Genomic DNA, 288,358 nt, shown 5'->3' with positions numbered 1-288,358 from the left:
CAGTAGGGGGGACAGCAGAGAGGCTTTCACGATGATGTCTCCAAGCTGGACCCATGGCAATGGTGAGAGGGCCAGGGGGAAGGAGGGATGGTCCCCTAGTGAGGATGATCTCCCAGCAGAGAGGTGGGAGGCTCCTGCTGGGAAGAGTAGGTCTGCACTCCAGCTGGAAGGGCTGGGATGACTGTCCCGGCAGAAGGACAGAAGAGGACAGATGAGGAGTTTAGCCGTGGTGGAAATGTGGCTGGAGTGTGGCATGTACTATGTCAATATACAAAAGGTTGTATGATTTTTAGGGACTGCTTGCAGAGCATGTCTTAAATGGACTATGTATGGGCATTTTTGTTATGGACTATTTGCACTATGTTCTAGTAATGAAGCATCCTGAAGGAGGGGTATTGTTAGGCAAGAGAGCTATCAGAGTTACTGGGGACTCTGAAGAAGGGGAAGCTGAAGCAGACCCACCAGTTCTCCCCTGTCAGCTGCAGGAGGGGCTGCCCTATAACAAGAAGGCTAAAGGGTGATTTGATCAATCTAGAAATAAGGTGCAGGTTTTTCAACAATGGGGGTAACTAACCACTGGAGTAACTTACCAAAGCTGTTGTGGATTCTCCATCACTGGAAAATTTCAAATTAAGAACAGATGTTTTTGTAAAAGATATGCTCTAGTTCTACCTGTAGTGAGGAGGCGTGGCCTCCCTCAGAGTGACAGAAGGGACCAGAACATGCCCCCTGGTGGGCCAAACCGGGAGAGCCACATCTGCCTCACTGGAAAGGCAGGACAGGAAGTGGATGTACAAAAGATGAGCCCTGCAGCTCAGTTGGGCTGGAGTCGCCACAGGAGACAGACGCATCCCACCTGCTGCTGGAGCCTGCAGAGGAGCTGCTGGGGTTGCCTCCTGAGGACTGGCCAGAGCTCCCAGGGTCACTGGCTGACCAAGATATCAAGGAGTTGCCGGGATCCCCCCCAAGATGACAGACGAGCCCCATGGTATAGAGGTACCAAACCCCAGGGATATAGGAAGTAGCCTGGGGAACTAGAAGACCATCTGGTTGAATGTTGGACTGCTACAAGGTCATTGTGTTGCAGGTGAATTCCCCACTGACTCAGTGGCAAATCACTCCACCACTGTTAGGGCCCCAGGCTGGGATGCAGAGGAGTTGGGTGGGCCCACATCCCCTTACCCCCAGCCACCCCATCCTGGGGGTGGCAGCACCCCCATCTTAGGCCAGGAGACCTGTGGTACCCTGCTCACCCCTAGACTGCGCTGGTGCTCACTCCTGCCAGAGCCCCTAAACTGCGCTGGTGCTCACCCTAACCTGGAGCTCATAGACTGCTTAGCCACTGTGCCCTGATTGCAGGACAGAGCCTACTAACTGTCTGCTGCCCCACCCTGACTGAGGGACCGGGGCTCATAGACTGCCATACTGTTCTGCCCAGCTGGAAAACCAGACCACTAAGTGCAGCTAATTCCCCCCTTTGAACTCACCTTTACAGATATGTGACAGTGAGGAGGCATGGCCTCCCTCCAAGTGACAGAGATGGGTGGCCATGCAGCCTATAAACTCAAAATATTGGATTTAAAAAAGGAATTAATCCAGGGAAGTCCTATGGCCTGTGTTATGCAGGAGGGTATACTAGAAGTAACTAGATGATCTCAGTAGTTCCTTCTGGCTTTAAAAAAATTATGAACTTATGGTTGTTGCATTCATAAGTCTGTAGGGATGACATGTACTGTAACTTTGTATTTTTGGATTTTCTAGGTTTAAATGGGTGTTACAATAACTCCAAATTTTTTGGTTTTCAGAGGTTAAAGTTTAGCCACTCTTCATGTTCTGGAAGGGTAGGAAGCAGCGTTGGGCATCCTTAATTCTACTTTCACAAAGTATTTGGGCAATTCATTACTGTCAGGCATAGTGACATGGTGCCTAAAAGTCACTATGTAAATTTGGGTCTTTTATAGGTTTAATCCATCCCTCAGAGCAGGAAATTTGAGCCAAGCAGCGTTGTCTTGCCAGCCTATTTCTCTAACAGGTGAACCATACTGTTAGGAACTGTGAGTACTCCTGTGCATATGACAATACAACTAACAACAAATGTGGCAACTCTAAAGGCTACAGAAAACAAAGGAGACATAATTTTTCTCTTAAATTGTTAAGTATGAAAGTTCCCATGCAAACCACTTCAAGTCTAGAAAACAAGAATACAACAAAGTCCAAAGCACATCATGTCCTCCATTGCCTAAGGTTAGACAACAGACAGCTAATAGTGGCCCGATGGATGTGACAGAAGCAATAAATCATTCTCTTTCTCTCTGCCCTGGTCTCCGATGTCATGCTTACTGCACAGCTGCCACACTGAGATTGATGGTGTTTGCCTTCAAAGCAAGAATATCTTCTCACCCACTTCTATCTCATTCTGTTAACAAAAGGACACCAAAAAGCCACCTTGTTTACAAATATCTACATTAGGTATTTAGAAGATGACCATCACCTGGGTGTCACAGATTGGATAAATGCCCATTATATCTATATGTACTTTGGTTCTTTCATTTATATTGAGCACATAGCTTTGAATTTACTGGGATTATAACCATTGCTATTTATGTTAGCATTAATGTACATTCATCAGCAGGTGATAATGTGAGTGTATAAAGAAAGCACCAACAACTTATAAACCACAGAACTCTGGGGCAATAACATATCCACCTTCTGTGCTCCTGCCACCATCTCCTCCCCACCTCCTTTGTGGCTTGTCTGTTATTGTGAGGTTAAGCCTAATCTATCACTTGATCCATTGCTGCTGCCACTGAATATTCAGCTCTCTTTGCAAGGAGTTTGGGCCTAAACCAAAGCCCAAATGAAATCAAATGAGAGGCTGCCATTGACTTAAATAGACTTTGGATCAGACCCAATATGAATAAGATCTCTGGGCCTGCTTCTTCTCTTGTTTATCCTCAGGCCTACCAAGTGTCATGCCTGTGGACACCCCCACATTACACAGCCCTACCACATTTCCCCAACTCCGCTGAGACGCTGCACATCTAGCTGAATTGTGGGACAGTTGGAGGCGTCTCCCTACACTTGCACCTGTAGCTGCTCGAGGTCACCATGATGCCTGCTGAGCAGGCAGCCAGGCATGTCCTGTCTTGCTGCTCCCTTTCCTGGATCTGGGCTTGAAAAAAAAAGGTTGCCACTCTGAGGCACAAACTGGCCACTGTACCCCTCCCCCCAGCTACCCACCCACCAACAAAAAATAGAATAATAGAAATGTGGGGCTGTGTAATGGTGTGCACTCACCTGTCACGAGCGCCCCCTTGGCCAAGTGTGTGCACCTGCACTTTCTCTCTGCATTGTGGCGAGTCTTTGCCAAAGAATGCAGTTTCAACATGATCACCTATTCACGAATCTGGGTAAAATTTGGCTAATAGTTTGGAGTGAATAAAAAATGAGGAATTTTTTTTAAGTAGAAAAGTTCATTATGAAATGTCAATTTGAAACAATGCTGGGGGGGTTCAGTAAGAAAAAAGTTTTGGTTCAAAATCAAGTATTTTTTCTGATTTTTCAGTTTGCCCATCAAATAAAAAAAATCATTCCATTCCACATGGCTAGTTTTTAACCCATCTGGGCATTTTTGTATTGCCTTGTGGTTAAAAGATGTAATATGCTGGGTGGGGGGGAGCAGGGCCGGCGCTAGGGGTTTGAGCGCCTTAGGCGGATGGCAATTTCGCTGCCCCGCGCGCTGGTCCCGCGGCTCCGGTGGAGCTGCTGCAGTGGTGCCTGCGGAGAGTCCGGTAGTCCGCGGCTTCAGTGGAGCTGCTGCAGTCATGCCTGCGGGAGGTCCACCGGATCCGCGTGAGGAGCCGACCGTCCACAGGCATGACTGCGGCAGCTCCACCGGAGCCGCGGACAACCGGACCCTCCGCAGGCACCACTGCGGCAGCTCCACCGGAGCCGCCTGCCGCCCCCTCCAGCAAAATGCCGTCCACCAATAATTCTGGCGCCCTAGGCGATTGCCTAGGCTGCCTAAATGGTAACACCGGCCCGGGGGGGGAGGTTCTCTTGGGACACAAGAGAATGGTCTACAATTCCCCTCCCCCCTCCATTGTCCAAACTGCGGCACCATGTTAGGATAAAGTCAGAAAAATGGTAAAATAACAAAAAAAACATAGTGTTACTTCTTCTAATGTCACACTCTGTCAGCATTGGTGAGGCCTCAGCTGGAGTACTGTGTCCAGTCCTTGGTGCCACACTTCAGTAAAGATGTGGATAAACTGGAGAGAGTTCAAAGGAGAGCAACAAAAATGGGTTTTTGTTATTTTACCATTTTTCTGACTTTACTATTCTAGTGAAAAATGTCACCAAGCTCTAGACTAGAACAGACAAAGTAGGCTGGAGGCTGTGTTGGATGAGATGGTGACGTGTCAGGAATATTGTACTGTGTGCAAAAATGGGACCTCTTCATTTAGGATGGTCTACAGCAGTGGTTCTCAACCTTTCCAGACTACTTTAGCCCTTTCAGAAGTCTGATTTCTCTTGCGTGCCCCAAGTTTCATCTCACTTAATAACTGCTTGCTTACAAAATCAGACATAAAAATACATAATTGTCAGAGCACACTATTAGTGAAAATTTGCTTCCTTTCTTGTTTTTACCAGATAAATATAAAATAAATCGATTGGAGTCCAATTATTGTACTTACATTTCAGGGTTGTACTTGAGCCTGTTATTCACTTGTCAGCCTTGTCTGAATCCAGAGCCCCTGCCACTTGGGGCTGAAGCATGTAACTTAGCTTCATGGGGCCCTGGGCAATTGTCCTGCTTGCCACCTCCTAATACCAGCCCTGCACCTGCGACCCCTCTGAAGCTGTCTTGTGACCCCACTGGGATCACAACTCCCAGGTTGAGAAACACTGATCTCGATGAGTTGAATACACCCTGGAAGACTTCTGCGTACCCCCAAAGGCAGGTGTTCCCCTGGTTGAGAGCCACTGGTCTACAGGATGATCAAGTTCTCAATAGCTTACTTAACGTGATCTTAAAGTATTGCCTTGGAGCTGATTGCCCAGTGATGGAATTTAATTGGTTCATTTAATTGGTTCATTGTACAAAACAGACAGAGGACATATAAACTAAAGATACTGGGTTACCATTTATTCATTGTTCATTCATTTGAAAAACAAAAGCACACCTCAAATTTTTTAATACTAACATTTGAAAGATATGCCTGGTCTATTAAACAAGTGTAATCAGAGACTTCAGTGAATAAACTCACTTGAAAAGACATGTTATAGGTATTGTACTGCTGCCATTCTGTAATACGGTAATACCCTGTTAAACAGAGAGAACTGATGACAATATTCCTGTATGTCTCTTTCAAACAAAAACTCACTCTTTGGATAATTATTGTTTTGCTTCTCATAGTTACATGGCAAGGATTTGTAAACCTGTTAATACTTCCTAACTACATAACGTGAGTGTATGCGTGAGGTTTGTATGTCCTACTTAAAGGGCGACTTTAAAAAAAGAGAGAGAGTCTGCCTGAACATTTACTCTTGTTACAGCCAACACTGACAATTACTGTAACTGAAAGATATTAGAGATACAGTGGCCTTATTTATCTATTAGTTCATTTGTGCATTTGACATGTCTTCACTGTATAGTCAGCTACTCCGATTGATTGTGTCAGTCTTTTGCATAGAAACAGAGGCAAGAAAAACATTTTAAAAGACAGAAAAATGTTATTTTAAAACAAACAAACAAAAAAAGGGCAGGGAACTCAGGGGCAGGTGTGGTGCTACCCTCAACTTTGTTTGGGGGGTTTTCTTTGGTTGATTGGGCTTTTTGGGACAGGGGCATTTTGTTTTGAATTAACTTGATTTTAAGTCATTGATGCCCCTTAACCATGTTTATAACTCCCTGTCATGGTATAATTCCCCACTCTGAACCTTAGCGTCCAAAAGATGGGGTACCAGCATGAATTCCTCTAAGCTCAATTACCACCTTAGAACCTGTAGCGCTGCCACCAACCAGGAATTCCAGTGCCTGGTACACTCTGGTCCCCCCAAAACCTTGCCCGGGGACCCCCAAGACCCAGTCCCTCTGGATCTTAACACAAGGAAAGTAAACCCTTTCCCTCACCGTTGCCTCTCCCAGGCTTCCCCTCCCTGGGTTATCCTGGAAGATCACTGTGATTCAAACTCCTTGAATCTTAAAACAGAGAGGAAAATGCACCTTCCCCCCTCCTTCTCTCATCCCCTCCCAGATTCTCCCTGAGAGAGACAGTAATCCTAACACAGAGAGAAATTAGCCTCTTTCTCTCCCTTCCCTCCTTTTTCCCCACCAATTCCCTGGTGGATCCAGACCCAGTTCCCTGGGGTCTCACCAGAATAAAAAACAATCAGGTTCTTAAACAAGAAAAGCTTTTAATTAAAGAAAGAAAAAACAATAAAAATTATCTTTGTAAATTTAAGATGGAATATGTACAGGGTCTTTCAGCTATAGACACTGGGAATACCCTCCCAGCCTAAGTATTCAAGTACAAATTAAAATCCTTTCAGCAAAATATAAATTTGAACTCCTTCCAACCAAATACACATTTGCAAATTAAGAAAACAAACATAAGCCTAACCCGCTTTATCTACCTAGTACTCCCTATTCTGAACTTATAAGAGCCTGTATCGGAGAGATTGGAGAGAAACCTGGTTGCACGTCAGGTCCCTCTGAGCCCCAGAGTGAAAAACCACCAAAATCTAACAGCACAAACACAAACTTCCTTCCCTCTCTCCCAAGATTTTAAAGTATCCTGTCCCCTGATTGGTCCTCTGGTCAAGTGACAGCCTGGCTCACTGATCTTGTTAACCCTTTACAGGCAAAAGAGATATGAAGTACTTTTGTTCCATTAACTCTTAACTATCCGTTTGTGACACCCCCACATCTGCAGCCAACCCACCTTAGAGATCCCTGTTTTTTATTTTTTGGCATGATTAACGCTCAGATCCACAAAGGTACTAAAGCATAAGTCCCAGTTTTAGGCACCGCTGTGATCCACAAAAATGTGGCTCAGCTGCCACTTAACCCTGCAGGTGCCTAAACTCACTCAGTGCCTACATTTTCAGGGTAGAAGTTCCCTACATGCCTAAATTTCCACTTCTGGACATATTCGCTGCTGCCGAACTCTGGGTGTCTCTGTGACTACCTCCCACCCGAGCCCCAGTACAATCCACAAACCAAGAGAAGATAGTCAGAGGAGCCCTTATCTCACCCATGGAGTCCAATCTGGTATGCATGCTCTGAAGATGCCTACGGGGTCAGGTCCCATTCAAAATCTGGGTGGGGGAGGCTACCTTATAACTTTTAGCCCAGCGGTTAGAGCATTCACTTGGGTTGTGGGAGACACAGATGCAACTTGCCCCTCTGCCTAATAGGGAGTAAGGATTTGAACAGGGGTCTCCTAGTCTCAGGAGAGTGCTCTAACTACTGAGCTATGACATATTCTGATGTGGGAGGCGGCTGTCTCAGTCACTCCTGTTGAAACTGTGCTACTGTGTATACTCAAAGAGACATGGGGCCAGGGAGAGAGACAGCAACTACACAAGATTGATGCTCTAGCCTGGTGGTTCTGGGATCCACCTGGGAGATGGAGACCTGGGTCAATTCCCCCTGCTGCAATGACTCTAAGTATTTATCCAAAGTGGACCAGCTTCAGCAGAAGAGATTGAGGGACATCCCCCTGTCCCATCAGAATACCCCATAGCTAGTGGTTAGAACAGTCTCCTGAGAGTGTAGGAGGGCCCTGTTCGTGTCCTTTCTTCCTCTCAGGGAAAGAGGGGAATGAAACCCAAGTCTCCCACAGTCCAGGTAAATGCTCTAAGCAAAGGGCTTAAAGTTGTACGGTCACCATCTCCTCCTTCAGCTGCTTTATGTGAGTAGGGCAGGTGCCTAAACCATTCTCACAACATATGTGAGAATGCCTAAGCCGTCTGAGTCTACGAGAGGGGCTTCTGATTGTGCATTGCTAGCAGACACATGCCTTCCTGCAGCCTTCACAGAAGTGCCTATCTCCCTAAGAGGGGTGGTATCAGGCTGTCTTGAGTGCCAACCTCAGGGCTGACTGTTAGAAGCCAGGGCACAAACTCCAGACTGGTTGTATGTTCTCTAATTAGATTTCACCACAAGCATCAAGTGTGAACCGTCTTCTGGTCTATCTTGTCACCCAGGCAAGCGTACCTGTGTGTGAGACACATGGTCCCTTACACCAAAAATCACAACAATGTTCAGGTTACTCCCAGTCCCAAAAGGGCCAGTCACTTACCCCAGGTCAATTGTACCTTATGCTCACCAAAGACAACACTTGTTGCCTGTAATAAAGCAGCTAAGGCTTTGTCTACACCAGCATTTTTGTTGGTAAAACTTTTGTTGGTCAGGGGTGTGAAAAACACATACTCCTGACTGATGTAAGTTTCACCAACAAAAGAGCTGGTGTGGACAGCACTATGGCAGCAGAAGAGGCTCTTCTGCTGGCATAGTTAATGCCACTCATGGAGGCGGGGGGTATTATGCCAGCAGGAGAGCTCTCTCCTGCCAGCAAAGAGCGATTACCCGGGAGACCTCACAGCGGTACAGCTGTGCTGCTGTAAGGTCCATAATGTCGACATAGGCTAAGAAAAGGAAAAAAAGAGTTATTTACAAGGTTAAAGCAGGTAATAATACACACCAATGAATGACAGTCTTAAGTTCCAAAAAGTAATAGAAGCTGCTGTAATATGCAAGTTCTATATGTCCTTTAGGGCTAGCCCAAGCTTAGCAGCTTGGGGATCCCTTGCTTATTGTTAGAAATATTCCCCTCTCCAAATTCCAAGCAGCATAGTGATGAGTTTCCTTAAAAGGGATTTTTATTCCCTTCCCCCAGAGCCCCCTGCACCCAACCCTCTGCCTCAGCCTTGAGCTCCTCTGCCTCAACCCCACCCCAGAGCCCACACCTCAAGCTGGAGCCCTCACCCCCCACCCCAATGCCCCAGCCCTGAGCCCCTCATCCCCATCCCCACCCCAGGTTCCACATCATCAGCCGGAGCCCTCACCCACTCACCCCAATCCTCTGCCCTACCCCAGAGCCCACACCCCCAACCGGAGCCCTCACCCCCCTCCAACCCTCTGCCCCAACCCTGAGCCCCCACCCACACTCCAAACCCCTTGGCCCCACCACATTAATTTTGTTATGTGCGCCAATATGAAGGTGATCTGTCAAACATCACCTCCATATTGGTGCACATAACAAAATTCATTCCAGATATGAATGGGAAAAATTGGAGGGAACATTGGTCGGAGCGCCTAAGTCCCTTTGTGGATCCAGACCTGGGTCTATACAGCCCAACTTAACCTTTGCCTCCTGAAGGAGAATTATATGAGGCACTGAAAACCTTGATTAATAAAGATATTTGCAAGGCTTTATTGACTGAAATGTCTGCTTAGGGCCTGAGGTGCAATGTGGCATTGCAACAACTCAAACTCCAGCAGAAACTGTGACTGCTGAGCTTTGTTTCAGGAGCTGAGTGAGGGCTGTGTTGTTTTGAATTTCCCTTTGCCCTAGTGCTGACACGTGAGGACTGACTGAGCCAAATGTGATAAGACTTACACCATGATATGGCAGGTCAGGAAAAGAGAAAACAATGATTGTTTCTAAAAGTGGCAAGAGAAAAAAAAACAAACATGTGGAACTTTTAATTTTTTTTAAGCCCCCATTACTCTGAAAAAGAGCTTGTTGGGTCAGCGGTTCCCTCCCCCATCCATTGTTTGGAGCTACTGGATTTCTGCCAAACTGTTCAGCACATCTCACTACCTTGGAGTGGAAGAAATGTGGCAGATAGGTGGGACTTACATAGTCTGTCTCATCAGCTGAAGTCAGACTGAGCCAGCTTATAAACCATTTCTGGGATAATTTTTACGGCTCAACATTTGCTAGGATATGTCTAAAAGCTTGGCCTCCAGTCTTAGCTTTTGACAGGGTGATTTTTTATTTGAAGCTATGAATGTTGAAGGATAGTTACTTACAGAACCCAACAAGCAATCAGAATAAAACATTGAGTTCTTTACATACTAATACATACTGTCATACTGTGACCTTGAAATAATTTTCTGGAATATTAAGAGAAATGTCACAAATAATAGTAAGAAAAATAATATATTCCACTGCAGATCAGTGACACACTGTTACCATTTCTCTAGCCAGGGGTATATCTAAACTTTGAGCTGGGGGGTGTTCTTCCTAGAGAAGAGACCGTGACTAGAGTCATGTACGGATACAAAGTGCCTAGGGTTTCAGATGGGTACGTGTTTGGGATGCTTAGACCGTCCCACAGCTCACACTGCTGTGGCTGCATTCTATTTTTAGTGCACTATCTGGATGAGAGCTAGCACGAGTATGTCTTCTCGAGCTGAGAATCACACCCCCTGCTTAAAGTGCAGACATATCCCTTGAGAAACAGTTGTCACAGAGTGGCTGGCCCTATAAGGGGAGTTACCAACCCTACCTGTGACTTATCAGGTGCCTGAGCTGTGAGGTTAGCCTGAAGAGAGTACTTAGTCCTTATATAGGCCAGCAACAGCTTAGGGGGGAGAGTGAGGCTGTACCCAGAGAGTAGGAAGGCATCTCTGGGTTAGGGGAAAGAACTCTGTTTACATGTGACTCGCAGGCAGATGGCCTGAGATTAATCTGACTAGGAGGAAGAAGGAAGCAGAAGAGCTCTCTTTAACTCCCAGGCAGTCAGACGGGCCTGAATTCACAAAGGAACTTGTAAGAGTCTTGAAAATCATTGCAACAACAAACTTTGTGTTAGGTACCTATGCTCCCTATGCAACACATGGGGAGAAACCTAAGAATGGGATCTCCAAAAGTCAGCCTGCAGTGACCTTAAGTGCGGCTAGGTGGCAGCTGTGCAGTGGTTTTGTGGATCACAATAGCATCTAGAGCAGTGGGTCTCAACTTATTGCACCTCCGTGTAGTAGCCGGGGGTGGGGGTGGGGGGAAATGACGCTGTTTCCAGGAGCCACGTGGAACCTGCAACCCTGACCCTCTCTCATGTCCAAACCCCCTGCCACAGCCCTGATCCACTTCCCACCCTCCAAACCCCTCAATCCCAGCCCGGAACTCCCTCCTGCTCCCCCAAACCCTCATCTCCAGCCCCACACCAAAGCCCACAACCGCAGTCCAAAGCCCATACCCCCACCTACACCCAAACCTCTGCCTCATCCAGGAGCCCCCTCCGATACTCCAAACCCCTCAGCTCCACCCCGCAGCCTGGAGCCCCCTCCTGCACCCCAAACTCCTCATCCCTGGCCCCACCCTGAAGCCCACACCCCCAGCTGGAGCCCTCACCACCTCCCACACCCCAACCCCCTGAGTCAAATGAGTGAGTGAGTGAGGGTGGGGAAAGCGAGCAACAGAGGGAGGGAGGAAGTGGGAGATGGAGTCTCAGAGAAGGGGCAGAGCAGGGCGGGGCCTCAGAGGAGGGATGTGCAGAGGTAGGGCAAGAGTGTTCAGTTTTGTGCAAGTAGAAAGTTGGCAACCCTAGGGGAGAGCAGAGCCTGGCTAAGTTGTCTTTTCTTAGTGCATACATAAATTCCAGTCTGAAAAATCTCCATTTTCCACCCCATCCCCCCAAAACTATATGAACTGGTACCAATGCCTAAATGCAGTTGTGGATCTGGGTGACGGCCTGTGGAGTGTAATCCTGCAGGGAGTAGATAGGCCTCCGCAGAAGACCCAGGGTCTGGGAGAAAGGACATGATTGACAGCTTGAACTTGTGTTTAAATTGTTCAATTTTTAAGAAATAAAACTGAGTTCTTGAAGAAAAAGGGACTGAAATTAATTATGTGGCTGGAGCATGTTCTTTGGTGTATGGGTTAGTGAGAAAGCTCACCGGCTTCTGCTGTTAAATAAGTGTCCATCAAACATACGTTTTTGCATAAAATATCTCAGCCCCCTTTTCCCCTCCTCACCCTTCCTCTTCCCTCTTTTCCCCTCCCCTCCCCACATAACTGGCTGTAGTAACAAGCACACTCTATCCGTCTCACCGCGTCAGAGCTGAGGCCGATACCACTCCTCAAATGAGCTGCAATAGGATACTTGAGTATAATGTGGCTAGAATTTAATACAAATACATGGATCATGTGTGTTTACATCCTATGCAGGCACAAAACAAACATCTTAATTACCATAAAGGCTTACAGTAGTGTTCTATGTACATTACCTCATAATGCCACGTAAATGCAAACATAATTCTAAATCTGAATTTGCCTAAAGCTTAGGGGATGAGGATAGAGCCAGCGATTCTAGTAGGGATCCTCACTACTAAATGCAGGGTATTTATAATGACCCACATTTTCAAATTTGGATTTTTGTAGCAAGGTTTCTAAATCCATAGCTTGGTTCCTAAATGACAATAGCTTGATTTTCAGAGGTACCAAACACACATAGCTCCCTCTAAAATCCATAGAAGCTGTGGGTGCTCAACATTTCTGAAAATCAGGCTATTTTAATTTTGGTACATAACTTTATGTAAATAAATTTTAAATATTTGGATAATACAGAGGTCCCTAAACTGTAGGACCTACAGGGGCACAGAGGAATGGCAGGGGGGAGGAGGGAAGGGGGCAGCCCTTCCCTGCCCCCTGCTCTGCTCTGGTCCTGCTCCTAGCCATGTCCTCAGCTCCCAGCCCTGTGTCTGGCCCTGTCCCCAGCCTCAGCGCAGCTCCACTTCCAGCCCCAGCCGTCCCCCAGCCTCAGCTGCTGGCCATGGCTCCGTCCTTGGGGCAAGGCTGGAAGCAGAGCTGCACCTGGCCATGACCTGGCTACCAGCCCCCACTGCAGCCCAGCTGTGGCTCCACTCCCACATCCACTTCCAGCCGCAGCTCCTGGCCACAGCCCCACTCTCAGCTAGGGTTGCCAAACCTCCAGGATTGGCGTGGAGTCGCCAGGAATTAAAGATTAATCTTTAATTAAAGATGATGTCATGTGATTAAATCTCCAGGAATATGTCCAAGCAAAACTGGCAACCCTACTCCCAGCCCCAGACCCAATCTCAGCTGCAGCCCCAGCCTCGGCCCCCTTGCCGTGTCTGTGTCCCTCCACCACGCCCCGAGCTGCGGACCCACTCCCGACCATGGCTCCAGGGAGTGTGTGCGAACAGGCTAAAGGGGGATGTAACCTTCAAAAGTTGGGGACTGCTGGATTATATAATAAATTAGTCATTACATGGTACTGTTACCTGTTTTGAGCCCAGCAGTTGGCCAATTTAGGGTCTTGCAAATTATTTCGTATAGGGGGAGGAACTGATGATGCAGTTTGGTATTTCTTTGGTGCAATCTTATTTATTTACAAAGAATGTAAAAAGTCCTGTTTCCCTGTACACAAATAGGAATCAAAGTGTGGGAGACGGTTTCCTTGCTTAATAGTCAAAGCCTCTTTTTCCAGCCCTCACTCTACCCCAAAATTCCTCTCTCTTAGCTTTCTCTCAGGTTACACTACAGGTGCTTCTCTGCCTATCCTTGGCTTTCTGTTGCCTTCTCTGTCTGCTTTTGTGGTGTTTCTGAGGTTTCCCTCCCTCCCTTCCTCCATGCTCACACATAGTTCCACCAAAACAATACCCAGACCCCTACATTTGCAGTCAGCCCCCAGTGAAACCCCTCTGCCCACAGAGCTCAGCTCCTGACCATCCTTGTATGTGGCCTGTGTTTTTGGGTGGCAGCTCCTATTGTTTCAGCTATTTTATTCCAAAAAGGAGCTTAACTGTTTTTCACATTTATCCTGAATGATGGGCACTTGTTACACCCACCAGCTTCAGAGGGTTCACCCAATACACACAGCATAACAGTACTTATCAAATGACTGGTCTCATCAACCACCGCTAAAGTAAAAAATATATTGAACACTCGAAGTCCCAGATTTTGATTTTCAGCTGCCATAAGCACAAATAAAAATGTGTGGTCCATGCCTGGTCCATTGGAATCCCAGCCATGCATATGTAAGTAGGTGTGGCCACCAGATATGCCAACAAGGTAATGGGCCCCATGAAGAATCACATATAAGCCAGATCCCGTGAATCCTGTGGTTCTCAACATACAGATTGATAGAGATAGCAAACTCCTAAAGAAAAGGAATAACAGGCCTGTAAAGGACCATGTGTATGAGTCACAGTGCTCCAATACAGATAGGAACTTATTCCAGTATACCCCAACCCCGATATAACGCTGTCCTTGGGAGCCAAAATATCTTACCGTGTTATAGGTGAAACTGTGTTATATCAAACTTGCTTTTATCCACCAGAGTGCACAGCCCCGCCCCCCTAGAGCACTGCTTCACCGCGTTGTATCCAAATTCATGTTATATTCGGTTTGTACATTGTACAAATCTGTGTTGTTAACATTAACGTACTATCACCACGTACTATCACCAAATCTGACAGGTAACCAGTTTCCTGTGCATAGTCCACTGCATCCAATACTCTGCTCAGCTACACACTGCTGAGCTGTGTTTTAGATGCAACCATCTGTGGCATGTTGTCAGACCCCTGTAAGGTTTACATTACTTTATTAACTTGCCTCAAAATGTTATGATTGTGCTATGGATGGGAGGTTTTTGCCGCATTGCTCAGATACGGACACTATTTCTGCTAGGTTTGGAAGTAATTTATTTGGCTTTTTCATGGGTGTACTGTGTGACCTTCAGACAGACTTACGTGCTTAAGATTGCCTCTCCACATTTGGCCTGTACCTATATGTGTGTATTTATTCACGCATATGAATAACCACGTGACAGAGTTCTGGGAACCAACAGCTGTGTCAGCACTGAGGTCACCTAAACACCAATTAATTGCCACCAGGTTGGATCTGATGGGGGTAATTAGTGGAGTAGAATGGGCTGGGGGAGAAGTAATGAACAAATTGGCCCATTAACAGAAGATATGGCAAGGCACAGGAAGGAAGTCTAGAAGATATTGGGCATTCTGCTGATGCTAGGAAGTAATGCTGGGTTAAGAAATTCCAGCCTTCCTGTCTGGAGTACTGAAACTGGTGAAAATATGGTGTTTGGAGCAGTAAAGTGGTGGGAAGAACAGATGTAAGTAAACTGCATGGGGATGCTTAATACTTGAAGGTCTCTCTGACTCTGTGCAGACAGAGCAGAAGACAGGAGCAGGTTGTTGTCCTGTCACAAGTTGCTAAATTGCCTGAGTTATGTCAGCCTACAGATCCCTATTCCATGATTGATTTAATACTAGATCTAAACATTTTAGTATCTGAGTAGAGTGTTATAAAAGAGAGTGTGTCTAATTCATTTGGATAAATAATCTGCTCGTAGGTGGGCTTTATCTAATCTTTGTATCAGTTAGCTCTTTGTGAGGATATGTATTTTAAGATGTTATATCCTAGTAACACCAGAATTAAATGTCTACTGGAGTAAGACAGGCAAGCTCAGAGAATTCATGATAAGGTACTCAGCTGCTGTCATCTGGTGAGGATGTCATGGGGAGTGGGGAGGAAGCACAGCATGTGAGTACATTGCTCCCATGTTCTGAGGACTGGCTTTAGTTATCCCTCTTTGGAATCTAAGATGGGTATAAATGTCTGCTTCAAGAACAGGAATAGTCAGGACTTCCCCCAAATAGAACAGTTGGGTTCAAGCCAGTTTAGGTAAAAGACTACAATGTTTGTTCTGAAATTCAGCAGAGGGCCAGATCCTCCAGTCCTTACACAGGGAAAATCCCCATCAACGTCAGCAGGGGTTCTGCTTAGATAAATCCTGCAGGGTTTTGTGCAAAGAAAATACAGGAGTTGTGTGAATGCAGTACATAGCCGCTATAGAAATGTAATGCCTGTCAGCTGAACTTACAGATGTTGTTATGACAGGGCAGTCAGCCCAGGGATCAGCCTACCCTTGTCGCATGGGCTGGCCCACGTAAGATTTTAAAGATGTGATAATATAAAATTAAGGACCTAGTAGGGTGACCAGACAGCAAATGTGTAAAATTGGGACAGAGGATGGGGGGTAATAGAAGCCTAATTTCGAAAAAGACCCAAAAATTAGGACTGCCCCTATAAAACTGAGACATCTGGTCACTCTAGGAACTAGGAGCTATTGGTAGAGAGAATGTGTCCCAGGAATAAGTGGTGTTGGGAGGAAATTTCATCACTATTTCTTTAAGGACAGAGGACTAGGAGCCTGGCAGAGTTGGCAGGGCAAGGCTCACCTCTCATCCAGCCAAGTGGGATGAACTTTAGGAGTGGGGACCAGTGTATATGCTGTCTTCTCCCACATAGTAGGAAAGATACCAGTGGAAGGTCTGTCTGCTGAACTCTCCTAGCTGGAGGGTGAAAGGACTAATTGAGGAAAAGAGCCAGCTGCCTCTATTTTGGGTCCTGGGACAGAATTAAAGACCCACCAAGGGGAAGGAACTGTTGAACCCTGGCCATAATGGAAGTCTTGGGACAAGAAACAAAATAATACGGACAGAAGTTGAAAACCAGGGAACCAGAGGCTGACACAACAAAGAACACTGGAAAGGGCCCACTGCTTCTCAAAGGTGTCTAAGGAGTCAGTGGACACTGCCCAGAGGAACTCTGCCTGGAGGCGTGATTGGACAAGGGACTGGAAATAGGCCCCACAGTGACAGTGCCCCCTTGTCCTCATGGAGAAAAGCCTTAAGAGTGTACATATGTAAATATTCAAAATTTTAGATATTTGAATTTGATAGTAACAAGTACTGAAACTTGGGTGGGGGGAAAGCCCCCCCGAAAGCATTGTCGTTAGAAGAGTTATTGACAATATAAACAGTTGTTTCAAGGGTTATGAGTAAACTATTATGTATTCATAGCGAGACAAAAAATGTTTTCATTTAGATATGTTGTCACTCTCTTATCAGAATTAAGTGTGGGTGGGGGCGGGGGCAGCAATTTTAAACGGTATGTCTGCTTTCCTAGCAGATTTCAAGCTTCTGGAAGACTGTGATGTTGCTGAACATGCCATGTGGTAGAAGCACTGAAACATCATGGAGCTACTTCTAAAAGACTTCCATATAGAGTATCAAACACTGGTAATCTACCTCACTAGGTACAGAAAGTAGCATAATTGTTCCATCTCAGGACTCTGATGTCAAAAACCCCCACAACCCACTCAGGCTTCATCTTCGTAGTTTGAGATTACCAAAACCTCTTAGTACAACTGTTATTGAGTGGTTATTCGGAACCTTAAGTGTACATGGTGCTTTACATGTAAAGACATGGTCCTTGTTTGTCATTTAAATACTGATAAATTAAGATAATTGATTCAAATACAAGGTGTGGAGGCATGATCAGTGAGGGGAGCAATGTAGGAAGCCTTAAAAAAAATAGATGGGACATGATACTGTTCAAAGCATAAGCAGATTCCATGAGGCCCAAGAGCATGGAAAAGACAAACCATAGGAGAAGATGCATCTTTTCTCACTCTTCACACTCCTCTGTAAGAGGGAAATAAGCGGAGATGTAGGACAGAGAGTTGAAGAGTTTTGAATAAGTACTCACAGCTTTATTGTGTACCACTGAGGGCAGGTTACGTTATTTCTCGTTTTTACAAGGCCAGTGGAGGAAGTCTGGCAGCTCACACTACCCTGTTCCAGGAGTCCTCCTGAAGATGAGAAAGAGGAACAGACAGCCACTGAGAGAGGAAATGGTGTTGCAGTAACTGTTGTCATCTGGAAAACCCCCAGGCTACTGTTTAGTTTAGGACCTGGACAGGAGTCTGTAGTGAAGTATAGGGCAGGCCAGAGCTCTTCTCACAACCGACCAGGACAAATCCTGGAAAAGAGGGCAATATATAGTCAGCCTCTTTCCTCAAAGTTGGGAAGATGCTGCTAGGAAAAAGGACTGGCTGTTCTTTTGGACCAGGATTGTGAGACTGGGTGACTGTTTGAACTTTAACTATCTCTAGACTACACAGGAGAGATTTAAAATTCCTACCCCATGAGGGACTCCTGCTAGAGAAAGGAATCCCGCAAAGGGGCACTTTTGGTGTTTGCAATTCATTTCAAAATTTGTTTAGCGGTCAGCCCAGCTCTCGTCTTTGGTTGGCAATAACCATACAAGTACATTAATACATTTAGTGACTTTTTAGTCCAAGATTAGATTAAACTGATCTTTGAGATACGTTAGACTGTTCCATACTTTGAAAGAGTACAGCTAGATCACTGACAGGGCCCAACTTTTAGCAGACTATATTAGTTGAATATTTATTTTTAAAATTGCTTGATTTCTGATGTTCATTGGACTGCTCCTTAACCACTAGTTGTCAACTCTTCTTTCATTGTGAATATAGAAATAGATGCCAGCTAATTGTAAACATCTATTGACACTAAAAAACAAAAGGATTCTTATTGCCCTTTCTTCCAACACCAGTGTCCCTGCTCTGGGGAGTGATAGCAGATATTGGGGCCTTGCAGATCATCTTCCTAGTGGAGACGTCAGTGATGCAGAGTCTGGCTATATTCTAAGTTTAACTTGCTTTATTTACAAGCATACACCAGTCCTGAAACACAGGTGGTATAACAGCGTGCAGACAATCCTTGCTTTCAGGCATTTCAACCCAATACCCATCCCCATGGAGCTATGCTGCCTCAAGAATTGACTAATCAGAGATTAAGGCAGAGAGCAACCGCACTGCTGCTTGCACAGTGTCTTCTACTCAGAATCTTATATAATAAAAAACTAATAAGCATTTCTTCAGAGACTAAAAACTTGCTCATACACTAAGAAAGAACTCTGAAGACTGACTATATGTAACAGAGCCACTTGAGGATGGCTGCTATATGGCTGATGATGGCTGGATCTTTGTATGCCTTAGACGGATTGCTGTGTAGACACATCTGTTACAAAATCTTCAGCTAGTACTATCTGGGATGGGTCCAGGTTTAGATGATTAATGCTGAAGCTCTTTCCCATATCTGAGTCTCACAGGCTGAATGAATTTATACCTTCTATCCTAGCTCATGCAGATAGGGCCAGGGCCGTCCCTAGTGGGGGTGCAGTGCCAGGGACATAGACATCGAGTTTCTAATCTGACAGCTTCCTGTTGCAGCTGTGCCACTGAGGCTGAATTAACGAAAGAATGATTGGAGCAGGGCAGCTGGCTCAGGTGGGTGGCCAAACTACTGAACTATAGTCTCTCTCTCTCTCTCTCTCTCTTCTCCTCCCCACCCAATGACTGTTCCACAGTGGCTAAATAGTCAAACTCTTTCCGCCCCTCTGCCAAAGAAGGGAGAATTGAACCTGTGTCTCCCACAGCCCAGGGGAATGCGCTAACCACTTGGCTAAAGGTTATAAGGTAGAGAATGGCACCACAGCCATCAGATTTTTAAATGGAATCCTATCTAGTAGGTGGTCTAGATTGGGCCCCACATTTGACTTAGGTGGCCAAATGCCTGTCTTCCCTTGATTTGTGAATGCCTAGTGGAAAGCAGCAGTGTGCATGCCCAGAGGCATAAACACAGGCGCACAAGGAAATTTTACCCTGAAAAACTTAGATGTCCAGTGAGTTTAGGCCCCTATAGGGTTTGCTGCAATTTTTGTGGATCACAGTGGAGCTAAAGCTGGGAGCTAGGTGCCTGAGCCACATTTTAGGCTCCTAAGTACTTTTGTGACTCCCACCCAAACTGCCCTAGGTGTGACAGCAATTGCGACTGTAGCCCTAAAAACAAAAGTAATTGAAATGCATTTGGTCTCTTGGGGTATGTCTACATTGCAATTGAACAACCACAGCTGGCCTAGGTCAGCTAACTCGGGCTGCAGGGCTGTAGAACTGCAGTGTAGACGTTCAGGGTCAGGCTAGAGCTCAAGTCCTGGCACCCACAAGGGGGAAGAGTCCCGGAGCTCAGGACCTATCCCGAGCTTGAATGTCTACACCGCAGTTTTACAGCCCAAGCCCTGTGATCCCGAGTCAGATGACCCAGGCCATCCAGGAGTGTTTAATTTTTGTGTAGATGTACCCTTGGTGATTCTTCCTGTAACTAACACATTGGACCAAATTCTGCCATCCATTACTTATGCAATCTTGCTGCATTCAGAGGAGTCGCGCAGGTCTACCTGAGGGCAAAATATATAGCACCTTATAGCTTCTCCTTTTATTGAATCATTGAAACGTCATATCAGGGTAGCTGAAGGAATGTGGCAAGACAGCATTATCTAAAACTCCAACAATGTTTACTGCTGTTGGAGCCCTAACACAGCAGCACGAGTTGTTCCTAGGGCTGGCTACAGGCAGCACCACCTACCAGAAAAACACTTTGTCAATTCCCACTTTTCCAGCCTCAAACTGTACCCATCTGCGCCTATCACTAGGGGAGAGGATGCCAATTTACAATATAAATTAAGATCTGTGGATGAAAAAATATTGACATTGTTTTTCAGACAAACTGCTGAAAACAGTATTGCCTCTGGTGTTCTTGAGAGGTATTAAAGCAGGGATTGGCAACCTTTGGCACACAGCCCATCAGGGAAATCCGCTGGCAGGCCAGGACTATTTGTTTACCTACGGTGTTCACAGCTACGGCCAATCGCAGCTCCTACTGGCCATGGTTTGCCGTTCCAGCCCAATGGGGACTAAGGGAAGCGGTGCGTGCCAAGGAATGTGCTGTCCGCCGCTTCCCACAGCCCCATTGGCCTGGATAGGCAAACTGCAGCCAGTGGGAGCTGCGACTGGCTGAACCTGCGGACACTGCAGGTAAACAAACTGTCCCAGCCTGCCAGCGGATTTCCCTGATAGGTCGCATGCCAAAGGTTGCCAATCCCTGTATTAAAGCAACAATCTCTGACAATACTGGGGAAATACTTAAATAGTATTTAAGATAAGTAAGGATACTATTTGTAAGATAAAAAATGAAGAACTCTGCACATACTTTAGTGATTTAATAGAGTGGAAGAATCAAAACTTCCCCACTCCTTTCTAGCAGTACTTGAATCACATAGCATGTGGCAAGTTTTCCATAGATTCATTTTATGAATTACTAGAATGTCTACTCCACGGCTAAGTCCTGCAGTTCTTTAAAATTAATCACTTTCCTTACCACTAGAGCTCCTTACTCCTTGCATCTGATTATAGTAGGGGAGAAAGTTAAACATTTTTATATAGTTTAATTATTTGCTACACTTACAATAGCTACAATACTATAGCTTTGACAGTGCACTAATTGCTGAAAATGTTCTTCCTTGGGCTTCTTTGTTATTAAACTAGCATTTCCACAGGATATGGATCCTCACTTAACATGACAACTTTGTGGAGGAAAGATTGCTGTGGGATAGACTGACAACCCATTCAAGGTCATTGGTAGCATTCACAGAGCAGCTGGAGATGGGGGGACAATTCTTCTGGGCCTGAAAAATGAGCAATGACTGGTGGGATCTCACTGTAATACAGGTTTGTGATGAGAAGCAGTGACTGAAGAATTTTCAGATACACCAAGGCCACATTCCTGGATCTGTAGTGCCAAGCTCACTCCAGCCTTCCAACACAGGGGGACCAGAATGATAGCTGCATTGACAGTGGAGAAGGGAGTGGCGATTGCACTGTGGAAACTTGGGAAATCATTTTGGAGTTGGGAAAATCCACTGTGGGAGCTATTTTCATGCAAGTGTGCAGGGTCATTAATCATCTGCTATGCAGGACTGTGACTCTGGGCAATGTGCAGGACATAGTGCAGCAATGGGGTTCCCAAACTGTGGTGGGGCAATAGATGGCATACATATCCTTATTTTGGCACCAGCTCACCTTGCCACAGAGTACAGGCTACTTTTCTATGGTTATGCAATGGTCGGTGGATCACTGAGGACACGTGACACTCGCATCTTTAGAGCACAGGACTGTTCATGTAAGCAGAGTCAGGATGAGCTCTACCCTGACATGTGATGGAAAGAATTTCAGAGAGTGTATTTGCATAGGCACGCCTACCCCATCCCAGGCTGCCAAGCTGTGGGACTGCTTTGTGACAGAAATGACTCAACCTAAGATGGGTGGTATTTGCTAGACAAGGGACATGGGTTCCAAAACCCAGTGAATTGAGAGAGGCTGGGGACAGGTATCTGTGCCTAGTGGTGCAGTGTCCTTGTGGAGCCAGAAGCACCAGTTCCACCCCCTCCTCTCTCCACAGTGGAATGTCAGAGTTGATTTTTTTATTCCCTCAAGAATCTAGATACAAGTTACTGAGCTGAACTCACTTTGGGCTAATGGTGCACTAGCACTGGGGCTCCCCTACTAAGAGCTGAGATCACTAAGAGTTGAAATCACTGAAGAGCTGAAATTACTGAGCTGAGAGCACTGAGTACTGTGCTAACTAGTGGGGGAGCCTGAAGCTATACTGTGGAACAGAGCAGCTGGCGGAGTGGAGCAGTTTGTGGGGACGGCTGGAGCGGATCACGGGGCAGCTGGTGGAGCGGAGCGGCTGGCAGAGCAGAGTAGCTGTGGGACGGGTGGAGCGGCCCACAGAGCGAGCGGAGCCAAGCAGTTTGCAGGGAGAACTGGAGCAGCTCATGGAGCAGAGCAGCTGGTGGAGCGAAGCAGTTTCTGAGGACAGCTGGAGGAGCAAAGTGGAGCGGCTGGTAAAGTGGAGCAGTTCGTGGAGAAGGCGGAAGCAGAACCCACGGAGAGGCAGGGCAGTTGGCCCCGGACCTCGTAAGGTGCCCCTTTCTACCCAGGCTGGGGGGAGGGACCTCTACAGATAAACTCTCGAACTCTGGGGTGGCATTGACCAGAGACTTTGGGTTGTTGGACTTTGAGGTGATTGGACTTAAAACCTTAAGGGGAAAAAGGACATTGCCAAATGTACTTGGAGGTGGGTTTTTGTTTATGGTTTGTGTTATAACCCTGTTTGTGGTGTTCCTCCAATGGGATGCCGCATTGATTCCTTCCTTTATTAAAAAGATTTTGCTACACTCAGACTCCGTGCTTGCGAGAAGGGAAGTATTGCCTCCTAGAGGCGCCCAGGGGGGTGTGGTATGTAAGTGTCCCAGGTCACTGGGTGGGGGCTCGAGCCGGTTATGCATTGTGTTACTGAAATGGAACCCCTGGATACGGAACCCGGCCCTTGGCAGAAGGGTTACATTCAGAAAGCTACAAGCAGGAACTTTCTTTCCCAACTGGCAGATTGTGATTGATGATGTTGAAATGACAATAGTTATCCTGCGGGACTCATCCTTCCCCTTGCTCCCCTGGCTCCTGGAGCTGTACACCGGTCACCTCCACAGCACCAAGGAAAGATTGAGCTACTGGCTCAGCAGGTGCAGAATGACAGTTCAATGTGCTTTTGGTAGACCGAAGGGTTGCTGGCATTGTTGACTCACATCATTGGATCTCCATGAAAAAAATATCCCAATGGTTCTAGCTGCCTGCTGCGTCCTGCATAATATCTGCAAAGCAGAAGGAGAAAAGTTGCTGCTGGGTTAGAGGGTGGAAGTGGAGCTGCTGTCTGCTGAGTGTTAAAAGCCAGACACAAGAGTTCACTGTGGAGCTGTAGAGCTTAGGGAGGCTTTGAAGGAGCATTTTAATAGTGAGCCTCAGTAATGTGGTCTGGTGGACTGTGCTTTACCTGGCCCTGCTGTTCCGGGGCCTGCTAGGAATTGTGTGGTGTTTGGTGTACATGTGTGAATATAACACTGTGTTTGTCACTGATCCTGAGTTGTCACACTGTACCATAACAAGTGGGTGCTTTCAGTACCGCTAAGGTCTTTGCAGCATATGATATGAACTAATAAAAAGATGAATTATTTTCCAAATAATAGAATTTTATTGATTTTTTTAAGTGCAAAGAAAAATCATTTCAATTAAAAACAAATAAATAAAAAACTTAATAAATTAATAGAACAGATCTTAAGATGGGGAGAGAACATTCATATCCATTTTGACTACATATACATCAACTGTGGTTTTCACAGGTCAGTATTTGTGGAACTGTGGTCTTCCTTATAGTCCCCTGGCGTGCAGTGGGAGGGATAGAGAGGCAGCCACTGATGCCACACTGAAAATAGAGGGCAGTTGCAGGGAGGTGCTCAATGGAGTTCTCCATAGACTGCAAAGGGAAGTGAGCCCATGTTTGCTGAACCTATAGATCCAGTAGAGTCTGCAGCATCTGTGTTTGCTGCCACAGAAGCTCCAAGTCCTCTTGTATCTCCTTGTCCTTTTCCTGCTGGGCCTTCATCCTGTCTGCTCTTTCCTTCTCCAGACTATCTGCAGTATTCACCCTCCAGGCACTCTGCTCTCAGTCTGATGTAGCACTGGCTTGCAGGATCTCAGGAGTCCTCTTCTTTCTTCCCCTTATCTGGCTCCAGCACTCTATGGGTGTGCCTCCATTAGACGGCAGCAGATGCAGATAAAACACACATAGGTACCATTGTCAGTATAGTCACAGTGGAAAGTGAAAATGAAGAATCAGAACTCCCTTCCCTTGTTCCCCTCAAGTTTTAAACCAAACATGCTTATTGACACTTCTGCTTCAGAGTGCTTGTGCATGGGACCACTCACAGAACCAGCCATGGTGAGTGTGGTCTGCCAGAAGTGAAGGAAATGAGGCAGGAATTGCTTGGGTGCATAAAACTGAGTACAGGGCAATGGCACTGAACACTGGCACCATTTTCCATAGGCGTTGGTGAATTCCGGAGGGTAATAAAGGCACAGAGAGCACAGCTGCTGCTGGGGTCCTGACGCCACTGGTACCTGTATGCAGCTAGCCTGTTTACTGCAATGGTATCTTCTGAAGTTATCCCCAAAGTGGTGTGGGAAAGTGTCCTACCGTGGAGGAAGAAATAAGGCTGCCATCTCTAGAAACCTTTAGGAGAGGTTCACAGAATAGCTCCATGAAAGTTTCATTTAGATCTCTCAGAAAATTCAATGGGCATCCCTGTGAAGTACATAAACTACTCTGCATGGCTCCCCTCTCCAGCCTAACTGTACAGAGGAATGAAAAGCAGATAACTCTGCCTCTTATACTAGAAGTAGCAGTACAATAAGTAAATTAATGAAAAATTGATAGCTGGGTCCTGTTAAGTTGGAGATGCCATCAGTACATTATTTTACATACATACCTCAAGTTTCTTCCCCTGCATCAGTCCCACCTGTGCTTGACTTCCAGGACTGACTGGACAACAGTGGAGTCTCAAACAGGTCGTAGTTCATGGCATAGCTGGACCCCTCCTCCCCCAAGTTGCAAGTCCCTCATCTTCTTCCTCTCTCCTCCTCCTCGCTGTTCACAGCAGGAGTCTGTGACTTGGGTGCTGCAGAGGTATCCATGGTGGTGGTGGTGATGGTGTCTCTCCCAAGTATGCAATGTGGCTCTTTATAAAACTGGGTCTGTGACTTGGCTTTGGGTCAACCGTTGGCCTTCCTGGCCTTGTGGTATGCCTGCCTAAGTTCCTTCGTTTTCATGCAGCACTGCTGCTGATCTCTGTTGCACCCTATCTTCTCAAAGATGTCCACATATGTCGCTGATCCACAGCTGTGCCTGCACAGCCTCTTATCCCCACAGGCCCAGGAGATCTAGGATCTGCTGTTTACTCAAAGCTGGAATGCGTCTAGAGCATGCAGCTAGCATGGTCAGCTGGTCAGTTGCACACAACAAGGAAAAGCTACTAAGTGTGCTTACCAAGATTGCTGGACAATCAGGAAAAAGCACTTCAAAAATTTGCAGGGCTTTAAGCTGGTGGAGAGCTTTCTGGTCTCTGGGATATCTGGGAAGTGGAATTGACAATTCTGGCATAGCGGTCAGTATCAGGCATTGTGGGACAGCTGCTGGAGGACTATTGGAATGGACATACATAACTCAGTGTCTACACTCATACTGAGTCGACCTTGGCACATCGATCATTGTTCAATGCTGACCTGGGAGGTGGTGGTACTGCATCGCTATAACAGGGCACTTACATTGGTGGGAGACACATTTAAGTGTAGACACACACGCACAACTAGGTTGATGTAAGGCAGCTTACGTTGACCTAACTTGGTAGTTTAGACCAGGCCTGTGTTTCTTGGGTGTGCTTGCACCACCCCAACACGGTTTCAAAACTAGCTGAAGGCCACTTCCACAGAGGTTGACCAAAAACTTAACATCTTGAACATCTTGTGTTTTGAGAAAATGCTACAAACATTTGAAAGAAGTCATTAACAATTGTAATGTTTAGTGTTTAGGCTGTCTTGTAGGCATCCTACAGCTGGACAATAACTAAGGGCTTAGTTAGTCAGAAATCTATTAAGAAGTGATCAATAACTGATGGGGGATGATTGTCAATTATAAAAAAATCTTCTGCCATCGTCCCCAGATTCTACAGCAGGGGTGGCCAACTTGTGGCTCCAGAGCCACATGCAGCTCTTCAAAGGTTAATATCAGAGGGGTAGCTGTGTTAGTCTGGATCTGTAAAAGCAGCATTGCTCCAAAACGTCTGTTAGTCTATAAGGTGCCACAGGATTCTTTGCTGCTCCTTGTAATAGGCACCTGTCATGGTACAATTCCGCACTCTGAACCTTAGCGTCCAAAAGATGGGGTACCAGCATGAATTCCTCTAAGCTCAATTACCAGCTTAGAACCTGTAGCTCTGCCACCAACCAGGAATTACAGTGCCTGGTACACTCTGGTCCCCCCAAAACCTTGCCCGGGGACCCCCAAGACCCAGACCCACTGGATCTTAACACAAGGAAAGTAAACCCTTTCCCTCACCGTTGCCTCTCTCAGGCTTCCCCTCCCTTGGTTACCCTGGAAGACCACTGTGATTCAAACTCCTTGAATCTTAAAACTGAGAGGAAAATGCACTTTCCCCCCTCCTTCTCTCTTCCCCTCCCAGATTCTCCCTGAGAGAGACAGTAATCCTAACACAGAGAGAAATTAGCCTCTCTCTCCCCTTTCCCTCCTTTCTCCCCACCAATTCCCTGGTGGATCCAGACCCAGTCCCCTGGGGTCTCACCAGAATAAAAAACAATCAGGTTCTTAAACAAGAAAAGCTTTTTAATTAAAGAAGGAAAAAAACAGTAAAAATTATCTTTGTAGATTTAAGATGGAATATGTTACAGGGTCTTTCAGCTATAGACACGGGGAATACCCTCCCAGCCTAAGTATTCAAGTACAAATTAAAATCCTTTCAGCAAAATACAAATTTGAACTCCTCCCAGCCAAATACACATTTGCAAATAAAGAAAACAAACATAAGCTTAACTCGCCTTATCTATCTAGTACTCACTATTCTGATCTTATAAGAGCCTGTATCGGAGAGATTGGAGAGAAACCTGGCTGCACGTCCAGTCCCTCTGAGAAGCCAGAGTGAACAACAACCAAACACTAACAGCACACCACAAACTCCCCTCCCTCAAGATTTGAAAGTATCCTGTCCTCTGATTGGTCCTCTGGTCAGGTGACAGCCTGGCTCACTGTTCTTGTTAACCCTTTCCAGGCAAAAGAGATATGAAGCACTTTTGTTCTATTAACTCTTACTTATCTGTTTATGACACGCCCCCCAAATCGCTGACAGTGTGGAACCACACTGGCAGTGATTTCTCCCTAGAACTCTAGAATAAACAGATTAATAAACACATACACCTTTACCTATACTACTAATTATGTAAAACTACAAGCTTTTTTTACATTGTAAGGACAATTTTTAACCAGTTGATTTTGGGAATCTTTCACTGGAGAGTGCATTAACTTCTTGATCTGTTGCTGCTACAGACGTTCCCGGGTTGTGGAGAGGTTTATCTTTTCCATGCCACCATCACTTTTCCCTTCATTGTAGACACCTTTAGGTCACTCAGCGTCATCTCCTTCCTGGGCTGTAAACTGACAAACCTGCAAGTCTCTGGAATAAAAGGGCTTGAAGGAACGCTCCCTGGTATGTCTATCATACCAGGCCTTTTGCTCTTTTTGAGCATCCTTTCGGTTTTCTTTAGCAAGGGCTAAAGAGTGTCGGAGGGTGTTTGTAGGTTGCTTACAAAATCCGGAATGTTAGTTCCTGCAGAGGGTGTAAACCCCTCCCATTGCTGCTTCACCAACTGTAATGGCCCTTTAACCTCATGGCCATACACAAGCTCAAATGGTGAGAACCTTAAACTGGGATGTGGTACAGCTCTGTAAGCAAAGTGCAACTGCTGCAACACTAGGTCCCAGTCATTGGAGTGTTCCTTCACGAATTTACGTAGCATGGCCCTCAAAGTTCCATTAAACCTTTCCACCAGGCCATTGGTTTGATGGTAGTATGGTGTGGCAACCAAGTGATTCACCCCATGAGTTTCCCACAGTTCTTTCATGGTTCCGGCCAGGAAATTTGTCCCTGAATCCGTAAGGATATCGGAGGGCCAACCTACCCTGGCAAAAATGTCTATTAGGGCCTGGCACACAGTTTTAGCCCTAGTGTTGCCTAGAGCTACTGCTTCCGGCCATGGGGTAGCAAAGTCCATGAAAGTCAGTATGTACTGCTTTCCTCTGGGCGTCTTTTTTGGAAAAGGACCCAGAATATCCACAGCTACTTGCTGAAATGGGACCTCTATGATGGGGAGTGGCTGGAGAGGGGACTTGACCTGGTCTTGGGGCTTTCCCACTCTTTGGCACACCTCACAAGACCAGACATACTTGGCAACATCCTTGCCCATCCCCTCCCAGTGGAAGGACTTCCCCAATCTGTCTTTGGTTCTGTTCACCCCAACATGGCCATTGGGATGATCATGGGCTAAGCTTAAGAGCTTCCCCCGGTACCTCGTTGGAACCACCAACTGTTTTTGTGGATACCAGTCTTCCCGGTGTCCACCAGAAAGAGTCTCCTTATATAAAAGCCCTTGTTCTATAAAAAACCGGGATCGGTTAGAAGAGCTGAGAGGCGGTGGGGTGCCCCGTGCCACCGCCCCGGCTTTCTGAATGCTGTCATCTGCTTCCTGCTCAGTCTGGAACTGTTCCCTTGAGGCTGGAGACACCAGTTCCTCTTTAGACTGTGGACTTGGGCTTAGTCCCTCGGGAAACGATGTAGGTGATGGGGTTGTTTTCATGGCTGGTGAACCACCTCCGCTGGTGCACCAGGTGGTATTTCAGGCTCTGGCTGAGCCTCTTGGGTATGGTTGTCTGCTGCTTCTGCCAGTTCAGGCTCGCTGGCGCCCTCTGGCGTTAGGGTTGAAGATGTGTTTGCAAGCACTGGCGTCAGTGCTGGCAATGGTTCTGGTGCTGGTTGCGTTCCCAGGTTCGGGTCTGGGACTGGAGGTACTGTGGCTGTTGCAGTCGCTGGCAGGGGATCCGAGTCCACTAACTCTGTCTGGGTCTCTGCTAACACAGACGGGGCCCCTGTGGACGGCTCAGGAACAGGGATGGGTCTGGAAGCTTGCCTGGCTTGGCTGCGTGTAACCATTCCCACCCTCTTGGCCCACTTTACCTGGTTGGCCAAGTCTTCCTCCAGTAGCATGGGGATGTGATAATTGTTATAGACTGCAAAAGTCCATATTCCTGACCAGCCTTTGTACTGGACAGGCAGTTTAGCTGTAGGCAAGTTTACCGCTTGTGACACGAAGGGGTAAATTGTCACTTGGGCCTTTGAGTTGATGAATTTGGGGTCCACCAAGGATTGGTGGATAGCTGACACTTATGCCCCTGTGTCTCTCCACGCGATAACCTTCTTTCCGCCCACTCTCAAAATTTCCCTTCGCTCTGAGGGTATTTGAGAGGCATCTGGGCTTGGGGATCTTTGGAGTGATGGTGGTGTAATGAACTGCACTCGGTTGGGGTACTTGGGGCAGTTGGCCTTTATATGTCCCTGTTCATTACACTTGAGGCATCGCCCAGCTGACTGGTCACTGGGCCGAGGTGGGTTACTGGAGATTGGTGAGGTGAGAGAATAGGGAGTCGGCGGCTTTCCTTGGGTTGTAGGTGGGGTCTTGGGTTGTGCTCGGTTATAAGGTTTATTGTCGGTGTGACCCCTGTGATATTCGCTCCCCTTGATAGTAGCTCTTTTCTTTTCTGCCACTTCCACCCATCTGGCTCCAATCTCCCCCACCTCAGTTACAGTTTTGGGCTTCCCATCTATGAAGTACCTTTCTATTTCCTCAGGAACACCCTCTAAGAATTTCTCCAATTGTATTAGGAGGTGCATCTCATCCAGAGATTGAACATTGGCTCCTGATATCCAGGCATTATAATTCTTTCCAATGTGGTAGGCGTGTCGGGTGAATGATGCATCTGGTTTCCACCTTAGGGCTCTGAACCTCCGACGGGCATGCTCAGGTGTTAGCCCCATTCTGATTCTGGCCTTGGTTTGAAAAATTTTATAATCGTTCATGTTCTCCTTAGGCATTTCAGCTGCCACCTCTGCTAAGGGTCCACTGAGCAGTGGCCTCAGCACTATCATGTACTGGTCTTCAGAGATGCTGTACCCATGGCAAGTCCTTTCAAAATTTTCTAGGAAGGCCTCAGTGTCATCATCTGCCTTGTAGGTGGGAAATTTCTTGGGATGTGGAACAATAACTGGAGCATGCTGCCTAGCCTGCACTAATTCCAGTTCATGCTTTCTCTCTCTTTCCCTCTCTTCCCTCTCTCTTTCTTTTATCTCCAGCTCTCTCCTGTGGGCAGCCTCTCTTTCTCTTTCTCTCAGCTCCATCTCTTTTTGTTTTATTTCTAATTCTTGTAGTTTCTATTCCATGTCTCACCTGTGGTCTGCGTCTTTGATTTGTGCCTCTGCATCCAGTCTTGCCCGTTCCTGTTTCAGGGTGTCCTTGGTAGTCATGGTTTCTGCTTTCTTGTGTTGGGGTGCCCTCTGCTGTTTACTGCCTGAAATGCTGCTTCTCTGTTGCCTCCTTAGGGTTGCTTAGCAACAGAGTCTCTTTTTTTAAACTCCTTCTACCTAGCTATTCCCGACAGAGTTAAAAAGAAAAAAAAAACATTCATTTGCAAATGTGTTTTGCTGGTGTATGGTGATTCACAACTCGAGTTTCTTTGTTAACGAAGATCCTTGTTAAACCCTAATGCCTTTGCCTTCAGAGTACTCAGAAGGGAGAGACCAAAAAAAACTTGCAGACCTTTGCTTTTAAAAACAATCTCCTCTAGCCTGCTTTACACACAGCTAGCAGGAAAAGAGAAAGAAAAAATCCTACTGGCTTTTGCTTCTAAACCCAAACCTCTCAGTCTGCCTGCAGATAGCTATGAGGGAGAGAAATAAAAACCTCACTGGTTTTTGGATTCTATCTTATCTATCTATCCCACACGCTGCACTCCATGTCATGGTATAATTCCCCACTCTGAACCTTAGCATCCAAAAGATGGGGTACCAGCATGAATTCCTCTAAGCTCAATTACCAGCTTAGAACCTGTAGCGCTGCCACCAACCAAGAATTCCAGTGCCTGGTACACTCTGGTCCCCCCCAAAACCTTGCCCCGGGACCCCCAAGACCCCCAAGACCCTCTGGATCTAAACACAGGGAAAGTAAACCCTTTTCCTCACCGTTGCCTTTCCCAGCCTTCCCCTCCCTGGGTTACCCTGGAAGATCACTGTGTGATTCAAACTCCTTGAATCTTAAAACAGAGAGGAAAATGCACCTTCCCCCCTCCTTCTCTCTTCCCCTCCCAGATTCTCCCTGAGAGAGACAGTAATCCTAACACAGAGAGAAATTAGCCTCTCTCTCCCCTTTCCCTCCTTTCTCCCCGCCAATTCCCTGGTGGATCCAGACCCCGTCCCCTGGGGTCTCACCAGAATAAAAAAACAATCATGTTCTTAAACAAGAAAAGCTTTTTAATTAAAGAAGGAAAAAAACAGTAAAAATTATCTTTGTAGATTTAAGATGGAATATGTTACAGGGTCTTTCAGCTATAGACACGGGGAATACCCTCCCAGCCTAAGTATTCAAGTACAAATTAAAATCCTTTCAGCAAAATACAAATTTGAACTCCTCCCAGCCAAATACACATTTGCAAATAAAGAAAACAAACATAAGCTTAACTCGCCTTATCTATCTAGTACTCACTATTCTGATCTTATAAGAGCCTGTATCGGAGAGATTGGAGAGAAACCTGGTTGCACGTCCAGTCCCTCTGAGAACCCAGAGTGAACAACAACCCAACACTAACAGCACACACACAAACTCCCCTCGCTCAAGATTTGAACGTATCCTGTCCTCTGATTGGTCCTCTGTTCAGGTGACAGCCTGGCTCACTGTTCTTGTTAACCCTTTCCAGGCAAAAGAGATATGAAGCACTTTTGTTCTATTAGCTCTTACTTATCTGTTTATGACAGCACCGACTCGGGGCCTGGAGCTACAGGTGCCAACTTGCCAATGTGCCAAGGGATGCTCACTGCTCAGTCCCTGGCTATGCTCCCACTCCACCGCTTCCTGCCCCCTCCCCTGAGCCTACCATGCTCTTGCTCCTTCCCCTCCCCCACCCCAGAGCTGCCTGCATGCCACAAAACAGCTGATCAGGAGGTTTGGGGAGGGAGGGGGGAGGTGCTGATCGGGGCTGCCAGTGGGTGGGTGGTGCTGGGAGTGGGCGTGGGGCAGCGAGCTGATGGGGAGGGTGGCTGCTGAAATATTACTGTAGCTCTTTGGCAACGTACATTGGTAAAATCTGGCTTCTTCTCAGGCTCAGGCTGGCCACCCATGTTCTATAGCATTCACCTAGAATGAAATAGGCACATAACCAAGCTATATCTAAATGTCCCAAGATGGAACTGTGTTTGCTAGATCTTTAAGAATGCCACACTGGAAACAAATGGGTTCCGAGTCTTTTTCCATTGAAGAGTTAAAACTATTTTGCTGTCTCTGTTGAGAATTAGCAAGAGATTAGCAATGACCAAACGTACATTTCCTGTTCTACCAGTAGCGTAGATTCTGAATCTGCATAAATGCAGATGTCCCAGACAAAAGAAGCAGTGTTATGAAAGTGCAAATATTAAACATTGTTTCCATGTGTTCTGGCAAAAGTCTATCAAACCTTGACTAGTATGCCTAGATACCCTGTAAGTGTGCTTTAAATTATAACTTTCAGGTAACCTTTGCCAAGTGCTTTAATACCAAAGCTTTGACACTGAACTTTGCAAAACATATGCAGATACAGTGTGTAAATAATATTCATAATAGGATGGACATGGCAAATCTCTGGGGCTCCTGGGGTGGGGGAGGAATTGTAATGGGAAGCAGTCCACATTATACATAGTAGCAGTAATACAGAGATGTCACTGTAGCTATTGGAGCGCTGTACTGTTAAGTTTGTGGAGAAGTGGAATGGAAGAAGAACACGGTCAGACCACCAAATCTCAACAGTCACAATGGCAATTCTTGGAATTCTGGCAGACAGTAATCCAGCAGAGAGAGGCTGCTATTTTAGATACATTCTGCAGAATTAGACATCATGGCAGACTTGTGTCAGAAAATGCAAAGGTTGATTTTTTTTTAAATGTAATTAGCCCATAATGAAGTACACTTATTAATACTTCCTTATGTATTACATGCAGATTGAATGGCTTCTTAATGTTTTAAATAAGAATAATCACTCTAGTACTATATAATGCATTAATCCTTCTGAATTAATACTTCATATGCTAGACACATAAGTTGGATGAGGTAATATCCTTCACTGGACCAACTTCTGTTGGTGAGTGAGACAAGCTTTCGAGCTTAGAGACGGCCCTGAAAGAGAGCTCTGTCTAAGTTCAAAAGACTGTTTCTCTCACCAACAGAAGTTGATCCAATAAAAGATATTACCTCACCCACCTTCTCTCTCTAATGTCCTGGGAGCAACACAGCTACCACAACACTGCATACTTCATACATTCCTATTTTACTTGTATTTAAATATATCTTTTTACTAATGCTTAATTAGTCTCATGTTAATGTGTGTTTTAATCTAAGTGCTTTGAGATTCCAAGTTTTAACAAATTAAATCACAATTATAACTATCGGGTAGTTGCTATAGATATTACAAGGGCTAAATCCTATCTAGCCTAATTTTTCAGAGGTGCTAAGCACACTCAAATGCAACCAAAGTCAATGGGAGAAACGAACGTAGAAGTATACTGCAGGAACTGCATATACTTCGGAGAGGAAGGTTAAGGCACTAGCCTGGGACTTGAGAGTTGGGGTTAATTTCCCAGTTCTGTCACAGACTTCTTGTGTGACCTTGGCCAAGTCCCTTATTTGTAGTCCCCCATCTGTAAAATGGGGAACACTACCTACTCACTGGGCTGTAGAATTGTTCAGATACTCTGGTAAAGGAGAACCATGTAAGTACCTAAGGGTATGTCTACATTACCCACAGGATCGGCAGGCAGTGTTCGATCCAGCGGGGGTCAATTTATCACATCTAGTCTAGATGCAATAAATTGACTCCCAAGTGCTCTCCCGTCAGCTACTGTACTCCACCCCCACAAGAGGCACAGGCAGAGTCGATGAGGCAGTGGCAGCAGTTGACTCACTGCGCTGAAGACACCACGGTAAGTCGATCTAAGTACATTGACTTCAGCTACATTATTCACATAGCTGAAGTACACAAACACACACACACACACCCCGATAGGTAAATAGTCTAGTTAAAAAATCAAGCCAATAATCTTTAGTCAACACTCTGGCTGCTGTCTGGGCAAAGGCTATAGGATTAGCCCTGAATTTTAATGTATCATATAAATTTTACAGCAAATTAGCAAATTTATCAAAGTAGCAACATCCTGCACATTTGAATAGTCTGTACGTGTATTCAGTGAAGGCCGTGAGAGGATGGATGTGAATACACCCTGTACAGAGCCACATTCTGATTGGCTAATGGGCTCTTTTTTTTAATGTCCAACTTGAATGCCAGCTCCCAAGAGTGCAGAGTTGGGACTTCAGCCTGTACACACACATCCCTATGTCTGTTAGAATAAATGTCTTGGGAGAGACAGCTAGCTTGGAGGAACAAAGAAGAGACATTTGGGAGGAAGGTACATGTTTATGTCTGAGTAAAAATATCAAGGAAAGAGCAGGGAACAAAAGTAAGTGACACTACAAAGTTAAGGTGACTTACATCAACCTGAGTCCACTTATGTCAAGTTTGTCTCTGGCCGACCTAAAGCTGGTCTAGATGAAAATGGCAATTGGGCCACAAACAGCTGCAAAAGCAGCTGGGCTTCTGAAAGAGAGAAGAAAGAGTCCAAAACCTGACTGCACAAAACCTTGATAAATAAGATGGGGGTGGAAGACATTGCATGTACTTTTTTTTAACTGCAACTTAAAGCCAGGCCAGGGGTGCTTTAGTCAGCTATTAGTGCACTTCTTAGCATGCTCAGGGCATTCAGCAAAATGTACCCAAGAACATAAGAGAACCCTAGTAGTGCACATCCTGTTTTGGCTCATTGCTCTATTATTTGGTGATTATTAGAACACTGGAAATGAATTTCGCATCTCTTATTCCTGTCACTGGGTTTCCAGCCAGCTGTGTAATTACTATAATACATACTGAGTAATAATGCTATCTCCCAAACTGGTCATTCTGACTTCTCCTCCCTATTCACCTTTTGGTTCATATTCTCACACTGTTCTCATTGTAATTCACTTCCTTATTGCCATTTTTAAAAACAGATGCTCAAGTGCCATGGTGATGGTTATGATGTAAGAATCTGATTAGAACAGAAATACTGATGTCTTCCCCCTCTTCTTCTAGCCTCAAATCTATGGAATACTTTATCCCTCTTCATTTTTGATTCTTTAGCCTTAAATGCCATCTCAACTTTTTTAAAAGCTGCTTTTAATTATTTGATGTTTCGCGCTCTTCTTGTAAGCTCTCAGTAGTTTGCACTTGATTTGGGAATCATGTGGGTGGAGGAAGAAGGTGAGGGGGAGGGAAAGCAGATCTGACAAGGAGCCAGACTGCTGGTGGAGAACTGGGACTGGTTGGGCAAAAAGACTGGGACAAGGAGCCAAGTGACATGACACTGAGATTGGATGAGGAGCCTGGGGAGGGACACTAGGACTGGAAACCGGTGGAGATGAGGAACATGGGTGGAATGGAGAAAGACAGATCAGTGAGGAGATGGGGAAATTAGGACTGACTGAGCAAGGAAACTTGGAATGGGAGTGGGAGGGAAAGTCAGTGTGCCTGAAGGAGTGAGAAGAGGACTTACTAGGACTGGGATGAGAAGCCAGAGGAGCTGAGATGAGGACTCTGTCAAGGACTGAGAATAGAGAGAAGATCAGATGAAGACAGGTTGGATGTGATGGGGCAGAAGGGGTCAAGCGTGGGGGAAAACAGATGGAACAGTATGTGCCCGCTGGAGCACACTCCCCTGCAGAGCCTAGAATAGAACCCAGGATTCTTGAGTCCCACCGTTCCTCTGCTGACAGCAGACATCTGTGAAACCCACTGGCAAAGTCTCCTGTCCCCCTCTAGGACTGGTCCACAAAGGAAGACAACCTACTGTTGTTAGTTACTCTGTTATCTCAAGTGGCAGAGATCTGGGTGGTGGATTTAAAGGTTCTAACCTGCTGATGAACCATGTTGGTGTCAGTATTATGCCACGTGCTAGAATTCCTGTTTTTACATTTTGGTTTTTAAAAATTTAGGAAATTACACGCACAAAAACATTAAAACCACATTATGTAGGGTGCAAAACCAAGCACTCAGAAGTTAGGAAGTGTTAGAATTAAGGTTGCATGAGCAACCTTAATTCAGTTCCCTTGTGTGTTATGATAGTGTTTGAATCAAGCACAGGAATAAGTTAGTGGTTGTCTAGGGACCAGTGATCACGACCTGATTACATTCAAAATACAGGCAAACAGGACAGTCCTGTACAGTTATATAAAAATTAGGTCTTTTGAAGCACAGTGAGTGTGTGTGTGAGGGGGTGGAGACAGACTGATGGACTAACTGTGCTGGCTAAAATCAGGCAGACTCTGTAGAAGAATGGTACATACTTCTCTCACATAGAACTCTGTCTAGCCAAACATATTCAGCAAGCCCCGGAAGGCTATAGAAGTTGGCTGCACAGCAGGCCAACTTATTCAGTAGGCAGGAACAAAAGTGCAAAAAAAGCCATCCCAGCATAAAATTGTATTGCTTGCTTATAGTTGTACAGCGGCTGAAAAGAAGAGAGTTCATGTAAAATAAGATCAAGATCTTTTCATCACATGAACCATGACTGCTTGTCCTTGCTCTGTTCTTGCCTCCCTTTCCCCGCTGGAACTATGCAGCACAGGTACAGGAACGTCCCTCCATACATGGCCCTGTTTGGTAACAAGGCAGAATTATGGGTTTAAAAGAGAAAATTCCAACAACCTGGTGGTGGGTTGAGAGGACCATACCCACCCATATCTCTAATGAATCAGAGAGCTCTTGCTTCCCTCCTTATTGTTGGGGCAGAGGCTGAAACAAAACCCAGGGGCTTCCAGTCATCTGCTCTAAACAGTAGACACACTGCTATTCTGTGAAGTGCTGAATGCTTTCTGCAAAGTGCTGAGCATCCTCCACTCCCATGGAAGACAAAGAGTTAAGGGTGCTCTGCAACTTGCCGGACTAGGCCCATACGCTGTCCATATTCTAGAATTCACTGCTTGAAATAGTGTGTTTAAGAGTGAGAATAAAAAGAAACTATTCAAACTACTATAGAAGTGGGCAGTATTCATAACTCATTCAAATGCCACTCTTTGGGAAAAAGAACAGGAGTATTTGTGGCACCTTAGAGACTAATACATTTATTTGAGCATAAGCTTTTGTGGGCTACAGCCCACTTCATCGGATGCATAGAATGGTAAGGTGAACATGAATATGGCTTGTGCTAGAGCCAATGGGCTGTAGATGAAACACATGAATTGTAAAGATCAATTGGAATGTTGCGACTCTGCGTTTGACCTGTATTTGATGTAAACCAAGAAAACTTAGTAAGATATTTAACAGAGGACGAAAGGTGACTTCAGAACAGAAAGTCTGAAACATCATGTAACACAGTTGTTGTAGTGGAAATCCAAATTCTCAATTAGTATGGATGCTAAATCAGTGTGGTGGGAGAGAGGGAATCTTTTAAGAATAAAAAGCAGTCTCCATTTCAGTTGCAAGCCAGACTGACACAATTTGTTAATTAAATAAGATGAGAAAAATCAATGATTGTTTTGCATGCATGGTGTTAGTTGGAAAGGGTTTTTGGTAACTGTTGAGGAGGCAAATGTAGAGCACCAATTTGCATACTGACTCTACTCCTCTTATCTCTAAATGTTTCTAGTTAAATCTTCTCTAGCACCAGCCTGCTTGTGATGCACCATATTTAATATCTTGTCTGCATGGGTGACTAGTGAGCTTGATATTATGCTGCTTCAGTGTATTAGGATCATTTGTTCATTTGTTTTGCTAGCTGTTCCTCCCCTCTTCTAGGCATCTTTATATGAGGACCCACAAACAGGGAAGGTGTATAACCTCCTTCATCCCGTGAACGTGGGAATGTGCACAAATATGTTTAGGGGAACTTAAGAAACTTAACATCTGTTTATCTAACTCAGTTGCATGAAAATGTTCATAAATGACAAGTGAGAGAACCCTTTCATTGAAAGCCTTATGCCAGTGCAGCCAACCAAACCCTTACCCTGCTGCTATTTCCTTTACCAGGAATCTCTGAATAGGAGTAGCCTGGATTACTTCTTGTGTGTCCTAACAACAACGTGTTCAGGGCTGTACACAAAACACTGGAAAGCAGTCCCTGCCCCAGCTGCTAAATAAATATAGTACAGACAATACAGACTGCTCAATGTTTTATATACAAGTATTGAACACAGATAAGGCATAGGTGGAACAACATGTTTGTGTTCTTTTCCCCCACCTAGTTTAGCTATACTTTTTAAATGCTCCATTATTGTCATTAAAAAGATCTTGTGGAAAAACTGGTTTTAGGAAAGTATGGAAATGTAGCAGGAGAGATCACTTGATGAGTAGTGACAGAAGAAATTCCAGACACAGGCAGTAGCATGAAAAAAGGCACAGATGAAATTAGCATACAAAAGGGGAAGTCAGGTAGAGGCTTTGGAGGAGGGTCATGGAGAGTAGTCCTAAGGTGTAAGTAAGGCTCAGATCCAGAGACAGACTTCGGTGTTGTGACACTTAACATTGCAGCACCTAACTTTTAGGTGCCTAGAAAATAATAGTAACAATGCTGCTATCCACAAAGCCTATCGTATAGGGAGCTGAGTGGGGAGAGAAAAATGTCTTACACTGTGTTCCACGAAGCCAGCATGCTAGGTAGCAGCAGCCCAAGCTAATAATGGGAGAGGCCAGTGATGGTTGTGTGTGCTAAGCCCTGCCCTTCTCCCAGAGTACCATACCCAAGTCTGGACTACAGGGAGGTGCCTCTCTCTCCTACTAACCCCCAATGTAGGCAGACGAGCATCTATCTTCCCCTAGCTTGTGTGCAGGATTCGGTCTGGTAGGCAGCCTCTGAGCACATTTAACTCCATGCAAATCAGCCAGGGGATAACCTTTAGCCTGGTGGTTCTGGCACATGGGAGAGCCCCCCATTCATTCCCCCCCCCCGATGAAGAGAAGAGCTTTTAAGAGAGATCTGCCACCTCTAACCACTAAATGATAGTGATTCTCACTTGTTTTCTGAATAATTAAATATAGACTTGGGCCAATTTATTAAAATTGAACAATTTCAATAGGAGAGATGGAGGAGTGCCACATCAGAATAACTCATGTCCCAGCAGCTACAGCACTCACACGAAAGGTGGCAGATCCCTGCTCAGATCTCTTCTCCTCATCAGGCCAAGGGTGGGGACTTGAAAGAAGGTCCCTCACCTCCCACATGAGTTCTCTAACTAAAAAGTTAGAAGAACATAAGAACGGCCATACTGGGTCAGACTAATGGCCCATCTAGACCATTATCCTGTCTTCCGACAGTAGCCAATACCAGATGCTGCAGGGGGAATGAACAGGACAGGTAATCATCAAGTGATCCCTCTCCTGTCACCCATTCCCAGCTTCTGGCAAACAGAGGTTCAGCAGCTTACAGGGTCAGACCCTCAGGGTATGTCTACACATCAATAAAAAATGGCACCAAGTTTGAGTGCAGGTCAATTGACAGTGTAGATGTTTGGTCTTGGGCAGGAACCTGAGCTCCGACCCACATGAAGGGGGGAGGGTCTCACAGTATGTTTACACTGCAGGAAAACCCCTGTGTCATCTGACTCAGGTTCACAGGTCTTGGGCTGCAAGGCTATAAAACTGCAGCATAGATATTCAGGCTTGAGCTGGAGCCTGGGCTCCAGGATCCTGTGAAGGGGGAGCATCCCAGAGCCTGAACTCCACTTGGTGCCGTGATCTTTTATTGCAGTGTAAATATATCCCCAGTGAGACAATGACTGACAAACCACATGTACACAGTGCATACTCCCTGCTCCCATGACATTTTGCATCCTTTAGCCAACTGTAACTCTCTGTATTGTGAGATCTCAAAGATCAGGCTGTAACCATATCCACCAGCAAGTGGAAAAACATCTCACTCATGTATTGCATGGTTTTGCAGTGTTTATTTGAAGGAAGAGAAGGAGTGCCCCAGCTCTGTAAGAGCAGTGGTGGCTCCAGGCACCAGCGCTCCAAGTGCGTGCCCGGTGTGGGAAGCCACAGGGGGTGGCCTACCGGTCCCTGCGAGGGTGGCAATCAGGCAGCCTTCGGCTGCTTGCCTGGGGGAGGTCCCTGGTCCCACAGCTTCGGCGTACCTGCCACCGAATTGCCGCTGAATCTGCAGGACTAGAGGACCTCCCGCAGGCAAGCCGCCGAAGGCAGCTTAACTGCCGTGCTTGGGGCGGCAAAAAAGCTAGAGCCCCTGTGCAAGAGCCTGGTGTTGTCCAATACAAATTAAGGAAGTTTTGAATTGTCTTTTGTAGTCACTGTTACTAGAACAAGTGAATTCTACTTCCTCCCAAGGGAGATTACTTATGTCCTATTCCCCAATGTTATGCTATTTAATTCAGGCTACACAGTCAAGCCTCAAACCTGCAAGCACTTATGTATGTGTGCAAGACTATTCACATGCATATTTGGGCAGAGATTATCTTTTCGTACAGTGCCTAGCATAGTGGGGCACTGAGCCATGACTGGGGCCTTTAAGGACCAATGCTATATAAATAATACATGTTTGACTTGCCCTAAATTACAGGCAATAATCTGCAGTTGAACAGTGCCTGTTGCAGCAAATAGAACAGAAAAGAATGACAAACACGCTTACTACTCTTGATCCTGTAAAATTAGTAATAGATTGAGATAATTTGTACTATGGTAGCATCCAGAGGCCCTGACCAATATTGGAGTCCTATTGTAATAGGCACTGTACCAACATAAATGTTTCAGATTCTGACTTTACTCACACCAGCTTTACTCTGGTACTACTCCCTTGACTTCAGTGGAATTACACCAATTTACACTAGGTAACAGCAGAATCAGGCTGTCTGTTCGGAAGAGTTTACAATCTTGGGGTATGAAAACTATCAAATACAGACAATTTTTATGCCTTTTAATTGTAATTATAAATACTGATCCTCCATCTTTTCCTGAGCGACCTGCCTAAAACTGCTCCTCAGCATAGCTAATAATCTTTATCCTGTCAGTGTTGGCCAATTTCTTGCTGGTGTTGACATCAATGGGAGGAATGTGCTAAAAGTTAAATAGGTATATAAGTGTGTGCAGGATCAGGGTCTTTGCACATATTGGTGTTAGACCTTTTAAACACTGTTTTGTATCTATCATATTGCCCCTTAGTTCTCTTTTCCAAGATGAACAGTCCCAGACATGGTCTATATGCTTCATTGGTGTAAGACTGTTATAGTTACATTAAATATTAACGGTTTATGTTGAAACAAGCCGAGTCTTAGACAAAGATAAACTTAAAACAGGCAGGGCTGTGTTTCTTGGTAGTTATGGCACGTTAAGGTCACTGGAGCATTTCATGTGACTATTCCATTTCTCGATGTTTGGGTTATATAGACTGCAGCTGTACTAGAGTGTTTGGGCCTCATTCTGTGCTGATTTTCTCAGGAAGAGCAGTACAGAAGATGCCATCCAGGAGAGTGATAAAGGGAGGGGCAAAGGTGGTTGTATGCAACTTTGTGCTTGCCAGAATGGTGGATTAATTTAAAAATCAAGGTGACTTAAATCATGGTTTAATTCATCAAGTGGAAAGTCTTGATTTAAATCAATTTTAATAAACCTCTCCATTTATACTTGTTATAGACTAAATTCTTATTGGTTGATATAACCTTTAAAATATGTTGATTTACAACTAAATAGAGCCTTTACACTAAATTTGGTACATCTTTCTGCTATCTAGGAGGGTATACTATAATTATATATATTTATGTAAGAGATTATAGAGAATAATTTTCAGATTATTAAATAGTACATTTTTAGTGTGCTAGAAAATGATGAATTAATATTGCTTATTTACTAGATAATTAACTTTTTGCTTATGCTTTGGGCCAACCAGCATTAGAATGGTAGTGGGAATTTTAAACACACACAACAGCATACAAAAATTTTACTAAACAAAACAAGCCCTAAATACAGTACATATAATTATAGAAATGAAGGACAGAAGGGAACTCAATAGTCCTGCCTTAGGCCACGTCCAGACTAGGAATTAAAATCGATTTTAGATACGCAACTTCAGCTACGAGAATAACGTAGCTGAAGTCGAATTTCTAAAATCGAGGTACTCACCAGTCTGGACGGCGCCGCATCGATGTCCGCGGCTCTCTGTGTCGATTCCGGAACTCCGTTCGGATTGATGGAGTTCCGGAATCGATGTAAGCGCGCTCGGGGATCGATACACCGCGTCCAGACTAGACGCGATATATCGATCCCCGAGCAATCGATTTTAACCCGCCGATGCCGCGGGTTAGTCTGGACGAGGGCGTAGTGCAGAGCATTGGACTCGATGACCTAGTATCAAGACCAGGGGTCGGTAACCTCTGGCACGCAGCTCACCAGTGTAAGCATCCTAGCAAGCCAGTTTGTTTATCTGCCACATTGGCAGATTTGGCCAATCATGGCTCCCAGTGCCTGCAGTTTGACATCCCAGGCCAATAGGGGCTGCGGGAAGTGGCGTGGGCAAGGGATGTGCTTGCCACAGCCTCCCACTGCCCCCATTGGCCTGGGGCAGTGAACTGCGGGCAGTGGGAGCCGCAATCGGATGAACCTGCTGACGCACAGGTAAACAAACCTACCTGTCAGGGTGCTTACCCTGGTGAGCCGTGTGCCAGAAGCTGCCGACCCCTGATCTAGTCTGTGTCTGACAGGTGTTTGTCTAACCTGTCCTTAAAAACCTCCAATGGACTGAAATTCCACAATTACCCTAGGTATTTGTTCCAGTGCTTAGTTACCCTTATGGTTAGAAAGGGTTTCCTAACATCTAACCTAAATCTCCGTTGCTGTAATTTAAGTCCACTGCTTCTTGTCAAGACCGCATTGGATAAGGAGAACAATTTGTCACCCTCTTTATAAACAACTTTTTACATACTTGAAGACTATCATGTCCCCCCTCAGTCTACTCATCTCCAGACTAAACAAGCCCAGTTGTTTCAAGCAACAAGGAGTCCTGTGGCACCTTACAGACTAACAGACGTATTGGAGCATAAGCTTTTGTGGGTGAATACCCACTTCAATACATCTGTTAGTCTATAAGGTGCCACAGGCTCTGTTGCTTTTTACAGATCCAGACTAACATGGCTACCCCTCTGATACTTGACACCAGTTGTTTCAGTCTTCCATCATATCATATTTTCTATACTTTAATCACTTGTATTGTTCCCCTGTAGATTCTCCAATTTGTCTTTTCTGAAGTCTGGTGCCCAGATTTGGACACTGTACTCCAGTTGAGGCCTGACTAGCGTGGAAGAATTACTTCTCGTGTCTTGCTTACAACAATCCTGCTAATACATCTCAGAATGATGTTTGCTTTTTTTGCAACAGTATTATATTGTTGACTCATTCAATTTGTGATTCATACAGTAACCCCCAGATCCTCTTCTGCCGTACTTCTTCATAGGAAGTCGTTTCCCATTTTGTATTTGGGCAATTGTAATACCTATCTATAAAAAGGGGAATAAGGACAAACCAGGGAATTATAGGCCAGTCAGCTTAATGTTGGTACCCAGAAAGATAATGGAGCAAATAATCCATCAGTTTGTAAGCACCTAGAAGATAAGGTGATAAGTAACAGTCAACATGGATTTGTGAAGAACAAATCATGTCACACCTACCTAATATGGTTCTGTGACAGGGTGATGAGCCTTGTGGACAGAGGGAAGCAGCAGATGATATATTCCCTCATATGTGTATTGCTTTGCATTTGTCCTTATTGAATTTCATCCTATTTTAGGCCATTTCTTCAGTTTGCCTATACTATTTTGTATTCTAATCCTTTTCTCCAAAAGTGCTTGCTTGGTATCATCTGCAAACTTCATAAATGTACTCAGTATGCCATTATCCATATCCTACATACAGGTATTGTATAGAACCAGACACAGGACAGATCCCAGAGGGATCTCACTTGATATGCCTTTCCAGTTTTTGACTGAACCATTGATAACTACTGAGTAAACTTTTCCAACCAGTTGTGCATCCACCTTACAGTAGGTTTGTCTAGGCCATAATTCCCTAGTTTGCTGATGAGAAAGTCATGTGAGGCAGTATCAAAAGCCTTGCTAAAGTCAAAATATATCAATAAATATATTGATTAAACTGCATTAAACTGATGTAGACACTCTCAGGTCAGAATTAAAGTGGCTGTAATTTGATTTATCTTAAGGCAACTTTAATTCTAAATGAGAGCGTCCACACAGGGGATTCACCTATGGTCCAATAGGTGAATCTGGGTCTCTTCACTATCTTTGTCAATGATTTAGATAATGGCATACAGAGCACACTTATAAAAGTTTGTGGATGATACCAATCTGGGAAGGGTTGCAAGTGCTTTGGAGGATAGGATTATAGTTCAAAATGATCTGGACAAACTGAGGATATGGCCTGAATTAAACAGGATGAAGTTCAATAAGGACAAATGCAAAGTACTCCACGTAGGGAGGGATAATCAGTTGCACACATACAAAATGGGAAATGACTGCCTAGGGAGAAGTACTGCAGAAAGGGATCTAGGGGGTATAGTGGATCACAAGCTAAATATGAGTCAGTGTAACACTGTTGCAAAAACAGCAAACATCATTCTGGGATGCATTAGTAGGAGTGTTGCAAGCAAAACACAAGTAGTAATCCTTCCATTCTACTCCACGCTGATAAGGCCTCAGCTGGAGTATTGTGTCTAGTTCTGGGTGCCACATTTCAGAAAAGATGTAGACGAATTGGAGAGAATCCAGAGAAGAGCAACAAAAATTATTAAAGGTCTAGACAACATGACCTATGAGGAAAGATTGAAAAAAACTGGGTTTGTTTAGTCTGGAGAAGAGTAGACTGAGGGAGGACATGATAAAGGTTGTTACAAGGAGGAGAGAGAAAAATTGTTCTTGTTACCTCTGCGGATAGGACAAGAAGCAGTGGGCTTAAAACTGCAGCAAGGGAGGTTTAGGCTGGACATTAGGAAAAACTTTGTCAGGGTAGTTAAGCATTTGAACAAATTGCCTGTGGAAGTTGTGGAATCTCTGTCATTGGAGGCTTTTTAAAAGCAGGTTAGACATACGTCTGTTGGGATGGTTTAGATAATACTTAGTCCTGCCTTGAGTGCAGGGGATTGGATTAGATGACCTCTTGAGATTCCTTCCAGTCCTATGATTCTATGAACAGAGCTGAACCACTTGGTAATAGCGACCATAATATAATTAAACATCCTTGTGGGAGGGAAAATACTAAAGAAGCCCACCACAGTAGTATTTAACTTCAGAAAGGGGAACTACACAAAAATGAGGAGGCTAGTTAAGTGGAAATTAAGAGGTACAGTCAGAAGATTGACATGTCTGCAAGCTGCATGGCAACTTTAAAAAACAAAACAAAACACACCATAATAGAGTCTGAATTTAAATGTATATCTCAAATTAAAAAACATAGTAAAAGGTTCAATAAAGTGCCATCACAACTAAAAAGAGTAAAAGAAATGGTTAGTGGCCAAAAGGCATCCTTTAAAAATTGGAAGTCAAATCAAATGAGAAAAATAGAAAGGCGCATAAACTCTGGCAAGTGAAGCATAAAAGTAGAATTAGGCAAGCAAAAAAAGAATTTGAAGAGGATCTAGCAAAAGACTAAAAAACGAACAGCAAAAAATTTAAGTATATTAGAGGCAAGAAGCCTGCCAAACACTCAGTAGGGCCACTGGACAATCAAGGTGCTATAAAGGAGCCTTCAAGGAAGACAAAGCCATTACAGAGAAGCTAAATGAATTCTTTGCATTGGTCTTCACTGCACAGAATGTGAAGGAGACTGCCAAACCTGAGCCATTCTTTTTAGGTGACAAATCTGAGGAACTGTTCCAAACTGACATAGCAATAGAGGAGGTTTTGGAACAAGTTGATGAACAGTAATAAGTCACCAGGACCAGATGGTATTCACCCAAAGTTCTGAAGGGACTGAAATATGAAATTGAAGAACTACTAATAGTGCTCTGTAACCCATCACTTAAATCAGCTTCTGTACCAGATGACTTGAGGATAGCTAATGTGACACCATTTTTTAAAAAAAGGCTCCAGAGGCCATCCTAGCAATTACAGACCCATAAGCTTAACTTCAGTACCAGGAAAACTGGCTGAAACAGTAGTAAAGAACAAAATTATTAGACACATGGATAAACACAATATATTGGGGAAGAGTCAACAGGTCTTTTGTAAAGGGAAATCATGTTTCACCAATCTATTAGAATTCTTCAAGAGCACCAATAACCATGTGGACAAGGTGATCCAGTGGATATAGGATACTTTCACTTTCAGAGAGCCTTTGAGAACATCCTTCACCAAAGGCTCTTAAAGCAAATTAAGCACTCATGCAGATAAGAGGGAAGATCGTCTCATGAATCAGTAACTGGTTAAAAAGACAGGAAATTAAAGATAAGAATAAATGATCAGTTTTCACAGTGGAGAGAGGTAAGTAGTGTCCCCCAGGGATCTGCATTGGGACTAGTGCTGTTCAACATATTCATAAATGGTCTGGACAAAGCCGTAAACAGTGAGGTGGCAAAATGTACAGACAATATAAAATGATTCATAAGAGGCAAGTCCAAAGCAGACCAAGAAGAGTTACAAAGGGATCTCAAAAAACTAGGTGACTGGGCATTGATAATATTCAATGTTGATAAACGAAAAAAACAAAAAATCTCAGTTATGGATAGAAAAATCCTAGGATATAAATTAGCTGCTAGCACTTGAGAAAGAGATCTTTGAGTCACTGGATTGTTCTCTGAAAACATCTGCTGAATGTACAGCGGTAGTCAGAAAAGCTAACAATGTTAGGAACCATTAGAAAAGGGATAGATACTATGTAAATCCACCCACACATTGAATACCGCATGCAGTTCTGGTCATTCATCTCAAAAAGAGATATTGGAATTGGAAACAGTATAGAGAAGGAAAACAAAATCAGGGGAATGAAACAGCTTCCATATGAGGAGAGATTAAAAAGTCTGGGACAGTTCAGCTTGGAAAAAAAATAAGGGGCAATATGATAGAGGGCTACAAAATCATGAATGACGAGATAGTTAATAAGGAAGTTGTGATGCTGTATGGTACATGGATGACTATTTATAATATTATTGTTACCAATATTACAAAATTGCAATGAATCTTATACAAGATATGCCATGTAACGTTTCAGTGGAGAAGTTATAATTTGCAAAACACAATAAGCTTGTTTATATGTATGTAACATGGGTTATAAATGTGTGGTATATTGATATCTCAAACTTGTACTGTGCATCTGGGTGACACTCCCCAGACAGATTGGCATCAGCATTGTTCAACCTGCTTGATGGCCCATCAAGAGCAATCATCTATACCATGAACTTATTGAGAGAAGCCAGGGGCTACATCTGTGAGTCAGCAGGAAATGTAGGGACAGGGAACTCCAAGTACCTTTCCATGCCCATGTACCATGAGTTTGTGTTTGGGACAGAGGTTGTACAAGCCACATAGCAAAGAATATAAAAAGGCAGCTGCATCATCTCCATTTTGTCTTCAATCCTGCTTTTTACTTCTGAGGAACTTCTTTACAAACTGAAGCTTTGAACAAAGGACTTGTAGACCCCACCCCTGCACCCCCAAGCTTTGGATGTGTTCCAAAGGGACTTTACAAGCCAGCCCAGTCACCAATCCTCCTAAAAACCTGATATATGGACTCTGAAGTCATATGAAAGCATCTGATTGCTCTGACCATTTAACAACTCTTCTTGTTCTTCTCTTTTATAATAAAACTTTAGTTTTAGATACTAAAGGACTGGCTGGCAGCATGGTGTTTTGGGTAAAATCGAAACTAGTATTAATTTGGGGATCAGAAGACTATTTTGTATAGTGAATAGAGTTTTAAATAACTTCTCACTTTACTGGACCTATTTACTGATTGGCAGCCAGAGACTGGAATACAATAGAGGGGACTGTGTGATTTATTTTCATCCCCAGCTTCTTGATATTCAGGGTGAGTTGCGGGGGGAGGGGATCAAGAGCACAGTTTGTGACTGGTTGGTGAATTCAACTACAGTGTTAATCAGTTTTGGGAGAATCTGATCTCTTTTGCAATCTGCCCTGACCTTGGCATTTTCAGTGTGGGCTATCCTAGGCACCTTGAGTCACACCAACGTAGTGGCAGGATCCACAGAACCAGATCATTTGGGTTTTGGATCAGAACCCCACACTGTTCCAAATTTAAAATGTGATACTGAGAGTGTTAAAGGTTAAAGTTAGTCACAATGAGTGATCCATGATCATATGAGGCTATGAACACAAAAGAGCTGAAATAACTATGCAAAGAGAGAAACAACACAAAGGGGACACCTCAGATCAGAAAATGAGAGATTTGCTCATGGAGAGTGACCAGAGATCAGGGTCTCGGTCTGCCCCTCTCGCAGATGTAGCTACTGCAGAAGCAATCAAACCGCAAGCCCTGAGAGAGAGTCAGCATCTTCAGCATGAGAGAGAAATGGTAGAACTTTGAATGCAAGAGAAGGAAGCCTTGGTCCAGCTGGAAAAATGGGGGGGGAGGGGGAAGAAGGGAGAGAGAGAGAAAAAAAAACCTCACAGGAGACATATGAAACTGCTGCAAGCCAAGATGGAAACTGTTAGACTCCAACTCCAAGTCCTGGAAGGAAAAATGGTCTGTCACTGCCTGGAAGTTCTCTCTCAACATCAAGGATTTGTCCAACTTATAAGGATAATGACGATGTTGAGGAATTTCTGTATTTGAAAGACTGATATTCATCAAATTCCAGATGAGAAAAATGCCTGTTCCCCTCACCAGATTGACTGGAAAGGCAAGAAATGTATTTAATGAAATGGAGTTAAAATGATGCTTTGAATTATGTAAAGTTTAAAGAAACTGTATTGCAAAGATTTAAAGCTACTTGAGTTTAAAAAACCCTGATACCATTTTGAAAGCTGCAGAAATTTCAGGTGCTTTCACAGAGAATGGAAACTGTGGAAGACATAAGCCTCAAGGAAAAACAATTCCAATTCATCAGTTTAAGAGGGAGGATGTGTTCAAGAATGAGATTAGCCCCAATTTTGTTAGAAAATCTTACACAAACCCAGAATTTAAAACTGCTCACCCAGAGGAAAACCACTTACATGCCACCCGTTGGGAATGACCATATAAAGCCAAGTTGTCCAAACCGTAGAGACAAAAAACCATCCCCAAACCAGCAACGCCCCAACCAAAATCAATTTGACTATGGAAGTACAGACTAGCCATATAAATGCTAACACTGCAAGCTTGAGTCCAAACAACAACACTGCAGGTGTTAATGCTACCACTTTAGTAATCCCCAATAGGAGGAAGGAGTGTAGCCTCACTAATTATGTTAGGGCTAAGACATGGAGGGGTAATGAGGAGTTCTTAAAGAGTGCCTGGGTCAATGGGATTGTGGTTATTGGATGGAGAGATTCTGCCTCAGACATTACCTTGGTTAAAAAGGAATTAGTCTGGGAGGAGAATTATTTGCCAGAACAAAGCGTGAGCCTGGTGGCACTTTGAGCATATGGCAAACGTGCCCTTAACAAAAATCCACTTAGCGTGAGAAGATTTTAGGGGAGACATGATAGCTGGAGTTAGGGAACTTCTCCCTGCAGATATTTTGATTGGAAGTGATAATGTAGTTGCGACTAGCAATGTCAATGTCATAACCAGGTCACAAAGGAAATATGGCTCTGATATGGATACTGTAACTTGTGATAATGAGGGAATCTGTGAACAGACAAAGGATCTCTCTCAGCTGGTGCCAGTTGAGACTGTGCCTGTCTGTAGCTATTGTGGGACCATTCCCTAAGTCTTCCAGGAATGGAAAGAAGTATATTCTGGTGTTGATGGATTTTGCCAGATACCTTGAAGCTCTAGCTTTGCCTAAGGTTGAGCCAGAGACAGTGGCTACAGTACTTATTTTTAGAAGAGTGGGTTTTCCCAAGGAAAGTTGTCAGATTGCGGTGCCAATTTTTTGCTGATTGTATTTAAGCAGCTGCGGAAAGTGTGTGGAGTAAAGCGCCTAAAAGCTGTCCCTTACCATCCAGAGACCCATGGTTTGATGAAAAGTTTTAATGGAACATTGAAGGCTATGCTAAAAATGTATGCGGACAGGTGCCAGAATGACTGAGACATCTTGTTGCCATATTTGTTGTGTGCATATAGAAGTGTACCCCAAAAATTTACAGATTTGCTCCCTTTGAGCTACTTTATGGGAGGCAGGTCAGCAGACACCTAGATCTGATTCATGATTGAGGTGACAAGAGCCAGTGATTTGTGTCACAATTTAAAGAAATCTTGCAAGACATGATGGATCTGGTTCAGCAGAATCTTGAGAGAAGTCAGGAAGCTCAGAAGGCTTGGTATGTTACGCATACTGAGAAAAGAGTATTTGAATTTGGAGATGTGGTGCTTACACTAGGTCCTGTGAGAAAGAAGATGCAAGGTATTTGGAATGGACCTTATGAGGTAGTGGAGAGAATTAATGAAGTTACATGTAATGTGGAGAGGATATGCCAATAGTGCATATTAATAGGTTGAAGGTGTCATAAACAGATAGCTAAGGGTTAATGTCTCTTTCACCTATAAAAGGGTTAGCAAACAGTAACCTGAAACACCTGACCAGGGGACCAATCAGGAAACAAGACTTTCAGATCTGGGTGTAGGGAAGTTTTGGGTGTGAGTTCTTTGTTCTTTGTCTTGGTTCGGTGGCCCTCTCGGCTCTGAGAGTGATTTTTCTATCTCCAGGCTCTCTAATCTTCTGTTTCCAAGTTGTAAGTACAAGGACAGTAAGACAATAGGTTTATATTGCTTTCTTTTGTATTTACATGTGTGTAGTTGCTGGAATGTGTTAAATTGTATTCTTTTTGGATAAGGCTGTTTATTCATTTTTTTCCTTTAAGCAATTGACCCTGTATATTGTCACCGTAATACAGAGACTATTTTTAATGTCTTTTCTTTCTTTTTTTATATAAAGCTTTCTTTTTAAGACCTGTTGGAGTTTTTCTTTAGTGGGGACTCCAGGGAATTGAGTCTGCAGCTCACCAGGGAATTGGTGGGAGGAAGAAGTCAGGGGGAAAATCTCTTTGTGTTAGATTTACTAAGCCTGACTTTGCATACCCTCTGGGTGAGGGGAAAGAGAGATTAGATCTCTCAGTACTTGTGTTTCCAGGACTGGAAGTAGGGAATCTCCTAGGGTCGTCCAGGGAGGGGAGCCTGGGAGGAAGTAACAAGGAACCAAGGGGAGGGGGTTATTTCCCTTTGTTGTAAGACTCAAGGCATCTGAGTCTTGGGGTCCCCCAGGGAAGGTTTTGGGGAGACCACAGTGAGCTGGACACTGTATAATTCCTGGCTGGTGGCAGCAATTACCAGGTCCAAGCTGGTAACTAAGCTTGGAGGTTTTCATGCTAACACCCATATTTTGGACGCTAAGGCCCAGATCTGGGAAGAAAAGTTATGACATGGTGGCAGAGATGGGATACAGATAGACTCCACAAGCCAGTAGGAATATTATATTTTTCTCTTCTCTGCTAGGGGCTTTTAAGCAGAGAGGGTTTGGTTTTAAAAAGGAACCAGAGAGAATTTTTTTTTCTGTTCTCTCCTGGCAGTAGCTTGCATATTAAGCAAGGAACCATTAAGCTGTGACAAAGGGTCTTTTGTACACAATAGCATTCTGATTGAGAGTCAAGTACCCAGCACAATACACATGCAAATAAAGTGGTTTTTCTGGTTTACTTTACATTTAAAAGATTAGCTAGAGAAAAAAAAAGGCACTGTTGCTAGGCAGACCCCAGGAGGCAACAGAGAACCTGCATTTCAGGCAGTAAACACCAGAGGGCGCCTCAGCACAAGAAAGCAGGAACCATGAGTTCCAAGGAAAGCCTGAGACAGGAGCAAGCATGGCAACAAGCCATGGACAAAGAAAATGAACATCGGAGACGGATGGAACTAATTAATGCAGAACTAGCCAAGGAAGAGGCAGCCCACAGAAGGAAACAAGAAGAAGAAGAGGCAGCCCACAAAAGAAAACAACAAGAAGAAGAGGTGGCCCATAGAAGGAAACAAGAAGAAGAAGAGGCAGTCTACAGAAGATAGATAGAACTCCAGAGGGAGACCCACCGACAGGCCACGGAATTAGAAAAGGCTAAGCAACAAAACACAGCCAATCCTAACAACCCTGTGCCAATGATTGTTCCACAGCACAGGAAATTTCCCACCTACAAGGCAGGTGATGACACCGAGGCCTTCTTAGAATATTTTGAAAGAGCCTGTCTTGGGTACAGCATCCCTGAAGACCAGTACATGGTGGAATTGAGGCCACAGCTCAGTGGACCTTTAGCAGAGGTGGCAGCTGAAATGCCAAAGGACCGAATGAACAATTATAAACTGTTTCAAAACAAGGCCAGATTAAGAATGGGGATAACCTCGGATCATGCCCGTCGGCGTTTCAGAACCCAAAAGTGGAAACCAGATGTGTCATTTTCCAAACACGCCTACTACATTGGAAAGAATTATGAGGCCTGGATATCAGGAACCAAGGTTAAATCCATAGACGAACTGCACCTCCTCATACAAATGGAACAGTTCTTGGATGGTGTTCCTGAGGACATAACACTGTACATACAAGATGGAAAACCCAAAAATCTCACCAAGGCGGGGGAGATTGGAGCCAGATAGATGGAAGTGGCAGAAAGCAAGAAGGCTACTGTCAAGGGGAACGAATACCCCAGAGGGCACACCGACAATAAACCCTACAATCGAGGGCAACCAAAGACCCCACTTACAACCCAAGGAAAGCCACAGAGACCCTATTCTTCCACCTCATCAGTCTCCAGTAACTCACCTCGACCCAGTGACCAGTCAGCTGGAAGATGCTTTACGTGTAATGAACTGGGACATATAAAGGCCAACTGCCCAAAGAACCCAAACCGAGTGCAAGTCGTTACACCACCATCACACCAAAGATCCCCAGGCCCAGATGCCTCTCAAATACCCTTGGAGCGAAGGGAAATTTTGAGAGTGGGCGGAAAGAAGGTTACTGCGTGGAGAGACATGGGGGCACAAGTGTCAGCTATCCACCAGTCCTTCGTAGACCCCAAATTCATCAACCCAAAGGCCCAAGTGACAATTTACCCCTTCATGTCACAAGCTGTAGACTTGCCTACAGCTGAACTGCCTGTCCAGTACAAAGGCTGGTCAGGAATGTGGACTTTTGCAGTCTATGACAATTATTCCATCTCCATGCTGCTGGGGGAAGACTTGGCCAACCAGGTGAAGCGGGCCAAGAGAACGGGAATGGTTACACGCAGCCAAATCAGGCAAGCTTCCAGACCCACCCTGTTCCTGAGCCGTCCACAGACGCCCCATCTGTGTTACCAGAGACCCAGACAGAGGTAGTGGACCCAGATTCCATGCCAACCACTGAAACAGCCACAGCACCTCCAGTCCCAGTCCCAGAACTGGAACAGCAACCAGAACCAGCAATTGCAACCACATCTTCAAACTCAACACCAGAGGGCGCCAGTGAGCCAGAACTGGCAGAAGCAACAGACAGCCATACCCAAAAGGCTCAGCCAGAGCCTGAAATACCCTCAGGTGCACCAGCGGAGAGCGGTTCACCAGCAACGGAAACAACCCCATCACCTACATCACTTCCAGAGGGACCAAGCCCAAGTCCACAGTCTGAGGAAGAACTGGTGACCCCAGCCTCAAAGAGAATAGTTCCAGACTGAGCAGGAAGCTGATGACAGCCTTCAGAAAGCTTGGGCGGCGGCACGGAGCACCCCACCGCCTCTCAGCTCTTCTCACCGATCCCGGTTTGTTATAGACCAAGGACTTTTATACAAGGAGATTCTTTCTGGTGGACACCGGGAAGAATGGCAGCCGCAAAAACAGTTGGTGGTTCCAACTAAGTACCGGGGGAAGCTCTTAAGATTAGCCCATGATCATCTTACCAGAAGAGGGTGATAACTGTAAACGTGATTTGCTGTGCTGAGGAAGAGACTTAGTCTATGCCTTTGGTCGCGATGGTTACAGAGAGCAGAGAGGAATCGCAGCTGGAAACCATTGAAATGGGGGACGGTTTAACTCCAGCCCAAAAGAATGAGATGTTAGCTTCATGGAGGCACCACAGGCAGACATTCTCAAACCAGCCAGAACTGACTGACATATTAATGCATACCATTCAAACCACAGGTCCCCACTCAGCTCCTAGAAGGGCATACAGAGCCAAGGGAGAAATGGAAAAGCAGATTCAAGAGGAGGAGGAGGAAGCCCATAATAGAAGATTGGCTGGATACACTGGCAGGTGCGGGGTAGCGAAGTTCATAAGCACACTGGATTTAACTTGAGGGTACTGGGAAATTCTCTTAGATACTGACTGCCAAGAACAATCTGTTTTCATAGTGGAGTCTGGTCTGTCTGAATTCAAAGTCTTACTGTTTGGATAGCAAAATTCAGGAGCCACATTCATGAGGCTTATAAATGAAGTCCTACAGGGTTTGGAATCTTTTCCCAGGGCGTACATAGATGATCTAGCCATCTTCAGCTGACAGCGGTTCTTGGCAAGACCACATAAACTATGTGGGAAATATGCTGCAAAGGCTTTGAGAGACTAACTTAACTGTTAAGGTTTCTAAATGTAAGATGGAAGCCTCAGAGGTGTCATACTTGGGACATAGGGTGGGCAATGTGTTGGTTAGCCCAGAACCCTCAAAAGTAGAAACCATAAAAAGCTGGCCTTTCTCTAAAACAAAAAACAGGTCCAATCCTTTATTGGTCTTGCCAACTACTACAGTAGATTTGTAAAGAGGTTTAGTGACATTGTTGCTCCAGTAACAGACTTTACTAAGAAGGGTAAGTTGGAAAAGGTGGTAGGGACAGAGTCGTGTGAAAATGGCTTCCAGAGCATTAAAGAGGCCTTATCTAAACAACTTGTCCTAACCAGCCCTGATTTTGAGGAACCATTTCTGCTGTACAGAGATGCCAGTTCAACTTTTAAGCTTTATTCCTTCCTCCACATACACAATCCTCTCTCATTAAGCACTTCCTAAAATTAGTGTTTTCAAAGTTTCTTAATACTCCCTTTTGAGATGCTATCTAGCACACATAACATTCCTCTCCATGCTGCTGCCACCTTTTTAAACAACTGCTGTTGTTGCCCCAGTCCCTTGCAATGGTGTAATATAAATGTATACATTTTTAAAAAATTAAGTGTAGTCACTTTAATGAAGAGTTTTATCAATGAGAATCACACTGATTATCACTGCCATGGTTAGGTTTTATTAACTAACAAACTTGGCATTTGTTTTTGTAACTATTATTTACTGAAGCAAACCTATCTCTAAACTAACAAAGTTGGATGTCTTGGTTATTTTAGTGTTGTAAGTCTTCCTTATTTTGGAGGCATGGACAGCTATTCCTTCCTTGTGGAGTCATTCTCTACCTATGGGACATAACAGTGTAGTCGCCTGGGGGCTGTAATACTTTGGTCTAATTTCAGTTGTTGGGATTAGTGTGCAGATCCTAGGTGGTACGGGTCTGACCCATCTGGTCTTAAACTGCCAGGAGGCCAGACTAGATGATCTGGTGATTTTGGCTTCTGGCCTTAAACTGTTTCGATTCTGGGCATGTCTACACTACAGCACCTACAATGGCATACCTACAGCGCTGCAGCGGTGCCACTGTAGCATAGATATCTTACTGTGATCTGTGTCAGTTGGCCCACCAAGTAGCTAGGGGGAATTGAGGAGCTACTGTCTCACTGGCCATCCTGGGTCATGCCTCTGTCACTGGGGAATTAACAGAGGGAGGGGCACTGGCAAGAGTCTGTGGCACACCCAGGGCCGGTGCAACCATTTAGGCGACCAAGGCGGTCGCCTAGGGTGCCAGGATTTGGGAGATGCCATTTTCTTCAGCAGCGAACGCGGTGGCTGGATCTTCGGCCACCCCAGACGTCGCCGTCATTTAGTTGGAGGGAGCTGGGGCAGGGGAGCACGGGGAGAGCTGCCTGCAGCAAGTAAGGGGGAGGGAGGGGCGGCATGCAGGGGAACTCCCCACCCCAGCTCACCCCTGCCCCTGCCTAAGCTGACTGGCACCGCAAGCCTGGGAGGCCGGAGAAGTGAAGCAGCCACAGCGTGCTCGGGGTGCTCGTGCGCGGAGCAGGGGTGAGCTGGGGCAGGGGGTGCCTCAGGGTGGAGAGTGGGGAGCTGCCGCAAGAGGGGCACCTCAGGGCGGAGGGGGGGGAGCTGTCGTGGGGGGGCAGTTGAGGGCGCAAGGTGGAAGTTTCGCCTAGGGCGCGAAACATCCTTGCACCGGTCCTGGGCACACCCCTCAGGCAGGGGAGCGCTGGCAAGGGTCTATGGCATGCTATCAGGATTTTGCTATCTGTGGTGGGTAGGCCAGGGTAGGGGAACACAGGCCCACCCAACTCCACTGCATTCCAGCCCAGAGCCCTGACAGTGGCAGGGCAAGGGTCCCACCACTGGATCAGCAGGGGTCCTTCTGCAACACACTGACCAAACAGACTCACCGCACTGTGCAGTTCTGTCCCTGGGCTCCCTCCTACCCAGTCCCTTGAGTGAGTACCTCCGGTCCTTCCAGCTCATCCTGGCAGCTCCAGCTCCCGTTCCCCTCCACCTCAGGTTCTTCCGGGTACTTGGCTGCTTCACTTCCACGACAGGCGTAGCACTTAGGTCAATATAGTCAGAGCAACACCGTGTCAGTGTAGACATGGTGTTGCTTACAGTGACTTGCTGCCTTTTCCACAATGTCCTGCATTGACAGTTAAATCATTACAAGTTGTGACAAAAGGAGCGTAGTGTGGACATGCAAAACAATTCAATTACTGTACATTGACATTACTTAGATAAACGTAATTTTGTAGTGTAGATTTGCCCTTAGGGATGTTCAAGTTTCTTCCGTGGCTGAGCAGGACTTTTGCTGTGTTTCAGTGAAATACACCAAATCAGAGGTCATCTATAGTTGACTCCTAGGCAAAATCTGGACCATCAGACGCTTTCGAATGGAGTGTGAACTCTTTTTATTTACTTATAATTATTATTTTCTCTGGAGTCCAGACCTTTACAATACCTTGACCAAGAAATACCTTGACAAAATATAATTGATTATCCCTGCCCCTAAATCTCTTTTGTTCAGAATGACCCTCCCAATGCTATGTACAACTCCTGTACTGCCCCCAAGGCACAGGTCAGAGGGATGACAGTTGGTCTGACATTTTCAGCTAGGGTGAGCAGAAGGCAAGTGTGAAAAATCAAGACATGGGGTGGAGGGTAATAGGTGCCTATATAAGAAAAAGTCCCCAAAATCAGGACTGTCCCCATAAAACAGGACATCCGGTCACCCTATTTTCAGCAGCTGTGTGGGTGTCCCTAGGCAGGGCCAGCTCCAGGCATCAGTGCAGGCAGTGCTTGGCCAATGGAAAGGGTCAGCACGGCCAATTCGGCAGCGTGCCCCCCCCGGGTGGTAAAAAAGCTGGGGCCGGCCCTGGCCATAGGGCTGAACACTTGCACAGGGGTGCAGAGCCGCGGCTTTGGAGTCAGCGCCTTGCCTGGGCTGCGCTCAACTCTGGCGCTCAGGTCAGCCACAGCCACAGGAGCGTGTTTGTATGTCAGCCAGGGGCTAATGAGGGGGGTGCCCCGGGGCGGGCAGGACGAGGTACCCCCCCGCGAGCTCTCGGGGCAGGCTCGTCGGGCTGCTGCCGGCAGGTGGCGCTGGGCCGCCGCGGCGCTGCCTGAGCCGGGCCCCGAGGCGGGGGCAGCCGGCGGGACATGCGCGCTGGGCCCGGCGTCGCCTGGGCAGGCGAGGAAGGAGCGCTCGTCTCGGCTGCCGCCTGCGCGCCGCGCTGCGCCCTGCCGGCCCCCTGCCTGTCCCGCAGCACCGCGGGCCGGGCCCGGTCCCGGTCCCTAGCGGCCCCCGTGCACCCAGCGAGCCGCAGCCCGGCCGGGAAGATGGCGACGCTGGGAGGCGAGTCCCAGCCGTTCCCCGCTGGCCTGGCGGCGGCCGGGACGCTGCACCCCCAGCAACTCGGCGGGGGCGCCGGCTCGCTCGGCTACAACCTGCCGCTCAGCCGCGCCCTGGAGCGGGCGCTGGAGGAGGCGGCGCACTCCGGGGGGCTCAGCCTGAGCGCCAGGAAGCTGAAGGAGTTTCCGCGGGGCGCGCCCCGGCACGACCTCTCCGACACCGTGCGGGCAGGTGAGCCGGGGGCGGGCATCCCCCTAGGCACCCCCAGAGGCCCCCCGGGGACAGGCACCCCCGCCCCCCACGTGCATCCCCTCCTTCGCCCGGGGACAGGGACCCCCCTGCGCCCCTCTGCCCGGAGACAGGGACCTCCGTCCCCCACGGGCACCCCTTCGACCCCCACCTGTGCATCCCGTCCGCCCTAGGACAGGCCCCCCCGCCCCCAACGTGCGCCCCCCTCCACCTGGGGACGGGCATCCCGGGACAGACACCCCTCGCCCCCACCTGTGCCCACCGCATTGGGGTCAGGCATCCCCATTCTTCGCATGTAACCACTCCCCACATGTACTCTCATCCCAGAGAAAACAATATTCTTGGCAGCTGCCCCCGCCACGTGTGTCCCCCTTGGGTTCAGCCACCTCTTACATGACCCCTCAGGAGCAGCCCACCCCCCATGTGCCACCTGCACTCCCCATACCTACTGAGCCCCCCCCCCCACATGCATCCTTTCAGGACAAGTACCTTCTGCAGGCACCGCCCCTCCCCCTCATGGGGACAGCTGCAACCCACTGTCTGCATGTACCCACCCCTCCAACAGCCATCCAAGGGGTAGCTTCTTCCCCCCCCTGCCCCATGTGCACTATCCCAGAGTGTAGTAATACACTCACACAGGGGCTAATACTGACCCCCTCCATGTAGCCTCTGTGTGGACCAGTATGTCCCATAAACCCTTGATATCTCCACCTCGCCCCGCGCATACATTTGGGGCTACCTGTACACTCTCTTGCATATGCCAAAAGAAGTTGTTGGTGTAATGGTGCTGCAGCTGGTGGGAAGGTGACTACCCACCCACATAGACCCCTCAGGACCTGATGGGTGCTTAACCAGAGAATTTTCCGAACCATGAGAGGTCAATGTAGGGTGCCAGCGGGTCTCCATCGGTGCGGGAAGTAGAGTGCCAGTGGGTCTCCATAGGTAGCACCCCCAGGCTTTGTGCCCAGCATGGCCCCCCCCACCTGGGGGCTTTGATGCCAGTCCCAGTCACTGGCCCCTAGCCATTGGCCCCAGGTTTTCCCCCTCCATCCCAGAGCTTGAATACCGCAAATCAGCTGTTCATGGTGCTCTAGAAGCACTGGGAGGGAGGAGGAGGAGTTAGTAACCTCAGGGCTGCCGGCACACGAGAGGCATGGGGTGGGGGGAAGTTGGCACTGGTAGATGCGCTGCACCCAGTAATTTTTCCTCGTGAATGCTCCAACACCAAAGCACCCACGGAGTGGGTACCTATGCCAGACCACAAATATTGCCAGACCAGGGAGTGCCGGATTAGAGAGGTTTGACCTGTACCTACACATACTTGGGGTTGCATACATCACCTGCATACTCACCCACTCATACACACAAGGGCATGTACACCTGTACCTGTCGAGTCCCATATAACCACCCAGTATTGCATCCACACATTGGGATCACATACGCTCCTGCCTCTCCTGCAGAGAACAGGAACTATAATCTTTCTTGGAGGCATATGTACCTGTTTTATACCCAGAGCAGGTTTCACCTTTAATAGTTCCTTAGCTTTGTCTGTGGTGGCTGCTGCTGGTGACTGGTTCTCAGAATGGTTAGTTTCAGTGCTTCAAGTGAGTTGTACCTATGGAATAGGTGAAATATGTAAAAGGAAATCTGTACGTATATTAATTATCATGCTTGGTCAGACCAATGGTCCATCCACTCTAGTATTTTGTCACTGATAGTAGAAGATGCAAGAAATCCTGTAGTGTATAACCTGTTTGTGGAGGAATTAGTGTTTGAGCTGTCCTTTGAAGCATTGGGGTTTACCTCCTTTGTGTTCACAACACAATATAAAACCCATCCTACTTTTTTTGAAATATATCTATCTTTGTAAGTTTCTAATCTTTATTTAAATCCTATTAAGCTATTGATCTTTGTATAGCAATGAGTTAATTAGGTATTGTGAAATCACTTGTGTATTGACCACTAATACCTGTAATATTCATATATGTATAATGTGTGTACATAAATGCACAAATGTTTACATGTGATGTTATCAGCCTTTTATGACACTGTTACGGGTATTACATGCATATGTACTCATTTGCCAGAGGCTTACTCTTTCTAAAAAAATTGTTTAGTTGAAGTTTATAAAGAAAAAAAATTTAACTTGAACATGCTGGTTTGAAGCATTTTATGTGGCAGAGTGTGGGTATGTACTCTTTTAACATTTTAACTAGGTAATGTGTTTGCAGAAAACAAAAAAAACATAGAAGGGGATTTTCCTACTGGTTTTGCTTGATCTACATGGAGTTTGCAGAAGTAGTCTGTATCTTGATTTTAAAAGAGCAGAGTTTCCCCTTTATGATAAGTCTCCGTAACCTGATCCTTTTTAGGGGAATTATATATTTAAAAAAAAAATTCAAGTATCTGTGTACCATCTTAACAGCATGTTGTAACCTGTTAAAGTGAACAGCCTGTTTTGTGAGTTATGTCATGGGTTGATATTTCTGGAGGAGGTAGTCAGTTTTTCACTAGTTGCTTTTTACAAAAGCAGAACATATGAACAGTTGGAAGATATGTATGGCCAGGTCCTCCAACTCTTACAGGACATTTTTGTGACAGTTATATTTGTCTCACCCTTCCTTAAATTTACATTATGTAAATACAGTTCTCTCTTGCAGCAGTTAGGTTGTACTTATTACATTTTACTTTTTGGCAGATAATCACTTTGACTTTCTTTTTGGAGTACTTCAACTTTGGTGCTTGTAAGCTTCATAGCCCAGAGAGACAGGAGCTTTGAGCTCAGAAATGTGAGTAATAGGGGACTTGCAAAGAAGTAAAACCTTGTCTGCACCCTGGCAACATCTTCCTGGGATCACAGATTTCTCAGTTGCTCGTTTCTTAACATAAGTTGTTTTCAGCAAAATCTGAAATTATAGGTACCTTATAATAAAAGATTCTCAAGGGTGCTTCCTGAACATGCTCTCAGTGTTTTAGCCAGGTATAATGAAAAATAACCTGCGAAGTGTGTCTAATGTAAATAGCCTAAGCAAAATATTTATGTTCAAATTTGATCATGTATGTTTTTCTTAAGCAAAATGTGGGATTGTATAAAGAACTCAAATTGCTTCCTATATTTTTGGACCCTTATGACCAAGATAGAAAATACAAAATACAGAACATTTTTCATAATATCCTTTAGATGCATAGTAAAATTTATTCAAATGTTTTGGCTGAAAATGGTGCAGAAAAATGTCTTTGCAGAATGGAATTATGTAAACCATCTGTGTCACGTGAGTGTATCTTCACAAAGTTTTCTTTTCTTTTTTAATGTTAGTAAAGAACTTTTGCAAAGATTGAAGTTGCTTATGGTCAACTTTATAGTACCAAGTTTCCTTAAGTAAATGAGGTTACTAGGTGAAATATCGTATATAAAGAGTAAAATACGCTCACGTTTTCTTAAAAGTGCATATTTTGGTTCAAAATCATATTTAAATAAACGAATATCCTTATTTATGTAGTTAAACAACTCAGACTACTAGAACTGGAAAATTTGGGGTTTTTTTCCTTTTGTGTTTTGCTTTTGTTTACTACTTGCTTGTCACTCAAATTGGATAATGAAAATAGACTTTTCACTCATTCCACTTTCCAGTCATTTTCACTTCCTAACTATCCTGCACCAGCACAATGTTTGGGTTATAAGCGTTTGGGGTAATGCTCAAATAAAAAACCCGTTTCTCATTTTAAATCAAACATGAAAATTTAACTCTAAAGAAGTCTTGCCAAAAAAAAAGTCTGCTAGATCAAATGAACTTCTGAGAGCTAGCTAGTGGGCAGTATTCCCTTGCACTCTGTTTTTAAAATGCTTTAAATGCCTGGATTTAATTTACAGGGTTTCTGACACCTGAGGCATCTAACAAAAAATCAAAACCAGTATGAAATATTCTAATGAAGTAACATTTTTATATGAAGATTGGTCCTGATGTTTATATATCTTTAAAAATGACTCTCAGTTGGTTTTTTGCCACTGTAACCTTGTTTTAGTAGATAAAGTCCTATTGCAAAGAGCTCTTTAAAACAATATTTCAAAGATACCTTTACTCACTATGGGCCTTACCTGCTCCTATGAAAATCAGTGTCACAACTCCCATTAAAGTCAACTCTCACTGAAATAGGACTAGACTCCAGATATGAATGAGAATCTGGCATAAATGTGCAATATGAATATGAAGGACAATAGAACTAAACAGACTAATAGGTTGTATTTTTGAAATATCTGAAAGTGTTATTTATTTGAAAACTATTAAAAGGGTCTAACCTATTTAAAATTATTTAATACACCACATTATTCATTTGGGAGTTTTTCCTGATTATGAACTGAATGAGGCAGTAAACAGAATTTTCAGGTTCTTTATTGCATGTGAAGTATTAAGGGATGTATATTACCAAAAGCCTTTTGGGGCATAGCAGAGCCTCTTTATATAAAGTTTCTGGTCAGATTTTCTAAACCATGTCAGTATGGCTGCATTGCACAGTTTTAAAAATAATAAATGCTATTCTTATCACTTGTATTACAGACTGGATTATGCAAGAGACAGTGACACGCTAATTATATACTTCTAGAGTGAGTATGTAATTATATTCCACACAACCACTGGGAAAGCTAGAGGCATATTAGGTTATAAAAAGAAAAGTTACTTTAGATGTGCAAGCATGACTGTTGTCTGTCAGTTACTATAACCTCTTTTTGTGAGTCTTGGCTAAATTTCTGGAGACTGATCCTACAAACCTTTTCTCATTGATTTCAGTGTAAGGATTGCGCACATGAATAGGATTACTTGTGTGAGTAAAGGAATGCAGGAAGTGGGACTTGCATTTTTAAATTGGTTAACAAAACCATTTAAAAAAGGTACAAAACTATTTAAACATAGTTACTTGGCTCATTTGGAACAGGTGGAAACATGATTTTTTTTTAAGTGGCTTAAAATTCTCTGTAAATCAGCGGGATTCTATACCATGTTTTTAAAATGGTTATTCCTATGCCATGCTGCCCAGGCAAAACCATTAGTCTGAAACCATCTTCAAATAACTAAGTTACAAGTTGGAATGTGACTTTGCTTTCCATATTCTCTTATATGATGACTGGGGCTGCTCACGCTCACCCTCTGCTCTCTAGAAGATAGATTTCAAGTGTTTTTTATTTAGCTTTTAATGGGCAGTTTTGATTGAAATCTAACATATAAGAGTTTGGCTCTGAGGATTCTTTTCTACAGAATCTCAAAAATGTATTTTTGATGTTTTTTATTATAAATTTTAAATATGTTAAGGCTTAACAAGTTCCACACTGCTTTTCATTTGAGTTTAGTCCAAGATGGTACTTGTTAAGCCACAATAATTTGTCATACTTTTCGTGACTCTTCTTAGAGTTAGCTACAGTCCTTAGATGAACTGACCATTTAATTTTTTTGTTATGTTGAAACTGGTTTCAGTTTTTATCCATTATTTCAAGTCTTCATCATTAATTAAAAATGTTTCCCCACAAAATCAGATTTCCCACAGCTTCTTTTTATAAAAACTATACACATTTAATTAATTTATTCTCATTAATTTCCTCCTGCCCCTTTGCTATCCTAGTTGCTCTTCACAATGCTCTGTTTCTGGTAATTTTGCTAATTAGGTCAGGAGATGTTCAGTCAACACCATTTAAGTTGGATGTAGGTTGTTCGGAGGAGGAGTAAACAATCAGACAATCCAAATAAAAACCCATTTTCCCAAACCATCTTTCTCTAAGATTTTTGTTGAATAAGTTATAGGAAAAAAAAAAGTGTAGATCTTTTAAAGGTCCTATTCACTTCCTATCTGGCGTCCTTTCCTTTCCTAATGCCCACTCTTCTCCATTCATCCAGGGAGAACGTAATTATTGCCTTAAATGGACACTGAATAAAATTAATAAATTGGGCTTTGCACAAAAATTTCATTCCACAAAATTACTGTAATTTAACCAAATTATAAGAGTATATGACAAATTACAATCCACCACAAGATAATATAGAAAAAAAATCAAACTCTGTATAAAACCAAAATTAGAATGATTTGAGCCCACAAAAGCAAGAACATTCACATTTCAGGAATTAATCATAAGACTGATAGCGCATCTGTGATTTTTCTTGTGCCTAGATGTTTGACATTTAATCCTTTACTGCAGGTTTCTTATGTTTATTTAAGGCCTTTTAACCTTGCTCAGTGTAGCTTTTATATAAATATTACTCTAAACTTATTGGAACAATGAGGGGAGGGAAGTTAATTTGAGAGAAATAAATTATGTTTAGTACAGAGCCATCAAAACCAAACCTTAAGGGAAATACAGAAATGTATAAAGAATTGGAAAAATCAAATCAAGCAAATAAATGGAACTTCAGCATTGTTTACCCAACTGTCAAAACAATATTGCTCTTTTAGACTGAAATGTCTTTAGAATTATTTTTAGTCTAGACAGCCCTGTATCAACGTATTAAAGTTTCTTTTTTCCGAAGGGCTATCCTTCATAGAAGATCTTTCAGTTTAAAGGAGCCATTTGGAAGTACAAAGGCTACTAGTGATTTGTAATCACAGCCTACTCTTTTTTAAGTTATTTTCCTTTTCGTTTGGGGCTCATGAAGCTTTGAGGCCCAGGGTAGATAGACTCATAGAGACTCATAGACTCTAGGACTGGAAGGGACCTCGAGAGGTCATCGAGTTCAGTCCCCTGCCCTCATGGCAGGACCAAATACTGTCTAGACCATCCCTAATAGACATTTTATCTAACCTACTCTTAAATATCTCCAGCGATGGAGATTCCACAACTTCCCTAGGCAATCTATTCCAGTGTTTAACTACCCTGACAGTTAGGAACTTTTTCCTAATGTCCAACCTAAATCTCCCTTGCTGCAATTTAAGTCCATTGCTTCTTGTTCTTCCATTGGAAGCCAAGGTGAACAAGTTTTCTCCCTCCTCCTGATGACACCCTTTTAGATACCTGAAAACTGCTATCAGGTCCCCTCTCAGTCTTCTCTTTTCCAAACTAAACAAACCCAATTCCTTCAGCCTTCCTTCATAGGTCATGTTCTCAAGACCTTTAATCATTCTTGTTGCTCTTCTCTGGACCCTCTCCAATTTCTCCACATCTTTCTTGAAATGCGGTGCCCAGAACTGGACACAATACTCCAGTTGAGGCCTAACCAGCGCAGAGTAAAGCGGAAGAATGACTTCTCGTGTCTTGTTTACAACACACCTGTTAATGCATCCCAGAATCACGTTTGCTTTTTTTGCAACAGTATCACACTGTTGACTCATATTAAGCTTGTGGTCCACTATGATCCCTAGATCTCTTTCTGCCATACTCCTTCCTAGACAGTCTCTTCCCATTCTGTATGTGTGAAACTGATTGTTCCTTCCTAAGTGGAGCACTTTGCATTTATCTTTATTGAACTTCATCCTGTTTACCTCAGACCATTTCTCCAATTTGTCCAGATCATTTTGAATTTTGACCCTGTCCTCCAGAGCAGTTGCAATCCCTCCCAGTTTGGTATCGTCCGCAAACTTAATAAGCGTACTTTCTATGCCAACATCTAAATCGTTGATGAAGTTATTGAACAGAACCGGTCCCAAAACAGACCCCTGCGGAACCCCACTTGTTATACCTTTCCAGCAGGATTGGGAGCCATTAACAACTACTCTCTGAGTGCGGTTATCCAGCCAGTTATGCACCCACCTTATAGTAGCCCCATCTAAATTGTACTTTCCTAGCTTATCTATAAGAATATCATGCGAAACTGTATCAAATGCCTTACTAAAGTCTAGGTATATCACATCCACCGCTTCTCCCTTATCCACAAGGCTCGTTATCCTATCAAAGAACGCTATCAGATTAGTTTGACATGATTTGTTCTTTACAAATCCATGCTGGCTATTCCCTATCACCTTACCACCTTCCAAGGGTTTGCAGATGATTTCTTTGATTACCTGCTCCATTATCTTCCCTGGCACAGAAGTTAAACTAACTGGTCTGTAGTTTCCTGGGTTGTTTTTATTTCCCTTTTTATAGATGGGCACTATATTTGCCCCCTTCCAGTCTTCTGGAATCTCCCCCGTCTCCCATGATTTCCCAAAGATAATAGCTAGAGGCTCAGATACCTCCTCTATTAACTCCTTGAGTATTCTAGGATGCATTTCATCAGGCCCTGGTGACTTGCAGGCATCTAACTTTTCTAAGTGATTTCTTACTTGCTCTTTCCTTATTTTCTCTTCTAAACCTACCCTCTTCCCGTAAGCATTCACTATACTAGACATTCCTTCAGACTTCTCAGTGAAGACCGAAACAAAGAAGTCATTAAGCATCTCTGCCATTTCCAAGTCTCCCGTTACTGTTACCCCCTCCTCATTGAGCAGTGGGCCTACCCTGTCCTTAGTCTTCCTCTTGCTTCTAATGTATTGATAAAAAGTCTTCTTGTTTCCCTTTATTCCCATAGCTAGTTTGAGTTCATTTTGTGCCTTTGCTTTTCTAATCTTGCCTCTGCATTCCTGTGTTATTTGCCTATATTCATCCTTCGTGATCTGACCTAGTTTCCATTTTTTATATGCTGCCTTTTTATTTTGTAGGTCACGCAAGATCTCAAGGGTAAGCCAAGGTGGTCTTTTGCCACATTTTCTATCTTTCCTAACCATTGGAATAACTTGCTTTTGGGCCCTTAATAGCGTCCCTTTGAAAAACTGCCAACTTTCCTCAGTTGTTTTTCCCCTCAGTCTTAATTCCCATGGGACCTTGCCCCCCTTCAAGTTTTGGGAACCCATAAATGTCAAGGCTATACAAATCCTTTTTAAAAAGTAGCTATTAGACCTGTTTGTTACTGAGCCTTGAATATTTTGTGGTACAAGCTGATGGCTAATGTTGAAAGCTTGTCACTGATTTTTTTAATTTATTTTTTGCTTAACACCTGTGCAAGTCCTTCTTAAATTCTCCGACAGTCAGCCTTTGTGACCATGTTCCTTCCTCTTTTTTGAAAGACTCCAGATCAGTTTGTGGTTGTGGAATGGCAACTGAAGGTAGAAGACTTGCCACAAATTATCTTCCAGCTGCTAAAAGCTGAGTTGCTCCTCTGCTGAACATTCAGTGTGACCTCTGACTATGTGAAAAACAGTGTGTGGAAGTGGGAGCCAGGTACTCTTGTATTCTAATCTTGGCTTTGTCACTAATTCCCTTCGTGGTGGCGTTGGTCAATTTTTTTTCCCCATCTGTAAAATGAAGATGATGATAGTTAATATCCTCACAGTGGTGATGTGACTATGAATTAATCAGTGCTTATAGAGTGCTGTTAGGTGCTAAATATTAGAGTCAGAGGAAGATGAGGAGACAGTAGAGTACAGGAAGGACCAAGTGTGAGAGAATCAAATGAAAATTTGTGGAAGTGCAAGGTATAGAACAAGAGGAAGAAAGGCAACGAGGCAACATAATGTGGGCCTGAACGGAGAGAATGGATATGAGTATGAATGAAAACCAGCTTTTCAAAGAAAACAGCATTATAGAGTAATGACAGAAAATTCATGAAGATGGATAGACTGGAAGAAGAGAGAGAAGAAAGAATTGGAAGAAGTAAATAAGCAAGAAGAGACCTACGCAAGTGTAAGACTAGTTGAATTTTATATTCTGAGAGAAATCTTACATCTGTAAATTTGAAGGATTTTGAACAGTTATGTTAATATTGTTGGTTATTTAGGATTAGGTAGTCCAACAACTGGAGAAAATTTTATGTTGTTTTCTCTAACAGGTGAATAATGCATTTATGTGCAGGCATGTCCACTTAATTCTAATTTTAAAATGTTGACAAGTATACATTAAAGCCAGCACAAGAAGCTGGATTTCTCTTTCCATGCAGGAGAGAAAGCTGATGGTATTACTGATATTTGTAAAAATGCAAAGTATCCTCTTCCTAAAACCCTAAGGCTGGTCTTATACGTAGTAGCATGAGCACATGGAAGGATGGAATGGCACAAAATGCTGATGCCACCCCTGTTCCTAACTATACTCTCACTGACCACAGCCCGTGTCTTTTGCTCACTTTTTGGGAGACTGCTGCCTGTGTCCACACCTTTGAATGTCCACTCCTCATTCCTGCCTCCTCAAAGATCAGAGTTCAGGCTTCTTTTGTAAATATCCATGTAATAGGGTTATTGATGGGCTTCAGAGGCATAGTGGTTAGCACCCACCCAGTATTGAGGGCAGTAATGGGAGCGCCCCGGCCCTAGGAGGATCAGCAGCCTCCGAGAGGGTGTGGGAGATCCTCTGAGTTACCTTCCCTGGGTCATTTCCCACCACTGCTTTCCTTCATCAGCTTCTGGTCCCAGGCAAGGTAAAAGAAACCAAGCCATCAGCCCCAGTAGGGCTCAGCATATAGACCTGTTCCCTCAGGGAGGCTTCTCCAGCACCTTTGTCAGGAGCCTTCAGGGTAGGCCTGTCTTCCTTCCCAGCCTCCCCCCTGCTGAGCTGTGTTGCTCCCTTTTCAACCTCTCCAGTTGGAGCAGGCTCTTCAGGACTGGAAGAGCAGGGCTACTTGCACCCAATATTGTCTTTTAATCCTTTCTGGCCAAATGTGGGGTTTGTAAACCGCATTACAGCCCATTAGTGCCAAATAAGCCAGTTAGCTCAAATAAAGAAAGGTTTGTTTGATGTTGAAAACAAAATTTAAAAAAATCAGTAGTTAAAAGCTAGGTTCAGTTAACAGTATTGCAATATTGAGACCTAGCCTAGCTAGCCAGCCCAACCCTTGTAGTTAGAATTTAAGTGGAGTTAAACATCTTACCTCTCTCAGCGATAGTGTTGCTCTTGCAGTTAACAAGCTGAGTTCTAGTCAGTTTGAGTTGTTGTCCTAGTTTGCCGGTTGCACGTGGCTCCTCCTTCAGGGATTGGGTTTATGGGTGCCATGCCATCGTCCATGGGTCCCAAAATATCAGTAGGTCTCTGTTTCAAAAAAATCTTAGGCCTCTGTTTCAAACAGATGTTGATATCATTTTTATTTAAATCTCAGGCTTGAAATTTGGGGTCTTAGGGAGGAATAAGACTTGGTTCTTACAGTGCTTTTCATCTGTAAACCTTAAAGTGCTTTGTTTTGTAAAGGAGGGCAAGGGCCAGACCCACCAAGGTGATAGGCACCTAGTAACATTTACAAGTGCCTAAATAAATTAGGCATCTAATTCCCATTGAAAGTCAATCTATGGCACTTTTGAAAATCCCACTAGCTTCCGATCTGCATCATTAGGCACCTAAATACCCTTCTAAATCTGGCCCCTTTATCTCCTCTCAGCCTATGGGGAAGCACATAGAGATAAAGGAGAAGTGACTTGCCCAGATTCACAGAATAGGTCAGTGGCAGAGACAGAAATAGATCCAAGTCTCCTGGTTCCAGCTGCAGTCCACTGGACCACAGTGCCTCCCAGTTAGACTTTGGGGTGTAGCAAACACAGCAAAGTTTATTCACTCATATCAAAGAGGTTTGTTGAATATGTTTTAAGGAATTCCTCATAGTCTTAACACAGTATCATCTCAAAGAATAGTCCCTCCTTTCTATGGTTGTGAGTAAACATACCTTTTGAGAAGTCTTGTGCATTGACTGTGTTTCCTCTCTATGTGGTAGTCTAGCTTTTTCTCTGGCTGACTTGTTGGCCAGCCTGACTTTCTCTTTCTTTCCTTGTATGGTTCTGATCACCATAGTGTCCAAACACCTCAACATATTTAAAAATAGAATAAGAATAACAATCCTTGTTTCTTCCATCCCAGGCTGTAGGAGAAATAGTAAGATTATTTTTATACTTATGTGTATGAAGACTTTACTGAGAGAGAGCCAAATAAGATGAGATTTGCATATAGTTGTGAATGTGATGAAGTTTATAGCCATTCCTGCATCTGGAGAAAGTGAGTTTTCTACTTCACAATGCCTGTGAAAATTCTGACTTTCATGATCACAAGTCTGCAGACAGTTTCAGTGGAACACAGCTGTTGTGGGAGGTCCTGAGTCTGAGGGAACGGTGATCTGAGGTAGCTACAGATGATCCCATGCTGGGCTTCGAATGTCAGGACAGAGAACTTGAACTCCTCACAGTGGGGAGGTAGAGCAGACAGTAGAATACCAGGATGATATGCTCACAGTAATTTGTCTTACTAAGTGGACAAGCTGCTGTCTTTTGTATCAGTTATGGCTTTCTCAGGGCACACGTTTTCGTTTCTAGATATAAGTTGCAGTAATCAAGCCTGGAGGTTATTGACTTTTTGATCTCTTGGTCTGAAAGTATGTTCTTTACAATGCTGAGCTTGTTGTCAGTGTTGAAAAAATAAGAGTAATACTTGAAGTAATATTATGTTAACTAATTTCAAATTAACTTTGCTTTTTTTTTCTTTTCAGTAGATGAAGGCATTGAAATATATGAATCCTCTTGCTTGTGGCAGAGTTTGTATAACTTATGTTGTGGAGGTATCTTTGAGATAAATGACATTTATCAGATAGCATCTGCATTCTGTTCACTAATCCATCCCTTTCAAAATACCTAATAATATTTCAGGCTTAAGCAATTTTTATGCAGTTGGCTTTAAAACTTTCCAAGCCTCAGAATTGCATGGTTTGTAGTGCAGGGCTGGACTGGTAACAGGTTTAATTTCCAGTTGTTTCTTTTGTTAACCATAAAGACTAGAATCAGAGGCATTTGTACTAATGCAGTGCTGGAACTACAACACTTTTGAGATGGCTGATGTTAGAATAGTGACATTATTTTAGGTAGTAAAGCTATTTCCGATCATTTTTGTTTGCACTGTTGTAGCCATGTTGGTCTTATGCTTAACAGTCTGCTCCACCATGAATTTTAACTATGACACTCTGAGTACTTTTTGGAAATGTCTAAAACTTGGCTAGTTTTTTTTTCTCCTCTTCTAATGCAAGTATAATTTAACTTGCGGTATCGCACTACTGACTTTATATTACAAAATTATACATTATAAAGCATTTACTAGTACATTATAAAGTACCATTTAAACACCAGCTTGTAAAAATGTTAAAATGGAACTGATGTGTTTTGACAAGGGAAGATATTGTAAGGATGGGTAACTGAAAAATCAACAGGTTTCAGAGTAGCAGCCGTGTTACTCTGTATCCGCAAAAAGAACAGGAGTACTTGTGGCACCTTAGAGACTAACAGATTTATTTGAGCATAAGCTTTCGTGGCCTACAGCCCACTTCATCGGATGCGTGCAGTGGAAAATACAGGAGGAAGATGTGTATACACACAGGGAACATGAAACAATGGATGTTATCATACACAGTCTGTCAAGAGTGATCGGTTAAGGTGAGCTATTGCCAGCAGGAGAGAGAGAAACGTTTTGTAGTAGTAATCAAAATGGTCCATTTGCAGCAGCTGGCAAGAAGTTGTGTGTGTGTGGGGAAATAAACATGGGGAAATAGTTTTACTTTGTGTAATGACCCATCCACTCCCAGTCTTTATTCAAGCCTAATTTAATGGTGTCCATTTTGCAAATTAATTCCAATTCAGTGGTCTCTCATTGGAATCTGTTTTTGATGGTGATGGTGTCCCCTGAATAGATATGTGGACAGAGTTGGCAATGGGCTTTGTTGCAAGGATAGGTTCCTCAGTTAGTGTTTTTGTTGTGTGGTTTGTGGTTGCTGGTGAGTATTTGCTTCAGGTTGGGGGGCTGTCTGTAAGCAAGGACTGGTCTGTCTCCCAAGATCTGTGCAAGTGAGGGATCATCACATTCAGCCCCCAACTAAAACCTCTCCAGCGCGTCATCAGGGATCTACAACCTATTCTGAAGGACAATCCCTCACTCTCACAGATCTTGGGAGACAGACCAGTCCTTGCTTACAGAGAGCCCCCCAACCTGAAGCAAATACCAGCAACCACAGACCACACAACAAAAACACCAACCCAGGAACCTGTCCTTGCAACAAAGCCCGTTACCAACTCTGTCCACATATCTATTCAGAGGACACCATCATAGGACCTAATCACATCAGCCACACTATCAGAGGCTCGTTCACCTACACATCTACCAATGTGATATATTCCATCATGTGCCAGCAGTGTCCCTCTGCCATGTACATTGGCCAAACTGGACAGTCTCTACGTAAAAGAATAAATGGACACAAATCAGCCATCAATTATAACATTCAAAAACCTGTCTGAGAACACGTTAATCTCCCTGGTCACTCAATTACAGTCCTAAAAGTCACAATATTAAAATAAAAAAACAAAACCAGACTCCAACAAGAGACTGCTGAATTGGAATTAATTTGCAAAATGGACACCATTAAGTTAGGCTTGAATAAAGACGGGGAGTGGATAGGTCATTACACAAAGTAAAACTATTTCCCCATGTTTATTCCCCCCCTACTGTTCCTCACAACTTCTTGTCGACTGCTGCAAATGGACCATTTTGATTATCACTACAAAAAGTGTTTTTTCTCTCCTGCTGGTAATAGCTCACCTTAACTGATCACTCTTGTTAGAGTGTGTATGGTAACGCTCATTGTTTCATGTTCTCTCTCTATATATATATATCTTCCTCCTGTATTTTCCACTGCATGCATCCGATGAAGTGGGCTGCAGCCCGCTTCAGCTTATGCTCAAATAAATTTGTTAGTCTCTAAGGTGCCACAAGTACTCCTGTTCATTTTTTGAAAAATCAACCATAATTACAAGATGTAGAAATCATGGAAATAGTAGTTAAGTAGAAAAATAGAGAATAAGTATAAGGAAAATAAAGTTCCTCATGTTGTCAATGATTATTAGTAATGCTTTGCGGTGTCTTTGTTTTAAATTCAGCATGTATTTCTTCAAATGCGATTAGGTCCAATTGAGCTTCTGCAAATCTGGTTCCCTTACACCAAAACAATACAGTAAGTAAAAAAGCTGACCCTCATATTTAAAGTAAAAGAAAAGAGCAACAGCATAATAAAAATTCATAGATTTAAAGGCCGAAAGAGACCAGTTGTGATCATCTGGTATAACTTCCTGTTTACCACAAACTGTAGGACTTTCCTGATTTAACTCCTGCTTCAAGTCCAATAAATGTGGTTGAACTAGAGTGTATCTCATACTAAAATATCCAGTCTTGATTAAAAAATTTCCAGTGATTGAGAATCCACAACCACGCTGGGTAAATTCTTCCAGTGGTTAGTTACCCACACTATTCAAAATTTATGCCTTATTTCTAGTCTGAATTTGTCTAGCTTCATTTTCCAGCAATTGGATATTGTTATGCCTTTGTCTGTTTGACTGAGGAGCCCTTCCCATATAGGAACTTGTAGACTGATCGAATACTCTTAACCGCAACCTTCTCTTTGATAAACTAAATAGATCAAGTTCCTTGAATCTCACTACTGTAAGGCATTTTTTCCAATCCTTTAATCATTCTCATGGTGCTTTTCTGAACCCTCTCCTAAATTTTCAACATCCTTTCTTTGTGGACACCAGAACTGGATACATTATTTCTGTAGAAGTTGCACTTCTGCCAAATCTAGAAGTCGTAATATAATGTTATGCTAATATTCCCCTGGCTATACATCCAAGAATTGTACACCAAATCTCTTCATTATTTACCACTCACTCCGTCTGTGTCATCTGCACATTTTATCAGTAATTTTGTTTTCTAAAAATATTAACTAGCATAGGGCCGGGAACTGATACATATAGGAGCATTGGAAATAATTTTCCTAATAAGCTCATTAAGGATTACCCTGACTCAGTTTTCACACAAGCATTCCTTTATTACTCTGAAGGTCACTTGTTGTTGGTTACATCCAGTATAAATATAAGCATATATACCCTTATATTCTGTATCTGAGCAACAATACATTTCTTAGCATTGGCTGAATACTTACAACCAGATTAGGCTGGGAGACATCCTATTATGGTGAGAAGGGTAAGGAAAAGTTCTGACAAAGAACTCCCAGAAAATCTTGCCTTTTATACACTATAACAAGCAAGTGATATCAGTGCTGGTTACTGGACCTTAGCTAAAATCATCTGAAGCAGTTTAGGGCTGCAATATGCTCTCATCATGGTTTTCCTCCTTATTTTATATTTTTTCCCAACTACTGAACTAAGCATTTTCTAACCAATTATTTACTGCACCTAGTGCCCAATTAACCTGTTTTCTTAATACATGTGCAACAATTCTGAAAATTCTAAAAAAAGACATATTTTAAGAATTTACCATACCCACCTTACACACACCCAGATCATCTATCATTTGAAAGATTATTTTATGTATGTTTAGATGAGGTATGATGTGGAGGTGTCTAGAGGTGCTGTATGCCTGTAGTTGTGAAACAATAGTATCCAAAATGAGTGTCACTTTTTGAACAGTTCCAGAAACACTGCAATATGACTGACTTCAGTTTTACTGTTTAGTATTAGCACTTTAACGTTGTGTTTATTGGTCAGGGCTACCAAATGACAATGTGTGAAGATTTTTATTGGTTTTGCATGGGCAAGCTTTTTTAGAAATGAAACTGTTTAGCATATAATCTAAATGGCATATATCAATATTTTGCAGTATACTAATGTTTTCAAATAATATATTCTTAATTGTCAAAGACTCTCACAAGTGATTATAGTTTTCTATATTTTTCAGTTGAAACTTGCTGACCAGACCCATCTCTCACTAAAGGTTGTGGACTGTAGAGGTAGATTGTGTGCTCATAGTTTGTACTGCATAGTGGGAAGACATAAATGTATATATAAATTCCTACTGTAATGCTTCTCTATTTGTAAACTTTTGTACATATGATGTTGCATTGCAATTGCCTATTCATGCAGTACAAGCCTTTGAAATATTCTAGAAATTAGCTTTTTAATTTAGTGATACAGTACTTATACATAGGTCAGTACAAAAATGTCAGTTTTGATGCTAACATAGATCTAATTTTATAGCTTATGTAGCACAAATCTGTGTACTTGTACAAAATGAAAAAAAGGTGATGGTGGTAATGCTAACAATATACCTTGGGAATTTTACCTCTACAGAGAAGTTACAGTATATGAAGACTTTGAGGATACAAGCCCCTTTAACGCTTACTTGAAAGAACAGGACTTGCCACAAACTTTGAAAAATGTGGTGTTCGTCAAGAAAATCAAAAGAATGCCAAACTACCAAAAGCCACCAGTGCTGAACAGAATTCAATGATTCTGGCAGCAGAAGCCAGGAGAGATTATTTGTATGGATGACTACTGGCTGAGTTTTTTTAGGTTAGATGATGTGTCACCAGTTATCACAGGAGCTGCTTTCAGAAAATTCACAAGCCGTCTGAATTTGACACGTCAGAGTTGAATTGAACCCCGCAAAGAAAAAGACTAAATCTGATCAGACAGCGTCATGTTCACCTGCTTCTATAACCACCAGAGCAAATATATTCTTTGGCGATTGGATCTTATGCATTGTTTGCTTGAGAATAACCCCCAAGAAAGACGCAAAAAACATAAGAGAGAAACTTTTGAGAGAGCAGCCTATCTGATGGAGGCAGCACTTCAAAAAGGAGATGACGTTTTGTGCAGAATATCTGTCGAATACTTAATTGCTAAAGATGCAGTTTATCACTCAACATTCCTTTCTTTGTACTTGAATAAAACTAATCTTAAAGCAAAACCATCTGGTTACGCTGCAGCAATGGTCACCTTATTACATTGCATTTTATCAGCTGATTGAAGAAAGAGAGAATGATTTTATCTAAAACAAGAAGGCTCTTCTCCAGTCCAAGCTGCTAAAAAGATATAAAGCTCATCTTCTCTCAGATGTAGAAACTGCAAGCTGCTCCAATAGCAAATTACAGGCAAGATTAGAAAAATACTATAGTTCTGCAATTCCATTACATCCAAAGTCAGGTGATAGTAAATTGTAGAAGTCAGCTATTTTTGTGCCCCTGTTTGTGCAGGAGTTGGTACTTTGTTGATAAAGAGGCATATAATTCAGCCAACAATGATTATCATACTTCAGAAGACAGTCTTATAAGGTGCTTGACAATTGTGGCGTGCATACTATTGAACAGTTCCAAAATTCTAACACCCCTGCACATAAGCCTAGCTGCACAGTTGCACCCTGAGTTTGGGTCTCACAATTTAATTGACATACTACACCTTCGTGGATTCTGTATAAATTACGATGAGCTGAGGTGGTTCATCACTAGTGCTGCAAAAACTGAAGTAGAAAGACTCCAGAGATGTATGTTCATTCCAAATGGAATTGTACTACTTCATGCTGGTGGAAGTCTCATCCATGAAGGAGATAACATGGACATCAACATAGAGACCTTCCATTCAGTGGCTGGAGAAGTATTTTAGGAACAGTCTGCAGATAGTCCAGCATCACAAGAAATATCGCTGAAATGCAGGAAAGAAGTCATTTATTTTCAAGGGGCAGAGTCTTTTATGCAGTGTGCAGCATTTGAAAAACCTGGAACACATCCAGAACAGAGTTTCTGTGAAAAAGAACTTGAAAATATAAACTCTTGTTGCTCACAAATGGACCCTGTCTGAGATCTCTCCTGGTGTCTTTTAAGACTACTGCCTCGTGATGCCTTACCAATACCAAATGACACTGATGATGTTCACACTAAAGTGATTCCCTTTTGGACTGGTTTCAACTGCAGGCTTGCAAAAGAGAAGAGCACCTAGACAGCAGTTACATATGCGCCTATTGTGGATGCCAAACAGCTGACATGGCCACAGTCTATACTACAATGCTGAAATAAGGAAATGGGAATAGCTCTAGGACAGCAGCATGCTGTTCAGACCTTGGGTCAGCAGCTGTATGCTGTTGGTTAGCAAATGAAATGGATTCTCCTAAATGAAATTTATACCAATATTATTTGCCTGGGTAGTTTTCACGGCCTATGCCGTTTTATTGCATGTTTTGGGAAATTTTCGGGCGATGCAGGATTGCTTGACCTTTTTGTTGATTCTGTTGTATATGCAGCTTGTATTGCAGATCAAATTGGGAGAGTGTGCTGGGCAAGCTGCAGTTTCTGCAGCAAGGAAGTTGGTAGCAGTACTGTATGACAAGAGTGAGGGAAGAAAAAGGAGACCCACAAAGACTTGAATTGCTTGAACCTCAATCTAGCCATCAAAATGGACAAGTCACTGGCCAAACTCCCACCATGTGAGGACAGTTTTGAAGAACATGTCAAAAGGGTATCTTGGCAAACAAAGATTTGGATGTCTTCACATGTAGGTAAACTAGATATTGGGTCATCATTGCCACACGAATGGAAAAATGTGTATGAAGAGCTACTTTCTGTATTGTTCAAGGGCCTAATGGCATCTGAGCTTCCACAACATCTTATTTGTGACTCTGCCAGTCGGGGTCGCTGCATAATCAACTGTCTGTAGTCAGAATAATCTTCCCTGCACAGAACTGTGTACATGCCAAGGCAATGAAGACTGTGGTAACCCACACATTCTTGACAGAGATCATTATGATGATCAAGATGACTCTGTTGACTAGAAATGTTACCAGCACTATTACATTTCAGTTATATATGTACACATGTATTAATCGATTTTTGTTTTCCTTTTGTATTATTGTTGTGATGCTTTGAGGTCACAAAGAAATCCAAATTTGCTTTGAAATAATTGTAGTCATTAAACTAACAGAAACGAATGCAAATATTTCAAAGTGATCATTTTAATATATTGAAGGTTCCATTGTTCCCCTCTGTTAAGAACATAAGAATGGCCATACTGGATTAGACCAAAGGTCCATCTAGCCCAGTATCCTGTTTTCCTACAGTGGCTGATGTCAGGTGTCCTGGAGGGAATGAACAGAACAGGTAATCAAGTGTGCTCTTTCTCCTAAGTTTATTCTTTTTTATCCTGTGCATTGGGCCTATTGCTCATGCTAATATCAAACTCAGTTAAAAACTATAGTTCACTTAGGCCTAATATGGGCTATATTCCTTGAAGAAGCCACCTAGAAACACATCTGCCTGATAGTGATTCCCTGTTTACAATTAAATTTTGAGACCCAATGCCCAATTTTGAGTCCATTTGGAGTTGTATTGTTCTAGTTTCTTAGGGTGTGTCTACACTGTTTAAAAAAATGTGTGCTAGCTAACTCAGGTTAAAATATCAGTGAGGATATGGCAACTTTTTAAAATGTTGGCTAGTAGGTAAAGTGAAGGCCTATACAGGATTCTTGGATTGAACTCCAGCTATAATTCTGAGGAAAAGCTGTATTGTTGTCATGTGTTTGCTGCCTTTAAGGCCAACAGGCTTATAATTATTTCGGTCATCCCATTTAGCTTTTTTCAGTATTGGCACATCATCAGCTTTCTTCCAGTCCTTTATAATCTCACCACTTTCACCAGACTTATTCAAAATGAACATGAGCAGTCCAGACAGCTCTTTAGCCACCTCGTTTTGAACTCTTGGTTATAAATTATCCAGACATTTTGATTTGAGAAGGAAATTGAGTTAATATTATGTTAGATTAATAAGGTTCTGAATTAAACTGATGTTAAAATAAGTGAATATGGAGGTAAGGCAGCCACTCTATTCTTAATGTACTGTTTTATATCTTGATATTGCAAATTTTACTGGTATGTAACAGCACATACACACGAGATTCTCAAGAATTCCTAGTCTCGGTCGTGTGATTTAAATGCAGAGAGAAGACTTACCTTGGAGCAAACGCGAAGAAATTCAAAGTCAAAACATTCACATAACGATCTTATATTAACATAACTATCTATTTTAAGAAGCTAATCCTTAGCTTTAGTAGATAAGACAGATCTTGTTCTGTACATACTAATAATAATAATATCTTGCAAATATAGCATCTTTCAGCTGAAGATTTCTGTTTTTACAAAGGTACAAAGTATTACTATTCCTGTTTTTACAGATAAGAAATGGAGGCACAAAGAGATTGAATAACTTGGTCTAGATCCCAGAGCGAATAAATGGCAAAAGTTGAGAACAGCACCACCTCTGACTTTCACTTTTCTATTTTAACAATTTTTTTTTTGAGATCAAGACATTGTCTTCAAGTGTCGTGTGTGTGTGTGTGCATGTGGTACTTATAAAGATATAATCTCTGAAGGTTTCATTGCTGTTTTAGGGCATGGATGCCGCTCTGTGTAAATATTTTTGCACTAATGCTGCGCAGAGACAAAAACCTGAAACACTGGAAACAGCTGGAACATTTCATTAAAATGCAGAGAGAACACATGAAGGTAGAATTCAGAAATGTGTAGTCTGTGAAAGGGTTATTGTCTAGATTGGTGACTGATTTTTAATCAGATATTCTCTAAATGAGAATGTGAACTTTAAAGAAGCAATGTTTTGGCAAAAAGTGCTCTACCCTTTCTCTCCCTTTCCAGCTCTTTGTATATTTAGCTTCCTAGTGAACTGAAAAGGTTATTTTTGGCTTGCTGCCCAAGAACTAAAACTAGCTTCTGGAATCCTTTAGCTCTGTCTGATGTTGAGCAGCTCTGGGTAGTAGTAAAATAACTGCTGTAATTGGCATTTTAGTGAAACATTTTAGTTGTGTATTCTAATATTAAGTTGTGAGAGACAGATCCATATGACATGGCCTGCATCCAGCTTATCAGAAATATGTAACACACATTTATCTAGGAAGCACTGGAAACCTGAATAATATTAAGTGGTTCCTACAAATAACTGATAATGCCCTTCTTGGGGAAGGGGAGAAGGAACTAATTTAAACTTGTCTTTTGTATGGATGTTAAAAATGAGAAATGATGCATGGATTTACTGTGAGAATTTTAAAAACATTCCTCTATCTTTAAGACCATGCACACTGAATATCAAACATGCCTGTGGAGGTTCTAGTGCTGTTGTTGAGAACAGGGCTTTTTTTCTCTTGTCACAGTGGATTAAAAAATCAGGAACTGATACAGTAGAATCTCAGTGTTATGAACACCAGAGTTACAAACTGACCAGTCAACCACACACCTCATTTGGAACCGGAAGTACACAATCAGGCAGCAGAGACTTTAAAAAAAAAAAAAAAAAAGGCAAACACCATAGAGCACAGTACTGTGTTAAACATAAACAAAAAAATGAAGGGCAAGTTTTTATAAATTTTTTTTTGACAAGGTAAGGAAAGTGTTCCTGTACTTGTTTCATTTATGTTGAGAGTTTAAAAGCAGCATTTTTCTTCTGTGTAGTAAAGTTTCAAAGTTGTATTAAGTCAATGTTCAGTTGTGAACCGTTCAAACAACAACCATAACGTTTTGTTCAGAGTTATGAACAACCTCCATTCCTAAAGTGTTCGTAACTCTGAGATTCTACTGTATATCATGGATTCCGAGCCCAGAAGTAGTCATCTAATCTGACTGATCGTCTCATCGAATCTCCTTTGTAATATAGCCACAGAATTTCCCCAAAATAATTTCTAGAGTAGATCTTTTAGAAAAACATCCAATCTTGATTTAAAAATTGCTAGTGATAGAGAATCTACCATGATCCTTGATAAATTGTTCCTGCACCAGTATTCATTTTGGATACACTATTACAGTTTTACTTGTGGCACCTTAGAGACTAACAAATTTATTTGAGCATAAGTACTCCTGTTCTTTTTGCGGATGCAGACTAACATGGCTGCTACTCTGAAACCTATTGTTACAGTTGTGTAACTTTGTGATTATGGAATTGGAAAAATCAGTTATGAATTATTTCACAACGTTTTTACTGAGGATTGCTTTAAGTCATGGTTATTACATTCAGGGATTTATGAAAGAGGTTAATTATTTTAACATGAAAAATCATTATTCGTTAATAAAAAGTCCTAAGGGCTTCTCTATACAGCAGAGTAATGTCTACTAGAAAGATGTGAATTTTAAAGCGCCCCAATGTGCTGTGCACTAACTGGCCTATGTAGACCCTGCTGGCGAACACCAAGAGTTAATGCTCATGAGGGAACTTTTAGTTCATGCCAGCAGTCTCTACGTGGGTCAGTTAGTTCACAATATGCTGATGCACTTTAGAATTCATGCTTTTCTAGTGTGCATTCCTGTGCTGTGTAGACAAGCCCTAAAAATAAGGAAGACTTTAGTTACTGAAGCTGTAAAGTATGAATTACTACCTGGAATACTAAAACGAGGGGTAAAGGGCTTCTAAAAAAATTCCATTTGTGACTTTCAAAATATCGAATTTGTAACATGTGGAAAGAATAATTTTATGTTTCTTGGGATTAAAACATTTAAGGCAACTCTGGCTAGGAGATGTGATCATTTGTATGTTTTAGTAAATGAAATGGGCATGGAGTCGCCTGACTACATGATGATCGTTATTACGCTAACAGCAAACAGTAAGAGCTCCAAAGACCCTTAAAATAGACACACAATTCCATGTGTCCCAAAAGCCTTCTAGAAATCAGTGATTTAGTGATCTGTGTTCCTGATGTAAGGCTTTGTTAACTCAGTACTCTGGAAATACAGCTGAAAATAGGTATTGTTTACCTTTGGAAATCTGAAATGGCCAAAAAACAGTGGACTCTTAAGAACACAGCTGATATAATGTCAAGCTTGATATTGGAAAAGTAGCTGCATTTCTTGTAAGGTACTTCTCGCATTTATCAAAAGTGTGTTTGGGAAAGTGATTGAATCTAGAAGTTTCCATGAGATGAGTAAATAAAGTTTTCGGAGAGGTTTGGCATTAATTTTATTCCCTGTATTTCTAACTGAACTCTTACTAAGGCTTATCAAAAAATTTGACAGTTACCTTAAATGTGACTTTCTATCTTAAAACACAATCCTTGTTTGTTTGTTTTTTGGTAGCTCAAACTTTTACCCAGAACTTTTGGATAATATGTGCTGAAGAATTAGTGGACAAAGTTGCTTACGTTTTTTGTTTTTAACCACTAACCAAAACAATTTTCTGATGTTAGGTTGCTGAATGCTTTTTAAAATTACGTGCATAGTTGTTTAATAATCTCAGTGGTCGGTGATGGGATGTTGGATGGGATGGGATCTGAGTTACTGCAGAGAATTCTTTCCTGAGTGCTGGCTGGTGAGTCTTGCCCACATGCTCAGGGTTTAGCTGATCGCCATATTTGCGGTCAGAAAAGAATTTTCCTCCGGGGCAGATTGGCAGAGGCCCTGGAGGTTTTTCGCCTTCCTCTGCAGCGTGGGGCATGGGTCACTTGCTGGTGGATTCTCTGCATCTTGAGGTCTTCAGACCACAATTTGAAGACTTCAATAACTCGGGCATAGGTTAGGGGTTTGTTATAGAAGTGGATGGGTAGGGTTCTGTGGCCTGCTTTGTGCAGGAGGTCAGACTAGATGATCATATTGGTCCCTTCTGACGCTAAAGTCTATGAGTTGTGTAGCCAGGACTTGGCTGTCTTGCTGACAAGATCATTTGTGTGGATAAAAATTAGTATTTAGAAGAGCTGTAGGTCTGTGTTTTTGCCTTGCAAAAGATTTTTCAGTAATCTGTCGCTGAATCACAGCAAATAAAATGGCTTTGCTTCATGTTTTCATTGTAAAGAAACGGTTGCAATTCATTGATGTTCTTCTGTCTGTAACTGAACCAGCGTGGAAAAGATTAAGGATACATCTTCACTACCAGCCGTATCGGTGGGTAGCAATCGATTTCTCGGGGATTGATATATCGCGTCTAGATGAGACGCGATATATCGATCCCCGAACACACTCCTGTCGACTCCAGAACTCCACCAACGTGAACAGCGGTAGCGGAGTCGACAGGGGGAGCCGCGGATGTCGATCCCGCGCTGTGAGGATGGTAGGTAACTCGATCTAAGATATTTCGACTTCAGCTACGTTATTCACGTAGCAGAAGTTGCATATCTTAGCTCGATCCCCTCCCCTAATGTAGACCAGCCCTAAGTATCTTGGCACCCAGCCTTAATTGGAGTTTCTAGAGTGCAGTGATGTGTGCGCGCCTGAAAGGGTGGTGAGAGAAAATGAGAAGCTGTTTTACTAAGATCTAAAAATTATCTTTTTATCTGCTATATTGTATACATGACCTAGGTACTGCTCTTTCCATTAAGGATAAATTGTTCATTTTCTATTACATGAAATGCAAATGGTTCCATTGAGGCTAGGCTAGTTTGTGCATATAAACAAGTTCTTAAAACAAACATAACATTATATTATAGAAATCAGCAACTAAGTAATGTGATTCCTTATATTTACACCGAGGATATGGGAACACAACTACACTCTGCCTTGCTCCTTGTTTGGTATTAGACTTATGGGAAACTATCAGTGTTTAAAAAAAATATCATGAATAATGACTTATCATTCCTTACTTTATTTACAGAAACTGATTTCTCTTGGCGAAATTGATTTACTGAGTTTCCTTCAGATGTTAGTCCTTTTGTCATTCTGTGTAAGATGTTTCTTTTGCTCATTTATGCAGTTTTTGTTCCTATGATACTGGAATAGATTATTTGAATCATGGGACCTAATAATTTTAAACCAGAAAAGATGATTGTTATGCAGGAGGTCAGACTAAATCTTAAATTTCACCTGGTAAATTCTTGTATCTAGCCCAACAACTTATAGTTGAACTAGAGTGTATCTTTATCCATTCTTGATTTCAACTCTTCAAGGGCTGGTAATCTTTTCCACCAGTTAAATCTTGAAAATTGGCATGCTATTTCCATTTTGAAGTTTAACTTTCAGCTTCCCACCATTGGATCTTATTCTACCTTTATGCAGTATTTAGTGGACTCTTCAGTGTATCAGATCTCTTCTCCTTGAGCAGTTCATTATAAACTGCCTCTTAACCTTCACTTTCATAAACTAAAGAGATTGAGTTCCTTTAGTCCCTCATTTTCCAGATCTCATATTAATTCTGGTAGTTCCTCTGTAAACCCTGTTCAATTTTTTAACAGCTTAACATTTTAACAACATCTTTTACTCAAAAATGTGGACACAAGACCTGGACACAGCATTCCAGGAATGGTCTGACAAATGCCATATATGGAGGTATTGTCACTTCCCGACTCTTCAATATTCCTCTCTTTATACATCCAATATTGTATTAGTCGTTTTTGTCACAGCATCACATTGGAACTCATGGCCAGTTTGCTGTGGGGAGGGATAGCTCAGTGGTTTGAGCATTGGCCTGCTAAATCCAGGGTTTTGAGCTCAATCCTTGGGGGGACCAGTTAGGGATCTGGGGTAAAAATCAGTACTTGGTCCTGCTAGTGAAGGCAGGGGGCTGGACTCAATGACCTTTCAAGGTCCCTTCCAGTTCTAGGAGATAGGTATATCTCCTATTATTATTATTATTTATTATTATGACAGTCCTTTTCAGAATTACTGCTTTCCAGAAAATGGTCCCTCATCCTTTATGTCCTATATTCTTTTATGACCTTGCATTGCCTTTATTAAAATACATGTTGTCTGACTGTTACTATGTACCGAGTGATCCACATCCCTCTCTATCAGTGACTGATTCTTTTCATTGTTTATCCCACCTCCAGTCTTTGTTGTCTGCATATTTTATCAACAATGGGTTTATAGTCTATTATAGAAAAAAAAAGTTGATCTGAGAACCAGGCCCTGGGAGGCCAATCATAATCAGGGCTGGCTCTAGCCATTTCACTGCCCCAAGCACAGCCGCACGCCACGTGGGGCGCTCTGCCGCTCGCCGGTCCCGCAGCTCCGGTGGATCTCCCACAGGCATGCCTGCAGCTGCTCTGCCGGAACCGCAGGACCGGCGGATCCTCCACAGGCACGCCTGCGGGAGATCCACCGGAGCCGCCTGCCGCCCTCCCGGCAAGCAGCAGAGCGCCCCCCACGGCATGCCGCCCCAAGCGCACGCTTGGTGTGCTGGGGCCTGGAGCTGGCCCTGATCATAATGTATGCTTGAGGGATTAAAGTCTTGCTATGTTGAGAGCAGACTACTCACTTTCTGTAGGAGTAGATGTTGGCTTAATGCTTGCTGCAATCAAGCCAAAATTAATAAGATTTCTAATGTTTGTAGTGTTGTAGCTGTGTTGGTCTCAGGATATTAGAGAGACCAGGTGGCAGAGATAATATCTTTTATTGGACCAACTTCTGTTGGCAAAGGTGACAAGCTTTTGAGCTTACAGAGAGCTCTTCTTCAGGTTTGGGCTGAAGAAGAGCACTGTGTAAGCTTGAAAGGTCTCTCTCACCAACAGAAGTTGGTCCAACAAATGATAATACCTCACCCACCTGGTCTCTCTAAGTTTTCTATGGTGAGCAAAACAAAATACTTCGTGATCTGCTAGTAATTTTTTACTACTAATAAAATATTTGATTTCATTGCAGAATTACTGAAGTGAAACCATTCATCGTTTTTTGTTTAAAGATTTTCATTGCAATTTTTTCTCATGTTTATCAAGTATATATTCCTTAATGCTTTAGTACAGGGGTCAGCAACCTTTCAGAAGTGGTGTGCCGAGTCTTAATTTATTCACTGTAAGTTAAGGTTTCACGTGCCAGTAATACATTTTAATGTTTTTTAGAAGGTCTCTTTCTATAAGTCTCTGTAATATATAACTAAACTATTGTTGTGTGTAAAATAAATAAGGTTTTTTAAAATGTTTATGAAGCTTCATTTAAAATTAAATTAAAATGCAGAGCCCCTCGGACTGGTGGTCAGGACCCGGGCAGTGTGAGTGCCACTGAAAATCGGCTCGCGTGCCGCCTTCGGCACACGTGCCATAGATTGCCTACCCCTGCTTTAGTGTGTTGTAGAACTCTTTATAGGGCTAGGATACAGTCAGATTTTAATTAAATTAATTAGATCTAAAACAGATGAGATTTTGAGTTCCATTTCTGCTTCATTCTTTTTGACTCTTTTGATAAGTAAAGGAACTGTCAATGCTCATAAAAAGTTATTTAAATTATTTAAAGATAAAAAATTGATGGGTCAACTGATTCAGCGAAACATTTGTATTACAATAGGGAAATATAATCTATCAAGTGTTTTTTAAAGCAGTGTAATATAAGTGTTGTAGGCTCCAATTTAGCAAAGTACTTAAGCATGTACTTTGCCAGATGAAATGGGGACATAATGATAAAGGTTATTTCAAACTGGGAGAGAGGTTTATAAAGCAACTTAAATGCAGGAAAGCCAGCTCTTTTAATAAAAATTAAAATTCTCTTCTGGAGTATCTATTGCAGAAAACTGTTTGATAGTTCTGTTTATAGAAACAGGATGTTTTGGTTTGTCTGTTACAGCTATCCCCCTATTCCATTTTGTTTCTTACAGCTGTCCCCATACTCCATTTTGTTTTTGTTCTCCTCCTGTGGCCGCCCTTCCCTGGCTGTTAAGTTGTTTAACAGGGCCACTGCCCTTCTCAAAGGGAGGGCCCCTTAAGTTGTTTACCAAGAGCCATTGCCCTTCTCAAAGGGATGGCCACTTGTGCTGCGTGCTAAGTGGGACCACTGCCCTGTTCAAAGGGTTAGTCCTGGTATCACCTTGTTGAACCTGGGCTTGGTGTAGGGCAGGCAATGTCCAGAGCTGCAAGACCTATTGTGTTTTTAAGATCCTGGGCATGAGTCATAGGCCTCATGTGCTTTTGAGTCACCTGTTGCACAGGACTCTGCCCAGGCATATCTCTGTGCTCACCTGCAGTTTTTTCCCTGTGCCTCTTCCCCTGTGACAGAGGGAGCCTATCAGGATTACTGGCGGGAAACTGCCTAAGTTTGCCTTTAAAAACAGACATTTTTGAAACAAACATCAGAAAGGTTCCTGCATTGCTGCCTGGTCTGATCAGCCAGGGGTTTTGGGGGGTCCTTTCTCCGCTCTCGTTTATTTTTGAGCATACCCCCGGTTTTTAAACCCCCCCCACGAAGAACAAATTGCTGCCTGAGAGATCTCCTGATTATCAAGACCATACCGAACCCTCCTTGCTTCTTCTTATGTTGCTGCTGCTTCTGCCTTTGGGACTGGTAAGAATCCCTCTATGAAACTTTCCATACTTTTATTCTGTTACTTTAGCTGCTGGGGCTGTTTCCCTAGCACACAGTCTCAAGCTAAACCTTGGTCTGTGTCTTAAAACCTCTCTTAAACTCCGCGGCGCTTTGCTGCTAGAAATAAACTTGTGCCGCTGCTAAGCTCTGCTCCCTGCTTTCAGCTGTATCCACTGCTGAAGCCACCATCCCTTGGCTTCCTTGGGGGCTGCCTTGGGAGCTGTATCCTGGGCACATACCACTCTGCCCTCTGTAACTTCCCCATAGCATAAGGTGCACCGTAGGTTTTGCTTTTTAGTTTAATAAGTCATAGTTTGCTAAGATTGTAGAGCTTGTAAGTTTCACCTGCCTTGCTTTGGTTTGCTGTTTTGTTGCTCTATATAGTTGCTTGTTATAGTTTGCTTAGAATTGTGATATTTGTTGTTTTGCCTAGTCGTTGATTAAGATAGATTTAAAAAAGTCATTGTCTGGTTGTATTCTGTGCCTGTTTTATTACTTCGTATAAGCTGCTTGTAATTTATATGTTTGATTAAGTTAGAGGATAGATAAGGTTTTTACTGCTTGAATTCATCTTCCTGCTGTCCCAGTCTCTCCCTGAACATTCCCGTGTCTGTTTTTCCCCCGCTCCAATCTCCCCTTCTGTGTACTTCTTCGTGTCTCCCTGTTGTAACCCCTTGCTGCTTCCCCCCCCCCCTTGTGTAAATTCCCAATCCCTTTGCCACTTCTTCCTTTTTTTTTTTTTTTGGGTGTCCCTCTAGCCCTTCTTTACACCTCTCTGCTGCCTCTCCCTGTATCCCCTGTGTTCGGGTGCCCCCGCTCCTCCGCTGCCCCTCCCCTACCGAAGATCACCATCACACTGCTCCGTTTGTCTTCACCCCGCTGCTCCGCAGCTTCCCTGAAGTGCTCTCCGCTGCTGCAGCCTGTTTCTTCCCTCAGCCGTCTCCCCCATTCTCCACGTGCCTTCCCATCACTTACACGTTCAGCGCCCTCCCCTCTTGCTGCTCCCAGACTCCCCTTAAGTGCGCTCCAGCTGCTCGTACCTCCAGCTCCAGGGAGGGGGTGGAGTTGGGTTAGTGACTGCAGGGAAGGGATTGGGATAGGGGCAGGGAAGAGGTGGGGCCTCATGGAATGGTTGGAGTCGGGGCAGGGCCAGGGGCAGCGGTGTGTGTGTGTCAGTGATGCGGCCCTCGGGCCAATGAACTAGCCCTCATGTGGCCCTTGTGGTCATTTGAGTTTGAGACCCCGATCTACAGCTCCCTGTACCTCCAGCTCGCAGGTTCCTGAAGACTGCTGCTCTGGGCTTCAGAGTCTCTCGCTGCTTGCAGCTGCACTCTCCTCTCATCAGATACCACTAATCACTCACTCCCCTCCTCCCTCCTGTTTCTTGACCCAGCTTTTAGGTACACTCTTGCTATCACAGCCTCACAAATTAAGTCAGTAATTTTCTACATTGCATAATTTCACTTATCGCCCATATTGTATTATTGCACTGTGACTCACATTTTACTTGTGGTTATAACACCCCATTAGTTGCCTCCATTTCTCTAATATACTTTGTATACCATTTTTATATAGAAGCTACCATTTTATTTTGCATTTTCTTTTGGGTACGTTTTGCATTCCACACTGTATCTGGAATTGTTCCTATATAAAGTTAAGTTGCTTATTGACTGTACTGTTTCCCATTGTGCTGAACCCCACTTACTGTACCCCACTGTTAAAACTCCCTACACTGTTCAGTAAGAACCCCCCCATCATTGTCTATTGTAAACACCTTATACACCCCATCCCATCACATTTCATCGTTAAATTCCCACCACTTCCTCTTCCCTTTAATAAAGAAATTAATTGGCACCCCACCTGTGTGGTAATTGCTCCCCAAGATCCCATATACCTGCAGGCAGGGACATGGTTCTATTAAATGTGGATTCTTGGGAGTGAGTTTTTGAGAAACTGTGTTGGTTCTGGTGGAATGCAAATGACTTCAAATTGTTTAAAACATGCTGTGACTAATGCATAAACAACAGCTTTGAAAGTATCAGTAACAGTGGGATACTGAGAGGGATTCCATGCCACGCCATCTCACAGTTTGCACTGAATTGGTGGTATTGGAGTTCATATGATCCCCTCTTGGACACTTAAAAACTAGAGTTTGGAGTTAATTCAGGAAAATTTGGAGACAAGTGGAAGAGGATAAAAGCATCTATGCCAGGGGTCTCAAACATGGGGCCTGCGGGCGGCTATTTCCTGCGGCCTGCCAAGCGGCCCGCACCTGCCCCGTGGCCTGCCTCCAGGACAGGGGTGGGCAAACTACAGCCGCAGGATCGCCCCCTTCGAGCCCTGCACTGCTCCCTGAAGCGGCTGGCATCACGTCCCTGTGGCCGGGGTGGGGGAAGAGAGGGAGGGGAGAGGAAAGAGGGCTCTGTCTGTGTGTTGCCCTGGCTTCCAGGCACCGCCCCTCTGCAGCTCCCATTAAGGGAATGGGGAACCGCGGCCAATGGGAGTTTCAGGGGAGGTACCTGGAGGTGCGGCAAGCAGCATGTGGAGCCCTGTGTCCCCCTCCCCCAGGGCCCGCAGGGACATGGGTCCAGCTATTTCCCAGAGCGGAATGGGGCCTGGGCTGGCAGCCTGCCCTGGCCCCGGTGTGCGCCGCTGCTACCCCGAAGCCCTCCTGCACCCCGCCCCCCAACTCCCTGTCCTCAGCCCCCTGCCTGTGCCTCAGCCCCCTGCTGCACCCAACTCCCGACCCTGAGCCCCCTGCCTGAACATCAACCCCCTGCTTCACCCTAACCCTCTGCCCAGAGCCCCCTATCACATCCTACATGCACCCTTTGGGGGCAGGGAGGGGGTGGAGTTGGGTTAGTGACTGCAGGGAAGGGATTGGGATAGGGGCAGGGAAGACGTGGGGCCTCATGGAATGGTTGGAATCGGGGCAGGGCCAGGGGCAGCGGTGTGTGTGTCAGTGATGCCGCCCTCGGGCCAATGAACTAGCCCTCATGTGGCCCTTGTGGTCATTTGAGTTTGAGACCCCGATCTACGGCATGAAACAAATGCTGTAAAGGGCAGGTTGGGGTGAATAACTGAGAAAAGGAAAATGGAATTGGAGGAACAGAGGAACAAGGACCCATGCTTCCTTCTTTTGAATTGTTTCCCTTTTCTTTTAACTACTTCAATCTCACTTCTTCACTTCCAGTATTAAGTATATTTGTACTGAGGTAACACACAAAGACCCCAGTCAGAATAAGGGCAGCATTGTGCTGGACATTGCAGAAATTAAAAACGATGATCCCATCTAGAGGAGTTTACAATCTCATCTCTCCTTGTTCTTCCTTTCTGTCCTCCTCCTTTCTGCCCAGCCACATGTTGCATCCTCTCCCATTCTTCTGTAATCTTTAGTTCTCCCATATCTTTCTTGCGTCTCCCTGCTACATTCTCTTTTGCAACAGATACCTTGTGCAGTTGGCACTCTTAAGATTTCCTCTACTCTGAATTTTCTATCTAGTTGATGTGCCTAGTAGCCTGTTTTTCTAACAGCACAGTAGACCTTTCAGCAGATAGCAGTGGATTAATGACAGCCACACTAAGAAAATGTTAGAGGACTGATGGAGATGGAGGGAGAAAAGGGAAGGAACAGCCATATAAATGACACTGAGGGGGTGGGATTGTGGTCCTGGGTGATTTTTTTTTTAGGTATCTAGTCGAAGAATGGTTCTAGAAAATGTATTTAAATTTGCTTAAAAGACAGGGGGTCGGGGTGCTAAAGCCTTCATAATTGCATATTAACTTTTAATACTAGGACATGATTAGGTGAGATTTTTTGTTTTTAGGCTTTCCAACTTGCTAGAGAAGAAGGACTTTAACCTTCCCATGCACTAATGAAGAACAACCACTGAATAAATCAAAACAATTTCTATTGTACTGTTTTAGTTTTTCAGGTATACACGGATTAAGTTTCCCTGCTGTAATGATTACAGAGTGAGCTGTGCTTTAGATCCCTTTGCAGTCCTTCTTGAGTACTTCCCTTCAAGTGATAAGCATGCACCTGTCTTTTTAGTGGAATTCTGCACTTCACCTCACTCTTAGACTGGGTCTCTGGCTGTAGTCCCCTTGTTTATGGCTGTGATAATTTGGTATTCGCAGTAATCTTTGCTTTGGAACTTTGTGACCAATGTCTGGTTAAAGTCACCCCAAAACTTTCTTCAAACCAAATATATTGTTTGTTAATCCAAAGGCACATAGCAACCGACTACTTAAAAAACAAACAAACAAAAAGGCCTACGTGCATATTGTCTTACATATAAGTGCATATAATCTTTCCTTGCCATCTTAAGTGGACTTCACTTAACTCGGGTACCCCAAAACACTGTGTTGAGGTGAGATAGATTGCTACTTGCAGCTACTTCTTTGTGACACCCAAGCTTTATCTGTACTCCTTTAAGTCATTGGTCATTTTTTATCCATTTCCATTCCCAGAGTTCAGAGTTCCCATCAAAGAGTTCTTGGGACATTGAGGTCACCTGAACCTGACCACCCTGGTTTCTCTGTTTCTCATGCGGGTGCTGGAGGTGCTCTTCCCCCAGTGGATTCTTGCCCCTTTGAGCACCAGGCAATTGAATTCTGTCTACACACACTATTTGTGTCTTCCTTTAGGATTTAACTGTTTGACAGCAATACAATAATTACTAAAACCCCATCTATATCTAGATGTTTAACATTCATAGAACTATGCAGATAGTCTGTATACAGATAATTCCCACATTCTGCACACCTATCAACTATTATGCTTTCATTATTAGAATATCTGGTAAATAATGGATAATCAAATGGTTTAGTCTAAATTAGTGATTTAACATCTGTCTGTCGAGAGGGGAAAAATTATTTTAAAATATAATTTGTGGAGGTTGGTTGCACAAAATTTTGAAAAATATGTTCCAATTTCTTGAACACATCTGAAATGATAAGACACTGAATAATTGCAAAGAGCTTTTTTTCTTTTTTTTTCTTTTTAAAAAGAGTGACGTCGGTTCAAGTACATTACATTTAGTATTCTTGCATGGGGGAGAGCAGCAGAAGAGAGCATGCTATTAGAATAACTTATCAAAGTTGTCACTTGTAAGACTGTAAATTTCACACATTAGAAACATCTAATCTAAAAATAGAAATTCCCAAAAGACAGTTAAATTTTCTTTATTCATTCTGTGCCAGTCACAAATAATTCCTCAATGTGTAACTTTTTCTGACAACATAAAAATTATTAGTAATCTGCTGATTTGTTTTAATGGGCATCTTGGGGTTTACTGTTCTGCTAAAATAGAATGAGGTCAATACTAGCCACATTAAACTGTAAAACAAATATGAACTTACTTCCAATAAAAATGGGAGCTTATAATGGGGTAGATACAGTGATTAATCCTTTTATTATGAGTTTTTCATTTTGTGTATATTTGTGTATATGATGTAATATTGTGCACCTTTTGAAGTACGTGTTTTAAAAGGTCAAGGTATACTCTCTTCCTTATATTGCTGCTATATGAACTTGGGAAGTTTTAGATTGAGTATTAGGGTATGATATTGAAAGAAACTCTTGGGTGTTCTTTGGATGTACTGCGCTTCAGTTTGTCTCTTGTGCAATATCAAATTGTCTAGAGGCATATAAACAGCAAGAGAACAGTGATTTGGATTGTGTCCTACAGATACAAAAGGCATGTATTTTCTTGTAAAAGAAAACATGTCTGTGAAAGAAACGGTTACAGCATTTTTGTTCATGTAAGCAGAATCATTCTCTTTTTGTTTTTTGTGCTCTGATTCTGCTGTATGGCTTTAGGAAAGTCTCCTTCACCACCCATATCAGGCCTCTGGCACTATAGTATGACTTAACCTGCTTTGCTGAGTCATCTTGTGTAATTTTAAATAAATCTGGTTTTAAACTTAATGTTATCATTAGCTTTCGCAATCCTTGTTTGTTTCTAGAAGTCATATTTTTAACTAAAGAATTGGAGTTCTTCAATTGTGTTTCCAGAGTGTAAGATATTGCCTTTTGATCCCATTGTTCTGTGTCATTAGGAATTTTCATGACTACTTACTATATTTTCATTCTAAGGCTCTTTACACCAAGTAAAGAGATGTATCACTTAAACTTAGTTTAGACTTAATCTTCATCAAACAAATACTTTAAATAACACAATTATCCAGTTAATTGAAATCCTGCAAAATAATTATTACTGCTGATCTTGTATCAGAGTGGTTTTCATTAAGTAAGTAATTTGGTTTTACTGCCTTTGAGGATTGACACAAAAAACCCTTCATCAGTAGTTTCTGGTATCTGGTTATGAGCATTACCAGGCTGTGCTGATTTAAAAAGATATAATAGAGAGCACAGGATTTCTAAATTAGCTTAACTACTATGTGTACCTAAATGAAAAATACATACTTCCAGAAACTGGAAAGTGTAAATGTCCCTAGGAGCTCTTAACAATATGCAAGTTTTAAGCAAACATTGTGTCAATATGAAAATGCTATCATATTTCCCCCTTCCTGTTTTAAATTAACGGAGTGGCATGCCTTCTCTAGGGTGATTTATAAATCTTAATTTTTTTTTTGTGGTACAAAACATTATGTTGACAGCTAGTACATTTCTATCCTGCTATAATGTGACCTGATATATGGGTTTGCATATAGTGCAGTAGCAGCGGGGCTCTGGCGGTACTTTAAAGGGTCTGGGGCTTTGGCTGCTGTGGGGAGACCTGGACCCTTTAAATCACCACTGGAGCCCTGCTGCTGCTACCCTGGGGCTGCGGCAGTGGGGCTCGCCAGCGATTTAAAGGGTCTGGGGTTCCAGCTTCTGCAGGGAGCCCTGGGCCCTTTAAATCACTGCCGGAGCCCTGCTGCCACTACCCCGGGGGTGCGGCAGTGGGGCTCCACTGGTGATTTAAAGGGCCTGGGGCTCCCCGTGACTGGAGCCATGGGCTCGTTAAATCACTGCTGCAGCCCTGCCACCACTACCCAGATATAATGGCATTTCACCTATAACACAGTAGGGATTTTTTGCTCCCCACGACTGCGTTATGTCGGGGCAGAGGTATAGTTTCAAAAAATATTAACAACTTTACAAATTGGTGATGCTTTCATAGAGATGCAGTACATTAGCTGACATTTCTAATATTGCAAAGGTCTGGGATTAATATAAAATGTACAGTCATATTCACTTGTTTTTTGTTTCTGTGGGACAAGCTGTCAATAAGCAAGTGGTAGTGTAAAGAATGATGCAATGATATCTTTCTGTTGTGTGGCTAAAGGCTTCTGAGTTTTAGTTCACCTTCTCTGAGAATAAAAGGTGATTTAATAGTACTTGGCATTTATAGCCCTTTGCACTTTAAAAATGCTATACAAATGTAAGCCAAAAGCAGTGCCACAATTAGAACTCAATAAATCCTCACTACCAGTCCAGTGCTCATCTCCTGTTTAACGTTTATGTTGATTAGTGATATCTAAGGCTATGTTTTAGTCACAAGTATTTTTAGTAAAAGTTATGGACAGATCACGGGCTGTAAACATTCACGGCCTGTGAACTGTCCATGACTTGTACTATATAACCCTAACTAAAACTTGGGCCAGAGGTGCTCTGGGAGGACGGTCTGGGACCCCTGCTAGTGCTGGGAGATGGGGCCGGGCGGCGGTGTTGAGGTGGAGGGTTGGCAGGGCTGGCAGGCTCCCTACCCGGCTCTGCGTATCCCTACAGCTTCTCGGGGGAGGGAAGGCCACGAGCTCTGGCTCCACAGTTCCCATTGGCTGGGAACTGCAGCCCATGGGAGCTGCTGGGGTGGTGTCTGTGAGTGCGGGCAGTGCATGCAGCCTCCTGGCTGCTCCACCTAGGAGCTGCAGGAACATGCCGGCTGCTTCCGGGGAGTCTCCCGCCTCAGGTAAATGTTGCCCCACACCTCAACTCCCTGCCCCAGTCCTGAGCCTCCTCCCACAACCAAACTGCCCCAGCAGCAGCCGGTGCTGCTGGCCCAGGGACTGCCTGATCTGGAGAAGGCAAGGAGAAGCTAGAGTAGCAGTCACACCACCTCACCCACTCTCATAAAAGTCAGGACTTAGGGGAGTGGATAAAGTGGGGTGACCATCACCTGCTTCACATTAGTCAGGAGGCAGAGTGTGGGTGTAGTATTGGAGACAGGAATTGTCATAGGTGCCCAAATGCCTTGGGATCTTAAGTCACATCTTCAAAATGGAAAGTCAGTCAGACTTAGAAGCCATTTTCAAGTGAGTTAGGCTCTTACAAATCTAAGCTGTTTGAAAACTTGTGAAAATTTTATCCAATATCTTCAACACTTATCTCTGATGTGAGAGAGGCAGAGATTATAGATACCAAGGCAGTACTGAACTTTGAGTTACAATATTAGAGGAAGCAAAATCTTGGATTATTTACTTAATATTTACTTATAAAGCAAGTAAATGATTTATGATTTGCTATTATATTTCAGTAAATATACTGTATTATGTGTGACAGACCCAGGCCAGTGGGGTGCAGGAGTCTGATAGAGAGCAAATATACTGGTCACTGGGTGAGTAGTTTTCTGTTCCCTGAGTGACCAGAGCAGGGTCTGCACTAGAGTAGTCAGGAACTTGCTAGAACCAGTTAAGGCAGACAGACTGATAGAACACCTGCAGCCAATCAAGGCAGGCTAATCAGGGCACCTGGGTTTTAAAAGGAGCTCTCTCCAGTCAGATGGAGAGGAGCCAGAGGAAAGGAAGTGCGTGTGAGGAGCTGGGAGCAAGAGACACAAGGAGCTGAGACTGAGAGGGTGTGCTGCTGGAGGACTAAGGAGTACAAGCATGATCAGACACAGGAGGAGTTGATCCAGACTGTGGGGGAGATCACTGAGGTGAGCAAATCTGCCAATAAGCGCAGGATCCATCAAGGTAGAGGAGGAACTTTGTCACAACTGATGTCAGGAATGGGATCTTGGTGTGCACAGCACGGCAGAAGAAGGAGGGTGATTAAAAAAAAAAAAAAAAGGTAGAGGGTTTATTTTTTTTCACCACAATGGATGACTTAGTGCAGGCATTGATATAAGCTACGGCGGCCCAGCAGGAGGCTACCCATGTCCAGGCAGCTGCCCAACAGGAGGCAGTGCGGCTGCAGCAAGAGACTAATCGCCTGCTGATGGACCAGGCTTCTCAAGACAGCTATGTTGCGAGAACTGGTAAACTGGTAAACCAGGTAAAGACAGAGCTGAACCATGGCCATGATAGGACGCAGTTCATAGGGCCAGCCATTGGCTGCAGAAAATGATGCGGGAGGATGATGTAGAGGCATACCTTCTGGCCTTTGAGAGGACAGCCCTACGGGAGGCCTGGCCTCGAGATCAGTGGTCTGGCATCCTTGCCCCATTCCTGTGTGGAGAGGCCCAGAAGGTGATCTGCCTGAAGAGGCTGCAGCAGACTACCCGCAGCTGAAAGCAGAGATCCTGGCCAGATCCAGGATAACGACTGCAGTGCGGGCCCAGTGGTATCATGAGTGGAGGTACCAGGAAAATAAAACCCCGCAGTCCCAATTGTATGACCTCATCCATCTCGCACGAAAGTGGTTGCGAATGGAGTCCCGGAGTCCAGAAGAGATACTAGAGGTTCTGGTCATCGACCGATACATGAGGGGACTACCGCCAGACCTTTGTGCCTGGGTAAGCCAGAACGAACCCTCCACCTATGATGAGGTTGTTGCACTGGTAGAGAGGCACAGGACAGCGAGGGAGCTGACCCGACCAGTTAAGGAAGAGGCACCCCGGGTTAAACTAGCATCACTAAGCCCTAGAGCTCGAGTGATGGGGCCACCAGGGGAGCCCAGGTGGAAAAAGAGAAGGGTTGAAGGCTCACCAGAAGCCACAAAGAGTCAGAGCACTGAGAGAGAAGAGGATCATGAGGTTGGACTGCCCAAACCAAGAGACCGGGGAATGCCTAGGGCTCCATATAGATGTTATGCCTGCGGGGAATGGGGACATATAGCTGCACAGTGTCCCAATGCTGAGAAGCCGATGCAGTGTAACCTGGGGAACTGGGCAGACCCAGGCTCCCTAATCCACCTTGTGGGAGTCTCACTAACCCCACATATGTACACCAGACCAGTGAAGCTAAATGGGGTAGAGACCAGGGCACTGGCTGATTCGGGGAGTGCTATCATGCTTGTCTCGGGGAAGCTTGTGAAGTGCAGTCAGTTGCTGCAGGCTAAGCGTGCGGGGATAACATGCGTCCATGGGACAGTTGGTTATTACCCCACCATCCCAGTAAAACTCGAAATTCAGGGGAACACTACCGAGGTAGCAGCAGATGTAGTCCCTAAACTCCCATACCTGGTGCTCATAGGGAGGGACTTCCCAGGGTTTGGAAACTTACTCCCAGTAGGAGGATTGGAGGAAAAGGGGAACCCTGAAGTTAATGAGGCCTCCATAGTAGACTGTCAACCCCAGGTTTTCTCTGAAATATCCCCAGATTTATTTTCCATTCCCAGGCATGGTAGAAAGTCGAAAAGGGAAAGGAGGGCAGCTAAGGCCTTGGGAACCTGAATACTGACTCAAAGCCAGAGGGTCGCTCTCGTAGGCAGGCGGACCCGAGCAGCTGAAAAGGAGGGCACCCCGGAGGGAGAAGCACCCAAGTCTGACCCCCACCCTAGCGTTTCTGAACCAGTAGAGGCAACAGCGACTGGGCCCCTAGATCTTGGGAAGATTAGTCCCGGAAGAGGAAATTTTGGATGAGACCAGGCCGAAGACCCAAACATTAGGAAAGAGGTGACTGAAATAGATGGGGTCCCCGTGGAAGGGAAAACCCAGGGACCAGGACCCTCCTTCATAATGAAGAAGAATCTCTTATACCAGGTTGCACCAGTACAGGGGCAGAAGATACAGCAGATCCTAGTACCTCACAAACACCAGAATGCTGTATTAAGTCTTGCTTATAGTCACCTTTTTGTGGGGCATTTGGGTGTAGAGAAGACCCTGGCACGAGTCCTACGACAGTTCTTCTGGCCCGGAGTACACGAAGAAGTACGGAGGTACTGTGCGTCCTGCCCAGAGTGTCTGCTGCACAGTCCCCGTCCCCACCTGAGGGCACCTTTAGTACCCCTTTCCATCATAGAGATCCCCTTTAAGCAAATAGCCATGGACCTAATGGGACCCCTGGAGAAGACGGCTCGGGGCCACCAATATATACTTGTTGTTTTGGACTATGCTACTCGCTACCCAGAAGCCATCCTCCTGCGGAACACAGCCTCTAAAACGTTAGCCAAAGAGCTGGTGGGGATCTTTGCCCGAGTGGGGCTACCAAAGGAGATATTAACAGACCAAGGAACCCCATTTATGTCAAAACTAATGAAGGACCTCTGTACGCTGCTCCATATACATACCCTGAGAACTTCAGTCTACCATCCACAGACTGATGGATTGGTAGAAAGGTTTAACCGAACCCTCAAGGCTATGATAAGGAAGGTGATAAGTTGGGACAGGAAGGATTGAGACGCCCTACTGCCCTACCTTATGTTCGCTATCCGGGAGGTACCTCAGGCCTCAATGGGTTTTCCCCCTTTAAGTTATTATACGGGCGTCAGCCCCGTGGCATACTAGATATCGCCAAAGAGATCTGGGAAGAGGAACCCAATGAGGGGAGAAATATAATAGAACATATAATACAGATGCAAGACCGGATAGCCTGTGTCACCCCTATTGTACGGGAACATTTGGAAAAAGCCCAGGAGGCCCAGAGAACCTGTTATAATCGCCAGGCAAAAGTCCGACAGTTCCAACCAGAGGATTGGGTGATGGTGTTGGTACCCACAGCAGAAAGCAAGCTTCTGGCCCAATGGCAGGGGCCCTATGAGGTGGTTGAACCTGTGGGGGAAGTAACCTACAAGGTGCGGCAGGCAGGACTCCGAAAACAAGAACAGATTTATCACATCAACCTTCTGAAACCCTGGCATGCACAAGAGGCGTGCATAAGTGTCCAAAAAGACCTAACCCAGGAAAACAAGCCTTCCAAACAGGTGAGAGTGTGTCCTGATTTAACACCAGACCAGAAGAATGAGGTGTCTGAGATGATCTTCCGGAACCAACATGTGTTCTCGACAAAACCAGGTCGAACAACCGAGACATATCACCACATCGTCACGAACCCTGGGGCCAGAATAACAGTGAGGCCCTGTCGGGTACCAGCGGCCAAAAGAGAGGAAATAAAAGCAGAAGTGACCAGAATAGAGACTGCACTAGAGTAGTCAGGAACTTGCTAGAACTAATTAAGGCAGAGAGGCTGGTTAGAACATCTGCAGCCAATCAAGGCAGGCTAATCAGGGCACCTGGGTTTTAAAAGGAGCTCTTTCCAGTCAGATGGGGAGGAGCCAGAGGAGAGGAAGTGCGTATGAGGAGCTGGGAGCAAGAGACGCAAGGAGCTGAGACTGAGAGGGTGTGCTGCTGGAGGACTAAGGAGTACAAGCATGATCAGACACAGGAGGAGTTGATCCAGACTGTGGGGGAGATCACTGAGGTGAGCAAATCTGCTAATAAGCGCAGGGCCCACCAAGGTAGAGGAGGAACTTTATCACATATGTTAAATCTTGGAATTATTAGTGATCTAGATTTTCTTCAGTGAAATACTTCCCTTAATGATGTATCTGTAATTCCAACACTAGACCAGTGTAGTTTGGCCTTGATCCTCCCCTTGGATCCAGGGGATTGGTATGCCACCTTTGACTTGAGGGACACATACTTTCATATAACGATTACACTGCCCCACAGAAGGTACCTCAGGTTTGTGGTGAGCAACAACCACTACCAGTTCACAGTCCTCCTGTTCGGCTTGTCAGCGGCGCCTCATGTATTTACCAGGTGCCTGGCAGTTGTGACCACGTTCCCTCGCAGACGGCAGGTACAGGTGTTCCCATACCTCGACAACTGGCTGATCAAGAGCCGCTCCAGGGCTCAAGTGGAGATACAAGTTGACTTCATCTCCTATATATGTTACCGCCTATCCCTCTCGTTCACAAGGTGCTTCTCAAGATATGGAGGGAACAAGCTTCTGTGATATTGGTAGCTCCAGCCTGGCCCCGCCAATTCTGGTACGCATCGATCCTGGAAATGTCCGTGGAAGCCCCAGTCATCTTGCCACTCCTCCTGGACTTAATAACTCAGGATCACGGTTGTCTCCAGCACCCGAACCTTGAGTTGTTGCACCTCACAACGTGGAAGGTCCATGGCTAAACCTGATGGAGCTCTCCTGCTCTCACCCAAGACAAGTCCTCCTTGGCTCCAAGGAAACCTTCCACCAGGGCTACCTACCTTTGCCAAGTGGAAGAGCTTTTCAGTTTGGTTGGCGCAGCATCGCTCGCCCCCAGTGCTCACCTCATACTACTTATATTGGACTATCTTCTACATCTCAAGCAGCAGGGACTGTCTGTGTTGTCAGTAAGGGTTCACTTGGCAGCCATTTCTGCCTTCCACTGGGCGTAGAGGGCTGGTTGGTCTTTCCCAACCCTATGGTCACCCATTTCCTGAAAGGTCTTGATAGGCTATATCTGCACGTCCAGCAACCAACCCTGATCTGGGATCCTAATCTGAGTTCACCCTTTGAACCGCTGGCGACTTGGTCCCTGATCTCCCTGTCACAAGGTGGCATTTCTGATACCAATAACCTCAGCCAGGAGGGTGTCCGAGTTCAAGGCCCTAACATCAGAGCCTCCTTATGCTGTGTTCTATAAAGACAAGGTTCAGCTCAGGCATCATCCAGCTTTCCTCCCGAAGGTTGTCTCCCAGTTTCATATCAACCAGGACATCTTCCTCCTATAGTGGCAGGGAGCAGAGGCGTCACTCATTGGATGTCCGCAGAGCGCTAGCCTTTTACACTGAAAGAACGAAAGTGTTGTGGAAGTCCATTCAATTGTCTGTGACCGTCACAGACAGGATGAAGGGTCTTCCAGTCTCCTCCCAACAAATTTCATCGTGAGTCACATTCTGCATCCCAGAGTGCTACAACCTGGCAGAGGTGCCTGCCCCTCTATTCACAGCATGCACTACCAGGGTGCAGGCTTCTTCAGCAGCATTCCTGGTGCAAGTTCTGACCCAGGAAATATGCAGGGCAGTGACATGGTCCTCCATACATAGTTTCACCATGCATTATGCGATTATCCAGCAGGCCAGAGACTGTGTCCTTTGGTAGAGCAGTGCTTCAGACAGTGGATAGCTGAACTCCGACCCCACCTCTGAAACGTAGGCTTGGGAGTCACCGGATTTGGAATTGATATGAACAAGCACTTAAAGAAGAAAAAACGATTCCTCACTTTCTTGTAACTGTTCTTCAAGATGTGGTGTTCTTGTCCATTCCAATATCCACCCATCTACCACTCTTGGAATAGCCGGCAAGAAGGAACTGAAGGGGTGGCGCCTAGCCCAACCCGCTGGATGCTGCTAGTGAAAACATCTTCCGGCTGCCATGCACGTGCACACACCTGGTTGGAATGGATATGAACAACATATCTCGAAGAACAACAGTTATGAGAAGGTAACCATTTTTTCTGTTATACCTAATCATGTAAATCACAGGAGAGTACAGATCATACAAACCAATAACCAGTTCATGCATGGGAATCTTTAGGGACCATTGGTGTCCAGGAAGTCAGGCAGGCAGGGTGTCACATAATAGGTGATCTATGCCTCATGGAGCTCCTTATTCAGCTTTTGTGATGTTTCTGTCTCCTCTCCTGTGCTTCCTCTTCCTATCTGACTTCCTCTGTTCTTTTGTGTCTTACTGTTTAACTCCCCACACTCACACTACTTTTGGTTCTGTCTTTTAGATAGTTTTCCACCCCTCCTTCCTTTCCCCTCATGTCTGAAGAGTCAGCTGAACTGGTTTTTGAAGGATTTAGTTTATCCCTAATTTAGTTTGTGTGTTTGCACCTGAACAGCTAAGTTGAGTCCTAATAGGGGTGGTGTGCTTGTATTGCTGTCTGGTGTGTAACTGCTTCAGGATCTGTCGTCAGTGGGGGATTCACATACATATAGGCACTCATAATACAGCAGTTTTTCATAACACAACTTTAATAGCAACTAGAATTCATAAGTTATACAAACATAGCCCCAATTCATCACAACATCATGGAGGAGCGGCCACTATTTGAGTAAATGCAGAGGGTCTATGTTCCAGGCTGCATGGATTATAAATTCTCTCTCTTCAGTCTCCTATGAATGTTTTGCATGGGTACAGCTGAATTTTGCTAGCTGTTGACCTTTTCAAAAAAATATAGTGACATATAACAATAAATGAAGAGGAATAACTAGAGGATACTAATTTCAATATTTACATATAATACATTTACAGTGAAAGCTGTTTTTTCTGGCATATTGGGAGACTGGTGGGTGCCAGTAAGTGAAAAATGCCAGTTAACTAAGAGGGGAGGGAGTTTGGGGTCAGAAAGGGGTGCAGGATGTGGGCTGCAGGAAGAGGCTTGGGGCAGTGGGTTGGGGCATGGGAGGAGGTGCGGAGTGCTGGATCCAGGGGTGTTCACCTCAGATGGCTCCCTGCAAGTGGTGACCTGTCTCAGCTGCTCCTAGGCGGAGGAACCTTGCGCTGTCCCCACAGTTCCTGGCCAATAGGAGCTGCGGAGCTAGCACTCGGGGTGGGGCAGGAGCAGCAGCGTGTGGACCTGCCTGCTGCGCCTACACCTAGGAGCAGCCGGGATAGGTCGCCACATGTGGGGAGCTGCCTGAGGTGTGTCCCCTGGATCTGGCACCTGCATTGCCTCCCAGGCCCCAACCTGCTGCCCTGAGCCCCCTCCCGCACCCAAACTCCCTCCCAGAGCACATGCCCCGCACCCCTTCCTGTGCCTTAACCCCCTGCCGTCCCTGCGCCAACTGGACTATATACTGGAATTTCAGTGAAGATCAGAAATGCCAGTTTATAGAGCTTTCTGTTTGGCGAAGTGCTGGATAAAACAGCTTTTACTGTACAATGCCTTGCTCAACTTCTTCCCTTCAGCAGTACATCATTACTATTTATTGATTTGGAGAACTTTCTCTGGTGTGTCTCAATACCTCATTTAAAATGCTTATCATAAACCAGTTTCTGCCTGTCAGTGAACTAACAGATGGGGCAAATAAAAAGATCTGTATTTTAATTAAATTTGAGATGATGCGGCAAAATCTTTCTTGGGAAATCCAGTGGAAAGTCCCTTTGTGTTAATCTGTAGCTTTTTGGTTGTTTTATCAACCATTACTCTATATTACAAACCTGTCATGCAAACCTCATAGCGCAGGTACACCAGTAATAACCCTGACAGATCTGCAAGAGTAATAGCTCTAATCAATTTAGGGAACAACTTATCTACAGCATAAATCTATTGCTTTGCACCGTGTGCTTATATTTAATTGGAATGGCACAGTGGCAGAATTGATCTGCTTTGAAAGAGTCAGGGAAAGAAAATGAAGATATGCATAATAAGGCCATGTCTACGCTTACAAACTTACAGTGGCACAGCTTGTGTAGTTGTGTTATGCTGACAGGAGAGCCACTGCTTTTGCTGCTCTCTCTCCCTATGGAGCTAAAGCAATAGTTCCTCCCTGCAGCTCCCAGCTGTTTGCCTCTGCCTCTCCACATGAAGCTGCAAGGGAGGGGTCACTGAGGGTAAGTTGGGGGCATGTGCCTATGAGAACATGACTCAAGCTGTTGAGGGTGGTGGTGAACCTTTACATTGTGCCTCCCCCACTCTGAATAGGCACCAGTTGTCTCTGGCAGGAGCCCCTAGTGCCACCACCCCACCGCAGGGCAGAAACCCTGAGCTCCCTATCCCCCCGGTCTGGTAGGCAGAGAATTGAGGGGCTTTGAAGGGGGCTCCATGAGCTGCACTTTAAAAGTAAAAGAGCTGCGCTCACGAGCAGCAGTTTGGCCACCACTGCTTTATATGTATGTACATACATATGTTTGTTTGTTTTGGAATTCACATTTTTTTTAATGTAGACAGGAAAAAAGGGAAAAGGAATGTTTCATGTACAAAACTTGAAAATTGGAGATTGTAAACGTGTGCTGTCGGGGTTCACCCCTCTCTGGGGCAGCTGGGAGCCTGGCCGCCTCACTACCTGGGGCAACAAACGACAGGTAAGGGCTCAGACCCTCAGGCAGGGGCTGAGAAAACAGTTCAGCATATTAAGCCCAGGCCCTAGGGCAGGGCAGGACAACAAACGACAGCTCAGGGCTCAGGCCCTCAGGCAGGGGCTGAGCAAACAGTTCTGTAAGGTAAGCCCAGGCTCCAGGGCCTGAGTGTCGGGGCGAGGGGGAGACTGCCACCCGTCAGTGGGATGGCAGGAGGGACACAGACCTGCCCACTCCTCTGCGTCCCAGCCTGGGGCCCTAACAGCGGCAGGCAGCCTGCTGCTGTGTCAGTGGGGATCCTGGCCGCAACACACTGACATTGGCTCTGGGTGTGCTGCAGCCAGACTAGGGTCGGCTGCCCCCGGGCTGCTTCCGACCTCCTCCTCTACCGGCACCTCTGTCTCGGTGGTGTCTTCTGCAGCGTCCCACACCATGGGCTCCTCAGGATACTGAGCCAGGGGTAAACTGGGCAGCTCCTCGGGGTCCTTTTGTACAGGCCGGCATAGGGGCTTTTCCAGCGCCTGGTCGGTGTCCAGGCTCCGCAGGTATGGCCAGTCGTCAGGTCGGTCGCAGGCGACAGGAGTCTCCCCAGCGGGAGCTAAGGCACCAGCGTCTGGCCTTGCCAGCAGCCAGGCAGCTTCTGAGCCCTGGGGCTGGGCTTTTATACTTTCTGCCCTGCGCCTTGGCCTCTGGGGGACAGGCACAGGCTCCTGTGGCTCCGCCCACTTTGGCGTCTGTAAGGGCTTGACCCTCTCTGGGGCGCTGGGAGCCAGGCCGCCTCACTACACATACCCCCACTCAAGTCTGGCTCCAGTTCGGCAGGGCCAGACCCTTCTATGCCTCCCAAGCGGGACAGAAAGTCCGCATTAGCGTGGTCCTTCCCGGCCCGGTGGCGAACTGTAAAGGCATAGGGCTGTAATGCCAGGTACCACCGCTGTAGTCTCATATTATGGTCTTTTATTCGGGCCAGCCACTGGAGTGCGGCATGATTGGTAACCAACGTGAATGGGACTCCAAGGAGATAATATTGCAATGCATCACAAGCCCACTTTACTTCAAGGGCCTCCTTTTCCACTACCGCATAGTTCTTCTCCTGGGGGAATAGCTTCCAGCTGATATAGAGGACCGGCTGCTCTTCCCCGTCGACCTCTTGGGAGAGGACAGCCCCGAGCCCTACCTCCGAGGCGTCTGTCTGGAGGATGAACGCCCAGTCAAAATCAGGGCTATATAGGACCGGTTCACAGCAGAGGCTTGCCTTGAGTGTCTGAAATGCATTATCGCACTCTCTGGTCCATACTACTTGCCGCGGGCTGTCCTTGGTCAACAGTCCAGTCAAGGGGGCTGCAATTGCCGCAAATTGGGGGATGAACCGCCGATAATAGCAGGCCAGTCCTAGGCACTGGCGTACCTGGCGTTTTGTGCCTGGCGGTGGGCAGGTTGCAATGGCCTGAACCTTTCCCACAAGGGGTTTTACTTGTCCATTCCCTATAGTATACCCCAGGTAGGTCGTTTCTTGCCAGCCAGTGCGGCACTTCTTTGGGTTGGCGGTTAACCCAGCTGCTCGCAGGGACCTCAGGACTGCTGCTACCCGCTCTAGGTGGTTCTCCCATTGGTGACTATAAATAATGACATCATCCAGGTAGGCTGCAGCGTAGTCCCCATGGGGCTGGAGGAGGTGGTCCATCAGCCGCTGAAACGTGGCCGGGGCCCCATGGAGGTCGAAGGGCATCCGCGTAAACTGATACAGACCCGTAGGGGTGGCAAAAGTGGTCTTCTCCCTGGAGGCCGGCTTGAGGGGGATCTGCCAATATCCCTTGCTCAGATCAAGGATGGTAATGTAGCGGGCCTCTCCCAACCAGCCGAGCAGCTCATCTACCCGGGGCATCAGATACGCGTTGAACTTTGAGATGGCATTGACGCGTCTGAAATCGATGCAGAACCGTTGGGTGCCATTGGGCTTCGGTACCAGCACCACTGGACTGCGCCATTCACTTTGTGATGGTTCAGTGACTCCCAAGTCCAGCATGGCCTGTACTTCCTCTTCGACGACCTGTCGCGTGTGATATGGCAAGGGCCTGGTCGCGCCCCAGATCACCACCCCAGGCTCCGTCTGAATGGTGTGCTGGATGAGGGTGGTGAATCCCAGTTGGGTTGTGAAGGTGCGGGGGAACGCTTATAGGAGACACTGGGTCTGTTTGAGTTGTTCCTCAGTCAGTGTCTCTCCAAGCTGGGGCCCTCCGGGGTCCTCTGAACGTGTTACCTGGGGTCCCAGCTCGGGTTCCGGCGGGTATGGATTAATTAAGAGTCCCTCTCGCTCCCGCAAAGGTTTGAGAAGGTTCACATGATAGCATTGCCTTTTCTTGCACCGGTCAGGCTGGTGGATCTCATACGTGACAGGCCCAATCTTTCGGACCACCTCATAAGGCCCTTGCCACCGGGCCAGAATCTTTGATTCGCTTGAGGGGAGGAGGAGTAAAACCCGATCTCTGGGTTGGAAGTCACGAGTCCGGGCATCTCGGTTGTGTCTGGGCCTGAGCTGCTTGAGCGGCCTTCAAATTCTCGCGCGCCAGGGCCCCACCCTGCGTAAGGTGCTCCTGGAGCTGGAGTACGTATTTTAAGAGGCCCTGGGCGGGTGACGGGGCTTGCTCCCATGTCTCCCTCATTAGGTCCAGTAGGCTCCGTGGGCGACGACCGTACAGTAATTCAAAAGGGGAAAATTTTGTAGATGATTGAGGAACCTCCCGAACCGCCAGGAGCAGAGGTGGAAATAACTGGTCCCATCGGCGGAGATCTTCTTGGGGGAACTTGCATAGCATGTCCTTAAGGGTCTGGTTAAATGGTTCGACCAACCCGTCAGTCTGGGGATGGTAGACCGACATACGTAGCTGCTTGATCTCCAGGAGCTCACACACCTGCCGCAACAGCTGAGAAGTAAAGTTGATGCCCTGGTCCATGAGAATCTCCTGGGGCAGGCCTACGCAGGTGAAGATCTTCACCAGCTCACCTGCGATGCTGCGGGCCGTGATGTTTCGGAGGGGTATTGCCTCAGGGAACCGGGTAGCATAATCCACCATGACTAGCATATACTGAAACCCGGCAATGCTTTTGGGGAGAGGCCCCACTAGGTCCATGGCCACACGCTCGAAGGGGGTTTCGATCAAAGGCATAGGGACCAGGGGCACCTTGGGGGTCTGTGCAGGAGCAGCCAACTGGCAGTCTGGGCAGGACTTACAGTAGTTTTTTACCTCCTGGTGTATGCCTGGCCAGAAGAAGCGTATCAATATCCAGGACAGAGTCTTCTCATGGCCCAGGTGTCCAGCCGCCGAGACGTCGTGGGCTACTTTCATGATGGCTTGCCGATGGCATTGGGGCACGAGGAGTTGGGCCTGGGACTCCCCCGTGTGGGGATCCCTCTCCACCCGATAAAGGCACTTCTGTCGCAGTTCAAAGTGTGGCTACTGGGACGCCCGGTATGGATCAATGATGGTGCCATCGACTGTGGCCAACTGTTTGTACGCCCACTTGAGCGTGGGATTGGCCCTTTGATCACAGCAAAAGTCAGTGTGAAACGAGGGCTCCCCAACAGCTTCCGGGGGAAAGTCCTTCAATTCTCGCGTTGGTTCAGTAGGGTCGAGTGCTTCCCCTTCCCCAGTCTCGGGGGGGTCTCTTTCCAAGACTGGCTTGACCCTCAGGCATTCCCGGTATTGCAGTGGAGGACTTCTGGAGTTCCCAGAAGTCCAGCCAGTCCCACACCAGAATCACTGGATATGCAAGGCGCGGGGCGAGACCCACCACCATTGGTTGGGTAACCCCATCTACTGTTAGCTGGGCTCGAGTACTGGGGTAGGGCCATATGTCCCCGTGGATACACTGCAGCCGGATCATCCCCAGACGGGCGTCGGCCTGGGGACCTAAGTTTTGGCGGATCAGCGTCTGGCCGCAGCCTGAATCAATGAGGGCCACCATTGGGTAACCCTCAACGACCACTGGCACTGTGATCTTGGTCGCTAGTGGACGTCGGGCACGGGCTTCCCCTGAGCAGACCTGGCCAAAGTTGCACTCTATCGCTGTGCAGTCTGTTGTAAATGGCCATATCCCCTGCAGGAAAAGCAGGGCCCAAGGTCCGCCTGTCCCAGCCATGGACATGTTCCTGCAGCTCCCCGGGGAGAGCTGGAGGGCTCCGGTTGACCCCTTGAGCGACTGGAGAAGGTGCTGGAGCTTGTCGCCCTGGGGCCTCCGCTGGATGGGTTCGGGGCTCTGGACCTGGGGAGGAAACTCGAGTGTCAATCTGGGCGGGCACCCCCCTCCTCTCTGGGTTAGCGCGCCCCAAACCGGGTGAAGCTGCTCGAATGGTCGGACCCACCGGTGCCTCAGCGGCTAGAAAGTCCTCCATCAGGGTGATGGCGGCTAGCGCCGCAGGCCGGTGGCGGAGGACCCAGGCCCTTCCTCGCGGTGGGAGTATATGGACGAATTGTTCCAGCACGATTTGTTCACTGAGCTCCTCCAGAGTTTGTCTTTCGGGCTGCAGCCACCGCTTGCATGCCTCCCTTAGCTCCTGAGCCACCATCCTGGGCTGGGCCCCTGTGGGGTAGGCCAGGCTCCGAAACCACTGCCGGAAGGTTTCCGGACTCACGTCCAGGGCATCTAAAATTGCCGCCTTTACTTGGCTGTAATCCTGTGTCACATCCGTGGACAGGCCTTGATAGACCGTCTGAGTGGTCCAAGTCAAGTACGGGGCCAGGAGGATAGCCCATTGGTCTGGGGCCCATCCAGCGATGACCACCACCCATTCAGACGTTACGAGAAAGGTCTCTGGGTCGTCGTTGGGGCTCATCTTTATTAGCCGGATAGGTTGGGCATTGCCAGGTGGTGCCGGGGGTCCCACCGGCTGGGGCTCGGCGGGACAGGGCAGTAATGTCGCCAACTGCTGCAGGCATTGTTGCTGGTGGTCCTGGTTCTGGCGTCCCAGTTCCAGGATCAGCTGCTGATGTTGCGTCCCAAACTGCTGGACCAGTTGCTGCTGGTGCTGGAGCTGGGCCACCTGCTGCTGCTGTTGGTTCTCTGCCAAGAATTTAATAAGCTTGACAAGGTCCATGGCTGCCTCAGACAAGTCTCCTCAGATCCCTCCTCACAGGTATCAGGATTCGAGATGGAGGTCCCCACTTCCGGTCCCACGTGTAAACGTGTACTGTTGGGGTTCACCCCTCTCTGGGGCAGCTGGGAGCCCGGCCGCCTCACTACCTGGGGCAACAAATGACAGCTCAGGGCTCAGACCCTCAGGCAGGAGCTGAGCAAACAGTTCAGCATATTAAGCCCAGGCCTTAGGGCAGGGCGGGGCTACAAACTACAGTTCAGGGTTCAGACCCTCAGGCAGGGCTGAGCAAACAGTTCTGTAAGGTAAGCCCAGGCTCCTGGGCCTGAGTGTCGGGGTGAGGGGGAGACTGCCACCCGTGAGTGGGATGGCAGGAGGGACACAGACCTGCCCACTCCTCTGCGTCCCAGCCTGGGGCCCTAACAGCAGCAGGCAGCCTGCTGCTATGTCAGTGGGGATCCTGGCCGTAACACACTGACATTGGCTCTGGGTGTGCTGCAGCCAGACTAGGGTCAGCTGCCCCTGGGCTGCTTCCGACCTCCCCCTCTACCGGCACCTCTATCTCGGTGGCGTCTTCCGCAGCGTCCCACACCATGGGCTCCTCAGGATACTGAGCCAGGGGTAAACTGGGCAGCTCCTCGGGGTCCCTTTGTACAGGCCGGCATAGGGGCTTTTCCAGCACCTGGTCAGTGTCCAGGCTCCGCAGGTATGGCCAGTTGTCAGGTCGGTCGCAGGCGACAGGAGTCTCCCCAGCGGGAGCAAAGGCACCAGTGTCTGGCCTTGCCAGCAGCCAGGCAGCTTCTGAGCCCTGGGGCTGGGCTTTTATACTTCCTGCCCTGCGCCTTGACCTCTGGGGGGCGGGCACAGGCTCCTGTGGCTCTTTCTACTTTGGCATCTGTAAGGGCTCGTGCCTCTCTGGGGCGGCTGGGAGCCAGGCCGCCTCACTACAGAGACCTTATTACTTTTAATATGAGAACTTATAGGAGGGGTTCTCAAACTGGGGATCGGGACCCCTCGGGAGGTCACGAGGTTATTACATGGGGAGTCATGAGCTGCCAGACTCCATTCTAAACCCCGCTTTTCATCCAGCATTTATAATGGTGTTAAATATGTAAAAAAGTGTTTTTAATTTATAAGGGGAGGTCACACTCTGAGGCTTGCTATGTGAAAGGAGTCACCAGTACAAAAGTTTGAGAACCACTGGCTCATGGATCTAAGGGCAGGATTGTGCCATTTATAGAGAGGAGCAGTTTGTAGATTTTCTTCTGGAGCTCTTAATTAATGACACTTTATGTGGCCCTCACTGTAGTAACTGGGCCTCAAAGTGCTAACCTGATGTATTTATTTTTATTGTCCTACTTGTGTTTTACTGTAAATACTGGATTATTTAAAATATGTCACTAAAATGCAGAAATATATTTAGTTAATTAAATGTTTTTCTGTTTGTAGCAAGGGGCTGCTGCAAGGGCACCTAATTAGCCCCTGCTCAGCCAGCCCCAATCAGGAGAAATAGATTGGGGCTGGGAAGGAGTCTAGTGCCTGGCCTCTGGAACTGGCTGCACCTGTGGGCCTGCAGGTTGAAGGGCCATAAAGGCTGGCTGACAGCCAGAGAAAAAGGGGGACTAGCCAGAGAAAGGGCAGTCTCCAGGCTGGGGTAGACTCCCTGTAAAAGAGGAGACAGTAAGACCTGTAAAGTTCTGTAAATAGTATCACTGGTGGTGGGAACTTTGTGTGAATAAAAGCCATGGGTGCTGCATCAAGAAGAGGCTCGTAGTGCTTTATTGGGACAGCAAAGAGCTTCAGCAAGGGAGGGCAGAGGAAAGGACCTGGTTACACTGTAACATGATGGGATTGTGACTTTAAGATTTCAGTAGATAATTCTTCATGCCTTCAGGAATAATTAATACACACACACACAATATACAGGATTGTTAGGAAGGAAACCGGGGCTTTGGAGCAGAGCCCAGAGCTGGAGTGCGGAGCAGCTCCGGAGCAATGGAGCTGCAGGTTTTTGCCTGGAGCTGGAGCGGAGCTGTAGCACAGCACCAAAGCCCTGAAGGAAACTAGTATTTTTTTTTAATTAGCCATGCCTCAAACATATGTCAACATATTTGTCTAGTGATTTGTCTTAGCAGTTTTCTGAAGAATTTATTGGGAATGCTTTGTTTTGCTTACTTTCTAAATGTACTTGTTAACATTCTGTTCATTGTTTCCCTGTGATGTAAAGGGCAGATATTCTGATCAGGTTTAATACAAACACACACGTTTCTAGATACAGAATAGTTGGTAAAAATTTCTGCTTCCTTTTTTGTGGTCTGTTTTCATACCATAATTGCATTCCAGAAAAATTATCCTGTCCAGCCTCTAAATCTTCACTTCCATACAAGCCAAATGCTTTACTGTTGAATGCCAGAAGAGTCTGTCACTTCATTAATACAAGATTTATTCCACTACTCAAGACTTAAGTCTACACGTTCTTGTGCTACAGAATGGATTAGAATCTCTCAAAAGTTGAGGTGACTTCAGAAGTCTGTTTTTCTAAATTGACAGTTCTGTTCCACCTTGTATTTAGCTGTGACATTCTGAGTTAGTTTCCCAGACCAGGTGAAGTGCTGGGTACAAACACGAAAGCTTGTTTCTCTCACCACAAGTTGTCCAATAAAATATATTCACTCACCCACCTTGTTTCCTAACACTTGTAAAAGAAGTTTTGTTTGCTGTTTCTTGAAACCTCTAATGCTGTGAGATTAGTGGAATGAGTGTAATGACAGAATAAAGTTGTAGCTTAGTTGTATAGTTTTATTGGTTACTGTCATAAATAAAGAGGAAAGAATAGCATAAAATCCCTCCTTGGCAGCTGTACTAAATTGCCTTACCTGCAAAGGGTTAAACAGTTCACTAACCTAGTTGGCACCTGACCAGAAGGACCAATGAGGAAAGAAGATACTTTCAAATGGGGGAGGGGGAGAGAAGGATTTGTTTGTTCTTTGTTCCCTCTCCCTAGGGACAGAGAAGCCAGCAGGTATAACATCTCCTGAAAATATACCTGGAATAATCACAGAAATTCTAAGTAAGGCAATCAAAAGCACAGAAATTGTAAGGCAAGGAAATGCATTATCTTTTGTTTTAGCTTATGAATTTTCCTCTGCTACAGAGGTAGGTTTATTCCTGTTTTTGTAACTGTGAAGCTGAGCCTAGAGGGGACTCCTCTGTGTTTTAATCTTTTTATTACCCTGTAAAGTTACCTTCCATCCTGATTTTGCAGGTATGATTCTTATACTTTTAATTTTAGTAAAGTTCTTTCAAGAACCTGATTGATTTTCAGTGTCATGAAGACAAAGGGTCTGGTCTGTGCTCGCATTGCTAACCAGTTGGTTGGTATATTATTCTCAACCCTCCCCAGAAAAGAGAGTGAAAGGGTTTGGAGGGGGGATATTTTGGGGGGATAGGGATTCCAGGTGACCCGTCCCTGAATTTTTGTATAAATCACTTTGTGGCAGCAATACCGTTCAAAGACAAGGAAAGGAATTTGTGCCTTAGAAGTTTTTAACCTGAGCTGGTGGAATATAAGATTAGGTGGCCTTTCATGCAGGTCCCCACATCTGTACCCCAGAGTACAGAGTGAGGGGGGGAACCCTGCCAGTTATTCATCTGAGTGGACCTCACCAGTTAAAGAAACAGGTGACAGCTGCATAAAAGAGAGAGGCAGCATATTTGCAGTTGACTTAAGAGGTTTGACTACAGTCAGTAAAATAAGAGGAGAGTGTGTATATGAATCATAGAGTTTTCAAAGTATCATGTGAATTATACATGAAAAATAACATGACTTCCTGTCGAGACAGGAAATTAATATTGTTGCTGGTAAGAGGAAAATGTCTAGAGCTACTTTAATTATTGTCCATTGCCTTTTGTGTAACTACCATTGAATGTAGTTTTTCTGGATTTCCAGGCTTATACACTTCTACCTTGATATAATACGACCCTATATAACACGAATTCAGATATAACACGGTAAAGCAGTGTTCCAGGGGCGTAGGGCTGCGCACTCTGGTGGATCAAACCAAGTTCGATATAATGCGGTAGGATTTTTTGGCTCCCGAGGACAGTGTTACATCGGGGTAGAGGTGTATTTGGAACTGATCCAAGTATTGTTTTACTAATTCATTAATATTTAAGCCATTTTCATCTTCTTGCCATGTGGTATTGTTCTGAATTTTAAAGAGTGTACCAGAAATACTGAAGAAAGTACCTAAAATCAGGTATGTGTTCCTTGATTCCACAGCTGCAGAATTTGTCAAGGAATTAATGCTTTGCCACAGAAATGTGCTTCAGAATCTGAGCTTTGTGGAGGAGGAGAAGCTGGTTGCCATAAATGTCCTAATGGTCTGCAGGAGAAGAGTTTGATAATGTACTTTATAGGAAGTGTGCAGGAGGGGAGGTCTGTTCTTGTGCATTTAGGGGAGTTGGAAGTATTGATGATCCTCTGTGTTTTAGGGGGTGGGCAGGAAGGCAAAAAGTCTTGCACTATAGACAATTATGTCCCATAAATGTAAACAAACTTGTTTTTCTTAGCAATTGGCTGAACAAGAAGTAAGACTGAGTGGACTTGTATTTGTATTACAGTTATGTAATAAAAATCTACATTTATAAGTTACACTTTCACAATAAAGAGATTGCACTACAGTACTTGTATGAGGTAAACTGAAAAATACTATTTACAGTGCAAATATTTGTAATAAAAATAATATAAAGTGAGCATGGTACACTTTGTATTCTGTGTTGTAATAGAAATTAATACATCTGAAAATGTAGGAAAAACATCCAAAAATATTTAATAAATTTCAGTTGGTATTCTGTTGTTTAACAGAACCATAAACTTTTTAAATCGCAATTGAGTTAATTGCATGAGCTTAGTTTGATTAATCGACAGCCCTATTAAAAATCTTTTTAAAATCCTGTGGAAGCTTTACTACAAAGGGAGACCTGGAGTCTGCTGAGTGTACAGTGTGCGGGTGGAAAATTCTGAGAAGTTCTTCCTGAGAGCTGGTCCTGAGTCTAGGCCAGGGGTCAGCAACCTTTCAGAAGTGGTGTGCCAAGTCTTCATTTATTCACTCCGATTTAAGGTTTCGTGTGCCAGTAATACCTTTTAACATTTTTAGAAGGTCTCTTTCTATATGTCTATAATATGTAACTAAACTATTGTTGTATGTAAAGTAAATAAAGTTTTTTAAATGTTTAAGAAGTTTCATTTAAAATTAAAATGCAGAGCCCCGTGAGTGCCACTGAAAATCAGCTTGCATGCTGCCTTCGGCACCTGTGCCATGGTTTGCCTACTCCTGCTCTAGGCTAAGACCAAGTTGCTTCGCCAGTTGCTATGGAGATGAGGAACACCCATTATGAAGACTGTCTGATGGGGAGAATACTGAGAACATACCTTTTTAAAATCAAAGTTAGATGCCTTTTTAAGACTTCAGGAGTTGGAGAATCCAACATATCCCTAGGTAAGGTGTTCCAATGGTTAATTACCTTCACTGGTAAAAATTTGCACCTTCTAGTCTTAATTTATCTAGCTTCAGTTTGTAGCCATTCGATCGGGTAATGCCTATGTCTGTTAGATTAAAGAGCACTGTGCATGCAGAAATCTTTACAGAGCCACTGGACAAACCAGTAGTCAAAGCTGAGGAAAAGAAGAAAATTGCATCACTATGAAATTTGAGCATGGTGCATAACCCTGGCTGCAGAAGCAGGACAGTATTTGCAGGAGTACCTCCACCTGATGTACGAGAAGAGTGACAACTTTTAAGTGGGGACCAACAAATACATTCAGAGGAGATGGAGGTACGAGAAATTAAGCCAGTGGATCCTTCCTTAAAGCGTAATGCACAATCTGCCTAGTCTTTTTGTCCAGGGACTTGGATCCTCTAGGAAGACGACTAATTTGCAACAACCGTAGATTATTTTGTGCCAGAGCTAATATGGAATGGCTACTCAATATATCTAACTAGCTTTCAAAAGGATTGAGTCACCCACTCTCCTCATTCCAAGACCCAACAGACTAGGGCAGGGATTCTCAAACTTCATTGCACCGTGACCCCCTTCTGACAACAAAAATTACTACAGGACCCCAGGACGGGGGACTGAAGCCTGAGCCCACTCAGGCCTTGCAACCCAAGCAGGCGGCCTGTAACCTTAGTCCCAGTGCCTAGGGCTGAAGCGCTTGGGCTTGGGTTTGGGCTTTGGCCCTGGGCCCCGGGCCCCAGCAAGTCTAAGCCAGCCTTGGCCACTGTAGAGTGGATCTGTAGAAAAGAAACTATTGAGAATCTAGGAAATTTAACATACTGATCTGTTAGAATAAGGTATTGTGACAACTGTCTATACAATAAGGGAAATTCTAAACTATGCTCCTGTAAAGGAGGGAGCAGGAGTTCTAGGGGTGCTTTTTGACTGTAATTTGATATAGGTAGGGCAACATGTTCCCACAAAGCCAGATGGACCAGTTGAAGGAGTGATTCCTAAACTTTTTAGTAAGGTGACCCACAAACTTCATTTTGTCTTTCTTGGGGCCCCGACCATTATCACTGTTCCTCCCTCCCTTTCCAAGCCCCCTGCTTGGCTCTTTCCAGCCCCCTTGCTCTCGCTTTCACGGCATTGCCTCTGCCTGCAGCCCCAACCAGCCCTTCTCTCCTCGTATCCATGATCCCTACCAGGCTGTTGACTGCTGGCTGGCTTTGGCTGCTTCTGCCATGCTGCCGCTTGCATCCTGCTCCCCATTCCACTGCCTGTTGTCCTGGGGACGAGAGAGCAGGATCCGTGCAGCAGCGTTGAGAAAGCAGCCAGAGAGCAGACAGTCACCAGCCTATCCTTGCCTTGCATTTTCACATGAGGCGCTTCATGCTACCTGGATTCTGCTCCCCATGTAGCTACCTGCTGCGGAGGTGATGTGAGAGTGGGGAGGTAAAAGGGGGAGTGCCTCTGCAGTATGTGTGATCCACTGTTGGGTCTGGACCCAGCATTTGGGAAACACTGAGATAAACTATAAGCTCGTCCAATGTATTCACAGAAATCTGATTTCCCTTATTTTAATTTTCTCTTTTGTAAGTTCCCACATCTCAGACAGAGTCATAAGTGCCATCAATATAGTTCAATTTGCGGAACAGAAAACAGTCACAATTCAGGACAATTGCTTCTGTATTTCTCCTCAGTGATCCAGCAAGGGCACCCATTCTCAGGCTTCCAGCTCCCCAGCCCCTGCCTTTCTTGGATGGAGACCTGCTTCTCGCTTCCTTCTTACTGGGGTATTTCCAGGATAAAAAAAATGCAGTTTCCTGCCTTGCGTGTGTAATTCCCAACAGAGACAGGCTGTCCAAGCACATTTGCCTGCTTTTTTTTCTGAGATAGTTAACAGTGTGACTGCCTACAGTTAAAGTTATCACACAGCTTTTTTATACAAACCTATTTTATTCTTAAGAGAAAAAATACTAAAACCAATAAGAACCTACACACATGCTCAAAGCTTACCAGAGATCACCATAACCCTAACATGGGCTCTAATAGTCAGAGGTGAAAGTAAGCCGGTACGGCATTCCAGTAAGAAAAGGTGCAGTAGCGTACCAGCAAGAAAGTGGAGCATTCAGTGCCGGCTTACTTTCACCTCCTTTGGCTGCATAACAAACAGCTTAAACTCAGAGCTAATAAAAGTTTGGAAAGAGAAAACTCACTGTCACATTTGCTTGTTGTTTCTGTCCCTCTCCTCCTCCAGCCAGGCCGCCAGACGCTGCTAGGCTCTGCATTCCCCTGAACCTCCCACTCAGCGGGGGCTGCAGCCTCTCCCCTCTCTAGCTTGTAGCAGGGAGCAGGGGAACTGGCTGAGGGAGAAGCCTGCACAGGATGCCTGCTGCCTGCATAAAAACAGTTTAAACTCAGCTGTTCCCTCCACAATAATACATACACAGTTTAAGTTTAATGGAGTTCCAGCAGTATTAAACCTAATTCAGTAAGGTCTAATTTAACTCAAACTTTAATCTTAATTCCATAAGGTTTGTCCAGTATATGGTGGGATGTTGTCAGTCTGTCCCACAAACTATTTTGTGCTTCAGTTTTTGAAAAAGTAAAATAAATTATATGGAAAAACAAGATAATGAGTTCATTAGCTAGGCTACAGATAAAGCACTTTTGGTTTAGAGCAGCTAACTTTTTACTCCGAAGCATGGGTTGGTTATTCGTCCAACATATTCATCAACAACATATTTCAGTGTTAGCAATGCAAGTGAGCTAATTTCACTGGAGAGAGAAGCAATGAAAGTAATATTTTGGTGTCAGAGTATTAGTTGGCCTTCTTGTCTATGGATCTTTAATGTTTTTTAATTAAACAGTTTTCCTTAGATAAACCCGGAGGATATCTAGTTAAAGTTACCCATCAAATGTTTGGATGTATTAATCTAAAATTTTGATTTATGTTTTTGAAATATCTAAAATCACATTTTTTCTGTATTTCCTTTCATCAAATGAAGTAGAAATACTAGTTCAAAAATTGCTTTGACATTTATACAGTTTTTCTGTGTTTGGGTGCATGAGACATATTAAGCTTCCAGGATAGTTGGACCTGAAGGGAGAAAAGAAGGAGGAGTCTGATATCTCTGGCTGGCAATAGGCAGAGCTTTGATTCAGCGGTTCAGACAGTGATACTTTTTGTTGTTTCCTTCCATAATTATCAGTGATATGGAAGTGAAAGAAGATGGAGAAATGTGGAGAAGAGAAATATAAAATTGGTTATAACACCCCTCTATGCCCTCCCGCCAAAAGAAAACCACAGCAAAACCCTAAAACAATATTACAGGTCTGTGTTTTGTGGCTTGCCATAGTGAATAACTACAGTGTAGAGAGAAATTCTGAAAGATAATTATGATAGCTAAGCTTAAAACAACTAACAGTTTTTGATACATAATTCAGTATCATATCTAAATTGTCAGCAGTGCATATATTTTATTTAGGGAGAATGAATCTTACTTAAGATCAGTCAAATAGCAGAGGAAAAAGATAGAAATTGGCCAGATAAACAATTGCTAGAATGTTATAAATAAAGCAATGAGAAGTACTAGTTTTCTTTAAGTGCTGACACAAATTGCTAACAAAAAAGGTAATTTGCCCCTTAGCTTAAATTTTCTCACCTTGTCTACATTAAGAAAAATTAGCTGCATAATTTTCTATTAACAGTAACAGTGAGCACTGTGGTGGGTATTTCTACCACCATATCTTACCCAGCCTTGAGTATGATTAAATAACACGGTAAAAACATTTGCACTGGGACCACACTACAGCTGTTGGTAGTGTCAGAGGAGCTGCACCAATAAAAAAATCAGGAGTCTGAATTTTGCCAATATAGACACACCGCCTGAATCTTTTAATCTTTTATATGAAAAACAAGTAACTATTGTCATTGTCAATGTAACTATCTAATAAGCAGCAAAATAAAAATGAAGAACTCTGTTTAAATTGGATGTGGCTCAGATTGTCCAGACAAAAACTGGTTTCCCGATCTGTCCTTTAGTATAATTTTATACTCTTGCTAAAGACATGGGGATTCTCTCCCCACAGCTCTCCAGTGCTGCTTGCATGCTTTTCCTCTGACTCCTCTCACAGCCGTTCTCCCTGACAGTTCTCCTTTAGGAAAATAAGATATCATCTTAGATTTACAGACACATGGTATGACAGTCAAATTTGGCTTTGCCCAATTAGGGCTTGTCTACATTACCTGCTGGATCGATGGGCAGTGGTCGATCCAGCGGGAGTTGATTAGACACAATAAATTGACTGCTGAGTGCTCTCCCGTTGACTCCGGTACTTCACCAGGGCGAGACATGCGGGCAGAGTCGACGGGGGAGCATCAGCCATCGACTTACCAGAGTGAAGACACTGCGGTAAGTAAATCTAAGTACGTCGACTTAGATCGATTCTTCCGCGCCTCCCCCCCAAGTGTAGGCCAGGCCTTAGTCTGGCTTTGCTGGCTTGAACTATGTTTTAAAGTTGTGTAACAGCTCTGCCTGTGCAGAAAGGAACAAAATGTTTGTATCTCTGAAAGATTAATTCCAAGTGCTTTGTGGAATGAAAACTCAAAATTCCACTTTACAGTCAGTGGTTTGGTTTTGTTTTTTTACCAACAGGTGCCAAGGAAAGTATGTTTGACCTGGGCTCTGCAAATATTAGAGGATTTTTTATAAAGGATAAACAGTGCCAGTTGAATCTTGGCCTGACAAAATTATTAACTTACTCTTTTGCAAAGCTGCTTTTTCATTAACTAGAGAATAGTAACACCAACTAGGTGTGTGGAAAATCCATAAAAAATTAGGGAAGACTACAGTTCTTTAAGTCTCTGAGAGAATTTTACTTCATTTTAGATAGCATAATTCAAATACTAATATAACTGAGGCTTAATTTGATATAAAAATCAATATCACTTGTCTTTGCTACTATGTAAGAGCATATGGTGAGATGTGATGTGAAATTTCAGAAGCATTATTTTCCATTTGTGAAAGGGTGTGTATAAAAAATCAGGCTTATCCTGGAAAGTAGCTTCTGCCTTAACTATTGAGCAACTATAGTCACTCCATAATATGCAGGGCATTCGTTGGTAGTAAAGACTACTATCTTATTTCAACCTAAGAGAATTCTTTTTCTAAAAGCTTATCAGGGAGTAAAATAAGAATTGAGAATAGAATGATTGTCTCGTTCTTAACACTAGTATTGTAACTGTGGAGCTATAATAAATTCTTCCTCTCTCGATGTAAGAACCATATATTCAAGAGGGATTCAGTAGTTGTGTGTCTTTGTCAAGTGAGGAAGAATGGTGCTGTAGTTATGGCACTAGCCTGGGACTCGGGAAATGCAGGTGTTATACCAATTATATTAGACTAGTAAAAACGAGCAGGATCTTATTAAAGGGGACAAGGCAAAGATGCCACATTTATTGTCAATACCATAATAAAATAAAAGATAACAGCAAACAATGTTGTTTGGCTACTTATTCCTATGATTACTTATATATATATATATATATATATATATATATATATATATATATATATATATATATATATATATATATATATATATATCCATTCACACAATCATTCATACAGGTTCTATATAGATATTATAGTTACCAGCCTAAAGTTGCTTGTGACAGAATACTGGCCAGGTATCCTGTACACAAGAGTGGAGCCGAGTCCGGGTCAGGTGCACCTGATGCTCCTGGAGGCTGGCAGCAGAACCATAGACTCAAAGTCCTCAGTTTTTAGAGTCCAGTTTTATAGGGATTTTTCCCTATGTTAGTTTATGGGAATTGTTTCATTCTGCTGTTGCTTGATCAATCAGGAGGTGGCTGGCTCCATTCTGTTCATTCTGCTGTTGCTCGATCAATCAGCAGGTGGCTGGCTCCATTCTGTAGGTGCTTGGGGTGGATTCCAGTTCGCCCTCCGGGGGTCATCTGGTTGATCCCACTTGACACCTTCTTCCACCGACACTGAATTTTTCAGGCTGGTAACTCCCTAACCATTCATTCATCATTTAAACTAGGCACTCATTCAAATACACTTTTTAGCTTTAGATAAAAATGAATTTACAGAGGTGGGGGTCTCTATTTGTAGTAATTATACAGTTTTGCCTGAGGCATAGGGTCAATTGACGGCTTGTGCGCTGAGTCAATTACCCAATCTAGCAGTTTACAGAGTCAATTGACGGCTTACGCTCTGAGTCAATTGACCAATCTAGCAGTTTACAGAGTCAATTGATGGCTTGCATGCTGAGTCAATTGACCAATTTAGCTACAAAGTTTCACTTAGGGAACAGGCACTTAGAGTCTATTGACATTTAACAAGTTTTATACAAAGTATCTCTTTGGCTTCACACAGACACAGCTATTCCTAACAATAAATCATTACAAATTTACTTCTAACATAAACCTTAAGTTATAAAGTATTAATTAACAATAAATCAATAAATAATTCCAATTTTACTTCTAACATAAACCTTAAGTTCTAAAGTATTAATTAACAATAAATCAATAAATCATTTCTCACATAAACCATGTTTAATATAAACCTTTAAATATCCCTACACAGGTTCAGCCATAGATTTTCTTGTAATCTTGGACAAGTCATTTAGGTCTTGTCTATATGAAGAGTTAGTGCATGGCGAGTTGGGGTGTAAATCTACAGTAGCCTGCACCGCAATAACTGACTCTGTGGATCCAGCTACCGTGCACAATAAGTTCCGAAGTGTACTTTGATCTACTTCACTTTGAAACAAGCTAACTGTTCACCTCTAGACAAGCCCTCTGTTTCTTCAAGTATGTCTGCACTACAGTAAAACACCCATGGCTGGCCTGTGTCAACTGACTCAGCTTGTGGGCTTGGGCTGCAGGGCTGTAAAATTGTGTAGACATTCAGGCTGGACCCTGGGCTTGGAGACACCCCCGCCCCCCTTCCCTTGTGCAGTCTCAGAGCCTGGGCTCCAGCCCAAGCCCAAACGTCTACAAGGCAATTTTATAGCCCTGTAGCTCAAGCCCACAAGCCTGAGTCAGTTGACATGGGCTAGTCAAAGGTGTTTGATTACAAGACATATGCCAAGTTCCCCATTTGTAACATGGTGATAGTACTTCCCTAAGTCACAGGAGTGTGGCAAAGATGGATGAGCTCAGGTACTATTGTAATGGGGGCCATGCAAGTACCTCAGAGACATTTGGGCTTCCAAACTATCTGGAATTGGGGAAGACTTAGAATACCTCATGTGTGAAGTAGCTGCATTTTTTCATAAATTTAATTTTCTATGAAGAATCCAAATTAGCCACAGTGGCGTCAGAGTTTAACAGACATTCACTTCAGTAGAAGTAAATGTTGAGCACTTTTTAAAAAATTTCACCTGTTGTGCATGTGGGGCTTTCTTTTGCACATACAAACGTGACTTTTTCATTTTGTGATTGATACTGCTGTCATTGCAGTTATTTGGTATCAGGATCCTTCAGTTAGAACATAGACGTTCAGACCAAAATTTAAAGTCAATGAGAGTTGAGGGTGCTCAGTTCCTCTGAAAACCAGGACTCTTAATTGTCTAGCTATAGGCAACCATTTCTGGATTTTGGTGCTTAACTTTAGATACCCACGTTTTTGTAAATTTTGGCCTCATTACGTAGAACAGTCTAGCTGAGCTAGCCCTTTATACACTACAGATGTACAGGTAAAAACAGATAATCTTTTAGTAGGTTTCTGCTCTCGTTTAGAACTGCTGCTTATATACTCTACAACAGGGGTTTTCAAACTGGGGATCGGGACCCCTCAGGGGATGGCAAGGTTATTACACGGGGGGGGGGAGGTCGCGAGCTGTCAGCCTCCACCCCAAACCCCACTTTGCTGCCAGCATTTATAATGGTGTTAAATATATTAAATGTTTTTCATTTATAAGGGAGGGGTCGCACTCAGAGGCTTGCTGTGTGAAAGGTGTCACCAGGACAAAAGTTTGAGAACCACTGCTCTACAAAAACTAATATAGAAAACAATTAGAAATTGATTTGGATCCACTGCAAAGAATTCTAACACAGAACTAGGTAAAATTACAAATGAGTGCAGACAAGAAATGCATTGGATGTGCCAAAACAAAAGGTAAATATGAAGATTCTTTGCTATTCCGTATCTACAACCATTTTCAGAAATACCATTGTATGAAAACATGGTCTGTGTTCAAAGCACTAGGAGACAAGTTTCCTGTTAACTTGTGTATATCCTTCTTGTGACCCAGCAGAATGCCTGTTCACTATAAAAATGGCAAATTCAGGAACTCAGCTGTCCAGAGGGAACAAGCTACTGTATAGCTGATTTATGAAGCAGTGTGCGCCTGAGTGGAGGGAAAGGTCACAAGATAAAAATCATAATTGGATGTTTTTGTGCTTAATTAGAAATATTTTTATTCTTTAAAGGTGGACTTGAAAAAATGATTTTTTTTCTGTGAGGAGGTACTAGTGACTCAGCCAGGGTTTCACATTTCTTCAGTTAATTTTTCTTGCACAAATTAAAATTCTGTCTTAAAGAAGCCAGTATTTCTTTTTTTATAATTAAGTAGCTGTCCCAAAACAACAGAATGTGATTAAAGGAAGTGTATGTAGATATCCAAGGGAGGAAGAAGCCCCCTTAAGCTATAGCTCTTTAAAAGCTTGCATTGTGGATTGAGGAAATTGTTTTGTTTGGAAAGACTATGAACTAAGGAGAAAGAATTTCTGTAAAATGAATTGTTATAGAAAGTCCTGAAGGTTTGCTTTACAACAGTTTCATAAAACACAATATTCTTCTTTGAGCATCATAGATATTTAGGGACGGAAGAGACCTCAGGAGGTCATTTAGTTGGTTTTTTTTTTTTTGTCTGTCCACCCATGCTGAGGAAGGATTAAGTATATCTGGACCATCCATGCCATGTTTGTCTAACCTGTTCTTTAAAAACCTTCAATGATGGGCGCCCCTATTCAAGGTAGCTGCATCTGTATTCTCCCTCGTGGTTCGGCAAGGGCACCCACTTATAGGCTTCCAGCTCCCCAGCTGTCACCTCTCTTGGGTGGAGACAAGCGTGTGTCTCCCTCCTAACCAGGGTATTTCCAGGCTCCACCATCCCCTGCCTACACTGTGAATTCCCTAGCAGGTCAGACTGTCTAAGCAGGCCTCCTTTGTTTTTTCTTCAGAAGTAGGGCAGTCAATTAACCACAGTTAACTCATGTGATTAACTCAAAAAAATTAATCACAGTTAAAACAATTAACTGCATTTTTAATCGCACTGTTAAGCAATAGAATATCAAGTGAAATGTAATAAATATTTTTGGATGTTTTTCTATATTTTCAAATATTGGTTTCAATTACAACACAGAATACAAAGTATACAGTGCTTACTTTATATTTTTTATTACAAATGTTCGCACTCTAAAAATGATAAAAGAAATACTATTTTTCAATTCACCTCTTACAAGTACTGCAGTGTAAAGCCATCTTTATTGTGAAAGTGCAACTTACAAACGTAGATTTTTTATTACATAACTGCACTCAAAAACAAAACAATGTAAAACTTTAGAGTCTACAAATCCACTCAATCAGGAAGACAAATTTCTTTACATTTATGGGACATAATGCTGCTTGCTTATTATTTACAATGTCATCTGAAAGTGAGATGAAGCATTCAAATGGCACTTTTGTAGCCAGCATTGCAAGGCATTTACATGCCAGATATGCTAAACAGTCATATGCCCCTTCATGCTTTAGCCACCATTCCAGAGGACATGATTCCATGCAGATGATACCCGTTAATAAAATAATGCATTAATTAACTTTGTGACTGAACTCCCTGGGGGAGAACTGTAAGTCCCTTGCCCTGTTTTACCGGCATTCTGCCATATATTTTGTGTTATAGCAGTCTCGAATGATGACCCTGCACATGTTGTTCATTTTTAAGAACACTTTCACAGCTGATTTCACAAAATGCAAAAAAAGGTACCAATGTGAGATTTCTAAAAATAGCCACAGCACTCGACCTAAGGTTTAAGAATCTGAAGTGCCTTCCAGAATTTGAGAGGGACGAGGTATGTAGCATGCTTTCAGAAGTTTTAAAAGAGCAACACTCCAATGTGGAAACTACAGAACCCAAATCACCAAAAAAAAAATAAATCAACCTTCTGCTGGTGGCATCTGATTCCGATGATGAAAATGAACATGTCGGTCTGCGCTGCTTTGAATTATTGACCAGAATCTGTTGTCAGCATGGATGCATGTCCCCGGGAATGGTGGCTGAAGCAGGAAGGGACATATGAATCTTTAGCGCATCTGGCATGTAAATATCTTGAGATGCAGGCTACAACAGTACCATGAGAACACCTGTTCTTACCTTTAGGCGACATTGTAAACAAGAAGCGGGCAGCATTATCTCCTGCAAATATAAACAAACTTGTTTGAGCGATTGGCTGAACAAGAAGTAGGACTGAGTGGAGTCGCAGTCTCTAAAATTTTACTTTATTTTATTTTTGAATACATTTTTCTTTGTACATAATTCTACATTTGTAAGTTCAATTTTCATGATTAAGAGATTGCACTACAGTACTTGTATTAGGTGTACTGAAAAATACTACAATATTTCTTCTGTTTTTTACAGTGCAAATATTTGTAATAAAAAAATAAATATAAAGTGAGCACTATATACTTTGTATTCTGTGTTGAAATTGAAATGAATATATTTGAAAATGTAGAAAACATCCAAAATATTTAAACAAATGGTATTTTATTTATTTAACAGCACAATTAATTGTTTAATTTTTTTAATTGTTTGACAGTCCTATTCAGAAGCTATAAACAGCATAATTGCCCATGATTTTAAGTTACCATACAGCTCTTTCTAATAGTGTGGTCAGGTGCCTAGTTTTCAACCTGAAAGTCTGGTCGAAAAGGGGACTTGACAGTGTCCAGTCAGATATACTGGACACCCAATATCCGGTCACCGTGGGCGAGGAAGGCACTGGTCATCACCCAGGCTAGCCCCTACTCAGCTGAGGCCACCTCCTACTTGCGTCAGGCTGCTGCCACCTTGAGGTCTGTGCTGCTGGCGGCAGCTCTGCCTTCAGAGCTGGGATCCTGGCCAGCAGCCTCTGCTCTCCAGCTGTCCAGCTCTGAAGGCAGCACCATTGCCAGCAGCAGTGCAGAAGTAAGGGTAACAGTACTACAACCCACCCTACAATAACCTTGTGACCTCCCCCGCGACTCCTTTTTTGGTCAGGCCCCTACAATTACAACATGAAATTTCAGATTTAAATAGCATTCTCGTGAAATTGAAATGGACTGTGAATTGGTAGGGCCCTACCAAGAAAAGATACTACCTCACCCATCTTGTCTCTCTAATATGACACTCCTGTTAGTTCATCCTAGAATGACATTTGCCGTATTTGCAAACATACATATGGTACGTTATTTTGAGAATTAATAAACTGAAACTGAGACTCTAACAAATTATATCAGGGATATAATATAGTAGATGCAGTGATGTAATGTTTTCTAATTCTTTTATATATTTCCTATGCATTTTAGAACTCAGATTCTTGTTTCTTCCTCCTAGGATAGCTGCATTTAGCAATCTTCCTTCAGATTTTAGGTAATGTTGTTTTGCAATATTGTTGCGTGAAAAACAGCCCAAACAAACAAAGCCACAAAATAATATAGGCACATCAGAAACTGCATGTGCTTAATCATTTCAAAGGAAGATATTGTTTGTTTAATGAATTTTGCTCTTGTATTATGTACTAAGGGCTGGATATTTTCCAAAATCAGTTTCTCCCCAGCAACTCCCCTGTGAGAAAATGGACACAGAAATATTTGCATTTGAAAAGAATAATTTATTATTAAGATTTAATTGTAAATTGCAGGAGTCAGTGAGGGCAAACTTCTGAATTCTTGAGAAATGGCTGTAACTTTATTGATTCTATATTGGAAGCAGGGCAAAGGGGGAAGGCGACAGATGCTCCATATGTCACCTGCCTCCCCATTTTGAATTCTGAAATACAGGGCATCACAGTCCCAGGGCTTACAACTGCTTAAAGGCCCTATCAGAGCCTGCATTGCTCCCCAGGCCTAGTCTGGCCTGCAATCTGGAAAAATCTACTGCCTGGGAAACCATATGGCTTTGTTTTAGGGTGGATCAGACTTGCTTGTGGATCCAACTCCCTTTTCTAAGCCAGGTACGCTGATTCCTAATTTTCAGAAAAAGCTGTTGGTTTTTGTTTTTTGGCCCCAAACCCTACTGACTTCCTTTGGTTTGGGAGAACAAAACATAACTACTTTGCTGAAAAGGAGGATCTGACACCCTTGCTGCTAGGATCTGTAACCCAAAGCTACAATCGTGTAAAATTTATTGGTAATCCACTCCATGCCTATTCAGCAAACAGTACCACACAAACCAGTTGCACAAGTACTCAAAGTACCTGCCCCAGCACACTGTATACATCTGCAAAGTCCAAAGGCACATGTGCAATTCCATGGTGGAATGAAAAGCAAGAAGAGGGAAGCTCTTCTCTTCCTGGCTTGATCATTTTATCAATTGGTCTGCAGCCAATCCAAGAGTCTAATACAGGGACCCCATCGCTAGAGGAGCTCCCCACTGACTGATGTCACAAGGAAGCCAGAGGTGTGCCTGTCCTCCTTGCCTCACCCTGCATTCCCACACTGTCTGAAAAGGCTAGTGTGCATTCTTGGAATACAGCTTTCTTACTGGCAATATTTTAACTAACTCAATCACTTAGTGGAGATGTTTAGGAAACCTCAGCATTTTTCAAATAGATAAAACATCTTGCTAAATTTTGTTCTCTGTTTTCTGACCAGCTCTTTGCTGGTTATCCGTGGTGGTATAGGAACCTACAGAAAGGCAGCAAAAACAACAAAAAAAGTGTTTTCTCTTTGGCTTGAATTCGTTGCTTTTATTAAGTATTGTGACATCAACGCATAGCTGTGGGAAATGGAGTTCTAGTAAAAACTTGCAGCTTAATTATAAATATGGTAATTATGAGCTAATATAAAGAGGCAGGTTTATTTAGTAAGTATAGGGAATGTGATTGCATAATGCTTTAAATTGGTACATATATAGATATTACTACATCTGCAGTAATTCAGTGTTAAGACTGTGGTTAATTGCAACATATCAGGAAATGCAAAACTTAGTTTTTCCATAGGAACACTAAGTCAATTGCATATGTTATATCTTTCTGTGTTACACACATGCCAGCATAAAACGTAACCGTACTGCACAACTCTACTAAGAAAAACAATAACAGAAAGTGCTACGAGTGTGCAGCGTAGCTCAGTTCATGTCCATGTGAGAACTATAACTAGTATTTCATGTATCAGAGGGGTAACCGTGTTAGTCTATAAGGTGCCACAGGACTCTTTGTCGCTTTTTACAGATCCAGACTAACAGAAGTATTGGAGCATAAGCTTTCGTGGTGAATACCCATTCCGTCAGATGCATGCAAATTAATTCCAATTCAGCAGTCTCTCATTGGAGTCTGGTTTTGAAGTTTTTTGTTGTAATATTGCGACTTTTAGGTCTGTAATTGAGTGACCAGGGAGATTGAAGTGTTCTCCGACTAGTCTTTGAATGTTACAATTCTTGACGTCTGATTTGTGTACATTTATTCTTTTACGTAGAGACTTGGCCAATACACATGGCAGAGGGGCATTGTGATATATGCCATCATGTGAGATACTTCTGAATTAGAATTAATTTGCAAACTGGACACCATTAAATTAGGCTTGAATAAAGACCGGGAGTGGATGGGTCATTACACAAAGTAAAACTATTTCCTTCCATGTTTATTTTTCCCCCTACTGCTCCTCACACCTTCTTGTCAACTGCTGGAAATGGGCCATTTTGATTACCACTACAAAAAGTTTTTTTTTCCTTTCCTGCTGGTAATAGCTCACTCTAACAGATCACACTCACTATAGTGTGTATGGTAACACCCATTGTTTCATGTTCTTTCTGTGTGTGTGTGTGTGTGTGTGTGTGTGTGTATATCTATATCTTCCTACTGTATTTTCCACTGCATGCATCCAGTGAAGTGCGTTTTAGCCCACGAAAGCTTATGCGCAAATAAATTTGTTAGTCTCTAAGGTGCCACAAGTACTCCTGTTCTTTTTTCATGAAAAATAACATTCCAATAACAAAGCTATAAGTGTAATCTAAAGAAGTCTCTATTGGCAACCACTGTAGTCTAGTTATGATATGCATGCAAATATATATATGGGACACTTTAAAGGTGTGTTTAGATTCTTTGTTTCTCAAGTCTGTAATATTGAGTTAAAAAAATCTGAGAAGTTACTGAGTGTTCTAGAGATGGTTAATATTTCCTGAAGAAGGTTTACAAATCATCTCAAGTTTAAAAGGTTTTTGTGTTAAAGAAGCTTGATTAGTTCAGAACTGTAAATGAGGCATTAATCTTCCAGATAGGAAGCTGATACCAGTGTTCCTCTATGCATTGGCCCTCATACTCTTTTCTGTGAGCCCAAATGTATCACTTTTGTGACTTGCTTATAGCTAAGTGCATGCTTGGCTTCAGATCTCTAGCTTCTTTCGCCATGGGAGCTGGAGACCTGAAACTACTCATGAGCTGATTCTTCCAAGTCACTGGGTGGTCCCGTCTGTAATTTAAATAATGTAGAAGTATGAAAGATCAAAATAATTCATGAAACTATTTTTAAATGTCTGCAGAAATGGCTGTTCATGAATCACTTGGTACGGTACTACAAAGAGGTTTTAACTTTGTTTCTGCAGTTTTGTTTATACTTTGTCATCTCAGAGTCATTCTGTTATGGTGCAAGGATTCCATGATTGTTAATTGCATTCCCCCAAAACAGACAATTTTACATTTGTGCTCATTGTCTAAATTGTGACAGCTTCCTTCAGTCTCTTTTTTTCTCACCCTAAATCCTAAAACACAAAGTCCTTAAATATGTCTGTGCTAAGACTGTTAGTGGATAAAGGAGTTAGTTTAAAGTAGTCAGTGAAGCTGAATGTTAAGCTTTTTCATTCACAAAAAATCCAAAACATTGAAATGTTATATGGCATGCATATATTTTACATATAATACACAACAAAATATGGATCTGATATCCATGTGGCAATTTGCCTAACATTCTCCAGGTGAAGAAGTGACTACTTGACCCTTGGAGTGAGTTATTGTCTGCTAATTTGTTTTCATTATTGTGTGCTTGCTGTGGGCCTGCTTGACTGAAGTTTATAGTGTGGTCTGCATAAGTGTGGGGAGGCTGAGCCTAGTGGCCTCTTGGGAAGGCTGAGAACTTCTTAATGAGACTCTAGCCTGTCATCCTTTCATCCCTACTCCATTTAGAATACCTGGAGTAGGGGGCAGAGCTAACTCAGGGAGAACGGGCGTTTAAAAAGCCAACGTGTAACGGACTAGAGCAGGTAGCAAATGGGATTTTTGTGAGGGAATTTAGAGCGGGAGCCTGACAGCGAGACGTATTTAATAAACCTTCTCTAAAATTAGGTCTATAATTTCCCCCTCCCCAAAACATACACACAAAGAGCAAACAAACAAAACCCTGCAAGAGTAAAATAATAATACAGGCAGAGGTCCAGCATCAGAGTGGAGTCTATCCGGTTTATTGCAGTGAATGCAGCCTGTGTGACTATCTTCCTTGAGGGCAGATAACATATATGTGCATTTGGTGCAAACAATTCATGGCCCTCAGAGATGGTGTACGGGCTCTTGAGACAAAGCTGGCTGAACTGAAGGAACTAAAGGAGTGGGGGGGACATAGCTGAGACTTTCTGGGACACAGTAGAGCAGTCCCACTCCCAGTCTGACAGCCATTGCTGTCAAGGATGATGAAAGTCTTTGAGACAGAGCACGTCAAGCAGGAGTGGAAGGAAATGATCCTGTAGTTGGGACTCTCCTTCCAGATGATGTCATGGTATCCTCTCACACTGAGGATATGCCAATCAGACAGGAAACCCAAGTTATTAGGAAGACATAGGTAGTAATGGGGGATTCGATTGTTGGAAAGATAGTTGGTTTTGTTACAACTGGGAGAATTGCATTGTGAATTGCCTGCCAGGAGTGAAGGTTGCAGATCTCTTGAGACATCTAGACAGACTTATGTACAGTGCTGGGGAGGAGCCAATTGTTGTGCTACATATAGGTATCAGTGACCTAGGGAAAGGTAGGAGGGAGGTCCAGAAGGCCACATTTAGGCTGCTCATTAAGAGACTAAAGTCCAGGACATCCATGGTAGCATTCCCTGAAATGCTTCCAGTTCCACACAGAGGATCAGTTAGATAAGTAGAACTACGGGGTGTGAATGTGTGGATAAGATGATGGTGTTGGGAGGGGGGATTTGGGTTTATTAGGGCTGGGTATCCTTTTGGGAAACAAGGAGCCTGTAAAGGAGGGATCCAGTCAAAGCTCATTGGCTTAGATTAAAAGAAAAATAAGTTTATTAAGCACAAAAGGTAGTTTTAAGTGATTGTAAGGGATAGCAAACAGATCAAAGCAGATTAGCTCACAAATAAAAATGCAAACTAAGCTTAATATACTAGATAGATTGGATATAAATTAGCAGATTCTCACCCTAAGAGATGATACAAGCAGGCTGCAGATTCTTAAGGGGCAAGCTGCACTTGCTTTACAGCTTGGAATCCCCAGGTGTTTCATTCACAGGTTAGAAATCCCTTTAGCCTCAGTCCAGCACTTCCCCCAGTTCAGTCTTTTTTCCTTCGGTGTTTCCAGGAGTCCTCTTGTGTGGGGAGTGAAGAACCACAGATGATGTCACTTCCTCCCTTATATAGCTTTCGCATATGGTAGGAACCCTTTGTTCCAAAGCTTGGTTCCTAGACCAGTCTGTGGAAAAATGCTTAAATGGAGTCCAGCAGCATGTGGCCTGGTCACATGACCTTGTAGAGTCATAGCAGCCATTAGTTACAGGCTGTTTGGAGTGTTCTCCGGAAGGCTCCCTAGGTGGGAGATAAGCTTCTCCTAAGGCCTATTGTTCTTTCTGATGGCTTGTTGCCCTGAATAGCCCCTTACGAACCAGCTATCTAGACTGAAAGCATCTTGTCTAGTGGGCATTACCCAGGTATAACTACATTTGAAATACAGATACATAGTCAATATTCATAACTTCACGTACAAAAATGATACGTGCATACAAATAGAATAATCATATTCAGCAAATCATAAATTTTTAATGACACCTTGTCATAGCATTCCTTCTCAGATCTGAACCTTAGAGTTCAGAAAATGAGATACTAGCACCTGAATCCTCTAAGCTTAATTACCAGCTTAGATCTGATAGCGCTGCCACCACCCAAAAATATAGCGTTTTGGGGCACTCTGACCTCCCCAACCTTCCCTGGGGACCCCAAGAACCCAGATCCGTTGGATTCTTAAAACAAGGAGAAATAAACCATTCCCCCACCTTTCCCCCTCCCAGAATTTCCCTCCCTGGGCTATCCTGAGAGATACTGATCCAACCTCTTAAATCACCATACAGAGAAGCATCTCCCTTCCCTTCCACAAAGAGGCAAACAGATAAAAGGAAAATAGAGAGAGATTCTCTGTCTCCCCGCTCCCGTCTCCCCCACCCACCCTGGTGAGTTATCCCAATCCCCTGGAATAAAACAAGGGAGACAAGAAAAAAAAATCAATCAGGTTCTCTAAAAAGAAACCTTTTAATAAAAGAAAGGAAAAAGTAAAGAATTATCTCTGTAACTTCAAGATGTAAATATTACAGGGTCCTATAGCTTACAGGCACCAGAAAGAGACTTTCCCCCCAGTACCAATACAAATCAAAATATTCCCAGCAACTACACATATAAAAGTTAACCAGCCAGATCCACAATTGCAAATAGAGTAAAACAATCAAAAAACCTAAACCGCCTGTTTTTACTTACTATTAGAAAAGAAACTTAGAGAGCCTGTAGTAATGTCTGGTCTCTCTGAGACCCTCCGAGAGAAGAACACACAACGGACAAAGAACACACACACAAGCTTCCCTCTTCCCAAATTTAAAAGTATCTTGTCTTCTGATTGGTCTTCTGGTCAGGTGTCCCGTTCCCTGCTTGTAACCCTTTACAGGTACAAGAGACATTGTTAAGGGTTAATCTGTTTATGACACACCTCACATGACTTATCTTGCATAAAATACATCATAATTATGCTGTAATCATATAATAATATCACTATAAAGAATATGGGGTGCAGTGTCATAGATCTGTTTCTTTATCTGGTGGTGGCGGGTACCATTAGGACAGGATTGTTTTCTTAACAGCCTGATATTACATTGTTTTAATATAATTTAGATGGAATGAGTGGATGTGACTTTCTGCTTCTTGGCTCATGGCTGCTGCTCTCCTAATATGGCTACAGAAAAAGGCATCAGACCTTACGGTTAAAAGGTAGGAAAGAAAGGGTAGGGATACATGGCCAGTTTTCACAATGGAGAGAGGTAAATAGTGGAGTTCCCCAAGGATGTGTACTGGGACCAGCCCTATTCAACATATTCATAAATGATCTGGAAAAAGGGATAAACAGTGAAGTGTCAAAATTTGCAGATGATACAAAATGACTCAAGATAGTTAAGGCCAAAGCAGACTATTAAGGGATCTTAAAAAAACTCGGTGACTAGGCAACAAAATTTCAGATGAAATTCACTGTTGATAAATGCAAAGTAATATACAATGGAAAACATAATCCCAATTATACATTCAAAATGATGGGGTCTAAATTAGGTGTTACTGCTCAAGAAAGAGATCTTGGAATCATTGTGAATAGTGTTCTGAAAACATCCACTCAATGTGCAGCATCAGTCAAAAAAACTAACAATGTTTGGAATCATTAGGAAAGGGATAGATATAATATATCACAATTGTGTACTGCGTGCAGTTCAGATCCACATCTCAAAAAAGAAATATTAGAATTGGAGAAAGTTCAGAAGGGCAACAAAAATTATTAAGGGTACAGACCAGCACCCATATGATGAGAGATTTAAAAAACTGGGACTGTTCAGCTTTGAAAGGAAATAGCTGAGGAGGGCTATGATAGAGGTCTATAAGATTTCGAATGTTGTGGAGAAATTGATATGAAAGTGTTATTTGCCCTTTCACATGAACAGCGGTCACCTAATGAAATTATAGTAGGACCCTCAGAGAAATTACAGTAGGACCCTCAGAGTTATGGACACCTTAGGAATGGAGGACGTTCGTAACTCTGAAATGTTCGTAACTCTGAACAAGACATTATGAGATGCTCCTTGGGGCAGACTGCTTGAAATGGGAGCTCACAGCTGTGCCTGCAAACTTCAGTGTCTTCACCTCCTGCCTGTAAGTAGCTGCCCGGTTAGTAGGGGTGAGGACAGGCAGCTGATCCCCTAGATGCAAGGGTGATGAGTGAGACAGCCTGGGGCACCACGGCAGGAGCTTGGAAATTTTATTTCCCGGGCTTGGACTGAGCATAATTGTCCCCCTCCCAGCCATGGGGGTGGGGTGGAGTGACACTACACCTGTCACTTCCAGGAAGGCGGCACAGACCTCACTGCTGCTCCTGCTCAGAGGCTAACAGCTGTACCTGTGAAACCCAGTGTCTTCACCTCCTATGTGTAAGAGACTGCCCCCTGCTTGGTGAATACGAGATGGGATGGGAACAGGTAGTCCACAATACAGTATTTGCTGGGGTATTTTGGTCTCTGCTGTTGCCTGATTTCTTACTTCCGGTTCCATATGGTGTCCGGTTGACTGATCAGTGTGTAACTCTGTTGTTCATATCGTAGAGGTTCTACTGTAATAGGCAGCAAGTTTAAAATAAACATAAGGAAGAGCTTCTACGCACAACACTCAATCAACCTGTGGAACTTGTTGCCAGGGCATGTTGTGAAGGCCAAAAGTATAGCTAGGTTCAAAGAAGAATTAGATAAGTTCATGGAGGATAGGTCCATTTGAGGCTAATAGCCAAAAAGGCTAGGGGTGGAACCCCATGTAATTAGATGATAAGGAATGGATAACTCCATAGTTCTCCTGTTGTGATCATTCTCTCTGAAATTTATTGCTGGCCACTTTTGGAAGATAGGATATGGGGCTAGTTGGACCATTGGTCTGACCCAGAATGGCCATTCTGATGTTCCTATGTTGTGATAAATTGACCACTTTCTGCCCACTAATCTGCCTGCTTTCTGCCCACTAATCTGTTGCCCCAGGAATTATTGTAACATCTCAACCTGTGTCAACTGGAGAGCTTCTTCCACCAACATAGCTTCTGTCACTTGCGGAGATGATTTTATTAAGCCAACTGGAGAGCTCTCCTCCGTCAGCATAGAGCATCTCTTCCGTCAGCATAGAGCGTCTTCACCAGACGCGCTGCATTGCTGTACATGTAGATATGCCCTTAGTCAGAAGATCTTAAAATGAAGAGCAAGTGGGACAGCTCAGGGACATACTTGTATATCACTGAAATGGAATAGAAACATGGAGTCAGTTGGATAAATATGCAGTCGGCAACAATGTTAATTCTCAGTATCGTCCATAATAGATTGGGAACTTCATTTACAGTTGTGAAGTGGTTTAGCTGTTTCTTAGTAATATTAGTTTTGTTGTTGTAAACATTTCTGTTTTTCTGGGATGGCAGTGATGCTGGTTCTGATGGAAAAATGATACAGTTAAATCTACATTCATTTTCTAAAGTACAATGCTCAAATTTATGAATAAGTTAATATTAAATGCAAATGCATAGTATTCTGTTATGTGTCTCTTCCTCTTTCTTAGAGACAAGATGTTGGAGGGGCCTCAAATGTCACTGCTTATGCAGCCCTTACTTGAAAGTCTAGATCTATTGTTTGTTTTAGTTGTTGTCAGTTAGGATCAACTGCTTAAATGGTTGAGCTGTCAGACTGCAGATCACCTTTAAAATACAATGAGAAAAATATTAGGCTTGCATCTTTCCTACTTATAATAAATAAAGTGGTACAAAAACATGTTTTTTAAAACTGCTCTCAATTGTTCATCCTCTCGTGTTTCACATTAGTAATTCAGGTTTTGTCTATTTTGTTTTTTCCCGAAAGACTTCAGGACAGGAGAGCTAGAAGGATTATAAGTACCAAGAAAGTGACTCCTGAGCAATTAAAAGAAGAAAGAAACATAAGTCAGAGCTTTTAAAATTTTTTTTATGCCTATTCAATTCAGACATCTGACAAGCAGTTGGGAAAATAAAATCTTTTTTTGAAAGGGTCAGTGTCTACATCCCTTTATGTGACAGCTGAGAAAACTACCCCTCTAGCTGTTTGGTTTTCCAAGGAGGACTCCAGCAAAAACAGAGTTTATAACGTGTTATTGCGAAAGTGTAAAAGAAGAGCGAAAAAAAGTAAAATCTCAGTGCTTTGGGTTGCTTTTATACATCATAAAGAAATCAAAAGGAACATGCCCCATTTTGTCCCTTTGCAAGACATCTGTAAGTAATGTTGAATATTTGGAAAGTGTAGAGAGCAGCAGGGAGCCTGAATAGGTGCAGTAGTAATAGCAATAAGTCATCTGCCAGCACTCCCTTGCTATGACAGTTTGTTCCCGTTTGTGTAGGTTGTGTGATGATTGTTGTGGTCAGATTTATACTTTTGTTATACTTCTGTGCTTTTATGTCTCTCTCTTGGCCAAACAGATCCCAAAGAGGTAAGTGGGAGAAACAAGGCTGTGTTTGAGCTGGTAAACATGGATTTTGTATAATCTCATTGTTCCTTAGAGGTTTGGGAGAGAGAGAGAGTTGAGTCATTCATCAAACAGGTTTGATTAAGACTGAGAATGGCCTCAAATGCTAACAGTAAAGTGAACATCTTCTGTCTCCTCCTTTCTTCTTTCTCCTCCTCCTCCTTTGTTTTGTGTTATGATAGTGTCAAGAGGCTGCTGTCAGATTTGGGACTCTTCTGGCCTAAGCATTGTATGATATAGAAGTAGACTTGGTGCCTGCCCTAAAAGAGCTTTCAGTCTTAACAATATGAAATGCTTAGATAGGGTGGGGGAAAGGAGGGTGTGTGTGTGTGTGAGAGAGAGAGAGATGGGGCAAGGGAGAAGAGAGAGGGTGGCGGTATGGAAGTGATAGGGGTAGCTATTTTAGTTTTGTAATTACATCGATAAATATTTATTGACTAACCTCATCTTGGCCGCAAAACTCCACATGGCCAGAATGACAAACAACCTATATGGGCCACTGAAAAGACATGCAGCTTTTTTCAAGCTAAGGAGCAAAGATAGCTCTCTGCTGCCATGCCAAAGGTAGTGTTTCGTACTTGTAATTTAAAGTTTCTAGCCTACTGAATAATGTAATTACTAAAATTACGTAGATATTTCTTACCTTTTAATTTGATATTCTTCCCCCCGCACACTCCCGAAATAAACCTTTTAATCAAGAAAAACTGAATTGGGTTGTGATGGTGAGTTGAGGTTTAACTACTGTTTGGTATTCCTGAGCTTTGTTACAAAGTCAGGAGAAAGCAGGGATCCCCGCCCCAAAAGATACTGCAGTGGAAGTAGCATAGGCCGCTGTGACAATGTGAGGCGGCAGCCTGGAAAAGGTTAAGGGATCCCTGCATATGACATGGCTAGACCGGGTACATGAGAAGGAAGCTGGATCACAGGGGGAAGGAGTCCTCTTTGGCATGGCTGGTGAGACACAGAAAAGTATTTGGAAATTGTGGCCAGCATTTTGCAGTTATTTTATTTAGTATTGTTCATATCTTTTATAATAAAACAATAAACTGTTCCCAGAGGAACGGGCCTTAAAAATGACTTTTTTTGGGTGGAGTTTGCTTCCCTTTTCTGGTTAGTGAAAGAACACACTGCCAGGATAGTTCCAGGTATACCATAAAGATAAGTGTACTACCTGTACCTGAGAAGAACTTATTTTGTTGTCAGCAAGAGATTTTTGTTCTGAACTTGAAAGCTAAACTCTTTACTGAGCATCAGAATAACTTTTTGGAACTTTTTGGAATGAATTAGCAAACTTTCATGGGCTCACTTAGACCACGATATGAAAAGGAAGTTGCTGTGGTTTGTGGATAGGAACTTGTTTACAAAGACTGTAAATGCTAATTATATTAGGGTATTATAATTAGAAAATGACATGCTGCTCACACGCAAATGATGGATTTTCACACCTAAACACAGTACCCTAGTGTGACTCTAAGAAAGAGATTCTGCAGTTACAAGAGAGGGTTTGATAGAGGAAGCCATGAATTATGGGCTATGAACTCTGTGATGTAGACTGAGGCTTTGTTGTCACTTCAAAAAAGAGTGTATTTTTTATCATAAGCAGCTGATGTGTGTGAGCTATCCTGAGCTAAAAGCACAATGAAGACAAGTCACTTCAGTTTTACAAGGTAAGCTCACCAAAGTTAGCACTATACCCTTGCCTGGTTTACCTTATGGTAAAGCTAAAGTGCCTTGTACATCGGGATACCTCATATGCGTTAGTTACCTTGAGGTAAAAAATGCACCTTTTTTTTTTTTTTTTTTTTTTTTTTTTTTAACAAGAAAGACAAGACCGGACAGAGACTGAAAGCTTACTGCCATGTGGTCAGAAGCAAACTAATTCTCTAGGATGCAAGATTTTCTAATGTTGTTAATTTACTAGTTTGTAGCTAATAAGTAGGGCTGTCAAAAGATTAAAAAAATGAACTGTGATTCATCACACTGTTAATAGAATACCATTTATAAATATTTATGGATGTTTTCTACATTTTCAAATATATTGATTTCAGTTACAACACAGAATACAAAGTATACAATGCTCACTTTATATTTATTACAAATATTTGCACTGTAAAAAACAAAAGAAATAGTATTTTTCAATACACCTGATACAAGTACTGTAGTGCAGTCTCTGAATCATGAAAGTTGAACTTATAAATGTAGAATTATGTACAAAGAAAAATGTATTCAAAAATAAAACAAAGTAAAATTTTAGAGACTGCAAATCCACGCAGTCCTACTTCCTGTTCAGCCAATTGCTCAGACAAACAAGTTTGTTTACATTTGCAGGAGATAATGCTGCCTGCTTCTTGTTTACAATGTCACCTAAAAGAACAGGCATTCTCATGGCATTGTTGTAGCTGGCATCTCAAGATATTTACGTGCCAGATGCGCTAAAGATTCATATGTCCCTTCATGCTTCAGCCACCATTCCAGGGGACGTGTCCATGCTAATGATGGGTTCTGCTCGATAACAGTTCAAAGCAGTGCGGAGCGACGCACATTCATTTTCATCATCGGAGTCAGATGCCACCAGCAAAAGGTTGATTTTCTTTTCTGGTGGTTCAGGTTCTGTAGTTTCTGCATCACGGTGTTACTCTTTTAAGACTTCTGAAAGCATGGTCCATACCTTGTCCCCCTCAGATTTTGGAAGACGTTTCTGATTCTTAAACCTTGGATTGAGTGCTGTGGCTGTATTCAGAAATCTCACATTGGTACTGTGATGGTGTACCCCCTAAGGCAGTGGTCCCCAACTTGGTGCCTGCGGGCACCATGGCACCCGCCGGGGCATTTATGTGTGCCCGCCTAGTGCCCAGCAGGAGAGAGAAGCCGCGGCCCTGCGCCTGCTAGGGACAGAGAACTCAGGCTGTGGGCACAGTGTTCTCTGTTCCCGGCAGGTGCAGGGCCTGCCTAATGCCCTACAGGGGAGAGAAGCTGCGGCCCCGTGTCTGCCAGGGACAGAGAGCTCTGAGGCTGCAGGCTTCAGGCGCCAGTGTTCTCGGTCCCCAGTAGGTGTGGGACCCACCTAGTGCCCAGCAGGGGAGAGAATCTGGGCCTTTGCGCCTGCTAGGGACAGAGTACTCCAGGGCTGCAGGCACCGGTGTTCTCTGTCCTCACGGCTTCTCTGTGGCTTCTCTCTGGATTCATATATTATGTAATATTTAATATGATTTTTTTGTATTATTTAATATACAAATACAAAATAAGCCTTGAAAAAATGTTGGTGCCCGCCACACTCTTCTGAAAACATGAATGTGCTACTGGTCACAAAAAGGTTGGGGACCATTGCCCTAAGGCTTCATGGGAATATGCTTATGAATGTATGTATGATATAACTGGAATATGTTTTATGCTACATATGCCACGTAACATATTTATGTAAAGGTTATGATCTACTGAATACATTCCTCCTATTTGTATGCCTGTATCATTTTTGTACTTGAAGTTAGGAACATTGGCTGTATACTTGCTTGGTAACCTTAGTAAAGCATTTGGTCAGCTTCTTGAGAAAGGAGTGTGCAAATTAAATGCCCAGTCAAGAACCACTTAAGCCAACAATGAACTTGAAGACGTCAAGCCACATTGGCACTTTCCCAGGAATGTGGCTTGGCTGGTAAGAAACTCAGTCATGCATGGACTGCCCATGTGACTCCAAAACTCCATCTTGGAGATATACACCCACAAGAGAGAGTCTACTTAAACCCCTGGGAAACCCCTCTAATTTGTCTTCAACTGGCTAAAGGGATAGCCTCTCCACCCCCAAGGATACCTGAAATAAACTGGAACAAAGGACAGTAACTACAAGGGGTATGAGTGACTGCTGTGCCCAGAGTAGAAGGAGACTAGTCTGTAAAAGGAAGCTCGCTGGAATTCCTCTAAGGGTGAGGTTTTATCTGTATTCAGTTTTTTTAGACATAGACGTGCGTGTTTTATTTTATTTTACTTGGTAATTCAGTTTGTTCTGTCTGTTACTCCTTGGAACCACTTAAATCCTACTTTCTGTATTTAATAAAATCACTTTTTACTTATTAATTAACCCAGAGTATGTATTAATACCCCGGGGGGGACGGGGGACAGCTGTGCATATCTCTCTATCAGTGTTATAAAGGGCGAACAATTTGAGTTTACCCTGTATAAGCTTTATGTAGGGTAAAACAGATTTATTTGGGGTTTGGACCCCATTGGGAGTTGGGCATCTGAGTGTTATAGACAGGAACTCTTCTGTGAGCTGCTTTCAGTTAAGTCAGCAGGTTTGAGGCATGTGTTCAGACCCTGGGTCTGTGTTGGAGCAGACTGGCGTGTCTGGCTCAACAAGACAGGGTGCTGGAGTCCTAAGCTGCCGGGGCAAGAAAGCAGGAGCAGAAGCAGTCTTGGCACATCAGTTGACAGTTCCGAAGGGGGTTTCTGTGATCCAACTCCTGACAGTGGCGTAGTCGAGCAGAATCTGTGCACAGCTGATTGAGATACTGGTAGTGATTTTAAGTGAGTTTTAAGTGTAGTGGCTGGAGAACAAACAAAGTGGTTACTGGTTTGTTATTTTCTGTTTGCTTATTTTGAGTAAGGAAAATAGGGCCAGAAAAGGAAGCAAAATAAGTAAGAGTGAAGATCAGAAGAAGCTAGTACTGCACAGGTTTCAAATTACCCGGAAAGTCTGAACACTGGGCGCTGGGAAAGTTTCTGCTAACTAAGAAGCCCCTGAGCTGAGTGCATCTCTGTTTCAGTGAACTGCAGAGGGGGTATGGCCCAGTACAAGAAAGCAGGAAAATGACTACCAGTGAAGCAGCAACTAAACTAGAGCTGGCTAGATTGGAAACAAAAGAGAAAGAAAACAAACATAAAAGACTGATGGAGAGGGAGGAGGCTGCTCACAAGAGAGCTATGGAGGCAGAAACAGCCAGGGTGGAGGCTGCCCACAAGAAAGCTAAGGAGGCCTAGAAGCATGAACTGGCTGTTATGGAGTTGAAGAGACAAAACCCTTCAGCAGCTGGCTCCACTTCCCCAAATATCCACAAATGGGAGTGACTATGTCCACAGTATGATGAATCCAGCAATATTGCTGAATATTTCATCACCTTTGAGAGACTGCACTCTTCATGCAATCCCTGAAGATCAAAAGATGAACATTGGTAGCAAAATTGACTGGCAGAGCTCTGGATGTATTCAATAAGATGCCTATTGGTGATGCTTCAACCTATGGTAAATTTAAGGAACTGGTTTTGAAACAGTTTCAGGTTACACCTGAAACCTACAGGGTTAAATTCAGGAGTTTTAAACGGAAATCTGGATTGAGTAATGTGACTTACGTAAATGAAATGACAAATTTTGGTAGATAAGTGGGTGAGAGGGAAAGGCATTACAAGCTTTGAAGTAATGTGTGATTTGGTTACTCAGGAACAATTTCTGAATATGTACAGTGGTGATGTAAAACAGTATTTGTGGGACAAAAAGGTGAATGCGGTGGGTAAATTAGCTGGGTTTGCTGACTCTTATGAGCAAGCACAAGTCGCAGTTAAACATAAACCACTGTCAGAGGGGTACAGGGTTGGGGGAAAGCAGAATCACCGTTTTACCCCTGGGAAAAAGGAGGCTGGACGTTCACCTCCCTGTTCCCCTGTTTCTCATCCCAAATTTCCTATACAAGCGGAGGAGTCCAAGAGGTACTATCATTGTAAGTCCACTGAGCACCTGAGGAATAAGGGTCCCTTGCTGCGTGGAAACAGGCAGCAAATAACACATGAAACTGCTGCTTCTCAGAGCCTGGCGGCTGCCTCTTTCCACACAGGATTTGTAAAGCTTGCTTCTGCACAACCAAGCAGTGATCATATGGATGCTATTAAATTGAATAGGAAAGTGCTTCTTGGTTTGAGGGACACAAGTGCTGAGATTTCTGTGGTCAGGAGGGACCTGATCCAGGAGAAAGATTTATTGCCAGGGAAACTGGCAGAATTGGAGCTGGTAGGGGGTTACAAAGTCCTTGCACCTTTAGCTAAAGTACACAAGCAGGAGCAGAAGTAGTCTTGGCACATCATTTGGCAGTTCCCAAGGGGTTTCCATGATCCAACCTGTCACATGTACCTTCTTTGCGTTTTGTGAAATCAGCTGTAAAAGTGTTCTTAAAATGAACAACATGTGCTGGGTCATTGGGTAAAACAGAGCTGGGGACATAGAATTCTCCCCCAAGGAGTTCAGTTACAAATTTAATTAACACATTTTTTTTTAACAAGCATCAGCTGCATGGAAGCATGTCCTCTAGAAGGATGGCCAAAGCATGAAAGGATATACAAATGTTTAGGATATCTAGCACAGAAATACCTTGCAATGCCGGTTACAAAAATGCCATGCGAACCTCTGTTCTCGCTTTCTCGTGACATTGTAAATAAGAAGAGGGCACCATTATGTCCATAAATGTAAACAAAATTGTTTGTGTTAGCAATTGGCTGAACAAGAAGTAGGACTGAGTGGACTTGTAGGCTCTGAAGTTTTACTTTGTTTGTTTTTTGAGTGCAGTTATGTAACAAAAAACAAAATCTACAGTTGTAAGTTGCACTTTCAAAACAAAGAGATTGCACTGACTACAGTACTTGTATGAGGTAATTTGAAAAATGGCATTTCTTTTATCATTTTTACAGGGCAAATATTTGTAAAAATAATATACGCTTTGATTTCAATTTTTACAACACAGAATACAATATATATGAAAAGGTAGAAAAAACATCCAAAATATTTAATACATTTCAATTGGTATTCTATTGTTTAACAGTGCATTAAAACTGCAATAAATATTTTTAATCGTGATTAATTTTTTGAGTTAATTGCATGAGTTAACCCGTGATTAATCAACAGCTCTACTAGTAAGTTATACCTCCATAGTCTTGGACAAGTTACGTGGATATAATCTACTTAATTTTAATGTTATGGTTTTTTCTTTTTGTTAAACCTGCATTTAATTAAGAACTGCAGATCATTTTGAGCAGAAGTTCTCAAACTGGGGGTCTGGACCCCTCAGGGGGTTGTGAGGTTATTACATGGGGGTCACGAGCTGTCAGCCTCCACCCCAAACCCCGTTTTGCATCCAGCATTTATAATGGTGTTAAATATATTAAAAAATGTTTTTAATTTATAAGGGGCGGTCATACTCAGAGGCTTGCTATTTGAAACGGATAACCAGTACAAAAGTTTCAGAATCACCGATTTTGAGGAATACGTATGCTCCTTATGGAAGCAGACTAACATAAAATATTTAAAAAGGCCAGCAAAAGTGAGGGGACCTAGCCTGAACACTTAATTCGAAGACAAGGAAGTTTGGGAGGCTTCAAAAAGTGCTGTATGCACCTTAAGCATGGCCACTGTGAGTACAGTGACCTTGAGTGTGTGCATTTGGGTTAGCTGGATGTATCTGTGCACTGAGACTTCTCCAAATTACAGGAAGTTTTTTAAAAACGCGAAGTGGAAGCAGCATAATAAAATCTTAATACGCATCTTTAGTCTCCAGTGCCTTTGTATGACACTATTGCAGTTTAGCAATTAATTTAACCACACACATGTGATATGGCCAGGGACTTATTTTCCATTACTGATGTTAGTCTTGAAAAATTCCGATATAGTGCAACGTGAAAGACTTACTATGTTATCAACTTTCCTTTTACACTATTGATGTTATTTTATTTTCATTAAACTGTATTAACATTTTTTTTTCTTACAAATATGACAAAGTAGTAGATTTGCATCTTAGTATTTCAGCACCAAAGACTATGTTGGACAGTGTATTTTAGTCACGACTATTTTATTTTCCACAGGAAATGTCTAATGGTTATTGTATACATTATTTCTTGGAGTCAGAAGATAGATATTGCAAAATATACCACAGATTGAACTTTTCCACAGTTTTCCCAACTGTAAAATGAAGATGTTTCCCAACTTCATAGATGTATTGTGAGGATTTATTCATTAAAGTTTGTAAAGCATTTTGATATCTAAAGTATTATATTCAAAATGTCAGCAAATCTTACAGGTCTATCATACTGTAGCTATTCCTGTATTACAGTTTTGCAATGATTTTGACATGTGAGAACTTCTTGTGGGTTCAGGCTAAATTGAAGAAGTGGTTCAGTCTAATCAGGTTGCTGCTTCTTTTGGGCATGCTTGTGTGGTTAACTTTTTGTGAGGAATCTTGATTGAGTAGACAGTGATTGTTTTGATCCCCATCCCCAACACGAGAGTATTAGTTTACCTCAATATTTGGATCCCAGTCTTCCCCTGTACCTAATATGTAGAGAGTAGATATAGTTTGAGTTTGCACTGTTTTCACTGCACACTGTGGGCTTGTCCACATCACAAAGTTGCAGCGCCGGTGAGGGGTTACAGCGCTGCAACTTAGGAGGTGTACACATCTGCAGGGCATCACCAGCGCTGCAACTCCCTGTTTGCAGCGCTGGCCATACTCCCGTTTTGTCTCGGGTGTAGAGGATCCAGCGCTGGTGATCCAGCGCTGGTAATCAAGTGTAGTCACTTACCAGCGCTTTTCTTGACCTCCGTGGAATAAGCAGGTATCCCAGCATACCTGAGGATACCTCTCTGATAATCCAGCAGGTCTCCTTCCCCGCAGTTTGCTCCGGTGTTCTCCGAATTCCCCCCCAAGCGCGTCTCCTTCCCCGCGGTTTGCAGGGGGGTTCGGGGAACGCGAGAGCAAACCGCGGGGAAGCAGGTCTCCTTCCCCGCGGTTTGCTCTCGCGTTCCCCGAACCCCCGTGCAAGCAGGTCTCCTTCCCCGCGGTGTGCTCTCGTGTTCCCCGAACCCCCGTGCAAGCAGGTCTCCTTCCCCGTGGTTTGCTCTCGCGTTCCCCGAACCCCCATGCAAGCAGGTCTCCTTCCCCGCGGTTTGCAGGGGGGTTCGGGGAACGCGAGAGCAAACCGCGGGGAAGGAGACCTGCTTGCACGGGGGTTCGGGGAACACTGGAGCAACCCGGGGAAGGAGACCTGCTTCTCCGCGGTTTGCTCTCGCGTTCCCCGAACCCCCCTTGAAGCCGCCCAACAGCGCTGCAGTGTGGCCACATCTAACACCACTTGCAGCGCTGGTTGCTGTAAGTGTGGCCACTCTGCAGCGCTGGCCCTATACAGCTGTACTAATACAGCTGTAACAACCAGCGCTGCAAAATTGTAGATGTAGACATACCCTGAGTCCCTTTCTGATTACAGTGCAAAGTATAGTTGATCATGCATTCTGGCAGCATGAAATGGTAAAATTTTCAAGAGCAATTAAGTCCCACTTTAAAATTGGACCTAGGCACTTAGAGTCCGAATTCCCACTAACTTTCTATGAGACGTAGGCTCCTAAGTGCTTACGTTACTTTGCCAGAAACTTGAGTGTTAACCAAAAGAGAACAATATTAGTGTTAAGACAATCAGAGAATAATAGGACTGGAAGAGACCTTGAGAGGTCATCTAATCCAGTCCCCTGCACTCATGGCAGGACGAAATATTAGCTAGACCATCCCTGACAGGTGTTCGTCTAATCTAGTCTTAAAAATCTCCAATGATGGAGGTTCCACAGCCTTCCTGGACAATTTATTCCAATGATTAACCACCCTGACAGGAAGTTTTTCCTAATGTCTAACCTAAACCTCCCTTGCCACAATTTAAGCCCATTGCTTCTTGTCTTATCCTCAGAGGTTAGGAAAAAAATTTTTCTCCCTCCTCCTTATAACAACCTTTTATGTACTTGAAAACTGTTATGTCACCCCTCAGTCTTCTCTTTTCCAGACTAAACAATTCCAATTTTTTCAATCTTCCCTCATAGGTCATGTTTTCTAGATCTTTAATCATTTTTGTCGCTCTTCTCTGGATTCTCTCCAGTTTGTCCATGTCCTTCCTGAAATGTGGTGCCCAGAACTGGACAAAATACTCCAGTTGAGGCCTAATCAGCGCAGAGTAGAGTGGAATAATTACTTCTTGTGTCTTGCTTACGACACTCCTGCTAATGCATCCCAGAATGGTGATTGTTTTTTTTGCAACAGCGCTACATTGTTGACTCATATTTAGCTTGTGGTCCACTGTGTCCCCCAGATCCCATTCTGCAGTACTCCTTCCTAAGCAGTCATTTCCCATTTTGTATGTGTGCAACTGATTGTTCCTTCCTAAGTGGAGTACTTTGCATTTGTCCTTACTGAATTTCATCTTATTTACTTCAGACATTTCACCAGCTTGTCCAGATCATTTTGAATTTTAATCCTGTCCTCCAATGCACTTGCAACCCCTCTCAGCTTCGTATCATCCACAAACTTTGTAAGTGTAATCTCTATGCCATTATCTGCATCACTGATGAAGATATTGAACAGAACCGGACCCAGACCTGATCCCTGCAGGGACCCTACTTGTTGTGTTCTTTCAGCATGAATGTGAACTACTGATAACTACTCTCTGGGAACGGTTTTCCAACCAGTTTTGCACTCACCTTATATTAGCTCCATCTAGGTTGCATTTCTTTAGTTTGTTTATGAGACGGTCATGCGAGACCATATCAAAAGCTTTACTAAAGTCAAGATATACTACACCTACTGCTTCTCCCCCGTTCACAAGGTTTGTTACCCTGTCAAAGAAACCTTTCAGTTTGGTTTGATACAATTTGTTTTTGACAAATCCATGCTGACTGTCATTTATCACCTTATTATCTTCTAGATGTTTGCAAATTGATTGCTTAATGATTTGCTCCATTATCTTTCTGGGTACAGAAGTTAAGCTGACCGGTCTGTAATTCCCTGGATTGTCCTTATTTCCCTTTTTATAGATTGATACCATATTTTCCATTCTCCAGTCTTCTGGAATCTCTCCAGTCTTTTATGACTTTTCAAAGATAATCGCTTATGGCTCAGATAGCTCCTCAGTCAGCTCCTTGAGTATTCTAGGATGCATTTCATCAGGCCACCTGATGACTTGAAGACTTCTAATTTGTCTAAATAATTTTTAACTTTTTCTTTTCCTATTTTAGCCTCTTTTGATCCTACATCATTTTCACTGGCATTCACTGTGTTAGATGTCCAATCACCACCATCGTTCTTGGTGAAAACCAAAACAAAGACGTCATTAAGCACCTCTTCCATTTCCACATTTTCTGTTGTTATTCAACCCCCTGGAGTAATGGGCCTACCCTGTCCTTGATCTTCCTCTTGCTTCTAATGTATTTGTAGAATGTTTTCTTGTTACCCTTCATGTCTCTTGCTAGTTTGATCTTGTTTTGTGCCTGTGCCTTTGTAATTTTGTCCCTACATACTTGTGTTAGTTGTTCATATTCATGCTTTGTAATTTGACCTAGTTTCCACTTTTTGTAGGATTCATGTTGACCTGCCAGTTGGTGTTCTGGATTCCCCATCTTTTAATAGGGCTGCCAACTCTCCTGGATTGGCTTGGAGTCTCTCGGAATTGGGTGCAATCTCCCAGAGGCTACTGAAGCCAATCTGGGAGATTTTAGGCCGTTAAAAGTCTGGTGGCGCAGCGGGGCAAAGACTGGCTTCTTACCTGTCCTTGCTCCATTCAGCTTCCGGAAGCGTCTGGCATATCCGGCTCCTAGGCGCAGGGCTGGCCAGAGGATCTCTGCGTGCTGCCCACCCCCGAGTGCCAGGGGTGGTGCTTGCAGGCAGGGGCAGTGCGCAGAGCTGCCTGGCCGCCCCTGAGCTTAGGAGCCGGACATGCCAGTCGCTTTGAGGAACCGAGGTAAGCACCACCTGGCTGGAGCCCACACCCCTCACCCCCTCCTGCACCCCATTCCCTGCTGCAGCCGTGAGCCCCCTCCCACACCCAAACTCTCTCTCCCAGAGCACACAGTCCCTCCTGTACCCCAACCCCCTGCCCCAGCCATGAGCCTCTTCCTGCACCCAAACTTGCTCCCAGAGCCCGCCCCCCCCCACCCCAGCCCTGAATGCCCTCTCGCACCCAAACTTCCTCCCAGAACCTGCACCCCTGGCCCAGGCTCAGCCTCCTGTCCACACTGCAAATCTCTTGGCCCCAGCCCAGAGCCTGCACTCCCTCCTGCACCTCAAGCCCCTGCCCAGTCTAGTTAAAGTGAGTGAGGGTGAGGGTGAGTGAGTGATGGAGACGAAGTGATGGACTGAGTGGGGCCTTGGGGAAGGGGCAGTGCAATGGGTGGGGCAAGGGTGTTTGGGTTTGTGCAATTAGACAGTTGACAACCCTACTTCTGAAGCACCTTAGGACCTGATCACTATGTTTTGTAACTGTTTTAAGTTATCTAGGTTTTAGCACAATTTGCACTGAAACTGACTTCTGAAACTAAAGTCTAACTGAGGCTCCACCTACTCTTCAGTGAGCTAGACCTAAATTCTGTGGGAAGAACTTTGCAATCTGTAGCACTTTGGTGTGGAAGATTGGAAAATCTGTGACAGCTTCACTTAAATTACCCTACATTTATAAGTCATTGACAAAAGCCTCATGTTGCACACACATGACTTACTTGTTACATTTCTGTACACATTTTTTATGCATGCTGGTTTTGGATCTATTGAAATCCTGATTAGTGGGGAGTGCAGTGCATTTCTGTTTGCCTCTAATACAGTACCATTCCTTGTCTGTGAATGAAGTGTCATTTGACAGGGTTTTGAATTACTGTACTTCTCCGGAGTAATTCAACTCCAGGTCTGCCGTCTTATTTTAGAATGTTGAGGTAAAATGTACTTAACTTTCAAATGACAACTGGTAACTTAAATCATGCTACAGTAAAAACATTATTTATACCAATTACCATTACAATTACCAACTAATCCAGTGCCCCATTGGCAACATTAAACCCAATACGGATTTCAGTAGCAACATAATTTAAAATTAAATCACTGCTTATTTGTCAGCCACATTACCATAAATACTGCCTTTCATAATATAATACTTCACACTTTTATGCAGCCTTTCATCTAAAGATCTCAAAATGTTTTACAAACATACGTAAATCCTTACAGTAGCCCTGTGAGTAAATTATTTTCTCCATTTATTAATGAGGAAACTAGCACAGAGAGTGACTTACCTAAGGCTATGCAGCAAGTCAATGGCAGATTTGGGAATAGAATCCGTATCTTCCAGGTCCTAGTCCATTGTTGTAACTACAAGGTCATGATTCCTTTCAAACAGTAGAATGTTGCATATCTAAATTAACACGGCATTGTAACCAAAGGTTCTGATTGGGGTGGAAATAAGTATTAATACTCTACTGCAGCTCTGCTCACAATCCCAGAGTATCTGAATAGTCCTACTAAAATAACAGTGGAATAGTTAGCAGTGTTGACCAGTGAAGTCAATTGACGTTTTGCCTTTGACTTAAATGGGGCTAAAATTGAACCTGTTGACTTTACATTGTCAGTATTATGCTCCATTAACAACACTCCATTCAGATGCAAGAGGCCAGTTCAATCTTTTATTAGGACCAAATATTGAACTTGCCAGTCATATATGAAGTAAGTTGATTTTACATCGAAAACTTATGAGGAATTGTGGAGAAAGGAATGTCAGACCCAGCCAGGTGGTTTGATGTGTAGCCGTTACTACAACCTGTGGGTCTTAATAGAAGCTCGGACCCCGACGAATCCTGTACATAGAGGAAGAAATTCTAGACGTATGAAGTCATATAATGTCAGATCTACTGACCTCTCAAAACTTCCTTATGTAGAGTTTCCTTCTGTGTCTGCCTTTCTTTTCCTAGTAGAACAGCAGCAGTTCTGCTTGAGAACCTGCCACACCAGTGGAGGGGTTGGGTGGCATTTGGCCATTAGTCATTGTTCCATTTTGTTTGTGTGTAGATTCAGTCCTTCGTCAGTTCAGGTAGAGAATGAAGGGCTAGAAACTTTTTTTAAATTGAAAGCTTAAATTTTTGTGGACTCTGATGGGGCTGCCAAAGCAGTGCACTCAATATGACTCCTCTTTCATGTCTCTCTTTAGATTATAAGCTCTTCATGGCAGACTTTTGCGTTTGTGGATTATACAACATGAGCAGGTTGTCAGCACCATATACATAAATAAATTGTTATACATGAAACTCCCATTTATCTGAAACCCTATTAGCCAAACCTCGGCATTACCGGAATCCCCTCTTTGTACCCCAGCATGAGATACATCAGGGACAAAGAAGGGATTTGGATAATGAGGTTTGGATAATAGAGCAGAGATCCCCCGCCAGGAGTTTGAGGAGGAGAGAGAGGAGGACAAGCCCCTGGCTGCAGGATAGGCCTTTCTGCTGCTGAATGACTCCTGCAGCGATGTAGGGAGCCCTCTGCAGCTTGGCTCTCAGAGCTGTGAATGAGTGGGGTTGTGACAGTGGAGCTGAAGAGTGCTCCCTGAACTGCTGCAGGACTTGTGACACCCAACCACTGCAGGCACAAGGTTCTGGGGGAGTCTGCAGTCCTGGCAAGGTAGAGCAGAGTCCTGCTGGGGATATCTGCTCTGCCTCGCCAGGACTGCAGCTTCCCCCCCGCACCTTGCTCCTGCAGGGATTGGCTGTTACTGTCCCTGCAGCAGTGCAAGGAACCCTCAGCAGCCCTGCTGTCATGGGAGCGAGTGAGCAGGGCAGAACAGAGACACCTGACCAGGACTTCAAGGAGATCCAGAAGGAGGATGAGCCCCCAGCTGCAGGAGAGGACACTCTGCTGCTGAATGGCTCCTGCCCTCTTGATTATCTGAACTCCTGATTATCCAAATAAAATCCGTGCCGCCTCCTGCTATTTGAATAATTGGGAATATACTGTATATGTGAACATAATATATTTTGTAGTAATACAAAAAGAATGTCATTGAGAACCTAATTAGGTGGGTGTGGTTGTATTTGGAGATAGGGGGCGGGAAGCTTTGCTTTCATATCTTGTAGAGGACTGCATATTCCAATAAAGCTGCAGCCAGCCATTTTCCATTAGAAACCATGTCTTTTCAAGCTTTCTGTCATTTTGAAATATTAGGCTGCCACACATTAAAATGTCATTGTGTTAACAAAAAAATCTTACATCTAGTAAGTTTTACATCATGGTATTTTAACATTTGTTTTGTCTCTAAAACCATTTTCATTGAAATTCAATAAAAATAATGACAGGTGCAAAGCCTTCTTAATGAGTACAATACTTACAGTAAGGGCTTGTGCACATTACCACTTAAAGCCACCCCTCTGAGCAACGTAAGTTACATCGACCTAAGTGCCAGTGTGGACGGCGCTATGCTGTGGGAGACCTTCTCCCACTGACAAAGCTACTGCCTCTCACAGAGGTGGTTTATTATGCCAACAGGAGAGCTCTTTCCCATTGGCATAGAGAGTATTCACCAGATGCATTACAGCTACTGTAGCACTTCTAGTGTAGACTAACCCTAAATTAGTGAAAATGCTGCTTTGTACAGTGACATTTCAAAAAGACTTCTCTCCACCTATGCGGCAGTGAGGTTGAGGTGAATACGTGGACACTAGCATCTGTAATCACAGTATATTCTATATACTTCTCTTTCAGTGAAAACATAGCTCCTATATATAAGACTAAAGTTTTGGAAGATAAAGCATGCAGAAATACAAGGGGTTTCTGAGAGTCCTGGAAGGTATGTTGTATTTCTTAATCAACCAGGTTCTGGTCCAGCAGAGCACTTAAGCATATGCTTAACTTTAAGCACATGCATAGTACCATTGGCGCTTACATGCTCCTACTGCAAGACAAACCCAAGAAAGAAACCAACAGGACTCCACTGGCCATCACATACAGTCCCCAGCTAAAACCCCTCCAACGCATCATCAGGGATTTACAACCCATCCTGGACAATGATCCCACACTTTCACAGGCCTTGGGTGGCAGGCCAGTCCTCGCCCACAGACAATCTGCCAACCTGAAACATATTCTCACCAGTAACTGCACACTGCACCATAGTAACTCTAACTCAGGAGCCAATCCATGCAACAGACCTCAATGCCAACTGTGCCCACATATCTACACCAGCGACACCATCACAGGACCTAACCAGATCAGCCACGCCATCACCGGTTTATTCACCTGCACGTCCACCAATGTAATATACACCATCATATGCCAGCAATGCCCCTCTGCTATGTACATTGGCCAAACTGGACAGTCGCTACGGAAAAGGATAAACGGACACAAATCAGGTATTAGACTCATAGACTCATAGACCAGAAGGGACCAATATGATCATCTGGTCTGACCTCCTGCACAAGGCAGGCCACAGAACCCTACCCATCCACTTTTATAACAACCCCTAACCCAGGACTGAGTTACTGAAATCCTCAAAACTGGTTTGAAGACCTCAAACTGCAGAGAATCCACCAGCAAGTGACCCATGCCCCACACTGCAGAGGAAGGCGAAAAACCTCCAGGGCCCCTGCCAATCCGCCCTGGAGGAAAATTCCTTCCTGACCCCAAATATGGCGATCAGCTAAACCCTGAGCATGTGGGCAAGACTCACCCGCCAGCACCTAAGAAGAAATTCTCTGCAGTAACTCAGTTCCCATCCCATCCAACATCTCCCCGCAAACCACTGAGCAGACTTATCTGGTGATAATCCAAGATCAATTGCCCAAATTAAACTATCCCATCATAACATCCCCTCCATATACTTATCAAGTTTAGTCTTGAAGCCAGATAAGTCTTTTGCCCCCACTACTTCCCTCGGAAGGCTGTTCCAAAACTTCACTCCCCTAATGGTTAGAAACCTTCGTCTAATTTCAAGTCTAAACTTCCTAATATCCAGTTTGTACCCATTCGTCCTCGTGCCTTACATTAGTACTAAACTTAAATAATTCCTCTCCCTCCCTAACGTTAACCCCCCTGATATATTTATATAGAGCAAGCTTATCCCCCCGCAGCCTTCTTTTGGCCAGGCTAAACAAGCCAAGCTCTTTGAGTCTCCTTTCATAAGGCAGGTTTTCCATTCCTCGGATCATCCTAGTAGCCCGTCTCTGGACCTGTTCCAGTTTGAATTCATCCTTCTTGAACATGGGACACCAGAACTGCACACAATATTCCAGATGGGGTCTCACCAGCGCCTTATATAACGGTACTAACACCTCCTTATCCTTGCTGGAAATACCTCGCCTAATGCATCCTAAAATCGCATTTGCTTTTTTAACAGCCATATCACATTGGTGGCTCATAGTCATCCTGCTATCGATCAATACCCCAAGGTCCTTCTCCTCCTCCATCGCTTCCAACTGATGCGTCCCCAACGTATATATAGAATTCTTATTATTAATCCCTAAGTGCATGACCTTGCACTTTTCACTATTGTATCTCATCCTATTACTCTTACTCCAGTTCACAAGGTGGTCCAGATCTTCCTGAATAGTATCCCTGTCCTTCTCCGTGTTAGCAATACCCCCCAACTTCATGTCATCCGCAAACTTTATTAGCACATTCCCGCTCTTTGTGCCAAGGTCGGTAATAAAAAGGTTAAATAAGATCGGTCCCAAAACCGATCCTTGAAGGACTGGCAATATACAAAAACCTGTAGGAGAACACTTCAACCTCCCTGGCCACACTATAGCAGACCTTAAGGTGGCCATCCTGCAGCAAAAAAACTTCAGGACCAGACTTCAAAGAGAAACTGCTGAGCTTCAGTTCATCTGCAAATTTGACACCATCAGCTCAGGATTAAACAAAGACTGTGAATGGCTTGCCAACTACAAAACCACTTTCTCCTCCCTTGGTTTTCACACCTCAGCTGCTTGAAGAGGGCCTCATCCTCCCTGATTGAACTAACCTCGTTATCTCTAGCCTGCTTCTTGCTTGCATATATATACTTGCCCCTGGAAATTTCCACTACATGCATCCAGCGAAGTGGGTATTTACCCACAAAAGCTCATGCTCCAAAACGTCTGTTAGTCTGTAAGGGCAACAGGACTCTTTGCTGCTTTTACAGATCCAGACTAACATGGCTATCCCTCTGATACGTGCTCTGGTGGACTGGGCCCCCAATACTTAAAGATCTCAAGATAAACACTGAAGCAGAGTTGGTTTTGGAAAGAGAGAGACTTCCAAGGAGAGCTTCAGTAGGCCACAGATGAAATTATCATATTATCGGTCTTTCCTGAAGAATTTGCTGGAAAAAAAAGAAACGAGAAGAAAGTATATATCTTGACTTTAGCAAAGCTTTTGATACGGTCTCCTGCAGTATTCTTGCCAGCAAGTTAAAAAAGTATGGATTGGATGAATGGACTATAAGGTGGATAAAAAGGTGGCTAGATCATTAGGCTCAACGGGTAATGATCAACAGCTCAGTGGCTAAGTGGCGTTCTGCAGGAAAGGATCTGGGGATTACAGTGGACAAGAAGCTGGATATGAGTCAATAGTATGCCCTTGTTGCCAAGAAGGCTAATGGCATTTTGGGCTGCATTTGTAGGAGCATTACCAGCAGATTGAGGGAAGTGATTATTCCCCTATATTTGGCACTGGTGAGGCTACATCTGGAGTATTGTGTCTACTTTTGGGCCCCCCACTACAGGAAGTGTGTGGACAAATTGGGAAGAGTCCAGCGGAGGGCAATGAAAATGATTAGGGGGCTGTGGCACATGGCTTACGAGGAGAGGCTGAGGGAGCTGGGTTTATTTAGTCTGCAGAAGAGAAGAGTGAGAGGGAATTTGATGGCAGCTTTCAATTACCTGAAGAGGGGTTCCAAAGAGGATGGAGCGCAGCTGTTCTCAGTGGTGGCAGATGACAGAACAAGAAGCAATAGTCTCAAGTTGCAGTGGGGGAAGTCTAGGTTGGCTGTTAGGAAAAACTATTTCACTAGGAGTGTGGTGAAGCACTGGAATGGGTTACCTAGGGAGGTGGTAGAATCTCCATCCTTAGAAGTTTTTAAGGCCCGGCTTGACAAAGCCCTGGCTGGGATGATTTAGTTGGGGTTGGTCCTGCTTTGAGCAGGGGATTGGATTAGATGATCACCTGAGGTCTCTTCCAACCCTAATCTTCTATGATTCTAAGCATAAAAAGGTGCAGATCTGTTTCTTTCTAGATTTAGAACTAATTAGCTAGGAAAAAAAGCAGGGGCCTCTTATCAGTTTGAAAAAAACTTTTCATGAGCTGAATGTTGAGACAATCATATTACACTTGGGTTGGCTAAATTATAAATAAAAATACAAAGACAAAATCTATTCAACTGTGTCCCTGATACAGTATGTTGAAGTGGGAAAGCACAAAAGAAGGCTGAATAATCTGGGTATACCTTTTTTTAGTTCAACCAGTTTTGTCTGTTGATAAATTACTTTTTAGTTGTTTTGTGGTTTAAATTCTCTTAATACTGTAATTTAACAGAAGAAGTAAGTGGCTGAAATAAGTTAAATATATAAGCTATGAGTTAAAGATTGTAGCATGCTATATTGTTTGATTTTAGGTTGTAGGATCATGTTGAATTTTACTAATGCATATATAAACCTCATTGCTCCATGCAGATATGCTAGCACAGACCCTCATACTCACTGTGGAGTCCCATGTAAATCAGTTTAGATGGGGGCTATATATATATATATATATACCTAGATAAATTTATTTCATTGAAGCGATGTTGATAACATTGTTAGAATAAAAACAAAGTTTTAAAAAGGTCTTATCTGATTTGTGGTGTATGAGATGTGGCTAAATTCCTTGTTTCCTTCATTCCTATTTCTTAAATCCAAAGGAGGCTGTAAAGTACAAAGAGTGATGGATGATTTTCTCTTTTCCTGTTACTGGTGGTTTCATTTAAATGTTTGCTGTAAATTGGATGCTCAGACATTCCAAGCAACAGCTGAGATATTTCATGCTAGTCTTTTTATATACACGCTTAACAGTATTATTAATAATAGCATGGTTGATGTTTTTCCCTAATAAATTCTTTACTCTTAATATAGCTGGAGAATCCTGTCTTCAGAAGTTTTGTAGTTTATAACTATATATTTTAATATCTTTTATTGGACCAATCTCTGTTGGTGGAAAGGACACTCTTTCCAATTTCTCAGAGCTCTTCCTAGGGTTTGGGGAAGGTAACCAAGTATTCCCTCCTGAGACCTGAGGAAGAGCTCTGTGAACCTCAAAAGCATATTCTGGGACCAACAAGACAAGCAACTATATATATATATATATATTTCCTTCTTGCACACTAACTACTGTGCAGTAGCCTCTCAAGTAGAAACATTCAGACTCTTTCAGAACTTCGTAACAATTAAAGGAGGAAGTTATTTTTGGCGAGAAGATGATTTAACAGTGGGTTTTTTTGGAACCACAAAATAAATAGTTCATTTATGATTTTTTTTTAAACTGAAGACAGGGCAGAAGAGAAACATAATTTTACAATCCTCATGTTCATCTTCAGATACAGAAAGAAGTCTCTGGTTAGTTCATGTTTGTAAAGTTCTTGGAATATGAATGGACTATGTACTAATGCAGTAAATGTTTATTTAATTTATTGATGAATTAGAATACAAAAAAAAATCACCATGCAAAAATACTCATCACTAAAGGGTACCAGAGCTCAGTACCACACTGTAAAACAAAAAATATGAAATTAAAAAAAAAATTCTATCAGCTGGTGCTTAAGGATGATGCACTTGCATATTTTCTTTATAAGATAGAGTTTTCCAAATATCTCTGGCCACTTCTGCTTTTTGTTCTGGTTATTGCACATGCTCAAAACTTCCTTTGGAAACTTTTAAAATACATGAGTTTCAGGTGCAATAAAGCACAATTAATTCATTAATTAAAAGTTATTTTCCCAGAGCTAATAAGTATTTGAGGCTGGGATGGGGACCGAGTTGTCCATCATGTCTTTAATTTTTTTTTTCCATACTCATTATATTAAGGCTGAATTTATTGGGCTGAGTATAATCTCTTTAGGAAAAAATCTTAGGGAAGAATAGTGTCACCTTGGCCCTCTGAGGGCGGGGGTTGATATCTTAGAAAGGTGTGTTGGGCCTGTAGTATTTTGAAAGCTACCATTTGGTGGTGACCCAGGAGCACTTCAACTAGGTGAAGGGTCTGCAAATCAACTCTAGCCAAGGCAAACTTGTTAGAAATCCAACTATGGATTTGACCTGTGCATCAGAAGAAGAGAGGTTTGCATTGGTTTATTTTTTATTTATTCCCTAGGAGAAATTAAGGGATAACCTGTTGATCCATATTCGTAACTTACTTATTTCTCCTATGTTTAAAATTTTCAGGGACTTTGTATGCATATATCTTTAAGGAGTGTTGCACTGTCAATATAAACTTCAGTAGACAAGGGTTAACAGTAAAAATAATAGGTTAAATTTCCAAATCTAATTATTTTAACTTGGGATGTAATCATTGAGCAACATTGTAAAGGATTGATAGTTTGTCTTCATTTTATTTTGAGTTTGTTTATAACCCTATTTTCTCTGTCTAATTTTTTTAAAGTGCCAAAATGACTCATAGCATTTTTTTTTAAAGCCACATTCACAATATAACTAAAGTAGTTCAGGATGTCTTAAAAAGGAGCAGTGTTGCACACAGACTAAAAACTGATGGAAGGACATGAACAAGAGCTAATGAGGAATGGCAATAGACTCTGTGGTTATCAAACCTTTCCAATTGTGAAAGATTTGTGGCCTGTTTCTATTTTCACACAATGATGTAACTATTAGTATAATTGAGGACAACACTGCAGCTCTTGGGATAGTATATATCTGTTTCAGCAGAGCTAGAATGGGAAATTCATGTGCTTCTTTCCCTGCCATGTGGATCCTACAGAAAATATAAGTAGTTTTTAAAAACTGCTTGATGTTTGAGAGATTTATTTTTTGTAATAGTGGTCTAGATTTGGAAGATATTATCCCCAGATTACAGCAATTTCTTAGAACTGTACTGATGGTAGTTCTGAGTTGCTGTAAAAAAGTGAAGACCAGAGAACAGCTGGAAATGAAATGAGTACACCACAAACAAAAACCTCAGTCATTCACATATATGAGAATGCAGAAAAGATTTTAAAAATGTTGTCTGCTCCTGCTGGCAATAAATTCTCCTGTCGTCTGACTGGAAGTTGTGTGAGGTGACTCATTGATATGCACTGTGTTAACTTTAATTCATCCCCCACCCCCAAAGGAAGAGAAAAGTGATTGTTGCCTTATTTTCTGGCTTGCAGATACAAGCAGCCACTTCAAATGTCCATTCCTCTTTATTCATGTTTATCATACAGTGACAGCTTTGTCATATACATTTAATCTTCCATGTATAATTGATGTTCCCTTGGAGCCATACCAAGAAGTGTTAGTGAAGGTGATACAATCTTGTGAGATATTCTTTCAAACTTACCTACTAGTAGCACTGAATTTATAAGGAAAGTACAAATGGCTTTTGGCTCTCTTCCAAAGCTATAAGAACAACTGTTACAACATTTATCTATGTAGCAAAGGAATTACAGCATTTAATATTTTATTTAGCTGCAGCACCAGTCAGTAGGCTGAAACTTGGCATACAAGAGAAATTATTGTCTTTTAAAGAAAATGAAAAACATTTCAGATGCTTAGGCTATAAAAATGGCCAAAAAAGTTTAGTGATTTCAGACTTTTGTGAATTCTTAGATCAGTCTCCTGTGACAGGTTTGTTTCCTGCTGATAAGCTGTTAGTCAGCTGCTTAACTATATTTGAGGCTCATCACAAAATATGGATGCTTTATATTGATTAAAGCTATACACTATATACCATCTATGTGGAGAAGGGAGATTACCTCAATTATTTTAGCTAAAATTTATTGAAACTTCTAATAAAACTAATTTTTTCAAGTCCTCCTTATATACTGATGCACCTTACACTGTGCCTCTAAAGTCACCAACATAGCAAACCATCAGAGAAAAATGCTCTGCTTCCAGCTGTAGAGAATTGTTTCCCAGCAACCAAACACAGAATGAGAGGGAAAGGTGATTTTCTGTAATAACTAGTTCCAGATTATTCACACAGCTTTAGAGATCATAGCCAGTACTGAGAAATACTCCTGGAACCAAAGTGGTCAGTGTGCATTCTACAGCCAGAATGGCATGGGGGTAGGGTCTGATGGAAGAACTTGCATCTCAGGAGCAATTGTGAAACCATGCTCTCCCCTCCACCCCCTATCCTCAGAAGATTTTATAACTTTTACAAAATCCACTCCAAAATGTGTACTAGTCTGTGTCATAGATCTAGCTGAATACCTTCTCTTGGCCAATCACCAGATTGCTCTGAGTGGACCCAACATACTAGGCCCTGTGTGCTTAAGCCTCTGGAGTCTGAAGCAGGTGCATACGCTGGCCCTAGTTAGGGGTCTCTAGGCATATTCTGTCTAGCACCCGTCCTGAGAACTGAAACCTCAGAGTTGAACTGCTGAGCCCCTGTTACCAGTGTTGACCCCTAAAGGCTAGTCTATACTATTGTGCTATACTGGTGCAATCTCCCATCAGCATAATTACTCCAGCTCAATGAGAAGTGGAAACTACGTTTGGCGGGAGAGCATCTTCCGCTGATATAGTGTGGTGTGGATGCCACTTTAAGTTGCTTAGGGTGTGGCTTTTTCAAACCTCTAAGCTATGTAAGTTACATCGACTTAAGCAGTAGTGTAGACAAGCCCCAAGAGTCCCTTGTAGTGTAACACACTATTTCCCAGAACTCCAGCCATGTGGGTGTTCTGGGTCCATAGGTTAACCCTTTAAGAACATGTGATAGATATAACATATACATGCAGACAGATTTTGCACAGGATTCTAAGGGATTCTAGTCTAGACACAATAAATTGACCGCCGAGCACTCTCCCGTTGACTCTGGTACTCCACCAGAGCGAGAGGCTCAGGCAGAGTCAACGGAGGAGCGTCAGCCGTCGACTTACCACAGTAAAGACACCGCGATAAGTAGATCTAAGTATGTCAACTTCAGCTACGTTAGTCACATAGCTGAAGTTATGTAACTTAGATTGATTGCCCTCTTCCCCCCAGTCTGGCCTGGAATCACCATTGCTCTTTACTTAATCACACAAGTACACAGATCTATACAAAAATAATAAACCCTATGCACATCTCCCTGCCTCAGTTTTCTCAGCATGCTGATTCCTTGGGATGGAATCAGAGTACTCTGGGCCATCCAGAGTCTTTCTGCTGCAGCACATAGCTGGTCTTAATCATGAAGTCTCTCTAGGTCAGCTTGCTTTGACCTTTGCTTGGTCCCCCAGTTATACCAGAACTCCTTGCTACATATTATGTCCCTCTGTTCTCCAATTCTCTTGTCTCTCTCTCAAAGTGCCTTGAGTTTATATGTCCCATTACCACCATGTTCCTTTTTCCAGTTGCTGGTAATTTTCCACTCTCCAAACCCAAGCTTCCTATAGACAAGCAGGAAGAAAGTGGCTTCTCCCAGCTCCAGCCAATGTCCTTGGCATACCTGTTGACTGGGTAGAGTATAGTGATTAACTACTTTCAAATATATCTAGTCTGGAAGAGACATGCTTAAAGTCTTGTCAGCAGTGGTGGATACACATAGATATAGAGCATGCAATGATACATCAGTTTCCATAAGAAAAAATTTCACAGTATCAATTAGAATTCATAAGCTGTATAGACGAATTCCTGAAATCAGAACACAGACAACCATCCCCTTTTCTCTCCATTTCTCAACAAAAATTCAGTAGCAGAGTGCTGAAGTGAGCTCACATCTTATGTAGATTTTATTACTCTTGCAAAACATATAATATGAGCTATTGCCATAAATTAATAAATAAAACTGAAGATGTTATGTAATGTAGTCACCTCATCTCTTCTTTAATTACATTTCTTTGCTTGTTTTTGCCTTATATATATGTGTATATATATATTGTGTGTATGCATTCACATAATCACTAATATCCAATATTCGTAAAGTAACACAATTTTACTTCCTCTGTTATATTTGTTTTCTTGGTTATACTTAATTATACTTCAGACTTCATGCACTTTCTAGGTAATATAAAAGACCATTGGATTTGTAGTTTGAGAACACGATACTCACGCAATGTTTCCCAAAACATAACTGGAGTTGCCGAAGTTACATGGATAGTTTGTTATGGCCCTTCAGTATACAGCATAAAATAGAAATGTCTAGCACTTGCCAGTGTAAGCCACTGACATTCCAGGCACTCGAGTCTATGTTTTGTGTTGGCAGACTGCCATGTAACTACACTACCCACATACGTGTTTAAAGTAAATTTAGTGTGCCTTTAACTATAGTTTAACATAGTAGTTTTGCTGTGCAGAAGACTGGCAATGGGCTAAGTCAAAAGCAATAATAAAATAAATAAAAATAAAATAATTGTGCTGTCCTTCCTTCTAGTGGGCTAAGAGAAGAGTGGACCATGTTTTTCTGGTTGTTACAAGATACCTGACTTGTTAATTACTGGGAAAGAATGGAAGAAGCTATTTCCCCTTCAAACACTTTTGACAGAAACAGATCTAGGAAAATTCAGTAACAAAGGAAGATAAACATACCTTTCCAAGTAAAGTTAAGAACATGATGAACTTGCTAACTATTTTGTTTATTTTATTATCAACTGAAACCCCTTACTTTTAGAATTTTATAGGCGAAGTCAGTAGCACAAGATAGTGTTAAGCTTGCCTAATATTTTACATGACAAGCTACTCTTTTCAGTTGCTTATGATTTTGCCAGACATTAACTATTTGGGGTGATATTTTCCATGCTTGCTGTCTGGTTAGATGGGGCAGGGCCCAGGGGGGGCCGTCAGGAATGAGAGGAGAGGTTAGATGGGGTGGTGGGGGTTTGGGGGCAGTCAGGGGACAGGGAACGGGTTTCTGCATGGGGCAGGGGTCCCAGAGGGTCCGTCAGGGAATGGGGAGTGTTGGATGGGGCAGGAGTCCCGAGGAGGAGGGCAGATAGGAGGTGGGAGCTGAGCTACAACTCCCGCCCCTAACCGACTCACCATCGAATTTACAAAACCCAATGGGGCCTGCAGGCCAAAAAGTTTGCCCGCCCCTGTGCTAAAACAATATTAGTGGATGACTTTGCCTGCCCATATGTTAACTGGTCAAATGTCACATTAAGATACAGTTTGAAAAAGCAGTTTTTTGATACATAGCCAACTGAGTTTTGAATCAGCTTGTCTGCAGCTTGTAAGAATGATTACAGCTGATTTAGGGTCAAAATGCGATGGTAGTTGAGCCCACTAAGTAATAGCAACCATAATATAGCTGGGTTCAATATCCTCACAGGAGGGTCATACCAAAAACTAGTATTGCAACACTGACCTTTAGGAATGATTTTTAAAATGAGTAAGCTAGTTAAAAAGAACCTTAAAATTAAAGTTAAGTACTTAAAATCCATTTGATCATCCACTGTTACAGTTCAGGATCAGCTGCATCTTTGATCCTTTCGGTGATCTCTCTTGGAGTGCACCCCTTCCAGGTTTTAGGCCATGAGTCTTTACCTCCCTTGGATGGAATCCTTCAGTTCTTCCATTCTCATACTGGGTGTGGGGTTGCAGCTCCTTATGTACCTGTTGTGGTTGCTCAATAGGCCTGGCTGGGTTCAAGACCTGCAGATGTACCCTTTGGGAGCTGTGACCATTGTGAATACAGTGATTTAAAACTGCTTTTTCAAAACAAAGTATTGTTTAATCTTAACAGCAGTAACAAAGTGTAACAATAAAAGGGTTTTTAACACAATGAACAGTCTACCCACACCTCCAATTTGCAGCGTAGTTGGGCCTAGTTTATCCTAGATATTCCAATCACTTGGGGATCAATCTACATGCCCAGGAGTCCCTGTCTTTCTCAGCCCTGTTCTTCCAGGGTTGCACTTTTATCCACCCCTAAGTTCTTTGACTTATTTGTCTCTTGAGCATAATTAAACAGGTTTACGCGGCACACTGTGTGTGCATGAGAGAGAGACTTCAAATCAGTGGCTCCTCTATATAGTTTTTCAATTATTGGCAAATGGGAGGCTATCAGAAGTTTTCACTTTCTTGCCTACATGCAGCCTAACTACACCAATGAAAACTGTTAATGTAGGTGCACTTAAACAGGAAAAAGTGCAATTTAAGACAGTTTATATTAATTTGGTAAACTACAGGAGTGAGCAAAACTAATTTAAGTGGGGTTAAGTACTTGTATATTAAGCGTTTGCACACGTGGAATTAAATAAATTTAAACACAATGGTATGTAAAAAAGCCATATGTAAATCAGCCCTAAATGAAAAAAGGAAGCAGAAAAGCAAGGAGGAAAAGAAACCTACTATGGTTAAATCACAAAGTAAAATTTTAAGCCAAAAATGTATCCTCTAAAGTGGAAATCTATCCCAAATAGTGCTTATGGAAAGGAAAGTAAACTCAGGTTGGTAAAATGTAGAATGGAAATTAGGAAAGCGGGAAAGGGAATTTGAAGAGCAAATACCTAAGAACATAGAAATGAATAATAAGAAATTATGTATATCAGAAGCAGGAAACATGACAAAGTCTGTGGGTCCACTAAATAGGGAATAAAGGGAGCGATCAAGGAGGCCCAGGATATTGCTGCAATGCTATAGGTCTAAAATTCCAAGGATTCCAGCTAGTGCGCTTTTTAAAGATAGAGACAATATTGACTGCCTTTCAGTATCTAATTATAATGAAAAACTACATATTTTTATCAGTTCATCCATTTCATTCTTTAATTATTTTAGAACTCTTGATGAATACCATCTGGTCCTTGTTTGTTTGCAATTTAAATTATCTATTTGTTTTAGAATTTTCTCTTTTGGAACTTCAGTGTTCAATAGTTTCTTCATAGTTATTATCTACAAAGAGTAGCTCTGAAGTTGGTATTTCCCCATTATTCTCTGTAATAAACAGATGGAAAGAAATCATTTAGGTAAATTAGCTGATATATAAATGTAAACATAGTTATAAAACACTTGGAAGTGCTTAATATAATAGGCACAAAACAGAAAGCATGACTTCTGTGAAGAAAAAAATGATGCCTTTCCAATCTACTAGAATTCTTGTCAACAAAATAGTGAACAGAGAACAGGTTGATATAATTTATATGGACTTTCAGAAAGCTTTTGAGAGGGTGAGAGAGAGAGGTTTCTTCTGAATTAGAAACTGCTTAAAAGAGGATGCAAACATCAGGAATAAATGGTCAGATTTCAGCACAGGAAGTAGTAGTGAGTTGCCCAAAAACCCAAACTATGCTTGATGGTGTTTGTACTATTAGGAACCCCTGTTTTGATTAGATATTTAAATAATTTTTTAGCCTTGCCTTGTGCAGTAATTTGAGAGCTCTTTCTAATATCATAGCTTACACGTAAATGCTATATGATTAGTTCACTGCTTATATAAATGCAAACTAGTTTTTAGTCATCTTTTTATGGCATTAATCAAATTTGTGTTGATGAACTGTTGCCATTATTTTGTATTGAGTTCAAGAACCTTACTGGAAGGAGAACATGAATAATTTATTACAACTCTGGCATCTGTGGAGATGCCCAAACAGAAAGGGAAGTGATTACAAAAGTAATATTCTGACTTTTCATGTCAATGTAAATTAGCATCAGGTTGCTTTTTCGTAGCTTTGCCAACATGCCTTCAATAGAGAACAAAGTTCAAATATACCTCTGTATTTTTCCTTGTTTATATCTTGTATTTTTTATAGAATATGAAACAATATCCATTGTCACACGTTAATGAAAAAAAGAACCTACTTGGATTTTACTTTGTTGAATGTGAGAAGATATAATAAGGCAGATAATAGCTGATATGAATAGGATTTTGGGCAAGCTTGCAGCTGAGCCAGGCTTGTTTGGAGCAGCAGGAAGACAAGTGAAGCAGCAGCTTTCTTGATTCTCTGTGTAGCCCATGTGAATTACTGATTTTTTTTTTCCTTTTTGGTAAACATTAAGTTTCTAAAACATTCATAATTACCTTGCCATTTGTAACTTTTGGCAAGAATACTTAAATTTAAATATGTATTGAGGCACATTTTATATTGACTAAAATACTAAAGGAAAGGATAATCCTATGGTTAAAGTAGTTGGAGCTAGATATCATTTCTGGCTTTGTTAATTGGCTTGAATTGTGGCACTGGGCAGTTTCTTAGGGTTGCCAACTTTCTAATCACACAAAACCAAACACCCTTGCCCGCTGCCCCGCCCCTGCCCCGAGACCTCACCCCCACTCACTCCATCCTCCTCTTTCTCCATGGATCGCACTCCCCCACCCTCATTCACTTGCACCAGGCTGGGGTAGGGGGCTGGGTGAGGGATCCAGCTGGGAGTGTGGGCTCTGGGGTGGGGCTGGGATTGAGAGGCTTTCAGTGTAGGAGGGGCTCGAGGAAGGAGTTTGGCTGCAGGAGAGGGTTCCGACCTGGGGCAGAGGGTTTGGGGTGCGGGAGGAGGTTCAGGGTGCAGGCTCCAACCAGGCGGCGCTTACCTCAGGCAGCTCCTGGAGGTGGCTGGCATGTCCGGCTCCTAGGCGGAGGGGCCACGGGTCTCTGTGCCCCGGCCTCACCTACAGGCATCGGCCCTGGAGCTCCGATTGGCTGTGGTTACCGGCCAATGGGAGCTGCAGAGCCAGCGCTCGGGGTGAGGTCACTGCACGAAGCCCCTGTGGCCACCCCAGTGCTGGCATGTCCAGCTCCTTCTGGGAGCTGCACGGAGCCAGGGCAGGCAGAGAGCCTGCCTTAGCCCTGCTGCACCGATGACTGGACCTTTAGTGGCCCGGTCAGCAGTGCTGACTGGGGCCACCAGGGTCCTTTTTTCAGTGGGCATTCTGGTTGAAAACCAGATACCTGGCAACCCTACAGTTTCTCCATCCATAAAAAATGCTCTCTTATCTTATGAGAGTATTGAGATGATTTACTTGTTAAAGTTGAAATGTCCCTGGTTGATTATCCATCCATGTCTATTTTTCTCTTCTCATATTAATCCCAGCAGTCAGCGGTGTAGGAAATACTACATAAAAATCTTGTTCATTTATGAATAACTGATGCTGGAAATACCCATGGTTTACACATGCCTTACCAGTATTGTAGTTAGTTATTGTAGTTTAAGGGCAATTGCTTTATATTTCTTGTTTAATCCTTGGACACATGTTTCAGTCCTACTGTAATCTAATTTGTGACATGAGATTAGAAACCGAGAAATTCCTTATGTATCTTAATTTATAAATAAAAAAATAAACACTGCATTTAAAAAACTAAGCAAATGTAAGGTAACATATAGGGGTCTTGAATCTTGAAACGTGGCATTTGTTTTTCACCTTTAAAGCTCTCAGTGGGTTGGGACTTGCTATTTTTGAATATGCTACACTCAATCCTTGCATACAAATAGATCATCAGGGATATTGAAGTTGACAGTTCCCTAGGAGAAGCTTTTGGGAGCTGGAGCAAGGTATTCAGAATAGAAGTCTTTGGAATTCCCTGTCACTGGAGATTAGAATAAACCTGGGTGTTGCTAGCTTTTGTGAGGAATGTAACACGTTTCTTGCCTATGATTTTCTTACCGCAGCAGTGACCACAAGATGATCTAGTGAGGTTTTTCTTGAGGAAGACAAACCACAAAAATAATCCCATTTGTGAAATCATTTTAAAATGAGGATTAAGTGGAAGATCATGTTTGCTTTTGTCAGAGAGACTGCTGCTTATATAGTATATGGTGTGTATATATATATAGTATATGTTGCACTGATTGGTGCAATAGAAATAAGAAGAGAGATGTTGTTTATCCATAGGATAAGCTTCTATCAAATCAGTTGTAACTGTAAATTTGTTATGGTGAGAGATGATTTTCTTTATTTGCCTTCTTTTCCCTCTCTTCCAGTTTCCTACTAGAACATCCCTTTTCTATATTGGAGGCTAAAATCTGCTCCTGAGTTCTGGAAACTTCCTTGCCTGACAGTCTCTGAGAAGACTCCTAATTTGACTGTGTTATTCCAGCAGCAATAGCCACTTCAGGGATGGCAATCACAGTAGTCAGCAAATTTCAGACTGATTTTTCTCATACACAAGGCTCAATGCTAATATTAGTTGCATGTCTTTTTCTTGGTAAAATCCAGTAATGCGTTTGAGCACCCAAACATTCTAGCAGATTTTGAAAGTAGTGTATGTGGTAAATGTGTAAGACAGTGTTGTAGGTGTGGTGTTCTTAGGATAATAGAGAGAGAAGGTGGATGAGGAAATATCTTTTATTGGACAATTTTTATTGAACCGGGAAGTTGGTCCAATAAAAGATTTTATCTTACCCACCTTGTCTCTCGTGAATATGTAAGACAGTGAAGCAAACTCATTGTCCCTGACAACCCGACTGAAAATTAAGACTCCATAAAGTCTGATTCTGAAAAAGGATATAAAATACTTTTTACGTGTTAACACAAAAATAAGCCTTTTCAACAATTTGCACTATAAATCTATTCTGTGTTAATAGGCTTCTTGAATGTGGTAAAATTGTTTCTGATTTAGTTCTATACCTGTGTACAGGCTGGTCCTATTTAGACTGTGGAAAACAATCCACTACGTCTCTAAACTTGTGCTTTTGGCAGCACTGTATGCATTGATGTGACTTTCTGTGACAGGGTCCACCTCACACAAGGCCTAAAGAGGTAAATTAGGCCAATTAACCTATGGGCTACACCTGGAAGAAAGACAGGAAGTACTAAGGTAGGGTTGCCACCCGTCTGAGTTTTACCTGGACATCCTGTGTTTTGGCTTTAGTGTCCGGGTGCCGTTTATGGTTGCTAGGTGCCCGATTTTCAGGCACCTGAACCAAAAGCCTGGTTACTGAGGAGTGGCAGGAGTTGCCATGTCATTAACCTGTGCCAGACTCTGCTTATCAGGGGCCGTCTCCTGCTACAGGTAGACTCCTTGAGACGATCCAGTGAATGATGGGGAGAGGGAGCTATGGGATGGAGAAAGAGTTGGCCCCGGGACCTTGAGGAAGAAGTAGAGAAGGGAGTGGGGCCTCGAGCAAAGAGTTGGAGAAGGGGCAGGGCTTTGGGGGAACAGGCAGGGAAGGGGTTGGGGTCTCAAGGGGTCCAGCTACCAGCAATTAGAGAGATGGCAACTCTATGCTAAGCCTAATTGCTGATGAAGTCCAGCTGGGGGGGAGCTAGGCTAGGTTTATAAAGACAGGAAATTGGTCCCAGAAAGGGGGAAATAGTCTGTGGTTACTCTCCAGGAGAAGGGAGGTATGTTTGGGGTCTCCAGTGCCAAGTAGCCTACAGTTACGCCCTGGAGGAAGAAGTTTGGGCTGGTAAACCTAGAGAGGGTAGGAGCCAGAAGGTAGCGCTGAGAAATAGGAAGGAGTCCAGAAGTGCAACCTGGCCTGGGGAAAGCAGGCCACCATTGCTAGAGAGAGGTCCCCTGACTAGAACCTGGAGTAGAGAGCGGGCCTGTGTTCTCTTACCAATCCCAGGAGTAGTGGCATAGCCAGGGCTGTGAAAGGAAGACTGCTGTTTTTGTATGGAGGGACTTTGATACCCTGGAAGGGGAGTACTATAGTGACCTGGCTGGAGGGCTGAGTCACAAGAAGGAGAACCCTGAGTCCCGGCGAAAGATAGAGACCACAGGATGAGGAATTGACAGAGGGAGGCATCAAACCTGGAATCAGCTAACTCCCGAGCAAGCTGGAGAAGGCACTCCAGCGGCGAGTGGACCCTGTGATACGTTTTTAGGAATTTTTTTTTTTTTTTTTTTTTTTACTGACCCCTGAATGCTACAATTTCATAATATAAAGCATTTATGGTAGAATTTAAATAGAGCTGTCTGTCTTAAGGTTTTATTCTGGTACTCATCACTGTAATATCTGAGCATTCTTATGTTGAAATAAATAGCAGTAATATAGTCCATCAAGGTTTTGGATCTACTTCCTTCCCAAGGTAAAAATGTCATTTGGGCTATTGATTTATTTGTTGTTTGAGTTAGTTGATTTTTTTGTTACAGGCTTTTATTTTTAATTTTTGGGAGCGTGAGGAGTATACCTTTCTCCTTTTCTGAGATTTCAACTGCTATGTATGCATGATGGCTAAAACATCAGGAATAATTTGAAAAATTATATGGCCTGTAACAAAAGAAACACAGTGCTTGTTAAAAACTTGCACCACAGATGATAAAGTTTTCATCTGAGTTATTTATGACATTCCACAGATTTGCTTTCTTTATTGTAAAATAGCTCATTTTATATCAATTTTTAACTCTTTTCCCTCTGGCTAATATAAGATGGAGGAAAATTCCCAGGACTTCTGATGATCAATTTTCTATGATTTAAGACATTGTAAACTCCTAATATACGTTGTAAATAAATTCAAAACTTATTTGTGTTTAAAAAAAAAAAACTGTTTGCAATTGTACAAGTCACTGTTCCCATAGTGGGACTTACTATATATATCGCTATCACCAGAATGTCTTTATTAGTCCCATCTTGGCTGAATGCAAATTTTAAGACTTCAAGCGTAAGTAGATTCATAGCCAATTTACTCTTCATTCCTACTATGTTGAACGGAAAGAGGAAAATTGAGCAAGTTTTTTTTCCCGAAAAATTTGTCTGCAGAATTATATATGGTTTCATACACTGTATTGCAGACTGCCGATCTCTGCCTATTTGAGTATTTTGTTATGTTGCCACTTGTAACTGTAGCAACTGAACAACTTGTGAAAATTAATTTAAAAAAAATTCCTTTGCATCAGGTGGGAGCAAATTCTTGACTAGAACCATTCCATAGTCCTTGACAGCTCCTATGAAAATCCTACCTTGTGCTAAGTAGTCTCAGCAGTATCCCCTTTAGTCAACAGTTTAATTGCTCCCATGAAATATAATTTGTGGGATATCAGTGTCATGGAGGAAGTATGTCTCTCATGTAGCTAAAGCCAGTCCTTTTGAATATCAGGACGAGAAACCTGGAATTGGACCATGTATTCACTAAGGAGCAAGTGGAGGTCTTAGTCTTTCTTGTGGTCAGCTTCAACCAGCTCTCCTTCCGGGGCTGGTTTCAATGGTGCATTCAAAGCGTGGAGATGTTTTGATATAAGAGATGTAAAGCTGGATATTGTTTACATGTATTGTGGGCACTTCAGCCTGTGTTCTCATTACCTGCCTCAACATCTTAATAAAAGTGTTGAATAGGATGGGGCAGAAGTTTGAGCTTTGTGGGCCTCTACAGTTGATGGTTTGAAGATAGGAAATTACCCATAATGACCCACTGAGTTCAGTCTGAGAGGATACTCTCAGTGCTTTAACTTGCTACAACAGCTAACTAACCCAACACTGGAGCAGTACATCTGTTTATCCTGGGGAAATTCTGCCCTAAAAAATTCTGTAAAAAAAAATTAAAAATTCTGCACACAATATTTTCAAATTCTGCAAAATTCTATATATTTTACTTGTCAAAATAATACAATATAATCACACCAGTTCAATTACTTTTGGTCATTATTTCAAAATACCTGTCAGCAAGTATGTCTGTAAAAAAAAACAGACAACAAAAAATATTCCGGAAAAGTTTTTTGACAAATAGATTCCTTACTAGGCATATTAATAGAGAATGCAGAAGCAGTGCAAAGGCTTGGGGGAGTCAGGGGTAACAGAGGAGCTGAGGGAGAGGGAAGTAAATTGCTGGGAAGGCGCCTGGGTGTAAACTTGGAGGGTTGTTGGGTATGGGTGGGAAAGGTATGGAATAGGTTTTTTTGGAGGGTGGGGAGGAATTGTTAGGTAACTTACTCCAGGCCTCTCCCATTCAGTCAGGCACATCTGCCTCATCCTCATGTGTCCTTGTACCTCCTGTCCACATGTGTCCTTACACCCCCACTCAGACACCCACTCCCCCCCTCCATGTGGCCCTGCAGGCCCTCTCCCTGTTCCCATGTGTCTCTGTTCCCCCACTCAGCCACCTCCCCGTCCCCATGTGGCCCTGCACCTCCCTCCCCCTCTGTGGCCTGTCCTCCCCCAGTAGCCGTTATGAGCCCCTTTCTGAACCCCCAGCAGTCCCACGCTGTCTGTCTCCCTGTATTCCTATCTCTTGACTTGACCCAACGGGCACTGTGAAGAAGGCAGGTTCCTTCTCTTCCCTAGCTGGCTGGGAGCTGCTGCTCTGTTCTATCGCCATAGCACCCTCTGATGGGCAAAGGCAGAACTTCAATAACTTTCCGGCAGAAGCTTTTTTCTGCACAAAAATTAAAAATATGCATGGTTCATTAATTATGCACATGCACTGTGGTGCAGCATTCCCCCAGGAGTGATCTGTTAATCCCTTTATCAAAATTAATTTCTTACTAAGGAATGTGAAAGTTAAGAGGTCCTCTCATGCCTTCCCTGTGGGAAAAATGTCTGACAGTCAGTAAACTCGGTGAGTTTCATATCACAAATTTCTAAAGATCATCAAATGGCAGGGTGCGTGATCTCCTAGTCTACTGATTCCTAAATATCTAAAAGAGGAAATCACATGGTTCTAAAGGGCATTTCTATGAAGGCCCTGTGTTTCCACAACAGTTGCTACCCATGTTTTTTATGTCAACATAGCTCCCTCAGGAACCATGCTTCCATGGGTTCTCTACCACCAGTTGCTCCAAACCATCTTACACTCATTCCTCTTGAGGAGGGAAGATAATGTGTAACATGCTAATATCTATGCTGCAGATTTCTCGCAGGCGTATTTCTTTCCACCCAGCCAACCTAGACTTGTGTAGTAGTTCTTTTGGGCAGCGGGGCTTCCACGGGCTCCCAGAGAATGGCTATATGGAGCATGCCATATAGCCACTCTCTCAGTACCTTTAGTACCATCAGGGGCTTTTATGATGACCCGCCCCACCATTCTGTTTTTGTTACCCTTCACTTCACAGAAGAAGGGAGCAATAGTACCTTAGTGATGTATGTTCAAACCAAATGCTTCCACTTGCTTAAATATTTGGCCTTTATCCAGGCGTCATAGGCCATCATGTTATTCATAATAATATTATTGCTGCATGCTTTGATTTTTGGGTGTAGTGTACTGCCTGAGAGGAAGTGTAGATTATACATCTGTTGTACTTGCTTTGGCAATTCTTGTTCGGGGTTACAGGGCAGTATGCAGTAGAAAAGCAGCATGTTTAGCAGTTTTTAAAGTTTGATGAAATGAAGTATGGCACATGAGGTGGGTTTTAAGGTCAGGAAATGGAAGTGTGTAGAACAGTATATCAAGATGTTGGTAAAACATAAAGTTTTAGAATGTGCCAATTGTCTTAAATAGCTAGGGAATACCTCAATAGTGAATTTAAGTTCTCTAGCTATATTATCTAAGGCAATATTGGAAAACTTTTCAGCATGGCCACTGTACAGCAAAACTTTCTCTAGGATTGTTATCTTAACAGAATTCAGTATATTAATTTGTTGCTTTAATAGTTATAAATATATGTATGTATATTGTATGAAATAATAGGTTCACAAAATGAGTTCTGTGTAGTTGAGTTTGACTTTGCATATGTTTTTAGCCCTTCTTCTGCCCTATCCCTCACTTCTTTAAAAACAAGTTGCATTGTTATATATTAGTGAATGGTGGTGTAACATACTAGTCTAGTGTGTGAGATCAGGACTCCCTCTAGCGGCTGGCTCTAGTGACTGATTATGCAGTCTGCACTTTTCAGAGCTCACTTTTCTTTTTTCTGAAGTGGAAGAGGCCTGTGGTTTTGGTGTTGAGGGTTCTGAGTTAGATCCCTGCGGGTCACTGTTGTGGTTTGTTACATTGGTGAGTGGTAAATTAGGTTCATCAATATGAAGCCGAGCTTCACTGGGAAATTAGTATTAAGCTGTCCGAATATCACCTGTTAACTTAATCAGTCACCCTGGCCATCCACACAACAGGATGTTGGATGGCGGCAGATGGAACAAGGAGGAGTGAAAGAGCTCATTTTCTGTTTCCAGGGCCAGAGAGTACTGAGTTGTTAACATGCTAGTTCACAACATTATTGAGGGAAGGATGTGAAAATTAGGGTTGTCAAATGATTAAAAAACGAATCGTGATTAATTATGAGGTTAAGTCATGATTTATCCCAGTTTTAATCGCACTGTTAATAATAGAATATCATTTATTTAAATATTTTGGGATGTTTTCTCCATTTTCAAATATTGATTTCAATTATTACACAGAGTGCAAAGTGTACAGTGCTCACCTTATATTATTATATTTTATTACAAATATTTTCATTTGTGTGTGTATCGGAGGTGGGTATGCATTGCGGGAGCACTGTCTCTTTAAGCAGAGCACTCAGGAATGGAACATTTTTCAGCCAGTGGCAGCTGCTGTCTGCAGCACTCACTCCTGACCCAGCAACAGACAGGGTCCCACTGTTCCCCAACCCCAGCTCAGCAGTGACTGGGTACACTAGACGGGGACACCCCAACAGCAGCCCCTCTGCCCCTGCTATGCACAGCAGACAGGAGGCAGGCTTCTGGTCTGGAGCAGCTTACCCAGGGGTAGCTCCATAGGGGAAGAGGCGGAAGCAGCAGTGGAGCAGGTAGTTGAGAGGAGGCATATTCCTACCCTGGAGGCACCTCTAAGACAGGCCCTGTCCACTGGGGAGGAGAGGGTGCAGGCAGTGGGGGTTCCTCTCTCCCCCCAGAAGGTGTTTTACTGGCTCTCCCAAATCGCCTGCAGTCTCTTGTCCCTGCTGTCTCCTGCTCATTGCCGCAGCCAATGCCTCCTTTCCCACCCGGCCAGCGCCACGTCCCATCTCCAGAGGCGTGTAATTAATGGTTGTTTTGTTTTTTTTAAAAAAAAGCATTCATTTGTTTTGAGTTAATCACATTTTGTTACCTTATTTTGGAGATTTAGCATTTTAATTTAATTTTAAATTAAGCTTCTTAATCATTTTAAAAATCTTATTTACTTTACATACAACAATAGTTTATATATTATAGACTTACAGAAAGATACCTTCTAAAAACGTTAAAATGTATTACTGGCACGTGAAACCTTAAATTAGAGTGCATAAATGAAGACTCAGCACACCACTTCTGAAAGGTTGCCGACCCCTGGTTTACAGTTTGGTTCAATGGCTCTCAGCACCCTCACTATAAAAATTGTTCCAGCAACCCTAACTACATGTATGGTCTTGGTAGCTATTAAATACACTTCTTTACTTTGGCAGCCATTGAATGAACCACAAATCATGGAACAATTTGTGTTTATTTTTCACCTTTTGACATCCTGTGCCCTGTAATCCTTGTAATATTCCAGTTGATTGCGCACAGCTGCCTCTTGCTCCCCCTCCCATTAGTGAAAACTTGGATCCAGTAACTTTCTTTTTATTTTCACCCATCTGGAGACTTATTTGTCTAGCTGCTTTCTGGACTTCCACTAGCTAAGGAGTCCAGATGACCTTCAGATCACTGAGTGAGGGGTGTTCTGAGGGTAGTGATATTTGGAAGCAAGTGGGGTTTGGGAGTTGTAGACATAGAAGTGGTTTCTGAAATGGTTCCTTTTTTCATTTCTTATACAGAAAAGCTGTTTTTGGAAATGGAGTGTTTAAAATTTTAAAGTGTACATTTTAAACCTTTTTTTTGCAGACGTTTTCTGAAAAGTTTGTCAACTGTGGCATGAACAAAAAGACAAGCGTGCTATAACATTTTTATTGACATTTATTTGAGGTGCCATGCAAATTCACTTGAGGCTGAGCCACTAATGGGTCCTGGAATCCTCTATTTAAGCCAGAATCTTTTGTTCCTATCCAAGAAAAACTCTAACAACAGAACACATCATCATGGAATCTACATTTATAGATTACCCAAAGGATATAATAATAAAATAAACTGGTAGCACAGTACCACTAAATATAAAAGTAATTAAGCACTTTGCAAGAGTTTCTACACAGCCATAGATATTAAAACCTGTGTATTTGTTTATTGAGGTAGAGTGTTTTACTTGTACATATTATTTCTGTGTTCTTCTCACCATCAGCTTTAAGAGATGGGATTTTTTAATTTTCACATGGAAAATTTCCAAGGACAGGGAATGGAGGACCTGGTTTTTTATTGTATCAGACTGGTACATATATAACAGAGCAGCACTCCTTAAATATTCCATTGTGCTGACACAGTGACCAGACACAACTCTAAATTAGTGGATCCCTTCATCTAGTGACAAGACTCTCTGCATCCTATACACAGTTGGGGCTAAAAAGGACTTGTATTCAGTAGGCAGGAGCTGTGCCTAATGAATCAATGGACATCTTTTTTGTCTACATGCATAAGTTTGCTAAACTACTTTCATGTGACAGTTGCTTTTGCTTGCCCATCTTGGGACTTGAACCTGGGTTCCAAGTCATGGGTGTTGGCAGCTGGGCCTGCTGACAGCAGTAACATTTACATCATTATTTCCTGTCAGTGTATGCTCGTTTGAGGTAAACAACAATAAAAACCATGCACCTTAACAATTAAGCAAATATACAGTTACATGATGATGACCACCCAGCAGCATGAAATTATCATGTGCAGATGTGAAACTTATTAGCTAATAAGTCCAAGTAACAATAAAGTTCCTTTCACTCTTGCAGAAACCTATATATCGTCAACGTTCCCCAAAACCCTGCCTAGTTTTGTTTGTAGGCATGCAACCCAAGAAGACAGAATGTTAGTAATTAAATACAGCTGTCAGCTGAGCAGCACACTTCATCTCAAGAGAAGGACTTTCAGAATTTGTGCTGACAAGTTGAATTGCAATTGCAACTGTTAACAGATATTTCCTGAAGAAAGTCTGTAGGTTTAATACACTTATTCTGTGCTTTCTCCTTTTTACCGTGTATGTGTATACACTCACATATGTCATTTAGTCCTTTCTTTTGTTTTGTGTTGTGGCCATGGTTCATTTAGGTGACAATAAAAGACATAAAAACACCAAAATGTTGAATGACCTTACCCTTCAGTTGTGATAACAGAAGGGTATAACGAATTATTTCACTTCCTCTGTTGCATACAGGGCCGGCGCTTCCATTTAGGCTGCCTAGGCAATCGCCTAGGGCACCAGGATTATTGGGGGGCGGCATTTTGCTGCGGGGGGGGGGGGGAGCGGCAGGCGGCTCCGGTGGACCTGCCGCAATCATGCCTGTGGAGGCTTCCCTGGTCCCGTGGCTCCAGTGGAGCTGCCGCAGGCATTCCTGTGGATGGTCCGCTGCTCCCGCGGCTCCAGTGGACCCTCCGCAGGCACGCCTGTGGCAGCTCCACCAGAGCCGCAGACTGGTGGATCCTCCGCAGGCACGACTGCGGCAGGTCCACCGGAGCCGCGGGACTGCGAAATGGCTGTTCACCTAGGGCGCTAAAAACACTAGCGCTGGTCCTGGTTGTATACATAATTCACTGTATACCTAATTATCCCAAGTACAACAGGAAGGCTTTTGTTTTAATTCTGTTGTCATCTGTGTTAGTATGAAGAATATTTCTTAGATTAATCCTTGTTTTTGGGAACTTTAACTTAGTTAAATCCATATAGAAAATAACATTAATCAAAAGGTTAATTTCACTCTTAAGACAAAGTCTGAAATGTGTGGTAAGAATTTATTACTATTTACTAGAGTTATGTTTAGCTTATGGACTAATGAAAATATATTAAAAGAAGACAGTTACCTGCTCTATACTAGCAAGTTAGTTTCATAACCACCTTAATGAAATCTAGGTTAATTTTCTTTGACTGTCATGATTTTTTTTAACAAATATTAATTACAATTGAGCAGCATACATGATTAAATAGCCTCAAATAATCTGTTAACTTGTCAACATCCATGTCTAACACGGCTAAAACTAATATAAATTAAGTGTATATAAATTAAAATGAATTCTTAATGCAGTGATGCTCAGACCTCAGTGGTTCAGGAGCCAAATTAGGGATCAACATTACCAAAAAGAGCCACAGTAGTGTGAATTCATTGTTTCATTTATGATAGTACTATTCATATTTAAACAGTATGACAGAAAATATTTAGTTCATATATCTATACAATTCTCACAGCAGATAAATTAAAAACTTGATAACTTCATTGGTTAATAACACAGCAAAAGCATCCTGATTGGTTGTTAATTAAATCACACAGTATTTTAATATTATGTGCTGCAGAGAGCCGCAGGAGACATGTTAAAGAGCCACTTGCAGCTCATGAACCACAATCTGAGTATCACTGTCTTAATATCTAATTACACAGCCAGGGTACAATGGTTGAGTCTAAAATGTTGATCTACTTAAGTTGTTATAACTTTCTGTGGACTGTCCTCCAAATTTGAAATATTTGGTTTTCCTACCTGTTGTCATGAAAGATGCTGATGAACAGATAAGTAAACAAGCGAAAGAGGCTCTTTTGTTACATCTGTTTCATATGCAAATCTGTGATAAAGAGAATAGTGGATGGAGGGGGAGAATTTTTATTCATACTTCTCTAATGGTTCTTTGTCACTCTTAAAGTAGTTGTATCTTGTCGTATAACTATGCACAAAAGTCTTTTCAAAATAAAAAACAGTATTTCTTGCCTGTCAGATTTTTGTTCTTTTATTGGCACAAGGTGTGGATAATCACATTTCTAAATAGTGACCGAGCCTTGAATGACTTACCCCAGGCCATCCCGAGCTAGTACAAGTTGCAGTGTTATACCACATCACCACTTACTTTGTGTTTGCTACATTTTCTTTAGAAAGATTATTGTACAGATTTTGTTTTTCTTATTATATACTTCATTTGTTCCACTTTATCACTAAATTTGGTTTGCTCTAGTAACCATGAGTTACATGCTCTGATTCTGCTACATGACATTTGAAGAGCAGTTTATTATGCAAGTAATCCCATTGATTTTCATGGTTGCAGAAATAAAGAAGTTATGTAATGGTTGTCATGACTACATAATGTAGATAATCTAAATACATTTTAACAAATGCATTATTTGGTGGGTCTAAATTGTGGCAGGAAATTTCATTTTAAAATATACTTTAATGGGTAGTTTCCTTATCAGTAAGAGAGTTTCTTCTGGCTAAATTATGTCCTCAATGATGCTTGTGGTGCTGATACATTCCATGTATTAAAATATTAATAGTATAATGTTATGCATATCAATGATTTAAGGCCTGAATTGGAGACATGTCAAGTTGTGTGAGCCCTCTCACAAAGGAGTTTTTGGTCTTGTAGCAGCTAGATAGTCAAGCTGACCATGAACAGCTGCTGAGTTTTGACAACTAACTTTTCTATTACATGATTTGCTCAGTAATTCATATTATATATATCTTTGTCCCCCGGCATTCCATGATTCTGCAGTCACATAATTAGCCATGAAATTTAGTCTTTGCTTTAGAGTTGTTCATTAGAATGTTGGCTTTAATTAAAATAAAATGTGTAGCCCTTATGGTTGTGGCGATCACCTTGAACATGTGGAGAGACTGTAAACAGATGCTGTTACACCTCTTTGAAAGTGCAGTGGCTGAACTGCTACATTCATCTTACACAGAGGCTTGAAGATTCCACAATTCTGTGGCTGCAAGACTTGGCTGTTTTCTAAGATGCACAATTCTGTTATTTGGAACTGGAATTAGTACTTGGTTTCAACCAGGCACCCATCATTCTGCTTCCTGTCTCCCTGTCTGGCTAGCACATGCTTTCAACTGCCTTTCACTCTCCAGCTTTTCTTACAAGAATAAATTGGATTGCAATGCATGTTCCCTACACTGTTCACTGAGCTGGAGCGCACAGGGTCAGGGAGTCAGACCTATAGTCCAGATTGGAGGCAAGAAGCCTAGGCTGACCCAGTAGGCTGGATGGAGAAGAATGGAACAACTGAGGCCTAGGGACAAGCTGATATAGGATGCGAGCTCCACTGTCCATGGCACATCGAGGGAAGGAGATTTTGTGCTGGGCCACTTGGACAACATTGTTCATGCAATTGTTTAGCACTTAGACCTATAAGTGGGGGGGGGGGGATTAAAAAAAGTGTTACTCCTGGGGGAATTCTGGACAATGCAGAATTTTGCAGAAATTAACATTGTGCACATAGAATTTCCTTTCCACACACAGAAATGAGCTGCAGTGCTGCTAGATGCCACCTTCTGGAGCTGGAAGGGCCCAGCGCGCACATAGAAGACACTGTTGAGGAAGGGGGTGGGAGCTAGAAGGTTCCTGGCAGCTGCATTTCCCAGCATGCCCTGAGGGAAGGAGAGAGTGGCTCAGAGGAAACTCTGCAAGCCTGGACTCAACATCAGGCTGTTTCTCCCTCTGGATCCCTGGCCTCTTGGGGAGAGGAGGATGGATATCTGGGCCAGGGGGGTGGGGGCTGCAGCTGGGCTCAGGGGGAGAGAGGGTGCAGGCATCTGGGCAAAGGGGGGCCCTATGGCTGGGCTCTGGGAGGGGACAAAAAAACAAGAACTAGGTTGTTGTAGGTTTTTTTTTTAAACTCCAGGAATCATTAAGAAAGGGATAGATAATAAAACAGAAAATATTATATTGCCTTTATATGAATTTGTGGTACGCCCTCATCTGGAATACTGCATGCAGATGTAGTCACCCCATCTCAAAAAAAGACATATTGGAATTGGAAAAGGTTCAGAAAAGGTCAAAAAAATGATTAGGGGTATAGAATGGCGTCTGTATGAGAAGAGATTAATAAGACTGGAACTTTTCAGCTTGGAACACAGATGACTAAGGGGGATATGACTGAAGTCTATAAAATCATGACTGGTGTGGAGAAAATAAATAAGGAAGTGTTATTTACTCCTTCTCATAACACACAAACTAAGGGTCAGCAAATTAATAAGCAGCAAGTTTAAAACAAATGAAAGGAAGTATTTTTCACACAATGCAGTTAGTCTGTAGAACTCTTTGCCAGAGAATATTGTGAAGGCCAAGACTAAAACAGGGTTAAAAAAAGAACCAGATAAATTCATGGAGGATAGGCCCATCAATGGCTATTAGCTAGGATGGGCAGGAACGGTGTCCCAAGCCTCTATTTGCCAGAAGCTGGGGATGGGCGACAGGTGATGGATCACTGGATGATTACCTGTTCCGTTCATTCACTCTGGGGCACCTGGCATTGGCCACTGTTGGAAGATAGGATACTGGGCTAGCTGGGCCTTTGTTTGGCCACTCTTATGTTCTACTCCTGGAGAGAATTTTTGTGTGTGTCTGTATTGTTACAGACTTACTTGCTGACAGGTGTTTTGAAATAAATTAGCAAAATGATTGAAACTGGTGTGATTATGCAGTGTTATTTTGACAAGTAAAATTTGCAGAATTTTGCAGAATTTTTACTTTTTTGTCTCAGAATGCCCCCAGGAGTAAAGTGTGCTGAAATTAAACCTAGGAACTGAAGACTGGGACCAGGAACCAGAAGACTGGGTTAATGGGTTGGATAATCAAGTTTCATCTTCTTTAATTGTGAAGAAATAGCTCTACACAAAAGATGATCAGTATGTACCCTAAGAATGTGTTGACAAAATAATAAACTCAATCAGAAGTAAAATCTGGTACTTGGAAGACCTTTGTGGCTACTCGCTTCAGAAATAAGAACTACTTTTCTTGAGGGGTTAAGCACAGTAGGTATTCAGCTGTGTAGGAGGGAGCATATTTGTCATACTATTAGTAGTGAAGCATGAATGCTCTGAAATATGAGCAGCTGCAGTCTTGCTGCTGTTACATTTATGCATCTCATTTTCTGTGAGGTACCAGAATTTGAAGCATATGCTGTTAGCAAGATGTAGGGGAAAAAGTCTATTTGTTCTAGAGTCGGATGGTGAATGTTGGTAGTTTTATCACACTGTTCAGTGAAGAGGGATATCATGTGAAGTGCCGCTCCTTTTTGTTTAACTAACGTGGCTGCATGCATGCATGCATGATTCAGTACTCTATGAACTGGGCACATATCAAATTTTGACATCATTTTGTGTATTTAAAGAGACTGTCAGGTTTGATAGGAATTAAGCTACCTTTATTAAAAATTCCACCTATGTGTTCTTCGTGTGTTCTTAAACAAGAAACAAAACAAAAAAACCTGCTGACCTAATCTATTTTGTTCTTCAGGTTAACAGCAAAGGAGTTGTATAGATAATTGCAATCTAGTTGGACTTCAAATAAATTAACTATAACATTATTTTTATTAATAATTAGAATAGCAGCAAAATTAGAATTGCAGCAATACTATAGGTTTCAGAGTGGTAGCCAAGGGTAGTCTGTATCAGCAAAAACAACGAGGAGTACTTGTGGCACTTAGAGACTAACACATTTATTTGGGCATAAGCTTTCATGGGCTAAAACCCACTTCATCAGATGCATGGAGTGAATATACAGTAGGAAGGTAGATAGATATATATACATACACAGAACATGAAAAGATGGGAGTTGCCTTACCAAGGGTGGGAGGAGGAGTGTCAGTTCTAATGAGACAATACAAACGTACACACACACATAGGAAGACAGTCCTTTCCCAGAAGAGTTAACATCTTTACCTATTGTGTTACAATCATTGCCTAAAAATTAGGAAACATGTAACCTTCCAAACTAAATCTTAAGAGAATGAACTCAAATAGATGACCTGGTTTGTAATGGACATATTTTTGCACCCAAGGTTTGCAAGAAAAATAGAACATTCCTAGTTATTAGCTTCTCAGAAAACTACAATTCTGAGAACATATCTAGTCTAAGATGAGTATTCTTAATATTACCCTAGAGTCTCATCTGTTTCAACTTCACATTTGATGTGTAATGATTGGCACTCTTGTAGTCTGTCATTTACAAACATAGGGCCTAATCTTGCAATCAGATCCATACAGGCAGACCTTTGCATCTGGGCACAACACCACTGACTTCAGTGGAGCTCTGCCTGGGCACAAGGTTCCACCCCTGGGTATGTGCTTGCAGGTTTGGGGCCATAAGGTAGTGAACAATTTGGGGAAATGCTTAGATTTTCCAGAAAGTGAAAAATGGGATGTAAATCTTTGATCTGTATCTTCACAGTATGCCTGTCATTTAGCCATCTTAGTACTTCACAAAACTATGTGGTTAAAGTGAAATTGTTTAAAGTAAGTCTGTCAGATATGGACTTTTGCTTGAGGGATCAGACAGTCCCTTTGTTTACTTACTGTACTGCCTCTTCATTTGTTGTTCTTGGAAATGTTATACATCAGCCCCAGAAAACAAATAATCAAACAAACATTGATTGTGCCTTTAAGTAATATTCATATTGGTTACTATTAAGGAATACATTTCTATAACTATTAGAAAGTGGATAGACTGGTTGATAGCTGCTAATCAGTATTTACACAGCTGGTATTAATCTTTGGCTACATTCTGTTGCTATGAAGTGCAAATTTCAGAAGTTATGCTTTCAAACCTAATAGATATTTTTTCTTAACATCTTGAGTCCAGTGAATAATTATTTTAATTAAATTGAATAACAGGCAATTTAATATTTGATATTTCACATTCAGTATGTAACAGACTTCAATTTCAAGCTTCCAGGGGTTATTAATAATTTTGTTCTGAATTATCAAATATTGATAATTCCCCATTTTATGTCTGTGATGGCAATATTTATTTTAGTAATGAAAAATATCTGTTTAAAGTATATATTTTTGATGTTTCAGAAATGTGCTTTTTCTTTTTCTCTCCTCAGATCTGTCCAAGAATAGATTAACTGAAGTTCCTATGGAGCTGTGCCATTTTGTGTCACTGGAAACACTAAATCTATACCACAATTGTATTAAAATTATTCCAGATGCTATAGTGAATTTACAAATGCTGACTTACTTAAATTTGAGGTAAGTTAACATTATTGCTTTTTCTGTATGTTGTCAATTATGATGTCTCTTTTTCTCGCTATGTTTTCCATGCATCTCTTCGGAAACATCACCGGCTATGTTGCTCATTTTATTGACTTCTATAAGGCAGAAACCAATTGCCAGTAGGATTTTTCTGTCCTCTGTTAATTTTGTATATGACTACATCATAGGCTAAAATAAAAATAAGCTCTTACAGAAGATATGAAGAAGCATTGATTCTCTTTTGGATGATGGTCCCTACACATATTCCATATGTGGGTGTGCAGGTGTGCCTTGTGACTGAGTCTGTAAGCGTTTCTTAGCAGTGTCTGTTGACCTGCACATATGTAGTGCATCCACTCGTGCTCCAAACCGAGGATATAATAGGTAGTACAGGTTGATGCCTCTCCAGTTCCCTCTTATCACCACATGGCCTCAGTCAGAACCCTTGTTGCTTTGTGCTCTTAGTTTTCTATGGGAGTGGTGTACCTTTCATTCAGTGCATATAGTTGTAAATAGGGGTATCTGCATCAACGAGGAGAAGTCAGTGTTGATGCCTACACAGGCAGTCAACTTTATTGGAGTGTGGCTTGACTCTGTCATGCGAAAGGCTTTGTCCTGGAAGACCATCTTCACAATGCTGACAGCCCTCTTCAAAGACGTGCATCACAGACCATGCACCACTGTCCGCCGCTGTCTCTCTCTCCTTGGACGTATGGCAGCATGCACCTACATGACACCACACGCACATCTCCATATGCATTGTTTTCAAACTTGGCTCCTTTCCAGCCAAGATCTCCGGACTGTGCTGGCCTTCCTCAGAGGGTGGTCCAATCTTTCCCAGATTATGATTGATATTCCCTTCGCCGCTCCCACACTACAGGCCACCATCACAGTAGATGCCTCCCTCATGGGGTGGGAAGCCCACTTACACCAGCACACACCTCAGGGTGTGTGGTCACCACAGGAAGCCAGGATGTACATAAATGTGCTGGAACTGTGGGCAGACTGGCTAGCGTGCCAGGCCTTCCTCCCACTCATTCAGGCCCTCCATGTCCAAATGTTCTCCAACAACATTGTGGCAGTAGTATACATCAACAAGTAGCGTAGTGCCAGATCTCCTTCTTTCTGCTACGAGTTGGTCCAGCTTTGGAACTGGGGCTTGAAGAATGATGTGATGCTTCAAACCACACATCTACCTGGCACCTAGAATTCCCTAGCCACCAGGTTCAGCAGGACACTTTATCTCAGTCACAAGTGGGAATTACACGACGGCATGTTCCGGTACTTCTTCGCAAAGTGGGGCACTCCCCAATGGGACCTCTTTGCCAATCACAAGAATTGAAAGCTGCCCTGCAATTGTTCCAGGGGAGCAACAGAGAACAGCTCTCAGAGTGACACTCTCCCGCTCCACTCCTTTCCCTTCCTACGACAGGTGCTATACAAGGTGCTACAAAGCCATCATCAGACTTGTAGCCCCATTCTGGCCCCATCAGTTCTGGTTCACAGACCTCTTCACTCTCCACCTGTACACCACTTTGCTTCTGCACACTCCCTGATTTACTCACACAAGATTGCAGGAATATTCGTCATCCCAGACTGGGCTCTCTTCACCTCACAACCTGATTTTTGGATGGGCGTCAAAGACTGCCCATGCGACAAATCCTTACCCAAAGCAGAGCCTGCTACTGACCTAAATGGAAATGCTTCACAGCATGGGCCCGCTACCCCCATCATTCACTAAACATGGTGTCTATTCCAGTTGTCCTCAACTACTGCCTAGCTCTCAGTTCTATATGAGTGCACCTGGCACCACTTAATGCCTTTCTTGCTCGTGTGGACAGCACCTTGGTCTTTACACACCCCAACACTATTCGCTTCATGAAGGGTTTACTTAACACTTTTCCACCGGTAGTCAAGCCCCCACCCCCGCTGGACCTCAATCTCGTTCTCTCCATACTCACGAAGCCACGCTTTGAATCGCTGGCAACGTGCTCCCTCTCCCACCACTTGATGAAAGTGACATTATTGGTAGCCATTACCTCAGCCAGATGGGTCAGTAAACTAGCGGCCATGATCGCGGACCCCACCTACCTGATATTCCACAGAGACAAAGTGTCCTTATGGTTCCAACCTAAATTCCTCCCAAAAGTGGTGTCAGAATTTCACTTAAATCAGAGCATCCACCTGCTGGTTTTCCGCTTCAAACCACACACCTTCCCTGCTAACAGAGCTTTTCACTCCTTTGACATCTGCCATGCATTGGCATTCTACCTACGCAGGATATAACCCTTTTGCACATCACCAAAACTATTTGTGGCCATTGCCGAGCAGTCCAAGGGTCAAGCCCTTTCACACCAACGCATCTCCAAATCAGTGTTGGGGTGCATCTGCGAAAGCTACAACCAATCCAACACACCCCCATCTGATAGCATACTCTACGCGAGTACAAGCCACCAGGTCAGCCTTATGAGTGGCAGTGTCCTGGCAAGATATGTGCTATGCTGCAATGTGGCGCACTGTCCACACTTTCATGACGCATTGCGCCATCATGCAAGCAGAAGCTACAGATGCAACCACAGGCGAAACCGTACTGCATACCAAACTTCCACTGGCATCCTTGAACCTACGTCCATGCTGATCACTACCTGTGAGCCACCCATATGTGGAATACACCTAGGGACCATCACTCAAAGAACTGGAGGTTCTTTGAGATGGCTGGTCCTTATCTTTATTCCACTATCTGCCTTCCATCCCCTCTGCTTCGGGCTGGATTCCACAACAGTAAGATTGAAACTAGAGAGATGTCGACCCACAATACCTATTAGCGCCTCGGCTAGGAGTATGAGGGGATGCACTATGCACGTGTGGGTCAACGGGCACTGCTAAGAAACATACTTTTCTCTAATACCTTATTTGCCCCTATTTTACCACTCAGGAGTATTGTGAGGATTTATATCTCTAACTCACACTGAATATATAAAGTGATAAGTATTAATACATTATTTATTTAGCATTATTTCAGAATGCTTTCTATTTTTAATACTGTAGAACTAGAATAAATTTGGTATCAATTATTCTGATTAAAGTCTTTTCAAAAGCTAAATATTTGATATTTCCACAAAGTATTTGCATAAATGCAGGATAATTACACAAGTATTATAAGTACTTTTTCCAAACCTGTAGTGTTTTAGACATAAATGCACAGAACTTGTTATTTAATGACCCAACAAGCAGAGTGGCAGTGAATTACGTAACTATAAACAAAAATAAAATGCATCAAAGTTCTTATTAGGCTGGAGCAGAGGTTGAAGCTAGGTGTAAAGTCAGGATTGGGACAAGGGAAGCACTGAAACTGGTGTCCAAGGGCAGGCTGAGAGTCAGAACCGAGGTCAGCCAACCCAGTATTGTATCCAGAATCCAGATGTAGGCCAAAGCTGGTTGGGAGTGAGTCCAAGTGTTGGGAACAGGATGTGGGTGCAGGACTGGAGCAGCTCAATAATTGGGCTGAAGCAAGGCCAGAATAGGCCAGGAACAAGGGGGAATAGTTAACTTGCAGTTCTGTGTTGGTGAAATACCAGTGCGTGGGGTCATCTGACCTGGGTTCTGCTTACGGATAGGCTGCTTCCACGTGCCTGAGGGCTGAGTCACTGCAGGTTCTGTTGGAGGAATAAGTCAGTGTAACTGAGTTGCTGCTACATATCTGGGTGATGACTCTGTGTGTCATGGCAGCTGAGTGGGCAGCCCTGGTCTGGCTGAGGGTTTGACTCATATGAGATACTGCAGATATAATTTAAATAATGTGGGTTACAAGATCCTATTATTTTGGTAATCACTAATGCTTGAAAAAAATGACTGAATCATAAATCATTGGAAGTCTTGAATTCTAAGTTGTTCAGTAGAGTAGAGCCCTTGTTAGTTTACAAAGTATCATGCTTTGAATTGTTACTGGTTTCTCAAATGTGGTCTGTAATGGCTTGTATTTTTGCCTAATACCCTGAGCCAACTTGCTGTTGCAAGGCAGTGGGGGAGGGATATCTCAGTGGTTTGAGCATTGGCCTGTTAAACCCAGGGTTGTGAGTTCAGTTCTTCAGGAGGACATTTAGAGATTTGGGGATTGGTCCTGCTTTGAGCAGGGGGTAGGACTAGATGATCTCCTGAGGTCCCTTCCAACCCTAATAATCTATGATTCGAGTAGTTAATCTTGGGGAATTCTGTGCTACCAGTCAGTAGGACACTTTCCAGCACATCCCAGTATGGCCCATAAACAAGATGTACCTGACATTCTTTCTTGTCTACAAGGTCCATAGATCCATCAATGGCCTCTCATTCTGCATATAGCTACATAGGCAGAACTAGATCTATAAGTCAGTGATTGGGAAAGTCATGACATGACTGAAGAGCCCATCAGGTTTCTGTTCTGTCTCCATAGCTTCAGGAAGGTTTATTGGAATTCCTGATGGAGAGCAAAAGTGTCTTTAAAAAAGATTTTGCCATAAATTTGTTTCTGTAGCTGTGTTTCTGGTCCTTCCCTGCCTAGGGATTTAAGGGTCCAGTTCCTCTGTTGAGACACCATTAGAGGGGCCCCTGCCAGTGTGCCGGGGCCTGGTCAGAAAGAAGGGTGAAGCATGAATATATGCTGTCTGCTGCACCCCACTTGTGGAATGCCTGCATTGGAGATCTCTTTGTACCTCATGTACCTCAGCAGATCCAGGTCTCCTGAGCTAGGATCAGCAAATCTAGACCATCAGGAAATTGGGTCAATAGAACCACTCCTACTTCCTAAAAGGTGAGTGGGGAGGAAGGGGAAAGGTTTATACTCCATTTTCCCCTCTGATTAAGAAGAAATCATGAGGTGGCAGTGTTGTGCTGGACCTAAAGCATTTTCAGTTCCTGAGAGAGCCCAGATTCAACATGGAAACACTGAAGTTCAGCCTGATGACAATCAGCAAGGGGGAAGGGATAGCTCAGTGATTTGAGCATTGGCCTGCTAAACCCAAGGTTGTGAGTTTAATTTTTGAGGGGGCCACTTAAGGATCTAGGGCAAAAATCAGTACTTGGTCCTGCTAGTGAAGGCAGGGGGCTGGACTTGATGACCTTTCAAGGTCCCTTCCAGCTCTAGGAGATAGGTATATCTCCAATTATTATATTAATTAATTAAGTTATTAATTATTTGAGAGATGTGTACCTTCACATCCCTAGAATTTCACTGCAAATTTCTCTATTTTACCTTTTAGATCCCAGCACTTCAAATGCATTGTTGTCATTTAGCCTTGCCACCTCCCCTTCCCCAAGGTATTTACAAAGTTACCCATTGTTCTAGTAGCTACCCTCAGACAGGAAGTGGGAGGGGGTTTAACTCTGTCCATTCCTTGATGTCTTGAAAAGGGCTCTGTCCAAAGACAAATTGGTACAAAGCACTTCAAGGCTAATTGGGAACCTAGAGGACCACGGTTTCGATTGAAATTGGGAAAAGAGCAAACTAGACCCTACACTCAGATAGCTCACCTAGGGTTGGAAATTGACACGCTTCCACAGGTTGATTGTTTCTTGAGAGACAGAAAAAATGGCAGATGGTCAGCAGCCTCTGGGATATTTCAGTCCACTCCCTGATGTAATTAGTGGGGATGGTCTTGCCATATGTAGACACAACAATGAGCCTGAGTGCACCTGAGACCTCTCCAGTCATTTCTGCTGTCCCTATTTCCTCACACCAGTTCATCCTACCAGGAGAATCCAATTTCCTCAGAGTCTAATAACCTCTTTGAGGTGAAGGCTCACTCAAAATTTCAGGAAGGGATTTCCCTTACCTGAGTTGGACAAGAATAATGCTACCACTGATACCTGCCTCAGAGGATGGGGAGCTCATGTGAAGATGAGTTTAGTACCAAGCACTTGACAGAGCAAGAGGAGAAGCAGTCTATTATTGTTTTACTGTAGTGCTTAGAAGCCCCAGCCATGGACCAGAACCCAACTGTGCTAGGTACTGTACAAACTAAACTATGATTAGAGCTCAGAGCAATTCACTATAGACTAAGGATCCTCTCTTCATGGGTAGACAATGCCCATGTCCTAATCATGATTGACAAAACCAATGCAGTGTTCTACATCAACAAACAGGGTGGGATAAGGTCACCAACCCCACAAAAGGAAACCGACCTTCTGATGTTCTGGGCAGGGGGAAACTCTAATCTCTTTTTGCTCTATATATTCAAGGCAGAAAAAAACAAACATTATGGCAAACTGGCTGGGCAGGGAACAGCTAGATCACGTGGAGTGGAGTCTTCATTTAGAAGTGTTTTAGTTACTAATGATGAAATTTGGGGTCCTGTTGGTAGACCTGTTTGCATCACATTTGAAGTGCAACATCCCTCCTCCTCTTTCTCCTGAAAGGGTGAGCCAAGAGTAGTAGGCACATGCATTCTTCCATTTGACCCAAGAAAGCAGCTCTGGAATATATTGGATAAAGAAGCCCACTTGATCTTTATCTGTCTGTAAGAGACTCACCCCTGCAGTGCCTCCTGCTGGTCTCGTCCGGGAATTAGCTCATCCAGTGTCCAGAGCACCCTCTGAAGGCCTGCCACTTGGCCCCCATGTCCCTCCCAGACCCGTTATCTGGGGTGCTGCCCCCCAGCCATACACCCCTCAGTCTCATGGTCTCCCCTCTCCAGGGAACCCCCACCTACTATCCCCACCTCATCTCACTATAAAGCTACTGCCAGTCACTGTCTAGCCCCCATACCCTGGGGCAGACTGCAGTATCAGCCTACTCATCACTGGCAAGGCTGGGTTTGGACCTTCTGCCTTGGCCTACCCCGGGGCTGCCCTCTGCAACCCTCAGTACCCATTGGCCTTCTGCTGGACCACAGCCTGGGACTTTCCAGGCTGGAGCTCCCTGGCTCCTCTGCCTTTCTCCAGCCCTGCTCCACTAAGGTACTCTGCTCAGGTCCCTCCCTCTCAGAAGTTAGAGGGAGTCTGCTTGAGCTTCAGCCTAAAAGCCCCTTTATAGGGCCAGCTGCAGCCTAATAGGGGTGTGGCCCAGCTGCAGCTGTTTCTCCAATCAGCCTAAAGTTTTCTCCCTCAGCCCCCACCCTCTCCAAGGGCTAGCTTTTAACCCCTTCTGAGCTGGAGCGGGGCCCCGCTACACTGTCACATACAGGTTTTTCAGAAGTCTAATGCTCTATTCTTTTTCTACCATCCAGCAGTTAAAGGAAAGAACCTTAAAATCTTCCATTTCAGGGTGGTTGAAGGGGTGCACACATGAAGCATGCAAGTCCAAGAGCCTCTCCCCCAACTGGCCTCAAAGCCTACTTACTAAGAGCAGCAGGAGCCTCCAAATTTGCAGGGCAGACACCTGGTTATTCATACCTTCTCAACATTTTACTAGGAGGAAGCTGCCTTTGATAGCAGGTTGCTTGCAGAATAAGAGAAGGAACTTAAAACCTTGTATATAGTTCTGTTAGGTGAATCTTCCTTGAGACAGACTGCTATAAAAATTCCATTGGTTAATGGGTTTGTGGACCTTTTATATGAAAGAAAATAGGAACATTTATTTATTCCTTTCTCTGAGTTAAAGTCCACAGATCTGACCCTCCCTTTATATGAAACACTTATTTGACCAGTAGGATAAAAATTCGTGCTAGGGTGGTTCAAATTTTGGTCAATAAAGTTATGCTGTGCAATAGGAATTCATTGTTTGTTGCTATAGAGCAGGGGTAGTCAACCTATGGCACATGTGCCAAAGGCAGCACATGAGCTGATTTTCAGTGGCACTCACACTGCCCAGGTCCTGGCCACTGGTCCAGGGGGCTCTGCATTTTAATTTAATTTTAAATGAAGTTTCTTAAACATTTTAAAAACCTCATTTACTTTACATACTACAGTAATTTAGTTATATATTATAGACTTATAGAAAGAGATCTTCTAAAAACATTAAAATGTATTACTGGCACGTGAAACCTTAAATCAGAGTGAATAAATGAAGACTCAGCACACCACTTCTGAAAGGTTGCCGACCCCTGCTTTAGAGTGTATAAACTTACTAACAAGTTTTAATCCACATGGGGGATTATCCTTTTCTAAGGAAGCTGTGTTAGCTGGTGTGTTAGCCCTCCCTTATCAGTGAGTGACAGGTCTGATTCTGCCTATGGAGCTACAGTCGTGCTGAAAGGTAGTTGGACCTTATAACTCAGAGAAAGGAAATATTTGTTTAATCAAAATAAATTTTCCTGTTCCATATACTGGCGCCACTGATGGAACAGAGCCTCTTCTGTTTGGTGTGTCTATGCACCCTTCTCTGTTTCTGCACTTTCAGCAATAATGAGGGTATATTTTACCACCCATAATTTAATGGCGCTGTGATGAAAGTAAACTCTGCTTCCCATTCTGACTTTCCTATTATAGATCCTATTCTACCAACCTCTTGCTCTACTCACTGTTATTAAAATAATTGAGGGCAAATTCTCTAAACTCATTTTGTAGTCACAGTAACCTTGCAAATTAAGTTTTAAATTTAATTATACAATTTGACCCTTTTACTCCTCTTCCCTCCCCTGCCCCCCCACCCCCCGGTTGCTGAGTAGTTTTCTTTTCCTTGAGCTTACGGATACTGGAACTGAAACTTGGCTCTGTCATCCCAACTCAGATATATTTTCTCATATATATTTTCTATTTGTTTTTTATTTATTTTAATTAATCACTCTCACCATTAATGTGTGCTCTGAAATATTAAATTTTAGACAGCCCTTACTGGATATGAATGTCATATCTTCAACTCTAGTTTGAAGAGGGAACTGAGGATATTTTATATAAGAAATTAATTATGGTTCCCAAGTATCATTTCAAAGTGCTGATGAAAAGAGTGAGGAGATGAAGAACTGACAGAAATACGATTGTTGTTGCCATTGTTGCCATGGTGTTGTTATATGTGTGCTCTAAATTTGTTGTTAGGTATTTGTGCTTGCAGCCTCTCAATGATTTAGTGTAAAACAAATGACTTTATTTATTTGTATTCTGGATAGCTGCATAGTATTTGTTTATTTGTATTCCCATTTGTATTATGGGAAAATAGTTGTTGGTTGGAAAGCCCAAATATAGTACAGATGTACGTAGTCAAAACTGCCATTATACTCTCCTCCCAATACACTTAAACCTGACTTTCTTCAGGGCAGTGGTATGCCTTTGCTTTATTCTTCTTGTATTTATTCTTAGCCTTTCCAAAACAGAGAAATGGGCTGCTTTTTTATTTTATGTTGCTGGTGTTTGGTAATTTTGTTGGATCTGTGTTCAGCTGAAATCAACCTTAGAAATCTCAGCCAAAGTTGCTTTCTGAATAACTTTCAGTTTTAGATGTGGCTCTGGATATAAAAATCTTATATTCATTCTTTCAGAACACCAACACTCTGGAGACAGTTGGATTTAGGCATCATGATTTCATGAGAATGATTGTCTTCTGCTTTAAAGCATAGGATTAGATTCTGATTATGGCTACTACAGACTTTCTGTGTGATCTTGGACATCCCACTTAACATCTATGTCTGTTTCCTGACCTGTACAAGGGTGATAAAAGTATTTACCTACCTTCACAGAGTTTTTTGAAGCTAAAATATTTGTAAAGCATCTTGAAATTTTTGGATAGAAGACTATGTAGATACATAAATAATGATTTTAATATATAGCTTTTGGGGCAGATGTCAAGATTCAGAATTGGATAAAAGAAGCTGTGGAGATGAATGTGAGAGATCCACGTGGGAATTTGGGACATTTAATGCAATGATAAATGAAATCTGTCTTGGGTTCTCAAAATACAGTCATGCATAAATTGTTCATTCTTTAGAGGCTTGAACAGTGGCATATATTGAGAGTGACTAAAATAGCTTTAAGAGGGTGTGAATGTAAATTAAAGTTAATGGTAGTTGGTACAGGATTTTAACCTGTAAGGAAAAGAGAGCCAGGTGTTTTGAGTCAGAAAAATCTTCAGCTTCATGGGAAAACCAAGAGTTGAGAAGCAAACCACTCTGTTGATTTTTGTGACATACCTCATAGGAACTTTACCCAAGAAAAAACTCCAAACTACAATGTAAATTAACATTTTTACTTAGCACAATGTAAACTAAGAGTCATGTCTCCTCCTGCTGTCACTCCCAACTTCCAAACCTCCCCCAGTATCTCTAAAATAGCTGAGGAGGGACATGGAATTGAATCCGCCCAGGTGTCCCTGTCTAAATATGATTCCTTTTATTCTGTGTGCCAATCCCCCTACCCCCCCTCCCCACTATCCACCAGGAGGCCAATCATTTTACTATGAAGAAGGAAATATGTTCCCTCTAAGGGCTTTGTTATTTCCTGAATTAATTTTTTGTAATTTTATTTCTAATGATCTTTCTCAGTGAATTTCTCAAGTTTCCATGTGATATAGAAATCAGTGAAATGGGGAACAGTGAGCAGCCTTACTCCAGTCTAGTTACAACTTGTTTTCCAGCACTGGATTCATTATATTGCTGTCCTCTTCTCTAGCATCTTTTCGTAAGCCATTTGTTAGTACTGAACACCTGCAGACCTCTTGGGCAGATACGGTTAGAACAGATGGGGTGTGGCTCCTGCTGCCTGAAAGAAGTGAATGCTAGATGATTTGTGCCAATGTTCAGACATAACATATCCCTTTTAAGGGAAAGTTAATGATGATTGATCACAGGTTGAAATAAAATCATTGTGTTCACCACAAAAGAGTGCTTGCTGCTTTTACTCTGGGAAAGCATGTTTTGTCATCTTTTTTTCCAACAGCAGCCTTCGTTGACTCTTGATTTATCGTTTTATAGTATTTAAAAATAAAGTCATATCTAAATTTAAACAATAACCCACTGCAGGTGCACTTGTGCATTGTGGGTGAATAAACGTATGTAAGCTAAAGTATTAATGAGCATTTGTGGGAGAGAATTTAACTCGTGACATACAGAACCAGATCCAGGGCTATAATTCTACATTCCATCAGTCACTAGATGGATCAGCAGCCAGAGCTTGGAAATCATGTGATAGAAATAATGGGCACAATTATTAAGGACTTCATAACAAAATCTCCCCCTCCTGCCCTTGCGCTCTTTTTAAAATGGATGGTGGGTCAAGGTTGAGAGCAAGCAACTACTTAAAATGAAAACTGAATATGCATTGGTGAATGTGCTGGCCCACCACACAATTTGTTAAAAAACATATTTTTTTAAATAGTGTTGATTCTCTGGGTTAATGCACTAACCTTGTTGTTAAGTGTTACTGGATTTAAATCCTTGCTTATGATTTTAATTGAAATGATTCCAGTGGTTTTCCCTTGATAATAATGTAAAATTGTTCAGTTTGAAGTACTACACAATATATTACATACAATACAGTATGATGCCTATCTTTACTCCTTATGCTGGAAGGGCACTGGATACGAATTTGAAAATGAGATGTACCAAGGGATGCTGTAAAGTTGAGGGGGGGAGTCCCTTAACCATTTTGTTGTTGTTGCTAGTAAGATATTTTGAGTGTACAAGTACTCCTGTTCTTTTTAAGGTTCCTTTTGTTCTCCACCAAGAAAAAGTCCCGAAGAAACCAGTCTTGTATAACCCCAATTGTTTTTCTTTCTATGCTTTTTCCAGAGTCTTGGATTTATTCCTTTGATAAACCATTCAGCTACAGCCAACTATGTAATGCTGCAGCCCCTACTCATCTCTCCTTATCTAGATTGCTCAGTTAGTTCTTCATAGGAACAAAAAGCCTCCATTGGGTCTGAAACTGATATTTAAACCTCAAACTCAGAACTCATGAGAACTGGGTTTACCTGCTGAGAAATGTTTGTTCTGCAGTGTGGTTTGGAAGCTTAGTGAAGAAGATAGATTCAAAAGGTCTTCCAGAATTTCTGGTTAAAGGACAAGAGAAAGGGTTCTCATTGTTCACTCTTTAGCTCTCAGTGCTATGGAAACAGCCTGTCCCACCTTGAATTCTAAATCGGCATTATAGTTCTAAAGACCCCCAGAATAATTTTCTGATAAATGCATCAGAAGGGTAGCCGTGTTAGTCTGGATCTGTAAATGCAGCAAAGAGTCCTGTGGCACCTTATAGACTAACAGACGTATTGGAGCATGAGCTTTCGTGGGTGAATACCCATTTCCTCAGATGCATGTAGTGGAAATTTCCAGGGGCAGGTATATATATGCAAACAAGAAGCAAGCTAGAGATAACGAGGTAAGTTCGCCTGCTTCTTGCTTGCATATATATATCTGTCCCTGGAAATGTCCACTTTGTGCATCCGACGAAGTGGGTATTAACCCACGAAAGCTCATGCTCCAATACATCTGTTAGTCTATAAGGTGCCACAGGACTCTTTGCTGCTTTTTCTGATAAATAACTTTCTTCCATAAGGTGAACTTAACTCTTTTCTGTTTGACCTCCCTAAAAAACCTAATGCTTCTTTGAGGGGCCCACAGTAGACATAAGTTTGCAAGGAACTATCAAGAAAAAGTCTTCTGCTGTTAGGTTTTCAGATCAGCTATATCTGCTCAATAGTCTGAAATTCATCAGGATCCAGAATTCTCTGCTTTTTCACATTAAGAAAGTTTGAAGGAATTTTTGAAACACTGTGGTGGGAACTAAAAGTTGTAATGATATGACTTGGGTGTTTTCTGTGTGTAGCTGCTAATTTAGCACTTTTCTGGTAGCTTGCATAGCATTGTGGATTAGGCTGTTAGGCGGGAACCTTCCCTCCTCGCTTGGTGTGTTACCTAGTTGTGCATATGTTTTTTGGGAGAATTTTTAGGCATTACTACCAGATATCCAGGTAACTCTAAAAAAAGATCAGGAGTACTTGTGGCACCTTAGAGACTAACAAATGTATTTGAGCATAAGCTTTTGTGGGCTACAGCCCACTTCATCGGTTGCATAAAATGGAACATATAGTGAGGATACACACACACACACACACACACACACACACACACACACACACACACACACACACACACACACACACACACACACCATGAAAAAGTGCGAGTTGCCCAAGCAACTCTAAGAGGCTAATTAATTAAGATGAACTGTTGTCAGCAGGATTAAAAAAAACTTGTAGTGATAATCAAGATAGCCCATTTAAGACAGTTTGACAAGAAGCTGTGAGGATACTTAACATGAGGAACTAGATTCAATGTGTAATGGCTCAGCTATTCCCAGTCTCTACTTAAGCCTAAATTGATTGTATCTAGTTTGCATATCAATTCAAGTTCAGCAGTTTCTCCTTGGAGTCTGTTTTTGAAGCTTTTCTGTTGCAAAATTGCCACCTTTAAATCTGTTACTGAATGGCCAGAGAGGTTGAAGTGTTCTCCTACTGGTTTTTGAATGTTATGATTCCTGATGTCAGATTTGTGTCCATTTATTCTTTTGTGTAGAGACTGTCTGGTTTGGCCAATGTACATGGCAGAGGGGCATTGCTGGTAACTCTGCTTCTTCCATCATCTCATGCCAAGAACCCTGAACTTTTCACTTCAGGAATGCAGTGTGATTGCTCACTCCTTAACTGAAAAAGTTGGCCTGTTGAATTCTTAATAAAGATGTCCAATTATTTTTAAAGCAAAAAAAAAGAAAGAAAGAATCCACAAACCCTTTCAGCTCATATTTATACACCAGAAAGAAACTAAGATGAGCACAGACCTTTTTAAAAATTTTTTGGGGGAGTTGCTTTTAAAATTTCTCTGTGGGAACAGAGCCTTTACAAAGGTTAATTTACTGTTTATCCATTTTGAAGGATTCAGATGGCCTTGAAGCTTCCTGATATGCCATTGTGCTTAAAGAATTGTATACAAGAATCACAGCAGCAGTGTCCTTCCTGATCAGGATCAGAGCATACACCAGGGGTCGGCAACCTCTGGCACGCGACTCACCAGGGTAAGCACCCTGGTGGGCCAGGCCAGTTTGTTTACCTGACGCATCGGCAGGTTTGGCGGACCGTGGTTCCCATTGACCGCGGTTCGCTGTCCCAGGCCAATGCAGGAGGCGAGAAGCTGCGGCCAGCACATTCCTCGGCCCACGGCCCTTGCTGCCGCCCCCATTGGCCTGGGATGGCGAACTGTGGCCAGTGGGAGCTGCAATCAGCCGAACCTGCCAATTGGTGACTGCTGCATTTGGGTGACAAAGGTTTGGAGACAGCCCTCCTTTGAGGTTTCTCTTTTAAGGGAAGAAATGATTGGGATCATAGTTGGTGTCTTCCCATTCAGATTAGCTTCTGCATTCTGAGAGTCCTCTCAGATACTGTTGTTTAGAACACTATTGTCTATTCTGATCAAAGTCACAGAAAAATGAACTAACAGTTAACTTTGTGTGTAACTGAGTCGATTAATACACCAGCCCAACCTGATGGACATTATCCTATGAGGTTTAGAAAAACGAAGTTTCTGTTAGGGATGACGAGTGAAGGCTAACCTTCATTCTTTCACATAAAGATTGTCTCAAACTGGGGAGCAAAGAATGCGCAAAGGAGGAACAATGAAAGAGAATCTTTTCAAGGATGGGAGAATGATAGATTTGTGGTTTAATCACAGAATTAGGAATCAGAAGCCTTGAAGTATACTCTCCAGCTCTGCCACAGACTTCCTGTATGGCCTTGGGCAAGTAATTTAATTTCCTATCCCTTAGTTTTCCCATCTGCAAAGTAAGTATGATAACACATCCTTAACTCACAGGGAACTTTAATATGTGTGAGGTGTTCATATAATGTGGTGATGTGTTATAGTAAAGTTCATTAATAAATGTTGGATTTTGTTGGTTGCCATCTTTCCTATTGTTGCTACCAGAGAGGGAGAAAACATTATAGTCTATTTTGCAAAATCAAGTCACAGAAAATGAATGATCAGGAAAGAGAATAAACAATTTGGCTTTTCCAGTCTGAGATATGTGAAGAGTTTCAGACTGTAAAGAATTTTCAGTGCTGAGTTCCAAATACCTGGGGGAAAAACGGGTTGCAATAGACAAAGACAGAAGTCTTCGCATGTAACTGTGTTTTTGAGAACCGGAAGCATGCCAGTGTTTTTCCTATGATCAGTTGTTGGCCTGTCTTTCAGTTATTTGGAAAAAAGTCTCATATTTATGCTTACTTCAGTAAAATCATAGGTTTTTTAAAAATGCTTGCAGCTTCTGCCCTCATTGAGTTTCCTGCATTTGTTGTGAAGGAAAACAGCTGTTGTAAGTTGATGTCACTTTGTTCATGCAGTATATTCATGAGTAAACTGATAAAATTCATTCTTTTGTTTCAGGACGGTGATATTCCATAAAGCTGTTTTGTTCACTAAATGGAGATTTTTTTCTAATCTTGCTTATGTTTGATGTTTTAATACAGTTTTTTATTCCAAAACTTTCATTTACTTTTTTTTATGTGCAAGCAACTTGATATATCAAGATATCTCAATAACTGGACTTTTTAAATGGCACATTGTAATCTCAGATTTTCTAAGTGAGCATAAAATAGAATAGTATCAGAGGGGTAGCCGTGTTAGTCTGGATCCGTAAAAGAAGCGAAGAATCCTGTGGCACCTATAGACTAACAGACGTTTTGGAGCATGAGCTTTCATGGGTGAATACCCACTTCGTCAGATGCAGGGTACATACAATAGAATGTAATTTGTGTTTTTAATATGTGTTTTTGTTTCTTTTGTTGCAGTCGAAATCAGCTTTCTTCTTTGCCAGCTTGCCTGTGTGGTCTTCCTCTAAAAGTCTTAATTGCAAGTAACAATAGGCTAGGTTCCCTTCCAGAAGAAATAGGTCAGCTAAAACAGTTAATGGAACTGGTATGTTACTGATTTGAATGTTTGGTTTTTGTTTGTTTTATTACTAGTTACAGTATAATCAATTTCGTAAAGAACGTTCTGCAAAAGCCTAATGATACGGTAATCACTGTTACACAGTCAGTGCCCCTTAATATGTGGTGAACTTCTTAATTGCATCAGATAGGAAAATGTTACAATGTAACTGTCTCCTTTCCAGGTTCCCTGTCATCCACATCACCCTTCTTGGGTTCATATAAAACACATCAGTAAAGATCATCTTGCCTACTTGTTATTCTCACTGCATGATCAAATCACTCCTCTGTTCAAATCCCTCTACTGGCTCCCTGTTTTGCTAAAATGAGTTCAAGTTTCTTGTTCTGGTCTCCAAGTCCCTTCCTAGCTCTGCTCCTCTCAACTTGTCTTTTTTTTTTCTTTTCTTACCTCATTCTGTTTTACAAATTATGCTCATCTTCTCAGTCCCTTTTAGTTTCCTGTCACATATATTTCCATGCTGTCCATTATGCATGGAATGCCTTCTCTGAAGTGATCCATACAGACACTGTCCTCTTTCCGCAAAACCTACCCCTTCTGTAATGGCTATAAGCAATCAGCCAGTTATTGAGAGCACGGAGGGCAGGAATTAAATGGCACTTGAGAATTTTTTTTTTTAATTGCAAATGTATTTGAAAAGGTTATCTGTAAAAGACTGTATATATGTTGGTGTTTTCTCCTCCGTCACTTTCTTCCCCTGCACTGCAGCTCCCTCCCTCGGGCTGTGGCTCCCCCCTGCTCCCTGTCCTCTGACCACCCCCTGAGACCCTCTGCCCCTTATCCAACCCCTTGGCCCCAGCCTGGCACCTTTAACACGCCACTCAGAGCAGCGTGTCGGAACTAGACACACTGACGTGCTGATCTGCCAGAGCGCGCAGGCCCGCGCCCCAGAGCGCTGCTTTACCACGTTATATCCAAATTCGTGTTATATTGGGTCACGTTATATCAGGGTAGAGGTATAGTTTACATCTGTCCTAAGGGGTGAATCTTCTCCCTAACCATGAAGAGATGCCTGTTAATGGCATTATTGTGGTTCTGTTGCTGAGATGTGGCCCATGTATGGAAATGTGCATCCCTCAGTGCCAAGATGCTTAGCTGCATGAAAGCAACCTGCATGCTGCTGTAGAGCAGTACTTTGGAGGTAGCTCTAGTGTACAACTATACGCTACTGTAAAAACTGAGTATTTAGAACTCTTAACTTCAAACTTTTGATAGTGGTAACAATACTAACTTGTTTGCACACTATTTGACCTCCAAATTCCACTTGCCATAGAAATTTATTTAAATTGACTATTGTTCTCCAGTTTTATTTGAGAGAGCTTGTCCATGTTGTCAAACAGGGAGGCAACTGGTAAGAATAAAATGGAATTATTAGAAGAAGTCTGACCTTCACCAAATATTAACCTTTGGAATTTGAAAAGGCATTTGGAGTACATTATTTTAATTGTCTGCAGATGTCCTTGAAGCCAAGATGCAAAACAAAAGCAGGGTAATGTATTACATACTGGAATTAGGAGGAGTACACTGCTCTTGATTTGTCATACGTACCTAACCAGAAAGTAAAAAATGTTGTATGCAGTGTTGAGTCGGATAAAAGATACTATTAACTCTGGATATCTTGTGACTATGAACTAAAGAGATGAGTTTTATTCTTGGATTTCTTAAAAGGTCATCAGCAGACTTTGTCCTTGCAGGTACTAAAAACCATAAAATTATTATACTTCCTTGAAAAATTCTCTTACACCCTGAAACCAAGGTCAGTTTTATTAAAGATTCATACACACATAGAAATATGCTTCTAGACACATCCTTACCATACAACTTTTCTGCAAGAGGGGTACTTTACCTTTTAAACTGTATGTTCTAAAAAGTAAATGCTTAATTATGAACTTGTTTCAAGTCTTTAGATAAAAATTAGGGCATTATATCCCTAAAAATATTTGGACTAATGCAATTAACCATAACTTTATAGTAATTTGGACAAGAGACAGTTTCCAGTGCACTCATTAACAAGGATTTTTTAATTTCCTTGTCTAAAACCTAAAACAATTCCCTGGCTCTGTTTTGAGAAGGGAAGGAAGTTTTGGCTCTAGTGGGATCCTGATAAGGAGACTTTTATCTCTCTGATACCCAATCCAATATTGTCAAATAGAGCTTCCTGCCACTTCAGTTTTCTCACTAATTATTCTTTGAAGAAATTCTTGATTTGGAAATGACATTGACATAATATATTTGAATAGTATTAGAGAAACTCCCTTCAAATGACTAAATTTGAAACCTGATTTGGGGAAACTGCAGAATCTTTGAGCTTATGGGTATTGTTCAACTTTGCCACTTGAAACAGTAACCGTAAAAGTAGGAGTTAATGTACTTAAGAAATTCCCTTATCTCTTTAGGAAAAAGTATTATCACTACGTAAATCATACTTTTGGAGATACAGTGTTTCCTTACTCTTCCTGATCTCCCTATTATACAGCGCATGAAATCTTGCAGGACCAGTCTAGTGAAATGACAATGCATCACAGGTTTAGGCAAAAGGTTCAGCATTCTTTTCAGTGTCATCTTGATTACATACTGGTGTGTTTGGTAGTATAAGCTAAAGCCTGTAAGTTAATTTGATCTTGTTTTAAAATGCCCTGATTATAGGAGTTTATCTTTGATTACCGATTTTAGGCTTTTCAGAATCTTGATTAATGAATCAACAGTATTAGTGTTATTAATGCATTTATTTTATATATGTATTACTAGTATTAATGCATTTCCTACTTTCCATTATACCTTGTGTTGGATCAACTCCATCTTGTACTGCATCTTAACTTTACAAATCTAACTTTCTAGCAGTTGTTCTTTTAGAGATTGTGAGATGAACAGAAGCTTCATCTTGGTCCAGGTTGTTAAAACCCAAGATGAGGGGCCTAATTCAGCCCTCTACAAACTAACCATTGGGGCATTGAAATGTACAGGAATTGTTCTTTCTTTACCTTTGTAAATTTCAACAACCTCCCTGATCACAGGAACAAAGCAAGCAGCTCTCAGTGCAGTGGGGCCCGCACACTTTGCATTGCGAATTAACCAGTGGAGTGCTCTCTGTTTTAAGTGTTTGAAGCCTGTGCTTTGGAGAACTTACAGACATTTTGAGTTCACAGAGTACTCTGATTAAAAGTATGTATTATAATTATTAGGTGTGGTAAACTTGGGACCATTTAACCAAGAAAATAGGGTAAGGCACCTATATGATTTAGGAGTCTAAATTCCTTTACCTTTCAATGAGACTTATGCTTTTAGATCACTTAGGTGCTTTTGAAACTTTTTACCTAATGCTCTTTTAACAACCTCTATATTTCCCATCAAATACATTATGTTTTTTATAAAAGAGGAGAGTTGTTTCCCACCATCTTAAATTGGTACTGTCACATTGAATTGCCAGTTCTCTTTCTCTCTCTTTCAAATAGGTAACTTTTGTAAGAAGAGACTGTTTCTCCTTCTGTAGAGTTTAAAAGAATGAATTGCATACCTACCGGTAATTGTGAGCCCCTTCCTATATTCAGTTCTTAAACTAGTGTGTAAAAATAACTGCAATTGTGTTATGTTTTTGTGTTGCTAGCATTTTGGTTTTAAAAAAGGAAAAATCCCTAAATTGATTTTTTTTTAAATTGAAACCCAACTTCTAATATATCTCCAGTAATCTAATTTAGAGTTCCATCAAAAGAGAGCCACTTGATTTTGGAAAATTGTTCATTTCCTATCAGTGTTCTGCCACTCCTCCCCTGCCTGACAAATTGCAAAGTCCTTCAGCAATTTACCGGAAAAATCAAAAACAGATGTAGGAAAATGAACAAGGAGCCCAAGTGGCACTCTGCATAACTTCACTAAGCAAATCTTAGTAAATGCTGTATTTTGGTTTTATGTGATGTGACACATCACATGGCTAGCTTTTCAGTGCAAAGATAAGACATGGCAGGTTATATGAATTTACATTTCATTAACCTGGAAAACATGTTTTAATGAATCAACAAAGTACTTCGAATTTCACACCCATAATAGTCAACTGTCTTGAGGGAAGACAGTTCATCATCTCCTTATTGCTTTTAATATAGGATGTCAGCTGCAATGAAATCACAGCTTTGCCACAGCAGATAGGCCAGTTGAAATCTCTAAGAGAACTGAATATCAGAAGAAATTACCTCAAGGTTTTACCACAAGGTAAAAAGACAAAAAAATAAGATCTTTAAAATTACTTTCTAATTACAACTTAGAAAATATACATGTGTTTAATTATGTAAATAAGTAAGATTAAAAACCTCGCATTTCCTTGTGCTAAAATTTGTTTATTTTGGCAGATTTACCATGCATCAGCAACATTGTACAATACTTACTGCCAAACAGAAGCAGTATGTGGGTCTTTTTAAAATGAATTGTCTTTGTGATTCATGGTGGCTTGATACTGTCTTCATATCATTGGTTTGAAGAATATTTATGAATGACCTATGCAGGCAGACCCTCCACTGATACAAAATGTTTTAGCTCTGTTGCGAAGTTATGACAATTTACACTAGCTGAGGATCAGCCCTGTGGAGTTCTAGAATATTTTAGGAATCTTGGAGAAAAGTGTATGATGTACTTAAAAGTACTGTGTTGTTTTTTTTCCTGAGGTCATTGTACTTGCATTAGAAGCCTAATCAAATTGGTACTGCTTCAGTGTGAGTACAAGTTGCATATTAATAGGGCTGTCAAATGATTAATAAAATTAATTGTGATTAATCATGCTGTTAAACTATAATAGAATACAATACCATTTAAATATTTCTGGATGTTTTCTACATTTTCAAATATATTGATTTCAGTTACAACACAGAATATAAGGTGTACAGTGATCACTTTATAGTTATTTTTATTACAAATATTTGCACTGCTATAACATGAAATATACGGCAGAATGCGGGTAAACAGAGAAGGAGACATACAATTCTTCCCCAAGGAGTTCAGTCAGAAATGTAATTAATGTCATCAGTATGAACACATGTCCTCTGGAACAATGGCCGAAGCATGAAGAGGCATATGAGTCTTTAGCACACCTGGCAAGTAAATATCTTGCAATGACAGCTTCAGTAGTGCCATGTAAACACCTGTTCTCACTTTCAGGTGACATTGTAATTAAGAAGTGAGAAGCATTATCGCCCATAAATGTAAACAAGCTTGTTTCTCTTAGCAATTGGCTGAACAGGAAGTAGGACTGAGTGGACTTGTAGGCTCTAAAATTTTGCATTGTTTTGTTTTTGAGTTATGTAACCAAAAAAATAACATTTATAAGTTGCATTTTCACAATAAAGAGATTGCACTACACTACTTGTATGAGGTGAATTGAAAAATACTATTTTTTATTTATCATTTTTACAGTGCAAATATATGTTATAAATAATATAAAGTGAGCACTGTACACTTTATATTCTGTGTTGTAATCAAAATTGATATATTTGAAAATGTAGAAAAACATCCAAAAATATTTAATACATTTCAATTGATATTCTATTGTTTTACAGTGCAATTAATTACGATTAATTTTTTTGAGTTTATTACATGAGTTAACTGCAATTAATTAACAGCCCTAAATATTATGCTATTGTCCAAGTGATGATACCTTAGGAAATGCACCAGAAGAAATTCTGTATTGTCCACTCACCTCTTGGTCTCTGGTAATTGATTACCAATACCATTAAACTGTTGTGGGTCAGTTTTTAGACACTGTTACACAGTACTGGCCTAAAACTGTGTGTATATTTGGGGGATATTAAAGCAATAAGACATTAAACAGGGAAGTGGTGCTTATTAACGTACACGTTAGGTATGTACATACCATAAAAAATGAGGTGAGTCTAGATATAGTGTTCATAAATTTACAGGACTCATGGGGATAAGATGCAATTATGAAAGCCAGCAATTTTTCTGGGATAAATCTTGAAGTTCTTACTCAAACAAATTTTTCTTTGAAGACAAGTAAGGACTAAACGTTTGAATGATTCAATATTAGTAATGAAAAGCATCAGAAAAAGTTGAGTACACTAGTAGTGTAGTCCTGCCCACAAAAGGGAACAGTTACTCTATTTGGCTTTGCTTTGATTCTTTATAGTCACCTAAATTAATATCAACATTGATAATGTGGTGGGGAAAGTGACTATATTTAGCTATTTTTCTTACTTAATCCAATTTCCATCCCTTATTGTGGCAGTACTGTTTATTCTGACAATGCCTTTGGAGAGATCCCATCAGGATTTCCAGAGTTTATGCCATCAATACTGACCATCCTTTAGTAATCTGAGATGCTGTGAGCTATGTTAGAGACCCAGCCTTCTTGCCTGGCTCTGCCTGATCAGCAATCCCAAAGAAGGTATCTTTGACAGAGCAACTCTAGGAAACTGTGTATACTCATTTGAAAGAATAGTACAATACATTGTACCCCAACTGAGAAATCATAGTTTATATTACTAGAAACAGAAGTTAGAGATTATTCTTTCTGCCCAATGTGGTACAGAATTTATTTTCAAAACCACTTGTTTTTATGGAATTTATAGATTTAAATAGCTATGCCTCCCTTTGCAGGATGAAAGGTATTTGATTTTATTTTAAGCAGCTGCCAACAGCCAAGTTGGCCTAGATACTTGAGAATGCCAAATGCTGTGATTATAGCACTGTGTGGACATTGTAAACAGAATATAAGTCTTCAAAATACATAAGTAAAGTAACAGGATCGTCCATCACTTGTTTTTAGAAGAAAAATAAATTTAATTTATTATACTGTGGAATCCTTACTTTCTCCAATTACAAATAGAATCACATTCAGATATACTTAATTCATGTATTTTGTGACAAAAATAAATAAATATAATAACTACGATCCTTTCTGTTACTTTTAGAACTAATAGAGCTTCCCTTGGTAAAGTTTGACTTTTCCTGCAATAAAGTGCTCGTGATTCCAATTTGTTTTAGAAAGATGCTGCAGTTACAAGTATTATTGCTTGAGAACAATCCTCTGCAGTCCCCACCAGCACAAGTAAGTAATGTGTGTCACTTAAATTGTAATTTAGAATAAGAATAGGCTAGATGATATCAAGAACAGCCTGTGTTTAATTATTATTGTATAAAACTTCATTATCTCGTTTTTTTCCAAGCTTGCAAACCCAGCAATGCTATCTGTTGCGTCTTAATGATCGTAGTCCATTGATTTTAGCTAGAATTTTTTCTGAAATATAAACAAACGGGAGATGGTAGGTCTCCTCAAGCTCCTAACTTGTGCTCTTGAGCATACATAGCACCTGAACAGAGTCATTCTAGAATATTCCCCCTACTAAATTGCAGCTACCTTATAATACATTGGTAAAATTAATTTCATTCGCCTGGCTTCCTTCAATGGTTACTGCTAATAAACAGGATATTTTCATGATGACGGAGGGGAAAATTGTACGATAAACCTATATTCCGTACTACTGTAAGTGAATGGGCAGACATTTTAGGAAGCTTTGGTGTGATTTTACCAATTAACAAGACACTAATATGTTCAGGCCAGGGAATAATCTAGTTAAAACATCTTTCGTAAGCCTACTGTATGTGATGCACATAGAAACTATATAAATTCCATATTTGGATATAGCCTGCTTTGAAGAAATGTAATAGATTGTGATTAATGAATGTAGACGACATTTCCACCAGGAGACAGTGCTATATCTTACTGTTAAGTTGTTGCCTTGTATTTTATGTTGTTGATATGACCTGAGGGGTTAGCAGAAAGATCTGTCCTGTCTGTGTGTACTAAGTTGGTGTTCGCTGTGTCCCAGTGATTCTGTAAAGCAAATATTACAACTGGTGCTTCAAGATGGCAGAAGCACTTTTGCCTGAGAAGAAATTTACTGGTTATGCAGATGAGACTGGAATCTTTGAGTCTTCACAGACTTTGAGTGGACTGATGAGGAAGTAGCACAGTACCAAGTGGTATTTTTGAATAGTGATGCCAAGTGTTTTACCAGAAGCTTCCCAATGCGGATCATGGTTCTTATAGACAGTTACACAAACACTTATATAACCTCTGTGAAAGGCCATTGGGCCTTTTGAAATACTGGAAGGAATGGCAAGCCAGAAGGCACCTGGAAGAGGAACCCCTGCAGAGTTATATGCATGCATTAAGGAGATTGTGCAGTAGGCCTTTGTCATACCCCTGTCCAGGAGATGACTCTAGTGAAGCAGAATCTGCTGTTCCACATCTTGAATTGGCAAGCCATGAGAGGATTCTGTGTGAAAAGTCAGTCTGTAAACAGTTTAAGAAGAGAGCTTTATAACCTGCTGGTGAAGGATAACATACTGGAAATATCTATGGACCTGATATATGCAGAGTTTAAAAAATGTGGAAGAAGAAATTCATGCTTCCCTTAAAGGTATTAGCTGCTAATTCGCAGCCTTAGGTTATTCCCTTATACCAGATGCTGCACTTCAAGAAATTATTGCTAGTGAAGTGGCTAAGTAGTTGGCAGTGCAACTTATTCACAGGCATCCCACAGGTCAGAAGAGAGAGACTGTTTCCCAAGTGGGTCCCATGACGGATGACATTTGCAGGTGTTATAGAAGCAAAGGCCATTGGAGACAGAATTGCCCCAAACAGAGATAAAGCCACACCAAGGGAAATGAGAAGTGCTGAATGCAGTAGGGCCACCATCAGCAACTCTTAGAATGGGCCAGTCAGGAGCTACACAGACACCTGTTACTTTGTGTCTGGAGACATCGCTGCCTGAAAAACTACAATGCTGTTGAACTCAGGATCTGAAATAAGTCTAATCTATGGTGAATACCTAGTGCTGAAAGGGAAGAAAATTTGTACTGCAGGAGTTAAACTGGTGAGTGTTAATCAATACTGCTGCCCCTGAACTTGGGGTCTTTGCATACTAAGTGGACTTTTGTTGTGGTGACCAGTATTTCTAGTGCTGTTAAGTTGGGAGAGGATTTCATCCGAGGGCATCACAAGAACTCTTGGGGTATTAATAGAAGAGTTTTGTCCCTGGATAACATTCAGATACTCCTGCTGGATGTTGGCAGGAGGAAGGTTGGACCTGGGGTTTTTAGAGATGCCTCTACCTTGCCTACAGGATGACAGAGAGGAACTGCATACTTCCTGTGAAGGCTGAGATAAAGTTTTGGTGAAGGCAGCTAATCATGCAGTAATACCCCTGATGATAAAGGACAGCTGCAGTGAATCTGTAGGAGTATTTGAAGCCACCAATATCTGGTCAGGGTTGCTATTTAGCAGAACTCTCTTTTTCGAACTGGACCAAAGGGTGTGGATAAGTGCAATTAGTGAAAAATCAGGCCATGGGAACCATGTCCAAGATAACTAGTGTCTCTAAGCCTCCCATGGGGTAGAGATCAAGCGCTGTGTTGCAGCCCAGTCAGTAAAAGAGCTAGGGGTTGACTTGACAAAAGCAACTGTAGAAGGCAACAGAGGGAAGTGATTAGAACAGTTGCTTGTACAACATGCCACTATGTTCTCCAGGAATAAAATGAAGAGCTTGGGAAATATGATTGGATGCAATATTGGGTTGTGCTTAAGCCAGGGAATATTCCTCTAAGGCAGCCCTCACATCAGATTTCACTGGTGTAAAAGTCACGGGTTATTTTTGGGTTCCGCAAACCCATGCTTCCCTGTGACTTGATGTTCAGGCAGCAAGAACTAGCAGGGCCCTCTGCACCTACACAGGGGGGTGACATGGTGGAATCTAATATCAGTGACCTGATGACAGCATTCCAGAGAGTGGAGGAGCAAATGAGCTGGAAATGAACATGTCAAGCACAAGATGCCAGGAAAAAAGGAAACTGATGTGCCCATCCAGGAAGGAGAGAGCTGTAGGTATGCAACTGGAAAAAACCCCAAATTACTCCTTTTTGGAGGGGACATTACACAATAATTAAGAAACTAAGCCACTTATCCTTCCTGATTTTTTTTTTAAAGTGAGAGCCCACCCTTTTGTATTGCATTGAGAATTGGTGCCCAGATTCACTGAAGAAAGAGGAGGGCAAACATTGAGGATGCTCAACAGCTATTCCAGAGGGCTTCAGCAGAGGATTTGGAGGTACTCAGCAGGTTCCTATGGCTCATAAAGGGAGTCTGCTTGTGGACAAAGAATTGCTGGGGTGTTCTAGGAACCTCAACACTGTGCCGTTTTCAGCAGACAGTCTGACCACAACAGATAGGCCTGATCTAGAGGACATGAATCCTTCATTCGCTGATCATCTAGATCCAACTATGAGTGATGCGTACATGACTGAATACAGGACTTGAGGGGGCAGATGAACATGGAAATCTGCATGGATGGCAGACTATTTGGATTCCTAGGAGTTAACTACTTTCTTAAAATAAAAACATATTTATTACTTATAAACTGAAGAAATATCATTTTTTTGTCTTTCTCCATTGGGGAGGGAAAAGTATTTTTCTCCTGGATTTATAATGTAGCATATGTTGATATGACTGCTTCCTGTTTCTACTTTCTAGACACGGTTATGTTGTTCTTGATGTTAAGGGGGATGTGCATTATTTTTGGAATATATTTATACTAGAAGACATAAAGTTGTGCATATCTTGCCCAAACCCACATAGGTCACAGTGGGCATGCTCCAATTGAAGTCATTGGTAAAATTCCCATTATCTCCATTGCTACTTCTTAACGTCATCTCCAAAGCAGCAAAATGAGATCGCACACTGTTTTGGTTGTAATTTTTTTAAATGAAATAATCTAATGGAAAACATCCTGTCTACTATTTTTCTAGGAAGTTAATATTAGTAAGGTCAAATTTGGAGCAATTTTTTTTTTAAATCTTTATGGTTATAAATGTTTTTTTTTTCTCATCCTAATAGATTTGTATAAAGGGTAAAGTGCACATATTCAAATATCTGAGCATACAGGCATGCCAGATTAAAACAGCAGACTCACTTTATCTTAATGCCATAGAACGACCACACTTGCAGCAACCTGTGGAAGAGAGGTAAGTATAAAAGACTAACACTGCATTCTTTGTTCACATAAATTAGTTCTAGCAGTCTGGAAACAAAATGGAATATATTTTTTATTCTTTTACTTCAAGACTTTTCAATGTAGGTTTATGTCAGCTGTATCTTTTTGAATAAAACTCTCATCTGAATTAATAATCTTTATTCCAGAGAAACCCCTGTATTACTTCAGAATGATTATAACATAATTTAAATATAATCTAGGTTATTATTAAATACTACCCTCCACCATAACCATATCATTTGATTAAGATGTTTTAGTTTTGATGGACTCAGATTAGATTAGATTGATTTTTAAATACACATTGGTGTTTTTCATGTTTTTCCCCATCATGTTATAACTACTGGGCAGAGTTAAGGTTTTTGAGATGACTTAACTGTGCATTTCCAAAACTTAACATGTTTGGATTTTTTTTACATGCAATTTTAACTCTGAATTTCTTGGATTGGTAAAGCTGAGTTTTGGGATAATGTGATAAAGTGTTGATCCTAATTACTGTTTTGTCTTTTTAACCTTAACTCAACATTAATAAGTTTTTTTGTCTAGGGATATCCTTGTTTTTTAAAAAACATTTCAGACACAAACAGTAAACCCCCAAAAATGCAACCATAATATATTTCTAATGATCTGAGATAAGTAGTATCAACTTTAATATTTTTTAAAATTGTAATTGTTAAAAGCAAATTCACTGGTACATTAGAGCAGCACAAGCAGCCAGAACTGGGATTACAACTGCTTTGCATCACTAGAGCAGTGCAAGGCAGCCAAAGTGTATTGGTGGATTGTGCCTTTAATTTTCAGTTAGTTTATTGGTTTATTGTTACAGGAACTAGCGCTATATGAAGGAAAAGATATGCAGGGAGAACCCTGTTGATAACCTGTATAATGACATTAAATACAATCAATAATTATTTATCTTATTTGCAATCTAATTTCTTCAAACATGGACTTCAATCAATTTTAATTATCAGGATAATTTAAAAAGTCTTTGTTGTTCCTTATTAAGATCATTTGGGACAAAGAAAAGACTGACAGGTGCTACATTTCTTAAAGAACCAATTCTTAAATTAATTTGAACTCATAAGCTAATTGATAGATTTTTCAGGTAAATTCTCAACAATTCATCCTGTACTCAGAGAGTAACCCCTGTAAATTTGGGGTGGATATGCTATATTTGTCCTATATAAAATAGTTTAATGTTTGGTTTTAGTCTAAAATGAAATTCAGCTTTAGCTATGGAGGTGTGGCCAGTGGTATAATGGTATAAAATGAGCATATAGTTTATTACGAGAGAGATCTACTTGGTCAAAGTTGAAAAGGCTTTCATTTAATTTATTCATGAGATGTAGTGGTATCTTTTTGTTGTATGTTCATCGGGGTGAAAGTAACTTAAAGGACTTACCGGTACTCCAGAGTCTTGTGGAGGGGGAGGGGCCTCCACTGGAAGAGGTGTGGCCTCTATCAGAAGAGGTGGGGCCTTTAAATCCTGGGGCTTTTAAATCAGGATTTAAAGGGCTCAGGGATTCGGCTGAAGCTAGGAGCCAGGCCCTTTAAATTAACCCCAGAGCTACCAGCTGCAGAGGCGGCTGGGAGCCCTGGAGTTTGGGCAGGGGTGAAAGTAATTTACATTTCTTACCCATATGGTCCAATCGCAAACAACCCAGCCACTTCTCCTACATACTTCATGGATCCCTCCCATTGCATGACATAGATAGAGAAAATAAAGCTACTATTACTACTACCAGTACTGTCTGTAATAAAACTTTACTATTGGAATAAGCCTGAAAAAGTGAAAACTCACTGTCATATTTTTCTCTGTGTCTTCCCTCCTCCTCCTCCTCCAGCTAGGCTGCTGATGCTAGGCTCTGTGCTTTCTCCCTGCCTGGCACTCAGCAGCTGCTATAGAGGCTTCCCTCTACCTTACAGCAGGGAGACTGCCTCCTACATAAGAACAGTTTAAGCTCAGTTGTTCCCTGATGGTTCAGCCCCCAGGCTTAAGAGAGGTTTCTGGCATCTTTGTTAATTTCACTCCTAGTTGTTGGGGGAGGAGGGGAGGGGAAGCTGTGTATGACCATGGCAGGGGCAGTTCTTTTCTGCCCCCTGGATGAGGGGATCTCCAATACTACTACTAAAATACAATAGTAAGGACCGGTTGCTGGGGTCGAGGCAGTCGGCGGCAGGCTGCAGCTGCATTGTTTGTGACACACACGTTCATACATACACATACATACTGTATGTATGTGTCACAAACAATGCAGCTGCAGCCTGCCACCAACCAGTAGTGAGAGCCAGCAGGTGCTGCTGGGCTGGGTCTGCCAAGGAGTAAGTAACCAAGTCAAAAACCACAGCCAGCCAGGGAGGGAGCCCAGGGGCAGAGGAGGAGAGGAAGGCAAAGTCAGGGGCGAATGAAGGACAACTGGAATAGCCTTCATGAAATATACAAGATATTTAAAGAAAGTTTTATCAATTTCAGCCTCTGCACTCTGCAGGCAGGACAAAACAAAAAGAGATCTGAGATGGCACCCCGTGTCCTAAGGACATTTCAGGTGTTTAAATCAATATATAGAGAGGGTGGATTGGAATGAAAACTACTATTTCTTTCAAAGGAGGCACAATAATTTCACTGAATATTCAGTTTTCCCCTCCAATCCATTTGTGGTTTTGTCTATGGGGGCTGTTTGCTTTCTCTGTAAATCTTTAGTTGCTTTAGCAAAATTGCTTTGCCCAAAATAAATCCTAATCATCATGACGCATCTTTCCACCATGTTCTCCATGTTTTTTGTGTTATTTTTTTTAAACAGTAACATTTCAAAGAGTATCTGCAAGCAGTTTGGACATCACAACCATGATCCTCTGCTGGGGAGGGAATGGGATAGATTTGATCTTGGAAATGGTTCTTGATCTTGATTGTGTTTAGGAGTTCCCCTCATCTCCGGGGGCAAAAAAGAACTGCCCCTGCCATGGTCACACACCCCCAACAACAACTGGGAGTGAAATTAACAAGGATGCCAGAAACGGCTCCTAACTCTGAGCACTGAACTGCACAGGGAACAGCTGAGTTTAAACTGTTCTTTTGCAGGCAGCAATAGCAGGCATCTCAGCCAATCTACTGCAAGCTAGAGCCTAGAGGAAAACTCCTGCTGGGGGGGAATGGGGAGGAATTCAGAGCCTTGTCTGCAGCCTCCCTGGAGCAGGGGAGGGAGGAGCCGAGAAACCAAGGTGACAGTGAGTTTTCCCCTTCCCCTGCTTTTATTAGCTCAGATTAAGCTGTGCAGCCAAATGCTTGTATTTGTTGTGTATATTAGTAGGAGAGATCCCCTCATCCCCGGGGGCAGACAGGGACTGCCCCTGCCATGGTCAAACACACCCTCCCCTCGACTCCCTCCCCCCAGCTACTGTGAGTGAAATTAACAAGGAGACCAGAAACCTAGCCCTGGGGGCTGAACCATCAGAGAACAGCTGAGTTTAAACTATTCTTATGCAAGGACCAGGCTTCTCTTTCCCTCCCTCAGTCAGTCTCCTTTTCTTACTGGTCCTCTGTACCTGCGCGTACCAGCTTACTTTCATCTCTGATGGTCATACAAGTGTCTAGAACAGTGGGGTCCTGGTCCATAACTGGGACTTCTGTGTGCTACCACATTAATGATATGTAATAAATACAATGCTTGAGGACCTCTCAGGAATAGCAGCCTTTTTCTACATTCTTGTGTTATAATTTATTAATTTATCACATATAGTTTAGCACAAGTATATCCTTTGTATTCATTAGCTAACGAATGAAAAACCGAAAATTATGGAAAATACTGTTTTCATGTTTCTGAGAATAATAATATAGTAACAGCTTCCAAAGAAACACAAAACTTCTGGGATTTCAAGATTATTCCACACAAAGTTCCAGTATTTACGAACCTTAATCAGAGACCTGCTTTTACAAAGACTCTTAAAATTGTGTTTTTTTTCATTTTATTGGGAAATATGTCTAGTTGCTGAGAAAGTAACGATGTGCAAAAAAATATGGTGAAATTGGGCAGGATTACAATTTAATTTTTTAGATCACAAATAAACAGAAATGTGTGATGTAGAAAAATGTGATGGTCAATGTATTATTCTAGGAATGCGAGCATATGACTAATATTGTAATGTACAGTGAGTAAAGGTCATATATTAGGCAATGAAACCAGAGCAGCAGGTACCTGGCATTATTATGATTTACCAATTTAAATAAGTAAACTTCAAGGAGTTTTTAAATTAATGCATGTCACAAAGGTACCTATGTTATTAATTACTTCATGCTCTAGGGAGATCCAATGCCCTTTCCTCCAACACTAATTAATTTTTAACATATTAATGCTCATGTGTGATTCAGTTGACTGCAGTCTGAGTTCAACTATTTTAGTTGATTTGAAAGTCAGTTTGGGGTTATGCTAAGCAATCAGAATGCTGCTAAGCTACTGGCAGTTTTTATCTTTGTGAACAAAAAAGGATGATTTAACAATAGATTATTTTTTCCTATTTTTAACCAGTAATCTTCCTGTCTTCTTAGAGGAACTTGTCGAGCTGTTTGTTTAATTCATTTTTACTTGACATTGAACATTTGCACAATAATGTTACCAGTCTTACTTCAGGTGTATTATATTATTGATTTGTTAAAGGACTAATCTTGGACCATAGATGCTAATGGAAGTTTTGGCATTGACTTCACTGAGATCAGGCTCAGGCTCTTAGTGCATACTGAAATAACTTTCTGTTTGCTTTTGTTTACATTTAGCATTGATGATATATATCCAAGTAAAAAGGATTCTGATTCAGGTGTTGGCAGTGATAACGGAGATAAACGTTTGTCAGCTACAGAGGTAACTTACCTGAATTTTTGCTTTTTCAGCCATTTTGGTTTATACTTCCAGTTGGATAGTTTTGTGGAGATACTTTCTGTGTATCAAAAATATGCAGCCAAACCCTGGACAGAAATTTCTACAAAAGTGAAGAGTGAAATGATGAGGATAGAAGAGAAACTTTATTCTATATACCCTGTGGAGGGGGATGTCAAAACACTTATTTCAAAAGTTTTAAGAATACATTACTGAAGAACAAAGGTTCATCATGAGTGGATTGATGCCTTTGTGATTGTATTGCCTATGAGAATTAATCATTTATCTCGCTCTGATTGAAAGTTAATGGGGATTGGCCACCAAACTCCTTCAGGCACCTTTGAAAAGATCACCCTAAATTTATTATTATTTTGCTTGCACCACTCAGATCTTCTTTTCAAGTTCATGCTGTCTAAAGGACACTGGAAGACACAGACTGTCAGTGTTATAGCTGCTTTGTAATGTTCTTGCACTTGGCTGTTTTGTTCTCTAAATATTCATTAAAACAGATGCCAGGCTGGCACTCTACTTTGCCACTGAACCTGGCATTTTTTTGGAAGCACAAAATTGAAAATAGAGCCTTTTGAGGTGAGTGTCCCCAAAGGACTAATTTGGACTTGGTGCAGTTTTTAAAATATTTTACATTTAAAAGAAGAAAAAGAGAGAAGAGTGAACAGGACGGTAGGAGGCTGCTGAGAGAAAAGGGTACTGCAAAAAGAGAAAAGGCTAGGTCGGGGTCGGCAACTTTTCAGAAGTGGTGTGCCGAGCCTTCATTTATTCACTCTAATTTAAGGCTTCGCGTGCCGGTAATACATTTTAACATTTTTAAAAGGTCTCTTTCTATAAGTCTATATTATATAACTAAACTATTGTATGTAAAATAAACAAGGTTTTCAAAATGTTTAAATGTCATTTAAAATTAAATTAAAATGATGATCTTACGCCGCCAGCCTGCTCAGCTCGTTGCCAGCCTGTGGTTCTGTTCACCTAGGCCGGCAGTGGGCTGAGCAGGGCCTGTGGCCAAGACCTCACATCTGGGGCGGGGGGGGGCAGGTTTCAGGGGTCAGGGCAGAGGGCTGGGGGAGGGGGTTCAGGGCAAAAGGCTGGGTGGAGGCGGTTCAGGGGTCAGGGCAGAGGGCTGGGGGGGTGGGTGTAGGGCAGAAGGCTGGGTGTGTGGGGGGTGCAAGGCAGAAGGCTGGGTGTGGGGGGGTTTCAAGGATCAGGGCAGAGGGCTGGGGACGTGGGAGGGTGCAGGGCAGAGGGATGGAACTGTAGGGGGTGCAGGGCAGAAGGCTGGGTGTTGGGGGGGGTTCAAGGATCAGAGCAGAAGGCTGAGTATGTGGGGGGCTCAGGGCAGAGGGATGGGGCTGTGGAGATGCAGGGCAGAAGACTGGGTGTGTGTTGGGGTTGGGGGGTTCAGGGCAGAGAGCCTGAGGGTGTAGCGGTGCAGGGCAGAAGGCTGAATGTGTGTGTGTGGGGGGGTCAGGGTAGAAGGATGGGGCTGTGGGGGTGCAGGGCAGAGGGCTGGGTGTGTGGGGGATTCAGGGCAGAGGGATGGGGCTGTGGGGGTGCAGGGCAGAAGGCTGGGTATGTGTTGGGGTGGGATGGGGTTCAGGGCATCGGTGTAGGGGGTGCAGGGCAGAAGGCTGTGGGGGGTTCAGGGCAGAGGGCTGGGGGGTCTAGGGGTGCAAAGCAGAATGCTGAGTGTGGGGGGGTCAGGGCTGGGGAGTATGGGGGTGCAGGGCAGAATACGGAGTGTGGGGGGGTCACAGCAGAGGGATGGTATGGGGAGGTGCAGGACAGAATACTGAGTGTGGGGGGTCAGGGCTGGGGGGTATGGGGATGCAGGACAGAATGCTGAATGTGTGGGGGGTCAGAGCAGAGGGATGGGGGTACGGGGGGTGCAGGGCAGAATGCTGAGTGTGTGGGAGGGTCAGGGCAGAGGGATGGGAGTGTGGGAAGTGCAGGGCAGAATGCTGTATGGGGAGGGATCGGGGCAGAGGGCTGGGAGGTACAGGGGTGCAGGGCAGAATGCTGAGTGTGGGGGTGATCGGGGCAGAGGGCTGGGAGGTACAGGGGTGCAGGGCAGAATGCTGTGTGGGGAGGGATCGGGGCAGAGGGCTGGGAGGTACAGGGGTGCAGGGCAGAATGCTGAGTGTGGGGGGGGGTCAGGGCAGAGGGCTGGGGTGCTTGGCTCGTAGGGGTGCTCCCAGCCCCCTGCCCTGAGCGGCTCAGGGCAGGAGGCTGGAAGGGATGTGCCTTGTTCCACCCCCTTCCCCCGGGCCCCGTCCCTACCTCTCTCTTTGTCTTCTCTACAGAGCTGCGTGCACGCTACCACTCTTCCCCCTCCCCCTTGCTAGGGCCAGCAGCTGATTGGCTCAGGGACAGAGAGGGGGCGGGGCAGGAAAGCACCACGCTGGGGGAAGAAACGGGGGAGGAGGGAAGCTTGGGTGCCGCAGAACCAAGCTTCTGCCTCCTCCCCCCACAGAGGAGAGTGGTGGGGCTGAGTTAGGCTGGGGGCTGGGACCGCAGCAGGCGACTGCGTGCCGCTCAAAATTGGCTCGCGTGCCATGTTTGGCACACATGCCGCAGGTTGCCGACCCCTGGGATAGGTCAATTGAATCTTCAGGGGAGTTGAGAAGAGCAAGTGAAAATGAATGAATGGAAAAGAGCCTGGGAGGGAAACAGGAGAAAGAAGGGTGGGAGATAGTGGGGAAAATATGACAGGGAAAGTAATGGGGCATGGGAGAAAATGAAGGAAAGGAAAAGGATGAAGGTTAGCTGTGTAATACAGCTCCCAGTGTGTCATGACTTTTGGACTTTATTTGGTACATGCCTTTTTCTTTTTTTGTACAATACCTGCCATGTTCTTGATACTAACCAAAGGAACCATACCATCACATAGCGGCATGATGAAAGCTTTAACTTCTCCTTTTAATTTTTATAAAGAGAATGCTGCCGTTTTCTGTACTACTTGTAAAATATGGATTCTCATGGGAAAGTGGGTGTTGGTGAGCCCGTGAGTGTGGCTTCCCTTGTCCTGGTCCCAGATAGGGGCTCCCCCGGGGAGCAGCAGTGGCTAAAGCTGCTTTGTTACTCAGATGTTGTAAATGTGAGAAGGACCAGAAGAGGCCATGTGTCCAGTCTGCACCCTTTCCTACCACCCTCCTTTGTATACTTGATGCTTGAATATGAATTCTGTTTGATTGTTTTTCTTGTTATTCAGGCAGCCACAATTGTGAAATTCGGTGGTGAGGGTCAGCAAGACATGGGGCACACTTTTAGCCTCTATAAATAATAATGACAATGAATGGGGAGTAAATCTCCAAAGTAATTGAATGGTGAACTTGCAGAAACTTGTCCAAGCTGCCATAGAATTTTTGGTCTGATTGATGGGAGGAATTCATGTCACTTTAAAGGAATGCATATTTTGCGACTCTGAACATGTTTATGCTGATTTTCAGTGCTCATATGCCTCTCAAATGGGTAGGAGAGAAGTTTTTTGGAAGTGGTGCAAGGAGAAAGATGGAAGTCTAGAAACTGAGTTTATTGTTAAATACAAAAACAAATAGAAACTAATGAGCACTTGTCATAAAGGATATAAATTGGTTTGTTTTTTAAACGTTAGAACATTAAGAAGGACATCAATTGGAAAGTATTTTGACAAGTTTCCCCCTAGAAATGAAGCTGAATCGCTGCAATTTTAGGCCAGAGTTTTAATAGTTTCCCTATAGTCCTACGAGCATATATTCCATTCAAGGAGTCAGAATTTCCTTATTGCCCTATTTCTCCATACTGCATTTCTCATATGTTTGCTTAAAGTGACTAAGCTTGTTAATGAAGCACTGTTATTCCAGAGCTTCATGTGTGACTATAAATAATATTTTTAGAAAATGGGTTGTCCCTCCTGTAATTAAAATGTAGGAGGCCTACACTGGAAAAATTGTGTTAAGAAAATAGCAGGAGTGAAACAACCCCTTTTTCATATAATAGCACAAAGATTAATTATGGAATATTCATGTATGTATTCTTTCCAATAATAGAGAAAATGGGAAGTAGGATCATGAATACTAAACATACATAGTGAACTTAACATGAGAGAAGTGAATGGTATCACATTGTCTTGTACATCATACTTAGAGACCTCTATTGTACATGGACATTTTGCAAAAAGTTTATAGTACATTGTGATTTCAAGTCCACATTTTGTAACCAAATCCATCCATGATCTTTTCAAACAGAGCCTGTTAAATTGGATTATAATCACTTCCACTCCTTTAAAATGTGAATGCTTTTACAATGTACAAAAAGTTCATCTTTCTTACTGAGACTATCTTTACAAATACATCAAAACAAATTGACTCGTAGTTCCCTAAGATTAATTATATTTCAGTTCATTCATAAAATGACACACAGAGCTCATTCTGTATTTACTGTTCTTTTTCCAAGTATATGTGAGATTTTTGTGTAATTTAAATGAAAAGGGAATTTTTTAAATTCAAATTAAGTGACGTTTTTGTTTCATTTAACACTGATGTACATTTTAGGACTTTTGTCAGATATGCAGTTGGGCACATACAGAAAGGAGGGAGAGGGGATAGTGAGCTAAATGAACAAATTACATATATTCTCTGTCTAGCTGGTCTGACACTGACAGCATCATAGAGTTCATTTCTTTATAGCTGAAGTGTAGTCCTGGATATTTCCAGTATTACATTTTCTCCAATCATGTATATTGATATGGCAATATATTGATTATGGCAACTGTGAAATAAATCCTTCTTTTCAATAGTATCTCCTTTACAGTATCTCGTTCATCTTTAGAAATGACGGATAACACTTTGATTCACCTTTTTTCTTTAAAACTTCTGTCTCAGTTAAAATTCACTAGAACAGCAGCATATTTTTATTCCTTTAACAGTAGTATTTGAGAATTGCATTAAATATGGCATGTGAAGGTCCATTTGCTTTCTGTGCACCATTACCCTGAAGGATGTGGCATTGGTACTAGCACTGTAGGTTCTTCTTTGAGTGCTGGTCCCTGTGTGTTTTCCCCTGTGGGGACGCATGTGCTCCGTGCACCTGGAGCCGGAGAATTTTGAAAGCAGTGGCTGTTGATCCTCATATGTGCCCTGGCTCACCTCGTGCCTCTGACTGAGGAGATAAAGAGTGGGTGGACCAGCTGCCTCTCTGGTTCCTTCTCACCACCACATGGTCCTGGTCAGAACCTCCAGTGTCCAAAGCTTTGGATTTATTTCTTTATCTGTTAATGTATATTTAGATATCTGTAAATAATTTTTAGAAGTTTTGGAATTTAGAAGTTTTATCTAATAGTTTATAGTATTTTATAATTAGTTAGTTAGTCTCCCGAATCTTCTTGCCTGTGATCCTTCTCAGTCAGTGATGACCATCAATGCTGCATGTACTGTTTTGGGAAAATCCGTGTCATGGCAAGGTGCAATACTGCTGTTTGTTCCCCAGTCATACCCAGGAAGGGTGGGAATTTTGTCCAAGGGAACACCTAATGGAAAAGGCCATGAGGCCGCAATTGGAACTAGGCTGGGAGCCCCTCTCAGGTATCCCCCCTCCCCGTTCATCCATGAGCTTGACTCAGCAAGGAGTGTGCCTTCTCTCATGAGGCCTTGCTCAGGACTTCAGCAGGGTTTTGTCAGGAGAACAGAAAGTGTTCTCATAAGCATGGAAATAAATCTTCTTCCAGATCCACTTTGAAGAAGTTGGATTCAACCCTGCCTAAACCAAGCATGTCTCTAAGTTCAGCCCAAAGAACTTAGTACATTCTAAATCTCAGCAGCGTGACAAGAAAGCCCACAAGTTTAGGGCTTCACTGGCACTAAATCATGATCTGCCAGCACCAATGCCTCTGGTAACTTCAAAACACAAACCCTGGGATCCGCCAGTACTGAGGAAGACCGATCACTGAGAGCATTGGTTACCCATGGGACAATCTTTGTCTTCCATGACTGTGTCTCAGGCTATCTGTACTGTGGCTCCAGCAGTTCGAATAGGCAGGACCCCTCTACCTCTAGAACGAGCTGAGACGTGTGCTGCTCCTGAGTACGTCTTTGCTCTTCCAGATCTGAAGTCTCCTACTCCCATCAGATCCCTCTCTCTCAAGAGAGGTTCTGACTCCACCAGAAGAGCCAACATTTGGGAGGAGTCTGTCTCCCATTCCATTTTGGGCTTTGACTTTCCTCCAGCGGCACCATCTGTATCACTGCTGGGCCCAGAATTCACTTTCTCCTCATCAGTAGATTCTGAACCACCTGATGATTCATTATTCCCTCCTCCAAAACACACCTTCCTGGTCAGAAGGCCTGGAGCAGCTTGGGACCAACATTTGTCTCATCACCTCCTCAGAACCATTGGTACCCCATGCAATGGGGACCTCTGAAATCCCCATTTGATCTATCTTATTGATCATACTGGGTGCCATGGGACCAATACCATCCTGCAGTATTTGTCCAGTATCCTAGGGAGTTGTCCCTTCTCTCCCTTGAGAGAGGGCAACCAGAACTGCCACCTGAGGAGAAGGAGTATGTGCCAAATCTGTCAGTTCCATTGGAACTGAGAAGATCGCTGTGTTTCCAATGTCTCCACCCCCACTCCTCATTACTATAAGCAATTCCAAGAACTTCCTCTTGTAGATTCCTCTTCAGGAGGTTTGGGATCCTCAACACAAGCTCCTAGACAGCCTCCAGTCCTCTGGCTCCACTCAAATAGCACTCCCTGTTAATGAAGCCATCCTGGAGCCATCTAGAGCAGTCTGGCATCCCCTGGCTACCTATGCCCCAACCCCTAACAGGACAGAAAGATGGTACTATGTCCCAGCCAAAGCTGTGGAATTTCTGTTCTCTCATTGGTCCAGGCCGTCAGAGTGAAATCTAAGCTGCAAACCCCCTAACTGGCAAGGAGGGCAAGCTTCTCAATTTACTGAGAGAGAAGTTCTTTTCTTCTAGCCTCCAGTTCAGTATAACCAACTACCAGGCGCTGATGGCTAAGTACGAATTCTGTGAATTTTGAATAGTTCGGGACTTTGCTGACAGACTTCCGCAGCAGAACAGAGATCAATTCCAGGCTCTCAGAGAGGAAGGCAAATTGGTTGCCAGAAGTACTCTCAAATCAGTGGTAGAAACAGCTGTTACATCTTCCAGTGCAAGGGCTACTGCCATTGTAATGTACAGGGAGTTGCGGCTCCAGGCCTGGGGGTTTTCCAGGGAGGTCCAGAACACTGTTGAAGATCAGGCTGTTTAATCAGAAGACGAAGAAGTCCTTACACACTCTAAAGGACTCCAGGGCTACCCTCTGCTCCCTGGGAATATACACACTTGCCCCAAAGAGAAAATTCCACCAGCAGCCATGCAAGCCTAGACTGATGGCACAACACTTCTACCACCAGAGACCTTACAAGCCATACTGTAAGAGGCAGAGGTTTCAAAAGACCTGCTTTGCCCCATGCCTTTCACAGCAGGTTTCTCAGCCCAGTGCTAGCCCTCAGCAAAACGTTATTTGTGATGGGAGCTCAAGAGCTGCAGACTACTAAGTCCTACACCTCCTGACCCTCACGTATTCTTTAGGGGTTGTCTAGCCCTCTTTTTCAACACCTGGAGTTCAATAACAATGGACAAGTGGCTATATGATACAGTTTATGTCCCTACCCCATCCATAACCCCTGCCCTGCCCTCTTTTGGGGGCTACTCTCTCAAGAAGATTCTCAAACAAGAAATGGAATCCCTGTTAGAGTGAGAAGTGATAGAGCAGGTTCCTCATTAGTACTAAGGGAGAGGTTTTTACTTGACATACTTCCTAGCATCCAAAAAGAAGGGTGGTTGGAGACCCATTCTCTATCTCTGCCATGTTTATTTTCAAATTCAAGTGTTGCATGGTCACATTGGCATCTATAATTCCTTCCCTGGAAAAGGACGTGTGATTTACATCTCTCAACATGAAGGACACCTACAGTCATGTAGACATGACCCTCTCACATGGTGACGTTCTATTTCTTCTATGGTCAGACCCTTTGAGCCTTCCCTCCGCTACTACTCCTGCCTTGGGCTTTACACAAGATTCAGCAAGACAGGGCATAAGTCATCCTCATTGTCCTCAAGTGGCCCAGAAAGTTTTGATTCCCAGACCATCTATGCATGCCGTCTCAGGCGCCAATCATTATTCCAACATTTCCTGATCTTCTGACCCAGGGGAATGGCCAGATCAAATGTCCCAACCCCCCTCTGCTTCATCTCAGGGCTTGGTTTTTAGATGGGCATCATCCTTAGAGCTATCATGTTTTGAAGCTGTACAGAACATCTTTTCTAATATTAGGAAGGATTCCACTAGAAAATGTTACCTAGTTAAGTGGAAGCATTTTCTTTTTATCTGTGGGCATCAGATGTGTACCCCTGAAAGCTGCACCTAATCTTCTTTTTCTGGATATTATTTTTTTCCTTAAAGACATTGTTTGTCTATCAGCTCCTTACGGTCCACTTGGCAACAATCAGTGCATACCATCCACCTTTGCAGGGCCACTCTGTCTTTGTGCACCCATTGACTAGCAAATTCTGGAAAGGCCTAATCAAAATCTTTCTGCCTATAAAAAGGCCCACTCCTCAATGGAACCTGAATCTTATTCTCTCCATATTAACTAAGCCTCCCTTTGAATCGTTAGCTCCATGTCTTCGAAACTGTCACCTCACCCAGAAGGATTGGTGAGCTTGGAGCACTGATGGTGGATTCTCTTTACACTGTATTCCATAAGGACAAATTTTCATTATGTTTCATTGTTTACACCCTACTTCATCCAAAGTATTTTCAAAGTTTCACCTTAACCAGTCAGTTCACTTAGCTGTGTTTTTCCCAAACCCACCCTCACCCTCAGAAGAAAGGGGTATCCATGTCCTCGATGTTTGGTGAACTTTAGCCTTTTACCTCTAGAGAACAAAACCAATCAGAAAGTCTTCCAGACTATTTCTCGTCAGACACTGTGCCTTAGTACAGGACTCCTCCACTGATGCATCTTTTAGAATGGTGGACTTTTGTTTGGCTCTGCCATCTATAACCTCGCACACTCCTCTTATTTGGGTTCTGCTGGTCAATCAGCCAGCACTCGAAGAAGAGAAAGCTACCTACCTTATAATAATTGGAGATTCTTCAAGATATGTGTGGTCCCAGACTGTGCTACACTACCCTCCCTCCTTTCCCTTTGCTACAGATCTTTTTGTTCTCTATAGAGAAAGAACTGGAGAGACTGTCAGTCCGCCCCGCCCTTTATCTCCTTGGTTGGAGGCACAAAGTGAGTCAGGGCACGTGTGCAGTCCTGCAGATGCTGCTTTCAAAATTCTCCAGCTCCTGGTGCATGGAGGACATATATATCCACAGTGCAATAAAGATAGGGGTCACACATCTCAAGAAACTTCCAGTTACTGTGAAGTAAGTAAGTTTCTCTTGTGACATGTACTTGTCCCAGGATATTAAAGACAGAAGGTGGGAGAGGTAATATCTTTTATTGGACCAACTTCTTTCTGTTGGTGAGAGAGACAAGCTTTCAAGCCACAGTACCTTTCCCAGACTTGAAGAGCCCTGTGTGGCTTGAAAGTTCTCTCTCACCAACAGAAATTGGTCCAATAAAAGATATTACCTTACCCACCTTGTCTTTCTCATAGGAAGACAGAAGCATTCAAAATGGCTGCATCAGGCACTAAAGTTGTTTGAAATTAATGCTACAGTAGCCTTAGATGAAAATTAGACTCTTCATCTTCTGTGGCTTTGATCCTTGTAAGTCTGTCAACGGCTTCCATTGCTAACTGAATAAAAATAAAAGTACAAATGAAGGAAATGAGATATAGTATTTCACCTGTGATAGAGCTATGATGACTTCGTATAATTACAAAGTTGCTTTGGATAGTTCCTATTTGGCCCTATACTGTCAGGAAACACCTGGGAAAATCTGTTACCTAGTTTAAAAAAACCAGCCACCCTGAATAGCCTGTGAAAGGAATGATTGCAAATGAGCAAGGCTGCATTTACTTTTCAACACTCTTTCTAAATTGTTTGCATAACTCCACTGATCAAAAAACCCTGCCCAAACCTTAATTATTAGAATTTGTGATCATGCCAATAGAAGATGCCACTGTACTGCACTATTTTCAGCAGATAGTTTCTAAATTAATAGGACCCGAATCTTTGGTCCAAAATAATCTTTCTGGATATGCTGCAAAAGCCATCTGCTTGACAGAATTTGTGCAAGTGTCGAGGAATGTTTCTGCAAAAGTGGGAAAAGACATTACTGCGCCTCTGACTTAATGACCATCTGAATTTATTTATTTCCTATATATGATTATTTTTAAACTGCTGGATGGTCATCATTATGTGATTATAACTGTAATTATTAGGGTGCCTAGAGCTTTTTGTACAGTGACCTTTTTTTGTTTTAAATCTAAATAAATAAATGTTTGCATATATGTATGTATATAAATAATTGACAAATAGAAGCATTTGTGCAATACTAAGTTATTTCTCTGTTGAGCATTATCACTCATGGCAAAGGTTTTTCAGATATATATGAATATATATGTTTGTGTGCACAGCATGATATAATTTTACTAAAAGCACTGAATTGTGAATGTAGAATTCATGAGTCAAAAGTATAGGATACATAGCTTTCCTCCTATAAGATACTATTTAATCTTTTACATATTTGAATGCTAATAAAATAATTAACACCAATTGACGTTTCAGTCTTGGTTTAATTTTTAAATTAATGTTTTTCTTGTTTCTTCTCAGCCCTCTGATGAAGATACTGTCTGCCTTAATGTACCAATGTCAAACATTATGGAAGAAGATCAGATTATAAAGGAAGATTCGGGTCACCACATCAACCTAGTCCAAGGTTTGAATGTAAAGAAGAGAACGTTAACAGTAACAGGAATTCTGCCCACTATTCTATATGTAATGCTGTATGAGTGCAATTCACAAAAAACTTCCCAACCCAAGTTTCTACTAACAACATGGTTAAAACCTACTCCATCAGTTTACCACTGTTTTTCCTGGAAAATTTATGAAGCATGTTTAGTTTTGTACTTCTAAGAATAATCACGTAGACCTGAAACTACAAAGGCACTTGGCACTTAAGCCCCAAACTTAGATGCCTGCTATCTCACTCGAGGTGCCTGGATGCCTGTCTCCTGCCTAAGCGAACCAGAGGAAGATAGGCATTTGTCTACCTAACTCGCATGCATATCCTGATCTCTGTAGGCATGTTCCGAGGCTGCCTACTGGATCAGGTACCATTCAAAATCTGGGCACCAGAGCAGGAGGAGGACATGGAAGGTGGAGGTGGTGGTGCACCTTAAAATTTTAGCCTGGTGGTTAGAGCACTCACCTGGGATGTGGGGCAACCAGGTTCAGTTCAGTTCCCTCCTCAGGCAGAGGGGAAAAAGGAATTAAACACAGATCTCCTACACCTCTCAGGAGAGTGCTCTAACCACTGAGCTATGGCATACAATAATTCCCTATGCCACCCCCCCGCACCTCCCACCCGCCGGCAGACCTTGCAGATCAGTGCCTTCCCCTTCCTCCCCCCGCCTCCTACCCGCGGCAATCAACTGTGGAGTTCAGGAGGGAGTGGGAAGGAGCGAGGACTCGGGACACAGGGTCTCCCCTCCCTCCCCTGCCTCAGGCAGGAGGCAGGGGAGGGAGGAGGAGCCTGTGCATCCCGAGTCCTCCCTCCTGCCCCCTGAATGTCGCAAGCCAGCTGATTGCCATGGGCAATGGGAGGGGGGAGGAGAGGGGAGGCAGCACACCTCCTCCCTGCCTCCTGCCCACAGCAATCAGCTGACTTGCGGTGTTCAGGAGGCGGAGGGAGGGGGAGCCTGCACACCGTGTTCTCGTTCCTCCTTTCTGACTCCTGAACGCTGCAAGCCAGCTGATTGCTGCGGGCAGGAGGCAGGGGGGGAGGGGGGAGGAGCAAGGATGTGGCATGCGGAGTAAAAGGGGGGGGAAGAAAAGGCAGGGTAAGGGTGGAGGCTTGAGGAAGGGGTGGTGTGGGCAGGCCAAAGGTTGAGCCTCCCACCCTGGTGCTTGCAGAGTAGGGGAAGCTGCCACCGCTGTTGCGCAACGTGCTCCTCCTAGCCTACAACATCTTCAGCCTCCTTGCCTGCCTCACTGTCTCCAGTGCCAGTGGGCTGTGCCTGTGTGGGGTAAGGCGGGCGCACCTCCCAGCTATAGTACTGTACTGTACTGTATGGCCAAAAAGAATTCCCTGCAACCTAACCCCCACATTTACGTTCATTCTTATGGGGAAATTGGATTCGCTTAACATCGTTTCACTTAAAGTCGCATTTTTCAGGAACATAACTATAACGTTAGGTGAGGAGTTACTGTATTCTGATGTGGGGCTCCCTCAGTCTCTGCTATTGAAGCTTTCTACTGTGTATACTTAGTTATTGGGCCAGTGAAAGAAAATGACTCTGTAGCCTGATGGTTAGAGCACTCACCTGGGAAGTGGGAATACAAGAAATAGATCAGGTATCTGTTTCCTATACTGACCTAAAATGTACTCTAGTCTGTGTATCTTAATTTTTGTATTGTTAGTGACATTTGTTGCATTTACAATTGATTGATTGCTTTCCATGAGTCATATTCTTCTCTGTCTCACTGGTGTAATTTAGGAGTAACTCTATTAACATGAGTAGAATTGTTCCTGAATTTTACTTGTGAGAGATCAGAATCCAGTCGTGTCACAACATAAAATAAATTTGCATTAAAAGTAAAATGTCTACGCTTTATTAGTAGAGGTCCAGTGGACTTTTAGTCCGAAGTCTTATTCTCTGTTTTTATCATTCTTGTACCTTTTGGATTTCATTTTTGGCTGTGTTGCTGGGCCCTACTAAATTTAAAAGATTCCTTAGGTGACTCTGATTTAAATGCAAAGTTGGAAAAACTCAGAAATATTTTTTGTATCTTTTTGGGTCTTTTGGTCTCATTTCTCATTGGTAGAATTTCATCAGGGACCTTCACTCATGATTCACATTGAGAAGGCAAGAGAAGCAGGAAACCAGTTTGCTGAAGGATCACATCCCCTCACGACTGAATTTATGAGCTACATCAAGGCAAGTTTGTGATCATTTTTACACGAAAAATATCTCATGACTACCTTTCTAGCAAGCAGAAATGATAAACTGTTGGCACCTTGCTATTAATAAGAGAAGTGCAATTGATATTCATCCTCATCAGTGCAGTGCCACAGAGTGCAAACATGAGCAGGCAGATTAATCATAACGGTAATTTTAAAGCTGTATGGTCAGGTTACCGATAACTCTTATTCTAACCTCACCCTAATCCTTGAGATCTGTCATTTGTTTTGTTTTTTGTTTGTTTTGTCGTTTTTAATTAGCAGATGTGTTCACCAGTAAAAGTTTACATTTTTCTTCAAGTTCTGGTTCCTATATATATTGCACATGTGGTACACATTTGCTTCATGTTCCTGAGACTGGAGAATTGGCAAGTAGTGCCTGTTGGTCCATGCCGGCACCCTGGCATTCCTCATGTCCAGTATCAAGGTTATAAGGGGAGGCGTGGACTGCCTGCCTCTCTAGTTTCTTCTTACCGCCACATCTTTATCGTCTTTTTATCTGTCAATGTGTTGTAAATTCTTAGTGTTTACTGGTTTTGGTACTTTTCTAGTAGCTTTTCATAGTTAGTATAAAGAGGACTATGCCCAACGTTTTGGGGTTTAAGAGCTTAGTATCCTGCCTCCATTTCCTTTTGGTCAGTGATGACCATCACTGCTGCCTTCACTGCCTACAGGAGGCTCACATCTCCACCAAGTATAGCGTCTACCACTCCTTTCCTTCCTGAACCTGAGAGGGAGGAGATCTTCAACTGAGAAAACCATGAGGCCCCAGTGGGATTCAGGCTGGCAGGACCCCTCGGTACGTTGGCCTCAGTCTGCGAGCAACATCCTTCTGAGCATGAGCTCTGGAGCAGAGGACAGATCTAGTGAGCCCAAGGACACATTGTCTTGGGTCTCTCGTGAGAGTAACGGACACTGTCACGGACACAAGACCAGATCTCTTTTCAGATCCCCTCACAAAAGGAGGGATCCTTCCATGACTACTTCCAAATCAGGCGTGTCTTAGACTTAGGCCAGCCTAAACCTCCTGACCATGCAGAATCAGGGATACATTGGTACTGACTCCTGTACCGATAGCAAGCCAAGAGTTTGGCATCTGCCAGCACCAACCATCAGCTCCAGACAAGAAGAATCTTCTTAGATGGTACTGGCCCACCCCCATAAGAATCCACCAAGCCTAAGCACATGGATACACCAAATCTGTCTGTACCAACTACCAGGACATCTCACACTCCCGATCGGGCTGAGATTTATACCTCCTCAGAGGATATCTGTGCTCTATCTTATTCTCATTCTTCTCTTCTCTCAGGTCTAGCCCTGTTAAGGGATGTTTCGACATTAGAGGAGGATCCCACTTCGAGGAGAAGAAGCTATTCCCCTACTCCATCCATTCATTGAGTCTCTCTTTACTGTTACCAATGGCACTGCCAGCGGAAACAGATCTTACCTTTTCATTGGCTCGTCTTGGGTGTCAGATTCAGTCTTCACCTTCACGTGGGGAGGTTAACCCAGATAGAGCCTCTATACTATCTTGGACCCATCTTCCACCCAGACATGATTACCAGCAGTCCCTTGAGTACCCAATACATTGGAATCCCCCTCAACCAGCATTTGGGGCCCTACTGGGGCCCATGGGATCCCTAAGCATGGCACCCTGGATCCTTGCAGGAGTATGACTGACCCTGTTCCCCTAGAAACAGCAACCAGCTCTGCCAGGGCATGCAGAAGCGAAAAATGTTGAGCAGGATCCACTTATACCGGCAGTATCGACAAGCATAGGCTATCATGCCATTCTCACCATCCCTGCTTGATGACCACAGGCAATGCCAACAACTTTTGCAGAGGGTGGCAACTGAACTTCATATCCCACTTGAGGAGACCCATGGTACAGCATAAGCTCCTGGACATCCTGCCGTAAACAAGTTCCTCATGGAGCCAGCCAGGGTGATATAGCACGCACCCGCATCTTGAAGCCCTATCCCTAAAACTGCTGAGATATTTTGTAGCTGTGAAAGAGGCAGAAATTTTTTTTACCCACCTTAATCCCCAACTCCTTAGTAGTTCAAGCAACCACAGAAATGTCCAAGCAGCAACACGCTAAGACTACCCAGGCAGAGAAGGATACTGAACACGTCGACCTTCTAGAGAGGAAGATATTCTCATCTACCAGCCTCCAGTTTAGAATTGCTAAGTGTAATTTTACAAACTACTCCAAATTTCTGTAATTTAAAAACAAATTCCAATTTTTGATGAGGGTAAACTGGTAGCAAGGACCTCACTTCAAGACACAGTTGACACAGTTGATACCATACCTAGAGCCATAACAACGGCACTAGTTATGCGGCACGAATTGTGGCTTCTGTCTTCGGGGCTCCTGTCATAACATTTTTTCCCAGATCTGGACCTTAGCGTCCAAAATATGGGCGTTAGCATGAAAACCTTCAAGCTTAGTTACCAGCTTGGACCTGGTATTTGCTGCCACCAGCTAGGAATTATACAGTGCCTAGCTCACTGTGGTCTCCCAAAAACCTTCCCTGGGGGACCCCCAGACTCAGATGCCTTGAGTCTTACAACAAAGGGAAATAAACCATTTCCCTTCCCCCTCCTTCCCTCCAGGTGTTCCCTCCCTGGAGAGAGATACAGAAGCAAGCTCCGTGAATCTAAACAAAGGGATTCTACCCTCCCTGTTTCAAGTCCTGGAAACACAAGTACCGAGAGAGCTAACCTCTCTTCCCCCTCACCCAGAGGGTATGCAAAGTCAGGCTTAGTAAATCTAAAACAAAGAGATTTTCCCCCTGACTTCTTCCTCCCACCAATTCCCTGGTGAGCTGCAGACTCAATTCCCTGGAGTCCCCACTAAAGAAAAACTCCAACAGGTCTTAAAAAGAAAGCTTATATAAAAAGAAAGAAAAAGGACATAAATATCTCTGTATTAAGGTGACAATATACAGGGTCAATTGCTTAAAGGAAAAAAATGAATAAACAGCCTTATCCAAAAAGAATACAATTTAACACATTCCAGCAACTACACACATGCAAATACAAAAAAACAATATTAACCTATTGTCTTACTATCCTTGTACTTACAACTTGGAAACAGAAGATTAGAAAGCCTGGAGATAGAAAAATCACTCTCATAGCCAAGAAAGAGAGCAGACAAAGACAAAGGATTCACACCCAAAACTTCCCTCCACCCAGATTTGAAAAAGTCTTGTTTCCTGATTGGTCCTCTGGTCAGGTGTTTGGTTCCCTGTGCTAACCCTTTACAGGTAAAAGAACAGTAACCCTTAGCTATCTGTTTATGACAGCTCCCCATTGAGGTTCGGAATACTACCGAGGATCTTCCCTTTGATGACTCTTACCTCTTTAACAAGAAGATGGATGAGTCTTTACACTCATTAAAAGGTTCCAAGACTATCCTCAGCTCCTTGTGCATGTATACTCTACCCCTGAAGAGGAGATACCATGAACAGATGTACAAGTTAAGGCTTATTCCACAGCCTTTCTACCAACAGATCCCATATGAGCCACCATGCAAATGCCAGAAGGTGCGAAGACCAAGGTATCCAACCCCATCCACTTTGACATCAGCCACCCAAGCCTATCTGCCAATTAAAGGTTACTTTTGAAGGGATGCTTGAGAACTGAGAACCACCACTGATGCCATCCCCAACTACTCTCCGAAGCTTTGGTGGCATACTTCCTCCACAACTGGAGGGCTATAACAACAGACAAGTGGGTTCTAGATGTCATCCACTTTGGCTACATCATTGAGTACAGAGGTGTCTCTCCCATTCCTGCCATAGCCCCGGGAATGGGGGAAAGGCATCTGTTCCTCACGCTGTAACCCTACACGCCCCAAGCTCTCCCAAAGCCCCATCACTGTCCCCCACCTCACCACACTGCCTCCAACCACCTTACACATCCTCCACACCCCCCTATGTGTGTGGCTGATGCGCAGCCCTTGATGGTCTGCTGTGCGCACCTTAGAGGGAACACAGGTGAGAGTTTCACTATTCGGTCCTAAACGAAATCATCTCTGAATGGGGAATGACATCCTGGGACTTGTTCACCTCCCATATGAACAAGAACATCTTCTACTATCCTGGACAGACTACCTGAAGTATGCCTTTCCTCCCATTCCACTGGTCCCGCATGTTCTGTGGAAAATGTGCCATGACAAAATATGCGTTATTCTCATTGCACCCAACTGGCCCAGGCAGTTTTGGTTTCTGGACCTCCTGCAAATATCAGCCCGTCCTCCTCAGCATCCGCCCCCTCCCAGATCTGCTAACTCAGGAGAATGGTAGAATCAGACATCCCAACCCAAACCCTCTTCACCTCATTGCCTGGTATTTGGATGGACATCAGACTTCGAGTCTTGGCGTGTACACCTTTAAAGGGTGTTCAAACTGTTCATAACCACGACAGAGAAAACTCCATGAGAAAATGCTGTGTAGCTAAATGAAGGTGTTTCTGTACCTGGATGCAACAAAACTAGTTAGCTCCAGAGACAGCAGATATCCAGGCTATTTTCTAGACTATCTTCTCACTCTCAGATATCAGCCTTTCTTTTAGCTTGCTGTGGGTACGCAGCAATCAGTGCCCTCCACCTTTGGGTAAAGGGCTATTCTATTTATGCTTACCTGATAACAGCCAGGTTCCTAAAGGGTCTCACTAAGACCTTCCCACCAGGAGCAAAGCCAGCACCACAATGAGACCTCAGTCTTTTTCTCTCAATACTTACCAGACCTTTAAATCACGGGCTACATGTTCAGCGTTCCACCTATCAATGAAGGTCACCACCTGCATCGCCGTCACTTCAGTCAGGAGGGTGAGTGAACTGGTGGCACTCATGGCCAACCCACCATATTCCACATTCCATAAGGAAAAAGTTTCCCTTCACCTCCATCTGAAATTCACCCCAAAGGTAGTCTCCTATTTTCACATAAATTAATCAATTCACTTACTGGTATTCCTTCCAAAATCTCATGCTTCCAGTGAAGAGAGGAGACTTCATTCCCTCAATGTCAGATCACCTTTAGCTTTTTATCTGCAAAGAATTAAACCTATTAGGAAAACGCTCTTATTTGTCTGTATGGCAGAGCGATCTTGGGGACAAGTGTGATCTTCTCGTAGGCTGTCTAAGTGGATCTCTGGCTGCATCTTCTTTGCAATCAGTTAACACAGCTCCCTGGGCATTTATAGGGTGGCTACCTGGAGTTCTATCCACACCTACTTGAAGGATTATGCTTTAGTCCAAGACTCCTCTTCAAATGAAGTCGTTGGGAAAGTGGTATAACAGATCTCTAGACCACCAGCATCCTCTCACCGCCTCCTCTTTCCATGGTCACCCACCTGTAGAATACACACAGGGACCAGCACTTGAAGAAGAAATGGAGATTAGTTAGCGGTAAATGGAGGTTTGTGAAATGTGTGCTTCCTATCTGTATTCCACTACCTACCCTCCTTCCCCTCCACTTTGGGTCATGTCTGGGTTCGCGGTAGAGAAGGAACTGGAGAGGCAGTTGGTCCACACCTTCCCTTACGCCGTTGGTGCTGAGCACCAGAAACCCAGGGCACAGGCATGGACTAACAGACATTACTTCAAATTCTTCAGTCTCAGGCACATGGAGGGCATGCATACCACTCATGAAATACAGATAGGGACCACACATCTTGAAGAACCTCCAATTACAGGTAAGTAATTTCCATTTATATTTTTAATTGGGCATTTTTTTCGTGCATGTCCAGGCTACAGTGATGCTCAGGTGTCTAAAGTTATGAAAAAATGATGGGTTATAAATGTGCATTTAGTTTGTAAAGATCTTGGTAGAAACGTCAAGATCTCCAAAGATAAAGGATATCATCTGCTTTTTGATAAGCTAAGTAAGGATGTACTTCTCTTGAAAAATACAGTGAATAAGGTTCAGTGACTAATTTTCTCAAAGGAGTCTGTTTGTAGCACTGTAGCAATAAGATGTGTGTGGTAGTGGGGAGTTAGAGCTATGGATAAGTTTAATGAATTATGTAGAAAGCTATGGGTTTTTCCTCAACAGAAACTTTGGAATTGTATTAACTGGTATTTCTCTTATATACTGTAGCTATTTACGTCATTACTAGTGAAAACTAAGGATATGTCTACACTACCCTCCGGATCGGCGGGTAGTGATCAATCTGTCGGGGATCAATGTATTGCGTCTCATCTAGATGCAATACATCGATCCCCGAACGCGCTCCCTGTCGACTCCAGAACTCCACCAGTGCGAGAGGCGGAAGCGGAGTCGACGGGGGAGCGGTGGCTGTCAATCCCGCGCCGTGAGACGCGAAGTAAGTCAATCTAAGTCGATCTAAGGTACTTCGACTTCAGCTACGCTATTCTCGTAGCTGAAGTATCGTATCTTAAATCGATCCCCCTCAACCCATCCCCAGTGTAGACCAGGCCTTAGGTGGCTTTACAGTGTGTGTGAGAATGCACTCTGTCAGCCATTGTTCCTGCTTTGCCCCTTCGCTGCTTTCATGGGTAGTTGGTTAAACTTTGTGAAAATATTACTCTTGTATTGCTGGCATGGTTAGTGAATACTCTGGCTGTCAGCTATGCTGTGTCCAGCTGTGAAAATCACATCTGCCAAGGGAATTCTGTAGCTTACACTTCTGACAGTTTTCAGAATTGATCTGTGACATCTCTTAGGTTGCTCCATTGTACCTCTCTGTAGTTTTCTGAATTGCGTGTTCTCCATTTTCATTATCCTCTGCCCCCTTTCTTATCGTGGAATTGGATCTTTTGCACCATTCCTGAATAATATCACTCTGAGAAAGTTGCAGTAAAATCCTTATAAACGATCCATAAATCATTCATGAATACAGCCACTTTGTAATTCATGAATTTCAGCTGGTTTGTTATGTAATGTAACATAACACGATTTTTGGACTGATTTCATCATATATCCCATAATAGTAGGATTTGTATGAAACTTTTTATGCCAAGGTTTGAACAATGTTTATTTTCATATGAGAATTTATTTGCTGGCCAGCTTTGCCAGATTTTTTTTTTTTAAGGACAAAGCAATCTGAAGAGGTCCTGCGTACTTGCCATCAAATTCCTTTCTGAGAGAAAAGTGCTAGATAGCCACGGTGGAGAGAACAGATGTGGTTTCCTGACCTCTTGAAAGTGGAGGGAAAGGAACTTCTAGATGTGCAAAAGGACTTGCCTTTTTGTAATCCTTCACCCTATTTCCTCTAGCAGCACAACTCTTACAGGTGTAATTCTACCAATCGAAGGGCCTCCCTAGTAGTTTTGCAGTAGCAGCCATAGAGCGCAAATACATTAAGAACAGTGTAAAAAAAATCCCCAAACACTCTCAGCCCTCTGTGGCCTCTGCAAAAGAAAATGTAAACTGCTTAATTTAAAAATTGTAAAGCAGCACATTTCAAATATATTTTATTGTATCAGATACCTACACTTCTAGGGTGAGTGAAGGTATCTGAAGAGTGCAGTTATCTAATACATCCATGTTGCTTGTTGTTATTGCTTACTGGATAGATAAACACATCCTACAGTATCTTTAAATGTGGCAAGTGTTTATTGCTGGGATATTCTCTGATAACTATTAGGAAGAGTTTTTTATGGATGTTGGATATGTGGGATGTAATATGTCAGCTCTGGGAAAAGGGTGGGGATTAAAAAAAGAGGGTCATTGAAACTAAAATTTTTATTTTGTTTTGGTTTGCATTTTTCATTTAAAGATCCTGCACATTTTTGAAAGAAATATCTTTCTTTTCATTTTGTTCAAAATTTTTCATGCAAAATTTTTTTCATCCACTCAGCTCTAATATACACCTATATAATGCTTTACATCTTCAAAGCACTTTACAAACATCACCTATTTAATTTTCACATCTCTTTTGTGAGGTAGGTGAGTAATGTTATCGTTGCCTGACATATGGACATGTAGGCATAGAGAGGTTAAGGGAGGCGGTTTTCTCTTGAGGATCAACATGGTAGGGTAGAAGGAAATGGAAGACTTCTATCTACTCTCTCCTCCTCCAAACTGGATCTTCCATTAGAAGCTGCCATTAAATGCCTGTTGTGCATTAACACTTTCTCCCCTCTAAGGTGTGCTTTAGAACAATTGGCTAGTCCCTCAACAATGCCCTCAGCCTGGCTGTAATCTAGCATTTTCGGCACCTCATTGTAGAGTGTGTTGCAGAGCTTAGTTCAGGGATGCAGAGGTGCTCTTAAAAAATTTCAGAGTGGGAAAAATATTGCCTCAGATGTGCATTTTGATACCCTCTTGATGCTAATGACAGGTGAGATTAGCAAAAGTGCTTGAGCTAACAGTCCACAGGTTTTATGAGGGAAAGGGCATTTTCCTTGTTGATCTGCAAGAGTGTGAATTTGTTGGGCTCTTTAGTTGACACTACAGATTTTATATATCTTTTTCTCAAGATGTATTTTAGGAAGATGGGAGACTTTAAGGCTGGTATAAATTATTGAAGCATATCCACATGAGAGTTTGAACCAGTTTAACTAATTAAACATAAAACATAACTTGTTAAAATGGTTCAACTTGCAGTATAGACAAGGCCTTAGTTTTAGTGGATTTGGGAGGACTTTATGAAAGATTGGTCCTAATTTGTGTGCTTTATTATTTAATTTGTGTACATAAGCTCAAAGCTTCAGATGGTTATCTTTTAAAATAAATTAACATAAATAAGGTTTAATGCAGATTTGTGACACATATGGTGGGGGGCATAGTTATTTTTCATTGTATAAAATATCTATATATTCTGTTGGAGAGATCAAATGCTTCATTATTTACTTAATGAGAACTAATAGATGAAAAGAATGGCTTTATTCGTGTTATTGGAGACTGACTTGGGGAATAAAGCTATATTTTGTGATGAGGGATGTTAGAGATGCCAGTGCACAATTCAGTGATACATCTGGCAGAATCAGATGGCATTTATTGATACAGGGTTCCTGAGATGGATGTGCCAAACACATGGCACTGAAAATAGTTAGTCCTTTTGTCTGTTATTTATTCCCTGCCAGTGCAAGTGCACATCTATTCAGACAGCTTCCGTCCTTACTGGCAGCTGAATTATTTCAGTGTTTCTGCATGTTGGAGATGAAAAAGAAAGCAAATGTATAAAGTTTCAAATGGAAATATAAGTATCGGATGCACCTTTACAAATATTAACCAGCAGTTCATAATTATGGATGCACCTGGTAGCAACTCCACAGTTGGAGATCTGTTTTAAAATGGGATTAGAATGAGGCACAAATTATTGTTTTCCCCCCTAAAAGTAGGTGACAAAATTGGTGTGCAATTTCCCACAATTAGTTTTTAAGATGTGAATTTTCTATGAGGTTTATGTTTTGTTTCTTTTAATAATTTCTAACGGGAAGGCTTTGAATTAGGGCTCTGGCTGAAATGTATCATTTGCAGATCTCTTTTCATCATTAACTGATATTGCTTTAAAGCAGTGGTTCCCAGACTTGTTCCACCACTTGTGCAGGCAAAGCCCCTGGTGGGCCGGACTGGTTTGTCTACCTGCCGCGTCTGCAAGTTCAGCCGATCGCGGCTCCCAGTGGCCACAGTTTGCTGCTCCAGGCCAATGGGAGCTGCTGAAAGCGATGGCCAGTACATCCCTCGGCCTGCGCCACTTGCAGCAGCTCCCACTGCTTTAAAGTATTATCTAAATCGGGGTAAGCAACCTGTGGCACGCGTGCCAAAGGTAGCACGTGAGCTGATTTTCAGTGGAACTCACACTGCCTGGGTCCTGGTCACCAGTCAGGGGGGCTCTGCATTTTATTTTAATTTTAAATGAAGCTTCATAAACATTTAAAAAACCTTATTTACTTTACATATAACAATAGTTTAGTTATATATTATAGACCTATAGAAAGAGACCTTCTAAAAACATTAAAATGTATTACTGGCATGCAAAACCTTAAATCAGAGTGAATAAATGAAGACTTGGCACACCACTTCTGAAAGGTTGCCAACCCCTGATCTAAATGCACAAAACTTAGTAGAAAGGTGAACCTTTAGAAGATCTGTTTCTTTTTTAAAAAATGAATGTAAAGTGATTTGTAGCCATTATTCACATTATAACTACATTTGTCTGTAAGAGTGTATCTTTCATCATATAAATTAATATTTTCTTACTGCACTTCAAATGCCAACCGCAGTGGTCCACCCCTTCCTTCCTCATATATTACCAATCCCCAAGTACACATTAAAAAAAAATCCTAGAAAATTAATGCAGAAAAACTTTGTTATGAAGCACTCAGGATTGCTGTACACATGTCTGACACAAACCCATGGAAACAAGGAAATGAGAAGTGACCTAACAGTTATTCTCTTTCTCCACCCACAAGCACACGTCTTTACATTATCACAGCTACAGTACAAAACAGATCATGCACCACTTAGCAACAAAGCTCTTTGTGTATTAATCTGTCTTTAAATAGTGATGGAATAGTCTTGATTCTCCTCCCACATATGGGAGTTTAACACCAATGTAAGTCCATTGATTTCAGTGGAGTTACTCCTAATTTACTGTGGTGTAAATGAGAGGAGAATTAGGTTAATGCTTAATTGATGGATTATTTGCATACATCAAAAGGATATGAGAGAAAATGGGGGCATTCAGTACATAATTCTCATGTTGGTTGACTTATTTTTATATTTAAATGAGGTTAGGCTTTGCCCTCAATAGAATCTGACAATTTAATGAAAGTTGGTGTGATCAGTATCTTAGTTGGGGGTGGAGAAATAGCAATGAAGTACAGACCTTAGATTGCTTCAATTAACCACTCTAAACTGATAAATGAACTAGGTCAGTGCTTAGTCAGAAGAGGAAACTTTTTATCTGTCTACTTTAATGGCAAATTTCTGTCGTGATGTTCATTGTAATGTCTGTTCACAGGGCAGAGCAGCAGAATGTGATGAATTATTGCGAATAGAAGAGGACACACATTGGCAAACAGAAGGAATGTAAGTATTCATTTATGTACATAATGAAATAATATCGCTTATAAATTTTAGGTGATCAAAATTTAATTTGCCTTTTGAGTATTTTCTTACCAGCTTATTATTTTGTATACAAGGAATCATGACATTTATATAACAATACAATTTGTCTGCATTTTGCTATTTATAGTATATTGATTAACACAGTGAAAGTTTTATTAACATCAATATATTTGTATGTACCTAGAGAATGCAAGTGGTGTTCAACTAGATACTGACGTTACATTTGCTAATATTATTTGTGAAAGGTCAAAAGGCCCATGTCAACATTTTTAAGGCCAAAGTTTGGCCTATGATAAAAATGTTATAATTTGATTGGAAAAATGCTGAAACTTTTGTATGTGTGCATGTGTGTGTTTTAACACACTTTCCAGGCACTGTAATAATAGTTAATTCAAAAACACTATTTCAAGACTGGTGTTGACAAACATCAATCGATGAACATATGTGAAATAGATGGTTTACAATGAAACTGAACTGTTAATTGAAGTTTTTGTTAAGCAAAACAACAGTGTTCATTTCTGCTTTGCTATAAGTTCAGATGAAAAAAATCAGTAGTTGCCAAAATAATAAAGAAAAATTAGGTTCTTTTTAAAGCTTTTAAAAGTATTACAAACATTTCAAACTAAAAGATAAAATACTATTTTTAAAATTGCCAGTGTCCTTATACTAGAACAATAAACTTCATTAATCAAGTAAAAAAATTGTTGGTAATTAAATTATTTCAGCATCAGACGTCAGGATGTTTAAATTGATTGAAATGATAGATGAGGGAATAACTATTTAGTCCATCGTCTTCTAAACTGACTTCCTAGTTTCCACATGAAAATTTCCAAATCCTACAGCTGCATATGAATATGCACAAATACAGGATTTTGCTATACAATTTAAACAGCCAATTTGAAAATATTGCCCATTGATTTAAATTCTAACTCCTTTGATACTCATTGTAGTGTCTTTGTTTCCTACTGTAGAACAAATACATCAAACAAGCAAAATATTGATATAGCCATGAAAGATAATTTAAAAGAAGCAGTAGATTTGCTACAAGATCCCAACAGGTATGTTCATATCAGAGGGTTTTCTGATGTAAATAATATGTTGTATAGGAAATTCTGTGAGGGTCAAAGTAAAAAAATGTTCTTTTTTTTTGTTCTTTTTTTCCATGACTAAATGCCTTCTGCTCTGCATCAATGGGATATGGGATGTTAACTAGACAGCAGGGGATATGGCATGGTGCCTGGAAGGTCATGGGGGATGTGAGAATGCACAGTTGGCAAGATGGGTTTGGCTTCTCCCCCTCTTCAGATCCTTCACCTTTCTGTTGCCTGAGGCTGAGGGGACTGGGCTGGCTGATTGGCTCTTGCATACCCCTTCCACCATTTAAATTTTTCCAAGCTTTTCAATAGCTTCTTGTATTGTTAGCTGCCTTGCCCTCCTTCCCTTTAGTTGTAGCATAGGAGTTGTATCTTCAGCATACTACTGGACTGGCTAATTATCTGTTTTGGGAGGAGGGAGAATTTTTCCCATTGGATCAAATTGACTGAGTTGTTTTTTTAATCTTTCTCAGTGTGTTATGGAGGCTCAATTAGGTTGAAAGCAATTAGGAGTCGGCAACCTTTCAGAAGTGGTGTGCCGAGTCTTCATTTATTCACTCTAATTTAAGGTTTCACGTGCCAGTAATACATTTTAATGTTTTTAGAAGGTCTCTTTCTATGTCTATAATATATAACAAAACTATGGTTGTATGTAAAATAAATAAGGTTTTTAAAATGCTTAAAAAGCTTCATTTAAAATTAAATTAAAATGCAGAGCCTCCCAGACCGGTGGCCAGGACCCGGCCAGTGTGAGTGCCACTGAAAATCAGCTTGCATTCCGCCTTCAGCACGTATGCCAGAGGTTGCCTACCCCTGCAATAGAACTTGAAAGTTTAACATTAGGAAAAGTACAGTTGTCTAATTTGCTGCAACTTGTAGGTAAATGCTACAAGGGTCAGCTCCCAGAGATAAATGAGACACGGGGTTTCGCTAGTTAGCCTCATGCCCATATGAGACGGGGCCACCTGGTCTTCAGGAAGCAGTAGAGAGGATTCCAAAGTGAGGAGAGTCCTAGGGGTAGTTTGAGGAGGGTCTAACCTGGCTTATTGGTTATAAAGTGGGAGTTTTATTACCCCACAATGGAACCAGCTAAATGTCTGGTATGTGAAAGCAGGGGGTGGTGCATAGCGCCCCTATTCCATGTTAAATTAATAAAGTTGTGGCCTGACATTTAAATTCATCCCTGCATCTGTCGTTCTGTCACCTGAATGTTCCTATTAAAGTATGTTTGGCTGTAAAGTTATTTATTAGTATACAAGGTATTCTTCAGGAATGGGTTGTCAGATGTTCTTAACTTGACAAGTTCATAAAAAAGAAAATTAATTGTTATGTGACCTTTTGACTAAGAGTAGCTTAGATATAATCTCCCCTAGATAGTATGCACAGGATTCCCATTACTCTAACACAGTCATGTCCAAACTTTTCCTGTCGCCATCCCCCAACCCTCACCAGAAATGGAATCTGTCCATGCTCCCCCTCCCCCTTCGTTACTGCACAGTTGGCTCGACAGAGGAGCTTGGGGGAGGAGCTGGCCAGGGGGCGGGGAGGCAGATTGGAGCTGGGCCTGGAGCTGGGGCTGGCCTGGGGTCAGAGCAGGAAGTAGAGTGGAGCTGCAGGTGGGACTGGAGCAGGGGGCAGAGTACAGTTGCGGCTGGGAGCAGGGGTGGAGGGGTGGGCTGGAAACGAAGCTGCAGCTGGGACCAGAGCTGAGGGCAGAGCAGGGCTGTGTGGCACCACTAGGGGGGTGCGCCCCACAGTTTGGGGAGCATTGTGGAACTGTGAATATAATAGGAGCATAGGAATTATAGATGAAGAACCTATTTAATCCAGCCATCTAGTTGCATAGAACTGTTCCCCACAATCCTTTTTCTGATGCTTTGTCTAGCCTAATTTAAACTTTTTCTAGGGATGCATCTGAAAAAGAATATAAGCCCCACTCTATACTTGCAGTTGCCCAGTGGCAGTAGGAGCAGGCCCTTTGTGAACGAAGGATCCATTTTTTTAATTGTTCTAGTAAATGTATTGTCTGCTCACTTTGCAAATACTTCCCCTTTTAGTTCAGAAGATGAATTTACCTTAGCTCATGCTGGACAGTTGTCTCTAGAAGTGTTTGATGGTTTGAATTAGGTAAGGCAGGTGTTTTTGCTTCATAAAAGAGAAATAACCTCACCAGTTAGAAAAGTTTGTTCATATTAGTTCTGAATTCAGTAATGCTACATTCCAGGTGGCATTGCTTCTGCACCTCACCTAAGACATGCTCTTTTAATTGGAACAAATGTTGCTATTTAAAAAACAACAACTTTAGTTTTAAAAATGTGTTAATTAGACATAACAATGAAAAGGTTTCAGTTCTCACTCTTGTAAATAATTCTATTTGTCATTAATAACTCAGTGCTGTAACTCATAACACTACACATCTTTCCCCTACCAAACAGAGAAGAGATGTTTAAAAATGTAAGGAAATGTTGTTTTAATATTTCAGTTTAACTGGTTTCGTATTCGGAATATATATTATGAAGCAAATGCATTTGCAATGCTCACTTATCCGTGAATATTCAGATGGGCCGTTTGTTTCAAATACTGCTGTTAAGAATAGCCAATCATGCTGTACACATATACAAAACCAGTAAAGAGAAATTTAGAGAATAAAATATGTAGAAGTGATTATTCTTTTTCTTTGTGATTTTAAGACATGCTTAACTACATGGCTATAGTCTGAACAGTAAAGAGGAAGTTGCATAATTTCCCAGTTGGTATTTTGCTATTTGTGGCAATTCCAACCCACTTCTAAAGAATAATGGGAACTAGTATTCTGTTGGATTTGCATATATACAGTTGAATAAGAATTTGCATAACCTACTGATCAAGTTTTAATATTGTAGTCTTGCATTTGGGTATTGAAGAGAGTGGTGTATAGATGGGGAGTTATAAGTAGTTGAACAAGCTAGAAGAAAACCATGATTTAATATATCCATTAACAAAAATTAAATATTTAGTAGAATGTTCGTCAAAGATATACCCCATTGCATTGTTTTTATTTCAAACCTTACAGATTAAGCATGGATATTACAGAGAGCAGTGGTGTGAATCTGTATCCCATGGAATCAACAACAGATTTAGAATTACAGGAGTCTACAGTAAAGTGTGTTTATATTCCTTTTTCAGAAAAAATAATGGATTTGCTAAGTTTCATATTCAAGCTTCTATACTTTAAAATGTAATGTGTTGTGTTTTGTATATCCAAATACAGTGGCCAAACGCAGATGGAGGAGGCACCTATCTATCAGGTAGGCTGTCACTATGTTACAAAATATCCAAGAGAGAGACAGAAAATGGATCACCAGTTACATTAGCTATTGGACCAGTAAATGAACAAAATTTAGTGGTCTGCAAGAGAAAAATATTGCTTTTGCAAGTTTTGCATATCTTTTTGTAAAGTTAATTTTTGCTTTTACACATTTTTTAAATAGCTCATAAGGACTTTTGTAATGTACAGAGATTTAGTTATTTTTAATCTCTCTAGTCCTTTGCCTTCATTGTGAGGACTACACTTGTTGCTGCAATCATAGTTCTGCCCGCGATTGTCCCATTGAGCCAAATACTTCAAGTATTGTAATGACCATAAAAATACATGAATAGTCCGTAGCCCTTTGCTAAATGCACTCTGATTTGATTTTCTTCCTACCCCTATTCTTTTTAGTGCTGGAAAACTATAATGTAGCCCAGGAGCCTCAGACCTCATCTCTGGAGCAGGAGAAAGAGCTGTGTAATAATCTGTCCCCTTGACACTGTTGTTTTGTCTACACCATGAAAAAGTCTGCACTGGGAAACCATTTTAACCAGCACAACTTTTGCCCCCAATATGGGTATGGCACAAATGTATGTAAACTAATCAGAAGACTAGAAGAGAAGTCTCCAGAAACTATTTTATCCAAATTATCTCTGTCCACATTGAGGGCAAAACCATGCTAGCTAAAACCAGTCTCCTGATATGGTCTCTCTTCACTGTGCATGAGGGTTCAATGACCTACCATCACCATGACAGTGCACTAAAATGTGGGTTGTAGAGCTGGCATCTAGATAAGAAAATTTTTTCCTTGAGGCTACTGAATCAGAATTTGTAATTCTCGCTGTTTATTGCTATTGCAGAAGAGTAATAACTCCCTATATGTCTCCTAAGTTTTTATATATGCTACTATGTGAGCAGGAGCAATAGAGAACACCCAATCAATAAGTTCTTACACCATTGTGTTCCTTATTTGATATGCGTGCACACATTAATAATTATAACAGAGTTAGTACTCATTTTATAGATCATATACTTAAAAATATGAATCTCTTTGGTGACTCTGTGCTATATATCTTCAGACTCACCAATGTTTCTCAACTGGTGTGAGCTGAAACTCAAGTCAATATTCAAAATTTGCTACTGTATATCTGGTGTCATATTGTGCCAGGATAGTACCAGTCTTTTGCAGACCTTTTAATGTACTGCTTTACACATAATCACACCAAACTGGCAACATGAAGATGAAGTGTTGTACTACATTTAACCTCCAGTAACAGCATTTGAAACATTATATACATTAATGTGTTTTTAAAGTATTACACAGTATTTTATGTTTATAAAATACCATTCATCATTAACCATCTCAAAACACTATACAGCCTATTAAACCAAAAAAATTAATTCTACAAACCATTATTACGATAGTTATACAAAATTTTAATGTGACTTTGATTTGGAACTTAGTTTAATATTTGCTGCTTACTATTTGATTCATATCCAATCCAGTGAACTCGAAGGAATTCAGTATTATTTGTTAAATTATTTATTCAAGCATTCAGAATCATCTGTTGGTAAGCACTGGCACTGTCTATCTTCTTATTTTTATATGGTTCACTTCCACTCTTGTATTGCTTTTCACAGTATTTGTACAAAACTACTTGTAAGAATGTGTTAAGAAAAAGTTGGGTATTTGTTTCTGATCCCCAGTGCTGTGCATAAAGTCTCAACAGATGTGTACCTTGCAGAATGAAAATGCTGAGGAAGGACTAGAATTTCAGAAGAGGAGAGAATTGATTATAGAGAAAACCAAGACTGAAGCCAAAACAGCATATAAGCAGGATGAGACGCAACTACTGAGTCAGGTATGGAGGAACCTGGGTACAACATATTTATCTAGTCATACGACCTCTTGAAAAGAGATTCCAAAGAATTTTATCCTATTCATTGGTGTGCAGATAGAAGTATTGTTTTATAGGCTAAAACCTGACTACTTTGGGGGTTTATGCCTTAGCATGAACATAAGAACGGCCATACTGGGTCAGGCCAGTGGTTGATCTAGCGCAGTATCCTGTCTCTGACAGTGGCCAGTGCCAGTTGCTTGAGGGAATGAAAGAGTAGGATAATTTCAAGTGACCCCTCCCCGGTCTACCAGTCCCAACTTCTGTCATTTGGTGGTTTAGGGAAACTCATAGCATGGGGTTGCATCTCTGCCTTCTTGACTAATAGCGTTGATGGACCTGTCCTCCATGAACTTCTCTAATTCATTTTTTAACCCAGTGATAGTTATGGCCTTCACAGCATCCCCTGGCAATGAATTCCATGGATTGACTGTGCATTGTATGAAGAAATACTTCCTTTGTTTTGTTTTAAACCTGCTGCCTATTAATTTCATTTGGTGAAACCCTACTTCTTATGTTATGTGAAGGGGTTAATAACACTTCCCTATTCACTTTCTCCATTACCATTCATGAACTTATAGAATTCTACCATATCCCCCTTAGTTATCTCTTTTTTAAGATGAATAGTCCCAGACATTTTTATCTCTCCTTGTAAAAAAGCTTTTCCATACCGTTAATCATTTTTGTTGCCTTTCTCTGCACCTCTTCAATTCTAATATATCTCTTTTGAGATGGGGCTATCAAAACTGTACTCAGTATTCCAAGTGTGGGTGTATGGTGGATTTATGTAGTGACATTATCATAGTTTGTTTTATCATCTCTGTCTTTCCTAATGGTTCCTAGCATTGTGTTCGCTTTTTTGACTGCCTCTGCACATTGAGCAGTTTTCAGAGAACTATCCACACTGATTTCAAGATCTCTTTTTTGAATGGTAACAGCTAATTTAGACCCCATGATTTTGTATGTATAGTTGGGATTGTGTATTCCAATGTGCATTACTTTGCATTTATCAACATTTAATTTTATCTGCCATTTGATCACCTAGTGATGTAGTTCAGTGAGATCCCCTTGTAACTCTTTGTAATTCTTCAGTCAGTGCTCCAGTGGACTCTGCTGCTCCTAGGGGTGGGGGACAACTGAGGCCCCGCCGCCACCATGCCGGGTCTGAGAGTGGCCTGGGGCGCCGTTGCTGCTCCCGGACCACTGCCCTGGGGTAATGCCCAGGACTAGTTGCCTGGGGCTGCCCCAGCAGGGCGGCCCTGGGGTCAGCTGCTGCAGCTGCAGAAGTCACGGAGGAATCCATGACTTTCCGTGACCTCTGTGAAAGATTCACAAACTTACTTATGCGCAGTTGTAGGAGATTTTCCCCTCAGCAATACTCGTCAGGGCTGCATGAGTACCGTTTGCTGCCTCATGCTACAAAGAGCAGGTATAAAGGGCAGAGCAGCCCCCGCCCCCCTAGTTCTTTCCTACTGCCAGTGACGGTTGTTGGAACTGCTAGCTTTGCATTTTCAAGTTCTACTCTCTTTTATGTAAATAGTATCTGTTCTATTAATTTTAGGCTACTTTCATGTTTTTCTACATTCCAAAGATCAATGATCAGACGTAAATGGGTCCCACTTCCATATCAGTGGCCCTTTTGGAATACTTGGGGCTTCCCTCCACAATTTAGGGTTCTCCATTCCCTTCCCACCTATCTACTTTGGCTAGGTGTCAAGAGCATCTACAACAGGTTCACTATCTGCCCACCCCCAGGATCATTCATGTTCTGAGTTCCCCTGTGGAGGAATTGGAAGAGGATCCACCTGAACAACACTTGGCCTGCTTTTCTTTGTTGCCTGCTGTGGTGATAGGAATCTGCGTCTCCCCCTCCTGATGAGTATAGAGCTCATCAGGACTTGTTGAGGAGAGTGGTTGCAGCTCTGGAAATCCAACTGGAAAAGGTACAGGAAAAGTTACACAGGCTGGTAGACATTTTGGCCGGGGGGGGGGGTCCCTCTAGGGTAGCACTGCCTAGTAATGAGGCTATTCTGAAGCCTGTCAGGGCATTTTGGCAGACCCCATCTTGCCTGCATCCCACTGCAAAAAATGGTAGAGAGAAAATACTACATTGCTTTGCAAGGTTTTGATCATTTTTATAACTATCCTCCTTCATGCTCTCCAGTGGTCTCTGGTGCTAACAAAAGAGAGAAGCAGGGACACCAGGCCTTGACACTGAAAGGGAAAGAAGCAAAGCAATCGGACCTCTGTTAGAAGGAAACTTTATTCCACAGGAGATTTACAGATTAGAATTGCAAACCAGAAGGCTCTGATGGGTTGATACAAATTTAGACTGTGTGATAACATCTTGAAATTTAAGGACAGGCTTCCAGATGAGGTGAAACAAGAGTTCACTGCGATGGTGGAGGAGGGCAAGTTAGTTGCCAGACAGCCTTGCAGGAAAGTCTATATGATGGACTATGCACTCAAGCTGTGGCTTTTGCCATCACTGCACGGTGCTCCTCTTTGCTGCAGTCATCAGGTCTTCCCCCAGAGGTTCAACAAACCATCCAAGACCTCCTGTGTCAGAGCTCTTCACTCTTTTCCAAAAAGAAGAAAGAGAGGCTACATAGTCTTGAGGCTTGAAGGGCGACCCTTAGATCTCTAAAAGCAGCAAAGAATCCTGTGGCACCTTATAGACTAACAGACGTTTTGGAGCATGAGCTTTCGTGGGTGAATACATCTGAGGATGCATCTGAGGAAGTGGGTATTCACCCACGAAAGCTCATGCTCCAAAACGTCTGTTAGTCTATAAGGTGCCACAGGATTCTTTGCTGCTTTTACAGATCCAGACTAACACGGTTACCCTCTGATACCTTAGATCTCTGGGGATTTATATGCCAGCGACAAAAAGAAAGGCATTCTGCCCACAGCAGCTGTTTCTGCCTTTCATGCCTTGTATCCAGGACCTCTCCAGAAAGAAGGGTAGAAGTTACAAGAAGCATCCTCCTCCTCCCTACTCTTCTGCAGCTCCTTATGCATCTAGGCAAGCTGGGCCCTGTAAATAAACATTTTGACCCATTTGTCAAGAGCAGTCTACCACCACCAAAGCTACTAGCTTTCTCCATCCTGCTACTTGCCAACTGACTGTCCCATTTCCTAAGTGCTTGATCCTGCATCACTACGGATCAGTATGTTCTAAGCACAGTGGACCTGGGATATACCCTTCAATGCTTTCTATCCCTCCTCCCCAGCCTCCATTCTCGTCCCTCTTCAGGGACCAGTCTCACAAGAATGCGCTAGTTCAGGAAGTCCAGTCTCCCCTTCTTGTGGTGGCCATACAGGAAGTTCCCATGTTTCTCACGAGGAAGGGATTTTATTCCTGATACTTCCTAATCCTGAAAGCAAAAAGGGGTCTCAGGCATACAGAAAATATTATTATGATTATTATTCTTTGAGTGATTGCACAAGTCCATTCCATTTTTGGTGACTCACAGGCAGTTCATACTGTACTGGCAAGATGCACCTTTAGATCTAGAGCAATGACCTACATTGTTTGGAATCTCAACCCTGGCAGGAAAACGTTGGCCTCTGTAGAGTCCAGGTCTGCCCCCAATAAATTCTATGCTCTGAACAAGAATCAGAGTAGATTTCTCCGTAGTCATTAGGAGCCCCAGTGTGTTGAAGGTGGACTATGTATAGTGACCTTGCTGGACCATACCTGAGATCTGAACCAGTCTCTTACTAGCCAGTCTTCTAGGGAATATGTGAACTTCTGGAGCTGTTTACAGGCCACTGTGAATTGGTAGTGGAAATGGCTGACCATGAAACTGAGGAGTTTTTGGTGGCTCTGGTGAATTGCCATGTGAAAATCAGCATCTTTTAAGTTGAGGGCAGCATACCAATCCCTGGGATCTAGGAAAAGGATAAGTGAAGCTTGAGTGATCATCCAGAACATAGGGTTGCTAACCTTTTTCTGTAATTATTGTTCTCTAGTATGTGTTGCACATGTCCATTCCACAACCCTCCCTGCTTCCCCTCTCTATCAGATTCTATCTGGTAGGAAGGAACTGAGGGGAGTTAGGGGTGGCTCTGCTTTTTATACCTGAATGTAGTGGCACAAACAGTAGAGGGCGCTCACACCATTCTGACAGGTACTGCTGAGGAAAATGTTTCCAACAGCTATGCATGAGGTACGCTCAGGCTACGTCCAGACTACCTGCCGTATTGGCGGGTTAAAATCGATTGCTCGGGGATCGATATATTGCATCTAATCTAGACGCGATATATCGATCCCCAAGCGTGCTTATATCGATTCCGGAACTCCATCAACCCCAATGGAGTTCCGGAATCGACAGGGAGAGCCGCGAACATCGATCCCGCGCGGTATGGACGGGTGAGTAATCCGATCTTAGATATTCGACTTCAGCTACGTTATTCACGTAGCTGAAGTTGCATATCTAAGATCGATTTCCCCCCCGAAGTGTGGACCAGTCCTCACAGTGGGAATGGACATGGGCAATACATCTCAAAGAACAACAGTTGCATAAAAAGATCAGTAACTGTTTCTTTTCCAAGTATTTCCTTACCTATTCTTTATCAGTATCTATTATTGTGAGGTCTTAATTACTTAATATTTTTCCATATGTCTTTGTGCTTTCTGCTGAAGATATATTTTAAAGGAATTCAATATCACAACTTTATGCATGTTTCCACCAGGGCTGTCGATTAATCGCAGTTAACTCACATGATTAACTCAAAAAAAGTAATTGTGATTTAAAAACTTAATCGCGATTACTCGCATTTTAATTGCACTGTTAAACAATAGAATTTTATTAAATTGAAATTTATTAAATATTTTGGATGTTTTTCTACATTTTCAAATATATTGGTTTGAATTACAACACAGAACAGAAGTGTACAACATTCACTTTATATTATTTTTATTACAAATATTTGCGCTGTAAAATGATAAAATATTATTTTTCAGTTTCCCTCATACAAGTACTATAGTGTGAATTCTTTATTGTGGAAGTACAACTTACAAATGTGGAATTTTTTGCACTCAAAAACAAAACAATGTAAAACTTCAGAGTCTGCAAGTCCACTCAGTCCTACTTCTTGTTCAGCCAATCGCTAAGACAAACAAGTTTGTTTACATTTATGGGAGATAATGCTGCTCGCTTCTTATTTACAGTGTCACCTAAAAGTGAGAACAGGCATTCACATGGCCCTGTTGTAGCCAGCATTGCAAGGTATATACGTGCGATACGCTAAACATTTGTATGCCCCTTCATGCTTTGGCCACCATTCCGGAGGACATGCTTCCATGTGGATGACGCTCATTTAAAAAAAAAGTGTTAATAAAATTTGTGACCGAACTACTTGGGGGAGAATTCTATGTCTTTTGCTCTGTGTTTTACCTGCATTCTGCCATATGTTTCAAGTTATAGTAGTCTCGGATGATGACCCAGTATGTTGTTTGTTTTAAGAACACTTTCACTGCAGATTTGACAAAATGCAAAGAGGGTACTAATGTGAGATTTCTAAACATAGCTGCAGCACTCAATCCAAAGTTTAAGAGTCTGAAGTGCCTTCCAAAATCTGAGAGGGACAGGGTGTGGAGCATGTTTTCGGAAGTGTTAAGAGAGGTACACTCCCATGCAGAACCTACAGAACTCGAACCACCAAAAAAGAAAATCAACCTTTTGCTGGGGTTATTTGACTCAGATGATGAAAATGAACATCCATTGGTCTGTACTGTTTTGGATCTTTATTGAGCAGAACCCGTCATCCGCATGGATGCATGTCTTGAAGGGACATATGAATCTTTAGCACATCTGGCACGTAAATATCTTGCAACGCCAGCTACAACAGTGCCATGTGAACGCGTGTTTTTACTTTCAGGTGACCTTGTAAATAAGCGGGCAGCATTGTGTCCTGCACATGTAAACAAACTTGTTTGTCTGAGCAATTGGCTGAACAAGAAGTAAGACTAAGTGGACTTGTATGCTCTAAAGTTTGACATTTTTTAATTTTTGAATGCCGTTATTTTTGTGTGCATAATTCTACATTTGTAAGTTCAGCTTTGATAATAAAGAGATTGCACTACTGTACTTGTATTAAGCGAATTGAGAAATACTATTTTTTATTTTTACAGTGCAAATATTTATAACAAAAATAAAGTGAGCACTTTATACTTTGTATTTGGTGTTGGAATTGAAATCAATATATTTGAAAATGTGGAAAACATCCAAAATATTTAAATAAATGGTATTCTGTTATTGTTTAACAGCGCGATTAATCATGATTATTTTTTTTAATCGCTTGACTTAACTTAATATTCTTAGTCCTTGGGGTCACTAAGCTCTATCTCACATCTAATACCATTTTGAAACCTATTCTGAGTGCGTTATTAAGAGTGCACATAATGCTAGCTTAGAATCTAAATGTATTTTGGTTTCTACTTTACTAAATGAAAATTTCAATGGATTTTTAATGATTTTGACTTCCTCTGAATACTTATATAGAGCTGATTCTGGAAATTGCTATTCACTTCCTGAAAAGTCCTGAGTTCCCTCAAATATCAGTTAAGTCAAATAGGAGTTGGAGACACTTGGACCCAGATCTGGGAAGGTACTTAGGCACCTATGGACTGGGGTTTAGATGACTAAGTCCCAGTTTTAGGCTTCACTGTGATCTTCAACACCATTGCTTGGTTGGCACCTAACCCTGTAGTGAGCTAAACTAATTCAAAAGCTCCTACATTTTCACTGTAAAAGTTCCATAGCTGCCGGTGTTTCTGCCTCTCGGCATATGCACTGCCATTTCACTCTGGGCATTGGGATGCCTTTCTCATGCTTAAGCCCCTGGTGTGATCCATGAACTGGGGGATGAAAAGCAGAGGAGTACCTGTCTCACTATGGGGCTTGATCCAGTAGATGTGCTCAGAGACCACCTACTGGAACAGACCCCATTCAAAATCAGGCCACTGGAGAAGATGATGCTCCCGCCCATCTTCTGACTTTTAGCCCAGTTCCGTCAGCACTTGCATGGGATGTGGGAGACCTGGGTTCAGCTCCCCCCTCAGGTAGAGGTGAGAGAGAGGATTTGAATAGGGGTCTCCCACATTTTTCAGGATAGTGTTCTGTCCACTGGTCTATGGGATATTTTGCTGTGGGGCTCCCTCAATCTCTCCTGTTGAAGCTGTTCTGCTTTGGATAAATAATTAAATACTGATTGGAGCACAATATCAGACCCTGGGTCTCCCACATGCCAGGTGAGTGCTGTAACCACTGGGCTAGAAGTTAGGTGGGCATCGCCAGCTCCTCCTCTGCCTGCTCTAGCTGTTTTGTGTGAAGTAAACAAAACATATAACTCATTTGCAGAAGAAATGACTTAGGCACCTAAGCTACCTGACTCCAAGAGACAGGATTGCTAGCAGAGAGACCTGCCTCCCTATAGCCTGGACTTAGGTGCCAAACTCCTGAGGGGGACAGAGCTTAGGATGCACCTCTTGTCAGCATTTCCTGTCGGCTAGTTTATGGAGCTTCCCACCTAGCATGCTGGTTTTGTGTATCCCATTCTGAGCCGCCTATCTGTCCTCATTCATTATACGGGGAGGGTAGGCCACGAATCCCAACATTGTCCATCCCTTCACTGCTTCTCTGATTTTCTAGGCACTTACATGTTAGGCGATGCAATTCTGAGTGTCGTAACGCTTCAGCCTTTTTGTGAATCTAGGACTTGGTACCATGCAGGTGGCACACCACATCTCACAAAGCAGATCCACAGTTACTGTAGGTTGGATCAGGCCTACAGTATGCTGCTGAAAGTTCTTGATATCAGTAGTGTTGTGTACAAATTCAAACTTCTGATGGTATTAGTGATATTAACAGAGCATGTGTTTCTTTTTTGTTACTTTTTTGATTATAGCATGATAATTATATACTGTAGCAGATCTGGCCTGTTGAACAGGTAGTGCCAGGATGTCTGTTACAAGTACATAGACCCCTTTAGCCAGGGGGTTGCTGAAAGCTGTTATCTCCAGGCAGGATACATGATGAGGGGTCTATCAACTTAGAATGCTCTTATTCAGTCTAGAGAAGATAAGGGTTGATTGAAACCCTGAGGGAAGAGGTTTCATGAAGACTTGACAAGAGGCCTAGGAGGTACACAGAAAGGGCTATGCAGGGAGGAAGGGTGTGTCTTCTCCCATCCCAGCTTGCTGAAAGCTGGAAGCAGTCTTAGTGGTTGGGACCAAGTGTTCTGCATTGCTTTATGTTTGTTCCAAAACTTTTTTGCAATAATAAAACTGGCCCTGAGAAAAAGGTGTGCATTGAACTGTGGTTTGGCCTTTATTTTACCTTCCATAGCTGGTGTATCTGCCCGCTGGCTTACATATAAATGATACAATGTTAGTATTTGTATGTCATGTTGTGAAATATGCAACATACATTGTCAGTCTGATTATGTTTAAAGAAGTGGCAAAAGGTAAGTTGTACCATTATTGTAGAACTGACTTTTGGTAAATCTTTAAATCTATATTAAAATAGTTTTGTTTGGTGCTTGTTTAAATTATGAACTGCATAGAACACCCTGAAATATTGACCTCTCTATCCATGAACCATGAACTCTATTAAAATGTTATAACTTTTGAATCAAATATAACCATCAACTTACATAGTGCTAGATTATTTTAAAAAGTCTACAAATTACTTTTATTTCTGTTTTAAATGAGGAAAATTTAATAAACTCAAAGTTTCCTCTGTTTTAATGAGACTGTCACTAGCTTGTTTAAGAATAGAAATGTGTACATGTGTTCTTCAAGAAAAAGAATTGTTTCACTGAAAGGTTAACTAGTCTTTGAAGAAGAAGAGTAGTATATAAATGCTAAATATTATTCCTATTCATTTAGGATTGTACTGTAGTTTTTACTTTAAATACCTATTCACTCTAATTCTCCTTGATGAAAGTGTGCGTAGGATGGCATAAGTTCCCTAAATCTCTCTCTATGGCAATGTAAAACTACTTGTGAACAAAATGCTTTTTAACGTTTGATAAATTTACTTACTGAACCACTTTATTTCTATTCAAACATGCAGAATGATCTGATTGTCTGGAATATTGGAGGATGCAGTTCTCACAATGAGGTGAGATACTACTGGTATTTGTGTGTGTCTATCTATAATGTACTATCTTTCCAGTCTTAGCTCTCCATGGTGCAGACGTGTACAATGTTTATCCCCCATATTCTTCCACCCACTGCTATACTCCTTCCTTTCCTCCTGCATAGATCTGCAGACCCAATTAAAGGTCCAGGGGAAGGTGGAAAGATGCTCTGAGGTGTCTAAGTAACATCGCCTTTTCTGGTTCTTGTTGCTTGGATTTGTGCTGGTTTTCCTTCTGCAGAATTTCACAATACATTAGACAAAGCAGTTAGGCAAGGAAGGGTATTGATGCAATGGAAGAACAGAATGTATGTAAGGAAGGAGTGTTTTTTTCTTATTCATTCTAAAATCCTGCACTATAGTGATGAATTATTGTTCATGTGAAATATTTGCGTAATATTAAAGTGATGATGTGAAAGAAAACTGAAAAATAATCAGAAGAAGTTAGAACAGTGGGAAAAACCCTCAGTTCATACTCAATCAGAATCTCCTTTGTTGTCACCAGGAGATTTGATGGAATAAAGAGTGAATGAGGATTACAGGATTTAAGCCTATAATGTTAGTAGTTTGGGGAAAATAATTGTAATGCTGCATGATTGAACCTCTATATTTTGTGTAAACAATTGTGCTGAGATATACAGTTTCTTACTCATATCTATCTTGAAACACACAGAGTAAGGAAAAGACTCCCACACAATCTTCTACTACAAACAACACAGCTCCTTTTGGCCTGAAGCCACGGTCAGGTAAGATTGTGAGAGAGAATAAATTACAATAGGACTTCTTTTCCAGCAAACTCACGGACCTTTGTTTTCTTATATCTTATCCCCATCCAACAGGAATCAGCAAGTCTCTTTTTAGTTTCTTAAGCCTGTGCTTACTGATGGTGACCATTCACTTACAATAGATATATATTTAGTAAGAAAGGAGGCGAAAACGCTGTCCGAAAAACACTGAAAAAAAGTACAGTAGAAGTACTAACTTTTCAGCACATTTTATATGGATCAGTTTTCATCCCTCATTTTTTTTCATATATAAAAACGCCATATATCTGCCTGATGCACCAATTTAAATCCGATGTTCACCTTTTTGACACATAGAGATACATTTTAAAGCTGTGAATAAATAAATGTATATGATAAGGTTTATTTGGGTAATTATTGTGCATTGCTCTGAAAATATATTCATGAGTTTTTCCACAGGAGTATGTATAAATATCAAATTAGGTGTTAACATAGCTGCAGTCTGTAGTAGAATGAATTTGTGATGTGCTAAATGCATAATCATTGACATTTTAATTAGTGTGTTCAGATAAACCAATTTTAATTGCTAGGGTATTAAGAATTAACAATCTCTTTTTAAAATGGGATCAGATGTAGAATGACATTGTTTTTATCTTTTGTTTGCTGAAATATGCAATATTAGAAGTCATCTCATGTTGTCTTTGAAGTATATCATGGCTTAGATTTTTTTAAATATATTTCAGCTTCCTAAAAATGTAATTGTGGTTTCTTTCTTTCACCACTAATACCTTTAATCGAATGCCAGTAAACCACTACAAGCTTGTAGCTTTCGTAATGCAATATTTCAGCAACAGCAGCACATTTTCATATTTGAATGAATTATAAGAAATTGTACCCTTTGAATTTATTGAAACCAAAAAAAGTGATAATGAAACAAAGAAATTTTTGTTGAACCAAAATGGTTTCATTATTGAGAGCATTTAAAATCACCGTTCAGCTGAGATTATGGGAAAAGTATGCAATTTAACTAGGATACCCAAAAGTTTTAGATTTGTTCAGAACCAAGCTTAAAAGCTTTGCAAATTGAAAAGTACAAGCATTCCTGTGTATCCTTCCTGCTTCAGGTAATTTTAAATATATGCCAATATATCAATGCCCTCCACTCCTAATTACTCAGTATGTAAAAAAAGGACCTCTTCTTTTGTATATATGTTAAGTAATTTAGCCCTTATATCTCTGTTGTTTTTCATATAATATTGAACAGAAAACCTGAAAGTCATTATTGCATAGTGCTTTACTTAATAGGTCCGATCTTGCTCACACCAGTTTTGCAAGTGTCATTTCATGGGTTTCAACTGAATTACTCCTGATTTACAACAGTGTAAAACAATGGAATTATGCTGGTATGAAATCAGAATCAGGCCCAATGTCTTTTCCCATGATAAAACATTAGTGTGAGAGGCCTGGTCTACACTAATGAGGTAAGTTGACCTAAGTTACACTTGTTATTTAGGTAAAGATTCATAACTTAAGTCAACGTAGCTTAGATTGATTCACAGTGGTGTCTACATCATGCTATGTTGATGGGAGATTTTCTCCCATCGACTTACCATGTCTTCCCACTAAATTGATGCCTGCTGATCACTGCTTTAACCCATAGTGAAGACTTGCCCTTAGTTGATCATGCACTGTAACCCAGCGTGCTATGATGAAACATTACAAGTGAAATTTGACACCTTGGGAAATTACCTCACCTATCCCATTCCCCCCAGAAAGAAAGTGCTTCGTAAAGGCATTAAATCTAGTCCTTTAATGTGGTTTATCCACACACTAGAGCTGAAAACAGTGTAGCTGTGAAGATATCTGCCCTATTGGTGAACCTTGTGTGTATTTGTCTTGTTTGTATTTTGACTTGACACATCTGTAATTTCTGCAGGTAATGCCATCGTACTTTTCAAGCTTTTTTTCCTTCTTAAACAATGTACAAATCTAAACCCTTCCAGACAGTGTTTGCTTTTTAATTACCTACATCCTTATTGCCGTAGAGGTGGTCTTGGAAGCCAAACTTGCTGTGTGCACCGGTAAAGTTAGTATTATTGATTTCAGTTCAGTTTAGAGTTGAGGTTTAATAGCTTTTTTTATTTAAGTAACATGTGGCCTCATGGGAGAAAACAAAACAAAAAACTTTAAACTATTTTTTAGCCCTTTACTGCTACAATTTAAATGTTATGGGAGCAGATCATTCAATGTTTTAAAATAACAGTGCAAGATTTGTTTTAAATGATTCTAACCAAAATTTATAAATATTACTCTGGAAGACAAAAACAGAAATAAGAAAGATATGTAATAGAAAAGAAAATACCAGAGGGGAAAAATGAGAGGGTAGACTTTCAATAAAAATATATTTAAACATGCCCTTCAGAGTTTACATTTTATTTTCTTAGTTGATTCTACTTAAAATTAATGTTTTGCTTTCTATTTAGTATTATTTCACTGTATCATAGTGATTTATGTCTCTAGGACAGGTAACAATAAACAGAGTACTAGACTTCTGGTAATGATTCCAGCTTTTTGAAGTACATACACACAGCCTGCTTCCAGAGGATAAACCACAGTTACTCAGATTTCTCTGTCAGCACATCCTAGATTTGTGTTCATGAGTAAAAGTTCTTTTTATACCCACATTTTAAGGCTCGCCAGAACATGAGGAAAAATCAATACATGATGCCGAATTAGGTATCCAAAGAAAATGTTTTTCGAAGGTAATGAGTGTGCTAACTTGACCGTTTGGTGTAGGCTTTTTTAAAAAAAGGGTCAAACTGCTATACAGAAGTTAAAAGGAGAAGCTCAGTGCATTTTGAATTAGTCTGTCTTACGTATACACTTTTGAAGAGTGGATCTCTCTAATTCACACCAGTGATTGGAAGAACATTTGAACATGAGTGAATATTGTAAAGAAATAAGTAATATGAATTTCCTTTTCACAATAATTCTGCTACTTGGAAACACTTTCATACTCTGAGCAAGAATATCTCAGAACACTTCATGATTTACTCTTGATTTTCAAATAATTCAAAGCACTGTTAGTAACAGTGGTGCTATTGTAGATACATTTGAGAATTTCCTAAACCTTTTGCCATCTCATTCATTATAAAACCTTAGTTTTACTCAGAACTTCTTTGGATGTACCCACACCATCTAATACCCTTTGCAGTATTCAAAAGTATTCATTTCTACTTTTGTACCATTTTTACTTAGTTTTTCTTTCATGACTTTTACTGAACAGAGTGGCTTGCAAGCCTGAGGAGCAAAAGCTATACTCAGGACTGAAAAAAAATCAAGATACAAGGCCTTTTGCAGTAGAAATTCCACAGGAGATGAAGACTCAACAGTTAATTATTTAATTGAAACAAAACTCTGAAATACACATCTGTTATCAAGTCCCTTCATTTTGTTAGCTCTAGCGCATTAAAGCAGATTTAGTTTGCATGGACATGTGCTGGAAACTCATTTTTTTTATGTCAGTTGCAAAGAGAATCAATTAGTAACTATTTTTCTCTTATTCATTAGTTAGAAAAATAGTAACTCTACATCCTCTCATTTATTGTTACGTTTAATTTCTTCCCAGGAAGTGAATTGGCTGAGATATGTGTACTCTGGAAACTCATGAGAATCATTTTTGACAAATGAGACTGACAGTGCTGGCAATATTGCTTCAGATATGTACTGTTTTAGCAGATGTTGATCCTACTGGAAGTGTGTTGGGTAGGTTTTGCTGTCTCATTGATGCAGCTGGCTCCTTATCCTACAGGATATAAGTGAGCTTGGAATAGCTAGAGGTAGAGTGAACTGAGGTTTGTAACAGACAAGTTCTAAGGAACAGAACACTAAGAGTAGCCAAACCTAATGATTTAAAGAGGATGGTGGTTGTGGCATTATTTTTAACTACTCTAGTTAATCTGTCAGATTCCAGAAAGGGTGAATTCTTTTTCTTTCAGTACCTGTAGCTTTATTTGGAGTGGACTGAGGCTTTATTTATTTTTGCCTTTTTTCCATTTTAATATTTAAAAAATAACTTTTCATTGAACTGGTATAGATCATTGCTAATTTTCATGTTTATAATGAATCCAGATTTCTATGAGATACTGTCAACTCATCTGTTTCAATTGAATTAGGATTACAATTTGGCATTCAAAAAGGCAACATGGCAGTGATTGTAATAGCATCAAGACCTCATTCAGGATCAGGGCCTCAAGCTTAAATTGTACATGGTGGAAAGCAGGGAGCCAATAAAAGGTTTAAAGAGGGGGGTAAAGTGAGAGTGGTGGATAAAAGAAGATGATCATTAGCAGCTATGATTTGTAAGGACCATAGGGTAGGGAGGCAGTGTGGGTTTGGGGGAAGCTAGAGAGGAGGAACTTCTAGTAATCAAGATAGGAGAGAATGGGACAGTGTAGGTTGGAGGTGGAAATCGGAGAGATTGCTGAGGTTAGTGGAGGGATTTGAAGCACAGGTGAGAAGTCTTGTTATAGATAACTGGAGGAAGAGAAACAGGGAGGAAGAAAAGTAGTAGCAAGGAAGATCGTGTTGAGGAGAGAGGTTACATTGCCATTCTTCTCTTTGAAAGAATCTGCAGGATCTTGTGCAAAGAAGAAAAAGAGTGCAGAAGAGGGGAGGACTTCAGTAGGGTTATCAAAGGTAGGCAAATAGATGGCTAGGATTGTGGATGAGGAGGTTAATGAGAGGGAAGAAACAGTGCTGCTTGAGCTGGAAGATGACAGCTGAAGAAGGAAAGAGTAAAGTCAGGATGATCATGGGATTTTCTCCAGGACAGAAGGAAAACCAAAGGATTAATGAACTACTACTAGTATATCCAGGACAGAAATGGATATTCTTGAAATAAAAACTTTCCCAGGAAAATCTTAACAATTTTGTTAAACTGTGTTTATTCCACTCTGTGGAAAAAGTGCTCTTCTAACACTGAAAACCTGAAATCTATAACATGTTTATTTCCTAATGTTTTTCTACTTGGTTTATGTTTTTACTTCTGCAACTGCACTTATGATAAATTTACCCATCAATTCACAGAGTCAGGACTTCCTTTCTTTAGCCTACAGTATGAAATCTGTGGATACTTTTTCTTCATAGGAGTTGGTTGTAAACATAATTATGTAAAGTGCTATGTTGTAGTAATCTTTTTAAGATTAACAGCATTAACTGCACATATAATGTATGATTTACAAATACTAACATTTAATTTTTCATTCTTTTTATTCTGTACACCATCTTTCATTCTTTTCTTCCAAAATTATACATTTTATATTAATCTCATTTGAATGGCATCCTCTTCATTGCCATGCAATCTTCATACCATATATGAAATGCTGCTACCCCTGTGGTTTTTCCTGGTCTGTATGCTACTGTATCTGGACTGGCTCTCACTCCCCTGCAACAGACCCACCCCTCACTCTTCCTCCTATCTCCTTCAACAAACTTACACAGGCTCAGACATGGGACAACTATAGCTACAGTATCCCATCTGAAGGGGACAGTGACAATGGTAGGTGATCTGTACATATTTCATTTTATGTTTTCAGATAATTTGTATATTTGGCTACATTTCCTACATGGCTAAAGATGCAGGACATTCAGCCATATGCTTGTCATAATGGGTAATAAAACTTATGTATTAGAAACCAGAAGACTCAGATGGTACATGTTAATTAGTGTATAAGAATGTTGAGTATGCAATCTAAGAAGTCCATGAGCAGAAAATGCAGCAAAACCAAATCTGATCATTATGTCACTACTAAGCCAACGAAAAGACATTTAACTGAACAGCATTCTTATCAGCATCCCCTTCTCCAACGAAGGGATTCCAACAGAAGTGAAGGGAGAGCTAGAAATATTTTAGTAAATAGAGCAGTGTTTTCACAGTATGAAATCAAAGTAAAAAAGATATATAGGTAGGTCAGTCGATCTTCCATTAGTTTTAGTTTGTTTCCAGGCAAAATCTTTGGACTGTTTGAAAACAATAGCTGCTGTGCAAGCATTTTTCCAGTGTCACTTGAGCTGAATAAGAGAATTACATGGATTTTTTGTGCTGAACTTGATGCTGTATTTTTCAGATACTGAAAGTTATTGAGAGTTTTTTTTTCAGTTAGCATCACAGTATGCCAAGAAGACAGTATCTCTCCACATTTGAAAGTAGATTTATGAAATATTCAAGAGCATATATGATAAATTTGTCACAATGCATAACAAACAAAGCACTGACCAAAAATGAACAGTTCTTAATTTTTATTTCTTTAACCAAAAAGCGGTCAAAATGTGATTTCCTAAGAATTTTCCAGATTACTGACCACAGAGAAGATACTTTCCCCTCCCCTCCCCCATCCGAGAATACTTCCCACATTTCAGTCTGAACCTGGTGTGTGCTGGAACAGGATTTGGGGAATTTAGCAAGTACACAGTGGACCCACTGCAGTGCAGACATCAGTAAAGTTCACAGCTATGTATATAACTGTTGAGTCTGAGTGCTTTTGATTGAAGCAGCTCCCATAGCCTGGGACACAACACGAAAATGTTAATATGGCTTTTCTCCTGAGGACATTATAATACTGTATGTCATGTCTGATAATGGATCCAATGCACTGAATGCTCTACATAATGGTAGCATAAAGTATTTTTTGTTTTGTCTGCTGTTTAGTTAAATCTAATATTACATGGCTTCCTTGAAAATGAAAAATCAGAAAAATCATCACTGGCATTATTAAACAAAAAAAAAAGGCCATTCAGAAAGCTGTCACATTTTGAGACATTCAAAAGTGTGATGGTCATTCAAAACTGTATCTTATACAACATGTGCTCATATGTTACAATTCAACATTTTTTTAAATGAAAATGCTGTCACACCAAAAAAAAAAATTGAACATGATGTAGCAAGTGTTGTTCTGAATGCTAAACAAGGGATATATATGAATAATTTGTTGTGCATGCTGAGCCCTTTGAGACTGGCTATAAGAAATCTGTTCTGACCATTCATCCATCAGCCAAGTACTCCCACTTGTCTGGCTTATAAAACTGAAACTTAAGAAATTAGGCTAAAGAATAAGACTTTTTTTGTTTTTTGAAAGAACACATTTAGTGGCACCATTTATGCACATAGTTGAAAAACTATCTTTAAGTGCAGTCTGTAAGCAAATATTCTTTACAGTTTGAAATCCTGCACTTCTGACTTAAATGGAGATGGGGCACTAAAAGGTGATCTGATAGCTTTTTAAACTAAAATATTTGCATCTTTAGCACCTTGCTAGCATTTTTTTTTCACTCTCTAAGAGTTGCAAGCTCAGTTAGTATGGATCATGAAGATAATGTCAGACAAAGCTTCCTGGTCCTTTCTAATATTGGAAAATCTATTCCATCATTACAAGTCCTCATCCATAGTTCACATGGTAGAGTGTGGGAAATGAAAAAAAGAGCTGGCCACCTTGACAGATGTGCAATACTTAAAACACATGAATTATCTACCAACAGATCTTTCTTTGCATGAGAAGGATGTACAGTTGATATATTATTGAAGAAAATCAGACTTGATGGTTCTTAGGAATAAAAGGAATTCTAGTAACAAGCAAAAGCCTATAAAGATTTTCTCATTGGAAAAGAAATTTGCTAACTGTCTTAACAATTCTTCATAACTGTGATGGGGTGGACTAGGCCCTGAGACTGCCTGCTGGAGGCCTTGACGCCCTGTCACACCCTGCCCCAGAAAAGGGCAGTAGGGAGGTCTTCCAAGCTGCCTAGAGCAGCTGTGTGGGAAGCAGCCAATCAGGGCCCAGAAGGTCAGTATAAGAACTACTGCAGGGTAAGAGCAAGTTCAGTTCCTTGCTAGAACTGGAGGAGCATGGATGGTGTGTGGCTGGCTGAGGGAGCTGCAGGACTTCGGATGAAGTAGTGCTGCCAGAAGCCAGGGAGAGCAAAAAGGAGCCCTGAGTTGGTTGCTGGGACTCCCATCAGGACATGGTCCTGACGTAAGGGTGAAGATGGTGCAGGGCTGTAGAGAAGTGGCCTGGGGAGTGAGAGCAGCAGAGTAGTGGGCGGACCCAGGTCCAGGACTGGGGGAAGTAGCCTCGACATTGAGGTACTCCCAGAGGTGAGAATTGAACTACAATGGCCCAGCTGGAGAGTTGTGGCCAGAAGGTCCTAAGAAGGCAAAGATTTTGTCACCAGGGAAGGAGCCCTAGGACACTGCTCTATCCATGAGCAGGGACAACTTGTGGGAGACATTACAGAGGGAACTGAGATGCCTGTTGGACTTGTGCCCCGGAAAGGGTTTTGCTTTGCTTTCATCACACAGACAGACTGTGTATGACTCCGCCTGAGGGCTGAGTCACCAAGGACGCACCAGAAAGAGAGAGTGAGTGCAGGCGCACACACACTCATCCGGGGGCACTTGCAAGAGGTGAATGCGACCCTGTTACCATAACTTATAATCTTGAGGTCTGTTGCCATTTTTTGCCTTATGTTGCACCCTTCCAGTCATACAGTGACATGTACAGCCAACAGTATTCATGGATGATTGCTCTATTTAGCTCATAAACTCTAGATTGTTTCCTTTTTCCAGACTAATTTATTGTATATTTTTTAAAAATGAACAGCACTTGCTATCTGCTAGCTTGATCTCCTAAAGTATCCAAATCCTTTGAATTGACTTGCATTGTTCATTATGTTCAGTGCCTCCAATGTTCATGTCATTTACAGAATTCTGTGGTTTGAAGTCAAATTCAGATTTTTAAAACTCTAAGCTGCTGAACAGCATTACAATTCTAGTCTCCACATGCTTAATTAAAGTATAGAACATAATACCTCCCCATTTAACACAGTACTTCCTAAGTTAAAGATTACTTATTCAACTCTACTAATCTTTCAATAAAGTACTAGAGATAATGAAAGATCTATAATTGCTTATAGACTCAGAGGTAGAAATCATCCTGAAGCTGGCTTTTTTTTGTGTATGCTTTCTTTTTTTAGCAAGAGAACTTAATTTCTTCCTGTTAATGATTCTAGACATAGGCACCAACTCCATGGGTGCTCCACCAGCAGCTCCCCACCCTGCCCTTGCTCCAGCTCACCTCTGCCTCCTCTGCAATCACACCGCTGTGTCCTGCTTCTCCTCCCTCCCTCCCAGCACTTGAGCCGGGAAACAGCTGATTCACTGGGCAGGGGAGGAGGGGGAACGCAGCGCTCTAGGGGAAGAGGCAGGGCTGGGGCGAGGATTTGGAGAAGGGATCCAATAGGAGCAGGGAGGGGGCAGAGTTAGGGCGGGGACTTTGGGGATGGGGTTGAAATGGGGGCGGAGCCAGGGGCAGGGAAAAGGTGGAGTTGGGGCAGAGCCAGGGGTGGGTGGGCACAGGCATCCACCGAAGCTGGAGAAAGATAACCCCTGTGATTCTGGAATCAAGTTCTGTACTTGGTTTCGTGTGTGTGTCACCCACTGAAATGAATGGGCTGAGAATACAAAATATAGAATTTTCACCTTGAAGCTGAACTAGAATCTTCTTAAAAATTGTCAATTTTTAACATTTTAGTGTATCTAAATATTAACTTCTGTAAAACCTTTCTACAATAATTTTATTACAATACTTACAACGTATGAAATGTTATTCTCAGCCCTCTCTCCTTCCCACTAAGATAATTCAGTCTCTGAACATCTAAGAGACAATGATCAAACATTAAAAATATTGGCAATTACATAATATAAAACCTGATTAACAGATTGTGGTGAATTGCTCCATTGAAGAACATATGGATCATTGAAGAATCTGTGGATATTGGGGGAGAAATATATGTCCAAGTTCTTTCATAAAATGGGGGCAAGATGCTATAATTTTTATTTGGTTCTGTCATCAAAAGGCTATCATTCTGATTTGTGTGTAAAAATTACACCCACTTTGCACTCGTTTTCCTCAGGAGTAAAGGACCACAAAGACACAGGACAGTGGAGAATCCAGCCTGCTGACTTATATATCAAACTGGATAGGTCACATATTCAGGCATTGTAAATTGGCATAACTCAGTTGAGTTTAGTGGACTACCCCAGCTGGGGATCCAGCTCTATATGTGTTTTTTTTAATCTTTGTTGATAGGAATTCATTAGGTAATGTGATCTGTGCTAACCTAGGTCTACCAGTGTAATTATACTGTCATAATAAAATGAGAACAGTGTAGGCAAGCTTAAGCATAATCATTTGAAACAATTTCAAATCGGATAGCTTTTTTTTAGCCAACTGCAAATATTAGTATTAATGCTTAAAACTGTTAGAACAATATGTTTTTATTAGACGTTTTTTATCTCCTGTGTTGATGTTTTTGAAAGTTTGCTGTACGGTATATCTGTCTTAGGTACTTATACAGTTTCCTTCTCCTCTCCCCTTCCCAAATCACCGTAGTATCTTGAGTGCTTCACAAAATGTGTTTATCCTCACAACATCCATATGAGGCAGGGAAGTGCTATTATCCCCATTTTACAGGTAGAGAACTAAGGCACAGAGAGACTAAGTGACTTGCCCTGAATCACACAGAAAGTCTGGAGAGGAGCAGGGACTTGAACTCAGGTCTCATAAGTTCTATGTTCCCTAACCACTGAATTGCCTCTTAATAGTATTCAGATGTGTCTTTAATACATAAGAAGCACATATTCCATATCCACTTGAAGCATATGTAGTTAAAGAAATCTGAGTAGAATTGATCACGAGAAATAGAATCTTATTTTCAAGTTTTCAGCCTTCCTTTATCTAGGCCTCTTACAAGCCCTGGCATTTTTGCAACCACAAGTATTTGCAGGTGCCCTTTTTGCTCATTCAGACATCTAGGTACTTGATTGGGCTGGCAAGTTAAGTACTTGCAATATTAAATGTCCTAAACTTTGCCTGCAAATAATTGCATGTACAAAACTGTTCCTACAACGTAATGAAGGTGCGAAAATGGAAATCATCTATTGGAAGTCTGACCTTTAACAAAGAGACTAAATACAAGTCACATATTGTGGATTAGACTAAGTATTATTGCTAATTTAATTTATTTTCATTTACATTTTAAAAAATAGCCAACAAAGGCAACTACTGTACTTTGATCTGAAGAAATACTCTCTTCTGAGGCACACATTTGTCTGGTGTGGGCTCCCCTTGGTGGAACAAATGTATAATGCAGAATAACTAGCATATTCCATGTTGTTGAAACATCCTGAATTAGAACACTTTACTTCTAATATTTCTACTGTATAGTGAATATCTTATTCACTTGCTAATTTATTGTGCTTGTGTATGTTTTCCAGATTGACTAACCTGTTTATTTATTACACTTAGAAGGAATTTCCTGTATGTTTTCGTCTGTTTCACATAGGTAGAACATATATCTTATGAATAAGTCAAACTGAATGAATAATTTTGACATTTACTTTCCATAAACAGATGTTTGCTATTCATGGACATTTTATTTAAAAAACTGCATAAATGTGAGGTACCTCACTGTGTTTAGGGTTTGTAATTTATAGCAAACCAGACAGTGGTCATATTCAGAAATAGTATCTAGAGTGGTGAGTCGTTCCACAAAGACCAAACATGAGTATCCTCTCTCACAGCACTTGCATTCTACATTGCAATAACAGTACACAGACAGTAAACCGAGTCTTACCCATAACAGTATTTCCTTTCAGAACTTCTCCTGTTCTTGTCTAATACATCCTCATTACAATATGGGACTGGAGAAAGTTCAGTTTCTCTCTCATGCGGGTGCACGCCAGTTCAGCACAGCACATAAGCAAGATAAACAAGGCTAGAATGATTGAAGACCATGATAAAAATTTCCAAGATAGATGCAGACTCAAGCACAAAACATACGACAGTGGCCGTTGGCATGATTCTTTTTGTACAGAGTTCTTTGAAGTGTTGCTGCTGTTGAAACTGGAATGGAGATAACAGTTTTCAAGTCTGCTGTTACAGTGTGGGTGGGGGGTGCGTGTTTATTTGGTTGTGTGTGTGTATATTTACCTATTTTCCTTGGTATTATAGGGAACATACAACACATCTAAATAGTTTCCAGAACTTTAAGTATTGTTTATTCTAGGTTTACAGTAAGTTTACAAATTTAAAATGTAAATAATTACTTAACACTTTTAACTGATATTCTTAGTAAATGTAGTAAGGTATTTTCATTTTTTTATTATAACATTAGGAACAATTTTAAAAATTGGCTCAATACAGGAATACCATATTTCATTTTAACTGACTGTTAAAAACACAGTCTTCCTTTTCTTCATATCTCTTGTTCTGTTGTGGATATCTCATAGGGAGCACTTGATAACTAGCTTGTGATCTGTTATCCTTGGATTTTAAATATGATGTACATGAATTTATCCACAGAACAACCATGGAGTTTAATGAAAGCCATGTGGCTAAATCCCCCTGATATACTTTGAAAATATGGGAGCTTTGTTTTGCTATGCTGCTCTTTAAGTTATGGTGGTGGTGTTTTTTTTTAACAGATCTTTGAATGGGCTGGTTTTTATTGCTTAACTAGTAGGCTCTGCCACCATCTAGTTGCTGGCTTTTCCTGAAATAATTATTTTTAATAAAGCATTTTACTATTCAGTCACTGCAGTCATCTCATCTAGAACAGTGCAAGCTATTCCTTCAGCCATTGGGTCCAAGCAAAGATTTCATTTGGTCACTTTAATATCATCATGACATATATGAACAAAACTCATGAGCCCTTTCTGGGATTTCAAAGAAAGTATCTCACGCAGGAACCTCTTTTTTTCTTCTTCCAAGATCTTAATGCAAATCCATAAGCAAATCTGTCAAGGACCGAGAAGATCCCAGGATCCAGTTTAGTTTATTGATCCTTCACTTTCATTGAGCTTCATGCAAGCATGCATTCATCCTGTGTTGAACTTATCTGAACTTTTCTTACACTCCATTTTTTCCTAGTGTGTGGCATAATATTTTTCCAAAACAAACCTAAATAAAAATGATAGTGTTAGCATGAAATAATTAATTTCAGTAGTAAAGCAGTAACTACTATTTTTATTCCGTATTGTACCTTTCTTTTGTATTATGCAATTAGAAGGAATAATTTAATTCTTTATTCTTACCAATAGGTGTCACTGGCAGTTGCTGTATTTGGTTTAGAAGCACTCACTTGTAGTTTTCATTTCCCATTGGCATTGAAAGTAGTTTTAAATTGTTGGACTTCAAACAATTTTATTTTTAAAAATTACTAAACATATTTAGTTTAGAGCAGTGGTTTTCAGCCTGTGGTCCTTGGACCCCTGGGGATCCACAAACTATGTGTAAGATTTCCAAAGGGGTCCGCACCTCCATTTGAAATATATTAGGAGTTCACAAATGGAAAAAGTTTGAAAACCAGCAGTGGGTCTCAAATTTTTGTATTGGTGACCTCTTTCATACAGCAAGCCTCTGAGTGCAAACCCTCTCCCCCCTTTATAAATTAAAAACTTTTTTTTTATATTTAACACTATTATAAATGCTGCAAGCGAAGCAGGGTGTAGGGGTAGAGGCTGACAACTTGTGATCCCTGTGTAATAACCTCACAACTCCCTGAGGGTCACGACCCCCAGTGTGAAAACCCGTAGTTTAGAGAAACATGAAATGGTAGGCCAGCTCTTACTAATAGTTTCTCTTCCTACCGGCTCAAGGGTGTGGCTCCTACTGTTTGGTTGCAAGTGTTCTTTAACATACCTTAGAGGACACCATTATCAAGAAAAGAACATACAGCATAGTCACAATTACTAACCACAGCTATTTTGTTATTAAAGAAAGGAAAAGAAAACATTAAACAACATCAAATGGCTGAACACAGATTAAATTGGTTACTACTATTATGATCTCTTGTGTATGTCTCTCTGTGGAGAGAATTTAACAGCAATTACATCCTTGAGAGCGAACCGCCTCTGGAGAGGCCCCTTTCTCTTGGTAAGTTAAGACCAAAGTATATTGTTTCCCAAAATTATTGTGAATTCAGATTTAATATCTTATTATATACTGGGCAAAATAGTTCAAGAGCAAATGAAGCTTGTCTGCTACTTAATAACCTTAACAGTTTATAGTTGGGCAAAGTAAGCAACCTTAAGTAAATCCTATGAAAATTGAAGAAAAAACTTAAATGAGTTAGTTAAAAGAAGCCATTTAAGGAGCTGTCCCTAAGACAGTGCTGTTACGATTATTTATTATCATAAATCCAGTTAGATTCCACTATTTCTCTATTTTCCAACGTTTAGACCCCGTTTCCTCTCCAGGAATACATATCTAACTACTTGGTGACTAACAGAAGAAACTGTTTGTCATGGTCAGATCATGGGCAGCCAGACCTAATAGTGGGAGCGAGTCTGCACTTATGAGACAGAAGTCAAGGGTCAGCCGGGTCAGGATACCAGGAGATCAGAACCATGAGTCAGGAACCAGATTCAGGCCAGGTTAGGCTACTAGGGGATCAGATGCAGGAAACAAAATGGAGGTCAGGAACCACAAGGCAAATGCCAAGAGTCAAGCTGGGTAAGGATGCCAGGAAAGCAAACAGCAGAAAACATACAGTCCAGAGCCTGGGGGAGCCCAATTGTTTGGGACAGCTTCTTGTTGCTGCCACTGGCTTAAGTAGAGCCATTGGACCAATCAGACTTCAGGGGCAGAGCCTCACTCTGGGGCTGGACTTCATGGGTCCCAGGTAAGCCACTGTCACCAGGCTGCTAGGTTGAGGGCTGAAATGTTGTTGCTCTCATGAAACCTGCAGACCTGGGTTTGAGATCTATGGGTCATGACACCACCCACACCTCTAGGAGTGCTCTCTTGACAACGTGGGTCCGGGTTTCTCAGGGTGGCTCCTATGGAAGGCCCAAACCAGGGCAAGAGTGTAAACATTTTCTGCATGCTCCCAAGTGCATTCCTCTGGGCTATAACCTTCCCAGTCTATTGGGTACCATAATTTGCCCCACTTGATCTTAAAATTGAGGACTTCGTGAACAATGTATTCCTCCTGACCTTGTACTAGCACTGGTTGGGGTGGTGATTGGGGTCTTTGGGGAAATGTGTTATCAGTATAGGGCTTTAGAAGTGAGCTATGGAATATAGGGTAAACTCCAAGGGATCAAGGGAGCTGGAGCTCAAAGTTGACCAAGTTGATTTGTTGCCAAATCCCGTACAGGACAAAGAACAAAGTCCAGTTTCCAAGAGGGTTTGTCCATGTGGAGGTGTTCTGTAAATAGCCATACCTTTTGTCCTACGGTGTACCCTTTTGTCTGTGTGTAGTCTTCCTTCACCTTTTCAAGATGTCCCTGCAACTTCTCTTGGATATGATGGATGTGTTGTACTAGATCTGATGGGTTGGGGGAGCATGGGAGTAGCTGTGGGTGAAATAAGGGATGGTACCCATAGTTGATAAAGGGGCTGTGGCCTCTGGATGCATGGCCTACATTATTATAGGAGAACTCAGCATATCGTAACAGTGAAGGCTAGTCATCATGGTGATGGTTGATGTAGCATTGGGAGTACTGGTCTAGGTCCAGGATCTCGCTGATTCTTTCCATTTTGCCATTTGACTGAGGATGGTAGGCAGAGGACAGTTGTGTGTAGACTTCTTAATAGTCATATGGCCTTGTGCCAGAAACAAGCAGTAACATATGGCCCTGGTCAGAGGTGATGTGATCCGAGAGCCCATGAAGACAGACTATTTTCTTTATCTAAAGCCCAGCAGTTTCCCTTGCAGAGGGTAAACCCAGGCAGGGAATGAAGTGAGCCGTTTTAGTAAAGCAGTCTACCACTGTCAGGATAGTTGTGAAACTACTTGATTCTAGTATTTCCACCCCAGAGTCTAAGGAAATGGTCTTCCAGGACCAAGATAAGGTGTCCAGAGATTGGAACAGACTGGTCTGGGATCTTGGTGCAGGCACACACCTGACAAAAAGCAACAAAGGTCTCTTCCATGCAGCACATATGGTGCCCTCAGAAGAACCGGGATATTAATCATCAGGTTTTATATCACTCTAAGTGTCCTGCCATGGTGGAGTCATGGCATAGTTGAAGAGCAACTCTCGCAGGTCCTGGGGAAACATAGATGCAGTCCCTTACGAACATGATCCCCTGCCTGGTATTGTGTGGTTCTTGGTTGATAATGGCCAGCACATCAAGTGGAATTCCAGAGGCAGAGTGGATAAGCACGAACAGGTCCTGATGGTGAGTCGCACTGAGGAAATTATGGGACTTGATAACATGGGCTGGTTCCAGACTGGGGCCTTGTGTTGTGTTGGAGCCATATCTTTGGGACAAGGCATCAGCCTTGCCATTTCTAGTTCCAGGCTGGTGGGTCAAGGGAAATCTGATCAGGAGAAAACCAAGGCCCACCAGAGCTGCTGTTGGTTTAGGGCAGGGGTTCTCAGACTTTTGTACTGGTGACCCCTTTCACACGGCAAGCCTCTGAGTGTGATCCCCCCTTATACATTAAAAACACCTTTTTTTAATATATATATATTATAAATGCTGGAGGCAACACAGGGTTTGGGATGGAGACTGTCAGCTTGCTACCCCCCCCCCATGTAATAATCTCATGATCGCCTGAGGGGCCCAACCCCCAGTTTGAGAACCCCTGGTTTAGGGCCTTAGTCCTGCACAGGTGCTCTAAGTTCTTATGATCAGTAAACACTTGAACTGGGTGACGTGCCCCTTCCAAGTAATGTCACCACTCTTTGAAAGTGGTCTTAATTTCCAAGAGCTCCTTGTCCACAATCTCATAGCTTTGCTCAGCAGAGGTAAGTTTGCTTGATTAGTAGGAGATGGGGTGCAGTATTTGCTGGGAGAGGACTGCACTCATCGCTGCGCTAGAGGCGTCAAAAACTTGCCTCATGTCTGGGTGGGCCAATACTGGAGTAGTGGTGAAGGCAAGCTTTAGCTGTTCAAATATGTGCTGGGACTCAAGCAACCAGTGGAACTGGGTGATTTTCAGTAGTAGGGAAGTGAGGAGCTTGACTTGTTTTGAAAAATTTGAAATAACCCTCTGGTAAAAAGTTTGTGAAGCCTAAAAAACATTGTAGGTCATGCGCCTTGTGAGGGACTGCACAGTTGCGGACAATCTGTACCTTGTGCAGATCCATCTTGAGTCTTTCCAGGCACAAGATGAAACCCAGGAACTCAGTTGAGGTCTGATCAAATGTGCACTTCTCAAGTTTAGCATAGAGACCAAGTCATTGTAGTCTCTCCTGGACTGTGTGGATGTGACTGGTGTTCAGATCATCTGAGAAGATCTACATATTATCTAAGTATATCACCATGAAATGGGCCAGTAGGTCTCATAGCACATCGTTAACAAAGTGCTGGAATGTTGCTGGGGCAGTAGTCCAAATGGCATAACTACATATTCAAAGTGGTCATAGTGGGTCCAAAAGTCAGTCTTCCATTTGTCCTCCTCTCAAATACGAATGAGACTGTAAGCTCCATGGAGATCCAGTTTAGTGACTATGTGGGCAACCCTGACCCAGTCCAACAACTCAGAGATTAAGGGTAGTGGGTAACAGTTCTGGATTGTTATCTGGTTTAGGACTTGGTAATCAATCCAGCAGCAGAAGCTGCTGGATGTTTTGTTGTTGTTTGTTGTTTGTTTTTTACTAAAAGGACTGGGGCACTGGCTGATGAAGCTGATTTGTGGATGACCACCACCTCGGGCCAAGTTCTCTTGGAGATATTCTCGCAACTCAGCCAGTTCAGGCTCTGACATTGTGAATATCTGCCCAAACACTATCTTTGTCCCTGACTGGAGTTCTGTGAGACAATCATAGTTCCAGCGTTAGGGCAGGCTTTCTGCATTCTTCTCAAAGATGTTGGTATAGTCACAGTACTTGGAGGGGTGGGTGGGGGCAGGGGAGTTCCATAATTGCCCCTCAGAAGTGTACCAGTGCAGGTAACCACACCTACTTGAACTTTCTTGGGTATGAGTGCAAGACTTACTGGACCTTGGCCGTGCCGTCAGCAGAATTCTTATAGGAAAGTGGCCTTTTGTCCTCTCTAGTGAATGATGGGATCTTGAAGGTTAGCCAGGAGATGCCAAGGATCATGGGAAAATATGTGGAACGGATCATGCCAAACTGTGTTATTTATTTGTGTCCCTGAATAACAGGTTCCAGGGGAATAGTCTCCGCCACAGCTGGACCTGAAGACAGCAGGTATCTGTCAATTGTTTCAGTCATGTCAGGTGTACAGCCTTGTGTAGCTGGTGAATCTGTAGGGTCTGAGTTGTAACTGCTTCCATAAAATTGTTCTCTGCTCCCAAATCCATTAAGGCCCATTGAATAGGAATCTATCGGGGTCCCCAGGAGTGCGCAACTGGATAGGCACCTGCAAATGGAAAGCCCCGGGATGTGGTTCAGAGTGCGTCTCAGTGAGGACTTAGGGTACAGAGAAATGCTATTCTGTCAAGGCCCAGGCTGGTTCCCCCCATTATGCCTGAACTGGCTTGTTTCCACATGCTTCTCAGCATTTGTAATGTGCAGACCAAGACAGCGTGGTCAGCTTCACTGCAGTAGAAGCACAGGTGGTGCTGTTGTCTACATTTCTTTTCTTCAAGTGTGAGCCGCTCATGAGCCAAATTATCTTGCATAGGTTTGGCGAGTGATACAGAAGATGAAGTCAGTATGTGTGGGTAGGGGAACCTCCCTTCTCCTCTCTTCTCACAGTTGATCATCTGTGCAGATAATAAGGTCAACAAGGGCGTTTAGGTTCATAGGATCTCTATATGAGCCAGTTCACCTCTGATTTCTTCCTACAAGCACCACCAAAACTGGTACAGATTTGCTGCTTCATTCCGTGCTGCATCTACTCTGAGAGAGTAGAAGTGTGCTCCGAGGAGGCCACTGTGCCTTGCCCCTGGCAGAGTCTCCTCAGGCCACCCTTGGCCATTCGGGCTTGGTGTGGGTCATCAAAGATGATTGATATCAACTGGAGAAAGGCATCCTGGTTTGATAGTACCCATGTACCCTGCAGGCAGGTTTGAAACATATGGGTCACGATACCATTAGTCTCTTACGTTACTACAGCTTTTAAACATTTCAACAAAGTCATTATAAGAGTTTTAAACCTAATCCTTTGGCAATGTCCTTGTTAACTTTCTCTCATCAATCCATGTTAAAGTCTTGTGGAGGTTTTCCTTGGATTGGTTTCTTTTTGAGTCTTCCCTGCTTATATGTCTGTGGCAGTTTGCTTGTGAAGAGCTGTCTTTGAGCAGAGTAGCAGATTGGGTGTGTGACAGATACTCACTTAGAGTTTTTATACTTTCTCCTTCCTGTTTTCTTTAAAGTACAGGAAAATACACCTCTTTCAGATCTCTTCAGATTGAAAGGCGGTTGCTGCCACTTCTATGTTGGCTTACATGACACTTTCAGCTCCTGAATATGTAGTCTGTTTAATGAATATATGCAGCATTTCTTTAATTGCCTTCGTTCTTCTTGTGGCAAGAAAGCATCAGATAACTTTCAAAGCTAGTCTTTATTCAGTCCAGTCTCTGAGAGTCTTTCAGTTTTATTAGAGCTTGTCAGGAAATTAAATTCTGCTTTCAGAAAGTCAAACACTCCTGGTCTTTATATAAAAGTTTTTAGTTTTCAAAAGAGTCTCTTAAAATTAAATAACCTTTAGAAAGTCTTTAGCTCAAGTTGTTGATTCTTTGTGACCGTTTTTGGAATGATGATTTTCTTATCTTCCTGAATTGAGTGAGAGTTTGCTTGCACACTGCCAGTAATTAATTAATTCTCCATTAATATAAATATTCTATACTTAAATGGCTTCTTATGTTAGTAACTAGTTATAGCATCAGATGACCTTGCTATATTTCTACTTAAAACATCTTATTATTTCTGTAACAATATTAGGCAGTTATATAAAGACTTGCATTTTGATACAAAATATTTGCAAATACACATCTCAGAAGATGTTTGCCATTTCAGCGTTTAAGAAATAAAAGTTTAAAACATTTTCAGCTACACATGTTTATCCTGGAGTTTCAAAAACACAAGCAGAGATTTTTCCTTTGAAAAGAAATGGGGTTGGTGTAGCCACTTTCCAACCTAGATTTATTGCTCGCATAAAATACCTACATTCCTTTTTACAGTTAGGCCTCTACTTAAAACAGTAATGTTTTGTCTTTTTGATGTTTGCTTGACTTTGGAAGATAGAAGCAGAAACCTTCTGGAACTTCTTGAATTAACTTTAACATTTTGTAACATGCTCAGCTAAACATATGTACTGTTATTTATCCAAGCATCCTGGTTGTAACATATTTGTAGCTATTTCTTGATGTTTAGTAGAGGCATAAACAAGTCTGTGACAACTTAATGAAAAGAGTTATAATAATTTTATTAAAATTTTACATAAATACTGAGGTCTCTCCCTTACATCACTAATGGCTATTAGCAATCTGTCCATTTGGGACATTTGCATTTACAAATATACACGACTTCTTCCTTCTCTAACGTATCGTATATAACCACAACTCATCCCCAACTTTTCTTCCCACATTTTGAACAAGCCCTGGCTCACCAAAACTCCCCCGCCCACTGCAGGAGATGAGGGAGAGGGAGAGTAACTAGCTGAGTCTTATGGAGGAGTCTGTGGATATATTCCTCTTCCTGCAGCAGGACCAGACCACTCCCATCTCAGAGGGAGACCAAAAAAAGGAAAGCATTAGTTCGGGAAGCAGGAAATAATCCTAACAAAAGAAACAAAGCAAAACAGCAATGCAACAAGATCTAAAAATCTGGAAATAACCATAACGGTTTGGTTACTCAGTGTGGCGCTATACCCTCCCACCACCACACCATGCCTTTATGGCAGTACATTCATAGAGGTGGTTGAGTCTGCTGCTGACTTCAACCTAACAGGTCTGGGTGCATCCTACTGCCAATGGTTAACCCAGTGGTGCCAAATGACAAGTAGTGGCTGAACCACATAGAAGGTTTGAGACTGCTACAAACCTTGAGCTAACAAAGTTTAGTTCAGGACAGTTGAGATTTATGCTTTTAGAACCAGAGGACCTGGGTTTAACTCCCCATGTGGATGACCCACCTAAGGGTGTCAATTACATAAAAAGAAAAGTAATAAATACAAGTTACGTCCCTTGAGCACTTGTCACTTTTCATGATACATGAGCAAGCCTAGAGGCAGTCCAGCCACAAGAACAGGTGATCCTCTGCCATGGTATCTACAGTGTGGGTGGGCATCGGTGGGCATAGCCCTCATGATACATGTACACAAAAGAACCATTAAAAGCTGTCATTGGAACACAACAAAATGTTAAAAGTGCAAATATACATAGGTACCATAGCCTTATGTCCTTCTGTGCTCGAAGTTATGGGATGGATGAGATAATCCATAGCACAGGAGTGGTTGTAGAAAACTGTGTATGGACCTAGTTCAGTACTTCACATGAAATGGGAATCTCTAGTGAGCAGGCCTTCAGAAATAATATAATAGGCATTCAGTTTTTAGGAGTCAAACACATAATTTGTTTGATGAAGGGCGAGATGAAAATAGTCCTGAATAATTGGAGAGTGGTATGAATCTGATCTGGGCAAGTGCTGAATGCTCTCAGTTCCATTGGAGTCCTGCACCTTGTAGGATTGGGAATCTAACTAAAAGACTGAGAGAGGAGTCCTAGGATAGAAGTAGCAAGACTTCTACACAACAGATCAAAAACTCCAAGGGACAAATGCTGTGCAAATTTGGTAAACTCCAGTCAAGACCATAGGATATGCCCTGAATGATGTCTGTATATTCCACTTTATCAATAATGCATTAATTCTGTTATGCGCACCACCCCCACGCAAATGCACTTGATTGTAGTTCCTAAATTAGATTTCATTCTGTATGCTGTCATGGAAATCTTCTCAACTGACATAATTGGGACTCGTGAATAAGGATTTTGTTTAATCTGAAAATTAAACGTTTTTGATGGCTTGTTTTTTATTAAACATCTCTCTCCTTTAAAATCCACAGTATTTTTTAAGACCTCAGAGAAAATTGGAATCCATAGACCCTCAATTTACAATTCGAGGAACATGGAAACAGATGAGAGAGAGAGAGAGACTTGTGGAGCAATTGCGTGAGGTATGTGACACACAATTGTGAAGGGCTGCAGATTTGCGGCTAAAGCATGTATTTCCTGTTTGCCCTTGGGAAAGCTACCTAATCTTAGGGGGAAAGGAATGCTTGGGTGTGTAAGCAGGGGATATCAGAGAGTGGGAAAGTGCATTATTTCTGTATGCAAGCATTAGTGATACCATAACTGGAATACTTTATGCAGTTTTGATGTCTATACTTCAAAAAGAACATTGACAAATTTTGAAAAGATTCAGGAAAGAGCCACAAGAATTATTTGAGGTCTGGACAAGAGATCTTGCACTGAGAGACTTAAGAAGCTCTATCTATTTAGTCATCTAAAAGAAGGTTAAGAGGTGACTTAATCACAGTGTACAAGTACCTGCATGGGGAAGAAGGTTTCTGATGTTGGGCATGGCTCTTTAATCTGGCAGATAAAGGCATAATGAGATCCAATGGTTGGAATTTTAAGCTAAACAAATTCAGACCGAAATTAGTGCTTTATTTCTAAAGTATAGATAACTAAGCATTGCAGCAATTTACCTAGCAATATGGTGGATCTTCATCACTTGAGGTTTTTAAATCAAAACTGGTTATCTTTCTAAAAGATACACTATAGTTTAAACAGAAGTTATGGACTTGATGCAGAATTACTGGGTGAGGTTCTATGCCCTGTGTATTGCAGTTCAGTTTAGATGGTTGCTTTGTGGCTATTAAAATCTATAAAACCTCTCTGTGCCTCATTTTCACCATCTATAAAATAGTGATGAGATAATTACTGTAAGGAGTATTGAGTGTTAAGATCTTCAGCTGCAAATGGTACCAAATACAAAGTGTTCTTATATGTGTCTGTAGCGTTAATTGCATTGCAACTGCTAAAGTTATATTAGATGATTTTACATTACTATTGGTTTAAAATACATTTGGTGTTACAAGTGAATAGTAACATCATCTGGCATTATTATAATCAACTTGAATTTTGTCCATTGACTAATTTAAAACATATATATATTTTCTTGACAGAGCAACTTTTAAATATGTACTGAACTTTTTTTTTAAAAACTCTATTCTAAAATAAGTAAGGGCTTATCTGCTCCCCAGCTAATGTTTAAAAGGTTTATTTAGTTTAAGCACACCCACCTCTTCTGCCTCCCTTACATTTTGCACATATGCCTATCTGGTGCCTGCATAATTCATTTCAGCCTTGCTGCTGCTGCTGCTGTTTATAATACAGTGGCACCTAGAGGCCTCAGAACGGTGTGTGATAGGCGGAATACCACATATTGTAAATGCCTATTCCTGCCAAAGCGTTTACAGTCTAAAAGACAAGATAGAAGAGTTGGGTGACATGGACAGATAGAGGAAGGAGGACAGAGGTAACTATTGTAGCATAGACTGGCAGTGTGCACAAATTTGTAGTTGTTACTGATTGGCTCATTACAGCAATCAGAGCTTGTTACGTATCACTGGTAAATACCTTTTGCAGCTAGTGAATTTTAGCAGACAGACAGAAGTGGGTAGGGAATGCAAGGGACAGGGATGATATATTTTTATCTGTTCTCTAAAGGACATAACATAGTTTGGGGTACTATATAAATAATAATAATGTGCTCTTCTGGGAAGGAGTATGAAAACTCCTGGCTAAGATAATATGACTACTCATATCCATAAGGTTACACACATGCCAAAGTGTTTGCAAGATTGGAGCCCAAATCAATAAAAGTTACACAAAATACAGTGGTCTTTTTGCCAGAAAATGTGTAAACATTCTCAAAGTGCCCTACTTTGCTGAGTGTTTTGCAACGTAAAGTTCATTTCATTAAAGTGCCCCTTTTGTCTGAGCAGGGAGTTTTCATATTTTTACCCAGTAGTGCACATTACAGATCCAACCTTGTCCTCCCTTCTGCATTCTTTCCAATTTTTGTTACGCCCACTTGTTTCTTTTCAGCTGTTTGGGGAGTGGCCGTCTTTTACTCTGTGTTTGTACAGGGCTTAATGTAATAGGGTTCTGATCCTGACTCAGGATCCTGGGTGTTACTATAATAAAAAGAATAATTTTAGCTATGAGGCAACAAGCAAGAGTAGCAAAGTATGGTGCTGGCAGGGTGATGGAATGAGGAAGGACAAGAATTGCAGTACAGGTCTGTCGCATCTTAGGCGCATTTAACGTGTGATTTCAGCTTAACGCGGTCAGCAAAAACAAGAAAAAAAAAGAAAAATAACAATTTAAATACACGATTTTCGCTTTACGCGCTGACTGCGGAACGTAACCCCAGTGTAAGATGAGACAGACCTGTAATAAGATGATGTGGTTACTCGCTTCTGGCACCGTTAAAGTGATGGTTTTTTCATAAGTTACTTTTCCAGTGGGTGACCTGGAATGGGGCAGTGTGGTGTTTTGGAGTTTTTTTAGGAGCAATTTAAATGAAGATGTGGTTGCTTGACAAACTGGAATTGGGTGAGAAATCACTGCAGTAGTGGGTAGCATGGGAAAAGGCTTGGCAATGTGACAGAGAATATAGATATTTTCTTTGGGGGGAGGTGGTTCTTTCTAATTCTGTGTAAAAGTGGTGATGTTTGTTCTTCTTTTATAGAACATTGAAATGAGACTAAAGATTTGTTTGCCTGAAGACTTGGGGTCTGCTCTTATGGATGGGGTCGTTCTCTGTCATTTAGTCAATCACATTCGTCCTCGATCTGTGGGAAGTATCCATGTACCTTCACCAGCAGTAGTAAGTCAAATATTTAAAAAAAAAAAAAAGAAAAACTAAAGCTTTATTATCAAATAAAATCTACTTCTGAAAAACAGGTCTTTGGGTGGCGAGTAGTGTTCACTCCTACAAACATGTACTTTTTTTTTTTCCTAGTTCAGATTGGCAGTAACTCAAATCTTCATAAAAATGAAGTACTGGAGCTATTAAAAAAACCAATATACAATTCTCTTTTCTTATGAATAAACTGGTCTGTGATTGGCTAGAGCTCATGATAGGTTTGTTGTCTATACAATCTAGATTGCAGGTCGTCAGATTTTTCCCTAAATGTAGCAGGTGATCATTATCCTCTGACAAGATTTTGTCCCAGTGGATACTTACCTCAAAATCAGTTCTCCACTTCCTGGTGCATTGTTAATGTGTTCTGTCATCGCATATGGTATGATTTATAATGTACTCTAATAAGCATGTGTAGAGCCTGGGATGGATACAAAATTTGTATCCGCATCCATTCCGAAATCCATGAAAATGGTCCACAGGTATCCGCATCCGCATCTGCAGAAGCCTATATCCACAGATATAAAGTGGATATCTGCGGGTTTGCAGCACTCTAAGCATGAGGGAAACATTATGCTACAATGAGACTAACAATTTATTGAGTTAACAACCGTCCTACGTAACAAAGGTTATGGGTGTTGGGTTTTTTTTGTTTGTTTGTTTGTTTTTAAGTATGGAAACAACTCATTTTTTGTCACAGATAGGACAGAAGAGAAGCAAATGAACTAGTCCAACAATCTTTGACTCCCCAAAGGCACTAGGGCATATGGATCTGATTGCAGGACCAGGGCCATCAAGGATTTTTTGTACCAAATCTACTTGCGTACACTTTTTTCAAACTTAATTTCCTTGTCTTTTCAACTTTCTTCTGGATTTTTCCCATATTTATGGAAGACTTGGTTTCCCTTAGTGGGGACATTTCTGTTCTAGATTTCTGATATCACTTTGATTCTAAAGAGGTTTCCTGTATTTTCAAAATACAATGCATAAAGTTGTGCAGTTTTTCTGAGTGTACCTCTGGTTAAATGTTTGTTAAATAAAGCCTTATTTTTAATTCTGAGAGAGTTATGCTAATTTTAAAAGTAATCTGCTAAGGCTTTCAAGAATATAGATTTTAACAAAAAACAAAGAGTTTTCAATCGTGGCTAAAAAAATGTATCCCTTTCATAAGAATGGCCATACTGGCTCAGACCAATGGTTCATCTTCCGACAGTAGCCAATGCCAGGTGCCCCAGAGGGAATGAACAGAACAGGTAATCATCAAGTGATCCATCCCCTGTCACCCCTTCCCAGCTGCTGGCAAACAGAGGCTAGGGACACTTCAGAGCTAATAGTCATTGATGAACCTATTTTCCGTGAATTTATCTAATTCTTTTTTGAACCCTGTTATAGTCTTGGTCTTCAGAACATCCTCTGGCAAAGAGTTCCACAGGTTGACTGTGCATTGTGTGAAAAAATACTTTTTTGTTTGTTTTAAACCTGCTGCCTCTTAATTTCATTTGGTGACCCCTAGTTCTTGTGTTATGAGAAGGGTAAATAACACTCCACATCAGGTATGATTTGATAGACCTCTAGCATATCTCCCCTTAGCCATCTCTTTTCCAAGCTGAAAAGTCCCAGTCTTATTAATCTCTCCTCATATGGATGCTGTTCCATACCCCTAGTCATTTTTGTTGCCCTTTGCTGTACCTTTTCCAATTCCACTATATCTTTTTTGAGATGGAGTGACCAGAACTGCATGCAGTATTTAAGATGTGGGCAATATGATATTTTATATAGAGACAGTATGCTATTTTCTGTCTTATTATAGATCCCTTGCCTAATGATTCCTAACATTCTGTTAGCTTTTTTGACTGCCACTGCACATTGAATGGATGTTTTCAGAGAACTATCCACAATGACCTCATTATTGTGTGGTAACAGCTAATTGTGAGCCCATCATTTTATATTTTCAGTTGTTGGTTTGAAACCACTTGATTCTTGTCATGTCACATTTCATTGCAGAGACTCGCAGAGTAGACAAGACCTGAATTTCCAAGGCTAAAGGTTGTTCTTAGTGTTTTACAAAACACTTTCAGGCTTTGCTGACACATAGTTAACCTTGAGAAGAAATCTTCTGGAGAATGCTAGGCAGCTAATGTCTCTTTTGGTGCTGATAAATTTTCAGTTTAAAGGTCAGGAATATCATTATCACTTCTTTCTGTTAAAGTAGGGAAATAATGGATTGGCTTTGGTGACATAGAATGCCACTGTAAGAGATTTGATAGTCTTGAGTCAGATAAATAGGACAAAGAATGCATCATGTTATAGGAATCTTTGAAATTCTAAAATACTAAGGAAGTAATTGTAAAAATGAATTGGAAGGTTTTTAATTAAAAATTGATACGATAAAAGAACCAATATAAAAAATATAGAAACAACATTATAGAGTTTGTACAACTCTTAATGTATGTTGAAATCATATATCAAGTTCTCATAATATCCAAAAATGAAGTGTGAAAGAACTATGATTCCCTTTATACACATCCTAAAACAGCCTGCGATGTTTGAGTTGTAAAATTCCCATTTGAGAAGTATTACCACTTCTTCCGGGTAAGCCAGTCTTCCACTGCACATAATTATTAGAGGGGACAGATTTTCAGAATTTTGCAAGTCAGACTTTCATGTGCACAAACTGAGCCCGGTAGTGAGTTGGATGCACTCCTGATTTCAGAACTAGAGACTGGATATGCACAAAAGCAAGTGCACCAAAAGCTGCATGTTTGTAAAGTAGCCTCTTGAAAAATTAAGCAGCAGCAAACTAAGGCCACCTTAATTCCGAATGAGAGCATCCACATGAGGGTTTAATATGTTTTTATTTATGCATATTATCTTCATCACTTTAATTAATTCATTTTGACTTTCCTGAATGTCCTTGCATAAATGAGGCCTGATCTGAGTGTGTATCGGCTGAGTGGGCCAGTCACTACATGGTCATCCAGTGGAAGTTAAGAGATAGTGATTGACATGGGAGATTCTCAGTGCAGCTGAACCGGATGAGAGTGACAAAGAGAGAGACAGGCTGATACTGAGAGGAAGAAAAGAGAGCATAGAAGGGAAATTTTATGGTATGTAGCACATTTCAGAAGAACATGGAAGCAAATTCCACTTCAGAGTCTGTAATGCAATGTGAACATCATTACTAAAAATTCCTACTACTAATATCGTGCATTAGTAAGGAGAACATATACCCAACTCAAAGAACTGCACTAACAACAGAATTGCAAAACACGGAGAAATAAAAATGAATGAAAACCAGGACAATTTTATGAATTTTAAAAAGCAGAAAAAGACCCTCAACTACAAAAATACAATGGGAAAGGAAAGGTTTCCACGCTCTTATTTCTTAGCATCTTTCTGGAGGTTTATAGACCATCTGAGAGTGTCCTCTGACTGGCGGCTGAGATAGGTCGCAGCATGAGTTGGCGTATATCTATACTGCAATTAAATAGCTTTGGCTGGCCCATGTTAGCTGACTTGGGTAGCGGGACTGTAAAATTGTAGTGCCGATGCTCGGGCCGGAACTCAGGCTTTGAGACCCTCCCCCTTTGTGGGGTCCCAGAGCTCAGGGTCCAGCCCAAGCATCTAGACTGCAGTTTTACAGTCCCGTAGCCTGAGCCCTATGAGACCGATTTAGTTGACACAGGCTAGCTGTGGATGTTTAATTGCAGTGTAGTCATACGCTTGGAGGCTTATAGAGTGCACTGGCCTCCTCCACTGTTGTTGTGCCCTTGCCAGTGCCATAGCGGTCACTGCCATAGTGGATGGGTGGTGACAGGGAGACATCGTGGCACTAAGAGACTAGTATGTTGGCGGTTCAGTATGTCAGTTACTAGATGTTGATCAATCTGCTGCTTACCATTTCCTAACTTATTTTTTCAGGAACAGCCTCACCTAAATATTGCATCAGCACTAGAAACGTTATTTAATAGACAGAACTTTGTGATGACTACTGTACATTATTAGCTTCTGTCACATTAATCTATGGTCTCTTGTTCTTGCAGCCTAAACTTAGCATGGCCAAATGCAGGAGAAATGTGGAAAACTTTCTGGATGCATGTAGGAAACTGGGTATACCAGAGGTAATTTTTAATTATGTCCATCAATATCATGTGATCTAAAACACACCAAAAAGCATAAATTGTGTGTTGTTTTACAGTTGAAGGCTCTTTATTTTATATATTGCTAAAATTATTCATGTCTTATTTTATGAAATATTACAATAGAACATTTACACCCTCATTCAACAATGCACTTATGTATACTCTTAGCTTTAAGCACATGAATTGTCCTATTAAGATATTCGTGTGAGATATTCACGAGTTTATAGTCCTACCATCTTTAGTGAGACTATTGTGATTAAAGGCATTGCTGGATTGGGGTCTAATTTCCCTCATGACTAAGAAATGACTGAATTTTGTGAATTAGAAAACTCAGCAATAACACTAGTATAATGTATAATAGTCATTTTTTAAAACATGTCTGTTTTGCCATAGATAGGTAGATAAGAGTATTTTCAGTTATCTCAATGCCTCCTTATATTTCCTATAGAAAATAACTAGTAAATACATCAAGTAGATATTAGTATTATATAAGGAAAAAATAGCAAGTTTTTAAAGAATGATAACTGTGTTTTACTTGGTGCTTTTATTTTACAAGCTTAGTTTAGTTTTAAGTATTTATACTTTATACTATATTATTGCATATTTTGTAGTACATTTTGTCAAAGAAATTGGTAATATAAGATCTCAGCACTGTTACATTTTTGCTGAGATGTAAGGAGAGGAATGTGCAGATTAGCAAAATGCAAATGAATGGGATTCTACTGTGACGTTAAAATATCATTGTAGAAATGACAAAATAGAGTAAACTCACGGAAGTTTAAGATTTTACATTTTCAGGTTTCTGTAGAGAATGCTGGCAGTACATATTCTGATAAAAATTACACTGGAGTAACTCATTCTGATACAATTTAGTTACTCTGGATTTACACTGATGCAGTTTAGATCAGAATCTGTTCCAATATCTAAAAATATATCTGATATAATTAAAGACAATTTCATTTCAAGCAATTGGCCTTCAGTATGAGGAATTAGTTTGTGTACAAACTAATTTTGAATGCAGGAAAATATAAAACTACAAACATAAATCTGTACATTACTTAATGTTGTCATTGTATTTTTGCCAACAGTATAATTAAGGCTCAGAGAGCACTTTTATTTTAAGGTTTACTTTCAGGAGTCTAAAAACATGTTTAGTTTTGTTTTTACTTTGGGATGAGACTTGAATACAAAGTTTTTAAATTATGAAAGGATTTCTTTTTCAGAATAGTCTGACCTCTATTTGAAGGGCAGGAAAACAAACAGTGTTTTTTCCCGTTCTGCAATTTGAAGAGGGACTGGAAGGGAGGATTGTTCTTATAACTACAATGAATTTCTGTTAAAATTAAAGTTTGTAATCTGTAGTGTTATGAACTAGGTCTCTGTTTTAAAAATGATTATATTGACCAGCTGTTAGAGTTGTTTAATGCACAGTAACTTCTTTCATAAAGTTATGTAATGTAAAATATTCATGATAATATTAGAATGGCTGCATATTGTGGGCTAAAAGATTAGTTTCAGAAATCAGATGGCATATCTCCCTGTCATGAGAATATTGTGTCAAAATGTGTGCAGTCTGTGTGTAGAATTTTTAGTGAGATGTGAGCCACCCTTTGATGCACTCATAATCAAGTGTTGCCAGGAAGTGGTCTTTTGGGGGAAAGGAGAGGAGGAAGGTGGCTGGTTTTAATTGGGTCTTTTAAAAAAAGAAAATCAGTTGCCATAAAAATATCCAAGGAGAGGTATATTAACATGAGATCCCTTGAATGCCACTGCACAGTGTGACAAGCTCAGATGAGGCAATAATCTTAAATCTGAATTTCCTTGTTAAATTGCAGTAAATCAGTTTACTCGGTAACAACAATTATTGTTGTTTTAATGTTAGTGAGTAAGCAGAGACAACACGTAACTGTTGATCGTGTTGGGGCACAATTTAAAGGTTCTGGTGGTATGCAGTGGGGTTCATGGCAAGGCATATAAACCCTGGGAGAAATCTAGGGGATGGGAGGCACATGTCCGCACCCCCCAGGCATCACCTCTGTGAGTAAGGGTTTACATTTGTTTTTGTCTTTGCAGCTTTCAATGAAATATAAACTTCCTGTGCTAATATTGCAGACTTGTTATAGATTTTTGGCACCATTTGACTGTTTGTATACTGCATGTTTTCATAGAGGGTTAAACAAAGGGTCAGATCTCATAAATCTAAATAAACAAACATTAGTTCCTACCCATATAAAATTTAATTAACTTAAATATCAAGTACATTTGTTTGAGGTTTTAATTTATAAGAGATCTTGTGGAATTCTGTAAGAGAATTCAGGCTTACTAAGCATGGATGGCAATTGACAAATTTACTGCTATACTTTGTGGAAAATGCATTGTGTTTCAGAACTTAGATAAGTGAAAGTGTTTGGAGTTTGCTGTGTGTTAGTGAGTGAGTTAGTGAGTGTGTTAGTGAGATCAGTGGTAGGTAGATATGATTGTGTGAGTAGCTAGCAGGATGCCAAAGCCCAGATAAATCAAGAATCTATCTAGGAACAATATGCTGTAAAAGTGCCGAGAAAGACATTCTTCACTTTCTAACATTTGCATGTATGTTGATTGTTCCTATATAGCCTAACAGTCTCAGGAGAATCCAGCAATAGGAGTACAACATTTGCAGTGAATTGTTTTCTTTTCTGAACAGATTACCGTTAAGCTCCAGCCCTTTCTTGGCAGCACCTATGTCTACTAATCCACACCACAGAGTAGCATTTCTCATGTTATTCCAATCACATTAAGAGAAGTCTCTGGAGGAAAAATGGATGATCTGGGATGGGCTGAATGCTGTTTCAGTACAAGAGGGTGATCAAAATGGAAGATTTTACATATGTTTAAACAGAAGGGGGCTTTCAGTGGACTAAGGCGGCGTGCTGTTTAGTGGTAGTGCTGAAGGGAACCCCAGAACCATATGCTCACTGAGCTTCATGACTGACCTTGAGACAAGTGTAGCATGAAGGTGCAAACATGCAATGTGATTTGGAGGATGATAATTTTACAGGAGAATGAGTCCTGGGTTTCAGCTTTTTCAGCCCCCAGTTGACGGTTAGAGATTGTTGAGTGTCACAAAAGGATTCTCCAAAGATCTTGCCAAGGTCCTTGAGCAAAACAAAGGAATTCAGAACATACAGTATTTTAAATCAGTGGCTCTCA

The 288,358-nt window shown here is 42.2% G+C and overlaps 1 protein-coding gene across 1 annotated transcript; it reads left to right on the top strand.

Moving 5' to 3' along the window:
* Window positions 1–58,581: 58,581 nt before the first annotated feature.
* Window positions 58,582–280,939, top strand: LRCH1 (leucine rich repeats and calponin homology domain containing 1). Its single transcript, XM_030565216.1, has 19 exons — window positions 58,582–58,825; window positions 183,853–183,997; window positions 199,677–199,803; window positions 203,931–204,036; window positions 206,745–206,881; window positions 210,728–210,855; window positions 215,650–215,734; window positions 226,547–226,652; window positions 228,761–228,873; window positions 239,835–239,902; window positions 240,913–240,999; window positions 244,088–244,177; window positions 244,286–244,322; window positions 246,070–246,186; window positions 255,306–255,353; window positions 256,045–256,117; window positions 261,570–261,674; window positions 278,158–278,268; window positions 280,854–280,939. The coding sequence occupies exons 1-18, from the start codon at window positions 58,582–58,584 to the stop codon at window positions 278,265–278,267; spliced, it is 1,926 nt and encodes a 641-aa protein (XP_030421076.1). The 3' UTR covers window position 278,268; window positions 280,854–280,939.
* The last annotated feature ends 7,419 nt before the right edge of the window (window positions 280,940–288,358 follow it).

This window comes from Gopherus evgoodei, chromosome 1 (assembly GCF_007399415.2).
Source record: "Gopherus evgoodei ecotype Sinaloan lineage chromosome 1, rGopEvg1_v1.p, whole genome shotgun sequence".
In the NCBI taxonomy this organism is placed as follows: domain Eukaryota; kingdom Metazoa; phylum Chordata; order Testudines; family Testudinidae; genus Gopherus; species Gopherus evgoodei.
This window is presented reverse-complemented; position numbering and strand designations above follow the sequence as displayed.

What these genes read in the sequence shown, in the direction of transcription:
- LRCH1 (XM_030565216.1), top strand. Translation starts at nt 58,582, where the DNA reads ATGGCGACGCTGGGAGGCGAGTCCCAGCCGTTCCCCGCTGGCCTGGCG. An exon ending in CCTCAAGGTTTTACCACAAG is followed by an intron (nt 204,037 to 206,744) that starts GTAAAAAGACAA and finishes TGTTACTTTTAG; the next exon opens with AACTAATAGAGCTTCCCTTG. An exon ending in CATTGGCAAACAGAAGGAAT is followed by an intron (nt 239,903 to 240,912) that starts GTAAGTATTCAT and finishes TTCCTACTGTAG; the next exon opens with AACAAATACATCAAACAAGC.